Here is a 242,684-nt window from a genome sequence, read left to right on the forward strand (position 1 = left end):
TTATTTATGCAGTTGATGCATCTAGAAAACTAGATCGAAATTGCAAAATATTTTAGTTTTTCCTTGATTTATACACTAAACGCTAATTGTATTCTAAATGTGAAGCTCCTATGTCTGCTAGAAGTGCCTTAGAGTTTTGATGATCGGTCAGTTAGTCAGTCAGTGACAAAATTCACAAACTTTGACTAGTTATAATTCTTAAACTACTGGTTCAAATTTAATGAAATTTGAAATATACCGTGTTTATATAATGCCTGCTTGGTAACTGAAAATTCAGGCTTCTAGTTTAATCCACAACGAAGTTATAGGGGGTTGAAAATGGCCTGAACTGCTTCGAGAAAAGGATGGTATGGCCGTGAAGCTTGTTTTTGCTGGATTTGGCGAGGGCATTGCCGTGCCCCCAGATCACCAAGACAACACATTCTAACAACACTTACAGTAGTAAAAAGATTTAAGAGAAATGCGACTCTCTTTCTTAAAGAACTCGAAAGTTCAGCTCGTATAAGCGATGCGAATAAGAATGTATTTCTATGAACTTCACGCCGCAGCAGTGCGAGCGGTTTGGGCAAGTTCCCTACAGACGTGAGCGCTCATGAATGCTGTCTCATTTCTTGCACTGCCATTCCGTGGTTCACATTGACTTCAATAGAAAACGGTTCTTTCTTCTACCCTTTTCTGTGATTTGACTTAAAACAAGCTTTCTTTTAATGCACTGATCCAAATTTGTTGACTATTAAATGAAATCACGAAGGCAACAACATTTATAGTAGTAATTTGGAACAGATGTGATTTTTAGTCTGAAAGTACTTGAAGGTTTTATTCGTTTACGAACAAGAATGTATTTCTTTGAACTTCATATGTCTGCATTGCGGAATTCGAATCTGCAATAACACACATACACACACACATACACACACATTATTATTATTAGTAGTAGTAGTAGAGATAATGAATTCAAGCTACTCTATATTTCGCATATTCGGAAAAATGTCAAGTGATGATGTTTTATCAAGTGAGATTTTTTTTGCATTGAACATGTTTTAATCAGAAATGCAGGTTTTGCGATATCTTTTCAATATTCTTATATCTCAATGATATCAATGAAATCTTCAAGAAACTAGATATGTTCTATTACTCACTCATGCATGAATACTTAAGCTTCATTATTATTTTGGTTCGTTGGTGATAAAAAATATTGCTATTGGTTGATTTTTAAAGTTTTTTTTTTCTATTCAGAATTTCTTATAATCACTGAAATCTGTGAGGAAGATCAGAATGATATGCCTTCAGAATGTTCAGTTAAACTCGACATATGCTTCAGTTCAAAGAACAAGACATACTCATATTGTAAATTCTATATAACTGAATGTTTGCAAGATAATAAACCGAATACTTCTATCAAAACATTAAACGAAATGCATTCTATTCTGTTAAGATATTTAAAACTGCTGAAAGAAAATGTTATTAATTTCTAAAATATGGCTACAAAGATTATCTAATATAAGTGTAATTGTGTTATATACTTGTGTATGAAATTATAGATGCTTTATATTGAATACTAAGGGTATTTTGAAAGACGACCCAAGGACAATGAAACACAACCTACAGCACTGATGACTGATGCTAGATGAAGGGGTTTCAGCAGCCATGGCAAATTGATTCTTTTTAAAAACATTGCGGAAGATGTTAAAATTCCTAATTAACTGAAGATGCTTTCTTTTATTTTAGGAAATGTTGGCTGAAATTGATTTGATGATAGTTTACACCGTATGAGAATGTGTTAGAAGTCTTTTCATTCTGTTTATTCAGTAATGTTTCCAATTATGAAAATGAAGACGACAAAATAACTTAAATGCTTGCTTTATGAGTTAATCTGCAATTGAATTCGAATTGTTAAATTCAAAGCCAAACCGAATAATATACAATAACAGAAGCTAATTTTAATTCCATACATTGTGAAAAATCTATAAAAGGAAACTGGTTCATTTGATTGGCTAAGATGCCAATGAATAAATTTTTTAGAAAAAGTTATCAAAGGTATAAAAAGTAAGTCGTGGAAATCGTACGTTTTATTGGCTTCTTTAGATAAATTGAATATAGAATTGTTATTACTATTGGGTTAAAAGGATACACTTGCTTTGATAGCCCTCATTTGTATTTACAATAGTGAAGTATTTAAATGCAAATAAGTACTTGCATTATGTGCAAAATGCTTAAACATGCACCCTTTTTGTTCCCTACATTTCTACCGTTGGATTTTATCTGTAATCGGCAATCCATGACTGTTGCTTTTACTCAGAAACTGTTACTGTTAACGTATGACAAGATAATCTTAGTTTTTATTTCGATTAAGTAACAATCTAAAAACATTTAAATATTTCTTGGCAGTTTCTATATAATTCTAATGAGTATCAACTTTTAAGAAAGCATGATTTTGCTTCAGTTTAAATTAGGAAACTTAAATTATTCATATTAAGGGGGAAAAAAAAGAATGATTGGACTTGTTTTTTGAATAGATGACAGGCAAAGGATTCGTTCATAGAGAGAAGATTCTTATTTTTAAACTAATATTTATCTAATTAGCAAAGAAAGACTACTATACTTGCAACGCATGTCTCTTTTTAAAATCAAACTACCTCTTCATATGATTATGGAAGCATATGATAAGTTTATTGATAACACAAAAACTGACTCTAACTCACAGTCTTAAAAGGTCGCAGTCCTAAAAAATGCCGTTTTGTAACTGGAAGGTTTATCAAAAGATTCACAAGAAAACTCTTTGAAATGTAATCAGAAAATATCCTCTTATAATTAATTACTCATAAGACTCGATTATTACCAAGAGTTTATAATATAAATGAAATATAGAAATATTTTAATATTCTAGCAATTCGGTTTTTCTTCAGAAGTAAAATAAACAATAGATGGTGGATTTGAAAGAAAAAGAATGAATCATCTATGTCTTGTATTTAAATTAGTATAAAAGTTATTCAAATTTGTAAAAAAGTGTATTTGTGTAGTGATTTCTTTTAATTTAATTTATATTTTAATTAATTCTCTATTTTTTTTAATCTTAAATTAACCCAACCTATTTTATTCTAAAAAAATTTCTTATTTCCTGATTCAAATCACATTTTTTATATAATTATTTCTAAAACATGTTCTAAAAAATTGCTGACTCTGGAATTCTCACGCCACCAGCGAAAGGATAAAAATTCCTAACACACCTTCCAGAAATATTTAAGATTCCCTTTCCTGAATTGATTCGTATCAAAGATATCCTTATAAGGATTCCTTGGTAAAAGCATCAAGGGAAAACCTTCTCACACTGCCACTTGGGTCCTGGTTTTTAATATGCTTATAATGCATTTTGAATTTTCTGGGTATTAATATTAATTTTATTTTCGTGTTCATTTTATGCTTCCCTTCTCATTTAATTTCAATTACTAGTTATTTTTTCAAAATATTCACTTTTTTTCCTGATGTTATCTCTTCTTCTCTTTTGTAATTTATTTTTAAACTCTACGTAAAGGCATGCGCAGTACAGTTTTAACATCAGTTGATTATGTTCAGATCAGTGACTACTACTCATAGCAAAATTCGTAACTCTGAACAATCGGACACGAAAATTTATAAATCTGACCTGTTATTGATAAGCTGGAAACTTAGTGATACTTTTCCATTCATGCAGAGTGTTTCACAGTGCCACGTTATGCGTCTTACAAATGTTTTCCACCGTCATTATCTATTGATATGTGATAATGCAAAAACCCTAGTTTTAACAAAAAAGGGAACTTTTCCCACACTCTCCTTCAATAGCGATTAAGCAACACAACACAAGGAACGCCAAAGGTCATACCTGATAATTCAAGACATATATTTATTTTATTTCGAGTGAATCTCTTCAAATGACATCACTCCTTGTTGGGGCAATGAACCGGTAAGTTCGATCTTACTACATCAAAAGGCAGAATTAAATATTGCTTTGGAACTCGCGGCACATGCATATTTTTATTGAGGTTGATGACCTCTTCAAGAGATTAAAAAGCCAAGCTTAACGGTCAAGGCTTTTGGCGACATGAATCCTCATAATTTTCTGTGATTTGACAAGTCCAAATCGCAATTAAATTATGTGCTTACATATCTTATCCACCTGAGATTTAGACCTTATCTTGCTTTATCAAACGTCGATGGAGTCCTCTAATTTTTTCGGGATCAAACACCCGACTGCAGTCCTGTGAATGATTCGATCTTTATCATAAGATTTCCAGTTAAGATTTCTTAGTGTCTGAGAATGATTCAGAATTAATTCCTTGAGGCTGAAAATAAAATGTAATATGCTCTTTTGGTCAAATACTATTTCCACATATTTAATTGTATTCATAATTTCTGGTAGCTAATTTTTTTTTTTGATGAAAGAATAATTTTCTTTACATTTAAAGTAATTTAATTTCCTATTGAGTACTTAATGCTTTGAAAGTGAAGCAGTATTGGACAATTGAAATTGACAATTTGATAGCAGTATTTGACAGTCGAGAGTAAATACCAGGTTTATTGAGATTCAGGTAAGTGAATCTTTATTTGTAATCAAACTCCTTTTATTAACAGGATTTAAGATTCACAATAAGGTAAGTGAATATTTATGCATTTGATGCTTTCCCGTGGAAGTTCTAACAAATGTATGCATGAAAATTTATTTATTTATCTATTTAACATTTTTTTTATTTATTTAATTTGCATGTATAATTTATCAAGTGGTATTTGTACAAATGATGTAATACTGAATGACTGAATTTGATGATGAAATTTCCATTTGTTTCTTCTTGTGTATTTTAAATTCCATTAGAGAGAATTTGGTAAGTTAAATGTCTTACAATTAAATCAGTTGAAAAACGAGTGTGTTTCATGGTGGAATACCAATCATTGATGATATGGAATGATATACAGTTTCCTCAGTAGAGAAACCCAATGAACGCTAACATTTCTGTGTTTTCTGCACACATGCTCATCATCTGCTGAAGGAAATCAATTTCTCTAGAACAACGAAATACAACACAGCTAAAAATGCAATTTGTATAAGTTCAACATTGCACATGTATGTATATATTCACCTATTCTTCTTAGACTTGACATCTTTAGGATGGTCTGTATCAGTGGAGGAAATTGAAAGGAGAAAGCGAAAGGAAGAAGACGAGGAAGTTTAATATAGAAAAGGAACAGCTCTCTTCCGCGCTGATGAACCGAAAAATTCACACCCATTTAGCCTACTCGACGGCACAAAAGGAGTTATGATTATACTTACTCTTCGCAGGAAAAAAAAATAGAAATTACATAATTATATCTAATATATTCTTTTTAAAAAAATTACTTTGTATAATGCTTTTTTTTAAATACCCTAATATTTCAGAGATAGGTGATTATATTTCCATACGTTTCTAATCCTATATATATATATATATATATATATATATATATATATATATATATATATATATATATATATATATATATATATATATATATATATATATATATAAGAGAGAGAGAGAGAGAGAATTTTTATGAAGAGTAAGAAAATTTAAGGCCTAAATGCTTTTTTTTTATTATGAAACTCAAAAGTCAAAAGGCAGAAGACTAGATTTGATGCATCAAATCTCGACTTCTGCTCGTCTTATGCGTTTCTTCTTAATAATCACAAGTGTACCGAAAGGGGAAAGGATTGGACGAAATATAATTAGAATGATTTTTATTTGATTCATATCCGATGCAAGTTAACAGAAATCATTTGCTACTCATAAAAATCGACTGAACTACATTGAGGGCAATTCAACGTTGTTGCGCCAAGCACAAAACGTGCTTTATAGTATTGAAAATATTTCAGCTTTTTACTTTTTATTATTTGACATAAGCAAAACGACCAGAAAGTACGCAATCATTATTCTGGTGAATTTCTTTACCGAAATTCTGGGAAAAGATAACGTATTTGTTTTTGGGGATTTTGGCACATGATTTACGAACCAAATTCTAAAGTTATTTCCGGGAATTTATCAAGAAATATTAGGGCTGAATTTTTGGAAAAATATTTATTCAAGATTAAATATTTTCATAGTTTACTGACTGCTTGCATAAATGTGTTTTATCTAAAAGACAAATTATGGAATTTTTTACTATTTCTGTACATTGAGATGACAAAAGTTAGAAGCGACCACGATAATCTGATTTAATTTGAATGGTGAATTTGTGGCCGAGAAACGATATGGATTTTTTTTCCAATAAAATTGAAAACTAAAATAAAGTTAGACTATGCAAATAATATTTTTAAGACTTTTCTCCTGTAAGTGGAAGAGTATAGAGAAATTTATACAACAGAAATTTTTATTTTTATTTTTTTATTCTGTCTTAAACGAAACATACAAAAATGTATTCTCAAAGTATTACAGTATCAAAATATTCCACCTCGAAATTTTAGATTTCTTAAGAGTATGAAAAACAAGTTTTTAGAATTTTTCTCTGCATATCTGCCTCTTTGTTTATCCGTGTGTGAGATAATCCAATCAAAAGCGATATAAATGAGTAAAATCTGACACGTGATCCTTACATTATAACTTTAGAAACTGTAGATTCACCATTCTGAGCTAAATTCTTTCAAATAGGAAACTATTTTTCTATCTTTCTGTTTCTGAATTCGAAGCTTTATCTGAACTTATAAATGATGTTGTCATGACACTACAATTGTAAATCTGTTACTTTTGGATCCAATTACCTTTTGGAAAAATGTATGAATAAAAAAATATACTTGATAGCTTTCTTTATGTGGTGACCCCTTCGGATCTGACTTTCTTTTCGGTGAGTAAGGGTGTCTCAAAGTATCCAGAAAATTGTTCTTTCATGAAATTTAGCATTTTCTACTCATTTTCCTTAATATTTTCCAATTCACATCTCGACGTCAACAGTAGGGGCTTTCCATAAAAAGCTTTATCCCTTCCTGTTTCTCATAGACAGCTAAAAAAATTCACGCATTCGTTGTAGATAGCATCTAATTAGACGGATAATGGTATACTATGATCTCCAGTGAATCACTTTAGCAAGTAGCTAGCTACTTAAATGACTAATCTATTAGGGTACAAGTGAGGGAATTACTTTTTAGAGATTACCGTAATGGGTGGTCACTATCTTGGAGTTCACCCTGAGCGTATGGATTCCCGAGAAGTATTATGGTAGCCACAGAAGCTGAGAATATCAGTGGTTGCTATTCCCTTTATCTGGTTACGATCAGTAGGGGATAAATCTCTTAGAATGGGTGAAGGAAATCTCTCTTGAATCTACTGCAATAGCACTACCACCAGTAGCTCTCATTGAAAACATTTTATTTTAAACAATCTTTCCCATTTGTGGAATATCTTCTATTTCTGCCAAAAGATTGGGTCCCTAAAATAGTCATGAAAATGAAAGATTCCAGCCACATATTTTTTTTATGAAATGCTTTCGGCTTTGCAAAATTCATGAATTTTAAACAATTATTCACAAGGATAAAAAATATTAAATAAAGAATCCTAAAAAATATAGATAAAACATGAATTCTGAGATTTTGAAAACATCACCTCGACAATTTCCCTTTATATTCATAGAACCCTACATCTGTGAATGTCAGTTATTCATCTGAATCAATAGATATAGAAGATGTAACCGAAGTAAATTTTCTTTATAACCTCTGAACCCGAACTTATGACCACAGATAATAAGCCGATCCACAGCGTTGAAAGTCAAATGCCATCGGATACACTATCGAATATAAATCTCATGTAACTATTGATGAAATACAACCTGTTCTTGGGCAACCTCAGTTCCATCACCTCTCTGACAGAGACTTAAAAAAAAAGTTGATTTCGATGGGCTGATGCCATAGTTCTTTTTATGACGATCCATTCGCCTCTTGCCGCCCAGCACGTGTTTAAAAAAGTACACAAATTAAAAGATTACAGTGGTTTTTCTCACAACATTTATTCCAAGATTTCTTGCTTTCAAATTTTTCTTACACTGCTTTGCCTTGAATATTTCACTTTTTTATTTTATCGTATATATAGTACATATAAAGTATAGTAATCGTGAAAAAATTCCAACTCGAGATTAAACGAATCTCCACGTTTTTAGACCAATCCGAGTTCAAAAACGCATTTTTGGAAAATGTTTGTCCGTGACAAAGATAATTCAAAAACGATTTGAGCTAGACAGTTGAAATCTGGTATACAATCTTTACATAAATTTTGCAGATTTCTGTCAAATTTTGAGTAAAATATGTTCTGTGGAAGTATGCCTGTCACGCTGTTCGATTACAAGCTAACAAATCAAAGAGACTACAAACGAGATAGATAAAATTCGAAACAAAAATTAAACATTTACAGTGAAGACTGCGGCCTCACTGTCTGTCGGTCTGTACTTTCAGAAACATATAAAAGCGATAACTCAAAAACGCAATGACTTGAATATATCAAATTTCGTATGGGATTTTGTGATTACAATTGCAGCTCTTTGTAAAAATTTTGTTTTAATTGGTTGAAGGAAACGTGTCTAAAACCCAAATTCGATTTTCGGATACTATTAATCGCATGCCAGTGATTAATCGCTAAATAACTCACCAAGGATTGCACGATGGATTCTACAAAAATGCTAAATTCATTCTAAAATTTAATGTTTCTTAAGTACTGTACGCCAATGCCGTGCAAAGTGGAAAGTTTATTATAAAGTATGCGAGAATGTTTGAATGTTTTGAACACTTCCACTGTTTTTGAATTTTTATCGTTTCATATTTCTTAAAATTGTTGAAAAAATTCCCTTTTATGGTTTCATGTTTCAAATTTTAAAGACATTATTGATAAAGTATTTATTAACTCGCTCATGTTTAATTTGTTAAAATTTTATCTTCAGAGTTTTCCCCGTTTAAATTTCAGTATGGATTTATTTGCTGGACCGTTTCTTTGACGCAGGGATGTCGAATCTTACTCTTTTCTACTTACAATAAAGTATGTATTTCGATGTTGTTGGTATTGCGAGTTCGCAAATTGTACAGACTAAGTCTATGGCAAAGGATACCGACGTACTCTGATTGGTTTAAGCCTTGGCATCTTTTTGGCAATGTCTTGCACTCATAATAGTCTAGTTTTCGCTTATTTGGCTCAAACTTTGTACCTTTCATTAGTTTTATGGAAGATACGTGTGAATATCAACACGATCTAATTTTTATTAATATAATTGTTTTCTCTAAATATTACTAGTAATACTACTACTAATAATTATTATTAATAATAATAAATATTACTAATAATACTAGTGATACAATTAACTAATGTTGTTTATGCACAGAAGTATAAAAACTATATGAAAGTAATTACTAAACATATGATGCAGCAATTAAATAATTCTTATTTTTCTATGATTTTCGTGCCTTTATTAGATAATTTATGCAGTCATTGAAACTTATTGCTGAACGTTTGTTACTTTCCCATCAACTACATATGGGAAGATGATTACTTAATGCCCAAAACGTATAAATATGTAAGCTTCAACGGAATATGTGATTTCGTAGCTAATTTTTTTAGTTATATAAAAATAATATTAAGAAGAAACACATACAAAAATATTTTTAATAAATTGTAATTTTTATATTTCCTGAATTTAGGTTTCAGGATTTGATCTTTTCTGCTGTATACGTGTCCCAGATTAATATTACATGTAAACCGTAAAAAATAGGGGGGGGGGGATAAATTCACAAATTTTATTTATTTTTATAAAAATATATTTCGGTATGGCATCTTTTTGGCAAAACGTTGCCAAAAAGATGCCAAGGCTTAAACCAATCAGAGCACGTCGGTATCCTTTGCCATAGACTTAGTCTGTACAATTTGCGAACTCGCGTTGGTATTCTGCAGATTCACATAGAGTTGCCAATGTGGCGCATATAAACTTTGGGAAGTAAAAATATGAGCTTGAAAACAAATTTTTTTAATAAAAGTGTAATTAAAATTTAAGAGAAATTTTTTTTCGAAAATATTAGGGCTCAAAAATGATTTTAAATTATCTTAAAAAATTTCCTTTTCAATGATACCTTTTATTTTGCTGTATATTTTTTCCAATTTTTAATCAATTTAAAAAAAATAGCTTCAGTATATTTTCCAACAATATATTTGACACACACAAAAATTAACATTCACGAGCATGCTGTGTTTGCACGAAAAAAAACCATAGCTTTGATCAACGTGTTATTATGCTAATAAAAGTTCGAATAAAAGGATTAATTTTTACTGCAAGTACGTATTTCAACTGATGATACTTTCTAGGGGGAAAAAATATAAGAAAAAGATTTCGGTGACTTTAAAAATATCTGTCTTATTATTTTAATAATTCTGTACTATTTAAGAAAACACGGTTTAATGTATACATAATATCCACTCTAACCGGGCCTAGCAGTTAATTTCTAAACTGTTTGGAACAGATAAGCATATAACTAGAAAAATGTTTTAAATGAAGAAAATAATTATATTTTATGCACTTTGAGCTGATAAATGTTCTGGTAAATTATAAAATTTTGAAAATTTTATACTCATCTTGATCTGATGAATCTTATTTTATTAAATAAGTTAGTTAGTTCTTGAGACACTAATGAAAAAAGTTCTACTCTTTTGCGACAAAAATTGATTTGAGTTATGAAAATCTGAATATCATCATTTTATAAAAACGTAGAATGTTCAACCACCCACTGATCGCCTCGGGAGAAATACACTTATCAATTACTTCAAGGTTGATTGGCCTAAAGTAATTAAATTCTGGTTATTCTAAAATAATGATTTTAGAATCAAATCTTCATAACTTAGTCAGATTTGGTTGCAGAAGACTTGATCTAAAAATTGGAGTGTTTTACTGAATATGATTTATAGGATTGGAAGACTGCATAAAATTTTGGTGCCATAATCGTTTTAGTATTGCATTTATTTCTTGAAATAAAATAGCAAAATTTTATTCACATCATTAAAATCCTTTTAAAATTAGCATTGGAAATTGAACTTATGATAAGTCAGAGAAATTTTTGTGGAATAATCCCTTGAGATATTTAATAAATAATACAATATACACATAATATTTCAGTACTGAAAGTTTTTGTTTTCTGTTCTAATATATGTAAAAGACGTCCATATTTTAAGCAAAAAAAAAAATGTATTAATTGAAGTTGAATAACTTTCGTTTCTTCTAAAATAAATCAGCAACGGAAAACGAAACAGTGTTTTGACAAGCAAGACAGAAAATGTCTGATTAGATTTCGAACCAGCAAATGGATATGTAAGGAAACTGAAAAGCAAATTTATAGGTAGGTCATTCTTCTGAAATAGCTGGAGAGAGATATTATAGAATGAAAACTTTTTTTGACCATAATTCTGCTACGATTGAAAATGATGGAAATATCCCGAATTACTGTCTCACCCTAGCCCCTTTTTGTATTTAAAATGTTTCGATATCTGCAACTATTTTGAAGTCAAGATCTGAAAAGTGATATTACTCACCAATTTCGACAGATTTTATAATCGATGTGACATCTTTTTGAAAAGCCCTTACCTGCTGAATCCTCTTTCATCATAGGGGCTATAATTTTGAAGAAATTACAGAAGGAAATAGTGGAAAAAGCGAATTTTTATTTTCTATATACCTGAGGGGAGCCTTCGTTTTCGAGCCAACCCACTTCAGATGATGATTATCGATATTTTTTCGACTCGTTTCTAACAAAAAAAAATTGTCTTCTTTTTGCAAAATTCTGAATCAGTGAGAAAACTATTGATGTTACTTATTTATAAGATGAATTTTCAGGATACCGGAATTTTGATGATCATGTTTCATTTCTTTGAAAAGTAATTAAATTTTAATTTCATCCGTCATTTTATTATGGTCTGTTGTGCTATATTTCAAAATTATTTTGTTTGTTTTATTATCTTTTGATTTCTCGATGCAAGGCCAAAAATGAAGGAATGTTTTGGTTCAAAACGTTACATAATAACCAGCTTTGGCAATCGACTGAATATTGGAGAATTACGATTGTGTTTAATATAAATTAAATCTTTTATGCATTACAATGGCTCACCAAATAAAAAATATTTAATTTATGATGGTTATTAAAAACCATGTTATGAGAGCCTTTCAGTTTTTCTGCTTATAATGTTCACGAGACTTCCAAATGCAGTCGAATCCCGTGAAGTATCCCGCCAGTACCATAAAAAGGACAATCGTTTGAGTCATCTGCCCACTAATAGCACGATTTGTCATGCAATACTTCTAGTTTTCACAAGAAAATGGCGAGAGTAATAAATAAAATCTTTGCTTCTTAGTTTTTACTAAAGGGAGAGCATCACGAGATTAAGTATATTTGTACGAACAATAAAACTAAAATCAATACTTTCCATTATTTATTGCAATAATGTAAAATATTAATAAAATTCAAGTAAAAATTTTTTTTTAAAAATTGTTAAGACTAAAAAGAAAATTGTTCGTTAAAAGTAAAAAACAGAATTTTTCTAATTTCAAGATGATGATAATTATTTTCTGTGTACATTCGGAATTCATCGATGAAAAATGGCAAAATGTTACCCAATTTTTAATTAAGTAAAATGTTAAATAAATCTCCGAAATGCTAGTTGATACTCTCCAAAGTATATCTTGGGTAAATTTGATAGCTTTGAATATAATGGTTTCTCTTAAAGAGCACCAATGACATACATAGACAAAAACGTATTTGCTTTTGTTAATAGAAGTAAAATGAACCCGTTACTCCGCGATTATTAAACATTGTTTCTGCACTTGTTTATTCAACATTTTATCAAATCGTGCTTGTATCTAATCATGTTCAATTATCGCATGACGTCCGAATCTGTTCAATTGATCGATGCTTTTGTGAAGATAAATTGTATTACTTAGTAATTTTTTTTCCTTTATCCTGTCTGCCAGAGACGAAACCTTTGATAAAGAAAATAAAAATAGAACAGATGTAATAGGAAAACCTCTTTCACGCGTCATTCAGATTGTTTGATTTTTTTACCTTTGGACTGTTAGAGAAAAATTGACTACGAACAATGGACTGCTTCTAGGAATGTTAATTTTTTCTTAATCGGAAAATTATTAAACATACATTGGCATTTAAGTACTTTCTTGAGACACACTGTTATGAAAAAAAAAAACTGTAATTGGTTTTTTTTTAATCGGAAAATTATTAAACATACATTGGCATTTAAGTACTTTCTTAAGACACACTGTTATGAAAAAAAAAAAAACTGTAATTGGTTTAAAGTCTTGACGCTTGAATTAATTTTCTTCCCTCCTATGTGAAGCATATGAAGGGAAAGTCGTTGTTCATGATACATTTGAACTTCGACCCAACAGATTCTTTAAGAAACCGGGATCTTTCAATTAGAAAATATATTCACCATTCAAGATGCGCAAGGTATACGAGATAAATTGAATGATTATCAATAATCACATTCCTATAACTTCTAACTAAGGCACTTATCCTACTTTTCACTTCAGAAGAACGATACAAACTTTAAATTTCGAGTGGATATTCACCAAATAACTCTCGCTACAAAACGAAAGTGCAGGGAAAAAGTAAAATAAATTTTCAATTGTTCAAAAAATACAAATAAAGAAATGTCTAACAGACGGAATATGTTATTCGGTATATAGAGTTTCACAAAAATTATTAAAATCTTTCTTTGAAAATTAAAATTATGAAAATATTAGGAAATAATAAAATAAAATTTCGACAATTCAAAAAAATGAAATAAAGAAAAGTTTAACAGACAAAATATAAGTTATATATATTTTACTAAAATTAGTAAAAATTTTCCCAAAACATTCAATATTACAATTCCTTGCCTTTAGTCATTTGCAAATAAACACAAGCAATTCAAAGCATTCTAAATCAAATTTAAATGTTATAAGTTGTGTATAAAATGCTATCACCAGCCAAAAATAATACTTCTTTAAATGAAGGGGTGAAAAATGATATAATAAATACAAAATTAACAACAATAAAACAAACTATATTTTAACTATTGAAAGTTGGCCTACCACAATATGCGATTCCGTGATCGTTAAATAAATCAAGGTCAGCTAATGACCGAAGGGAGATTCAAGTGACAATATACATATTTATTGATAAAAGTGCGGAAATTCAATTCGAAGAAAGGAAGAAAAACGCGGAAATTTTTCTCTGTATGCGATCCCAAGCGAACTGTTTGTATGCCATTCAGTGAAGCAAATCACGTGCGGGTCAACGTGTTCTTCCGTCTTTCTTTCTTTCTTTCTTAGCTATACAGCAGGACAGTTCCACTTTCTTTCATACGAATCACGGTAAAAGGAAAGCCCGTAATCGCCAGAGAATCAATCTCAACATTTGGATTAATCTCCTTGCGTCCGAAGAACTCGTGTTTGGAATTGCATCTGGCATTGTACAGATTTGTTTATGACCAAGAGAATTAAAAAAAATGTAATAATTTATAACTACGATGGCTTTTAACAAATTTGCAGATTTCTATCAAATTTTAATCTGAATTTGTTCAATCTCCATATCTGTGCGAAGCAATAACTTTCGAACGCAGACAACTAGATGAATGAGTATTAAATATTATTGATTTATCATTGCAATTGTTGATCAGCATCAAATTTTAAAATGAATTTGTCTGTTCATTCTTCGTGTCTATGTGAGCAATAACTTTCAAACGCAAATAACAAGATGAATGAATTAAATATATTGAATTATCATTGCAGTACTAGATCAGTTCAAATTTCGGACCCGATCTGTCAAAGGCTTTCCTCTATATTTACAAGTATGTGACTCGAAAATGCAATTACTTAGAGAGTTGAAATTTGATATGAATCGAAAAAGAAGAAAAAAAATCTTTAAGAAATTGAAAAAATTACACTATTTTAACAAGATTGCGTATTGGTTATACTAAATGAACTCGTCGGCATTTAATAATAGAACAGTCTCCCATATGTCCTCATTGTGATAGTCTGTCATCTGTTTATAATTCTGGTGGAACGTCTATTTTTAAACACTCAGAGATAGCATTATCTTCAAACAATTTCTATTGCTCTTTTGATAGTGGTTGGTAAAACTCCACATAATCAACCCTTTTTCTTTTGAAAATCCATTGGATTTTACACTTTAATTTAATCACATTTTTGCGCGTTTACCATACATTTTCTTTCTTTCTTTCTTTTTTTTTTCTTCTTTTTTTTGACATTCATAGAACATTTATTTTTTTTTTTTTGGTCATTTTGACATCTTTTTACTGCTTGCAACTATTGGCACAATTACTTTCTAAACAAATGCAAGTTCAACTTGCGCTGTGTGGTCAAGAAATTGCTCTTAAGCTAATAAACCACAAACAAAACAAAACAAAAACAAATTTGGTATTAGCCTTTTCAGCAATACTAATATATCAAATTTTAGACCGTATTTATGAAAAGGATTGATAATTTAAATTCATTCGCCGTTAAATTCAAAAATTATCCATATTGTTTTTAGTAATGGGCATTTCTTATAGTTTAAGTACAACCATCTATAGGAAAAGAAACTACGGCATTAATGGAGATATCACATTTAAAAGTTTTTCTTAATTAGTTGCTTCTCTCCAAACGCTTAAAGATTTGGAAACTTAAAGATTAAGGGGATTCAACTAATCATTTTTGCAAATCATTGACTTAGAAATATGAAATTGTTTATACAAATATATTAATAAAATGTCAATGTCCTTTTATACAAATATTTTTAAAAAATGTACATTTTGGAAATTTGAAAATATTCCAGGTGGAATAACTTTTAATTTTTCTCTTATTATCATATAAAGATTTATAGAGAATAAAAACGGATATTGTTTTGTAATTTTATTCAATAGTTCATAATGTTTTTAGAAATATTTTTATGCTCTCATAAGCTGAGTTTTCATAAGAATTTAGTTTTTTTCTAAACTAACTTGACTTTTAACTAACTAAAAGACCTCGAAATATAAAATTCATATCCATTTTTATTTTCTTGCTGAACAGAAATATTTATTGTAAGTTTTAAAATAAATTTAAGTAAATTAAGCAAAGTTTTTAAGTAATACATTTGAATCTCCAAATAACATCGATTTGAAAAAAATGTTTATATCTTTAATATTCATTTTATCTTACTTATTACACTTTTTTCTCATGCTATTTTAGTCTCATATAAGTGCATATTCTAAAGATGAAACGTTTACGAGGAAATTTCGTGTTCTAGATCCATTTTTTTCTAATTTCAAAGTGCATTTTTAGTTATAATCACGACCCTCTTTTCTAAGGTTGGCCAATGTTATATATATATATATATATATATATATATATATATATATATATATATATATATATATATATTCAGGAAGCAGATTTTGTTGTGACAAAGTCAGAGGCAGGTTTATGATTGTTAAAAAAGAATACGATGAAAATAATAATTAAGCAAATTTTAATGAAAATTTTCAAGTCAGGATAATTTTTTAAACTTCTTTTTTTGCTTCAAAATATTGATAAATCTGAAAGAAAATTGTCTCTTGTAATTTAAATGATAAACCTTGCTTAAAATGATAAACCACCAAAGCTAAACCCTCGAGCTTGGTCTCTCCGAAACTCGCTCGCATAATTTCTAATACTAAATTTACTCTTGTCAAATGTTATTAGAGAGCACTAGTTACGACTCATCGCAGACAATTCAAAAGTACCAGAAAACCGAATCTGCATTTTGGAAGTGAAAATCCAATTTCATCTACTTTGAAGGAAAAATTGTACATTTTTAGAAACCAGAACTTTTCGAAGTTAATGTTCATGAAATAATTTTAAAGGGTAGAATATGAGTTTTAATACAAAAAAGCGATTTATTACATATGAGTAATAAATTTACTTAAATAAGGATTACAGCAAAATTTTTATTTTTTTAAATGTATCTTACCCCTAATTTATTTTTTAAAGCAATCATATTTTTGTATTAAAAGATCAATTTTTTTTAGTATTTCAAACCTTTTATTCATTGACATAAGAATTTGATTTCATTTTTACTTTTTTTGGGGTAATATTTAGTGAGGTAGAAAAGTAACAATTTATCTGACAACTGCTCAAACTACCATTTGATGTCAAGACAAATATGTTTATAGTACAAGTATGCAGGAAACCTTTTGCAATATTTTTGTCGAAAAAAAAAAATTCAAAAACTCTTTGCTGAAAAAATAAGCAGAACAAAATGTATGAATTAAACACAATTAATTAATTAAAATAAATTATCATCTTGAAGAAAATAATAATGAGACTATTGAATTGAATTGAAATCTAGGGAAAATAATTTCAATTATTTGAGTCAGAAAGAACTATTCCTTTTAATATTTCATCTGTAGAATATTGAAGAAGTTACAAATGATTTTAAAATATATTTGGTTCATACTTTCATATAAAGTTCATATATAAAGTTTCATGCTTTACATTTATTTAAAAAGTAATATTTTAACTTTTTTAATCAGTCAATGCAATTTTCTCAATTAATTTTTCCTAAACTTGAAAAAATTATATTAAAAAGATTCAGAATTAATTAAAAAAAACTAATGAGTTTTAAAAAGAATTTATTCTTTTAAGCCAAATATGCCGTAAATTTTTAAAATCATACCATGGATATATTTAATTAAATAAATAGAAAAGCATTAATGAGATTTAATAATATATATATATACACACACACACTCGGAATTATTCCAAAATCCCGAGGTCAAATTTAGAAGTCTTGAAATCTGTTCTCTACCATAAAGTTCAAATATCATAACATTTCTTTTCTTCAGTTATAAAAACAAGACTTTAGGTACTTTAGTTCTAAACTGCTACGTGAGGTATTAGCTTTTTTAATACAAAATTATTTTTGTCACGAAATAATATTTAAAACAGAAATTTAGAGTAATCGAATTTTTGTCTGACTTCAGATTAATTAATTTAAGTCAATTATTTCCAAAATTGAAACTTAATTCCGTAAAAAAGTTGGATATAAATATTAGAAATTGAAGTTGAAATAAACTTAAAATATAAAAATTAGTAATAACAACCATAAAATAAGCATTAAATGAATAAGGATTTAAAAAAATAATAGTAAGTTTTTAAGTCGTTAAATTTTCTCGTTGTTTTCATAATGAAGTCAGAGTGCTGATCAGGTCTAAATGCATTTATTTTAATATAAACCTCGATTAGTTTCCAAAATTAAATAATAGCATTGCACTCGACATCTCATGAGATCCCATCTGATGACGTCATGGCAGAAGTTGCACAAAAATATCCAATAGATTATTTTGTAAATAATTCATATGATTTTGTACATTTTTCTGGAAACTTATTTCCGTTTTATTAATTTTTATCATCATTCTTCAGAACTTATTTTAAGTAAGGGAATTCAAATAATTCCTAAAAAACTATTTCAAAAATTTCACTTCTTGTTGTTCTCAAGAATGAAATCCCTTCTTTTCTATCTTCAAAAAGAAATCTTAATCAATTTCGAAACTACGTCTTAGATTTCAGCAAGTAAATTCAAAGAAAAACACATAATTCAAAGCAGGAAACAAACAAAATTCGAAAAGTAAACCAAAAGGGCTAAACCGTATGTTTATCGACTTTTATAGATAACCTTTCAGACACGTGGATGCTCTATCAAATTTGCGTTCCTTCGAGAAAATTCATATGTTGGAGAGCAACCCAAATTCGCTGAATTGTTTACTAGAGATCCGGAGTTGCTTCAGGGCAATGACGGATATTACTAAAAGCGAGCAGGATTTTACTTCTTTGGTGCCTTTAGTTGCACAATGAGAGCAATTTCGTTTGAAAGTTTGAGGATTAAAACTTGGATGAAAAAACATGAGCATCGCTTCCGCAAGCAGTCAACTTTACTTTAATTTTACGATTTTTTCCATATTTGCCATAACAGAAATTTTATTGTTAAAATAAAATGATTCACGGATTCTCGAATCAAGTACATTTTTAAATTCTATTTCACAATCTTTGATACAGGATTTTTAGACTGATTTTCGACTTTACTTTTAGAAAGGATGATCTAAATTATGAATTTAATCACGTGATTCCATATTCTTAATGTGCAGCATTCGACAAAGCCCTGACTCTGACATTTTCAGGCGCTTAGTTGAAATCTAGGAATGAAAGGTAATTCGCGACTAGCCGCTCATTCTGTTCTGTTTTCGTGCATGAAAATAAATTTAACTATTTTTTTCTTATTTCAATGACTTTAAGAAAATATTTCCACATGTGTTTCTAGAGAATCTGGTCTTGCTTGTGTCCTATTATTTATTTAATAAAACTTAATCTGAATCACAAAATACTGTATTCAATATCTAAAAAGAATAAACTTTTTAAGGAATATTAAAAGTTCTTGTTTATTTGAAATTCCAGAATTTTAAAATGATTTTTTTCAAAATTTAAAACTAACTTTATCACTTTATATATATATATATATATATATATATATATATATATATATATATATATATATATATATATATATATATATATATATATATATATATATATATATATATATATATATATATATATTTGTAAATTAAGGAGAAATAAAAATCGATATGTTTATGACGAATAGATAAATAAGTAAATAAAAAGCAAGAATTCTTTCTAAACGCATAATAAGATATTTCAAATCATTGAAGTACGAAACAAAACTAAACGCTCATATTTTTGCAATATAATGACAGCAAAATGGGCGATTTGATTACTCGGAAAATACATCAAGTTGAAAAACAAAGACAGCTGGCATATAAAAAAACAGTTTTATTTGTTCTCTTAATACTGTAATTAATAGGAAGAGTACTATGAAGCAGAAAATGTGTCATGCACAATCAAGGCATGTTTAAATAATTCCGATAAAGTATTTCACATTGAAATGACTTCGTTTCCCACTACCTCAATCGAACCTTCATCGAAATCTTCTCATTCATATATGAGTACTTTCTATACACCATAAGTGAATGCGTATTATATGTAAAGCATTATTATAAATTGTAAACCTGTTTTCAATTTTTACTGCCATTAATTTTTTAGAGTTGCTAACATTTAAAAGTATACAAAAAACAAAACAAAAAAACAAGAAAACTATAATGTTGGGGATTTGGTAATTTAATTCCATTTTTTTTTTTCTATAGATAAGGATATGTCAGATACTGTGAAAACACATTGTTGATGCAATGCAGATTCACAGCAGCGCAATGAATTGCATGAGCACAATTCGTAAAGCAATTTCGGACAGATAAAATAGAAAAAAGCGCATTGTCGACAAAATATCCTTAGAAAATGAACATTAGAACTACCAGACATTGACACTGGCATGGTTACTGAGATAAATGAGAGTTCCACTTGTCCCCTGCATACTGACTTATTAGTTATGTTTACTATGGCACTTCAGTTCTTTTAAGTGAATGGTTGCTTAGCGTTTGTTGTTGAGAAATGAATGAGCTGTTTAAAAAATAACGGATGGGATTTCCTCCTCTGCGTTTTACAAAGCATGTTCAGTCTGTTAATTCATTAGCAAAGCAAAAGGCATCCATCTTTTACATGAATAGCTGCTGATAGGCGTGATAGTTTTACCAATATGCCAAAATAAAAAATAAAAACTTTCATTTTTATTTACTCTTTGATGATTTTAATATCTATTAATACCAGCCTAATATCCAATCCATCTGACAATTCATAAAATTTTTACGCAAAAAGATTATAAAAATCTATCAATCTACAATTTTAACATTTCTTTTAGAACAACTTTTCTTGAAATACGAATGCCGAAAAGAAATTCAACCAGATATTTAAATAACAAATATGCCGTTGTAAATAGATTTCGTTTTTTTACACTAATAGTTTCTTATAGTGTCAATGTCAATAAAAATTCAAGCAGTCTCTTTTATAAGTCTGTGCTTACTACGTGACCTCGGCCTGGATTAAAGATGAATAATTCCACAGAGGAGGAAACTGTCAATGTCCGACAAGCTAATGCTTTCTCGCAAGTTAAGGATGTGCAGCTTTCTAATTACAAAAATGAATGAAGGTAGATAGACTGTGTTGCCTATTTTTAGACGCTTTAAGTAGACTTATTGGTTCATAAAAATGAAATTCGGACTAACAGAGTTAAATAACAAAAAAATAATTGTCATTATTATAATGAGTTTGCCAAATGATGTTTTGCTTTACTTTTTGATTTTTTGGCTGTCTTCATCAACTGGCTAGTTCGGGCATCATGTTGACAGTTTTGTTATGCCAACCACTCTCATAGTTTGCAGTTAATATAGCTTTTGTTTGTCAGTTGACAACTCCTTTAAACTTGAAATCGTTATTTCCTACAAAATAAATAAATAAATAAAAAATAAAAAAGAATTTGAAAATGAAAAGAAATCAATGAACAGTAAATGTAATAGTATTTAAAATGAATTTTGATTCAAAAACATAAAAAAATGTACTGAATGTTTTTTTCTATCATATTTAACTAGAATATGTGCTAGTCTAGCTTATGCCCTTAACTATACATCAAATCTGATTGCCACAGTCTAAAAGTGAGCTTTGAAAATCTCATGCACAACAGTAGAGTGCTTGAGAAATGAAATATATATATATATATATATATATATATATATATATATATATATATATATATATATATATATATATATATATATATATATATATTACTTGCTTCACTTATATATATACACTTCAAATGCTGATGTGTATTAACATCAGAAGTTTTGTTTCCTCAAAAGAATGGATCTGTCCATAATGTTCATGAACGCTCACATCAAAACTGAAATCGGAAAGAAACAGACTGGGATTCATCAACAGAAAAAAAAAGCAATTTCTAAAACAAAATTAAAAAAATGTTGATGGAAAATATTAGTTCGACTTGGTTCCTGGAGGGTTCCTGGAGGGATTGAAGAAAATGTAAATAAAATATGAAGTTTATGATTCTAGAATTGATTTTTATTCAATCACACTAGGATAAATTCATACATTAAAAACTATGTCTCTCATTTGCTAAATGTAAAAACAAAAGTTGGGGTTTTCCATGTGTTAATAATACATACCAAAAGGGCGTGGAAATTTTTAATTCCACCCATAGTTACAAATGGTGGTAGTGATTAGGGTTTGACGGTTTTCAAACCCGGTTTTAAAAAACCGGTTTTTTAAAGTAAATTTGATACATTCGAAAATCGGCTTTTAAATTAAGAAAACCGGTTTTAAGAATTCATATTATTATGTAAAAATTAATTTTGAACTTATTTGATTTGCTATTCATTCTATGCAACGGGCAGCAAACACATTTTTTCAACGTTGCAAGTTGAGTTGGTCAGTGCTTGTGCCCTGCACAGTTGTGCCTCGAATTCGTCAATTTATGTTTTTCATGAACATCCCTTTTCACTTTTTTTTTCTAGGTGAAACAAAAGTTTGATAAAGTTCATCTCTTGCTTCTCGTCGGATGTTTTGTCTATCGGTATGAAGTTGGTGCTAATAGAAACGTCAGCAATTTGACTGGCTCGTTTCGAAGAACGTGTGAAAGGAATAAATAATTCCCCGTTTTCTGCTTCTTGATCACAGTATTTAATGATATCATATAAAATTTTCTTCGTACCACTCCTGAAAGCTTTTTTACACCACTTGAACTAGCCATATCAATACGAAATATTCAGTTAAAATAAAATGCTGTCAGAAATAACACTCACATACACGTGAAAAAAAAAATAGAACTAAAAAGTATCTAATGCGAGAAATCCAAGGTCAAATGTGCTCATCGTACCGCGTCTCGCCCCTTAATGAAATGGAATTGTCGAAATATGGTCCCAGAATCCGATCCGTCTCAAGTCACGACAGGTTTGCTTAATATTGCGAAGGTGAAAACAGGAAACAAAAATATAAAATTGTTATATTTGGTAAAAATAACGTAAGTATTGAGTATGTTTAATTTTTATGTTCATATTTTCTATTTTACATTTTAAAATTTAAATCTTATTATATAAATTTCTTCTATCAAAAATTAATGTAAAATAAGAAGTTCTGACTTCTGTTTAATGGAATTTTAAATGAAATACAGGGTGTTAAAATATTCCATATTTTCTTTCGCAACGTTTTAACATAAATTATGTCTTTAGCAAGCATCGGAATTAGATTAAGAAGTGTTTTTTTAATTCCTTGAAAATGTGTAGATTAGATTATTTTAAATTGCATTAATATTAATAGTTAAAACAATAAAATTGTAAAATAAATGTCAAAAATATTTATTCAATAACTTTAATTTCATTTTTAGATTAAAAAAAAAGTTGGAATAGTTTCAAAAAGTTCGGGAAAGACAATGCAAACTGAAATCATTGTAATAAAATGTTGAGCTGCAAAGGATCATCTACGAGCAATCTATATAATCATTTGAAAGCTATTCATAAAATAATTGTCGGAAATAATATAATTGTTTAGTTTCTTGAAGACCCTGAAGAAAAACTTACAAATCCAGAGACACTGAAAGCTGAATTTTCATTATTTGAACAAACGAATAAAAGAACAAAAAACTTAGATTTGTAATTTGATGCCAAACTCAGTAACTAGTGAACAAGTATTTTCAATTTCAGGCAATATTGTGTCGAAAATAAGAACGAGACTTAGCCACCGTTCAGTGGATATTTTATGTTTTTTAGAATCCTATTTTCTTAGGAGAAATTAAAATTAGTGAAAATAAAATAATAATATATAAATATTATTTAAATTTTTGTTTGAGTTTTCGTTATTTTGTGTAAGTAATATGTATATGTAATCTTTAATTTTGTTTTTTATATTTTGACTTTGATATTGATTTCGTTGTTATTTTATATAAATTAAAATAAAATAAAAAAATAGAATAGGGAAAAATATTTTATTTTTCCCTATTCATTTTTTTTTTGACAAAAATTCGAAAACCGGCTAAAACCGGTTTTTTTGGAAATGTCGAATTTGAAAACCGTTTTTTCAAAAAGTCGGTTTTTGTATAAACCCTAGTAGTGATTATACATATTGATGGTTCATGCATCGATATTAAAAGTGCTAAAAATATTTTACGCAAAATAAAAATTTAGAATATGTGATTTCATGAAAATTATTTTCGTGCCATAATCAAGAATAATTATAATTTAAAATTCAATAACTATACTTTATTGATAAATTAAAACATACATTTAAACTAATAATGATGTAGGTTAAATTATGAAATTTGAGGAGAAGATGATCTCGAAATAAGTAAAATGACGTTTTAAGAAACGAAGCGAAACAATAAATTCATCAAAACTTATGTATTAAAAAAGTTTTGTTTCTTTGAACTTCTGTTTGTTTTATCCGAAGTCCTTTTAGTCTATTTGTTCAAAAAAGGGGGGAAAATATACATTTCCTTTTTATCTAACTCTTCCAAATTCTTATATTCAGTCAAGAGTTTTTTCGAACTTTAACCTTAATTAAAAACAATTAATTAGCGGTTATTCTGAAGCTTTGGGATAAATGACAGTTTAAGTTTCGCCATTTTGTACATAAAAATGCAATTAATAATCACAAACTTATTAAGTAAAATAAAATCTTATTCAATGGTCACTAATTAAAAAATAATTTTCAAAAAAGACAGATGTTATGCCAATTGAGCAGTAACATTTTTAAAAATGCTAAAATAAGGAGCACAATTAAATCAAACAGTTAAAGGAATTGTGACAGTTTAAAAAAAATGTTAAATTACTGTCTTACATATTAACAAAGTTTTGCTTGTTCTTTAAGTTGGAAAAGTAAAAATAAATATATACGTAAGAAACAATTTAAATTAACATTGGTAGAAGCGCACGAGAGATATGTGTGTTGAAAAGTGAACTTTTCGAATTTTAAGAACTAGTTTTTGTAAGGTGACTTGATCAAAAATTATGGCAGAAAAGTTAATAAACTTTCAACTCCTTTTAAAATTTAGAGAATTGTTGAAACTTTTTTAAAGTGCTAAAAGTTTGAAGTTTTTTAGAGGATAAGAAACATGTTTGAAAAGTTTCATTTGAATCTGTCTAGGTGCGTGGAATTGGAAAAGGATTAAAAAAATAGGGGAGGGCGGGGGACTTTCAACTTCATATGTGCAGATCACAACTGATGAAAAAATTGGAATAAAGAAGTAGCGAGGTATTGAAAATCAATTGCACTTATTGCAATACAGTAAGACAACAATACAGAAGACAATGTTGCAAAATCTCTCTATTTCTTTTTCTCTCTCTCCGTCTCTCTCTCTGTAAATATATGTAATATTATTTGTTGTGAAGCATGATGCAGTTTGAAGACAATGAAGATACTTTTAATTTTGTGACGTCGTTTTATTTCATTATGAAGAAGCAAGCATATGTACAAGCGATGTGCACACAAAGCGACACAGAAACGGAATGAGGAAAAAGCTCTTGGACATTTTATCCCTGGTCTTATATAACCTATGATTTTGATAGGGAAAATATTTCTTTACAGTGCTAATGTATTATGAGATTTCGATAGGGATTTTCATTACACGGGTGGACAAGGTAGGGGAAACACAGGGAGATTTTAAAAAAGAATTTGCTTGATCAGCGGTATGTTATCTCTTCACGCGTAGTGTGGGAAAGTTAGATTTTAGCTGATTCAACAATTTAACAAAGCTTCTCTTGAATTAATTAAGTAGAGACAGTGGAATTGGATCACGAAATAAGAGAATATTTTAGAATGAAGTTACTATGGGCTAAATTAAGATGAAGTTACTATGAAAATTAATTAAATTGAAATTAGAGTTAAAATATCATTACAATTTTCCCCCCACTGCAAGACGCGGAAGTATGTCGGGGCCCTCGACATACAGCCTTACCTTACAGTGGTGGTCAAGTAAGAAACTAAAATTTAAAAGTCAAAATCAAAAATTGGTCAAGTAAGAAACTAAAATTTAAAAGTCAAAATCAAAAATTGGTCAAGTAAGAAACTAAAATTTAAAAGCATATTAAAAGTGATACCCGAGTTTCCCTTACCTTTACAATAATATAAAAATGATTTTTAACAAGATTATATAAAGCACAAAAAAGATAATATGATATCTGTGAATATATTGGATAAATATTCAACAACACCAAAAATAATAATATTAAAATATGCAATATACAAATGATTTTCTGCAGAAACTCAGTCTATTATCTCTCAATCTGTAAGATTGTCTCTATTTGATGAGGAATGTCTCTAAAGAATGTTTGCATACAGTGTCCTTGAAATAGCAGAAGGCTCACCAAAATTATTAAATTGAATGTAAAATATTGGAATAATAAATTGAACTTATATAATAGTAATATATCAACACAGTTCTAATTTTTGTATATAACACTTGAATCTGAAAATAATAATATGAGATTCAAAATATTCTTATTATAGCATAAATATTTAAAACAAATGACATAAAAATGTGTATTTGTGAAAAAAAAACTTTATCCCACTAGTTAGCCAATTAGTGGTGAATAGTAAAACCTTGTCCACCAATTTCTAGTAGTGGGTGAAACTTAATGACCCAAAAGTAGGACATCAAGAAAAGGGGACGTAATTCTTATTCTCACTCTACTCTCATCCAGGAATATTTATTTCCAAAGTGGAGAACAACATATCCAGGATAAAAATAGAAAGTGATAGAAATTAATTGTGAGGTTGACCCTATACTCACATCTCAATAAGACTGAGGTATTTGAATTTATGTTGTGATGGCGCCTATCACATCATCATGAAAAACAGAAAAACTAACTCTTACGAGTGGAGACAACGGACCAACCAAATGGGGGTTTATGTGGAAGAAACATGGGAAATTAAAGGATTTTTTTAGTTTAAATTATTATTCATTACTTAATTTTAATTTTTCTGGTGGATAATATGTTCTTAATTTTGATACATGGACAATATCAGTAGCTTTGTTTCTTAATGCGTTTGGTTTAGTTATTTCATAATTTACATCTGAAATTTTAGTTACTATTTCATATGGACCTGAAAATACTGGAGATAATTTTCTACGATTTGGATAATTAAATTCCTCATACATTACAATGTCACCAGGTTTGAATGGAGAATCTATAAATCTAGCATCATATCTTACTTTATTTTTATCATGATATTTTATTGTATTATCTTTAGCTAATTTTCTGGCTTCTTCTACTGGAGGATAGAATTGATTTTGAGTTAAGGGAGGAGGATAAGGTAAAGTGCCAAGTAACAAATATGCAGGAGGAAATTTTGTAACTGAATGGGGTGTTAAATTATATTCATTGATTACTTGTTCTAAAAGTTTAGTCCAAGGAATTTTAATAGGAGAAGAATTGACCTTACACTTTAATTTAGTTACTATTGATTGGTTAACTCTTTCACATTTCCCATTAGTTTGTGGATGATGTGAAGATGTTAACAGATGCTTGACACTGTAATTTCTGATGAAATGTTTGAATTTAGATGAGGTAAAAGCACCATTTCTATCAGTTAATAATTTGGAAGGAACCTGAATTTGGAAAACATGTTTTAATATATTAATATAAGTTTCAGAATTTTCATTTTTGGAAGGAAAAGCCCAAACATATCTAGTCGCATGATCAATTACTATATGAAAAAATTTTTTAGTTGAATTGTAATAGTTAAATCCACCAACAGTATCGACAAAAAGACATTCAAAAGGACGATCTGGGGGGGGGCACAGCCTGTAAAAGGCCAAATCTTTTTTGCTTTTTCTTTTTATTTAATTGACAAATATCACAATGTTTAACAAAAAGTGAAATATCTTTAGTAATATGGGGCCAATAATACTGAGGAGTAATTAAATTTATCATTTTTTGAGTGCCTGGATGCCCAAATTGTTCATGAGCTGTTTGCAAAACTTTTCTCCTAAGAGAAAAAGGTACAACTATTTTAAATAAATTTTTCTTTTTAACTACAAGTACATAATTTATAAATTTCGAAGATATTTCGAACTTCGTGGTGACCGTAATGACGCCATTCGTTTGATTGGTGTTTCAATTTTGGCTGGTACGATCTGGACCAAGTCTTCTCCAGCGTAATGATATGGCGTCAAAAAGCCTCTCCTTCGCGCTCCAGGTGAGTTCGAGCAGCACCGTATCGTAGCCATTTCTGCATTTCAGTCAAATGATGTGGAACCCATCGGGAAACAATTTTTCTCATGCCCAGGCGTTCCTTCAGAATGTGCAGCTCAGTCGTATGCGCAAATCCTGTCTGTCAGGCCAGCTCGCGAATGGTTTGGCATCGATCACTGTCCATTAGTGCTGTAACAGCATGCACTTCTGTTTCGCTGACACTAGGACGACATGGCCGATGCATGTCTGCCACATTTTGACGTTCTTCATTGAAGGCTTTTCCCATCTTTCAACAGTTCTGTAAGGCTAAGCAGATTCCCCTCAAGCCTCTTGAAGCCCTAGATGACATTGTCGCGCTGTATGACCTCTGGCACATTCAATGTTTATCCAACTTCGTTGTTCTTATTTTGAAAACATCCTGACAACATTTACTTTAGACCGCAAGTTAATACAAGAATCAGTTCTTCGCGTCACTCCACATGCTCGTGACGTAGGAAGCGAGTCGTTTTGCTGAGAGGTAAGGTAGGTATCTAGCTAACGCGTGGTATACGTGACTTTCTTTGGTATTGTTGCGTGGCGTTTTTACAGCAGTGTTGCCACTATTAAATTTCCAACTCCCGTATTAGTCATTTCCTGTAAGTCGCAAATTTCCTGATCATTCACTTTTAAATATGATACAGGATATTCAGAATAAATTCCATACGCCTTTTTTACTAGATTTCACATTTCTGTCACTGATACAGAAGAATTAATATTGAATTTAAGTTTAATCCAGGAGTTCCGTTGGGCGTGACGCCGAGTACGTCTAGCTATAGCTTTAGCTTTTTGAAATAAAATAAAAATTTTCGTAGATGGCCGTTTTTGGAACTTATTCCATGCAATTTGGTGGTTTCTGTGCGTTTCTGTGCATTGTCTATTCCACCAAGGTTTCCGAAATTTAGGGAAAGCAGTGCTAGATTTCGGAATTGTTTCATCTGCTTCTCTGAGTATTGAAGAAGTCACATTATAGACAACAACATCAAGGTCTGGATGTCCCACCATATCCATTGATATTTTGGCTCTGCTAGTGAAACTCGTCCAATCAGATTTATCAAAAATATAGAGTTTAGGACATTGCGGTACTATGACAGGTATATTAACTTTCTGGTATATTAACGTGAGGAAAATTGGGAAATGATCACTTTCACGTAAGTCGTTCCCCACTCGAAAAGTGAAAAACGGAGCAATAGGAGTTGAACAGAGAGCAAGATCTAAACAATTGAAAGTTTTACAACCCAAATGAAAATTGGTATGGTCACCATTATTCAAAAGATAAAGAGAGTGATCAGAAATAATTTCCTCAATTTGTCTTTCTCGAGGATTCATGTTATTACTACCCCAAACAGGACTATGAGCGTTAAAATCACCTATTATTATGAAAGGTGCTGGCAATTCAGCAACTAATCTATGAATTTCATGTTTATCAATGGCGGAATTACGAGGCAAGTAAAGAGAACAAACTGTAATTAAGCGTGGAATCGCAGTACGAACCGCAACCGCTTGCAGTTGTGTGTGAAGTGGGATTACAGATGTGGGATGGTCATGAGAGATGAGGAGAGCAACACCTCCTGATGCTCTATCAGAGTTACCATCTCTTCGAATCAAACTGTAATGTTTAATTTTTGCTGGGTCACTTGATTTGTCTCTTTGTATGTCTCTTGAAATGCCATACAGATAGAGTGAAAATTGTTAATAAAGTCCTTGATTTAGTGCAATTTGTTGCCAACGCCATTACAGTTCCAAGAAATAAGTGTGGCCATAAAATCAGCATTTACGTTGAGATTTTTCTTAAATTTGTCTGCAGTAACATCATCGAGCTGCGTAGAAGGTTCCATATCCATTTCAGATAGGACTGAAGAGGATAGGTAAATAGATAAAAGTTCTTCAGACGGAAGCAGATTGCTAATACCAGAATATTTTAATTTTTTCCAGAGTTCTTTCGCCGATTTTTTATTAATGCATGCTTTAGGGTCTGTATGTGAAGCAATAGCTGCAAGAAGTGAAGTACAACTGGAATTAGTATCTTCAGGCGTTGCAAGTTTAGATGCATAATAGTCCGTTTTAGTGGAAAGGTTTTTCGTCTGTTATATTGGCTTTTAAAGGTTGTAATTTTTTGAGGGGAGGGCAAACAATTTTCGTCAATAAATCTTCGGTTTGAGTTGAACCGACATTTGTGTTTTCTGGTTTTGATTTCAAAAGAGAGGAATACGATACACCGGATGTGGGCATTCTATCATTGACTATTTGACGGGCTTCTCTAAAGGATATATTGTTTTTAATTTTAATGGCTAGGATTTCTTTCTCCATTTGTCATTTAGGGCAAAATTTAGAAGATGCTGCATGAGCGCATTCACAGTTAGGACATTTCAATATTTCTGAATTGCATGTATTGATTTCATGATCCAATGAAGAACATTTACCACATACCATTTTAACAAGACATGATTGCCGGGAGTGACCATACTTCTGACACTGATAACATCTCAGAGGATTAGGTAAGTGTGGACGAATGTTACACCGCAAATATCTAGCACGTATGAATTTTGGTAGAACAGGTGTTTCAAATGTAAGAACTTTGCTTTGTGGGAATTAATCGTCCATCACGTCGAACATGAATGCGACGAGCGGCGCAGACCCCCTGGGATCGTAATTCTTCCACTAATTCTGTGTCAGAGTGCTGTACAAGAGATTGTTCCGAAACAACCACCTGTGAGAAATTCAATGTCTTGTGAAGAGATACTTTTACTGGCCATGAACCTAAGGTACTTAGTTTACTCAGAATATCTGCCTGCTTTTCGGGTTTCGTTTGAATAAGTAGATCGCCAGAATGCATTTTCTTAATATCTGATACTTTACCAGTAGTAGATAGAATCAATTTATGAACAAGGAATGGAGAAAGCGCATGAAAAGTTTCATCTGTATGCATAATAAAATAACGAGAGTTTGATGTTGCTTTAGAAAAAAATCCATACAAAGAGGAATTCAAATTTGGGAACCGATGGCACCGCCCACCATGGAGTCCAACAATGGAAAGCAATTTCTGGCTCGGGGAATTCCCAGCCTCAGTATCCACCCTGACGCTAGCCGGAACCTATACGCTAAGAGCCACTTCCAGGAACGTCTACCACCCTTAATGCAGAGCCCCAGAAGGTGACCCCTTCGCTTGATTCCTAGCAGACTAACCACTCTAGTGGCTAGCTACCGACCAAATTGATACACTGGGGACCAACAGTGCACCACCTGTCTAATGGGTTGCCATGCACGGTCAACACGTGGGTTTTTTGGCTGTCCATGAGAAGCAAGAAGCAAACAGAGTGGCGACAGCTTCTCGTGGAGAGCTCCCTCGCTTCCTGTCGAGTTATAGAAGGACCAAGCAGACAGCAGAAGGCGTAGGAGAGAATAAATTGAAATGGAGTAAAGATCCCTGGGTATCTCGGGATTGGGACATCCGTACTCACCTAAAGAAAGCGAGCCCCTGAGGGGCCGTAATTGTTGATACCATAGAAATGGCCGATCCTTAAGGGACATATCTAGTCAGTTAAGCATTCCAAAATCGACATTGGCTTTTGTGATTAAGAAGTGGAAAGTGAAGCAGACCCACGAAACTAAGAGATGGAGACTGATGAGCGCTGTCCAAAGAAATTTGGAAAAACGTTGCCAAACCGATGGGTCACTTTTTATGTGAAGTAGGTGTATCTTTATTTTTTATCATTCTTTCAGAAGAAAATTGTAACCGGTATGTATATTTTTTATGTGTTTACTTCCTCTTTGTTAAAAAGAATCTACACTTTTTTTTAACTTTGAAAATGAATTAATTTTGAGTAAATCATGGACATTAATAAACATTGAAACTATTTTAAACAATATATATTATAAAAATAATAAAATTGTTAACAAACGTTTCCTGTCAGGTCAAAAACATTAATGAGAAATAAATGTCGAATACGAATGGAAACCAGAAAACTGATCAGTCGAATATATTTTAGGTTTAAGTCTTTATTAAGCAAATAGTTACAACATGACAATTTCTGAAACATGGAATAATCAATAAAAGTAAAATAATATTTACAGCTAAAGATCCAACATATGAAGTTCAACTTCTTTCCTTGTATATAAACGTGGACACCGATATTATATGAGAAAGGATCATTTGCATATTTTCAATTTTTGACGTACCGCAAACACTCCCTTGAAAAAGTTAATCGAAGAAATTCTAGAAAGAATTATTTAGATGCTACTGCCATGCGGAAATATTTGAAACAAAATATACTAACAGAAAGAAGCATTCATGTCATATCCAGTCAAAGCTTGGTTCATTCACCAACATTTTATTACTCTCCGAGCCATCTTAAACATACATTTAAACTTAATACTTACTTAAAACTTAAACTTAAAATAAATGAAAATCCAAACATAAATTTTCCTCATCGAAGTGAATTTGTTGTGTTAAAGAGTCAGGCTTCGGTCATTGCAGTTAGCTTCACAGAATTAATCTGAAAAACATTTCATCATAATTGCTGATGATTCGAAATCGCGCTGCTCCTCTTCAATTCAAACTATATTTTACATCCCCGTGTTTTTTTTTTCTCATATCCAACGGTTCATTTCTCACAGTGGAAATCTTAATGATCTGTCATGCCTTGAATAATCTAACAATTCCAGATAAGGGTATTTATCATTTCCCCATCACCCAATAATATTTCAAAAATTTACATAGGAATAATCTAACTCAAAGAACACTTTTATGAAATGCTGAATATTCAGCGTCCTTATCGAATGAAAAGGTAAAGAATCAAGGGATTTGCGCCATTTTTCAAACTGAATCTGACCAAAAGAAAAAAATTTCATCTTAAATAAGAGTTTGCGCCAAATTCCCTCAGAAAATTATCAAGATGCGATTGGAACCATGTATTTTTTTACTATCACAAACAGGAATTGAGACAGAAAATGGTTCAGAGTCATGAGGTGTTTATTAAATAAAATGATCATGCCAACAGAGTTTCAATTTCATGAATTCAACTTGACTTGAAATTTTTTGTACAATAGATAACAATACTCCTTAGATTTTGCTAAAATGCCCAAAATATTTTCAGTTTCTAAAGACGAATGAGGGTTTGATAAAAATTAAAACAAAAAGTTGATTAATTAAATATTTCCAACAATATTTTATATCAAAAGCCTTTGTTAATAAAAAAAATGATTTTCTTCTTTCAAGCTCTTGAGTACGTTGATATTCATTAATATCTCTTAATTCAAAGCATTCGGCAACTAATTAAGTAGTAACTATTCAAGTAATTCCTGATCTTTTTTTCTATAGCGATTCCTCTCTTTTAAAAGAAGTTTCAGTCTTAGTTTGTGGCAAACATTTTATAATATTCAAAATTATTATTCTTAGAAGGGCTTATTCTTATTGCAGCCCTGTGCTTCTTCCTACAGCATCCAAACATGCCATTTAGAATTTCAATCTTAAGATGTGTTGGTCATTCATATTTAGCGAATACGCTCTTTGTCCGGAAAATAATCAATATGCTATGTGAAGTGATACACAAAAAACTCCTCAAAAAATACACTTTGGAAGAAATCTACAATACGAGGTTGCACCATTCCATTAACGTTTTAGACGCTTCAGAGAATTTACATTATAGTTAAATACATAATATTATTTAAAATTTTATAACTTACTTTTATTTCTTCATTTTTCAACTCGACCCTTTAGACCTTACTTTTATGTGAATAAAATTTTAAACCTCGTGCAAAAGCGGCTCTTTTTGAAACGTCCCACGTGAAAGTTACCCGATAGGACATGATGTCAAATCTGAGAAACATAATGCCAATGAGCACTGAAAAAAGTGGATGTAAGAGACAGAAATTATTCATATTTTAATTATTATTTGTTAAATAAATATTTTTCCTGGTTTTTTTTAACAAAATGATTGTTGATTAGCAGTCTTGTCAGATTCAATTCTATTTTCGATTTTTAAGCACTTTTGGGTGTCATTTCTTGAGTTGAAGTTTGATTTAAGCTTTTTAAAACTATTTACGATTTAACATTCTTTTGAATGAGAAGTCACTTTCTTGTTGCCGCTGTAAAATTATTTATTTCCATAAAAATGTAACAACTGTGGCAAAAGTTGCATCCTATTTCCTTAAAGTCAAAGAAATTCATTATCGATAAAATTTTATGTAAAGGGTAATAAAACGATAACAGAAGACAGCAAAGTCATTAACTACACCATTTTCATGACATTAAAATAGATTTTCATATTGAAATTGTTTTTATTTGAAATCGTAACGTAAATGAATGAGGCAATTTGTCTCGGTATTCAAACAGAATTTTTTCAACATATTCGATGCATTCGTTCAGTAAGATAATAACTAACGAGATAATTGAAATAAAGTTGAAATTCAGATGAAGAGTTTGGATTCTTTCGGCAAACATAAATAATGCATTTTTTTTAAATGGCATAAATAATTAGCAATATTGCAGAATACACCTAGAAATCAAGGTGAAACTTCCAATGAACGTATAAACTTGTATAAAAATCATCCTAAATGGCAGGTTTTGAGAGTACACGTGCTCTGCATCCCCTACCCTTATTATACTGAATGTGTATGTCAACCGCTTTCGTTTTTTATCTCAACCCATCCTTGTTTTGATAATCTCAATAATAATGGAAGTTTTTGGAAAGTGAATAGAGATCGAAAGCGAAACAAGAATGCAGTATCTATTCTTTAAAATGTACGATAAGATTTACAACATTTTAAAAATATATATGCATATGTTTTAAAATTCTTTTATAGTGCACACACAAATGTAATGATATCTCTTAATCTAATTTAAATCTTAGTATATTTCCCCTTTTTTTTTTGTTTCATATTAGCCCATATCACTTTATTCTAAAATTGTTTCTTATTTTCTGCCCAAATCTTACTTTTTTATTGAATGAAGGCTAACACGCACTCTAAAAATGGCTGAATTTGCAATTCTCATTCCACAATCGAAAGGATTAAAATTTCTAAAGCCCATAGCATAATTTCTAAAGATATCTAAGATTCCATTTTCTGAATGGACACGCATCAAAGAAATCGTTATCAGAATTTCTTGGTAACAGTACTAAGAGAAAAATGTCTCACGCCTTTGCTTTTGTATTCTGATATGAGCAAATGTGTTTCGCCCTTGTAATGACGTATTAGTCATGCCCTCCTACGGAAAAATAATTGAAATGAATTCCAAATGTGTCTTCTTTTTGGCCATTTGTCTGCAAAACTATGTCACACACACACATAAGCAAACAAACAAATATTTTAGTATTGAAAATAATTTTTTCGTTTGTGTTTTTGTTAGACAATATTTTTTTTATTTGAATAAGATTTTGTGATTTTCATATCTCTTTCTTTCAAGAGCTTTGGTATTCACATTTTTTTTTTTTTTGTAATGATTAGACAAATCTGTAATATAAGTACTTAAATTTTCTGCATTAAAGATAGAACAATAATGTTTAATAGGAAAAAAAAAACCAGAATTCTAGATATTGTTAAAATAAAACCGCAGTCGGATGCAAAATTGTAAGAAATTGTTCGTTGATGCGTTAAAAAAAAAAAAAAAAAAAAAAAAAAAAAAAGATGATTTTGCGATAACAATGCAGTGACAGTCGTCTCAAGCGGAATAAAATTTTAATTAAGGAATTCAAACTAAAAAACGGATAAGCAACGACGTATAATATCGGATAAAATCTCGCTAAAATATGAAATAATATTTGATCAAAATAGTACCAGAAATTAAGCAATGTTGGAATACAGTGTTTAAGTGTAAATTATTGCACGCGTATAACAAAATATGTTTATTTTTCATGATAAAAGCATAAGTGAAAAAGTCTGACAAAAACAGTTTAATTTAAAGGTTGGCAAAAGTGTGCGGCTGATAACAGTGAAATATATTTAATATTCTGACAAAAAAAAAAATATAAAAAAAATAGGGCTTAAATGAAATTTAGCTTTTCAAAAGTTATTGGAAATGAGAGAAATAAATATGCGGAATTGTAAAAGTAGTTCTTTTGAATTTTAAGAAAAAAAGTTCTTCTGCAGTAATATGTTGTGATGGATAAACATTAAACTCAATCATCCCCATTTCACCCCCTGCATTAACTTTTTAATGGTGTAATTACGGAGCATATACCCGAATTTCATTCGATTCCGTCCAACTGTGCGTGATTCAAGCATTCGAAAACATCTATGTAAACATAAACATGCACTGGATGAACGGACACCATCGTTCTATAAGCAAATGACGACAGCAGCTTTCAAGAAACGGGCGTGAAAACAAGAAAAATATAAATAAACTTTCAGTGCTCTAAAGATTGTCCTCACACTCTGCGAAATTTGAAAGAAAAAATAATGAAGAATTATCTCGTGAGCACGTGGAAGGGCTAGATATCGCTTAATCTATCAGCATTTCCTGTTAGGGATTCGCTAGTACACGATTTGACGTCACACGTCAAAACAAAATAAGGGCTCTCATTATTGGCCAGCTAAGATACGTTTTCCACTCCTTCCTCTGATCAATGAATTTTTTTCTTTTGAAATACTTTTCATCACATGGTTCTGTTTGGAACATTATAAAAGTGACAACTGGACTTGAAAATCCGCATTGTTGGCGAGAGGGCTTCTTGCTTACATATTAACTTCATCATGGAAGTTTCTACAAGTAAGTTTTATTTATTTATTTATAGCCATTCTCATTGAATAATGCTTAAATCTTCATTCAAAGATGGTAAGAAGATCGAGTGTTTCAATACAATTGTTAAAATTTAAAACTGCTTCCGGGCTGGATGAAACTTAACAGATTCCAATTAACTTCATCTGCTTTTTGCAGTCTTGCATTTGCAATTTTTCTTCGTTCCGCATCGGAGAATAGCTTTTTTTGGAATATTAAACGCATACTTTTGCCCTTAGTATGCTGTTTAAGAGAGACAATTTCTGGGAAAACGATGATATAAAATTCCCGTGCTAAATAATTTGTGCGCAATATTACTCCAGTATCTACATTTTAAGATAGACTTTCATCCATGGTAAATAATTCTTCAAAAGTATACTTTTATTATAACAAACTATCTTTTCATTACTTAAGGTGACCCTATTTAGCGAGTAGTAAAAGTTGGGATGGATAGAAATTTTTTAAAATTAAATCTAGTCACTTTTTATATGAAAAATTTTTTATAAAAAAAAGTTTATTTTTTTTATTTAAAACATCGAGGTTCCCTTATAAACCGGAACAAAGTGAAAACTTTGACTGATCTTGTTAATTAAGGAGTTCTGATCAATTAAATTTCGGAACATTATAACTTTTTTTTCTTTAGACCTACAATATCCTGTTATATAGATAAATTATATATATATATAAAGAAAATGTTTTATTTTTCATAAAATTAGAGCACTATTTTCATGTGTATTAAATAATCTTTTCTCCGAGAGAAAACCTCTTTATAAGGTTTCTCATAAATTCAATCAAAAATTCATAACATTTACAGAGCATAGAATCTGCAAAAAGACATGGAATCCACAAGAAGTAATAATAAAAAAAATGTGAGATTGGTGACCGCATAAAAATAGGAACAAGCGAAAACAGGAAATTCTGCAAGCTTATTGAACAAAAAAAAAATGTATATAAAAAAAATTCTGATCTCTTTTAAATGAGTTTTGAATTATTTAATACAAAAAAAAAACCTATTTTATTTGCATTTAACCAAAGAATGTGTTTTGCTTGTTTATTATTATTTTTTTTTCTGTGTAATTCTTCTGTAAAAATAAGTATAGAATACATTTCCAAGCGCTCTGTAAATTTATTTCTATGTTATTCGATACAGGAAAAATGGAATATATAAAAATTGTATGAAGAACGTTTGGAGAACAACAATGATTGTTTATCTCAAATTCATTTTTTTCATTATACTATGGGGTTTATCATTCGTTGTATTTCGGAAGGTGTCTTATAGCAAAGAAAGGCTATAAGTAGAATTAGTTGAGATAATAATTCAATTTGCTTTTCTGTTCCTTCTATTCTGAAAATAAAGATAAACCTATATTCGAATTAGTTTCTTCCTGTCATTTATTTGGTTGGTTGTGATACCTTATCTTCATGCAGAGCGAAATTGGGATAAACCGCCAAAGATCGACAGAAATCTGTTCTAGATTAATTTCCGTTTACGTCAAACTTCTCTTACAATAACTTAAAACGATTATATTCATTTTCTGTGGAGCATGCATGCTTTTGTCGAATTTTAAGGATACTTTAAAAATGTAATGTTTGAGGTGATAAAACGAATTAAAATTATTCTTTTAAGTTTTCTTTGCTTCAAGTTTTCCATTAAAAAAAATAAAAAATTAATAATAAGATCATTTTAAAAATAATAATTGGCTTTTCGAAAAAAAATAATAATTGTCAGTTCATTAATTCTTTAACTAGTGTTTTCAAAGCTTATATGTTACACCTTCACTATCAGTATTAAATTAATTTCATCTTCTAATATATAAAAAAATTTTAAAATGCCTTTTCTAATTATTATTTAAACACGAGAGAGCTCAACTTTTTCTCCCCACCACTGGGAATCAAAGTACCTGATTCTTTCAGAATATGGATAGACATGCGGCGTCATTTTACATTTTTTCATTAAAAAAACATTATTTATTTGACACGACAATCCACGAAAATAAAAGTAGAAGAAAACTTTGCTAAAACATACGAATTTAAATAGAAACCCCTAAACTATTCTACATGTTGCATTTATTTACATATATTTTACCATAACCGAAACTTAAAAACATTAATAATAAACCGATGGATAGGGACTGAAAAGAAATGCTCGAAAAGCCAATTAAAATTATTGTGCAAGATTAAGATTATTTTTTTAATTGTAGATATTTCACTAAGCGTTTCTAAGAGAGTGAGTTTAATTTAGCTTAGTTATATTAACGTTCTGTTTTAAAGTAGTGATATTTTGGGATGGACCTCGTCATTTTGAACCGTGGTCAGATGACGAGGACGACACCTGAGCTGCACTTCCTCCCTTTCCAAACTTCCACACCACACCAGTCGAAGGGCCCTCAGAGAGTGAGAAAAATATTCTTATTTCGCATGAACACACACACACAATTCAATTTCAGTTCTACAATGATGATGCAGTTTCTTCTCCTGTCTGTTAGTTTAAATGATCAGGCAATGGGAGGGACTGTATTTTGTTGTCAATAAATGGAGACTTGCTTAGCCATTAGTATTAAGAGATGGCCACGATAATCCATGCATTTAAACATATTGTGAATTTTCTGTGTTGAGAGAAACGTTACCTTTTATAGCAACTTTTACAAGGGCTTTCGTTTTGACATTCTCGCATGCCTAAGCACAGTAAAAACGTACTGAGTTTCCCAATGTAATGCTGTCACTATTTCACCGCAGCTGCAGAAGCTTCCGTGATAAATAAGCACCTGCGGCGATAGGCTGAGAGAGGTCAATGTTTGGAAAAGAAAATCCTATTTTCTCTATTCTAATTGGTAGATCGTTAGGTCAGGCGAGGTAGAATTGTACTCATCTGGCGAAAGGCATCACCACAGTTCTGCCGTAGCGATTTCTTTTTGCAATGTCATTTTGTCAGATAGTTAGGTTGACGGGAAGAACTATCGGTATTTTGTTGTATTTATCAGCTTTCTCATCTTTTTTCATAGCTAACATATGTTTTGTTCCATGTCATCTTAATGTCCGGGTAGGATGAAAAAATTATTTTTGGCAGTGTAACTGATATTTTTTAGTGTTGAATGTGGTTAGGATATAATGAGTTACATTTGGTCATTAGATGACTGTGTTTGTGCATAATCAACAATTTTGAAGCTGTAAAAAGGAGGTAGCTCCAATGATTCAAGTTTGCAGAAAGCCGTCAAAAACGTTTGAAAATTCTAAATTCCAAATGGTGTGAAGATTTTCCTTTTGATCAATCTTATTAATTGCTACTATATATTATGACAGTATTTTCACTCAAAAATATATTTTCCAGATGACCTAGCACATGTTGGAATGTTGGAGCTATCTCTTTCTGGCAACGAAATAGATGGTCTGTCTACCTCTGTGAAAAATATTTCACAATAAAAATGCAGTTTGTTATAATATTATTAATTATTTAAAGTAAAGTAACAAAATATATATACAACTCGACTTTAAAAATAAAAAATATATATTCCCATTAACTCCCCTCTGTAACGTCGAGCTCTTCTGCTGCGTCGTCGAGTTGTAGGCCATCGTAGAACTACATATCATTTTATGGGATATATTTGCGAGCCAGTTCCATTGCATCTTTATATTTTGGGCTCTTAAGTGGAAGGGAGAGCGAGTAAGACGGTTGAATCTTATTGAACATTAATGGAATAGTGTTTTGAATATTCTTACAGTTTTGTTACAGAGTTGTTCAACACTCTCTCTACATAATGTTTCCTGTATTAATTTGGGATTTTTTCATAATTAAAAACTCCACGTTTCGTTATAAAATGATTTTTTTATCATTAGAAGTGATGTAAAGAGTTTTCAGGAAAGAACCTTTTAATTGGTCAACGAAGTTAAAAATCATTCCTTGGGTAACTTTAGTAACAACAGACTTTACATACCAGTATACTCACACGGTAGAAAAATCTTTCTACTTTCCTTGTACGTTTCTCAGTGTTTCTGAAGGCATGATCGGTGGGGGGAAATGACGGTAGCACCAGAAGCTACCTCTATATTGCAACAAACTAATGAGACAAACAATTCCACCGCTTGAGTAACGCGAGAACTAACTAGCTACATCTTTTTAGCACCAAACGAAAAAGTTTTTATTTTACCACATGATAGTACATGTAATTCCAAATTCCCCTAGGTTGGAGCTACATCCTTTTTGCAGGAAACCTTTCAATTTCCTTGAGGGATAAGTCTTATGTTCAAAAACTGCATAGTTTTCAGAGTTTCTGCCGTCCTCATTGTGTCCAAGTGTTGTTGGAAAACGAGTAGAATGTTGATCATATCTTGTTAACATCAGTGAAAATATTTAAATCTGAGTTGTTGTTACTATCGTTTCCTCCATCTTCTATTCAAATGGTCTGAGTGAGGTGTAGACATAGAAAAGAATGTGTGAATCAACATATTATTTCTTTTCTGGCCTTGAATTCGGACACCCTATTAATAGAAGACACTGTGCGACGACGGTGTTCAATATTCTGAATGTAGGACGATATCTTAAAGATATCGTAACAATGTTATTGGGAATTTTGTTCTAATAGGGATGTTTGAGATGTTCGAAGAATTCGGAAGCTGGAGTCTGTTGTTAATCTAATTTCACATTGGAATTGGAGATGCAACAGTGGGAAGTCAAGTATCTTCTGAGAAGCTGCAGTTAGCGTTGTGCAGAGAAGGAGGAAAATTGAGCTCTTTTGGAATAAACTCCTTCTTCATTCCCTCTTTTGCTTTAAATACCATTGCAGATGATCCGCATGCCAGCATACTCTCCATTCATCAGCTTGTGAGACCTTGGCGAGATTCTCCTAATTTCTTCCAGCTATTTCACTAATATTTTGTAAGAGTTGAAAGCCGTTTGTGCTAAGTTGATGATATGAGTATTGTAGCTTAATTTACTATCAATATGCGTATTTGATGATATATTAATATGCATTTTTGATATTCTTGCATTTAAATACTGATGAGCACACGACCAGGTTGCAAAAAAGGGATGCAATTGAAAATATACGACAGGAGTTTATTTGCGGAGATATGATAAGTTTATTTGCATCGATGCATGTAGTGAATTGTTCTGTTGCAACTATAATTTTTATTTTAATCCGTTTTCTGAATTTGGCGTTTATGAAGATCACGAAAACTTCAAAGGTTTGGGATATGTGCGCATTTAATCAATTTCGAAAAATGTACCTTTTTTACTGTGCAGAATTTTTGCATTCATCTTGTGAGCAATAATAGTTTTAATCTCTGCTTTTTGTAATTTGAAAGGTTACTCATCTGTTTTGTAGAAGTTTATTATAATGATATTTGTTTAGTTCGGAGTTTTGATGATTTTTTCATATCGCAAAATGCTCACTGAATGCCCTTTAAAAAGCATCAGGACAGGGTTGCTTTTACTTTTTACTCTATTGAAACATTTAAAAGGTTTCGGAGGGTAAAACCTTTTGAATCGCTGTTCATCGACTGATTTTTTTCCCTCCCTTGCTTCAAATGACCAGTACTGTTAGAGGATCTCAAGTGATAAATCGGTGTTTGTGTCATCACTTTCTCCCTTTGCCGATTGTAAGTAAGAGTAAGATTGACCGATAAGAAGAAAATTGGTTCTGATCTCTATCTTTTGATACAAGATGATGCTTTCGCTTAAAAAAATGCGATAGACATGACCACAAGAATCACTTAGATATTAACTTTTTAAAATATATCTGAAAGATAAGAAAGTATTAAAACATTTTAATTTTAAATGGAGATGAAGATTGATATTGCTGCAGTCTTTCCCAATTCAAAATGATTCTTTTTATGTCCATCGATTTCTCAAATTCCCCTTACATACAGAAAGCTTATGAAATGCAATAATTATGAGGCCAAGAAATTGTTATCGAAACCTTCGACAAAATCTATGGTTTTTATGAAAGGTTTCCCAAACTCTGAATGTGCTTTTGGGCACTCGGTACACATATCAGATTCTATTGGGCAGTGTATTACATTTCACATATAGCAGTTGGGCAGTGCATTTCATATCAGATATAGCAGTTGGGCAGTGCACATATTTTCCTTCGATTTCTGGGAAAGCTGCGGATCGAAAGTACCGATAATTACTTGTCTGAACTCCACAGTTCTACTGAGCGTATTAGAATAGCAATATGACTCCCAATCCTGCTAACTTCTTCTAGGGCATTTTATTGCCAAAAACCTTTCAAAGCAAATCGGGTGTGCTCATCGCCTCTAAATGCTGTTTAAATCAAATGCTTGATAGAAATTCGCACCCACTATTATAAAATTGATAAAAAATTAGAATTTTTCAAAAAACCATTTGTCTTTTCTGTTTTGGAATTCTTAATTTCATTTGAAACAACTTTGGCAGATTTTATCATCGTGTGGGGTTTTTTATTGCTCATATATCTATTATGTTATCTTTTGTTTCTCATTTTATACACTATGACTGCCAATTCTTCACTTGAAAATTGAATCCAGTAGGCAGGACAAGTTGAAGGACATCCTGCAAAATTAGTGAACAGAAAATTGTATGCATCAGTTATCAGCACACTCTTAGATATTCTCAAAGAACAATGCAATATAACACAAGTTAATGCAATAAAATGTTTCTTTTTTTAATGAATGAAATATTATTTGAATTGCTTAATTGAGAAAAATAAGCAATTCAAACTGTACATTTATTATTAATTCATTCCCATACTTATTAATTCATTTAACGATATAGTTAAATAAATATTTCACTTCAATATTTATTATGAGAAGATAAAATCCCAATGAATAAATCACAATTTTGTTCAGTTGACAAGTATCTAATATTATAGCGACTTTAAATTATCGGATAGGTTTGCCAAATGCTAAACCTGTGCTGTAGGTAAAATTTGTTCTAAGCAATGACAGATTATTTTTAAATATTGAAAAATGCTGTTCAAAAACATTTCAGTAATTCTATTTATAACAATGAATATTTTTTTTTCCTACTGTAGCAGAGAAATTTATACATTGTTTAATTTCATCTTTAACTATACTGATATTTACCAACCGAAATCTACTGTTTTATTAAGCTTAATACAGAACTGCTTCAAACTCCAAAATATGTTTTTAATATCTTTCTTTCCAAAATTTGTCCAAGTTTATTGCGATATGACTGGAATTTAAAAATTAAAAAAAAAAAAAAAACGAATCACGTATTTTAATTGGATAAGACTTGTTTTTTTTAGTATGAATTCTAAAACTTGTTTCTTAACTATGAATCGTAAAACTCCTTTCCCAAATGCAATGACTTGTATTGCAATGGTTGCAAGGATGAAGTTTCCTTCCTATTTATTTTTACCACATCCTTTGTGAAAGTGGCTTTTCCAATCAAATCCATCTTCGTCATGGATATGACTAGAAAAGTATGCATATTGTGGCTCACAGTTGAAGGCTCAAATCGGTCACAACTCTTTCTGGCAGATGAATAAGAACGGCAATCACTGTCTATTTCTTCGGTGTAGGAAATTATTTTATTTGAAATTATCTATTTAAAATCTTATTTCCTAAAACTTTTTTTAATTATGAAATAATTGATAAATGAATGGATTCTTGAATAGTATGCTTTTGTATAAAAGGTAAACTTATTATTTTCCAAATCAAGTACCAGAATTCACTGTTTTATGGTTAACCGTTGTAGCTATGGATTTCTCAAATCCATTCTCTGTGAGTAATTATTGTCGGAGAATGTTAATCGTTGAGTTTGCCGAGGCTGTTTACTTCGGACACCCGTGGAGCTGTCTTAAAGAAAATGCGAAAAATTGTAATTTCTTGTTCCTTTCTAATAATGAGCGAATTTGCACATTTGTCAGAAATGTCCCACTCTGATTCAACACTGCTGTTAAGCTTCTCAGCAGTTAGAAAAATATCCAAAATAATATGAAGAGAAGGCTACCATTTGAAATATTTTCCTTCTGACCATCAGTTTCGAAGTATTAAAATTTAAAAAATAAAGGGATGTATTTGAATACTTCAAAAATTGCACATTCTAAAACCCTATAAAAATTCGTATTGAAATGAAATATCTTATTTCAAATAGCGCAGATATTCTTTTATAATTTTGTAAAAGAATCTTCGTCATGGATTTCTCTATTTGATATCTTTTTTAGGGTAAAATCAACTTTGCATATTCGTGTTGGGTCGTTCTTAAAATAAAGCGGTTTCTTTATCTTATTTTTGGTGTCTGTCTTTAGACAGATGTAATTATTTAAAACTGTTAACCCTTCTATTCGAAGCGTCATTCTTACTTGAACTTTTAAATCAGTCAGACATATGTGGAGAGTATTTTAATGTGCATGATTTGACATACATTTTCATCTTACATCCTGAACTTTGTCCTTGTTGTTTTGCTTGACATTTTAAGGATAAGGATAATAAATTTGCTGCTTGTTTCCGTGTTGGGTCCGTAAATTACATATTACATAACCCTTACAAGTTAATACTCATAGATATTAATTTACGAATGTCATTGCCAGCATTTATAACTTCCGATAATAAAAGAATTCGAAAATAATAAATTGGAAGAGCCATCATGTATTCTTTCACTGTAAATACTGTCATACAGGTGAATCGTCCAAAATCTAGATAAAAGACTTAAAGCTTCCAAACTGTTAAAAGGGCTTACTTCTTTTATTTACATAACAAAAACGTTATACTAAAATTGACTTAAACTATAAATGGAGAGGTATACATGTTTTTTGACTAATATTATCATATTTAAACAATTCAGAAAATTAAAATTATTCCTTAATTAGAATATATTTGAAATGTAAATATTTGCATCTGTTTTCAGATGATTCAGAAGAGCAACTATGCATTGAAAAAAAAAAGGGTCATTTAGCGAGTCAAAAGGTTTGAGAAGATGATAATGAATCTTCTTGAAAAGGCCATTTCTCTCTTTTAAAGAGAGATTTCTACTCTTAACAGAACATATTTGGAAATTTTATGCTTAGAAGTATATTTTACCAAGGAAAATAAAAGTGGCTAATCATATCCGTTGGCTTCCTAATATTATAAATTTTTATTTTCATCTAAATTGCGTTCAAAATAACTGGAAAATTTCTCCTTTGCTAAAAGTTAGTACTTCATATCGCCGTAGTATTCATTTTATATTCAAGAAATGTTAATATTTGTCATATCAGAATTCAAGGAATTGTTACATCTTAAAATTCATATCCATCTTTTAGTCGTCAAAATTGGTTGCATTTCGGAATGTTTTAAAAATAAGCCTTTACACTTGAAAATTATCTTAATGCGTAACAGTCTATGCTTTGAATTACTTTTCTAATATTTAAAAAAATGATGCAGAATATTACTTAAATTTCATATAAATTCAGCTTCTATAACTTTTACTTAATCTAAAACTTAATAAAAATCAAATTCAATAGATATCTGAAAGGAGTGCGACGCTATTTTGCTGCTTAGCTTCCGAATTTTTGAACAACAAATATTTTTAAATGAATTGAGATGTGTTCGTGAATACTGGTTCTGATTTGCATCTAAGAATGTTTGTGTTTGTTATCCTTTTGTACGAACTGCTTCTTCTAAGATGTGATATATTGCCATAAAACACTCTTCTATCAACATTAGAAGAAAAAATTCTAAGAAAAACTTCTTTTTTTGCATTTAGTTTATCGTGCAATGCTCCAATGGAACGAATTATTAGCTATTGACTAAGATCTTGCCAAACCGAATTCTCCAATTATGGTTATATAAAGACTTGAATTTTGTTATTAGTATTAAGTAGCAGTATTAAATTTTAGCATTATGCAGCATTATTTTAAATGAATATTAAATGCAGTTAAGAATTTTTTTTCTTTTTTACGGTGACGTAGATCCTTCTTCATTTATGTCTGAAAATATATATAGAATCGTGCCCATTTAAGATCCTCATTTATCTTTTGAATCCTTTGAAAATATCTTATCGCAGTAAAGTCCCAGACATCTGCGTTGCGTAATATAATGCAAATGTCTGCGGCAGGAGCGTGTATGTGTGCTCATCGAAGTCTTTTTGTAATCTTCAGTATATGGAACATTGTACATCATGCATTTCTCTTATAGGTCGCTTTCTTCTGTTAAAATTCGTAAATAGATTAACTACACAATGACAGAAGTTTTGAATATACCAATCAAGAATAGTGTATTCAAATGGTATGAATATACCAATCAAGAATCTGACCTCTCTGAAAGAAGAAAAATCTCGCAAAACATTTTTCACTAATAAAACGTCCAAATTCTCACTTATTATAACTCATTTATTACCTTATTCGTAATTAATTTCTTATTTCGAGGACATAATGATTAAATGCATCGCTAAGCTATAAAAACAAAAATTAAACTAGTAATAATAAAAACTGTTATTTTGACAGAAAATTTTAGAGACATAAAGTTTAATTCTTTTATTATAGTAGGTTGCTATTCAAATGATTTAAAACTGTATTTATAAATACATTATTAGATATGTTACGTCCAAAGCCCGAAGTTCGGCCAATTCGCATTTTGGCCAAAGTCCGAAGTACTTATAATTAATATTGTATATTCTACTTTGGCTGGCCATTTCGCGAAGTGGCTGGGAATCAGGGCCAAAGCCAGATGTGATAATGGTAGATGTCATTGCAATACCAAGAGCGGAACAAATATCTGTAAATGCAGGAAGAATCAACGCTTATGCAATTGGAAATGCCATGGAAGTTTAACTTGTTGCAATAAATGATGCTTAATACTATCGTAATTGTTTTCATCATCTGAAATTAGAAAAATCCACTATTAAAACAGAATACTTAAAAATAAGTAAAATAGACTCATTCTTCAGTACTTCATGTTGTTAAAATGGCTCCGAGTACAACAGTCTTAATTTTGAGAAATGCTTGCATCACTTTTTGAGTGCGTACAGGGATTCGAATATGATTATGTGTTTTTTCAAATCTTCTGAAATTATGCAATGCTAAATTTTCAAAAAGAAATCTCGACTGACATGGTTGGACCCAGAACCGTTCAACTCGCACAAGAACGGTGCATTCCAAGAAATGTTTTAAGGATGATCGTAAGTCTTTTTCTGCCCCATAGACCTAATGCTAAATTTCCCAGATTACATTCTCTTCGGAAATATCGATTCATGAAATACGAACTTTTTACAAGGAAAAAAAACAATATTAAGAGTAAATTAAAATAAATATAATGACATTTATGTATAAAATATAAATAAACACATGTTGTAGGTGAAATTCGACAGAGAAATGTCGTTAAATAATATTAACAACAGAACTATTTTTCTTTCATATTTGTTTTAATTAGCCCTTATATTTACTATTTACCTTTGCAAAAAATTTCATATTTATTGAAGCGATATTTCGGGTGACAATGTGATCTGGGATCTTTAACATTAGGTCTATGGAGCAGAAAAAGACTAAGGATCGTCCTTAATGGTAATTGAAAAATTGAGTACTCAGTTTGCCTTTGTATTCATACACGATACGCAGCACATTTGCTCAAGATATAATTCGTCATTTCGAAGGTCGCAAATCTAATCTTCACACTATAATGTTGTTACAGCATATACGTTCACTGAATAATTTCTATTATGGCTTTAATATGAGAACAGAATAAGATGAGATCATATTTTTATATATTACGAGCTTTTTTTTAACTCGGAGGTGTCACTTATATTTATTCTCGTTTCTGAAACAATTGTACTTAAAAAAAAAACAGTACACACAAGTACTCATTTTTAAATACTTAATTTTTAATAGTGTGTAAAATAATAGTGTCCTCTTGATGATAATAATTTTTAAGAGTGTGCTCTTGGTTCCTTTCTTCCTACTTTGGCCGATCGTCCCAAGTCACTTCGCGAATTGGCCGGCCAAGGCCCGAAACCAAGAAAAGATCGGAGATTGGCCGGTAAGTTTACGGCAACATTGGCCAAAACGCGAACTGGCCGATTTCGGGCTTTGGCCTTAACAGATATAAGAAAATTGTAGCTGTAATGCATTTCATGTTATTGGAATATTATTTTTCTATCGTATTTCAAATATATTGTGACATTTTATATCTCCATCTGTCACGTTTTTGTCTATTTGAAATAGTCCTATCACCGAATCGATTCAACCGCAGGAGTTATACTTTGTAATCTTTCGTCAAGATAAGATTCACGTTGAGAATTATCGATTCGATCGTTGCACTTTGACCCTTAATTGAACTGACTCACGGGCGGCGCCCATTTTTAAATGGAATGGATAAAACATTCCGATGTAGAAACTTTTTTAAAGCGATTTTATTAGACACTCTTTCAAGGTAATATTTGAGAATGCATATTTGTGCTCTCGTATGTTTTTGTTTGTTTATGAAAGCGTGTTTATATATATTCGTTAGCTTGAAAATTTACGTATTTCCTATGTATCTTTTTTTTATTTACTGTATTTATTTTTTAAGATTCGTTATTTTTTTAGCTGCTTTTTTTCGGGAGACTCTAGTTTCTGACATTAAAATGCTGGCCGTCACTCACGAAAATTCATATTTTAAATACCAATGTGATATTTCCCCATTTCACGGTAAATATTTCATGGAATTTTTCTTATATGCTCTTCTTTTTTAAAAATTTCTTTTACAGTTTATAATTTCAATTTATCCGCTTTCTAAAAATTATTATTTTCTAATTATTCAAACTTAAGCCAACTTCTGAGTTGCGTAGACTCTTTATTTTTTCACGCTAACACATGTTAAACTCAAAGTGCTGTTTCAGCCAAACTTCCTTTTGAAACTATTAAAATTCTATCACTTTCATACAATCTCTATTTTTCTGCTTCTACTTTCCTATTCAGACTACGTTTGTGTTTGGTTTTAGATTTAACTAATAACTTGTAAAACGTATTCTTAAAATTGAAGTCTTTTTATCATAATGCAGATGATTTCCAGTCAACCACATCTTTTCTTTCTCAAAGAATATAATTCCACACATACGCACACACACACATATATAGAGAGAGATGAAATAGGATTCTTGAGAAAATTCTGTCTCTCTCTCAACACATAATAAAGTTGGATTGAAGAAGCAGTCACTGAGGGGTTTTTTAAACCTTCTTTGTTCTTTAAAATTTTCTGAATACCGTCCAATTTTTAACTTTGGTCAAGATTTCTTTGTCCAGGCCATGTCGAGAGTAGAGTGGCGGACAGAGTAAATGAGCAGAAGAACGAGCGTGGCAGAGGATTTCGATCTTGCATATTTTTTGAAAGAATTTGAAGGCCTCAGCGTTTTTATTGCATGGAAAAAATTAAAAGTCCGCGCAACTCCGAAATTGAAGCTAGAGTGAAGGCGGAGTTCGAGCGATTAGGAAATTATTTTAAGAGCGTAGCACATTTGAATTTATTGACTTCGAAGGACTTGATCAATTCCTTTTTGTTATCATTGTTAAATAAATGTAGTAAAGGATAACTTTAATAAATAGGCTTAGCTCAAAGAACATGGGACTGGAAATGATAAAAATAGCAAAATCATTAAGATATAGATTTTTTTTTCGCCATGGCATACAGCGTATGCACAAAACGCACGAAGCGCTGCTGCCACTGAAGGTAGTTATTATAGTGCAAATCCCGTGTGCTATCATGCCACAATTCAGGTCGATTTTGATTTAAGAAGTTGTTCAGTAATATCGCTGATTGCCAAAGGACAATCTTTAAGCCTTAGTTTTCTGAATTATTTAATAATGGTTAGTGATTTAACGAAGTAGATTATCTACCGCAGCGTGATACATCTATGACAAATTCAGTGTCTTCTTTACACATTTATACGAGCAAAATGTTCTTGTTTTTGAAAAATAATTGTTTCTAAAGGCATTCCGAAGATGTTGAACAAGTCTTAATCTATGAGATTCTGTTTCTGGATAAGATTACGATTCTAGAAGTAGATAGCGAAAACATCGATTATTTGGCAAAAAAAAAAAAAAAAATCATTTTCACAATACTGCTATGTCTCATTTTCAACAAAGTAATCAAAAACAAATGTCTTTAGATAACTTATACGTTATAAATAATAAATTATATTTTTATAAATTTCTTTTCTTTCTTTTTATTTATTTATTTCGTTCCCAGAATGGAACGCATCATTCTATTTTACATTGATTCCTGCAGAAAATTTTTTTCCCTATTAATAAATGTTCGGCTACACAAGTAAGATTCAAGAACGAATTAAGCTTGATAAACGAGTCTCCACTGTATTTAAAAAAAGTATAATGTTTAGATATTATTTTTACTAAAAGTAGTGTTTTATATAAATTTCCAAAGGAAATTGCATGAAAAAAAAATCTACTCTGAGTACATTAAGAATATCATAAAACAGTCTATTATAAATAAGCATTCATCACAAAAAAAAAAAAGGATTTGGAAACTAAAAGTTATGCTCAACAAATCGGAAATCAAATGTATTCTAAAATCTGAACGAATGAGTTCGCTTGTATGAACTAAAATTTTGCTTACATTATTATATTAGAAATATTTACGTTAGAAAATTTTGGAGGGAAAAAAAAAAAAAAAAAAAAAAAAAAACGGAATGCGTTTAGATACAACAAGATGAAACTGATTTGTAAAATTGGTGAAAATAAAATGTAAATATAAGCTTTATAAAACTTATTTTCAAATATTAGAGTAAACGTAAGCATGTTTCATTCTTAATGAAATCGATAAATTAAGATGTTTAGCAGCAACTAGGACATCGTCCTGAATGTCATAGTTAATAGATATCGAAATGCTTCAGTGAGCGAAGAAAAATTGCAGAAAACACTTATGAAAAACAGTTTTTTTGGATCAAAACTTCAAGATGCGAAATTTCTTGGTCCTTGAAAGTGAACTTACTCCAAAGATAAAGTTACTATCATTTGAGTTATGAGAATATGTTCAGTGTCATTTTTTTTTTTTGGTCGTCCAAATTTATTCAGTAGAGTTTGGGTGCTGATCAGCCAGATAATCAGATGCGTCGTTATTGCACCATCACTTCTGTTTTTAAACCATGTGCAAAGGACTAGATTACAAAGAATATCCCTTAGCGTTTCTTGGTACTTGCGATTTTGATAAATTGGTACACATTTTGAAGCAATGTTTTCGATAATAAGAGATTACACTTTCAATTCCTATTACTTTCAAAGTATGAGTTGAACGCCTCGACCGTTTCTGTGAGATTTAAGTCTAGTCGAAATTTGTTCTAATTAGAATCTAATTAGAATTCTTAGAGGGATTCTCGGATTCTGAAAGATAAATATTACAAGATTTGTAGGATAGAAAAATTCCTTCCTGGAATTGCGAGCTTATCAACGGCAACACATATTGCTAAAGCTTCGGCTGTGAAGAAGGATCCATTCGATAACCAAAGTTGTGCATATTTGATAGGCTTGCAACTGAAATGATAAATTGGGATCTGTGGGGAAGACAAAATAATCTTGAAATTATTTGTAGAGAGTTTCTTCAAAGAAAACTTTAGTGGTAGAAGTAGGTTGTGCCGTATTTTGAAAATTGAACTCAGAAAGGAATATTTGGCTAATTTCATTCCGATAAATGGGTGGACCAAGAAGGATTATAATTTAATTAAAAGAGGTGTCCAATTCTTGAAAGGGCCGCGGTGGCCTGGAAGTAAGGTTACGGCTTCGAAACCGGAGGGTTTCATGTTAGAGACTCGATTCTATAGAAGAGCCGTCGTGTAAGCGGGAGCGGTGCATGCTAAATCCGTCGGGGCCAAATGTCCTTCCGCTAGGGTAGTGTGGAAGCTTGGATAGGGGTTGCCAGCTCCTCGTCATCTGACCACGGTTCAATATTATGAGGTCCGTTCCAAAATAGCCCTAGTGTTGCTTTGAAACGGTACGTTAATATAACTTACCTAAACAATTCTTGAAACATGTTGAGAATTGCAATTTCACCTTTTATTTTTTTTTAAACTGGATGTCAAGATTAAATTTTTGATCATATATAGATGAATGAGCAGCATTCCCGTGGGTATTTTTTGTCTTTTAAAACTGAGGAGCTCTGTAAATTTTGGGCAATGTTAAATGCACTGTTTGTAGTTTACAAAGCCATGAGAAACCCAGCTAAACTGAGCATTTAAAAAGAAATTAAATTTATTATTTAGCTATTATAATGCATTAAGAGTTTAATATATTTTTAATTTAAAAATACAGTGGAATAATATAAATTAACGCAAATTGTAAAAATCTCACCCTCGTCGCTTTGCGTATTTAATTCTGAAAAATTAATTCGGTAAAGATGGCCTTTAAGACCATCTTAGCACGCAATTTTTGAAGAAGTCTTTCCTTTTTTTGAATTATAAAACAGAAAAACAAAGTAACAGCAGTGTTAGCATGTCGGCATCGATGCCACCGCCGGCGAGTTGAATAGCATCTTTCCGTTCCACAAAAGTGGCTGGAGAGCCCCTGGAGTTACAAGATTTTAGGTATCCCCACAACTGGAAGTCCGCTGGAGGAAGGTCTGACGATTGTAAGGGCCAACTAATCTTACATTCTCGGTTTATCTCTGGTCTTCAGTTAACATGTCTAGGAGGAATGTCTTGACGGAACGAGCAACGTGAGATGGGGCACCATTCTACATGAAGGTTTGGTAATCACGACAGTCCGCTGCAAAGCGGATACGACGTGGTCTCTCAAAAGAATTAGGTACGTTTCTGCACTGGCAGAATAGGTTCTTAAATCCGACACTGGACAACGCTATTAAAAAAAAAGCGTGCAGAATAAAAACCGCGATGAAACCACCGCAAATAGTCACACGAGGAGAATGCTGTGACGGGGTCATGTACTCACGAGGATCTGATGTTTCCAGATGCGACTGTTTTGCGTATTAACGTCACCATGTAATGAAAAGTGGACTTCATTTGTCCAAATTTTCCGCTTCCTCAAAAGGACGTACTAAATTCAATGAGACAGGTTTCCATTCAATAAAAGGTCCATTTAATGAAATGACTTTTATTCGGTTTGATTCCTTTCACTGTCAGTAACATGCTTTAATCGTGGACTCACTACTCTAACTACAAACTCAACTAAAACGTAACTATTAATACTCGGTCTGGTAATGATAGATGTTGCTGCCATCAAATGACGGATCTATTTCCAGCCTTGTGTTTTATTATTTTTGAACCTATTCCCGTAAACCGCAGTTTATATCGAGAATTAATTTTTACTATGATTTTTTTGAAGTTTGCACAAATTTATGGTGCATCCTTTACTACATGAATCGTTATGAATTTGGTATCTTCACAACATTAGAAAAAATTTAATAAACTGAACAGGTTAAATATAATTATATTAACTGTATAGTTAATTCGCATATAAATGTTTCTGAACCGGTTTCTGATTTTTCGAATAATCTAACAATAGATTTTAAAAAAATAAAAACTAAATACGTCATATTTTACTTCGTGCCAACATCTTGCTGCATAATCCTGTTTGCTGGTTTCAGTTAATCGGCAATAAATTTTAATTATTATTGGCTGTCACTATATTTCTATAAAATGAATAAATTCGTAAATAAGAGGAAATGACAAAAATGGAAAAATTTGTGGAACTTTAATTTCTCTTGTTTGTTAAAAATTTCTTGCAGATAAAGAAATTAGAAAATTGAACATTTCATGCATAAAAACAAGTTTAAATATACCCTATGGCGATCATAATAAAATGCATAAAAATATTGCATTGAGTTTTATTTCTTTAATTTTCTTTACTGGTACTATTTCATCTCATTAGTGGCTTTCGACACCTTTGCTTCTCAATGATTTGAATCACTCTCAAAAAATCCAGTAGTCCAAGGTGGCGAAAATCCGAGCCGCTTGTTGCGAACTATCGTATTCCCCATTAAATTTTTGTAAATTTCTATACCCCCCTCCCCCTTCTCTTAAATCGCCAGCATCGCATATCACCAATTTTAACCAAATCCCCAAAGCAATTGTCATTGATTCTATCAAATCTTTCATAATGTGCCTATATACCGAGTTCAAATTATTAGTAAACATATTAGCGATATTGTTATCACGTTCCAAATGCGCATAATTGTAAAGTATTTCATTTAATGGAAAACAAGTTTTTAAAAATATAATCGAAATTTTTTAGGTTCAGATTTTAAAATAGTTTAAGTAATCGGCACATGCGTTTTGAAATACTTTTTTTTAACTGCTTAATCATCGGATTCCTGCATCATATGAGGATCGGATTATCGTTTTTCAAAACTATAAGTGGAAATTAAATTGTCCTAAAACACTGCAATTTGATAAAAAATCTGCACATAATCGTCAAGCACTTCAAGTATTTTCAATGGTCAATAAGAAAGTACATTTCCCAAATGGAAAATATTATCTAATTAGATGTTTAAAATCAATAAAGGTGTTAATATTGTTAATATCATTAGATCTTTGGAAACTAAAACGCTATCGTACATGTTATTGACTTTCTTCTTAAAAACGTTTATGTTTCATATGAATATCAATAGAGAATGTTTAATACGTAAACTGGGATTAGAAACGTGTTTAAAACGAATTATAAAAGTTAAAAACATTCAATATTTATGTAATTAAAACAATACAAAACTATTCCAGCCAATCTCAAGGATCAAATACCAACATGTTTAAAGAGTGAGGTCTTTTGAAGTCGTAAATATTGACTTATTAGAACGAATCAGTGTCAATAAGTCAATAAATGGAATTCGCCCGTGAGGAACGATGATTATCTTCAGAAATTTATTCCTGTGATCGATTGAAATACTACCAATGCAAATCCATAAATAAAAGATAAAAGCTTATTTACGTGTCTTTTATAAAAAATCTGTAGTTTTGCGTCTAATCTTAGTGAAATTTAGTACACGAGCTTCTCAAGTTAAGAGGCAGGTCAGAAAATTCAAATTTCAAACTCCAAAAATTAATTGAGCTCTCAATTAATTGAAACTAAGCACGTTTTGAAATCATATGAAAAACTCTTTCAAAAGTTATTTTTACTTTGTCTTAAAACTAAAAAAATAGTTTAAAAAACATCTCTTTAATGATACTAATTTTATTTCCGTATAATTTTAATAGATTTTTATCGCTTTTATTTCGCTGTATACATGTGCTGTACATGTGTAGAAAAATGATTTCATTAAATTCCTATATGTCAGTCTTAGCAAATCGCAAAGGGAATAAATGCATTCCACATTAATAGTTTATCAGCTAGGAAAACCAATATCTCATGCAAATAAGCTGGTCGCCAAAAACAGCAAATATTTAACAAAACCAAACTAAATATTTGTTATTACAATTAAAGATGGCGTTAAATTGGTTCAAATTTTAAAAAAGTTGCATAAAATTAAATAATGCAACTCTCTGATACTTGGTTTCAAACAATGGTAGTCATTAAAATTATCATTTACAGGCGAGTTAGAATATCCACTTATAAATTGATGTTCATAAAAGATAAACACTGTAAAATAATCAAACAACCTTACATACTTATCAATAGTAGTATCAATAGCAGGTGGGAAATATATAACATACAAAAGCATTTTTAAAAGTATTTTAGAATCATTGAAATCTCAAACATTTTAGATTCAATTCGAAAATAAACAGAAAAGCATTTTTAGTAGTAACCACCACCAAATTTACACGGACTTGTCGAATCCCCGCCTTTTCAAAATAGGAATTTCATGCCATCAAATGAATCGTTATCGTGGCAAACTCATGCTTCGGTTAAATATTTAAATTATCGCAATCTTTCGAGACCACGGAACTGAATCTGCAATTTTAAATTCTGATAAAACAAAGGGAACTATTTCTTAAAATCCAACCAAGTTTTCGATGAATTCGAATTGTAAAAGTAATTTTTATCTACTGCAAGATAATTTTATAATATTTCTGAGCTTGCCAAAAAAACAAACAAATCTGAAATAAAACAACCCACAAGCCATACAGGAAACCACTTAACTGTTTTATTTTATTTTCTTTACTATCTAATAAGATGACACCTTCTATTTTAGGAATATTTTCTTATTTTGATTCAAATGGAAATCCATTGAATACTTGACTTATCTATGTATTCGAAGTAATTTTAATTTTGAATTATAATCGTTATGAATGGTTTATTTTTTGCTTACAACTATCAAAATTCGATAAATCGATGCACGTACGGTATATGAGCAAAACAGTTAGGCGGTTAATAATTGCCCAAAATCATTTTCGTAAATTTAACGTGAAAAGCATTGAGTTCATGAAAAGACAGGAAACGAGGTTCAAAAATTGCAAAAAGAAGGCTACTTTATTTTCTGTAGTTCAACACTTAACCGCGATTTTAAAAAAAGCCTCCTACCTCAATAGTTTATTCTCAATTTTTCAGTTCGAATTTTTTTCTTGTAACACTTATAAAAAGTTTTGCATTTACTTTTCTTATCGTTGACTGCAGGACTGATAATTTATTTGAAATGAGATGCTCTGTACTACAGAAACCTAAGTATATACAAAGGAGTTAATGATAGCATTTAAAAAATTCTTGACATTTATTTGGGGTTATGGGTTGTTTGTATTAATCAGTTATTTTGGTCCAAATATTTGAACAAATCTCTTTTGAAATATCATCAACTTTATAAAAATATTCCTACTTCAACAATATTCTTGTTTATGACAAATATTCTTGGCGGCACATTCTTGTTTTAGCTGTTGATCAGGATCCGAGACCGTCACGCACCATAGTTGTGGAGAGGAACAATCCGTGAAACTGCTCCTCCCTTTACATATAGCATCTGCAGCTAAAATCGAATGGATTTCCTTTTTAGACAGAATTGATCCTAGAAGAATCTAATTTTGCAGACATGTGGAGGAGAAAATGTTCACCTTGCGGCAATTATCTTGAAATTTCGAGTAAAAATTATGCAAACGCCTAGAAATATTATTACTCAAAAGGAGAATTTTACATCATATTAAAATTTATCTTTTTAATGATACTTATTTGACTGTGCAATTTCTTCCTGAATTTTCATAATTTTCAAAAGATATTTTTATGCAATATTTATAAAAATATTTTTCATTGTTGCAATGAAATTTAGAACATTTTTATTGTTTCTGCAAATATTTAATCTTCTCTTTCATTATTGAAAGCTAAGGAACGAGATAATTTCTTCATGTACTTTGGAGAACGGTCTAATGAATTTTTGCTTTTTTATTCTATTTCATGAAATTCTTGTGAACTTATTTACGTAACCTTTTGAGATATTAAGTAATACATTCAATATGCTGAAAAGTTTACTGTTGTTCTTATTTTTCTTGTTAGCATACGTCGTATCATTTTAATATGGTAATCAATTAACTACTGATTACCACATTAAAATGAAGGCAATTGTATTGTATTGTTGAGAAGTAGGTTCTCTCTTATCTCTCATGTAAAATTAGCTACATAAGAAGTAAGAGTGAACTTCTCATGTAACGTGCACTCACACTATATGAAACAACGTGCATTTAAGTACTGGACGACATTTGCATGCAAATAGTGCATTCTTTGACGGCTCATTCTTGGAATGTGCAAAGTAAAAAAAAAATATCAAGCCTATTAAAATGGCACGCCTTCAATGAAATAAAGCAATAAGAAATTTAAAAACATTTTAATAAGGGCATCATCACTATTAAGTTACACGCAAGAGATTTAATTAAAATTTGATGTAACCAATATTCCCACCGAACAAACTAGTAGCCAAAAGCTATCAGTATTTGATAAAAGATATCAGCATCATAATAAAATTTTCGACTTTTCCGTATCATGGTAGTTTATTAGATTTATAATATTTTGAAACTCTATTATATAGGGAAATTGCTGTCATTTTTAATATTAGTACTTTAAGTGATTACAAAAGATCTCACAAATAAAATAATAACTTGTTTTAATTTTTGAAATTTTTTCTAATTCTACTCGCTGATGAATAGTCTCTTTTATGGATTAGTTTATTATGACTAAGATTTTTTTATGGTATTTGAAAGCTACAGCACATGTATCGGAACTCCAAACAGAAAATTCGGATCATTTCTTAAATTCATTTACCTCTGTTATAAATTGTAATAAAAATCTCACATTTGGAAAAAATATGAAAACGTTTCCTCACAAAAATTTGTAAATTATTAAATTAGAGTTCGTAGCTCCAGACATAGGAAACAACTTCAGGATGTAGTTTTAAAAATGCATAGTTAAGCAATTAAATTAAATAAAAAATTTTAGTTATTGATTTTATGACGAAGAATGTTGACTGAAAATTTAATGCCCTTCCTTTCAATAAATAATTTAAAGTTGCCAATTTTATAATTTAACTATTTTTATTAAAAAAAGAAGCAACTGAATTTATATATCAAATGATTTAATAAGAGACTTTTGAAAGTTTCTTAGCTCGCTGAACTTAATTTTTCATTACATTTCATGGTCAACTTTAAGTGCAATAATTTTAAAATTGGCTAAATGAATAGCCTTGATTTAGAGCAATGGTCTTTGTAAAAGATCATGGTTGGCCAAGTTTTTTTTCTTATTTCGATCACCCGATTTTAAGATATGAAGGCCGAAGAAGCATCAGTTAAAACGATGTCAGTGTCATTCTTTCTAAAAGCAATTGAACTTCTCAGGCGAAGAGGCCCTTAAGGGTAGTGCTTTTATTGTTTTGACATTCGATGTAGAATTCATTCATTTCGAACTTTTGATTAGAAATTAGGAGTATATATATATATTGAATTAGGAATATATATATTGAATTAGGAGTATATATTAGGTTTCCATTATAATAAAACTTAAAACATTCCGAAGTCTAAATTATTATGTTTTGGAACAGCAAATTTTTCCTTGAAACGTTATTAGTATATTTTTTCATAACTTCTTGGTTCTTAAATTACTTAATAGGATTCTGTTGAAAAAGTGGTCTATCATTTTTATTATAGCCAAGAGAATGTAAACTAAAAGATGTAAGGAACTTTATATATATTTAAATATATATGTTACGGCCAAAGCCCGAAGTTCGAGCAGTTCGCGAATTGGCTGGACAATTCACGTTTTGGCCAAGAAGTTTGGCCAAAGTCCGAAGTACTTGCAATTAATATTGTATATTCTACTTTCGCTGGCCATTTCGCGAAGTGGCCGGGAATCCTTGGCCAAAGCCCGATGTGATAATCTGTACTTATAAATAAAGTTTAATGTGTGTGTGTGTGTGTGTATTGGCGCTTTACAGTCCAAACCGTTTGACATACAGTTATCAAATGTGGCATAAATATATCTTGGAGATCGAAAAAGGGCACTTGAAGCTATTTTTTAAATTTTTAATTAGAATTTTAATTAATTAAAAATTAAGTGTAATTTCGGCGTTTTGTCGTTATAACTTCAGAAAATATTACAGCACAAAATCGATTTTTTCATCAAATTAAAGCTAAAAAACTATCGTTTTTATAATACCAATGTTTTAATTTATAAATTATGCTTATATTTTTAACGAATTTTTATAGAAATATTTTAACCATATTTTTTAATAATATATTTCGTTCAAAATAAAAATAAAATTTAATCTGCACGAGCACGTAAAATTAAAAAAATTAGCTTTTATAAACGTGTTGGATATTGATAGAAGTTTAAATTAAAAGATAAAAAAACTATTATTGCAAATTTAATAAATAAAATTGTAATTTCGGCAGGTGTCTGTATAAAATGAAAAAAAAAATGAAATAAGATATTTTCTGAAAAGTAAAAGGAGGAAAAGTTTTCTATGAGCTTTGACAATACTTATATTACTAATTCAATAAAACAGTTTCATTTAAGTCAAAGGTGGTTTAGTATGCCGGCATCCTGGCATAGGTTTATTGCATTTTCCTCGTGATGTGGGCTTCCCGGGTTCGAATCCCGGTTCAGGCATGGTTTTCTTCATCTGTGTTCTATCTGTGAGGGGCGTGAATGTGCCCCCCTGTAAAAAGAGGTTGTGCAAGCGAATGTGTGAGTTTTATCTTCGTATGAGTTAGAAGTCAGACTTTTGCCCTCGGATGCTCAGGATCTTTACCCTCAGAAGCTACTGCACTCCTTTTCCATGGTAGGGCGGACACGACATCATCATCATGGTTTAATTTACTTAGGATAATCATTCTAATCAGCAATCATTAGCTAATTTGGGGCATGCATTTGTTAACAAAATGGTCTAAAGGAACTAAATAATTATATTTAATGTAACTTTAGTCAATAAATGCTCCGATAAATTAGGAATTTTAAATTTTTACATAGGTCCTCTGCGCTTTGAATCATATTTAACAAAATATTCTTGAGACACCAATATTTTAAATAAAAATTGTTGAACTCCAGTGAACAAAATCATTCATTAAGACTGAATAATTTATTAAATTTCAATTTCGCTCTTCTATAAAAACTGGCGATTTTAGACTACTTCACCGACTGCCTTCTGCAGATACGCTAATCTTCTGCCAGGGGTTCTCGACAGTGATTGGCCTGTGATTATAAAAATGTTGATTGTTCTAAAATTGATACATAAAAACTTCATAAATCGGTCAGATTTATCGCAGAAGATAGGGACGTTTATTTATTTATTTAAAAGTTGAAATGTCAAGAGTATTTCGCAGAATAGGATTCCTTGGGATCAAAAAACTGTGTAAAATTTAAAATTCGTAATTTTTTCTTAAGTTCATTTATTGATTGAAATAAAATAAATTATTTTTCTTTGCATCATTTAAGACTTTTGAAAGTAAAAAATTAATTTTACGATGAATCAGAGAAATTTTTTCTGAATAATTCTTTTAGATATTATATAAATTATTCTGCAGTGCACATATACATTCACTGCCGAACGACTCTGATTTCAATTTTCATATTTAAAAAAGACATGGTTAGTTTCAGTTTAAAAAGCTTTTATATTGATTGCAGTTTAACATTTCCACTTTAATTTAAAGTAGAAATTTTAGGGATGCTGACAGAACATTAGAGAAAGTGATAAGTAGTATAATGAACAGAACTGTTTAAGGCCTACATGAAAGTATGACTAAATCATATAAGTACCAAAATATGAAGCTCAAAAATCTTTTGCAGAAAAAGCTACTAAGAGAACAAGTTACATTAATTGAATATTTTAGCCATCATTAATACTGCGAACCGACTGGTCACCAAAGGCGACTAGTGGTAAATAAATATAATGACATTTTTGTATAAAATATAAATAAGGACATGTTGTAGGGGAAATTCGGCAGATGGCGCCAACAAACAAATGTCTTTAAATGATATTAACAACAAAACTACTTTTCCTTATATTTGTTTTAATTAGCCCTTATATTTGCTATTTGCCTTTGCAAAAAATTTCATATTTTTTCAAGCGATATTTTGGGAGACAATGTGATCCGGGATCTTTAATATTAGGCTCATGGAGCAGAAAAAGAGTAAGGATCATCCTTAAAGGTAGTTGAAAATTGAGTACTCAATTTGCCTTTGTATTCATACACGATACACAACGCCTTTGCTCAAGATATAATTCGTTCATTTTGAAGGCGCAAATCTAATCTTCACGCTATCACGTTGTTACAGCATATACGTTCACTGAATAATTTCTAATATGGCTTTAATATGAGAACAGAATAAGATGAGATCATATTTTTATATATTACAAGCTTTTTTTTAACTCAGAGGTGTCACTTATATTTGAACTCGTTTCTGAAACAATTGTACTTAAAAAAAACAGTACACACAAGTACTCATTTTTAAATACTTAATTTTTAATAGTGTGTAAAATAATAGTGTCCTCTTGATGATAATTATTTTTAAGAGTGTGCTCTTGGTTCCTTTCTTCCTACTTTGGCCGATCGTCCCAAGCCACTTCGCGAATTGGCCGGCCAAAGCCCGAAATCAAGAAAAGATCGGGCATTGGCCGGTAAGTTTAGAGCAACGTTGGCCATTTGGCGAACTGGCCGATTTCGGGCTTTGACCGTAACATATATACTTAATAGGATATACTTACTTAGGAAATGTATGTATATTTAAATATATATACTTTAATACATGCTTAATTCATCTCTTTATTTTCATACAATTGCAACTGAACATTTTAACTTTCGAGATAGATTGCGAACAATATTTTTCGTATTTGAATAAAATTATAAACCATGAAGGATTACAAATTATATCAAATGCGTTTCTCAAGTCTAATTTAAAACTAGAATTTGTTATGTTTAACTCACAATCAATTTTATAACTATATTTCATCCTATCAAAACAAAAGAATTAAGGAATCAAGATTTTTTTGTTTCCTATTTTCTAAATAACGTAATCAAGTCCTGAATATTATTGTCCCTCAATAAATATACAATTAAAGGGACACCCATTGCACATTTAGCTCATACAAAAATGTTTTTCTTTCTTGTTTTACATTAACAGGAAAACAAGGTCATATAAGCAAGAAAATCATGAGATACAAATTGTATCTCTCTGCTGAATATTTTAGATCATTTAAAAATATTTGTTAACATTTTAAAAACAATTATTAAATTTATGATTTTGTGTTCTTAAATTTTATGATTGATTTATTAAATTGTAATATGATTGATTTATTAAAACCGAGTTTTAAATTTAATAAATTTATTCAATTTTATTTATTTAGCAGACCATTAAATTATTTTAATTTGAAATGCAAATTTCATTGCTAATTTGATTTACATCAATGAAAATTACATTAAAATATTATTTTCCACTTGAAATTCAATTTGCAATCTCAACATCTTCATTTCATATCCATAGTTCTTATAAACAAATAGGAATTTTTTTTCACTTTCCTATGGAATCAAAAACCTCATAATAGCTCTTGTATTTAAAATAAACCAACAGTTTCTACGAACTGATAACGGCTTTCGTTGCATGAACGCTTATAACTTGAAAACATTATTCTGCAAACTTAAGCTGCATTAACAATGCTTCTATTCAAAAACAATTCGGGTCATGAAAATGACATTTAAATTGCAGATATAAAAGAAATACCCATGCCAACTTTTTCTTTTTACTCTACGGAAAATTCCTATGATTTCAATGAGCGAGAAGGTATTCGTGGAAATTTCAGACACAACGTGTTTAAAACACCTTAACAATTTAGGAATGTTGAATACTTTTAATATTTATTCCCTTACGTCCAACATGTGTTTCAGAAATTAAGTTTTCAAGGTCAAATCGGAAATGAATTTTATCCTTATCCGCGATTAAATCGTAGGGGGAAAAAAAGTCATTTGTTAATAGCTTCTGTGCTGATATAAATCAAGGAAAAAATAAAAATAACCAGAAAAAGAGAGACACGTGCCTGAACATGTTGCGAGGCACGGTTTCATTTACGCAATCACAGACCGAAACATTTCGGGAGAACCATTAGCATGTCACTTAAATTGAGAATCGAAGTAAATTTTCTCTCTCCGGCGCGTGTTTCTTATCCAGTCAATTATCAAACTTGTCGATTTCTGACACTATAATTTTTTTAAAGAAACTGAAACTTATTCAAGATACCATAAAAAAGTTGTTATTGTTGTTCCAAGGAGTGAAATAACTTTGCCGAAATAAATCGAGAACAGGATAAAAATTGAAGTATTAAAAGAGACGAAGTAGAATAAATAAATAAAGAAAGAAACAAGGAGCCTTTTTTCACTCTGACCGTGACAATAATTTTTTATCTGCTTAAAATGTCGGGTTGCATTGATAAAGCAAGGGATAATCCATTTATACAGCTTTTTGATAAATGAAATTTTAAATAATTAAACATCTAAAAAACTTAAATAAAATTTCATTCATAATACTTTAATATTAAATTAGAATAGCATTGTTTAAATACGTCGTAAATAATCAAAGTGCTTTCTTAAACTTTATTTCACCACTCTGTTGTAAAACACCTAGATAAATCTGACATTATATCGCATCAATTAAAGAAATATTTCATTAAAATTAGATTACGAAGCAAATGAAAGGTGAGCATGTGTTTAATAAAGTTTAAGAACATCTAATCAAACTTTGAAAACGGAAAATTCTTTATGTAAAATCGTTTAATCATATATAACTTTGTACGACATTAACAGTTGTAATTGAACCGATTTTCTTTTCTACAGATTAAAAAAATAAGGGGGAAATAGAACAAGAAAAGGAATATCAAGTATCTAGGAAACTTGAAAATCAACCCAACAAATCACGACAGTTAAACGACGACTATTAAGGGAAAAAAAGTTTCGAAATAAAATATTAATCCCCAAAACAAGATGAGCTTGCTTTAAATCAAGGAAATTTGGAAGGCGCGCTTGCATATCTGAAAGCTAGCGTCTGTTCAGATTTCGTGCTAAATGAGTACGAGCAGTGCCAGTAGAGCTGCAATGAACACTCCATTGACATTTACTTTAAATGTGCACTGGGGATTTCTTGACTTTCATTTATCTTCTTGGTTCAGCTTTGTAAGGTAGATTTGAATCAAAAATGCTTCCAAAGATATGAAGAAAGTTGTGCATTGTAACAGAGTTATGCGAAGGAGGATTTTCTTTTCGCGACATTGTAGAAACATTCGGTAAGGATGTATCCACTGAGCATTCTGTTGGCCGCAGTAGTCACGGATAGCCATTATATCAAGAAGACTACGGCTCGGTTGCACAGGAGCCATTTTTGTAAGGGAGGACTGCCGTATTCGCCACATGGCTGTGGTACACCATAGTGTATTTACAACACACATTTGAGCTCTTCTTGTACCGAATGATACCAAATCGACGAGGGGTAGCTCCATGCCAAAGCTACGCCATTCGTTACCATCTGAGATTTCAGCGGTATCTCATTGGAACACAAAGTGGAGGTGGGTTCTTAGATGAGAACTGCTTCAGCCTTGTGATGGTTAGAGGACAGAGATACACTATAGCTACACCAAGAAATGGAGTCTGGAAAATAATTTCCAATGTCAAGAGAAACATTCTCCTGACTATTCCGTGCACTTCGACAGCAAATGTGCAAGTCAGATTGAAGGAGGAAATACAATCCCCGCGTTATGCCGAGGGCGGCTAATTTAATTGTAATGATATCTTTCTATGGCCATTCATGTAGTTAGTGAACAAGTTTAAAATTGTTTTGTTAAGTGGGTCGCCAATATCATATTATTCCTAGTACTCAGTATAAAAATAAAGCAAGGAGATAAGAAATTATAACAATTTGTCACAAATATGGAGAAAGAAAAAGAGCATTGCAAATCCTGGAAAAAATCATCCAAATTCAAGCGGAAAAATATTTTCTCATTCAACAAGCAAAGAAAAAGTTCCGGTGAAGCTCCATGAATCTTATTATCGAATCGAATTATTTTGTCAGTAATAACTGCTGTTACTTAGTACAATGAGATGTTAATTAAACTTTTATTTTTTATATAAAATATGAGGTTCTTTATTAAGTTTCTGGATCATCATTCACCAATGACCTCAATTCAATGAAATCAGCAAATGGTGAATGAAAATACATAATATTAAAAAAAATTAATGAAATACTTGTTTTCCGACTAAACTGTATTGTTAAATAATATTAACAAAATAATAACAAAAATAATGTCACATATAATTATGGAAAATAAAATGTCAGCAATAATTAGCTTTGAGGAATTGTGCAAACTAAGTAGGAATTATTATATTAATAATATAATACATCATAATTACCATATATTAATTATAATACTGAGGAATTATAATTATTTTTTATTACATTAAAACATTTGTCTAAGTAATATTTTTATTAGATTAAAGTTTCAGTCACAGTTAAATCATGCGCGAGGAGAGCTATTTGAAATTTAAAAGGATAGTATAATGGTAATTGTCATTTAAGTGATGGTAAACGGTGATTAATCGCCGTGCAATATTACTGATCTAAGATTTTGAATGCAAATATTTATACTTTGTGCCGCATGGTGCTATTTTGAATATGAAATTCCGTACCTATTGTATTTAATCAATTCAATTTGTTGTTTGTGGATGATGCTCGATTCTTCGTCTAATAATGACCTATACGTGCTTGATAGGAGTAAGATGTGGGAATTTTTCAGTTTAAATCATTCTACCGATATTCTGTAGAGCACTATGGGTGATCTTAGAATAATGGAGACGAGCGTTAGCTTGATTGAAAAAGCGTCTTGGGACAGCAATGAGAAAAAAGTTGAATAGAAAAAGATGGAAACCACCGACTAAAGCTAATAATAGCAACAAATAAATAAATAACAGGATTTAAATGCCACAAATATTTTTACATTTAAAATAATCATTTTCTTCGCAAACATTTTATACCATTAAATTTATTTGTATTTTTAGAAATTAAAGGAATTACATCAGTAATTTATAAATATTAGTAATGTACTCTTTTGACAAATCTAATAAAGAAATAATAACTATTTTAAAATTGTAGAGAAAGAGAGAGAGAAAAGAATATAGTACCCATAAAAGTCTTCATTGCCTTTTCGTAGTATAAGAATAAAATAATTTTGCTACCTAAAAAGATATAAAAGAAAGGGAATAATTTGGGAGACAGGGAATGCTCCCCATCCGATTTAAAAATTTAATGGAGCAGTGAAATAGGTATTTTCTTCATAGCAATAATCAAACAAATTTTTGGAAATCATATTTAAAAAACGTTTTTGAAATTTTTTTAAAGCTGGAATGTGGGGAATTTTGCAACGAAATTTGCATCACTAAAAACAGAATTTTTCAAATTTCAGCATGGCACATAAAAATAATTTTTATGGGAAAATAATTCTATTTACATAGGTTGCAGCAAAACAGCGCCACTATTCGATTATTTTGTAAATAATTACTATTAAAATTAAAAAATTCCCTCTATTCATATAGAATATCTTCACACACCAAAGTATAATTGTGCCAAAGTTGGTAATTCAAGCTCCTCTCAGTTAAATGTCAATATCAGAGGCGACGGCAGAGATTTGCGACGTAATAATTAATTTTACATTTAAATAAAGAAAATCCAGTATTATTTAGCTTTTTTTTATTCAAATGCTGATCGTTTCTTTCACTGTTGAAACTTGGCAAAAGCATTTGTAAAAAGATGGTTTCTTTTCCTGGCCATCCAAAAATTGTCAATATTTGAATCTCTAAGACTCTTGAGATGCACGATGGTAAGGTGGAACCGGATGGCTTCAGGTTCGACCGAAGAACTGACGTGTAAGTGGGCATATTGCAGGCTGAATCAGTTGGACTGTTCTGCGTATTGACGTCATCATGCAATGAAAAGTGGGCTTCATCTGTCCACATGATTTCACGTTCCATTTGTGCGAGCACCCATGTTGCAAAGGCTTGTCTTTTCTCGCAATCTGCTGGCAACAACTGGTGAAATGCTTCTATCTTGTATGGATGCAGTTTCGAGATTTCGTGCAGAATGCGTCGGGTCGACCTTTCCGGAATTCCTGTTATTTTAACTGCTTCACGTGCACTGGAACTCCCCGTTGAAGTCACGGCTGCCACATTTCTCATGACCCTTTGGACAACAGGGACGCGGTCAGAGCTGACGGATGGTCTGCCACTTCGTGAACGATCCTCTAATCTTCCCGTTTCATCAAAACGGCGAATTAAATTCAATATCCCATTCAATGAAATTGGGATTTTCTTCGCTTTAATTCCTTTCACCGTTCGTAACTATCGCAATGCTTTAGTCGTGGATTCGTCGTTCTTATAAAACAGTTTCACCACTAATACTCGACCCGGTAGCGATAGCATGCTACTGGCGTCGAATGACAGATCCATTTCCAGCCTTGTGTTTTATAGCTAAATTGATTTGCATAAACAGTTTCGGTATTACGTGTGAGCGCCCTCTATCGGTTATTTTTTAACGAAAATAACAAAATCCAAAGGCTCTCTGAACATATTCCCGCAAACCGCAATTTTTTTCGAGCATTACTTTCTTTATTATGATTTTTTGAAATTTGCACGAATTTATGGCGCACCCGGTATTTTATATCAGAAGCTATATAAAATGAATGTTGAAACAAAAAAGTTTTTTAAAAAGAAACTTTTTAGAAATAAATAATAAATAAAAAAAATTCGATGTTTTCACCAAATATCGATTTTTCAGCATAATTCCCTACCGAATTACTACAACGAGCATTAATTCAGATGCAATTCGAATCTGAGGCGAATAACTGAGCGTGCTCAACAAAAAGTTGCTATAGTTCGGACACAAACAATATAGAATGCTGAAAAGATACAAATATGTTGTTTCTTAAGAAGTCAGGAGAAAATATTTTGTAAATATATGTACAAACTTACTATTTGATGTAATATATGAAAAATGATCTTATGAAAAATGGATTGTTTAAACATTAGATCCTCCATGTATTTATTTTTCAATATACAAGACTTAGGCTTAAAAAACCAATGCATTTTAATAAGAAACAATTAGATCTTGAATCTGAATTTCTCTATCTTCCTTTTTAAGCATGCGTTCTTATGGTTAAGCACTTTTTTAATTCAAAATTAGTGCAAGCTAATATTTTTCCTAAAAAATGAGTTTTATCTCCTCAGTTGCGTGCATTAGTTTTTCTTAACCCCTTCGTATACAATGACGAATCTGCCACACGTATAGAATTATTAAATTTTTAACTATAAATCTGCAATTAAGTGAAAATATTAAGTAATGTAAGATGAAATAATCACTTGAAAACGCATCATTACCTCAGATGTCCTTATATTATTCTAGGAATTAAAATAATAATAATTGTCCCAAATAATATCTGCCATCTAATAAAGAAGTTAAATAAAATCGTACGTCATGGGGTTAATGTGTTGTATATAAATATTTCAAGAATAACTATTTTAAACATCTTTTTATCGAGACATCTTTATTCAAAGTCTATTAAAAATTTAGAAGCATTTGAAATTATATAGTTTTTGCCACGAATAGCAATTGAAAGAAAAAAAAAACGTTATTCCCCGATTATATAATCATAATATTAAATGCAGAGTCTGAAGGAGTCAGGTAGTAATTTATTTAACAAATTTAGTGCGTACTTGGTGAAACTCTTTTAGTGTAGCTAAAAGGTTACCATAGCACAATTTTTTTTTTGCCAAAGGTAATAATGCTTTAATATAATAATTGTACACTTATAAATTAGATTGGAAAAGAAAACAGATATTTTGCTGTTAAATAAACTTAATTTACAGTTATGCAATTTATTTACTTCATGATTTATAATGAATTCACATAATTTGGCCACAGCAAAGTAACTCTTTTTAGCATGAATGTGCACAAGAGTGTCAAAAGAAAAGAGTGTTTTATTAAATTTAGTTTCACCTTTAACTAGATTATGTTCAGACAATTCTCATAGTGAAATGAATAAAATAAATTTACCAACTCGTTGCCGAGGAAGTAACAATTAGATGAATAAGATGGCGATTGATTTTAGAACTTGAATTTGAATGATGAATAATGGAAAACAACTCTATCTTCCTATTCATGGATAATATAAAAGCATCAATTTCTCTAATAATTCCACTGGCAAGTAATCGAAGAGCCCGATGAAAACAATTTTACTCCCACAATTTATGATAAAATCTTAGCCGAAGGACAAAGATTAGCCGGGGAAAATGTGACGTCTTATTCACTTATTGATTATTTTGCTAAATAAAGTGTAAATTATATACTGAATGAACATTATAGCATTTAAATCAGATGACTGAGAATTTAGACTTAACATCGTCGACAACCACCGCATTGAATTTTCAGATAACCGATCATCATATTTGGCAAAATGCGACATGTCTTATTCACATGTTGCCTTGTCGATTATATAGCAAAAAGTAGTGCAAATTAAAAGCTTGGTGAACGACATTTGAATCAAATGTCTGAAAATCTGGGGCTATAGTCTTCGATATTCATAATATTCAGTTAAGAGTCGGCCACCCAAAAATTATCGGCAGAATGCGATATCTTATTCACTTATCAGATATATTGCAAATTATAAGCTAAATGAAAGACATTTCAATCAAATGTTTGAAACTTAACTCTTCGACACTCATCGCATTGAGCTGGCCAAACAAAAATTACCAGCAAAATGAACCTATAACCTTATCAATAGCTTATTTACTTATTACCTTATCAGTTAGTTATATTGCCAAAAGTAGTACAAATTATAAGCTGAATGAATGACATATGACTTAGATGTCTGAAAATTTGAGAACTTAACATCTTTAGCATCCATTGCATTCAGTTAGTCAATCTAGCGAAAATTGTCCGCAAAATACACGATATTATTGACCTACCACCCTATCGATTATTTTGCCAAGTATAGTCAAAACACTTTAACCGTTACTTGGATATTTCGACTGTTTACAATATATTAACCGTAAGGTGTTTTTTAAATAATCATATTCGATAATGGGCCGCTAGCTATAACCGTCCTGAAGTGTTAAACATTTTTCTGATAAAACTCTCAATCGCTGGCCGACGGGGGGCAAGAGGCTGCCGATGGGGGGGGGACTGCCCTCCTGCTACCGCCGCCTCTACTTGGGATACATTTCTTTTTGTTATTAATAGATATACTTCTTTCTTTTCTATACAGGAAATAGAATTAAACTTAAGAAATATTATTTTGACGTAAACATTTTTCTGAATATAATGATCAATCAATTTAATTTATGCTCATACGCTGAAAACATTCTTTTTTATTTTGGTGAAAACATTTTATTGTAGATTCTTCGTTTCAAGCTAAAAAATACGATATCCTGGATATTCTTAGGACCTTAACCGAGGGAATCATCATTCGAAGGTGGAGCATAGCAGGTCTGTAATTAATGGTTTATGTATCGTCATTCGCTGACCTACAACGCTTTACTTCATGTTGATTGCATCATTTCTTTGGCAATTTTAATACTTAAATCTACTAACATTCTAAAAAAAATTAAAATAAAAGTGGAACAAGTACCAAATCTATTTTAAGACCATAAGTTATAACTTCTCTTAAGTAAACTTCCGGAAAAACATTTGAAAAAGATACACATTGTTCTCTTAAGTTCCGTAAAAAGCTGTGCTTTCCTAAAAAGTGGTCAGATGAAAGGTATAAAAAGCATTTATTAAAAAAAATTAAGATTGCAAAAAAACTATATTATTACACACAATTCGTAAAAACGAGCGCAGCACGGGAAAATACTGAAATGGTTTCGCAAAGTTGAAGAAAAGAGAGCAATGAAATGGAAAGCATCTATGAGAGGTCGCCCAAATGAGAGGCTACAGGAAGCAGGCTCTTATCCAGGAAAGAAGACTTCAGAAATTCGTTCAAGAAAATTCTGTTTATTTCTAGCAATGCGTGCTAATTTCGAATCTTGAATTGGCAAAGTCACAAATTTATTTTTTTATCATTGCTCTAAAACAGAGGCACACAGTTACATTTTTAGGATATTTTCGTCATTGAAAATTCAGAGTCCAGAGATATATGCATATATTTCTTCTTATTTTTATTATTTTCTTATATTTACAATTATTTTCTAAGTATAAATATTTATATTAACAGTTTTAGATAAAACTTATTATTTTCTTTAAATAGCAAGCTTTTCGATTTGCATAAAAGCTAGTAACTAATGATGTTAAGAAACAATTAAATATATCAAATTTTGAAAACTCTGGTATAACTTAATATTTTAAACTTTAATGAATTTTAATTTATAGAAGATTTAATTGAAATATTGACCTTATGCATTCATGAATATTTCTTTGAATTTCTTTATTTTGTTTGTTTTCTTGTCAATTTTCATTAATTAAGAAACTAATTTATTCATTCAATTAAAATGTTTTTCAACTGCTCTGAAGAGTTCAGATTTTGTGCGAATTTGATTTATAAAATTTAAAGAAAATTCAGAACTTTAAATGAACGAATATTGTTGATTAATTAAAAAATATTATAAATAATAAGTAATCGTTTACTATTTATAACCGAATGTAGTTGCCAGATACTATGTAATTAATTCGTAAAAGAAATAATAAATTTCATGCTTTATATGTAGAGAAATTCAGGAAGAAAATAAGCTCTGAAAATAATGATATAAAATTAATAATTTTAAAAAATATTTCATGTTTTATAAAAATATATTTAAACAAGTAAATAAAAATTAATATTCCAGGCTGTAAATTTTTCTATATAGAAATTGAATTGTTCATTAAATCGAGATGCAATGTTAGATTCTTTCTTTTCTCAGATAAAACGAATTCACCCTCTTCATCGCTTTGAAATGCTTTTATTAGTTTAATATTTCAAACGGAGAAAAATGTTTCTTAAGAAAAATTTAACATGAATGATTTTACATGACTAGCAAATTAACATTTCGCTTTATTTTTCAGGGGCCCTATTAATTCTACTTTGCAGTTTTTACTGCGGTTGGGCATGTAAGAATCACCCATATTTCCAGGACGCCGGCCCTCTTGTCAAGACCAATACTGGATCTGTTATCGGAACGTATGTCAAGGTGTTTGATACTGATGTTGCAGCTTTTCTAGGTATCCCGTACGCCAAACCCCCGACTGGACGGAAAAGATTCCAAAAACCTGAACCCATAGAGCCTTGGGAGGGAAAATTGTTTGCCAACAAGAAACCACGTCCCTGCATGCAATATTCAAGTAAAAATTACAGTTTTATTGCAACCACCAAACCTAGTGAAGATTGTCTCTACCTCAACGTGTGGACCCCAAAAGAGCGATGTTGTGATGCAAAAGAACTCCTTCCTGTTCTCGTATGGATCCATGGCGGAGCATTCGTCTTTGGATCAACCGATATAGAACTCTATGACGGCAGTATAATAGCTACGTACGGTAACGTTGTTCTGGTTTCCATGAATTATAGACTCGGAGCCTTTGGGTTTTTGAATTTTGGCACCAAAGATGCACCAGGAAATATGGGGCTACATGATCAAAGATTAGCACTGAAATGGATAAAGGAAAATATCCACTTTTTTGGAGGCGACGCAAAAAAAACTACAATTTTTGGTGAAAGTGCTGGGGCTATGTCAGCAAGTGCTCATATGATATCACCTCTATCTAGAAATCTGTTTAACAGAGTCATCCTCCAAAGTGGGGCAGCATATCATCCCAACCTCATTGAACCACCGACCCTTTCAAAAATGAAATCAAAAATGCTCGCTCAGATGGCTAATTGTACGAATGGCAGTGATGAAGTAGATTCGTTTCTTTTGACAGCCTGTCTAAGGAAACTGGAGGCCATGACATTAGCTCAAATTGAAGACGGGATCACTTCAAAAAGTGTTATGTTCTTCGCGCCGTCTTACGACAATGAATTTCTGCCTGTATCACCTATCGAGGCATACGAGTCAGGTGATATTGCGCTTGTGAACGTGTTGATGGGAGTCAATCGGGATGAGGGTTCCTTATTTTTGAACTTCATGCTGCCTGATATATTTCCCAGCGATAAAACTCCGAAAATTACAAAGACTCATCTTAGGCCTATACTGTCAGGACTTTTCCAGTTGCTGCCTGAACAAACGGTAAACAAAATAATGAACTTCTACTTTCAAAGCTTGAGTGAGGAGGATACTGAAGGCATCATCAAAGCTCTGTCAGACTCCTTCGGGGATTACATCTTCAACTGCCCCTCAATGTATCTGGCTGAGAAACTGAAGAATGTTTACCTCTATTACCTTACACATCGTTCTTCTAAAGACACCAGTGCTGAGTGGTTGGGTGTGCCACATTTTTATGACGTACAGTTTGTATTTGGGAAGCCCATCGTGGATCTCAAATTATACACACCAGAAGACGCGCGCTTCAGTGGAGACTTGATAAGGAAATGGGTCTCTTTTGCAGAAAATGGGTAAGACTGAGAGGGTGTTCTGAAAAATTAAAAACTACATATCTGTACATAAAATATTTTTTGAAATTTTAAAAAAAAGTCGTGAAAAAGTGTTACTTAATGCATGGAAATAATAATTATCAAAACTGTTTCTAATACATTCATTAAAAAGTTAATTCATATTGCATAGATGTATTTGGATAAAATTACTTCTTAAATATTTGTTTTTGAATTGGAAAAGAAAAGCAATTCCATCCCTAACAATGTAGCGTCCATTGCGGAGAGAGTACATTCAATGTTTTAGACCTTTTAATAGGTAATGCCATTGATTCTGCATTGAATAGAAGTAACCAATGTAGTCAGAGTTGACGTCAGCAGGTACAAGATTTACATTCAAAGTGCTTAGCTCCTGTCAAAGCTATGAAAAAAATCATTTAGCTAATACAAAATGCGCACTTGGATTGTGACGATAATGAAAATCCTACATGCAGAGATTCATTCCACACATATTTTTTTTCCTAAACAAACAAACAGAAAAAGAATGAGAACGAGTAAGCGAATATCAAATGACTTTCTTTTAGTTAAAAAATAATAACTTAATCTATCTGAATATTGATATGCATATTTAGATGAGGGAAAGGTTTTGTTTTTATGTACGAACTATGCCTTTTGGATCTAAATTGTGTGATAGCAACTATGATGCCATTGTTTATGACTGCGTTCTGTTCATCTGGATAGCTGGGGGGTCATAGAGTATGATTTTTAAATCTTGCTATTAAACAGGAACATGCAACCATATTTGTAAGGATTTCTGATCGAATATTGCTACATGATTCAGAGTCGTCTATCCTTCTCCTCCTAAAAATGTGTGACACCCGAGAAAACCCTGCAGACGTGTAAATAAATTAAAGCAATAATGTGATTATGTGAAATTAACATAGTTATATTTTCTCATTAAATTGCCCAAATACTCCTAAAAACATTTTTTATAAACACTTTTCATTGATGTGTAAAAAAGCAGTTTTTTAAAATTTTAAATCATTTTTACAACATAGTTTTTAATGTGAATTTATAAAGGCTTTGAACTCTCAAATTAAATTCTTGCACAATTTTAACAGCAGCTGGCTCAAAAGGTATGGGATCGCTTCATTCAATGAATTGAGTAAATGAGAATTAAATTTCTTAAGTATTTACGCAGTAAATTATCATCGAGAAAGAGCAAGCGAACAAAATTTCATAAGTCTAGCTAATAAAAAGCTAGTGACAAATCGATTACCAAATTTCATCTCTGCAAACAGTAAACAATCCATCTTTACCCTTGCATATAATGATTGACGCATGAATAACGCATAATTGAATGTGTGTTTGCGAGTGTGTCTCTTGGTGCTCTATAAGCTCGACCGTTTGATCTAGAATAACCAATCTTGGTACACAAATTCTACTTTGGAAAGTGGAAGTGTGCATCTCAGAAAGATTTCTAAATTATTTAAATATAAAAATTAAATGAAATTTTGGCGTTTTGGCGCGATAACATCCAGAATATTAAAATACAAAAATAATTTTTGCAGGATGCACTCAAAAAATATCTTTTCAATGACATATTTTTGATATATAAATTATTTTTATAATAAAATAGTTTATTTTTATGTTCAAAATAGTGAACTATTTTTATGCTACCATTTTAATCAATCTTTTAAAAAATATTTTAAGCATATTTTTCAAAAATTTATTTCTTGCAAAATAAAATAAAATTTAATCTGCCCGATTATATTGCGCATTATGGGAAAAAATAGCTTTATCTGTGATTTGCCATCGCCTTGACAAAAAATCAAATTTAAAAAAAATTAAGTTAACTGTCACTACAAACTAAGTTTAGAAAAGTAAATTTTTAGGCTTTGTTGCAAAACGAAGATCAAACATGATATTTTCTAAAAAATTTAATGCAAGGAGAAATTATCTGTGACTTTTAAAATAGCTGTATAATTAATTTTGTAGTATGCAAATAAATATATTTTTATGAAATATAAGTCAATAAATGTTCTGTTGAATAAAAGAATTTTTAATTTTTATACAGATTTTCGGTTATACTACTCTTATTTAATAAAATATTCTTGAAGTACTAATAAAAAAAAGTTCCACTCTTTTGCCACAAAAATTGATTTCAAAAGTTATGAAAATATGAATATAACTCTTGTATATTCATAAATGCTCGGTTTTAGACCACTCCATTGACTGCTTCGAGGAGAATACACAGCATCTTTAAAGTTTACTGGCCTAAAATAAAGCAATTTTCGATTGTCTTAAAATAATGATTTTCGGAGTTTCATACCTCGGTTAAATTTGGATGCAGAAAATTGAAAAAACATTTTTTTGATTTAAAAGTTCGAATCAATCTGTTACTGAATGTGATGCACGAGATCCAAAAGACTCTTACAAATTTAGGATTCATAACGTTTAGAGAAGGACATTTATTTTCTGAAGCAAATAAAATATTATTATTTACTTGCTATTTAAGAACTTTTGATATTGAAACTAAAACATGAATTTCAAGATAAATCTGGGAAATTTTTCGAACAAATAAGATTTAAATTCTCTTTTCTTACTGATGTTTTTTAAATATGTCTGATTTCAATAAAAGATGCTTTAATATGGATTGAAATTCAGTCCTTTCTCGATAATCCTTTTCTTTTCAAATTAAAGATTAAAGTTTTGAGAAGATTGCAGAAAATTAGTGGAATGCAAGCTTCTATTATAATAACAGTTATATGACCATCAATATTTGAGGCTTGAAAATATTTTGCTTTACAAAGCCATTAAGACAATGTTTCCTATAATGTTTATTTAAAAAATTGAACAACCATTAACCGAACCATCGAATCGGCTACTCGGCAAAGGTTTGGCTGGCATTCTCATAAAAATGAGATGAGATATAAAAATGGCAAAGCAACGATAAAATCATGAGATGTAGAGCTGCTCATAATTTATTGAGGGTGTCGGGAAATGTTCTATGCTTATTGAAACTGTAACTTTCATTCAATATAATCATTATGCCGCTTATAATCAGGCTATAGATCAACATACTCATTTATCGAGAATTAGAAAAGCGTTCTCAAACTTTTCGAAAGTCCTTCCTCAAAAACAGAACAAAAAAATACCCTGAAACCACTTTTCTTATGTTAAGTAAATAAAAAATTGTTGAAAATAAAAATATTTAAAAAAGGGACTGCAACTGAAACTAAAAAAACTTTCACTCGCATCCTTTATTTGATTTGAAAAAAAAAAGAAGTATTCTGATCTTACATTGTTATAATGATTTCTGCTAACCCGAGCTAATGGTTAGTAGATTTCTTCAAAAACCATTAAGTTACCCAGATAAACACTGGGTAACTTAAAATCTTTTTCCTTTACATGAAAAAATGTAATTAACGAAAATGGCTGTAAAGTACTTTCAAAGGAAAAGTGAAGAGTTTGTAAGGCAAGTGGAATAACGATGGAAGATTTCCTTGCTATATTTATAAAGTAGTTGTTAGAAATAAAAAAATGCACTTAATTATTAAGTAGAACATGTAATCAAAAGGATGGATCTGTACAACTATATTTTGAAATATTTTAATGTATTCAGTCGCCAATCAATATTTTAAGAAACTGAACATTTTAATATGGCGACATAGTCACATCATAATGCAAATGAATACGTCATTTAACTTCACATTTTATCAGAATTAATTTTTAGCGTCGTATTCTTTTTCCTACCGGAGATTATATAATGGATTCCAAAATTAAATTCATAGGGCAATTCATATGTATCAGTTTAGCTTGAATCAGCTGCACTGAAATTTTGGTTGTTCATATTTGATCTTTTACAAATTATACCTAATTCATAAATGTTTATTAAATGCACACTTTACTGATAATCAAATAAGAATTGAAAGTTCCAAAATTATATTTGCTCAACTAATCATAAATTAAGATTTTTTTTAAAAAAAATAAGTGATTAAAAACGCTTTTATGATGATAAAAATTATTATTAACGAAGACTTAGAAGAAACAAAATATTATTTATTATTCCCATTGTAAGCAATTCGCTTGAAAATCCTTACAATTTCCTCAACATATAAAAGTTTTTCAGCAACTTTAAGACGGCTGTGAAATTGTCTTCTTTCACGGTTAGCAATGGAAATTAACAGAATTTTTTAATTGCCTCAAATTACCATCGAAGACTTTCACTGTTTCATTAGAAGTTCAAAAATCAGTGTTCACACATTCTCAGTTTATTTTATGATAGCGTAATTCTTCCTAATGTTGAATTTTAAATCATTACAACAGTTCTTTATTTTGAAATTTCAAAGTTCATCTTTAAAACGATTTTCAATATCAACTTAGAATATATTTACAGGAAACAAAAAGAAAAAAAAAGACGCCTTCAAATTTAACAAACACCAAGTTATTTTTTTAAAACAAAATCTGAAAGTTTGTAAACATACTGAGTTCTGCAATTTTTTCAAACCCAATTATTAGATGAACATCAAATGATGGGTTTCAGATGACGTGCTTACTTATATTTGCTGTTCGACTGTGAAGTCCTATGAGTTGCATCAAATGAGGATCATATAAGATGATATTCATTCCGATTCAGTTTGTAAATAATTGCTTAGTATCCGTTACTCTTGAAATCAACAATATTGCGGAAATTATAAAATCGTGTTCATTAACATCATAAATTTGTCTCACTAATTTGTGTCGCAGGATACCTCAATAACTTTTATGATTAAGTTTGGAAAACTTGTATTGTAATATTAATGTATCGTGCACATTCACTTCAATTTTTTTCCCATTAGGTATCCCATCGACGAAAACCAGTGGCCAAAATTTTCTTCAACCAACCTTACTACCTACGAGTTGAATCCGAGGTCCAGCCAGCAAATCAAGTATCCTCATAAAGAAGCTTGCGAGTTCTGGAGGGAATTTATTCAGGAATCTTGAAAAAAAAATCTTTTTTTTTTCAACAGACACCAAATAATTGAAAAGTGATAACAGCAAATCATTTTTAATAGCACTGAAAAAAGAAAGAGAAAAAGGGAGAGTGGGAGAGAAAAAAGTTTTTATAACCACCTTGCATTTTCGCTGTGTCCCCCATATGAAAACTTCTTCAACAAAATCAATATTTCGTTTTAAATGAATTTCTTTCATCGTCTCTATTCTTTATTGGCTATCTTTTTATTCTCTATCTCTATCTTCTATTATTTAAACAAACAACTTTTTTCTCTTCATATTGTTTCGACATTTCTTGTTAATGCATATATATACTTGTGAAGGTCTTGAGTAAATGATGTGCACAAATCTTTATAAAACATTTTCTTAGGACATTTTCTAACAAATTTCAGAGTAAGAACTTCAGAATTGTGATTTTATTGTAAAATGTGAAATTTTAAGTTAGCATTTGACAGAAAAATGAGTTTTAGTTTCAAGTATTGTGTGCTAGTCTGTATCATTCATAGTAATTGCTTCACTGCACGAAGTTTTATACTTTTTATTTGATCAAGTTTCATGTCGAATTTCATCTCATTGTTTTACATTATAGTTTTTAAATAGGCGCTTATTGTAAATATTAAAAGAAATGAAATAAAGATAATATATAATATAATTATAATTTAAGAAATAATGCACGTATAATTTAAGAAATAATGCAACTAAAAAAATGACGCGTACAAATTTTTATTCTCTATTTTCCGACACCAGCTTCATTATTTTCATCGCTCTTCATTTCTAGGAGGTCAGTCGCGGTTTCCTATGTTGTGCGTTGCAGCTGATTCGGGTGATAAGCAAACACAAGTTTAATTTTCAGAAAGCACAACTTAATGGAGTCATTTTTCACACACAAAAGAAGTGGCATTCTGTTATACAAAAGACGATTTGATTTTTTGCGAAGCTTTTAATATTTAAAATTATATTACTTTAATTTTAACCCTTTATTTACCGAGGTACTTTTAAGTACCGTTTATTAAGATTGGTATCTTCATAATTTTGATTATCTATCTTCTATGATGGTATTCAAAAAAAAAAACCACCATGAAAGTATCTCAGATAGCAAGCAGTAAATGTCAGTTAAAGGTAGAAAAAAATCTTAATTTAATTAATTATAAAAGGTTTCGCCTTTTCTTGGCCTCATACTACACTGAAACTTAATTAATACTGCAGAAATAAACTTAAAAAATTGATAAAATAAATCTGTAAATAAGGGGTTGACAATTCCAACCATTTGTCTCTGAATCATACTATGTAAAACTTTCTTTCAAATATTTTTACAAATCTCTCAAATATTCTGATATTTAGATTTGCTCTTTTAGATATGAGCTTCACATTTTTTAAGCATGTTCTCGAGTCCACAACCATGAATATCCAACTTGTAATTAATTAAAGGATTTTTCAAATGCTAGACTTGAAGATTTTATTATATATTTTCCCTTTTTTATGCTATATAAGTTCAATATGTTTTCATTCAAATTATCTTGCAAATAAATTTCGATTCGAAATATTTTGTGTCATTAATAATGGGAATATGACATGACAATTATTTAAATGTCTTGTCGCTCACTTTATTCAACATATGTTTGGATCGATCCTTGATAGCGCGTAATATGCGATATATATGAACCAATTTACTCTTCTTTTTTTTTCCTTGCACAATGTTTTGCTCAATTCATTTATTTCATATACTATTTTCAGTGTAATAAACATCTAGTTGATTGTGCCTTTTAATTTTTCTTTAATTAGATGGGAAAAAAAGGAATGAAAATTTGATGCAACCAGATGTTGCATTTCATTGTATCTTCCGAGAGAATATTCTTTAGAAAATGAGCTTTGTGTGACTTTAGTGCATTTTATTTTTCTAAAAAAAAAAAAAAATACTGTATTAAGTTTCCCAAAGCAACTACAAAGGACCTTTGATCATATTTTGAATATAACAGCTTTTTAAATGTGTAAATATTACTGCTTTGTTTTGTGATTCCTGAGCATGGAAAATATAATATTTTGCAAAATTCAAGGTATGTAACAAATAAAATTTGACTGAATAAAGCTTTAAAACACGACTTGTGAGTTTAATATACGAATACAAACGAATCCTTTATCTCCATTAAGCGTGGCTATCAAACTGTGCATAGATATCGAATCACAAGTGGAATAAATTTCTTTTGTGCTCCTGGGCGGTCAAGCATTATAGTTCATGTACGTAATCATGCCGCATAATCAGTTCAAACAATGGGTCCTTCAGATAGCAACAAATCCTACAGATTCTCAATCACAGCATGATTCTAAAAGAAGAAAATAAACAAAGGAGAAATGCAAACATCAAATGGAAGGAATGACATGTTCCTCCAGCATATAGCAATGGTAAATTTATATGCAACGGGGTAGGCTTTTGGTCATGAGAGCCAAATTCATTGGTTCGGAATTAGGAAAAATGGGAAATTTTTAAGATTATTTTATGCGTGAGTAATGGTGCCTGTAATAAAGGGCTCTTATTTTCTAGAAAGAATAGAGTGACAGTAAAGAAAAATGAATGTTAGGAAGAGAGAGAATGCATACGGAGGACTCCCATACTAGTATTTTCCTCAGACCATGTTCTCGATACTAGGCCAGGAATAATCAACAAACAAATGTTATGATAAAAAGCACTCTACCAAAGATTTATAATTAATGTTTCAATTTTAAAATTTCTTTAAAAATTCAATAAAATCACATGCACGTTTATTTGCTGTATGTCTTTTCACTGTCAGCTTCAGCTGTTTCCTTTCTTTGCATAATATGTTTATTTAATTCTAAACATAAAAAGTTATTGAATAAAGGATAAATACAGCGATTCATCTTAAAACAGAATTCCTTTCAAGTTAGATAATAACTGAAATCATTGAATGACAATGCACAAAATGCAGTGAAAAGAAAAAAATCCTCTAGATATAAATGCTGATCTAACATTACAATGAAATGCAATATAACAAGGGATCCTAATTTTAAAATGGACGAGTAGTATTATTTGAATTCAGCCAATTCCAATACTTTCAGAAATAGCAATGATGAGGTTGAATACATGCGAGTAAGGACAAAACAAGTTATTATTGTAAAACTATTTAATATATAAAGTCATAAGTAAATATATATATATACAAAGTAAATATATATATACATATATATATATACATATAAAGTAAATATATATATATATATATACAAATTTTTATAAACCGAGAATGTAAATATTCCCCAATGAATGTCGCCTCTATCGACAGGTGAATTCCGAAGCTTGTCAGATATTGGTCTTCTATAATACCACGCATAAGCAAAGTTCACTAGTGAAAGTTCATTTTAAATTCAAAGAGAAATATTGTTGGATACAAAAGATGTATACATAATCTTATACCCCTGTCTGCAAAAGCCCTATGATAATTAATAGTTTTCGAGAGCAACTATTTACTAAATAAGAATACAGGGAAAGTCAAGTCAACCATCTAACTCTCCGACCCGCCCGAAGGCACACGGATTTAAACCATAAAACTGAATGACCGGACCGCCGCAACAGCAACATTAGCGGGAACTATGGTTGAGTCCTAAGGGCCGTCACCGGCCACGGTACAACCCTCCCCGAAGGAAGTATGTCCCGTCATCGATGGGAGGAGCCAGATCCCCCACCTGTTAGTGTACCCTCCAGGGTGGCGAGATCCAACCACCATGCCGGAAGCATCTCATCTTCATTTCGAGGTGTCCCACCGGGGGTAAAGAATACAGGAAAATAATACTATTCTTTAAAAAAATTTCTCAATCGATTTTTTTTTAAGATCTGAGCTTTTTCTGTCTGAGTATAAATTTCTTTTTCATCGCAATGAACAAAACTATAGTAAACAAAAAAGAATACAAAGAAGATGAATTTATATTCTTTCCAATTACGCGAAAATAGAAACGTTAGAGAATAAATAGGGCATTTTTACAGATTTCTCCTCTCTTAAAATGATTATCAGTTATAGTTTACTGTTAAATAAACTCCCAACGTTATTAATATATGCCTTTTTTTTTAAAGATTCTTCATTTTAGCGCATAATATATTAAGAAAACATGGAAATAAGGGCAGAAGATAGATGTTGTTACCATACGGTGGTTCAGGATCAAATGTAATGCAAAATCAAATGAAGTAACAAAATGAATAACTATCAATAAATACAAAGAATTCGCGGACAATCAATAACACCAGACAAAGATTGAACCATTTTAATTTCACAAAAGCAGGACCCTAGTTATCTTTCTTTCTTCATTCTTCTCAATAAAATCCACACAATCAAATTTTTAAATTCTAGTCAATATTTCTGAATTTAATACTATTAAATAAGCAAAATTTAATGTCTGAATAATCTGCTCTCAAAATTAAAGTATTAGTTTAGAAATGTTCTTATTTTTCCTGGAAGAATTTTATTTACAACTTGCCAGTTGAGGAAAATCGTAAAATTAATTCCAAATATATAGAAAATAATCTTTTACTACGAAATTGAAACCAACTCATTTTTAGAGAAGATGAAAAGATGTTAAATATGAATGAATGAAAAACGAGATGAAAACCAGTACCAAGACAATGGTCAAAAAATAGTTTAGGCATTTATGCCATTTTGTGCTTTATTTTCTAACTAGCCGCCTTTGGCGACCAGCCGATTCGCCAATCTTAATGTTCGTTTAAATTTTAATAATTAAATACTGTACGCAATTTCTACTTTAATAGATTCTTCATCAAAATATTTTAAAACTTCAAATTTTGATAGTCATATAATTCACTCATAATATTATAAAGGCCTTCAGTCATAACGTAAAATGTATCTCTATAATTTTCTGTTAGCTCCAGTAGAATTTATGCTTTAAATTGAAGTGAAAAATATTAATCTGTAATTAATATAATTATATTTTTTTACTGAAGCAAAGCATTTTTTTATAATATGATTACTGAAAACAGAGTCACTGAGTGTTTAAACTTTATGGACTCTAAAGATTATCTTTTTTAATTTATGTAATATCTCAAGAATTTGTCAACAAAATTTTCTCAGATTCATCATGAGCAGATCGATTAATAAACAATGTTTAATTTTAAACGCATCAAACATTAAAAAAATAAAATGAATCGTTTAAAATAATCGGTCGAAAGCAGGTTTAAAAAAACTACTTAAAAAACGATGTACTTAAAACTATAAGCATATACAAAAAATATATAACTAACATAAATACAATTTAATTACAAGAGCATACAACTAACCTAAAAATAATTTAAATCAAATCCGCATCAGTTGATAATAATTGTCAACAATCAGAACACAATGCGCATGCGTGAATTTTCATCGCCAGTTACGGTAACGCAAATGCGTGAATTTTTCTACGCCAGTTGGGGTAACGCTATGCAGATTAGAAATTTTTAATTTCCTTTATTCTGTTTTATTTTAATTCAAAAATACTTCAGAATGAATCTGAAAGATAGATTAATTAACAATGTTTAATTTTAAATGCATCAAACATAAAGAAAATAAACAGAATCGTTTGAAAGCCTAGCCTCATTAGCGCGGGGGAAAAAACTGTAGCCTTACTAATTTAGAAGTGGGGAAAATAAGATTTTTTTGGCGGGAAAGTTAGTTTTTAATTAATAATTAAAATTCTAATTAAAAATTCAAAAAAGGGACCCCAGGTGCACATTTCCGACTTCCAAGATATACATGTACCAAATTTGGTAGTTGTAGGTCAAGCGGTCTGGTTTGTAGAGCGCCAACACACACACACACACACAAATTGAGCTTTATATATGTATAGAAGAAATCAACTGAAGATGATTGTTTCTGTTAAAAAATAAAATAGTCCAATGCGTAATTTTTCGTATAAACTATCTTTGTAAATATGTATAAGACCCTATCCTTTTTTCAGTACTTATTGCTGACTTTTAATGAGAAATAATGTTGTTATATCTACTACTACAGTAATAATAAACTACAGTTGTTTATCTACTACAGTAATAATAAACCTATCTTTATTTTTTCAATTATTTGTTAAAATGTGTCCATTTGCGATTTCAGCTGCGTTCGGCTATGAATTAAACCTTTTTCATTGGTTTATTATCGTTTATACAGCAATATAAAGTCGCCCGGGTTTTTAGAATTCCTCATTTCGAATTCGGTCTTCATCTGCTTGGCTGCGTCGTCTTTCTCGTCGTCTGATTCGTCATTTTATTCATATTGTACTCATTTTACTCATCAGCTGATTTACAAAATCCTATTTTGGAAAAAAAATGCAGGTATTTAAAATTGTAAGGAAATTAATCAGAAAATGGATGACATTTTTTTGTTATTACTTATTGCATATGCAAATATTTTCATTGGATCATTGGGGCTTTAATATTTTGTTACGGTTCTGACTATCGTTGTGTAATTAACTTTTTTTATTACTAATTTACTTAAAACCTAATGATCAAAACTATAGAAATTAATACATTTTTTCTTAATAAATGATTTAATTTTTATAGATATTTTTAATTGTCTGAATTATTCACTATTTAATTTAAAAAGCTTTATCAAAATGCATTAACAAACTTCAGCTAAAGGTAAATTCTTTTTTTAATTATTGAATTGAAGGATATTTTTAAGTATTGTAAAAGAAAACTATCAAAATAAATAAATTAATTTAATAGCTGTATTATTGTACTGTATGATTAAACGTAAGGGAAAATACAGTTTATACAAAATAATTGATTTGTATTTCTAAATATTACTTTGTAATTCTCTATAAAATTTTATTCTCAATTCATTTTTTACTTAGAGCTACCAAACTTAACACATGCATACTTTGGAGTGTGGAAATATTCACCTCTCAGTGATTTTTTTTTTTGAAATTTTAATAAGAATTTAAAAAATTAAGCAAAATTATGTCAATTTATCGAAATGTCTTCCGAAAATATTGTAGAACAAAAATGATTTTTACTTCATTTTAAAGTTAAATACTATCTTTAATTTTTGATGCTGACTGTCTTTTTTTAAAAAAAATATATATTCACAGAAGTATGAATAAATATAAAAGATTTGTAAGGTGTAACTCCAAGTGATTTTTAAAAATGTTGAAAAAATTATTGCTGTAACATTCCATAAGCAAATGTTAGTTAAACGCTAAAATGAGACTTGTAGTCATCTGTATTTGGAAATGTGCACAGAATACTTTCTTTAGGTATTTAAAAGATGAAAAAATATAGCCTGCATTTTATTCATCTGAACAAAAAACGTTTTTAAATGCAGAGAACAGTCATTTTAAAGATAATTCACACAAAGAAGCCTGCTGAAAACAATGGAGATTTTCTTGATTAAAGAATGGGAGACATTTTCTTAATCACTTAACAGTTTTGGAAATATTTTTATACATGGTATAGAGAATTTTTTTCCCCTTTTTAAACCTTTTCGCTTCCCTTTTTAGTGTAAAAATAGAAAAAAAAACAGTGATATCTAAATGTTCATTTCAAAATGCACTTCAAATATTTTAAAAGTGGTTTTACGAAGAAGTGTTTTAGAATATTAATATATTTTATCATATTTATGATGGTTATCTTTTTTCATCTCTTTCTCATATTAGTATTAACCATGAAAGTCATTCGTTAGAATGCACACATAAATGCGTGTTTAAAACTGAAATATTATCAAATTAAATAATAATTAGTCTCATTTTAACTCCATGAAATTGTATTATTTGTACTGCCAAAATGTTGCCAAAGTTTTTTCAGAAAACTATTATATCTTTAATTTCTTAATACCTTTTATTGAGTTGAAAATGTTTAAAGAGCAAATATAACAAGTTCTTAGAAAAAACAAAAAATTAGTCATCATTTATGCAAAATTTTAGAAGTTAAGGACAATTAAGGATCAATTAAAGGACATGTCCAATTTAATCTTTAGCAGGAAAAAAAAACTGATATTTTTTCACAACCAGTTTATAAACTGATGTATTTAAAGCAATATTTCATTTTGTTATACCGGTTCGGGCATGGCTGTTCTTCATCTGTGTTCTCTCTGTGAGGTGTGTGAATGTGCCCCCCAGTAAAAAGGAGTTGCGAATGTGTGAATGTCATCTTCATATGAGCTAGAAGTCAGACTTCTGCCTTCGGGTGCTCAGGGGTCTTTACCCTCAGAAGCTATTGCACCCCCTTTCCGTGGTAACACGGACACGACATCATCATCATCATCATTTCATTTTGTTTCAAAAAACACTTTGGCTGGTAATTTAATAGTACGCTATCGATACTTTTTTTCTTCCAAGCTATATAAAATACAAATTAGCCACACCTTAAAGGCGTTAAATATTTATTTCAATTTTGTAAGATTGCACGTAATGATGCTTTTTTATTGCGTATTCTTGTAAATAAAAGAATCGTCTTAGTCATGCGTTTCATGGATGAAACTCATTTTCTTCTCTGAAATCAATCAGAAAGGAAGAAATCAGTTTATAAACGCAAAATTTAGCAATAGTAAAGAATATTTCAATTCATTAAGGGACTGGAATTGCTAAATAATTTTTGCACATCGAATCCGTCAAGGTGAGAAAATAGGAGACAAAAATAAAATGAAACTGAAATATTTTATTAAGAACAGACTTTGCACTATTTATAATTAAAAGGTTTATTATCCTTTTCCCTTTAATCGACCAGTTCATGCTTGCTTTCAACGAGTTTGTCTCTTTTGCATGTCAGGCGCATTCCTAGAAAGATAAAATGTTCTAGTCACTAGTAAATTTGGAATCTGCGCCCACTATTTTTGAAAAACATTTATATTAATTATGAAATAATTTCAAACATTCAGAAAATAATATGGAATGAAAAAAATAAATTTACCTCTTTTCAAGCGGCTTCGGGAAATCCTTTGTCAACAGCTACATGTGAATAGAACAAATATTAGCATCTTATTAGTAAGCAATATCTACTTAATATAAAAAAATAATACAAATCTGTTTTTGCGCTTTTATTCCGCTCTCCTGGGACTTTTCACTCCCCACCTAACGCAATACCTTTCAAGCATCAGTGTCAGTGCACCAGCTGAACGCTTTCAAAGCTTAATTTTCAATTGGCTATTTAAATTTTGATTCTATATCAGTATTGTCAATTGGTGGTGAAGTTGAAAAAGAATTGATTTTAAGATCTTATAACACTTATAATTATGAAGTGTAGTTTAATGATTGAAAAGTAGAAAACAATTAAAAAGAGTAAATTTCAATTCAACACACTAATGGAAGAATGTTTTTAATTTAATTTAATGTTGATATAATAGGGTGAGAAATTGAGAAAAAAAAAAAAAAAGAAAGTCAGAGAGTTTATTCAGTTCGGAGAAAGTCAGTGAGGAAACACTGAGAACTTTTTTTTTTCTTAAAGAACATTAGTAACAATAGCGCGTAATCTGAGAACTTCTACTTCCACAAGCTCCCTCAAAATGTTCTCCAACTAATAAAAATCTGAAATTTTTTGTGAAGAAATTTCTAAATCCTTACAACTTTCGACTAAATTTTGGATACTTTTTTTTAAATTTCTTTTGTGATTCCTCTTTTCGAGAATGATCATTAAGCAATTAAATCCTCCTTTGCCAACTTGCCTCTAGTATAACTTTCGATTATCCTGTCGATACTGCTACGTTCAGTGGTGGCGGGGTGGTCGGCTGTACGCAAGAAGAAGAAGTATAACTTTCGATTTTCTGGCATAAGTACATGGTTTGCACTTCTCTTCTTTATATTTGATTTAGGTTTCGAAACAATGCAAAAGTTGTTTTGGTTAATCTATTTAATCTTAAACCTTTGTCGGATGACATCTAAACGGGTACCCGTCTTCCATACCACACCATAGGGAGATATCTAACCCCGATGGATTTAAAATATATAACTTGGCGGCTCCTCGGTGGAATGAAATTTCGAAAATAGAGTCCTTTGGCATCACAACCAAGACATCGCGACCGAAGTTCAATGATGAACCCCTTTTCACTGACTCAGTACAATATTTGATGTAAATTTAAACTTTGATCTTCAGATCAAATTTTGTATTTCAATTATATTGCTTGTTGCAGAGCTGTTTTTTTTTTAAGTAAACAAATTCCAAGACATATAATTTCGAATGTGGTATTTTCGGACGCTGAATTAAAATATGGGGATTTATCAAAATCCCAAATTCAAATTTTTTGATAAATACAGCTCTTTCTATATTTTGCTAATGAGAAAAAATCCATTATTTATTTGATATAAATAGCTGTAACTAAAAATATTGCTCTGATATTTATAGAATTCTTTTTCTAATTTAGATCAAATCTAACTGATTGCAATTGAATTTTCATAACCTTTCTAGTATCCTTAAACCATTTAGTGTTACAGTAATTCACAACTAAAAATTATTTACACAATATTCAAATTCAGAGGCATTTCAGGAGAAATTGTTGTGGTTGTATCGTCATTTTTTAAAGCAAATTTTCTATCCATAATGATACGGATCTTCTCACGTCCATTCCTGCGCAACTTTTCTAAGGAAACAAAAAATATTTCCCTCTGCACACAAACTACTAGACTTAAAGACTGAATTTTCTCCTCTATCAGTCTAAAGCATTAGTGCACAAATAAAAGACTTCCAATAACAAAAATATATATATTTATTTTTTTAGATAAAATTTAGTTAAGAAAAATTTAAGGAAAGTTTAGCTACAAGTTAGAATGTAAGTGTTTGTGCTAATTCAGTATGGAATATATTATTTAAAAATTCCAAAATTTTTAATGTACAAAGGAATGAAATTCGTAAATGAAACACAGGAAAATAAAGTGAATGAACCCATAATTTTTACTAAACTGATCAAGATATCATACTGCATTTTTAAAAGGGTTTTTTTTACAACATCAGAACGGATCAAAAGAGTTTTAGCTGCATCATTACAATGTCTATAAAATATGCTTCTTAATTCAGTTGAGGGAAAATTATAGGTTTATGTACTTTAGTTCTCTACATCTTAAATATTCTTAGTAAAAATTTAATAATCATAGCATCCTTTAAAGATTAGTATTTGTCTCGGAAATACTATGATTATCGCTCTTTTTTTATCAATATTCTTGCATGAGCAATATTTTTATTAAAATGTTTTATTATAAAATAAAGATGTATAAAATTTAACTTTAAAATTGTAAAGAGAATATTTATTAATCGCAATCGAAATATCTGTAGCTTCGACAAAAATTAAATTAAAAGAAAACCATAAAAATTAATTAGTTTTTCTTTCACTCATCAATTCTTTCCACATAATGGTTTTGAATGGAAACATTTTTGCTGAGCTGGAATATTTTTAATTCGTTCCGTATATTCGTTGGCGTATTGCGCTTGAACACCAACAGATGGCGCAATGAAAAAACCAGAGCATTGAATTCTTGTTTTTGGTTAGACTGGCTTCTTTGGGGGTGCTTGGATGTAACGTGAGCTTTCGTTACTCGCTAGCTACTGTCATGAACGGTGGCGATTTGGAGGATGCTAGGAGACCCAAGATGGTATTCAAATCGACCTTCAGGAAAGTGATGCAACTATTCCGGATGCCCCTGCCTGTCAGTCATGCGCACAGAAAAGTTTTATTGAAATGGCCGTTTGTGGCATTCAAATGGAACTGGATGAATTGAACAAGGCTATGAAAAACTGGGCAAGGAATCCGAATTTGCCCCAGGATCACCCTACATTCCTAGACATGGAAGCCAAGAGAGCTGATGCCATATCAAGACTGGAGGAAGCTCAAGGTAATCTTTCTCTCAGTGTAGCGTGAATCCGCAATCTTCGACGAAGCGAGTAACAACTCAACTCCGTATTGAAAACAACAACAACTTGGAATCAAACTTGAAAAACGGAACAGCGTTGTGATCAGCAGCTGAAAAGATTCTGAACTATTTTCTTTCGGAAATGCAGTCATTTAAACTTAATATGTATATAGAATAGCTTGTCTTGTCGTAGAAATAAATGTTATAGTTTATTTTTTGAAGGAGAGTAGTTTTTTTCAATCACAGTAAAAGAACCCGTGTACCATAGGCGAGTATACGACATGGCGTCCGCGACAGGACTGTGATTTGAAATCAACGATTCGAAAGGAAAGTGAATTTTTTGACGATAAATTATTTGTTATTAGAAATTTGTCGATACTTTGAAGAATAACTGTTTCAGAAAAATTATGGAAGCTTTAAAGCTTAAACGAAAAACAGTTAGATCTGCATTCACTAGATTATTTAATCATTTAGATGAGTCAGCGAAAACGGAAGTAAACATTGCAGAAGATTTAGATTGTTTGGCAACCTTCCAGCTGCTTGGCGAGAAAAATAATGAACTTTTGCAATTAAATGAAGATATTTTGAATCTTTTGTTGATGTCTGAAGACATAAATGAAGACGATATTGAAAAGGAATCTCGTTCAGCAGATGAGTATTCACTCAATTCTAAAAGGATGAGTTTATTAGTGGATCGAAAAACTAATCCCGCTGTTAACGCTGATACATTATCTTCAGTTGGCGGTGAAAAGCGGAAATTCAAGCTGCCTCGTTTGGAACTGAAGAAATTTGGCGGGGAAATTAAAGATTGGCTGCCGTTTTGGGGACAATTCGGAAAAATTGATGAAGACAACGATATCGATGAAACCGACAAGTTTCAATACTTAGTCCAAGCAACTATCCCGAATTCCAGAACGAGGGAATTAGTTGAAAGTTTCCCTTCTACTTCCGGAAATTATTGCAAGGCGATTGATTGTCTGAAATCTAGATTCGGCAGAGATGATTTGTTGGTTGAATATTACGTTAGAGAATTGTTAAAATTGACACTCGCATTTAATCTTAAAGAGAAACATGCTGAATTATCAACTGTTTATGATCGACTTGAAACCCAGCTGAGATCATTAGAAACTCTTGGCGTTACTACAGCAAAATATGCTCCCATGTTGTTTCCCCTGGTTGAGTCTTGTTTAAGTGAAGAAGTTTTAAGAGCCTGGCGGAGAAATGATAGAGGATTGAATGGAAAAGATGACACAAAAGAATCTCGATCGGAAAGTTTGATGAAATTTTTGAAGAACGAAGTTGAAAATGAGGACAGGATAGCTCTTGCCATGGAAGGCTTCTCTTTGAAAGAAAATAGCAAAAATATCAAGATTAAAAGAGACTTGCCGACAGGTGCGGGACTTTTTTCAGGAAACAAAAAATCTGTTTTGAAGTGTGTATTTTGTGACAAGAACAATCATGAATCCAAAGAATGTCATGTTGCTCGAAATTTGGATTTAAATGAGAAAATGAACCGATTGAAGAAAAGAGGTTGCTGTTTCAGATGTCTAAGTAACGGTCACGTGTCAAAGCTATGCAGGATCCAAGTGAATTGTGGAATTTGTGGTCAAAGAGATCATGCTGTAATGTGTCCTGATAGAAAGACCGTTGAGTCTTCTAACTCTCAAGAAGCAACGGACAGTTCAATCAATTTTGGACAGTTCAATACAATGACCAATCCCACATGTTCTACAAGTGTGTTTCTACAAACCCTGGTCGTGGTTCTTCGAGGAGAAACACAAGATTTTGCTGTGAGGGCCCTCATAGACACTGGAAGTCAGAAATCTTATATTACGAAAGAAGCTGCTAAGAAAATGAAGTATCCTGCATTAGAAGAAACAACTCTTATTCATACTTTGTTTGGAGGGATGCAAAATCCCCAGAAACATTCAGAATACAAGATTTTTGTAAGTGATTTTAAAAAGAATTATCATTGCACTTTTAACGCATTTGATCAAGAGAAAATCTGCGCCGAAATTTGTCAGATACCAACCGGATTCTGGCCAAAGAAATTAGAGGATAATAAAATTCATCTAACGGATCAAGAATGTTTAGCATCTTGTTCTTCATCCACAATCCATTTGCTTATTGGTGCTGACACAGCAGGAAAATTGATGACTGGAAAAATCGGTCATAGCAGGAAAAGGTCGAGCATGCCTGAGTTACGAAGAATTGAATACGATTCTATGCGTTTGCGAAGACATCGTAAATTCAAGACCCATTACCTACGTTTCTGAACACAATTATTTGGAACCTATAACACCATCTTCGTTCCTCAGAGAACGTAGGAAAGATGGAATTCCAGATCTTGACCACTTGGAACTATCGCCTGAGTATTTTCGCAAGCGGCGACGACTGTATAGGTGTAAACTGCAAGATCTCAGAAATCGATTCCGACAGGAATACTTGGGGCAGCTGAGGCAACAAACTAAGAAAATGATAAAAACCCACGATTTCAAGGTGGGAGAAGTGGTTATTGTCGAAGTAACCAATCAAAAACGTCTGAATTGGCCTCTGGGGAAAATAACAGAAATATTCCCTGGTAAGGAAGGTTCAGTTCGTCTTTTGAAAGTAAAAACGAAGAACGGCGAATTTCTGAGACCTGTACAGCGTCTCTACGCACTTGAAGTTCAAACGCCTTCAGTAGAGAATCTACTAAAGAAGAGAACATCTGAAATTGAAGATGAGAAAGACGAGGCAGTACAACAGCAATATGTTGAACATCCTGAGAAGCTACCAGAATCGGACGAAACGTCTCTGCCAAATCTAAATACCATGAAAACCCATTTCGGCCAAAAGATTCAAGTTCTCAAACTACTGGACCTGTGAACTGTTTGGACTAAAGAACATTTTGAGTTTTCTTGAAAAGAAAAACCCAAAAGGTGGGAGTGTAGCGTGAATTCGCAATCTTCGAAGAAGCGAGTAACAACTCAACTCCGTATTGAAAACAACAACAACTTGGAATCAAACTTGAAAAACGGAACAGCGCTGTGATCAGCAGCTGAAAAGATTCTGAACTATTTTCTTTCGGAAATGCAGTCATTTAAACTTAATATGTATATAGAATAGCTTGTCTTGTCGTAGAAATAAATGTTATAGTTTATTTTTTGAAGGAGAGTAGTTTTTTTCAATCACAGTAAAAGAACCCGTGTACCATAGGCGAGTACACGACACTCAGGATGCAAAATGTAACGCAGCTCTGAATCCCTCAACTTTCCAAAAGCGCAAGTTAATGAACAATTCCAATCCCCTGCCAAACGTAAAACAGCTCGGAACAATCCTATTCAAACTTCTAATCAAGAAATTGTCACTAAAAATCGCTTTTAACCGATCGAAAACACTACAGAGCCCGCAACCGAAGCCCCGCCCACTAAAGTCCCACACATCATGCTTAGATATGCTGACAAATATCAAGCTATGTTAGCTGATATTGAAAACGTTTGTGGCCCTACAGAAAATAAATTTAACAATGGTTTTATCAAAATTTTCCCTACCACTATCGAACAACATCAAAAAATTCAATCATACGCAACCACTCAGGGCTATGAATACTATATTATTAAACCAAAAAGCAAACGCTCAGTTAAGGTAGTTATCAAAGGTCTCCCGATTGATCATGAATCTGAAGAAATTTTTGCATAACTTAGAAACGAACTCGATTATCCAGTCACCAAAGTTGTTCAGCTAACACAAACGAGAACAAAGAGGGCGCTGCCTTTCTTTTTAATCGAGCTTGAACGTAACGATGAAATCAATAGTATATATAACATCAAAAGCATCAGTTATCTACGTGTTACCATTGAGCCATATCGTGCTCGCAATATCACAAGACAATGTTTCAAATGTAATTATTTCCACCACTGCGCAGATTGCTGTAACATCAAGACACGATGTCTCAAATGCGGTGCTTCTCACGAGACCAATGCTTGCGATATCAAGGTGCGCATTGAAATCCCTAAGTGCTTTAATTGTGGCAAGAGTGACCATGTTGCTTCATACAGAGGATGCGAGGCGTTCCCCAAGACGAATACCCCTCAACAAAATCGTAACAATATAACTAACCAGCGCAGAGTTACTTTCAATAATAACCAGGCTAATATTCGTGAAAACACATCGTTCGCTGATCATTTCAAACCAGTTAAAGCACGGCAGATGGCGCCACGCGATAAACCAAATGTTGACAATGATGATACTTCTACCCTCAATTTTATGAACTCTAATGATTTTAAGGAACTCATTGAGGGCATGAAGGAAATTAAAAAGCTTCTGAATGAGTTTCCTAACCTTTTAATTCAAAAACGCCAAAACATCAGTCGACAAAGTCTTAATTCTTTCTGAAATTTTTGATAGTCTGGTCAATCCCTCTGATTATTAACATACACGTGTAACAACCTGCGTATTGTTTGCTGGATTGCAAATGGCATTTCAAACAAAATTAATGATTTTCGCTCCTTTGTAAATAAGTATAACCCCGATGCTATTCTTATTCAAGAAAGACCGCAAAGAAAGATTTTTCTGGCAAATCACCACTCGTACTATAGTTACAGGATTGAGAATACTGGTGGTGGTACTGCAATTCTGATTAAAAATGGTATCTCCCATCATGAGATCATTACTACTAAGTTATACTATGTTGAAGCCACGGTGGTTGCCCTGGATATTAAAAATGATCCAATTGCTCTTACTTCTATTTACATCCTCCCCCTAGTTCTGATAATGTCCTCTTTACTTTTGATATTATTTTCAATATCAAAAGTAATGTTTAAAGTAAAAGCTTTTGATTTTGATATGATATCAGTTCTAACCAAGTTATTTGTGGCGATTTTAAAGCCCATTATATCAGTTGGAGTTGTCAAAATAATAATGAACGTGGCAACTCGTTATTTTCTTTTGTACCGCATGCAGGTTTAGATATTTTAGCTCCTTACTTAAAGATATGGTGTCTATTCTGCCAGTACAATAGATCTTGCAATTGTTAAAGACTTTCTTTTCCCATACGAAATTGTTTCTATCCCCGAACTCAGCTCAGATCATAACCCAGTTCTTCTTAGCTTTTTTCTTAAGACTTCTTTTTTAAATCACTTTTTTTTTTTTGCCAGATAGCAATAGAAAAGTTACTACTAATTGAACCAATTTTAAACAAATACTGTCTACTGCTAATTTCGATCATAATTTAGACCCACAAACTCCTGAGCAACTTGACGAACTTGTTGACTACTTTGAAAAAGTAATTACTGATGCTAAAGTCGCTGCCTCGAAACCACTGAAATTTAATCAAAATTATATAGACCCAAAAATTCGTAATCCCCGAAAAGAAAGAAATTATTCCAAAAAGGTCTTTCAAAACACTAGAAACCTAGTCTTCCAGAGAATCATGAATAAACTCAACAAAACTATCTAAATACTTATTTAAAAACTGTGCAAAATGAATTTATTAATAAACTTGTTAACGCTAATACCTATGACGGCACTTTCTGGAATTTTGTTCCATCTTTTAAAAAGAAAACGCAAAAAATTTCTGCCCTTAAAGGCCCGGCTAGTATTGTTAATACAGACATTGATAAAGCAAACAGCTTTGATAACAGCCTTGAGACTCAGTTTCAATTAAATAATCTTAAACATGACGAAACAGAGACGCTTGTAAATAACATAGTCAAAGACTTTCAGAATACTCTTCCTAATTACTTTCAAGATGTTATTCCACCATCTATCACTGAAATTAATGACTGCATTAAGAATCTTAATATCAACAAAGCCCCTGGCTTAGATGGAATTAATAACAAAGTTATTCGTAATCTCCCCCCAAATTTAATTTCTATGCTTCAAATTATCATTTTAAAAATCATGGCCATTGGTCACTTCCCTACAAAATGGAAAACAGCTGTTGTCACTCCCATCCTCAAATCGAGCAAAGATTCCACAGAACCAGACAGTTTTAGACCCATTTCACTACTTGCTTCCATTAGTAGAATTGCTGAGAACATCATTTTAAATGGGCTCAATAAATTCCTCGATGACAATAACATCCTTTGTCCGGAACAATTTGGTTTTAGGAATAACCTCTCGACGACGCATCAACTTGTCAGGGTAGTTGAATATGTCGAAGAGGGTTTTGCTAATAATCAAAAGTCTGCCGCTGTTTTCCTAGATATTCAGAAACCCCTTGACAGAGTTTGGCAATAAGGCCTTGTTTACAATCATTATTTTATGTTATTATATTATTGTTTTATTATTATTATCATTTATAATATCCCTCATTACATTATCAAAATTATTATCTCCTATTTAAACAACAGATTCTTTTGTGTTCACGTTAACAATAATCTTTCAGACATCAAACATATTAAAGCAGGTGTTGCCCAAGGTTCCAAAATTGGTCCTATCCTTTTTTCAATCTACATTAACGATATTCCAAAGCAAATTAATACTATGCTTTGCATGTATGCCGACGACACTGCAATACTAGCCAGAAATAAAAATCAAAATTTCATCTCAATAGCTCTTACAAGACATCATAAAACCCTCGTAGACTGTATCACTAAACTGAAAATTGAAATTAATCCGAGTAAGACTGAAGCAATTATGTTCACCAAAAATCAGGTTTACAAGAATTAAAATTAAAAATCAAATTATCCCGTGGTCTAAGAAATGTAAATATTTAGGCGTTATTTCAGACAATAAACTTACATGGAAACCCCACTTTATTTATGTTAAAAACAAAATTATAGACCTAACTCACAAATTTTATCCCCTAATTTCTCGAAACTCTAAAATGAATAGGGACTACAAAATATTTATTTACACCGCTTATTTGCGTTCAGTTCTAACGCACGCATGTCCGGTTTGGGAATATGCTGTCAAGTCAAGAATTATTGAAATTCAACAAAATAATCTTATTAGAAGATTCTGTAATTGTCACTGGTACATGAAAAACACAAACATGTATAAAGCTCTTGATTATCCACTACTTAAGAAATTTATTAAAAAACGTGCCACTAAATTTTTTAAAAATCTTGATTCTCACGATAATGAAGCAGTTCTTGCTATTCCTAAATGCACTCCTAATTTACGTATTAAAAAACGCCGTAATATTCTGCTTTAAGCCCCCTTTTTTAGTTTTACTGTTTAATTCAAATTCAACTTTATTTTTTTTTTTTCATATCTTTAACCAAATGCCTTGGCAGCGTTTTCCCAATCCTTGTTGCACCTCCTATCGCATCCTGACAGCCAAAAGAAACTTGAGCTTCATCAAGCACCTCCCACCGCATCTCCTGCTAATACTACCTAAGCGACTTCCTTCGACTTTTCCGAAGAAGATGACGGCAAATACTGAACGCAAGGTTTCTGACAAGTCCTTTCATCTACAGGAGATAAAGCCCCAATCCTACGGGCTAGGCGCTCCGTTAAACATATCATTAACTAACGTGAGCTTTCGGTAAACGCGCTCGAAAATGCGCCGTCTGAAATCTGTATGCAAAAAAGCTATTCGCTGTATTTAAATCTGTAATTCATTCTTATTCTGTATTCCCATGAATCGCTGCCGAATAAATATCGAGATTTGGATGAGGTGAGTCATTCCTTTATTTGAGTCTGACTAGAATTTATACATTCTTTTGATTCTAAGTAGTTTAAATCCTTAACTAAATTAACAACATGTGGGACTTTTTTTAAGTCGATTCTTCTTCAATTCCATTCCCTTAGGAATGAATTATTAAGAGTGGAGAAGTCTAAAAAATCATATTTCAAAAGTTTCAAATCCATAATCAGTTTTGAAACACTTAAAAATGGAAATTCTCATAGATGCGTTAGCAAATAGGTAGTCCACAACACTTATAAAATTCAAAATGTTAGAAAATATTGATTTATTTTCTAAATTAATTCTTAAATTATCAAAGTAATGTTTAAATAAACTGCCAGTTATTTTGAATATTGTTTTGAAAATATAAAAATATTTGTAATTAAAATAATCGAAAATCATTGATGCAAAATAAGTAAACATATAACACAAAGTATGTACTGCTGATAAGTTAAAAAATCTGTACATGAAATTATAGAGAAATTTTTGCAGATCTGCTTGTTGAGTTCCTAATGCATAAATTACTATATTCTTTTGATATTTATTGATGTAAATATGCATGTGGAATTAAAATCTTGCCGTGACAGGTCTCTGGAGCTGTTTACCTGCAAGCACGGCGGAGATCCTGTGGCTGTGCCACCTGATTCTCTCGAGAGCTTCCCCCATGCATAATGGTCTCTGGAACTCCTTTTCGTACAGTTCGTTGTGCAGTGAACGGTGCAGATGATCTACCTTTTCCAGATATTCGACAGTTTCGGTGCTGTTCTGGAAGAGATCATTCACCCCCTGGTGGGCAAATACGTACTGCTCCTAAAACAGAAAACAAGACTCAGGCTTATTGTACGCAATAATTCTCTTAGGAGAAAGAAGAGACTTCGATTTCATTTAATTCAGTGCTATTAACATGTAATTATGAAATTTCAAGAGGACTATTTGAGGTGGATTTCATAAAGTTGGAATCATAGCCACTTCATGAGGATGATTTCCGTAAAGTTCTGTAAAGAACGATTTTTCCTTTATCATACAACTTAAACATTTATGAATTGTAAGCGACTTGCAATAGAGGCTTTTATCTTCTTTTCGAATTTCCGAAAAGATCAGAGATCTTATACATTTTTTAGATATTTTATTTAAAAGGATTCCTACTCAGTTTTGATAATTTTCCAATCCACAATAAGTAATAACCTTATAGATTTAAAACATTTTCAGAGTTAATTGCTCGAAAATCTCGAAAAAAAAGTATGAAAGTATTTTTTTTTAAATATTTCTTTAAACATATTCTTTTTTTATTGTGCAATGTTTAAACATTATTAAGTACAGTATTAAATTTATAAAATTAAAAAGTACTAAAATAAAGTTGGGCTTTTTACCTTTTTCTCAACGACGTCCACTCTTTGCACTCTCATGTGGTCCAGTCTTTCAGGGAAATTGACCAAACCCTCTTGTTTCGCTCTCTCGATCATCGAATCCATAAGGATAACCGTACCAGTGCGGCCCACACCGGCACTGCAAAAATTAAGGACATTCGTTTCAGACAAATTTAATCTGATTCTTAGATGTTACAAACAGTCAGGAATGATTTTTTTTTCAGACTGGAACACTCGTGTATCCCTTTATGACATGCTAATTTTATTTATAAATTAAGTTCCCTTTTAATAAAAAAAATTTGATTTCTATATACAATGGCCAAAAAATTGTACCAAATTTTTAATGAATTGAATTTTTTTTAAAAATTGTTAATGAAGATCTATGTGCGAACTCAAAAAAAGTGAAATATTCCAATCTTGTTCTTTTCATATTACAAAAAAAGAGAATTGGCATATCGGAATCGCAGAAGCATTTATTAGCCCAGTGAAACTAGACTAATTTCATATTATCGTAATCAATTTTTAGGTAGATTCTTATAGGAGGACTACCTATTACATTAGTTCTCCATGATACGACGTTAGGAAAATTTCTGCTTCACCAATCATGGTCCCTAGAAAACAAAACCACCCTTCGTTTAAAAGTTTATTATATATATGCAATATCTTTTAATTATAAATTAAATCCTAATTAATTTCCTAATTTTTATCTTAATTTTGACTATATTAATTTCATTCTAAAACGTTCTCTTATTTTCTGATCCAGTTCCACCCTTTTTATTTAATTAATGCAAAAGAAGCTCTGTAAAATTGCTGAGACCGGCAAGTTCCCACACTCCGAATGAAGGGATAAAAATTTGTCGATCTAACACTTTCTTTTAAAAGATACCTATAACTAATTCCCTTGCCTAAATCGACACGTGTAAAGAAATCTCTATCAAGTTCTCACAGCATATAATCATGGGGATAAATATTTCATTAGCTTTTTTTTCTTTTCACTCTTGTATCGTTCTGTGTTGATGTGCCTCGTAACTTTTGCTTGGACAAAAATTATGCCTCCCGGGATGGAATAAAAACGAAATTTAAAAATTAATAGTGTCCTTTCTCTCTTCAGCCTCTGCATATATATATATATATATATATATATATATATATATATATATATATATATATATATATATATATATATATATATATATATATATATATATATATATATATATATATAAGCATTATTTTATTTGAAGCAGAATGCAGGTTCGAACACATTGAAGAGACTTTGTATTTTTAAGTTCGACTTATTCTCTACCGGAAGGCAGGCATGATTTATTTACAAGAAGGAGCGGACAAGACACGTCCTCCACAGCGCGAAACAAGAGCAGAAGTCGGAAAAAAGCAAGAAATAAATTATTCCTCGTCTTATATAACATGAGATATTGATAGGTAAAATATTTTTTTACAACGCTAATATATTATTAAGATTCTGATAGAGATTTCTGAGGCATGTCAATCACAAGTAAGGGAAACACAGGGATCTTTTTTAAAAGAATGTGCTTACTGGACATTTTTCTATCCCTTCACGCTGAGCATGTAAAAGTGTTGGCGTTTAGCCAATTCAGCAATTTTATAAAGCTTCTCTTCAATTAATTAAAAAAAGGAAGTGGAATTGGATCAGGAAATAAGAGAATATTTTAAAATGTAATTACTGTGGACTAAATTAAGATAAAGCTTCGGAAATTAATTTAGTTTAAATTAAGATTTTAAGATATATATATATATATATATATATATATATATATATATATATATATATATATATATATATATATATATATATATATATATATATATATATATATATATATATATATATGGTTTGGATTTTAACCAGATTGGAATATGTTGTTAGAAATGTAGAGATCTCGGATGAGTTCGCAAATGGACCATCTAGCGGAAAGGTAGATAGAAATGGTGAAGGATTGAAACTTTCTGCAATATCTTAGAAAATCTGTCTGCAAACTGCAATATCTTAAGACAGCGATTCTTAACCTGTGGGGCACGCCCCCCTAGGGGGGCGCCAGCACAATAGATTGGGGGGGGGCTCAAGAATATCCAAGAGAAAATATTATTTTAAAAAATTGATTAACTGACTGAAAGGAAAGTACATATACACATAGAAAACAAAATACGTTTCGAATATTTAATAATGTATTAAAGTAAAACAACTTGCTAAATCAAAACTTCCTTAATCAAAACATACTAAATTAAAAACAAATTTAATAATTATTAGTGACTTCCTTGGGCCTGTCTTGCAAAGAAAATTTTTTAGAAGAAAACTTCATTTTAGAAATAGCCACTCTCAGTTCTGTAACTATATTTAGCCGAGATCTATATTTTGTCTCCAAAGAAGCCACAGCAGAAAATCCAGTTTCACAAAGGTAGGACTTTGAAAATGGTAATAGAATGCGAAATGCCCTTGTTTTTAGTGCAGAAAAATCATCCTCTACTTCTGCCCAAAATTCAAATAGTGATTTATTACTAAATTGTCTTTTAGTTTTGCCACTTGTCGTGAAATCTATGATTTTTTTTCCCTCATAAATTGAGAGTTCTTCGGGAGTTTTATGAAATTGATCCCTAACCCACTCGTAACTTGCTATCAGTTTATCGTCAGCAAGAAAATACTTTTTAAAATTCTTTGCCAGCACAGTTAAATGATTTTCATTGGTTACAAAAATTACTTTTACATGTTCTTCTTCAGCCTTGTTAGTTTTAGTACAATCATCCACATTTGCAAACATTGTTAGGTTTTTTTGCTTTAAATTTCTACTTCACAATTTCAATTTTCTACAAAAAGCATTAACTTTATCACTCGTACTCAACATATGTATATTTGCTCCTTGGAGTTGAAGATTCAAGTTATTTAATTTCTCGAATATGAAGACCAAGTAGCTCAATTTCATCACAAATAAACCATCGCGAAAATTCTCGGCCTCCGGTCTGTTTTCTTCTTCTAGGAAAATGGCGATTTCTTCTCTTAATTCATAAAAACGTTGCAAAAATTCCCTTATAACTATCTTGCATCGCAATAAAATAGTAACGCTGAATGTAATGAACCCATGTCTTTACAAAGTGCGGAAAAGATTCTCGATTTCAGGGGTCTCATTTTTATATAATTTACTACGGTTACAACCATAGTTAACACAATATTCAGACCAGGACTCATTTCTTTCGAAGTCAAAGCTTCTCTGTGGATCACGCAATGTGTCCAGACGCACTGAGGCGATTTTTGTTTTACAAGTGCTTGTATACCTTGGAACCAAATTTTAATTTTAATTCGAAGAATTATCTGGGTTTGTTGACGTACTCACTATGAAGCGTTTCCAAATGTCGCTTAAGTTTATTAGGTTTCATGCTTTCTGTAGCCAACATTTTTGAGCAAATGATACACGGGAGCCTTTCTTCATTTACTTCAATACTGGTAAACTCAAAATTTAAGTATTCTTGAGAAATTTTTTTTTGATTTTATTTTCGGAACCACGCTTGTCTGTGTATTTGTTGATGCTTAACTATCGTCAAATGCTAGCTTACTTTCGCTTAAAAATTTATCCACGAGTCTGCATAAATCTACTGCCGTGAATATTTAATAATGCAATTAACACGAAAACATATAAAACATACACAATCACGGTAGATTCGATAGCGATAGAAAGATAGACTCGAATGAGACTGGCCGGAATTGAAACTTGCGTATCGAATATTTTCTTTCTTCTTATGAGAAAACATTTGCTCTATTCATGCTCAAGACGGCATCGGTCGTGTGGATTCCTTTCCACAAATATTACTTATTTCTTTCTCTTTTGTTTAGTCGTGCTTCTGTTTTATTTCTTTTATTATTCGTAAAAAGTATTCCCTGTTTCTAAATTTAGTTCACCCCGTCTAGGTTAATTTTCATTAATGAATTTTTCTACTTTCATATTCTTTTAACGCTATCTCTCTGTTTGGGTTTCATTACAAATATAATATTTAATTTTCCCCCGCTTTCATTCGTTTCATCTGTTCACCGCCCGCAAATGCCAGATATGGTTTCTCGCCAACATTGGCTCGCTTTAACTCTTGTTTTGGTAGTTAGTTAAAAATAATTTAAAAACAGAATTCAAAATACTCAATATACGTTACTGTTGTATACATTTTATTGTAATAGGGGGGGGGACGATGAAAATTATGATTGAAAACTGGGCCGCGAACACTGAAAGGTTGGGAAACGCTGTCTTGAAACGCTGTCTTGAGGTTGAAAAGTGATTTTCAAGATCTAATTTTGCCTGAAATTAGATACATGAAAGATGAAAAGGAATCTACTTACCGAGAGGATTTTTTTTTCTAAAAAGTGATTAGTATAACTATTTCCAAAATTTAAACAGTAATTTGAAAATATATTTTGTTGTCTCGCATTGTTTCTATGTGAATATAAAATAAGATCTACACAGTGAAAAATCCAATACATAAATAGAAAACTTAGAGTGAGTTTTTTTTAAACGACGGGTCACGATTCTAAGTTCAATTAAGTGTCATAATATTGAAGTAGAGGAACTACAAATTCATTATTATAACAATTTATTTTTAATAATAAAAAATTATTTTAAGTGAAGTATTGATAATTGAAATATCTATTCTCATTTGTTAAATAACGGAATGAATTTAACTTCCTTTTTTTTAATTTATTCTTGAATAATGTTCAATATAGTAGTTTAATTTATGTCGTTTGTACAGATTTTTTCCTAGTTACACTGGGCGATCGACAAAACTGCATAACATTGTGACTCAATAGCAAGAATAATAAGATGGCAATATTTATCACGCCTGCTACATTCTGGATTAAACAGCTTTCAACGTCTAGCAGGAATGGGAAGCACCGAACTTTTCAACAGCTGAATCAATCTATACGAGACTGATTTCTTTCAGACTTGTCATAAGTTGTGACCGAGGGATTCGAACCCTCTATCATCGATATTTTTTCAGGTGAAGTACTCTCGTTATCAGTTTTCGAAAAACTGAACAGCACACCGTTCTGACTGACTTTCTTGTAAAGAAGGTTACTGTATGAAAACTAGCTGCAGTCCTATCAAGTTCAGAGGCCGCAGATAGATAGCAAGAGGCATTTGAATAGTGGTTTCTTAAAAAAAATTATAAAATGTCCATTTATTGCTGATGGAATGTCCATTTATTGCTTTTGCGCTGTTCACAGACAAGCAACATTTTATATTAAAATTTTGTTTCAATATACAAAACATGCAAGCTCAGTGGCAAAAACTACACAACATAAATTTTGCAGCGTAAAAATATGGTTGCAAATGATTATTATCTATTTCAAATGATTATATTGGACTTCTGCAGAACTTTTTAGTCCTATATTTCATTCCCACTGCTTCGAACCAGCGAACATTTCGAATATTTCAGGAAAAAATTTCGGGTGAAAGAATTGCCATGGATCGAAATAAAATTCGAGCACAATGGAACACCCTCGAATACTTCAACAATGAAATCCATCAGTACTTAATTTAAAGATTAGACGATGTTGGACAGAAAGAGGGGATGATTTCTATACATTAATCTAGCATGTTTTGCTTATTCTATCTCATGGACATAACTTCAGATATAAATGCACCAATCTCAGTAACTGCCTGTCGTTTGAAACGAACGAATCGGTTTTACGATTCCGTATTAGATAGTCGTAAATGTCGGGCATTTCAAAAGTGTATCTGTTGTTATGTATAAATGCTTTTTGTTTACTTGTCGATTCGTGAATTGCGCTTTTTTCACAACGAGGCTTCGGACTGAATTGCTGCGTGATTTTCGGTTTTTTTAAAAATGTTTTTTTAGCTTTTTGCGTATAGTTTTATAGCTTTCTGTGTATTTCAGATGCTCTACCCCATTAGGCATTTAAAAATTAATGTCAATTCGATCCTTCTTACCTGCAATGAATACAAATAGGCTCTGTGCTGTCGGGTAGGTATTTTCGGACTTGTTGTAAGAGACCCAACACAGACAAGCGATCACTGGGCACTCCCAGGTCCGGCCAGCCGGTGAAATGGAAATGACGCACGATGCGGAATCCAACTGACCCAGACTAAAACAAAAATTAATCAAGACATTGTTTCATTGGTTGCTGAAAATTATCGTTTCTTATACAGTAAATTAGTTAGGTAAATTTGATACCTAAAAAAAAAAGCAATAAAGTTCTTATTCAGAAAAAGAAACGAATTTAATTGATCAGCTCCTGCAACAGTTTGTGTTGCGCTTAGGATATACAATGAGATTTATTTTTTAAAAAAATTTAGGTGAATCAACTAAATGGAAAAAATGGTTATAAATGTCGTTATGGCTCGCTTAAAAAATTTATAGTCGAAAAAAATCAGTACAAAAAATTAATATTAGATTTTAACATTTCAATGAAAAACATGCGTTCACATTTCTGTACTTTCTATACTGTGTAACGTCCTTTCTTTCATTCACATATTCATTCTTCGTTGTATTACTCTTTCTAAACATGTATTATTTTTCTTTTAGATGAATTTTATAAACTGTTGTCTTTGTATTCATATACATTTCAATTTCTATTTTCTCAACCGTATGCCATATGATGATGAATTTTTTATTCTTTTTAATGAAGTCTCTTTGCGTGTATATTAAATCAGATCTATTACACATAAGCTCAGTTTTCGAAATGGAAGACAAATGATCACAATAATGGTTGAAATATTTAAGCTCCATTTTAAAAAGAGACTCATGCGTTTATTCAATAGCTTCAATGACGAATCATCAAGAAGACAAAATTTTCATAAAAGGTTTGAGTTACGAAGGTTTCCTGTATCAAGTAAATCTTTTTAAAAGAAAGGTTAAAGGAACCAATAAAACTTTGTTTTAGCTTTATAATAAATGTTTTTAAATTGAATTGCTGGGAAGTGAAATAACTCTGTGACCATTTTCAGATCTACCATGTTGACTAAATATTTGCATTTCTCCTTTTAAAGTCAAATAAAATGAGAGGGGCGAGAACATAAGTCATTTGGCTTTACTACTCTAATGTCACCTTTGCTTGAATACTTTCTTGCTTATATCTCGTAGCATCAATTAAAAATAGAAGATGAACTACTGTTTAAGAATTAGATATGTCACTTTTCATAGTCTACAACAGAACACTATTTCTTAGAGTTTTTCCACTTTCTTTTCGTGCTAAAAATTTCAAACTAATATTTGCGGAAGTTTCTCTCCTGTTCCTGAATCCAGAACTTAAATTTCATGTTCATTTACAATATAAAAATGAGAGAAAAATTTTACATCAAGTGATAAGATTACACAATAAACTGTTGATTGGTATTTCGTATAAATAGTGCACTCATTCATTTTTTAATTTATGTGTGATGATTGATTGATGATTTGAATGATTCGACTCAAATGATTCGAAAGGGCTTGTACGGCGGATCAAGATCGAAAAACTTGAAAACAATCTTTCAGTCAGTTCACATCTAGCTGACTGGCTTATCAGTTTATTTATGTGCTCCTTATTGCATTTTCTAATTAAAATAAACAGTATATATCTTGAATTAATTCTCCTTGTCAAAACTACCAAATCACCTACTAAATTAAATTAAAATTATTTCGAAAAAAAATTAGCAGAAAAATTTATATTATGTCCTTTAAATAACATTTTATAACAGATAATGCATCGAATAGATTTTTTTTATTTTGTTGCTTGTTTTTTAAATAATCATGAGATAAATTGTAAGAAATAGGATATCCAATTACTTACCATCTCAAGGGTGAAAATTCTGACTACATGCTGGATTTCTGGCATTGAGTGCTCAGAAAGTTTTGTTACTATGATATCTCCAAAGGCCTGCGTGTCATCGGGCCAGTACTTAGCAACCTTTGGCTGAGGATAAGGAATGCATTATTACAGCTATTATAACGGTAATAATCTCTTTACTCAAATAAATAAAAATAAATGTTTAGCATTCTGAAAATATTTGTTAACATAATAAAAATCCACTACGCATTAACTTGCAATAAATGTAATTGTAAATGAAGTTTTTAGAATTCACTTTCATCTTTGTTTTGCTTACGAATGAAGAAATAGAGAATTCAAACTCATCCTGGGATAATCTGTTTTATAATTTTTGCCCATGAAATTAAGAAATATAAACTACTGTTTTGAAATCTTTCGAATGGTCAGATTAACATAATAGTAAAAATATAAAATTTTAAGATACATATTATGAAACTAAAATATCTACGATGAAATTTTTAGAAATGAACAGAACATTTCTAGAAAAATTGAAAGTCTTTAAAAAGCTATGAAATTCTTAACTCTGCAATTGGTAAATGGTAAAAGGTAGTAGTAAAAAATTTTGGATACACGACTAAGTAGGATATGTTTAATATATTTACATGTGCCGTAAAAGTTTTTTGATTCATTAATTGATTCTTAGATATTTATGTTAATCAGCTCATTTTAATCACTACCCAGACGTCTAAATGCGAAAGCATGCTTACAATATGCATGTAAGGCATTTAGAGCTGTAGATCTCCCTAAGAGTTAATGAAAATACGTTGCTTCTGAGCAAGTGCCAAATAAAAAGCTGAAAGTGGAGGAGAATGAATGAAGATGAAAATAAAAATTATTCACTGCCCTAATTGAATTGCTTTTTGCAAAAAGGGCAAAATTAAACATTTCTTTGAAATATGTTATGTCCTTGATTTCCCTGTAGAATTCATTTTTCGTTTCACTCCCAATTAACTGCAAAAGAATTAAATTATTTCTCTTTGATCAATTCTACACACAATATATCATATATTGACACCCCTCTTATGAAATTTGACAATTAGGAGGGTTATGGGATAAATTAGTTATATTTAGCTCTCATTTTGAAGTTACACGAGATTCCGTCTGGGATGGACTTCCCGTAGTGATCAGATGAAGAGGTCGACAACCGTATTGGCACTAAATCCTTTCACATTTGACTCTGATGGATTCCAACAGGAATGAAATATGGAATCAATGCGCTTTCAACCTCCACTCCAACTACTACCTAAAGTGTTGAGCGCCAGTTGACGGTTTGAGAAGGACCTGCCTTCTTTAAATCAGTTTGTAGTTTTCCGAATCCTGTCAATCAGACTCCACATACACTGCGACGCAAAAGTTTAAATTACAAACAAAGTCGCATAGATTTCAACATTTCATTTGCTTTTCTAATATGGTTCTGTGTAATACCTGACTTTTATTATTAAAGTATTATGTGCGCACTCAATATTATAACAATAAAAGTTGATTTGAGCAAATTTAAAATTATTAACTAATTACAATAACAATTAAATAATCAATTAATTAAGGAGTTATGTGTTTAAAAGTTATTAAGTAAATTTATTTCAAATATTTAGACAAAAAATGAATTGAAATTAAAATACACAGAACTTAAAATTAACATTGTGCATTTATGCTAGTTGATTAGTTAATAAATAAGAGTTATCCTCGAAGAAACTAAATCTTGCATGGTTTGAGGCAAGACTTTGTATCATACGTCCTCAATAGATGTCTTGAATTTAATTTACAGCAGAATATTGTCTACCATTGCTACAAAGTTTCAGACAGATGACGCCACAAAGATTCTTTGTTGAGTTAAGATCAGAACTACATGCTGGCCAGGCGATAATTTTTATATTTTTAGAATTAAATCAAATTTTTGATTTGATTTTTCCAGTCGTCACCAAACATCACAACAATATTGTCGCATTGAAAGGAGGCAGTCGACTCTCCATGGCCGAATGGTCAGGGCACTGATCTCATGGTCAAGAGATTGTGGGTTCGAGTCCCGCTGGAGACAATGCGATTCACAGTTTGTGTAAATATTCAATTCCTTGACTTTATGTTTCCCTTTATTTCCTGTTCCAGAAGATTCTGGACATTTCTTTAGTTTACAAGACAAGTGTTCTGTAATATTCTTACTGTCTCCAGAAAAGTATTCTGGAACTTTCCCTGCTAGTATAATAGCAGAAGATTTGTCAGTCACTGTGTTCTCTCAGTTCAGAGTTGAGTTAATAAATTGGTTTTGCTCTATTTCTTGCGTGTGCCATTGCGTTCCACACTAAAGTATCTGCGTGACAGTCTTTGGTGGAGGCGCCGGGTACGATTCCAGTCAGCGTGGAAACGGATTTACGCAGAAGCAATCACTTTAAAGGCCTTGACCCAGAATTTGGACTTTATAACCCACCACCCTGAAAGACAAAGAAACTGTCTGTAGAACAGGAGGCTAAACCGGTCATCCTGACTCCAGTATAGCCACAATACAGGAATCCATCTGTATTTAAAGGAGAAGTAGGACAGGACCCAAACAAATGGCCTAAGGAATATGACAGAGTATCACAATTCAACAGATGGGATGACATGTCTTGCAAATATATTCTTCTTCCTGGACGGAACAGCGAAGCAATGGTTTGAAAATAAGGAAGATAAATTGATTTCCTGGGATGTTTCCAAATCAATGTTAAAAGAGGCATTTGGGAAAACACAGCACTATGTAAAGAAGGCAGAAAATGAGCTAAAGTATCGAGCTCAAAATTCTGGCAAAAGCACGCAGTCATGCATCCAAAGCGTGTTGGGATTATGATCAAGTCAAATCAGATATGTCAGAAGAAGAGAAAGTGTCCCATCTGATGAAAGGAGTCGCTGAAGATGTTTACAAGGCACTACTGACGAAAGAAATAGCCCCTACAAAGGACTTTGTTAAATGGTGTAGAAAGATCGAACAGATGTAGCAAAAGAGGATCCGAGGTAGGAAATTTGAAAGGCTCCCAAATGTGGTACCAATGGCTGCAATTGACCAACAACTGTATCTGGTATCACTTGTACGACAAATAGTACGTGCGGAGGTCCAGCGCCTCATATCTCCAGCAGTCGATCTCGAACTCCAAGACAAAGGCATTGAAACCATTTTTCGAGAGGAAGTGGAAAATGCTTTGGCTCCTTTGTCACAGACAGCACCAAAGTGGACGAAAGTCAAACCAAGCTTCCTGTGCTGACGTTGCCAGACGACCTACGCCCATAGCTCAGCAACCACAGAGGAAGACAGATGTCTGACGCACTCTTGATAGAAGACCCGTCTGTTTCCATTGTGGCCGCCCTGGCTATGTAGTTCGATACTGCCGAGATCGCAAAGCTATTTTTGAGGCATATCGGGCTCATAGGAGAGATTTCGGCCGTTCTCCGTCGAATGAAAGACGCTATGCCGACAAGCAGTCCAAGTTGTCGCCCGGCCCATCACAAGAACGATCGCCGACACGCCGCTATAGATCTCCGTCGCCATATAGAAGATCCAGTCAATCTCCTAGCCGGAGAAATGAGGAAAACTAAGCGATGCGACCTTCCTTGGGGTTGAGGCTGCTAGTGACAAAAATCCTCCGATTGCCGGAAACAATATTGAATTAATCGTCGATAATGAGCCAGTACCTGCCCTTGTGGACTCTGGAGCCTCATTTTCTGTTATTTCGGAGAAGTATCTTCGTCTATTGAAGAAAGTTATGTTTCCAACAACTAACAATGTTCTTTTAAAAGTCGCCGATGGAAATTACGTGAGATCAATGGGAAAATGTACGCTTCGTCTCGAAATCAATGGCTGACCTCAAGCTTTTGAATTTATTGTTTTGCCGCAATGCAGTCGCGAAATCACCCTTGGTTGGGACTTTTTGGGCGTTTCTCAAGCTGTTATAGATTGTGGCCGTTCCGAGCTTTAGTTTCAAGACGTCACTTGAGAATCCAAAACTCCAGACTATACAGTACCTGCTTGGAAGACTATACAGTACCTGCTCGTTCTATCAGAAAGATTACTCTCTTAGGCTGTAAGAGCCATCGAGCTATCGACGTAATAGCAGAGGGAAATAGGATGCTCCTCTTAAATAAGGAAGTTGCCATTCCGTCTACTATAGTTACGCTCCTTAATGGTAAAGCCGAACTATGGGTTGCCAACGGACAAGGAGAACCTCAGATCATCCCTAAAGGCATGTGCATCGGGTATGCCGAACCCTTACGCGAAGACTGCGTAAATACCATAGACGAGGGATCACTTTATTCCATGACCACTTCAAAGGCAAAGTTAGGTGTCATAGAATGTACCACGATGATAGCTCCGGATTTGAGGATCGACCAAAAAGAAAGAATGTTGCATCTATTCCAGAGGTTTTCAGAAATTTTCGATCAAGAAAGAAAATGAACTCAATGTGAAACATCGAATAAACACAGGCGATCACTTACCTATCAGTCAGAGAGCTTACAGAGTGTCCCCATCTGAACGCCGCATTATCAGCGATGAGTTAACCAAAATGTTAGAAAGAGGCCTCATTCAATCATCAGAAAGTCCATGGTCATCCCGTCTTGGTCAGGAAAAAAGATGGAAGCTGGCGTTTTTGTATTGATTATCGCCGACTCAACAAAATTACCAAGAAAGATTTGTATCCATTGCCGCGAATTGACGACACCTTGGATTGCCTAAAGGGGGCAAAATATTTTTCGTCTATGGATCTCTACTCCGGTTACTAGCAAATAGAAGTTGATGAAGCCGATCGTGAGAAAACAGCTTTTATAACACTTGAGGGATTATACAAGTTTGAAGTGATGCCATTTGGCTTATGCAACGCTCCTGCAACTTTTGAAAGGATAATGGATAACCTTCTGCGACATTTAAAACGGACAATGTGCCTTTCCAATTTAGATGACATTGTAGTGTCCTCAGAAACATTCTATGAGATCTTCAGAGGTTGAATACCGTCCTTCAGTGTATACAGAAAGCAGGCCTTGTCCTTAATCCAAAAAATGTCGCTTTGGAGCAAAAGAAATAAAGATCTTGGGACACCTAGTATCCAGTGATGACCGGAACCAGAAAAAATAAAGACCATGAGTGACTTTCCCGTGCCTAGGAATATCCATGACATCAGAAGCTTTCTGGGACTTTGCTCTTACTATCGACGGTTTATAAAGGACTTTTGCCATAAAGCCGAATCTCTATAGTTGTTACTGAAGGGGGACACAAAATTCTGTTGGGGACCTGAACAATTGGAAGCTTTTAATAACTTAAAGAAAGATCTTACCTCCGATCCTGTCTTAGGTCTTTATGACGAAAATGCACCAACGGAACTTCACACTGACGCGAGTGGATGCGGAATCGACGCAGTATTAGTTCAAATACAAGATGGGAAGGAAAAAGTAATAGCTTATGCCTCGCGTACTCTGACGAAGGTGAGAGAAACTATTCCACAACTGAAAGAGAATGCCTTGCGTCCATATGGGCTATAACTAAGTTTCGGCCATATCTCTTTGGTTGTTGTTGTTGTTGGGTTTATTGGCGCAAGAGCCAATCTTGGCCATACTGCGCCAAGCATATGGTTGAATTCCATCCTATATAATATGAGGTTTAAATTTTAAAAACAGACGATTCTAGTAAAAATCGGACATTTTTAAAAGTAACAATGGATGCATGAAATTCAAACATAACAATGATTTCAAATGTACAAATAAAAAATTAAACAAAAAATAATCTATATGTGAATATAGAGCTGAATAGCTTTTAAAAAGTTAAAAATATTCGAGTGGCAATTCTCACCCACCAAGTCTGCTAAAGTTAAAGATAGTGAATGGAAGAAACAAATACGATAAGAATTAAAAGCAAGGCACTGGACCAAAATGTGATATACTGTAAAATCCAGTTGACAAGTGGGACACGTTACTGCTTTTTCGCCTAGAATTAGTTGCCTGTGAGTGAGGCGAGTGTGTCCTATACGGAGACGAGTCAGTTTGACATCCATCTCGCGTATAGGTAGAACAGGCCACAAACCAATGATAGGTTTGATAGAACGTAACTTAAAAACTGCTGTCTTAACATCAGAAAAGGGAAGTCCGATTCTTAAAAACGCCGTCGCAGATTTTGCAGCCAAGTCGGCCTTTTCGTTACCAAAAATGCCCACATGACCCGAAACCCAACAGAAAATTATATTAAAACCATCGTTTTGTAATAAACGAAGTATAAACAAAATACGAACAGCAATCGGATGCATCCGATAATGATAGTTAAAAAAGTGTTTTCAAGGCGCTCATGCTATCAGAATAAATGAAAAAATTACGCTGAGTAGAAGGCGAGATTTTTTGCAGAGCATAAAAAATGGCCACTAACTCAGCCGTAAACACAGAGCAGTAGTTGTGAAGACGATAGCTCACTGTATCAGATGGAGTTACAATGGCACAACCAACATGTCCATCTGATCTTGAGCCATCCGTGAAAACTGATATAAAAGAACAATACTGATAGTGATGAGGCAGAAAGAGCTGTTGGAAAATTATCGGAGTTGATGATTTATCGGTTCCAGTGAAGGGATTTAAAAAAGAAAATTGAGGGATATCCCAAGGTGGGAAGCTAAAAGAGTCATGAACTTTAACATGAACATCGTTAAGATCCGAATCGCATAGTATTAATTTGGTTCTCTTACTGAATGGAAGGATGTGAGAGGGACGGGCATCATATAGTTTACGAAGACCAACCGGAAGATACATATGACAAATGGGGTGATTGTGAACGAACTTTATACGGTAATAATATAAAATAGATAAATTCTGACGCCTTAATTGAAGAGGGAGTTGATGGCAAATGACATACAGGCTCTCAACCGGAGAAGTTCGGAACGCTCCGGAATATATTCTTAGAGCAGTATGGTATATGGTATCTAATCGCCGCAAAACTGTAGGACGTGCAGAACCATACACCATGCAACCGTAATCAATGCGGGAAAGGATGACTGCTTGGTAAATACTGAGTAGGGAGGTCCGATCGGCACCCCAAGATGTTCCAGACAGCACTTTTAAAATATTCAATAACCTCTCCCACTTTTTCCGAAAATAAAAGACATGCGAAAGGAAGGTGAGCTTCTTATCAAGAATCACTCCCAAAAACCGTATTTCATTAACAACTGGAATTGGAATGTTCCGAATATGAATATTCGGATCAAGGTGAAGATTTCTTTTTCTGCAGAAATGAACGCATCGGCTCTTCTTCGGTGAAATAGTGTGCCCATTGTTATCACACCACGGTACCAATTTGTTTACGGCAGTTTGTAACTGTCCTTCAATTATATTTATACTATTTCCGTGGCAGGATATTTGTAGATCGTCAAAGTAAAGCCTAGAATGTAAAGATGAAGGTAAATGAGTTAAAATTTGACTAAGATGGACGATAAAAAGTGTGGCACTGAGGACATTTGCTTGTGGAACTCCCTCAGCTTGATTAAAAGGAGTTGAATAAACGTTACCAATACGAACTCTAAAAGTCCTATCTAATAAAAAGATCTGTAAAAATATGGGCAGGTTTCCCTTAAATCCAAAATTAAAAAGTGTTGAAAGTATGCCAAAGCGCCAAGCACGGTCATAGGCCTTCTCAATATCAAAGAATATGGAGACCAGATGGTTCCTCCTGACGAATGCGATGCGTATCTGTGTTTCCAATAGTACGAGGTTGTTGAACGTAGACCGACCTCTACGGAAACCACTCTGCAACGGGGATATGCATTCTCTTTTCTCCAATTCGTGTATGAGATGTGCATTGACCATTCTTTCAAAGGTTTTGCACAGACAATTCGTCAGAGCAATTGGTCGGTAGTTCAGAGGGTTGGATGCTCCCTTACCAGGTTTTAATATTGGGATCACTATAGCTTCGCGACATTGTGAAGGATACTTCTGTTCAACTCATATTCTGTTGTATAATAGTAACAGATTCGAAAGGGAAGTTGCATTCAAATGGCGGATCATATTATATGTTATCCCATCTGGTGGGGATGAGATAATCATGGGCTTGAGATAAGGCAGTTTTCAGTTCAAACATTCTAAATTCACAATTATATAGGGAAGTACTTAGGTCATTAAAGCGTAAAGGCAATCGTTCCGCGCGATTCTTTATTGCCAGAAATTTACGACTATAAGAATCTATGGCAGAAACTTGAGCGAACGTATGACCAAGAATATTGGCTTCTAATGGGGAGAAATGCATCTCATTTCCCGTATTTAAGACAGGAATGGAGGTTTCACTATATATCCCATTAGCAGCCTTTACTTTCTTCCACAAATGTTTACTAGAAGTCGAGGATGTGATGGATGATATAAATTTAATCCAAGATTCCCTCTGACTACGACAGCGTATTCGACGAGCAAGGGCTATGGCACGCTTAAAAGCAACAAGATTTTCCGTTGTCAGGTACCTTCGAAAAATATTCCAAAGGCGTTTTTGCTTCTTATGACTGTCGCGACAAGCTTCATTCCACTACGGTCTACGAAATTTTCTTAGACGTGGGGAAGTTTTAGGGATAGTAGCAGTCGCGGCGCTTATTATGCAGTTAATGACATGTTGAATTGCTACCGTGATGTCACAATTACTGACCATATTCTCTGTGATATCTTCCAATTGTGCGAATGCATCCCAGTCTGCCTGACTGAATAAAAGCCTTGGTGGACAAGGAGTCGCACCGCCGCCATCAGCATGAGAGACAATGACTGGGAAGTGGTCACTGCCGTAAATGTTATCGCTAACTGTTAGAGTGAGGAATGGCAGGAGTTCAGGTGTACATATGGCCAGATCAAGACTATGGAAGCTACGTGTGGGTTCGTGGATGTACGTCTTCTCATCATTATTGAGCAAACAGAGACAGTTATTAGAAATAAACTGTTCTGTCTGTTGCCCGCGAGAATTTGTACTATCCGAACCCCACAAAGTACTCTGTCCATTTAAGTCACCTAGTAAAATAAAAAGAGAAGGAAGCTGGTCCACGAGGTTGTCAAGATCTTGCAACCGAATGACATCGTGAGGTGGTAAGTAAATGTAGCAAACTGTGACCAATGTCCGTACATGGACTTGTACAGCCACAGCCTGTAGAGTGTATGCAAAGGCAAAAGTGTGCTCGGATATGAATTTGAAGTAAAGATACAGACACCACCCGAAGGATGAGATGATATGTCTGCATCTTTCCGAGCACAGTTATAGCCGCGTAATTTTAGAAGAATGCTAGGTGTCAGAAAAGTCTCTTGGACACCAAAACAGGTAAGATGAAATTTGTTTAAAATAGATTTAATGTCATTAAGTTTGGACCGAATACCGCGACAATTCCAAGAGAGGAATGTACCCATTATAAGACTGGTTTAGAAGAGGGGCGAGAAGAGGCAGTAGTTGGAGTTGCTAAGTCTTCGCAACTCATTTCAAGCTCAGATTCATCCTCAGATGGATGTAGTTTGATATCTGGGCTATTAGTAATGCCACCAAAAATCGACGTCAAGTCCTTGTGGACTTTACCTTGTGCCGCTAACCCCAATGCAACTGAATTTTTTAATACCGATTTTTTCAATTTTATTGGCAGGTCGTTTTGCTTAAGACAACGCTTAGCAAGCTTTAGCTTCAAAGACTTGCTAGATTTGAGTTTTTGTCTATTTTTTTCAGGCTTGCAAGTTTCAGGAGCACTAGCCGTTGATCTTTCAGTGTCAGAATCAGATGTTTTCTCGTGTGGTTTGGTTTTAAGCTTATTCTTAATGCAGTTTTGGCATGAACAATTTGCGCAGAATGTTTTTTGTACTGCAGAGGTATAACTCAAACCTGGCGTAGGAGTTTCAGACACCCGTACTCACCTCTAGTAGGTGAGCCTCTGAGGGGCCATATCTCTTTGGTAAGGCTTTCAAGATCGTCACTGACCATCATTCCCTTGTTGGCTGACAGGACTGAAGGATCCCTCTGGAAGACTCGCTAGATGGGCGCTGCGACTCCAAGAATGCGACGTATCAGTGGTGCACAAAAGTGGAAGGAAACACAAAGATGCTGATAGTCTGTCCAGAAACCCATTAAAAGTCGATGCTTCATGGTCTGGGTACTCCATAGGTGCCACTTTATTCACTAATCTCTCAGAAGAATAGATGAAAGATCCAGAATTGGCAAGAATAATAAGAGACCAACAAAGTACCGAAGCAAGCATGCTGGAATACTTTGAATTAGTCGAAGGAGTCCTCTACAAGAAGAATTTTGATCCGTCCGGAAACTAATTTCTACCAGTGATCCTGAAGCATTTACGGCTCAGTATTCTAGAATCTCGCCATGACGACCCTACCGCCGGACATCTAGGATTCACCAGGGCGTATGATGGAATTAGAAAGCGATTTCATTGGCCAGGCTTTTACATAAAGGTTCGAAGATATGTGATGCACTGCCGAGAATGTCAAAGGAGAAAATCTATTCCTCAGAAGCCACCAGGTCATCTCGTGCCTATTCCACCATCTGCCTCTCCTTTCCATCGCGTCGGAATCGACCTGATAGGACGATTTCCAAACACTGACGACGGCAACAAATGAATTGTAGTATGCACCGATTACCGATTATTTGACACAGTATACGCAGTCACCAGAGCTTTACCGACGGCGGAAGCTACACAAATCGCCAAATTCCTATTAGAGGACATAATCCTTAAGAATGGAGCTCCACGAGTTAAATTACAGACCGTGGACAAGTTTTCCAGTCCACGCTGGTGTCGATATTAATCGACTGTGCAATATCACTCATCGAATGACAACCGCCAATCATCCGCAAACAAATGGCCTTACAGAGCGATTCAACAAAATGCTAGCAGATATGCTTTCTATGTAAGTTGATGTCGAACAGAAGAGCTGAGAGCAGATATTGCCGTTCGTCACATTCGCCTACAACACTGCCAAGCACGACACGACAGGTTTTACGCCCTTCTACCTACTACATGGGCGAGAAGCTGAAACGCCGTTGAATACGATGTTTCCTCTCTTCCCCAACGAGTTCAGCCAAGAAGAAGATTACGTTAGTCATCTGATCAATAAGGCAGAAGAATCAAGGCAATTAGCTCGTACACGAACTCTCAAGGCTCAGCAGAAAGATCGCCGGCATTATGACTCCAAACATCGGATGGTGGCATACGAACCAGGGGATTTGGTGTGGATTTTTATTCCAGTTCGTAAAAAAGGGCTTTCCAAGAAGCTCCTCAAGAGGTACTTCGGCTCTTATCAAGTCTTGAGGCGGTTGTCCGACGTCATCTATGAAGTAACCGATTTCGATCCTAATTCTAGAAGGCGGAAACGGAAGGAAGTTGTCCACGTCTTATGCATGAAGCCATACTATGACCCAGAAGAACAAGACGGCCAACATTCTTATGAAAGTATGAAGGTTCCGGAAAGAGACTTTTCTCAAGAGACTACTCCCCGTGAAGAAGCGACGACTTATACTGACCCTGTGACTCGATCAAGAACTGGAGCCACGAAATTAAATGTCATAACATCGAGACGCTGTTATGAGCAATGCCGCATTGAAGGGAGGTAGTAGACTCTCCATGGCCGAATGGTCAGGGCACTGATCTTGTGGTCAAGAGATTGTGGGTTCGAGTCCCACTAGAGACAATGCGATTCATAGTTTGTGTAAATATTTAATTCCTTGATTTTATGTTTCCCTTTATTTCATGTTCCAGAAGATTCTGGACATTTCTTTAGTTTACCAGACAAGTGTTCTGGACTTTTCTTACTGTCTCCAGAAAAGTATTCTGGAACTTTCCCTTCTATTATAAAACCAGAAGATTTGTCAGTCACTGTGTTCTCTCAGTTCAGAGTTGAGTTAATAAATTGGTTTTGCTCTATTTCTTGAGTGTGTCCTTGTGTTCCATACTAAAGTATCTACGTGACAATATATTAAGGCTCTGGAGGATAGTCCGTTGTTATTTGCCGAGCTCCTACTTGGTCCTCAAATAGAATTGCAGCATCACGATGCTTCGATTCATATTTGTCTATTGTAGCGAAAGGATCGCCTGTCTGAAACTAAAAAAGCCGAGTTTCCTCTGGCAAGTTGTGTGTATGAATCCTAACCCTTTAGTACAACCAAATTGTGATTTTTTTTTTTTTTCATCGGCACCTATCATTGATTGTCATTTCGGACCGCATGACAAATGATTTTTAAAAACATTATATTCTTTGTGACTCAAGATGTCACTTCAGCATTGTTTACTTTTTTCTTTTTGCTACGAACTATTGACAATGTTTTCGTCTGCAAATTCTGTGAAGAGAGAGCCACGACAGAGCTCTAAATTTCCTTTACTTGGTATTCGCCAGTCTTGATTATCATTACGCTTATTCGACATAACGCGGTCTTTCATATTTACGCTGTGCTTTATATAGCATTCGTTCAATAAATAAATTTCTCTGATCGATTAACAATAGCTGAGCTTTATTAATCAAGCTTACCTTTTGCCTTGAGTGGTCGTAACCTTAGCCTTCTGAATTTCTTACGCTCGCGACATCCTTAACTGCGAAGTGTTAATCTTTTCAGAGCTTCCGAATTCCGTGACGTTATCTCTTTTAAATTGGCATATATTAACAAAAATTCTCAGAAACTCCTAATCGTATCCAAATTCTTACAGCAAGTATATATTTGTTTTATCTAAAAAATTTGCATTATAACAAATAAAACAATAGCATTTTAATAATGGTATTTAAAAAGAGTTGAATATGTTAAGAAGTTCTTTTCCTGTAATTTTACTATCATAATTCTAAATTTCAAAGCTGAATAACGACATTGTGTATAAGTTTGCAATACAGTGTATGATAAATTGAACCAAAAGAAAAGGTTCAGTCCTCAAAAGATTGTCAGTATAAATTTTTTGACACCATGTTAATTAAATTAATCAAGTAGTCAAATGCATTTGATTAATAGTTCAAGAGTCATCATCGCATATTATAGATTACTCATGACAAACCATTAATCACTGTAATTTTTTAAAAATTATTTAAATATTTCAATAACATAACATTTTTTTCTTTAGTTCTTGAGTTCATAAAATGCTTTAAAAACGGGCTAATTTCGGAACCGAATTGATTATTTCTTTTCAATTAAAGGTTGCATTAGCGGAGTCTCCGTTTTCGTAATAAGCACCTACACAAGAAAGTCTTTTGCTGAATCCGCAAGCATGTTCTTTCGAATAACTGTAAAGAATGATCTTGGCTACATTATACTCGATATACATTTTTAATTAAATATTTTCTTATCGAAAATAATAATTATTAAAGATTTAATGGGAGACAAGGCAATTAAATCTTGTAATTTTTTATAGGAAAATTTAAAAAGGATTTGTGTTTTTGATGAAATAGGTTATTTTTTAAATTATTTTTCTTATAAAATCATTCCATCTTTTACATTATATTATTCCTTCCGTTATTACATTATATTTTTCTGATCTCACATTCAAGAAAAAAACTTTTTTACTGAAAACTTATTTAATCTTACAAAACGAAAAAATAAAAAAATCTCTGAACTAGATAAATGAAAGGGGAAAAAAACAACAACACTGAATAGCATTGGCAAGTTTCAATGCACTTTTTCTTACTTTATTTTAGATTATCCAGAATTTTAAAATTTATCACACAAAGCATCTGATCTTCTGGTTAATAAAAGGGCTAATGATGGTTTTTAGTAACAGGATCATTCATCCAAAGAAGCATATGGTGCATTTGCATTATAGCGATGCTGAATTTTACTTTTATTTAAATATACAAAGTAAATGCATATTTATTTTTTATTATTATTATAATTTATAAAAAATTAGTAAAGCTTTTAAAAGATTATTAAATAAAGGATGGTATATTTTTGTGAGCATTCAATTTGTATTTTAAAAGAATAAATAAAAAAACATTTAAAATTAAATACCAGTCTGCTTCGCAATATAAATTTTAATTTAATTATAGATGGCAGTTGAGATATGGAAGAGAATTCGTTCAGATAATTGAAAGGAAAACCCGGTTCTTTAGAACCCATCTGCCCAAAGGTTGTCAAGACATCAGTAAAAAAGAATTTGAACTGAAACAATTAAAAACGGAGAAAGAATAAGTACCTTCCTGAATAAATGTCCGAAAGCCGGTCAACAATAAACAAGCGACATTTCTCACGGACCACAAAGCTGACATCTATATAATAGACAATAAAATTGTCTTTGTTCGTTCATTCGGTGAAAATGAATGAGAAAGCATCACCTGTACATGCATTTGTTCCAAAATATCAACTTTTAGAGTGGGAGATTTTTTTCCCCCCTCAATTGAGTCTACATTTTTAAAAATTCCACGGAGCCGGGTTTTTTTTCTTTTCTTTTCTTTCTTTTTTTTTTTATAAATGTAAAAAAAGTAAAAAAAAAATCAGTATAATTTTCACTTGAAGGGAGAATTTTTGTTTTCAAAATAGTGAAAATATTACTATAGGAAAAATAATTTTAAAAAAACATCAGTGCCTTTTTCTAGAAAGGCACTAATGTTTTTTTTTTTTTTTTTTTTTTTTTGTCAATATCGAAAAGCCAATGTCGAAATTTGAAGTTCATGTTTTGGAATCGTATTTATAATTTTAGCGTCAGAAATATGAGCCCATCCGATTTCTACGAATAAAATTCTGTAACTCTTGACATTCACCGGCATGAAAGGCTTGCACTTCTTAGCAATGAGTTCGTAAAAATGAGCAGATAATTACAGAAAAATTATTAATTCATAATTATATTACCAATTATTGGTATAATAGAAAGACAAATTAGAAATATTTTGTTCAACCTTTCCATGCTCCAAGAGATTTGCAAGCATCACTATTTTCTTGATGTTCAGTTGCCAAACCATTGCCCAAAAATCATTAGTTGTGTTTGGCAAAGGTCCTGAAAGAAAGCAAGAATGGCTTTTATGAGAAAACGGTCTTTAAATTTGAAACACAAATATTAACTGAAAAAAGCATTATACCATCCATGCGCGTTTTCTGGAGTTGAAATGACATTTAAATAAAAACAGAAACACGGCGTGTTTTAATATAATAAAAGATTTTAATATTAAACATCCATAACTACTCTGAGTTCAAATTTATGTAATTTCCTAATTTAAAGAAATATACTATTTGGTACATTTATTGTTATTTCAATCTATATAAAAATTAATTTGATGAACTAATCAAGAATATCATTAAATTAGAAGGGATTAAGAAGCTTTTATTAAAAAATCGATTAGGATAACTCACCTTGTGTTGCAATATACTCTTTTTGATGATGAAAACCCTACAATAAAAGTATGGAAATTTTTAACACATTTTTTGACAGAATTAATATTTGTATGTTATTATCTTTTGTAGTTTTTCAAATATTTCTTTGTTTATAATACGAATAAAATATGATTCAAGGTTTACTTGAGCTTACTGAAAATTTTCAAAATCGCTTTACTCACCGACAAGAATTTTTCGTAGAATTGCGTAAATATTAAATCATTTCAGAAGACAACTGATTCAGACAAGAATTCAGCAGCAATTTATAAACTCAATATTATTTTTAAAAGTAATACATATCGAATGCCATTCGAATTTAAACTCATATTTTTATTTAAAATGCTTAGTAGATAAGTTCATACTTTTCTCAAAAACCTCTTATCAAAAAATTTTGCAAATATCAATAAGTAGTAAAGAAAAATAAAGTTAAAATAAGTTAAACAATTGAGCTCTTACTTACATCGAGGAAATTTGCATTGATATAATCGGAATCATCATAAGATCGGGGTTCTAATATAACCCGAGTGTCATCATCTGAAAAAAAAATTATAAACTCAAATTCCTTTTATAAATACAATAGACATCGAATGACATTCGAATTTTAACTCACATTTTTATTTTAAATGCTTAATAAATAATTCTTTACGCTTTTCAAAAAACCACTTATCAAAGAAATTCCGTAAATATTACTAAATTTAGTTCACGGGAAAACGCACTTCGCATTTTTAAAATAAAGAAAAATTATATTTTTTACTCCTTTATAGCCATACATAAAAAAAAAAAAATCGAAGAAGCATTTTTTTTTATAAGAGACGTAATCCTCTATCCACGTGGCATCAAATCAGCGGGTATTCAAATTTCTCAAAAGAATAAAATATTCTTAAAGGAAAAAGCACTGTTTGCGTTTCTCTCTTCAAATAAAGCCATCGTAAGCATGAAACTCAACGATGACTGAGGCATTTTTGAGAAGTCGTGATCCTACATACTAAAAGGATCTGCTTTAGTACTGCTTGTCCGATTCATTTCAAATCAATGAGAGATAAGATCTATGGCCACTCTCGATCGTTACATTTTCTTGTCATAACTGATTAGGAGTAAATCTAATCATCGTATGTGGTGTGATAATATATGCAAAAAAGAGTAAAGCCGACTAAAAAAAGGAATAATTTCTGAGGTGAGAGTCAAAAAAAGTTAAATTGAAAAGAGAGAGTTTCAGTAATACAACGTCTAAACCAGCCATTCTAAAATAAAAGATACCAAAAGTTTGTACTTAAAATAAATATATACTTTATAAAAGTGGAAATAAGTATGCAAGCAGTTTGGGGTATAAAGCAAATCCTTGGTGCAAAAATATGAAAAAATGACGTACATGCTAACAAATCGTCGTATCTATTTTTGGGTAAATTTTCTGGTTTTTCTGCTACCGTCCAAGGTCTTCTTTTTCCATTCTTGATACCCTGCAATAGAGAAGAGGTATCATTGATTAATAAATAAAATTACTGTGCCAACCGGTTTCCATTGTTCTGGATTAAACCTTAAAAAATTTTGGGAATACGAGGACCAAACATACAATCTTTTCCAGATTTTGAATTGCGTTGGATAAAAATTGACCGTTTTATCATCGCAAATATTCACTGACTACAAATATGTATTTCTCATTTTAAAATAAAAAAAATACTTGTGTGATATTTTTAAAAATTGTTTTAAACTTGTCTTTTTTGAAGATTTTTGAAAAATTCACTTAGTTGGATTTTGAATTCACTTAAAATCTAGAATGTGAATATATATATATATATATATATATATATATATATTTGCCATATAGTATATTATGACAAATATGAAAAAAAGTTCTGATACTTGATCCCCATATTAGTACTTCTAATCAGTTCAAATGAGTATATAAATAGTTTACTGTTGTAGAGAGGTTTTTTTTAGTTTGTTTAATTATTATTTATTAATTTGCAGTTTACATTCCTTAATTGCTGTATGAGAAGCTTATTCATTGGATAAATCACTACTTCCGTCTTTGTAGAGGATATAATTAAAAGAATCTGTCTCCTGCACAACTTACAATAATATTTGATGTCAAAACACTTGATCTATGAAAGCTGCCGGCAGGTTTTCACTCTGTCGAAGGAACTTCCGATTGCCGCCTGGGACCACTTGAAGAATATAACATTGATCAATGAAATTTCGGAGTCATTCCGTTAGCAAAATTTAGATACTTAAGCGAATATTCAAGAGCAATGTTATGAGATTTTCAACTTTTTCAGTGATTTATAGGATCTGAAGAGAAATTAAATTTCGGAGTCCACTGATACGTGTTTTTTTTTTTTTTTTTAATCATGCGAGAACATGATATTGTTTTCTTTACGGGGTTTTGAATAATTGAAGGCAACGAATAATGGAAGCTCGAAATCGCGTAGAGAATGAATAAAGCATAAATGGCAATATTCATCTTCATCTGCTTCACTTGCTTTTACCAGTATTGCATTATTTTTTTACATTTTATTAGTCATAAATGTACTTCCTAAAAATTACGAAATCATAATTTTCATACAATTCACAGTTCTATTAGCCATATTTAATAAAAATAATATTGAAACATTTGCATTTTATATAAAAATCTAAATTCTTTTGCGATCAAATATGAGCAAATTAAGAAGTTATTTATTATAGCATAATAATGTAATGTAAGAAATATTTTATTAATATTAACATTTTCTGTTTTCTTATTCAAATAACAAGTAATGTATAAGACAAAAACTTTTAAGTCAATTCCTACTTAGGTCAACAAATATTTTTTTTTTTATTTTAGCTACTTTTTATTAAATAATTACAAAATTGGGCACAAACGTGGCGACCATTTGGCGACTTTGGAGACCAAATGGAAATTACTGGACAAATTTAATTAATTAATTAATATCTGAAAAAAAACTGTATTAACATCAAGTGTTATCCACTACAAGTTTTAAAAAAATGTATTTGAACTTGACTGGATGAATAGAAAGTATTTTATTAACGATTGAAAATTTGAACAAGATAAAAAGTAACGATTGTAAGTAAAACCATTGCTTGTTATTTCACTATCACATAATGTCTAATTTCTGTAGGTTTTTTTTTTTTTTTTTTTTTTTTTGTGTGTGTGTGTGTGTGTGTGTGTGATTATGACATAAAAATCTTCAAAAGTTTGCATGCGGAAAACTGTCAATTCGTTTGAAGAAATCCAAATATATAAAACAAAGTTATGCATAATTGCTAGGGTATTAATAATTGCTTCATGTTCCAAAGTTACAGAAAAATAGCAATACTGTGCAACCAACAGAAGGTATATCTACCCGGTATACCTTCTGTTATCGATATCCACCCGAAACTTTCTCGTATCTCTCCCCATCTTCATATGAAATTGAGGATCCTGGGCAACATCGTGAATGCTCAGATTTTTTTTATTTTTTATTGTCAAAGTCTTGAACACGAGAATAGTGCGCATCGTAGAAAATGGGTACTTGTGTATCAACTACATGCCAGTAGCGAAAAATAGTGTCTTAAATCTAGCTTTTTTTATTGAATCTAGCTTGCAATCTTTGGCTTTTAAGCATCGGCATGTGGTTAACATCCAAGCAACAGGAAATCTAATAATTATTTTGAGCACCTTTTTTTCGACCCAATGAAATCAAAATCTGCCATAAAACTTTTATGATAGCCATCAGATTAATACCGAATTTCATTTATTTCATTGCATTGTTAATTCGTTTACACATATGACAGACTGGCGACTAACCTTTTGATAGATATTGCTGAAAATTTGATGAAAATCTATTAATGCTCAAATTGTGAAATAAATTTCATTTATTTAAGTTGTTATATTTTATAATTATAGCGTTTATATGCATGTAAAAGTACAAACCGATAAACAGTCAGAGAATTTGGTTACAAATTTAATGCGGATCTATATTTCGGATGTTAAACCTAGGTACTGAATTTTAATTATTAACGTTTCATAATTATCGGACTCATTATTAACTGGACAAATGTTCTCTTCATTCAAAATTTGATAGAAATCCACAATTTCACCAAATTTCCTCCTTCTAGTCAAAATATTTTTGTGCTTATCGGATCCACAGATAATAATAAGATATGCGTTCTTTGGACTAAATGTCATCAAAATCTCGATGGAGTTTCCTGTACTTTCTCTTCGTATACGAAAAGATTATCCATTACGTAGACTGTGACAGTACTCCAATCTCTGTCACAATTAAATGACCATTTTCCATCATCTCATCCTTCATGATTTTCTACTCTGTTGCGGAATAAACGCTAGACCAATGAAGGAAGTCTTTTAAACGGAGCCGATTTGATTGTGAAGGAGAATATACTGCAATTTCATCCTTTCAGCTGGCAAAGATAATTTGATGCATAATTATTCACTTCATAAAATGACTTATTTATTGCTACAAGAAATAAAAATATATAATTGTTTCACGTTGAATTCCTCCGAATTTTGAATTTGAAAATCTACACCTTTTTACCATTCATTAGGTACTTTTAACAATGGAATTTTAAAAAATAAAGCGTCAAAATGACGCATCAACTTGAATGGTATTTGAAATCCGAGTACAAAAGGTAAAAGACAACTGAGTTTAATACATATAAATTTTCTGAATAATCAACATTTGTATTATGTATTTCTTTCATAAATGCCATATCTTAAAACTATGAATGAAAATTTTTGGTTCTAAGAACTTTCTTTGAACACTTCAAAAACAAAACGAATCAATTATTCGCTGTCTTTTTATCAAAAGTAAATTCATAATAGAAATTTTGCTCAAATCTCATCTTTGGGAGCATGGTTTTACATAATAGTTTTTACACATACAGTCGCTACGAGCCAAATTCAGGGTGCCACAGGAAAAAAAATTTGCTCTGCCAAAATATTTTAACTAAAATGAATTAGAAAAAACGCGAAAAGTTTTTTTTAACAGTGAATTATTGCACAGCTAAAAACAAAACCAAATAGCATCAATTCGTAAATTATAATAAAAAATTTAGACATGAAAGTAAAATTTGTCAAAAAAGAGTCCGCAAGCCAAACTCGGACATCTCACAATTAGGCAACAGATAATTGCAATGCTGGTTAAAAATTCTGCCATCTTTATAGTTAACGTTATAATTTGCTCAAGGGAATATCTCAATTGTGCTATTTCCATTTTCTTTATGAAGTAAATATTTTAATTAAAATATCAAGGCAAAGAGGCTACACAAGCTTTGAGTTTAAGAAAATTGGTTCTTAAGCATACTGAAGATATAAAGTTTATGCCAGAAATATCAAAGATTGTCCACAGAAGTCATTCAATGGTTCATGAAATCATAAAGTATTTCAAAACCAATAACCAGGTGTAAAATAAGCCTAAAACAACACCCAATAAGATTTCTAAAGAAGCGATATCTAATCAGAGTAAGAGCAAATCCGTTCCTTAGTGTAGCAAAGCTATCTATTATTGCTGAAAAAAATTAGGAAAAAAAGTTAGCCCAGCAACAATAAGAAATGTACACAAAATAAGGACTTAAATTGGCAAGGAAAATGCAAACAAGGATTTTTCAAAGTATTTCAAAACCAATAATCGGATGGGAAATAAGCCTAAGGCAACCTACGATAAGATTTTTCAAGAAGCTGATAATCGATATTTAATCAGAAATGTAAAGGCAAATTCGTTCCTTAGTGTACCAAACCTATCTATTATTGCAGAAAAGAAATTAGGAAAAGAAATTAGCCCATCAACAGTAAAAAAAAAAAAAAAATGCACTATAAGGCAGATTGCAATGGAAGAAAAGCCAAACAAAATCTTTTCACAAGTAAGCGAAATCAGACTAAAACTTAAATTCGCAAAGAACGTAAAAACAAGGATTTTTCCTATTGGAAAAATACGTCATTTACTGGTGACAGCAAATTCGACATTTTTTGATCCGATGGCAAGCCTTACGTCTGGAGAAAATCAAACGAGGAATTTCGCACAAATAATTTGAAAGCAACTGTGAAGCATGGTGGTGGACCAGTAATGATCAGGGGCTTGTTTTCAGCTACTGGAAACCTGCATTTAATTGAAGGGATAATGGATCAGAATGAATGCATCGACATTTTAAAGAAAAAATTTACAACAATATGTGCTGACACTTTCACTTGGCAGTAGCTTTCGATTTTATCAGGATAATGATTGGACACATAAAGCTTATTGAGCACGTTCCTGCTCTAACGTCATCCACCCCAAACCCCCCTATATAAATTCCATCGAAAATTTATTGGAATACTATTCACATCACATTTCACATTCACATCATTCCGTCTCCAGCCATGGAAGGAGACGGACGTTCTGATATCAGATGCTCTAGCAATCTCTCAACGAGCAGCTCAGGCAGACCTCGTAGTCTTATGGTAGTAGGATTCAAAGGTGATGATGATGATGAACGCTCTTCCCCCAGGGGAAGTAATCACTCATACAAACACACAGCACCATTGGGAACGGACAACATGTCAAGGACTGTTGCAAATCCCCGTACTAGTAGCTATAAGATCAACAAAGAATTACTCGATCATTTGGATTATCTTGATTCCATAAGGGCTAAGGAAAGGAAAAAAAGTAGTGGAAGGACGAAAATTATTGAAAACCACCAATGACAATTACCCCAACTTTGAAATTGATCTAGCTGTAAATGAAGATAAGCAAATGGAAGTTGATAACACATCCCAAGCCAAACACAAGATAGATGATGATAACACCGTAAAATTCCAACAAGTTAACCCAAAAAAGGCAGCAAAAATCAAGAAAACTGAGGAAATCATAGAAAGCATGGACACATCAAATAGATATGAAGTACTGAGCCATACCGAGGAAAACCAAGAAACAACCATCAATAGACCCGCTGCAATAAACCTGAAACTATCAAGCAAATATAATATTAATCTCCAAGAAATCCATAGAAAATTCCCACAAACTGAAAACAAGCTTATCAGAAACATGATGGCAATACACCCAGCAACTGAAGAAGAAAGATCCAAAATCATAGAAATACTAACAGATAAAAAAGAAGAATTTATTTTATCAGAAAATCAAGACGAAAGACTCTTAAAAGTTATCCTAAAAGGACTACCAATTAACGCAGATAAAGACGAAATCACAAAAGAATTAGAAGAAAGAAATTACGAAATCATCAGAATATCCCAACTTAGAAATTATAAGATGCAATCACTATATCCAATTTTCCTACTGGAAGTTAAGAAAACTAGAAGTGCCATCAACATATACAATGAAAAATCCCTCCTCCACCTAAAAATCAAGATAGAAAGCTACCAACGAAAATCAACTGCAACAATGTGTTACAACTGTGCAGGTTTTTACCACTCCGCTAGAAATTGCAGATCAACTCCCAAGTGCATCAAATGCGGTGGAAATCACGCAACAAGAAACTGCAACATCACCGAAAAAATCAAAGATACAGTGTGCGTAAATTGCAATGAAACTGGACACACAGCTGTCTGGAAAGGATGTTCCAAATTTCCTAAACTGACAACCAATGGAAGACCCTCCTACGCAGAAATGACTAAGAAAAATCATAGAAAACAAGATCCTCATCCCGTTCCCCCACCACGAAAACTGAATATGGAGCCCACTTTGACAGCAGCTGAAGAATTCCCTTCCCTCCTAGAAACCCTCCAACTACTAAAAGAACTTAGAGAATTATTAAAAGAATTCCCCAAATTAATAGAAGCAGCCACGCTCGCAAAGAAAACTGAAAATAAAGATGAAAAAAAGATGATAATCCTTAACGCTCTGATAGGCTAAGTCCCAACAAAAGTAAAGTTAATCCTCTGCAATAACCCAGCATTCTGATTGGTCACCTATCTACAATAGTTTATCCCGCACCGAGCTCCGAAAATCCACTGCATCACCCACTCCTACTCCCCTGACAACCTGCTTTCCTATTGGCCGAGACATCTCACCCACTCTCCCTCACCTGCAAAGACCAAATTTCGTTTGAAGTTCCAAGGCAGTTTCTCTCCTTCCACCGTAGAGTCAAGACCCATCACAGTTATCATGGCAATATACTAAATGTCATGTTTTCCACCAGTAATGTCATTAAGGGGATAGTCCTATTCCAAGGACGGGTGCCCCGATAAGCTACCATCGAGAGTCGAGACTTGGAATGCTATTGAAAAAATATATATTGAACTTAAATATATAACAACATTAAACTTAATTTTTGTGAAAAATTTGTGCAATCTATGCCTAAACATCTTAAAATGGTTATAAAATCAAGGATTTGCATACAAAATAATAATTTATTTGAAATGTTAACTGGTTTTCAAAATCTCTTTATCCGTCCGAGTCTGTCTTACGATTATTTGTTGTTTTGTTTTGTTTTTTGCCATAATTTCTGATTAAAATAGAATTAGTTTATAATTTTTGCTATTTTTTACAACTGTTATAAATATACAAATATACCATTGAAAATTCATTTTACTATGATTCTTATCATTTTTAGTTTAGAAATTTTGACTGTATTAGTATCTTTTCTTTGATGTCTGAGTTTAGCTTGGAGCGACTGTAAGAGAAGTCTTGAAAGATTTTCATTGGTCTTTTAATGAAGCAATATTCTATCTAATTTCGGATAAACCTCATAAACTCGAAGCAGAATCAGATAACGAAGACGACACCAGATGCTGATGCTCCTCCACTAATGAATCTAAAAAAATCCAATGTAGTATAATTTTTCCATGAAAAAGCACTATGAGCATTGTGTATGATCTTACCAGAAATTCAGAGAAGAGGATTGCTTTGCCTGCTTCCGTGTTCACGTAATAATCAAGCTTCTCAACACGAAGTTCTCTGCTAGGAGGCGGGGGTTCTACAACAGCATCTAAAACGAAGACAAAACGTTCGAGACAATGAAAAATCTTGATTTTTTTTAATTATTTTAAAATAATTAATCTAGAAATTCTTTACGTTTTTAATAAGATTCGAATAACAATAAATATGTACAAAAAGGATGCGTCAGCGTAATGATTGGGAAGTCTCTATGTGAAGAGGTTAAATTACCAACAACTAACTAACCAAACATTCTCTGGAATCATTCTTACTGTTAGTTTAAGATTAATTTTTTGGCAATCTACTTAAGAAATTCAACTATAACTGAAAAATCTGGTTAAATTCTCACTTTTATAGTCATTAATTTATTTCTATGAATTGTTTTCGATATTCCAAATTCACTTATTGGGTAGGAACTTTCGCATACCATCATACATCTGACAAGCACATCGAATTGGTGAATTTTTTCATTTTAAGTATGCGACTGAGTGAAAGTATTAAGTAATTTAAAATGCAAAAATCACTTAGAAACATATCAAATACCCTTATATGGTTATAGAAATTTAAATAGCCATAAATTTCCCCAAATAGGATGTCTCATCTGATCGGAAAGTTAAGTAAATTCGTTGGTCAAAGAGTTAATAAGAATTGTGACATAAATTATTAAATTATTATTCTTCGCTTTGAAAAATATTCAATATTAAAATATTACTTGAAATGGATTATATATATTTGGATAGCAAACAGACTTTAGAAGTATATCTTTCGCTGACCATTTAATTGAATTATTTTATAAAATTTGGAGCAAGTCTAAATTCTACAAATATATTAGGCTCACTACGTAATCTGTACATTGGATTATACAATTTCCCATACAAACTCCACAGATCTAATAAATCGTACAACAGAACACTTGAAATCTAATTTTAAAAAAATTGAAAATTTCCATAACGGAATTTTTCAGCAATCTTCAACATTTTGCGAAATCAGCTACATTCCTAAATGCGTATTTTAGAAATGCGGACATTACATGCGTATCGCTTATGCACGCCTGTATTCATTTTTTGACAGATGAGTCGAGTTTAAACGCCATTTATTCACAGATCTGCCATTTACTTTTAGAATTAGTGGCGAATTGTAGCATTTTGCAGTTTAAACACAGCACATTATGAGGCTTCTCTTTTAATGGTATGGTTGATCGTGCTTCAAATTTCAACACATCTTAAGTTTAATCATCATACTAATGATTTACTTCAAGTTGATTTCATACTGCATCAAACTTATATCGAAGTCACACATTGAAAACTTTGTCTTCATCCCAATGTTTGTGCATATATTTCTCGTAAAGCAACATTTTTTAGAACGCAGATGGAAGAACAAAACCTTATCTTGCTAATTTCTCATTTAATTGGTATTCCTTATCCGAATTACACCAGGATTTAATTCGCATAAGGAATTAAATTAATTAAATCAAAGTTCCGGTTAAATGTAATGAAATATTGTTATAGAATTCTCGTATAAAATAAATATGAAATATAAACTGGTAATACGAATTAGAAGCAGGAAATATGAAAGCAACATATTGTTTTCATCTTTGCATTAGCCTCAAAAGCAAGAGGTTATCATCTTTAAGATTTTGATGCGAAATTTGCATCAGATGTGAGGCTTTAAGAACTATAAAAAACGAGTGAACTTTTATTTTTCTTTCTTTCTATTAACAAAATTATTAGGTTCCTTTTATTGCCTTTTTATGTAAGTACCGGATTATTGACTTTTTTAAAATCCATAGTATTGATCTATTTTCTATTCTATTACAAAGTAGAAAATTATAATGAGTGATTACATTTTTATAGATTATTTTTTTATAATTGCAATTCCTGTAAATGCTTACATTTTCTGTAAATATTCTGATTTTATTAAAATCCCCATGTCATGCCCATCAAACGTCTTAATGAATTTGAGCATCTTATGATAGAATAACTTTTAGCTTATTAAAGCTGTATCTAAGAATTCCAGCTTTTGTATCCAAAGAAAACACCTAATTAAATAATTAAAGATCAACAATAGAAACAAAAATTGCAAAGTAGGGTGCTTTCAAAATAAGATTTTGTAAACAAATTTCCACGTCTACAAATTTATAAATTAAATTATTCAATAAATAAATAAAATTTTATTTTTTCAATTCTATGAATAAAATAAATAACTAAACAAATGTATGCTCAACATTTCTCAAGTATATATTATTGCATAATTGAACAGATTGGTAGTATAAACTGTATTATTGCATTTCAAATAAAATACTGCACTTTTCAAATTGTAATACAATATATAACATTCTTTGATATAGCATTCTATGTTATAATTTTAAAAAATAAAATCTGCACTACTTTAATATTAGATATCTATGTATAGCTCACTTCCTAACTGATCTTCGATGCCTTCGTTAACTTAAATTTATATTAAGAATTTCTTACTCATTGTATGAGTAGGAATAATTTTGAATTGTTTTGAATGTTCATACAATGTTGCAAAATTTAATTCACTGCAGCCTTAATCTTACTTTTATTTTTAACGCATTTAAAAATATAATTGAATAAATTTCTAATAAAAAAATTAAAATCTATATAATGAATTCTTAGATGCCCATGGGTACAGCCGAACTAATCCTCGAATAAGAGTCGTTGGAAAAAGATATGTAAGCCCTTTAGGATGAGAAACGAACATCAGTATATATATATATATATATATATATATATATATATATATATATATATATATATATATATATATATATATATATATATATATATATATATATATATATATATATATATATATATATATATATATATATATATATATATATAAGTAACCAATCTAAAGTAAGAAGTAGTTTGAAAACGAAACAAAACAGTTTCGAAATCGTAACAAAATTTATTACCTATTCAAACTAAAATCAAAAAAGAACTTCATAGTATTTAGAGAGCGCAACTGCAGCTACTTCTAAAATACAGATGAATTGATACAAAAGTATTAAAATCAAGTTAATAGGAAAATCAAAAAACCAAATAAAAATTAAACCAAAAAAAAATATAAAAGAATCCGGCCTGAAGACTTTTTTAAGGGTCACCCTCAGGCAGGGATTCAAAGAAAGCTATTTTTTCTGTGAAGGAAATGCAGACATTTGTCTAATAATGATTCCTCGTGCCCGAAAATCCCCTGAAATTAGACCCAAGAGGTATACCATTTTAACAGGAAGGAAAACACAAAACAACAAATTAGAAGAAAATAACCACTACTAAGTAAAAATACAATAACAAAAATAACAATAAAAACAAAAAATACCATAAAATAGCACTAAAGGAAAAACGAAAAGGTAAGTACATACCATCTGCAGTCAAGGAAATTTTAAGCTATCGATTGTGATTCTCGCTTTTTAAAAACACTAACGGTAAATTATGTAAAAAATTATAGGCTCCCAGTGCCTACCCAGCGCCTATAGGCTACCTAATTTACCGTTAGCTTTTTTACCTTTAGGGTTATTTTCTTCTAATTTGTTGTTTTGTATTTTCCTTCCTGTTAAAATGGTATATCTCTTGGGCCTAATTTCAGGGGATTTTCGGGTCACGAGGAATCATTATTAGACAAATGTCTGCATTTCCTTCACAGAAAAAATCCCTTTCTTTGAATCCCTGCCTGAGGGTGACCCTTGAAAAAGTCATCAGGCCGGATGCTTTTTTAAATTTTTTTGGTTTAATTTTTATTTGGTTTTTTGATTTTCCTATTAACTTGATTTTACTTGATTTTAATACTTTTGTGTATATATAATACTTTTTTACTTTTTTACTTTTATACTTATACTTTTTTACTTTTATATTTTAATACTTTTGTGTATACATATATTGTATATATATATATATATATATATATATATATATATATATATATATATATATATATATATATATATATATATATATATATATATATATATATATATATTGTATAGTATAGTATATATAGTATTTTATGTGAAGCAGAATGCAGGTGCAACAAGCAATGAAGAGACTTTCTTTCTTTTTTTTTTGACATCGTTTTATTTTATCCCGGAGAGGCACGCATTATGTACAAGCAGGAGTAACGAGCACACACACAACATAAAACGACACAGAGCGAATGATGGAAAGCTCATGAACATTTTATCCCTGGTCTTATATAACATGAGATATTGATAGGGAAAATATTTTTCCACAGCGCTTATATACAAGGAGATTTCGATAGCGATTTTCGCTACACGCACCGACCAGGCAAGGGAAACACAGGGATCTTTTAAAAAAGAATTTGTTAAGTCAGCGGTATTTTATCCCTTCTCTCGGAGTGTGGAAACGTGAGGCTTTTAGCCGATTCAGCAATTTTACAAAGCTTCTGTTGAATTAATTAGATAAGAAAAGTGGAATGGGATTAGGAAATAAGAGAATATTCTAGAATGAAATTGGGCTAAATTGAGCTAAATATTAGGAAATTAATGAAATTTAAATTAAACTTTTAAAATATCATTACACACACACACACAGATATATATATATATATATATATATATATATATATATATATATATATATATATATATATATATATATGGTATAGTGAGAACAAAATGGTGATTTGTTCTCTCTAATGTTTTTGAACAGTCTAATAAATATGAATAAATAGATACAAAATAAATTTGAAAATAAAAATCAATTAATTATAAATATATATTTTTTTAGCTCTACGATGACTATTTAAGAATAGGCTGCTTATTTTAAAGAGTGGTCAGATAACAAGATCAAAGATTTAATCAGCATTCCAACACGGTACATTTGACCGATGATAGCAAATTTAACTTGCACTACGATGTGAAATATCAGGCGGAATCTCCAACAAGTGACTCTCCTAACTTGTAGCCGAGACTTTACCACTGACTCCAGTAATTAATTATTGTTCTAATAACATGACATGCATTATTAGTAATAATAAGTGATTCTTTGTGCATATGACTCTCTTGTCATTGTCTCACAACACGATGAAAGAAGTCTACCGTGAGCAATTCCTCCCGTAGACAGAATTCGCACGAAATTTGTACGGATTTTTAATTCTGATGTACAGTCATACTAAATTCCACCCATTTAATTTTTGAATGATTTTATTCGTTTATATATGGGTAAGCAAACAGGAAAATAGACCTAGCTCATTAAAATCGCCGCATTGGTTGACGATTACAATTTTTTCCCTTCAATATACAAACACTCCAAGACAAACTCGGACAAAGAAAGTATATTAATACAGCCAAAATTTGTAAACTAAAAGTGAATAAGAAACTTAGTTAAATGAATTTACAATAGCATATTTTTTGCAATTAGAAAAATACATAACAAAAATTATAGATTAATTCATTTTAACCAGAAATGATGGCAAAAAGCAAAACAAAACAAAAATGCACAAATCTTGGACGGATAAGTAGATTTTAAAAACTAGCTAATATTACAAATGAATTATTATTTTTTATGTAAGTCCTTGTTTTTTATTGCATAAATTTTTCACAAAAATTAAGTTAAATATTTTCTTGTTCCTACAACAAAACTCTTTTCAATTCATTTTTACAGGAAATAACGTGTTTCTTAAAGTTTTTTCTTAAAGTTCTTTTTTTTTTTCTTAAAGTTTCCAATAAATTTTCGATCGAATTTTATATCGGGGATTTTGGAGTGGAGTGTCCATGACGTTAGGACTGTTATTTAGAAGCCAGGAACGTGCTCGATAAGCTTTATGTGTCCGATCATTATCCTGATAAAATCGCCATTTGCTGCCAAGTGAAAATTTTAGCACACATTGTTGTAAATTTTTCTTTAAAATGTCGAGATATTCATTCTGATCCATTCTCCCTTCAATTAAATGCAGGTTTCCAGTAGCTGAAAACAAGCCCCTGATCATTACTGATCCACCATCATGCTTCACAGTTGCTTTCAAATTTTTTGTGCGAAATTCCTCGTTTGATTTTCTCCAGACGTAAGGCTTGCCATCGGATCAAAAAATGTCGAATTTGCTGTCACCAGTAAATGACGTATTTTTCCAATAGGAAAAATCCTTGTTTTCACGTTCTTTGCGAATTTAAGTTTTAGTCTGATTTCGCTTACTTGTGAAAAGATTTTGTTTGGCTTTTCTTCCATTGCAATCTGCCTTATAGTGCATTTTTTTTTTTTTTTACTGTTGATGGGCTAATTTCTTTTCCTAATTTCTTTTCTGCAATAATAGATAGGTTTGGTACACTAAGGAACGAATTTGCCTTTACATTTCTGATTAAATATCGATTATCAGCTTCTTGAAAAATCTTATCGTAGGTTGCCTTAGGCTTATTTCCCATCCGATTATTGGTTTTGAAATACTTTGAAAAATCCTTGTTTGCATTTTCCTTGCCAATTTAAGTCCTTATTTTGTATATTTAAGTCATAGTATGATTTCTCCTTAGAGTCAGTGACCTGCCTTACGGTGTACATTTCTTATTGTTGCTGGGCTAACTTTTTTTCCTAATTTTTTTCAGCAATAATAGATAGCTTTGCTACACTAAGGAACGGATTTGCTCTTACTCTGATTAGATATCGCTTCTTTAGAAATCTTATTGGGTGTTGTTTTAGGCTTATTTTACACCTGGTTATTGGTTTTGAAATACTTTATGATTTCATGAACCATTGAATGACTTCTGTGGACAATCTTTGTTATTTCTGATACATACTTTTCATCTTCAGCATGCTTAATAATCAATTTTCTTAATTCAATGCTCGTTTGGCCTCTGCCTTGATATTTTAATTAAATTAATATTTATTTCCATAGTAAAAGAAAATAACACAGTTGAGAAATTCACCTGAACAATATAACGTTAACCATGAAAATGGCAGTAATTTTTACTCAGAGCTCCAATTATTTGGTGCTTAATCGTGAGATATCCGAGTTTGGCTTACGGATTCATTTTCAGAAATTTTACTTTTATGTCTAAATTTTAATTATAATTTATCAATTGGCGCTATTCGGTTTTGTTTTTAGCTGTACAATAAATTCACTGTTAAAAAAAAAACTTTCGCGTTTTTTCTAATTCATTTTAGTTAAAATATTTTGGCAAAGCAAGTTTTTTTCCTATGGTGTCTGAATTTGGCTTGTAGCGACTGTATTTCATTTAAGTGAAAGTAAGAATCATTTCCATGGAAAAAACTCACCTATATCAGCAAAGCACACAGCAGCCAGCAAATAAACGCATATTGCTAACAAAATGTCCATTTTCGACACTTCTGGGGCAGAGGAGTGGACCGACAAAACAGCTGAAGATGAGACGAACGTGCATCCTTTTCAACAAGCCCTTCACCACACCCCCGCGGAATGCGTGATGTCAAACTTCCTCATTCGCAGATGGACGCCAAGAGAAAGGGGGGAAAAACGATGAAATTTTTGACAGAAGAGAGGAAGCTCACACAATGCGAATCGGTCTCGAACGCTTTCGAATGCCCTTGGGAAAAAAAATGTCAGTTTCCTCATTCTAAAAATCAGTTAACGAAAAATCAGACACCAATCGTTCCTTAAAAGTGCTTTCTGAAAGAAACGTGAGAGATCTTACTTCATAATTAAGACGGATTGTGTCTCTGTTCAGACAAGGTTCGGCTTACAACACCAGGAAGATATTTAAGAGAAAGCAAACATTCCTTGGATTGTGAAAACTGAGATTTATTTAATGAAGGAATGCATCATGTTGTTTTGTAAGCCAGTATTCATTTAGGATAACCATATGGCTAGACATACTGTTTCTATGCGTATCAAAGTTTGATTTAAATCTTCATTGAAAATGCTGACGCTGATTTTGAAATAAAACAAATTTCAATTCTTTATCAAGTTCTAAATGTTTCTGAAAATTTTAAACTTTAGGATTCTATTAGTCTCACTTACTAAACGAATACACTAAAAACACAAGCAGATAAAAATAGTATTCAAGAGAGAAATGATACCCGAAAGGCAATCGATGTCAAGGGCTGTCTTGCAAATTATAGTAATTATAATTTTGCACTATAATATTTAGAAAGTGTTAAAAAAATTTGCATTTTTATATCATTTTGTTTAAAATTTCTTTTAAATTTATATTTAAAAAATTTATGCGCCAGAAATACTGAAACAAGGTCTTTTGAAGATGACCCGCAACAAATATTTCGGAATTTCTGCCTATCGTCATATCTGTCACTTAAAAATTTCTTATATAGAAATTAAATTAAAAATGAATAGAAAAAATATGTGGTTTAGGAAGTTGGGGAAGGGACAAAATCCGGCCCTGATGATGATGACTTGAACGATATTAAAAAAGATGCAAGATTTTTCCAGAACCAACAAGTGATGAAAATTTTTGATTGTATATCAGGTATAAGTGCATCGCGAAGGTATTTTGCTCTTGGTATTTTAATTAATTTTTGATACTAAACTTGTAAACTATCTCTTACAATTCCTCTAATAAAGAAGATTTTTTTTATGTATGGCACGAAGGTAAATAACCAAGTAATATTTTCTAAAGCTTATTTTTGTATACAAAATAACGACCAAAATTCAATCCTCTCAAATATTTTAGATTTTGTTAAATCTGAACTCTCGATTCACATGAATTAAAAATTATTGGTTGGAATAAGCACTTTTTAAGAATTGCTTTGCTGTTTCTGATCCTATAAGTTTTTCACGTCTGTGAATGCGACAGCGGAAATGTAACAAACTGGAGTGATGAATTTAGTACGTGACCTTCACTGCAAAATTCGAATTAAAAGTTTCGGTCATGATCACACTTTTTCAAGGAAGTTCCTTACTACAATTATTAGAAAACATTATTGGGCAGTTTCAAATGCAGAACAAGCTAATTCCATGACAACGTTAAATTTCAATGATGACATTCATCAAAGACATGAACGAAAAAAATTTTGATTGAAAATTCGTCCTCCTCTCGTGAAAAATTCATTTCAACTCTTTCAATGCTATTTGTAAAAATCTAAAATTGGATTGTAAATATATATTTTTTATTTTAATCTATATAGAGCAGAAAAGAAAACTTGACTTGGTAAAATAAAACTTATTTAACAAAATGATGTACATACTACAACATTTGGCAAGCGGCTCTTATCGCTTGTAAAAGGAAATAGAAAAAATTTTGCACCCTATCTAAAATGTATAAAGCCACATGATTTTCTAGTGTTGAAATAGTTTTGAAAATTTTGTGGATTCTGTTCAAAACGAACTTATTTGCAGAAAACTCATTTTACGTCTTGAAAAAAGTGATTTTTTTTGAAGAAGTTCAAGTCAAAAGACAAATTAAATAGCATGGCTTAACTGTATCTGGAGCAATAATAATTAAATGGCACTGACATATATAAAATAATTAGAAATAATGTATTAGTTAATAAACTAATAAAAGTTTTTCTAATTTTATTTTTATATTAATTTTCGAAGCATTGCGCCTTCATTCTGCATGATTTTAAGCATAAATATTTAGCATCCCTTTCAATAAAGTATTTCAGAAGCTGAAAAGCAATTTTTGCATTGATTATAACTAATAAATTATTCTAAATTAATTAAAGTATCATGTTATTTATGACGTTAAATGGTCAATGCCATTCAATGGTCATGTTCTATTCAAATAGTTCTTTGAAAAAAAATGTTAAAGGAAATATTTTAGACATCTGTAAATGTATCATGTTGAGTTGAGACAAGTAATCTAGTTTCACTTTCTTTATTGTGATAATCTGAGAAAATTTCAGAATGATCCGAATTTGGCTTCAATATTCGGTTTTCTTTATGAAATTACTTTTTCTAAACACTTATGCATACAAAATTTCACGCCTTTAAATTAAATAATCATCTCTAATTATGTAATTTTATGCCTCTATAACTTCTAAATGAATACAAATGGGAGAAATAAAATGATTTATAATAGATTATGACACGTTAAGAAGAAAAAAGTAAAACATGTATCAATTATACTGCCTGCGTACTACTGGTAAAACTTAAATTCTTGCTTTTGTGGTTGGTACTTTATCTTAATTCAGTATTTAGAATTAATTATTATTTTTATCTTAATTTGTCGTTGATTATAATAATTATTTGTTAAAAAATTACAATCAAAGTTATTTCGCTAAAGAAAAGCTTTCATTTTACACAATGTTTAATAAGCTATTTCGGTGATACTTAATAGAAATAGTTTTATACGAATTTGGGATATAAATTTCATAATTCCAATTACTGATTTCAAAATATATTAATTATTAACTCAGATCAATTAAACAATTAAGTGATTAAAATAAAACAATAAAGAAATTATAAAATGAGGTTGTTGTTAGTAGAAATAGTTATCATGAATTTAAAAAATGCCAAATTAATTTTAAAAATTATGTCTTAGGGATCGAAATTTCTAAGTTAATATATGTGATTCTTTTAAAGGGAACTTTAGCGCCACCGACGTGCCCCTGCCACAACCACCACCCCCGCTTCCAACTGAAAGTACACAATTTTGCTACTGCAATTCATTTAATCCAGAGGTTGCAACGATGAGGATTCAATTTTCAATAAATATAATGTATAAAATAGCATACTACTTTATATTTTTAATGGATTTTTTTATCCATCTTTTCATATTTAAAAACCTTGGAAGAGGGAAATTGGAAATATCGCTTGAAAATTATTACAATTTTCTGAAAACAGCTTTTAAATTAACGGCTGTACGCATGTCAATTTTTGTTCATTTTCCATATTTGTTTCTAGTTAATAAGCATCTTATTTGATTCTGAGAAAATAATTTTAACAATACCTTTTAAAATTTCCTATTAAGTTCAGCGTCTGATAATTTTTATCTGCCTTTTCATTAGAGTGTTTGTGAATTTTAAACTCTGTTTCTTTTTTTAATAAAACAATCTGTTTTTCTTGTACAGTAGAAATTCAACTTCAAATATCGCACTCATATCCCAAAATGTGTGCTTCAACAATGATAACTTATTGAAAGTTCCCAAAGTATATTTTGAACATTACAAGACATTCCCTCACTTCAGATGAGCAGACACTCTCTTCTGACATCTAATTTAATGTTGGCAAAGATTCTTGTTTCATTTTTTGTAGCAATCCAACATTCCACCGACGAAAATACCTATCGCCCTGATATGCTGAGAAAAAATTCCAGTATTTGCAATGTTATAAATATCTTTTTTTCGGTATTTGAAAATACAATTTTTTTGCATAAGAATTTTTCGGAACTGAATTAAATGGTCCTTAGTAATCCAACAACTTTCACAAGACAGAAGCAAAAAAAAAAAAAAAAAAAATGGATTGACGATAATGAATTAGGCTAATAAATAACACTCAAAAACCAATTCTCAACCTCCATGGATGGGTTGGAAATGGAAAATATACCTTTCGTTAGTTGTCACATCAAAAGGAGCAACATTTATTTTTCAGGTGTCTTAAATAAAATTGGCTTTTTCTTTAAAATCATTTTATTTTAAGGAATGCTTTCAAACGGCAGGAAAATGGGTTATTATTAAAATATATTAATATGGGAAGTTTATCTTCATCGGACTTATTGATTCCATTGTCCATAGTCATATAATTCTTAATCCTTATAAAGTCCATTTCTCTCAGGAGCTGTTCAATGGCAAGTATTTGGGTTGCAGTTCCGTGCAGGAATAGAAGTCGAAACAGGTTCTCCATGGCATATTCTGTGGATAGATGCAGTTCATTTTCGCTTAATTGGTCAAATGAATATTCACAACCGCTGCCTCGAGGCTACAGAAAATCCACATGCTGTTCATTAAGTGCATGCATTCTGCAAAGTTCATGGTTATGGTGCATCACTAGCCCTTATTAATTTTGAACAGATGACTCATACAGAATTTAAGACATGCTCCCTCACTGGCCAACGGTTTCATGATAGATTGAGAACTCTTTTGTTCCTCGACCTGCAACAATATAAATGCCAACAGGAAACGATTTTTAAGTAGGACGATGCAACTCCTTGTATTTTTTTTTTTTTTTTTTTGGTAAACTCCCATTGAGTGGAACAATTTTTTACCGTAGTAATCAGCCGTTGTTTTCATACAGATTATCCTTCAAACTCACTTGATCTCAATGTTTGCTACTTAAGTGGAGATTTTTAAAGAAGCGTTTATTGGAGAGCGAATCACGATTTTAACGTATTTGAAAGATCGTGTTATTTGGCATCTTCGTGGGAATAACGCGGCTTTTCTAAATTGCGCCATAAATGTGCATCTGTATGAGAATTGTGGGGAAGCACAACATTCATACAGAGCAACTGCAGAGGTTTTATGCAATTCCAGAGCGCCACCTATCAATAATTTGTGTACTAATTTTTTTATTTAATAAATCTCGGGCGCATGATCTCAAGTGTCTGTGGTTGAAATTTCCTGCCATTCTGATCGATAGAACGCCAATCACAGCTTCCTAAGCATGGATAATTTAACTATAACAATCCTGTATATTATTTATTTCTCTTTCTACGTGAATGAACTCTTAATGGGCATAATTTATGGAATATTCTTCTTTGTAATGGAATTTTTACTCACTTTTTGATGCGATAGAATTGTGTTACTGTACATATGTTGATATTCTTTATGAATATACACAATTTTAATTTTTTTTTCGGAATTTACTTATCAATTGATTTATCAGTTATTATTTTAATTCCTTTCTAGTGGCATCATTTCATAGTGGATTTGAGAAAAAAAAAAGTTTCATTTTTTAGATTCCATAACGTATATAATAATAATTAAGAACTAAAAAAACAATTAATTTGAAAAACATCTTATTTATTTGTTCAATAATAAATGCGTTTTTTTAAATTAGTAAATTTATTTTAAGTTCTGAATAAAATATTCAGATACAATCGAAAATTTCTTCCAGTTGAGCTAAAATATTCGATCACTCGATTTTATTATATATATATGGATAATGGATATCCTGATAGATATCTAAAAGCCCAAAGCAAATTTTTGTTTCAAATAAGATATCTATGACTCTGTATCAATCAATGCTCGAATGTCTATTTCTCAAATTTCGTTTCCCTGGTTGCGTCACAGTAATTTGTGGCTATCGAAAGTTATCAGATTGTCATAACAGAGACTTATATTTTAAGAGGAATGAAGATAATTTAAGATAATAATTGTGCAGGTTGAAATGAGAATTCAACGTCAATAAAAATATTCATTATAGATGAGGAGTTTTCAAAGATTCGAACAAGGATTGTAAGATGTTTCTTCCAAGAATTGATACGACTGGCCGGGAAGTCGGAAGACTAAAAGAAATTCATTACGAATCTGAGATGATTTTGTGAAAATAATTAAACAAGACGGTCTAATTTTTAAATCCTTATGTAAAATTTTACATTCCAGATATTATCAAAATTAATGATTTTTATAATTTGTACTGAAACGAAAGATTGAAGAACGAAACGGGTGGAGATAAGCGCAGTGCGAATCATTAGATATACATATCTCGAGGCACAAGGAAGTTTCCCTTACCTTTTCTCAACTAGAAAAGTTGATTTTTTTTTCAAATTTTATATTTGTATTATCCATTATTCCTGTGTTCCACCCTCTTTCACTGGTTTTGTTTGCATGAAGTATAGCATATATCTTTTTAAAGCGTACTTTTTCGGCCTTCTTATTTTTAACCCTTTAATAGGTTACAGAATCTTCATTTCTAATTAATTAATAATCTAAAAAATTTTGGATATATGGCATTTGAAGTCTCACTGTTTGGCACATATGTAATAATTGTTTAGAGTTCCCATTTAGAACAGGCAACATAAAAATTATTGTAAGTAATTGTAAAATTATTCTAAGTAAGAAGTAATAAAGCCAATTTTGAAGGATTGGCTGTCTTTATAAGTTGAAAAATGTTATTAAGCATTACTGTGAAGGAAAAAAGAAAGATCAAGCTTTTGTTAGTCATTTAATATAAGAGAATTACTTTCCTTTAGTATTTTACCTGCAAAGATAGTTCAATGAATTATGATGGGCACAAGTTTTGAAGATGAATCATTTTATTAAATATTTGGGGAAATATTTTGCATTAATTCATACAAAATAAGTACAAACAAAAAGCAAACAAAAAAAATGCATAGTTAAAAAAAAATCAAAATTTTTGAATTTTATTTGAATAAATTCACGCGCAAGGCCTTTGGAAATCAAACTGAACGATCAAAAATTAAATTCCTCAGAAAATATTCAAATTTTTTTTCATTCCCTTGAAATTTGCTTCCAAGTAGTTGCTTACTTTGTCTATCAGTAGTAAAGAAGGGAAAAAACATTATGAAAAAATATATTTCATAGATATTTATTTATAAAATTGCTCATGTACAAATAATATAAATGCATGAAAAAATATAACATACAAAAGTATATTATTTACAAATTTTTGTATCTGTTATTTACATATCTATATTTACAATATCACAAATAGCTATCCTTCCATTTGGAATGTTTCCTTCAATTTTGTTATCATTAAAAAAAAACATGCGGTTCAGAATCAAAATTATCTCAAATCCTAGAAAGTGGATTTTTTTATTTTTTAACTCTGCTTACATATGAGCAGTCTTTTTCATATCAGTCGCAATAAAAAAAAAAAAAAAAAAAAATGACGCCCGCTAGTAACGAGCGTTTTGGACGTCTTTCACAAGGTATGCCAAAAAAGTTTATAAATATTACTTTTTACTTTTTCGCAAATAATTTAAAATTTCAAAGTATATTTACATAAGTATATAATTATAGCTTGGTAAAAATTACAGCTTATTAGACACATGCTTGAAAGATTAAATCAAGAATTAGAACAAAACTGAGAACAGAGTTGGTACAAGAATGGTGGATTTCCAAATCTTTTAAAAAGAAGTTTCATTTACTTCTTTTAAATTTATAAAATTATGTCTCCATTAATATAAAAGCAACACATAATTATATGGATCTGAAATTTAGATCACTATTGAAAGCAATTGCAATGATAATTTCGATGTAGTAGAAAAGATGATAGCTACAAACATAAATATAATTTTCTTTCTATCTAGCGGGTTTAATTATTATTCAGGTGGTTCCATTCATTTTCTTAAATAAATTTACAAAAGAATGAAACAGAAGAACAATTTAAATTGCACGATTTTTAGCAATAATTAGCACTTGTCGAAAACGGAAAGGAAATATTATTTAAATAAATAATAATGTGTAACGGCATGATATTGTTAATCTTATTGAACCATAGAAAACAACAACAAGTGAGAAATTTACTGAGGTTGGAACTATTTATGAGAAATAAAAGGGTTAACTTTATGGAAAGTTAAACCTATTCTGAAGAATATTCTACAACACATTGCCATACGCATTTGGGAAGATGACAAGAAGTTATAAAAATATTTCTAACTATAACACATAATTTAAGAACAGTTTCTGAGAAAAAGTTAAAGCAATTAACTGGAATTTTAAGACTTTTTTTTAAATCAAAGTCACGCGCATATACACACATATTTTCATACTGAAAAATAAATATTTGACAAAACATTCATGCACTTGGCAGTAACTACCATGATTAATGCATGCTGACAAACCTTTTGAAAGTCATTTTTCGTGATTTAAAAAAAAAAAAAATCATTCGGTTTTCGAAAACATAAATAAATATATTTTTGCATAATGATATCATCACTTGATTACATCCCAAACCAGAAAATCAAATAAATAACAAATGAATCTGTCATCCCAAAGAGCTATACGAGGAACATAATTTCCAGGTAATAAGTGTCACGTAGAATAAAAATAAAAGGATAATTATCCTACTATTAAAACAAAAGCACGTGATTTCTGAAACAGTCTTGTAAGTTCTTAACCTTTCAGTAAAGCTATAGATTCCATAATTCAGAAACTTCGATCTCTGGGATCAGACTGAGATAAAGGCGAGCCTCTCCCCGACGATCTCTGCGCAATATCTGCGCCCTTTTGGTTCTTGAGGGGCACATTTGCTGAAAGGAGGTGCCTTCGACAAGACCGAGAATGTGTGATTTTCTTCAATGCCCGATTCAAATCTTTGAATGAATCCATCAAAAGAAGATGGATTATTAAGCTCTTTGAAACAGATTGTCTTTTTCCTCTGAGCAGCGTGGGACTAGGGAAGCGTGGTAGGGTAGTTGACGTAAGTAACATTGAGACCGACCGTGCGTTGGTGGACGTTCCTCTGCAGAGTGGTAATAACGTTCCGTACGTGCTCTTCTAACTGAATGAAGGTGGGTCGATTCTTCGGTTCTTCCTCCCAGCAAGACAGCATCACATCGTATCTGAAAAAGAAGTAGGTTCAATGAAAAAGACACTGAGGATTCAATTGCCAATCAGAGGCTGAAAACAATTATAACTTATTAGTTGCATTCTGTATCACAGTTAGAGTGAGACAATTCAAAAGCATTCCACAAAAATTGAATGCAAATAGAAAATGAGGCAGTTCTCGTGCAATAGCATGACTTCTCCGAATGGCAGCGTACATCTCTAACGGTGCCTGAATATAAGCGAAGCCCATTTTTTAAATTTTATTTTATTTATTTATTTATTTTGAAAAAAGTTATTTTTTAAGTTTTCTAATTAAATAGTACATAAAAATAATAAATATATAAAAACAAATTTCTGCCTGCATCCTATTTTTTTAATTAGCTTATTGGAAGTAAATTTCGATGAAATTTAACCCAACCGGTTACCACTCTGCAAATAATTCATAATTCAATGGCACGTAACAGAGTTATTTTCAAAATGAACAAAAATTTAAGAGATTGATTAAAATGCAAACATTTTATGAAGTTTTATATGCATGTTTATATGCATACATAGGCATGTTTTTTTTTCAATTATTTTCCAATATGAAAAGGCTATAAATAAAAAAAAAATATTAAATGCATATCAAAACTTTTAGTTTAATTTATCGGCAATAATATACAAAACATTCCTTGAAAATTTCTTTAACAGTTTTGGAGATATGATTGATAATTTACATTGAAAAAGTAATTTTGAGAAAAATGCATTTAAAATTGGTAATTACTGTAAAAAAGTATTTCTTCCTAAAAAAATAGCCTCAAATTATCTCCACTTTCAAGTTAATCTTCTTGTTCTTCATACACAGAAATTTTTTTTCTCTAGCTTAGTTTGCATTTTTATTCTGGTAACTTTTGTAAGGGATAATGAGTGTCTTTTTAACTACAAATACACTCATAATCACAAAAAGGTTTGACCTTGTGTAAAACTTAGCAATTTACTTACTACACTCATTATACCAGTTTCGTCTTCATAAACTGAAAACAGCTAATCGAAATGTTGTTTCGCAGATGTAGCAGTTGCATTACTCTTATCTTCTCTTCTCTTTTGGATACTAGATGGCGATACCCGATTAGGCCATCCCATATGTCATCCCATAGTGCATTGCGATTGTAATTAGAATGAGATGTGACGCTGAACTGTGAAGCCGCGCGTGTGAATGTCTTTACTTTATGTTTGTGCTTGTTTAGTATGTGAATGCGATTATTAAAAGAAATGTTCCTAAAAACATTCGTCCTGTTGCTTCCTGCGTGGATCATAATAATCTAAATACCACCACACAACTATATTTCAGAATAAAAATCCTTAAAGATTTCAGTGACATTTTGCGTATTGCGGTGATCTGGTAGTAATGTCTCGGCTTCAGGACTGGTGGGTTCGAGATCCGTTTCCACTGAAGAACTGACGCGCAAGTAGGTCTGATGCAAGTTTAATCTATCGAGGCCAAATCCTCTCCCATTGCTGTGGTGCGGCAGTTTCCGAAATTGAGTGCCAGTTCATGTATCACCCTTGTCATTCAACCTTAGTTCAAAAATCACGAGGTCCATTTTAAAATAGCTTTAGCTATAAAACGGAACACTAATATAACTTGTCATTTTGTATCACTGTATGAAAAAGATTCTTTAGCAACTTTTGATCACAAATGTTTGTGTATGTTGACTTTATAATGTTAATGATATTTTGAGAAAAGTCCAATGGTTTTTCCATGAAATGTTTTCCCATATCTTTGCCTGTTAATATTTGCACCAACTGTTGGTTCTTGCTACACATTGCATAAAATGTTTAATGCTTGAATAGAAGCAGCAAAAAGTTGCAATGACTGAAAGTGGTATGTTTTTTCAGATTTTCGAAATTCCACAATAGTTTTGAAATTTGTCAAAGAAATTATCAATTAACGAGTTCTTTCCTCTTACTCCTTAGTTGATTCTTTTTTTTAAAGGAAATTCATATGAAATGTAAATGTAATCTACAATGTGAACAAAAGCTTGGGAAAGTGAAAATGTTGCCAATTAATATCCAAAAATTAAGAAAATAGATTCAAAAAATTATGATTGTGCACTAGAAACATCATAAAAAATATTATTTGCAACTTAAAATTAGGAAGAATGGTCAAAAATAAGTTAAAAACTGCCTCCAATCCACAGAGACTTCCGTTTGCTAAGACTGGGACAAAGAAAAAAAAATGGATTTTTGAAAAAAAAATACTTGAATTAAAAGATTCCTCTTTGGTCTTAGTCGAAAAATGTCTTTTCAACGTAGCAGGTCACCTTAATGCGTCTAGTAAATTTCACATAAGAGAAGTTAATTATTATTTTTTAAATCTCTACAATGGAGATACAAGCCATACAGACTACAAAATAGCGGTTCACTGTCTTTTTTTTTCATATTTTTTATTTACCATTTCTCTTCTCTTCTCTTATTTTATTTATTCATCGACATTTTATGCTACACTTTAATTCTACCTTTATTTGATGAAAATGAATAAATTTGACAGCACTTGCAAAAACGACATATTATTCATTTACGTATAAAATATTATTTTAGATTTTGAATATTAAACACTTCTCACTGAGTTTCCATTCACTGCCTATTCAAGTGCAACGACAGGCAGCAAAAGTTAGCGCAGTTTTTCTTTACGAGTCATTTTACCATTATTTCTCATACGAAGGGATACAATGAGAAATCAACGTCACGTGGAACATTTCTAAAAGAACTGCACAGTTTCTCTATTATTATTGAGGAAATGTGCTTATGTTTCAATTTTGTAAGAAAAGTGGTTGTAGTATGTTGCGGATTTAAAATACATATTTATGTGATAGGGTTTTTAAAATTAATACTGAAACTTCAGAAGGTAACTAACATTTCAAGAAGCAAAAGCATGTATGCGCATTTCAAAATGAGGCAGAATATAAATGTGTGTGTGTGTGTGTGTGTGTGTGTGTGTGTGTGTGTGTGTGTGTGTGTGTGTGTGTGTAAAGAGTTTGCCCTTATTAATAATCAATTTGGAATTTACTTTACTCGACCATATTTTAAAATTGAATTCCATTAAAGACCTCATAAGAAGTGTTTAAAACATCGGAATAATACAAAAGTCACTCACAAAAGATCAGGACAGTAGGAAGGCTGAGGCATCCTCCGACCAGATTTGAGATAGTGAATGATGTCCCAGTTATCGACGTCCGGATACGGACTCACGCCTCTCGTCATCAGCTCCCACAGAACAACGCCGTACGACCACTGCAAAGTAAGTAAATTCCATCACAAAAACAAACAAACAAAAAACAAAAAACAAAACAAAAAAAAAACGCGAGTTCTACTTTTTTTTTTTTTTTTTTTTTTTTTTTACTGCAATTATTCCGTGGTATAGGGAAAGTAAAATTACCGCCTGGGATTTTTAACCCATAATCTGTAATTGGGCATCTTCAAATGGTGCTCAGGACATGAAATTACTGTTTCGCTTTCACAATATATTTCATTTTAAGAGATGACTTTAGCGCATTGCGCACTCCACCCCATTCTATCAATGAACTACTGTAGAAGACAATATCTAAATTTCCATCAGATAACAAACATAGTTATTTTTTATTACTAAGCGTAAAATAATGCCCAATAAAAAAATAAAACCATTATTACCGTAATAGCTAACTTCGCATAATTACTGAGCCAATTTGTTAATTTTTCAAAAACGCATCATTTAGTCGAATTTTCAAGTTAATGAACTAAAATTAAATCATTTTTAGATATTATAGTTCGGTACAAATATCAATGCAGAATTCACATTCAATGATATGTGTTGAATCAAATCAGCCCATTCCAAAAGCAGAAGGAATTATCCATTTAGATTCTTGGGAAAAGTGAACTGTTGAGGAAGTTAAAGCTATATTTAATTTTGTTTCTTGTGAAAATTGTTAAAAGAAATAAATAAAAGAAACAAACGGGAAAATTCGGGGCGCTATTCTTTTTTTATACAAGTTATCCTTTCAAATTTTATTTATTCAAAACAACAGACTTATTTGAATTTTCAACGGAAAACCGACACTGCATAAATAAGCTCCAGAAAGAGAATCAAATGTACTCACGACATCTGTTTTGGTGGAATAAGTTCCTTTCTCAAGGCTCTCAGGGGCCATCCACTTGACGGGCAGTTTCGTCTTCTTGTTATCACTGCTGTAGTAATCGCGTTCGTAGATATCTCGAGACAGTCCGAAGTCCGCCACTTTCGCGACTAGATTCTCGTCCAACCTAGAGAAAAATGAAAATTTTACGAAGCTGCGCTTATACAAAGACGATCGTTAAACTTAATGGCAGGCCACGCGATTCTAGTAAAATCTCATGAGAAATCAGTAAACCGAAGACATGGACAAAAACTCTTGAAAAGAACGGGAAAATAGAGGAACAACAACAAATCGTTCCCCAGGCATTGTCCAAAAATTTTGCGATTTATGTGTTCTTGACGCCAATCAGTCGACTTGAGTCGGAAATATGCAGGGCTCACGTAGTTTCCATTGCGAGCAACGATTGTCTCAGTCTTAACAGAATATGAAACAAAAGGATTGAAAGGGAGGGGAAAAAAACTCACATGCAATTCCTGGCTGCCAAGTCCCGATGCACAAACTTCATCTCAGACAGATAGGCCATACCGGCTGCGATCTGCATGCCGAAGGTGAGCAGGTCCTTCACAGTGGGGCTCTGCAACAAGGTAAAAACATTCAGATGAAACAAGAAATACAAAATAATCCCACTTGTGCTCGTTCAATCAAATTCCCGAGGACTTTTCGACGATTCTAATGCTTTCCATTTCTACGCTTCGTATTACTCTTACACACATCATTCATACAATCTCCTCGTTTTTTTTTTTTTTTTTTTTTTTTTTTTTTTCAGGTGATTATTTCATTTGAATGTTTTAAGCTAATCTTAGGGATATATTTCTACAGTGAAATAACTTTTTTAGTCTACGCAAGTTAATAGGCCATGAATCCATGGGGCAATTCCAAAATTAAAATTTTAAAACTTTATTTTTTTTTTTAGATTTAAGGCACTTCTAAAACTATATAATTTTCAGGCAGAATATATGCAAGATAGACTTTGTAATTATATTATATGGATTGGTAGTAATGAAGAGATGCAGCTGAATTTAAGATTTCTACACTTTCATTTTAATTATTAAATGATAGCAAAATTCATGCTACTGGTGTTACCATAACTCTTACATTATCAAATTTAGTGGCTGAAATGTGCTTGCGTATTTTAAAATTTAGCACAAACAATCGAAATCTAACTTCATAAATAAATGATGACGAAATATAAGGAAAACTACTTTTCATATAAATATGTCGTTCCAAATAAGATTAAAATAGTAGTGACCGTGCTGGAAACTTCTCGGTATTCAATATAAATTTACAACCCAAAATTTAGAATCTGTGTTTGATCAAACTTGGAATTCATCATTACATCTATTGATATGTCGATAAGCCGTAATATTTACTTCGCTGGCAAAAATTCTGCCATATTGTCACGTAGATGAAGTGAATGTAGTAAGTCCAATAGAAACGAACACACTCAAGATCAACTGAAGAGTTTAATATCAATCTAACCGATTGGGAAACTACTTATATACAGTTCAAAAACCTTCTAGAATTTGAAGGCCCGCAGAAAATTAGGAATTTACATAAATAACATATTAGAATAATTAACATAACTTTGCATAATTAACATAAGTCTGACATAAAGCAAATTGAAATTAAAAATGAATTTTTGGCAGTTCGCCTCGCTGTATTCAAACCCGCAACCTTCCGCTGCGCGATGAGATGCGCCGTTCAGCCGACTGAGCCATCGGCGCTTGGTCAGAAGGAGCAATTTTCGCTACAATATCATAGTACCTGAATGGATATCGTATCAATTCATACACAGTTTGATCTGTGGAAAAAAAATCCAAAAATTCTTTTACTTTATAAAGAAGTTCTGTTCAGTGCTTTGCAATATCACTGTCCAACTTCAACTTGCTTTCTACCAAAAAGAGTGTTTAAATTTGCGAAGTACCGCATGTTCTCTTTTCAAAATGTAATCAGAAATTGTTATTTTAAGAATTAAAAACAAATTTATTTTCTGGAGGCAAAGTAAATACTTACTGTTGCAAGATATTTATAGAAGTCGTGACAATGTTCGAAAGAAATTTGAAGTCGGAATTTATTATAGATCTATTGTATTTTAAAGCATTAATCACAGTAGTATTTCAAAATTCTAAATAATTATTTCTAACTTTTTACATTGCTTTTGTTATAATAAATATTAGTTACCCCAAGTATTAGCTGATTTTTCAATCTTATTAATAGCATTACTTTAATTATATCAATCAACTTTAAATCCATCAACTTATTTAATCTTCAGTAAAGAAAGCATTAATTTCTACAAAGGACCAAGAAATTTATTAATTGAAGAGTAAAAGAAAAACAGTAAATAGGAATTGTATCAGTATTTCATGCATTATATTTTGGTTTTCACGTCCGATTGTCAAAAATATGTTAGGCCTAACTTACCTATTAAGCTTGATTAAAAATTATGAGATTCAATTAATTTTTACTTTTATCCTACATAATTCCACATAAAATTAAAATTAGTACATGTTATTAAAATAATTATTAAGTGAATTTTTAATCTGCTTAAAGCAAATAAATGAATTAGACATAATTTTCTGTTACAATTATTTTTAAGCAAAAAGTTAATATTAAAATCATAAATAAAAAATAAATTTTTTGAAAGAATATATTTAATCTCCTTAAAAAGTAAACTTATTTAAAGTAAAGAAAAAAGAAGTAAAAGGTATTTTTTAAAAGTTATTTGCTTTTTACTTCAATAAAAAAGTTTTATATCCTAATAACAAAAATTGATTATATTTTTTTACCCAGTTCTTTAACATACGGAAAACATTAGGTTTACAGACCTGTTGAAACAACTGAAGTTTGCCATCCAATTAAAATATTTAACTTGTATTATTCGAAAAATAAATTTTTAAATTTTTAGATATTGTAAAAATTATTTCCATGCAATTCAGAAATCATAGCTGCGAAAAGGCAAATTATCAATTAATTTTTAACTATTTAAATTAGAAAGAATTTCTTCAAGATGTATATATTTTCATTCTTCATAGTATGTTCTTCAAACTCAATGGTTTGCCCTGCAGAATACTAACAAACATTTATTTATTTGTACATATTCTTTTATTGAGAGACGAAATTTGTATTCAAAGACGTGATTGGAAGTGAAATATAAAAATAGCACTGCCATTTCTAGTTTGAAATCATTATCTAAAAAAATCAAATGCCACTGTCACAAATTCCCATTCCCACTTTTCTTTTTTTTTAATTGATTGAGCATATATTTTTTGTTAACATTAATCCGATAAGTGTACAATATAATAATAAGCACAATATAAACATCAGTACACTCAGATAAATATTATTTAAAATTCACACATAAATTTGTATTTATCTTTCACTAATATGTATAATACTGTATTTTGTAATTTATATATAACAGAACCTTTGATTATCCATTGATGATCATCAACCACCTTATTTATAATCTCTACTGAACATAAAGGAGAATGTCTGTTGGCACTTTGCAGGTTCTGATTAGAATCTAATATGTAGTTATACTCCCAAACTATATAACGTTCCATTTGTAAAATTCTAGAAATAGAAATTGAATTTTCATTAAAATAAAATTAAAATTTAACTTCAGAAGCAAGCAGTGGTTTAAAGTCCGTCTTTTAAAAATATCGCTACTCTTCTTTATGATATAACTCAGTGGTTCTTAACCTTTTTAAGCCGCTACCCAAATTTGAGAAATATGTTCATGTCGCGACCCAAAAAAAGTCAAAATTTTTTCGTTGCTTTATTTTAGATCGTATTTTTAAAAAATCTTCAATCCTACGATGATGATTTTTTTTTAACTTACAAATTTTTTATTTATTTTTTTTAATAATAAAGATAAACAAAAGCACCTTCGATCCAAGAAAAATTTAATTAATAATCAAGTGTTTTTAATAATTTTTATTGACCAAATTAAAATATATTTATAACTTTTTGAAAATAATTGACATTTTAACTTATTCCTAAAAAAAAAAAAAAAGAAATATCAATACATATGTTATGAAATTGTATCGAAGTACTTGATCACTTTGTATTTCTATTAATTTTTTGAAGCAAGATTTTGTCTATGTAACAAACAATGAATCGATATAATTTGTGGATTCATTTGTTTCGCTCTTGTCGAAAATCCCTTTCGAGATGCTGTCATGGCAGCTGCACCGTCGGTGCAAATACTGATACACTGATTCCAATTTAATCCTTCTTCTTTAAAAAACGAATCGACCATAAGAAAAATATCTTCACTTCTAGTTGTTGTTGACATTGGTTTGCAAAATAAAATGTCCTCCTGTATATCTATTAAACCTGGATACCGCACGTAAACCATGAGTTGAGCATCTTTACTTACATCTGTCGTTTCATCCAGTTGAATACTAAATAAACCAGCAATGTTTATAGCAGAAATAAGTTGATTCTTAATATCAAATGAGATATCATTAATTCGTAAACGAATTGTATCATTTGATAATGATATCTTTGAACTTTCATCTCCGCACATGATACGTGCCATGTCAATGGCAGCAGGTTTTATAAGTTTTTCAGCAATATTATGGGGTTTCTTTTGTCTTGCAATATGCCAAGCCACATGAAAAGAAGCAAGTGTAGCTTGTTTGGCAGAATTTATAAAACCACTACTACTTGGTGCATCCAAACGCTGTCTTTTTAAATGGGCTTCTTTTCTTTCGAAAAAAGTACGATCTTTTCCCTCAAAGGAAAAATTTTTATGTTTTGCATCAAAATGTCTTTTAAGTTTGTTTGGTTTCATCGATTCATTACTTAATATTTCAATGCACAACACGCATTGCGGCTTGTTCACTCCTTGATCATAAATGCAAGTAAAACCTAATTCTAAAAATGCTTCCTTGTATTCACGTTTTGCCATTATTAGGGTGATTACGATTACAATTTAGAAACGAGTTTTTGACAGAGAGCTTACTGAGTCTGCGCGCACGCAAAGCAATGGCGTGCGTATTACCAACACCTCCTATACTCTGTTTCACCCCAACTTGGCAGTATTGTAAAAGGCAGAAAAAGTGACGCTCCGCGCTAGGAAAGAGTTCCCCATCCATTTTGACTTTAAAACAACTAAAATGCGCTGAAATTTATCAAATTATATCATAAATTACAGATATCGTTTTTTTATCAGCATGTATTTAAAATTATTCTCAAGTTAGAAGTGCTTACCTGTTAAATATGTTGTAAATAAAGCGAACGAATAAAACCAAAAGATTGACATAATGAATTCCACTTTGTAGAACCGGTCTCCAAGGTCAAATATTTGGCGCGCTTCTCTTGTACACCCTCGCCAGCTTTGCTCCATTTAGTTCTCACCGTTATTATCATCACACGTACTTTTTTTGCTCTCGCTTTTTAATCAGCTGATATTTTTTGATCTAGTTAATCACATTCATTTTCGATTGTTGATATTTATTCAAGTCGTCATTGCTAAAATGTCTTAAATTTGGTGTATTACTAACTTTTTTGGTTCGACTCAGCGCGACCCAAGAAATATGCTTCGCGACCCAATTTTGGGTCGCGACCCATAGGTTAAGAACCGTTATATTATAACTGAACGCACATAGACAAAAAATTAAGAAAATGTATTGCGAAATAAACAGAATAATACAATATAAGGCTTCTAAAGTGTCATGAGTTATACGCTATAATATGTGAAGTTCAAGCATTTTTTTGCTGTCGGTATCATTAAAATATAATTATATAAATATTTAATTGAAATTTTTAACAACCATTAATCTCAGTGGATTAATATGCCTAAAGGCGGCTAATAAATAAAATTTCTATCTTGCAATCCATTTGATATACTCTCTTTTTAAGGTGAAGAAATTCAAGTATTCTACGGTGATTATCTGGATGACAGTTTTTCTTATAAAATTCAACTTTTAGATCAATTAAGAATTTGTGGCTTTGTATTAAGTTTGAAACCGAACCCTGTGTTAAAAGAAATAAAGTGGGAAAATATTCAGATGACTGATTTTGGAAATAAAAATTTGGCAATAGAAATCTTTTTTGAGAACTAAAGCAATTCAATACATTTCCACAGGAAAACTGCAAAAACTCGAAAGTGGCTATCACTATGTAGATAATGCTTGGTTAGGTGATTATGGGATATATGAATGCCCTCTATCAGAAAGCTCTCCATCTCTTATAACTATTATGTAGCCCCCAGCGATAATTTAAAAAACTTGTGGAGATGGAAATTACTGGCAAAGAAGATCAGGAGGAAAAGAAAATGATCCAAAATTGGAAAAGATAGTATTAAATCATCTTCATAAAATATGGAGGGAAAAGGATGAAGTTAGCTTGATCACGAAAATCCACCAAATAATAGCTGAAAAGAGACTGATCATGACTGCTAAGTTGCTGACAAATATGAAATCCATAAAGAAACTGGACCAAGACAGCATGTGTGTCAACTCCCTGATAGAGAAATTTTGAAGAATTCCATGTCAGCAGTCAGATCGGCACTTAATGTGTTATGCAAAAGAAAGTACTGCCCTTTTCTAAATGATTGCCTGATCGAAAGGAAAGAATTTATGATCAGAAAAAAATAAGGATTATCTCAGATATTAGAAAAGTTTTCTTACAGATATCCGAAGCTCTAAAAGTAAAGCACTAAGTAAAAAAAATAAAAAAAAATAAAAAAAAAAAAAATGAAAGAATTTCATCATCATCGAGTAGTATTTGGACTGAACTGCACCCATTTTCTGCTGGAACCTGTGGTAAATTTTCAATTGAAACAGTATAAGTCTTCTGAAGAAATAATTGCAGAAATACTACGATCCAAGTACTATGACTTTTTATCCAGGCTTTCATTTCAAGAACTGAATGGCATTTTAATTATCCTTCTATTTCATGATGAGGCAGAGAATAGAAGAATTCTAGAAAAGAGCAATCCAAATGATTAAAATTACTAAGCCGAATTTCGGGATGGGCATCAGTGAATTAAGACGAACTTATGAATGTATTATACGACTGTGAATCAATAGTTTTTTCCAGAGCGCTTGCGTATGTCTCAGAGGATTCTGACAACCACATTCCACTTCCACCATTTTTGGGGGGAAATATACGAGTACTTGATTTGGATAATCTTGATCTCAATAAAGGATTGCGATATGACCATCGCAAGTGATGCACAAGTGAATATCATAACTAATTAGTGCAACGCTCTCCAAAATTGGAAGGCAATGCATTCCGAAAGTTGAAAACATTTTTCGCACTGAAAATGAAGGGAAATGCATGATGTTCTGGACAATAGCAAGAATATTCTGTGTATCATCTGGAAATGACGGCAAGATTAGGATGGTCCTTGCTAGACACAGTTCCAATAGATTTAAAGATTTTTCCTTGTTGAAATATCTATAGCATTGCGAATGTCAATGGCAAAGTCACCAAATCTAAATAATTTTGCTCTTGTTTTACCAATAAAATAAATGGGAACAAGGTGTGGAAGGACTGTGAAAATTCCTTCCAAATTCCTTAATGATATAATATTATATTAATGTTGTAATAAAATATTTCATGATATGCGATGAGGATAATGTTCATAGTTTTGATTAATTGTATTCGTTATTAATCAAAATGTGGACGAATTGTTATGTGCGAAATTTGCTTTCATAAGACGCATAATTTTTTCAAATCCCAACACATACTTTACCGATAAATAAAAGAAATTCAATTTTGATGATGCACTCACGTTTTCTTCATTGCGTATGTAAGCCAGCAGGTCCCCGTGCTTCATGTAAGGGATAACGACCATCGGCTCTCCCTCCTCGAAGCATACCCCGACAAGGCTGAGGACGTTTGGGTGGTGGAAGTCCTTCATCATGAGTCCCTCCTGCAAGAAGGCTTCAACATCTCGTCCGGCGCTGCGAGAACCTGCCGAAACACGAAGAGAAGCATAATATAAAAATAGAGCACATAAATCTACAACATTGAAATTGGTGAAGCTTGAATGCATCTGCGTTTCGGAAGCATTAATACCATGTATTTTTACCAGCATTTCCTCGAGGGCCAGAAATAATAATCTGTTCTTGCACAAACGAAATCTAGCAAGAACAGAGTAGCCATTTTGGGATTATGATGTAGTGGTAGTAAGTGGCATCTGTCGCATAAGGTGAATTTTCTCACTCCTCATTCGTCAAACCCTCTCGATTCCAGCCGGGCGGTTTGGGGTGGTTTGAGAATTTACCCTATAACATCCAAGTGGGTCGGTTTGGGACGGCTGCTAGCCGTTTAAGGTGGAGATCGGTGTTAAAAGCGGCTACTCTATTAAACACTCCAGGTGGTCCTCGTTATCTTCGACAATCGCGGCTTTTTCACAGTAGTTTCCCCTGTGCCTTAGAGCGGTAGGGGTTGAGGAGGGATTCAGTAAATAGGTTGTTGGTATATATTTTGTATTTTGAAAGGGTTTTAGTTTCTATTTTCATGCGTTATTCGCTAAAAATTGGAAAGACTTTTATGGCCATTTATTAAAAATTTTCCACTGAAGTACTCTGTTAACGATGAATGATATATAAAGATACAAGTTGTTTATTTTTCGGATGAGCATCAGAAGCTCTTTTCAGTATCAAGACTATTGTAATGATATAAAGACAAACTATTGCATTGTCACTGCAGCCTATTCACATCGCAGTTTTCTCATAAAATGTGTAGCGACTCTTTTTACTGTAGATGGAAGTCGTTTTACACTCCAAGCGTCTTATTTTGTCATCAAAGGACTGTGAAATTTCTGAGGCCAAGTACGAACTTCCGCTTTCAAAATAGCAATAAAAGACCAGAAAAAGATTGGGAGTATTCTTTATTGCCCCCTTCACAAAGTGAAATAAGTTATATAAATACTGAGTTCCTTTTTCAAATGCCATTCTGAAAATTTCTCTTCAGCTGTGAATTTCTACTCTTTATTTTACGTACTGAGAATGGGGTTTTTGGATTATCAGAGTAATCTTTGTAATGAAACGCTTATTATTTTTTCATTATGTGTAAAAGAAATCATGAACACATTGAAGAAGAAATTAAAGCAATTTTACTTGCTTCTGATGAAAGTGACTGTGATCTATCAGCGAAGATGATGGTTGGCCAAAAAATGATACTTTAGCTCAGCTCTCGTTTATTCTAAACAAAGAAACAAGAGATGAAACTTATGAGGATCAGATAAACGAGAGAGTTGGAGATGAGGAATCAAAAAATGTTATGTAATTTACTTATTATCAAAAATTTGCAAATGATTCCCTCATGCGTAAATTTATGGAAATTTAATATGAAACTTTCTTTCAAAATTTTATCTTGACTTAATAATATAGAAAACTTCACATAACGTTTTAAAAGCAGATTTTCAGCATGACAGTTTATACTGAAAACATAATATTTATGATGAATGTAATAATAAATGTGTTAAATCTTCATGTTTAGTTAATGAAGAATGTAATGGTGATGAATGTTTTAATAAAATGTTCAGGCTGAAAACTGAAGAAATGTATTTTCAAAATATATTTCGCCGAGTAATTTTTTTCCCGAATTTTATTTCATAAATTTTTGTATTTCAGTATTAAATAAAGTTTAAAAAATATGTTATCTCATCTATCGAATTGTTTCGATAGATGAGATATATAAAGTTTGACGTAATATATTTCCTTGGTTAGACAAAAATTTTAAAAGTTAAATTTTAAAAGATTAGTAAAAAAGAGTGGCAAAATAAAGATATTTTTGAAATGTATATTTACTCCACATTCTTTTTCGATAATTTAATGTAAAAGCAAGAATGCGTAAGGTTTTGGAAACAAAAAAAGCTTCTTAAAAGGTTGTGAAAACTTCTTTAAAAATTTAATTAAAGTTCTAAAACTTTTCTCTTAGTATCACTATCGAAAATGCAAAATAATATTTTACATTTAAAATTTCTATGAAGATAACCGTTTATACTAAAAAAAAAGAATGCTAAAGGCAATAAAAAAAAATCTTAGCTAACTGTTGAAAGAGCGTATTATTTTCGAAACGTCTTTTAAAAAGTGCAGTAACATTTTTTTTAATTCAACGGATATTTTTATTTTGGTATTAAATGAAGATCTCGTCTATCAATGAATTGCATTGACATCTATACTATGTAAAAAAAAAAAAAATGCACTAATTGCATTGATATATGCACAACGTCTCTTCTACATTACCATGTAAAAAAAATTTTACATGCTAATATCTGACATATTATTTAATTTTGGCAACAAAAAAAATGTAACAGCCTAATGAAAATTAGATGAAACATAAAGATGTTTTTGGAATTGCTAGTAAAGCCAGTTTTTATTTAAATGGTTTGGAAGCCTAACATGAAACTTACAAAAAAAAAAACCTATTTTCTCAATTATAGAATAAATTTAATTTTTTTTTTTTTTTTTTTGTAAAAAAAAAAAAAAAAAATATTCCACAAATACGAGAGCGAAACGCTTCACACTAAAAAATGTAAATACATTAGAATAAAACTCTTAAGCTGATAGAAAAAGATTCTCGTTGTCGAAAACCGCAAGGCAATTATTCAAGGCAGAGAGCGCCGACAGATTTATTACCTCGGAGTGCGGGGGGTAACTGCCCCTCAGCTTGGAAGAGTCCATGCCTTCCAGAGACACGCTGAGAAAGTCTGGATGTTAAAGAGTTAATGATTAACAAGTGCAGCCGATGTTAGCCTGAGACGTGATATTATCTTTTCACTCCCCCCTTATCATATCATAAAATAAGTGTCATAAATGCATTGATGCCGCCTCCTAAGAGTGACGTTATTATTTTGCCGCGCCACTGCTCTGGAAACGATTTAGCCCGGAGCTCAAAAGTTGTCACGTCAGTTGCTAGTGGTACGAACAGAGTGGGGCAACTGGTACGCTCTTGAAGGCTCTTTCATCATGGAACAAGAAAATCCGTCAGCTTGAAACGTCCTCTGAATTTATGTCACCAGACGATGACGTAAGAGATGGCTATAAATTGTGCCATCATCAACGCTTTCTCATGAATATGCTTGAGCATTCGCTATTGATACAAGATCGCACATGAACATAACGGTTGCCAAGTAATTTAACATAATAAATCCTTAGGAAGAAGCCATAACCGATCATTGCATTTCAGTGCTACAGATTTAAGCATATAATGTATGTATGGATGACATAATTATACATAACCAATAACAAATTCAATTTCCAGAAAAAAAAAAATCTTTTTTTTTAAAGTATAAATTCAGTGCAAATTTTCTAAATTCTAAACATTTTTTAATAGGTATAATGAATATTCTACAAAAATAACAAGCAGCATAAAATATCCAGTTAAGGCAATCTTATAACGAACAAGATGAGCACAGAGAGCAAAATCATTTTTTAGAAGAAAGGACATCATGATGAGAAAAATATAAGTGCCCTCCTATAAAAAAGGCCTTAGAGCACACATAAAAAAATATAGCTTTAATGTATAACTCAGAATCATATGCAAAACAATATATTTTATTGCTAAGTAGCTGAGATTATATAAAAACATGTTTACAGGATTTTTTCCCCCTATTTCAGCATGTACAGTTCGTCAAAAAAAAAAAAAAATGCTACTCGTAATAAAAAGTTTAATTCAATTTCCAAAAATGTTTTCCTACAAATATTCCAAGAAACGAAACACAGCATTCTTCTCTATAGAAAATTAAAATATTCAATTTTCTAAGGAAAAGGCTTATAAAGTGAAGCTGCCTTAATAGAATTTTATGACAAACCAGATTAATTATTGTCATTTGAATTAAAATTCAGTTGAGAATGATCAATTATTATGAAATATCCTCTAAAGATATGCACCATGTTTAAAGGAAATGCAAACGACTTACTGTTATGCAGAGTCTTGACGGCCACGCTCACCTTCTCCTTGCCCGGTGCCTGCAGCTCTCCCCGGTACACGCAACCAAAGTGACCTGCGCATAGTAATAGAGGGTAAGGTGGACGGAGATTTTACAGAGGAGCTCACTGATTTGTGAACTTTAAATAACCAGAACAACGGTAGTATAAATATCGTCCTAAAATCCCGTTTGTCTTTCTTAACATGACTAGATTATTTTCTAATGTTTGATCAAATAGGGAACGTGCGTATAAAGGAATCGACGAACATTCATTACGCGCCGATATATATATATATATTTGATTTCAAAAAGTACAAGTATATTAGGTAGAAAGTTTAATAAATATAAAAGAATCAACAGATGAATCACATAATATTACATGATTTACATAATATTAATAGATATTAATAATTATTTTATAGATTTATTCAAGACAGCATGCCATTCATGCTTTTCAAGTAGAAGACTGAAAAAGAAATTCAGGGTTTTAAATTATGGAATAAGGAATTCAGATAAAACAATAAAATATCTCCAAGAATCTAGTACCCGTGAAGAATGGGCAGTGGTTAAAAACAGCGGCAGTCATAAAAATTGTTCTCATTTAACTGAAAGAAATGCTCGAGAAAAATTTATCGATGACACTTATGGTTCAGTATTTGAAATGATATTCGATAACAACAAAGACAAACGATATTCGATAAAAAAAGAAAAAAATCCAGCTTTAGCTTGATCATTTTTAGTTACAGATATTTAATTCGTTTGCAATCTTATATACAATCTTGGGGAGAAATTGGGGAGAAATATCTGAAAGGAGTTAGCTTGGAAACCGAAAAATCTTAAAAGTAGTCAGACTTCCCGTAACAGGCCTGAATCAATTATATAATAAAGTTCGGTTAACTGGCTCGTACTCATTTCAGTTTCCCTTCTAAGATTTTTAAATTAGTTTAACTAAATTTCCCATTCAAATTTTAGTGCTAATAAAAATAATGGCAGTTAGAGAGAGCTCTGCACTATGACTCTGGCGTCTCGGGGGTCTAATCGGATAACTTTCTGCACTCGGATGGTGAATCTGACTCATCATTCAAGGCAGTTGTTCCTTTGGATGTTTCATTCACTTATAATTTAAAATTTTTATTGTTAAAAATACCTGCAGAGTTGTAAGAAGATGTACTTTACTTATTCGGGGAAATTCAACTTAAAACAAATATATATTTTAAATTTTTATTCGCATTATATATATATTCGGAGTACTAAAGAAGGTAGGTATTAGTGAGAACAATTATGCATCGAATTACTTTTCCAAGTGCAAAGGGTAAAAAAATATATATACGATATTACCATGAATCTATAATATTGCTTTTCTGCAATGCTTGTTTCTTAACGAGCGATTTTCAGATACTCTTAAATGATGCTCAATGGATGTCAGATCAATGAGCCACGAATCTAGTGCCAAAAACAAGTGAGGGAATTATAAAGATATCTTTATTAGAATTCGAGATCCAGAGATTCTCCTACAAAATTCAGATACTCTTAAATGATGCCCAATGGATGCCAGATCAATGAGCCACGAATCTAGTGCCAAAAACAAGTGAGGGAATTATAAAGATATCTTTATTAGAATTCGAGATCCAGAGATTCTCCTACAAAATTTCATGCTGCACATATAGAGGTAAAAACTCTATAAGCGCGGGAATATTGAACGAATCAGTCAAGAGAATTTTCTCTTTGGAATGCTGATCGTGAAGCGAGATCTCTAGTTGCATGTTCTTGAAATTAAAAACTCCTGATGTTCTATTTAGCGAATTATAGATTTTACAGATCAGTATTTAAATTAAAGTAGCAACTAAGTTGTCGGACCAAAATCACTTGAAGGCGTTCATACCTCCGATGTCCTTATGCAGATGGATACCTAAAATGAAGCATTTAAGTATGTATCACAGTTCAAAAGGTTAAGGCAACTCAATAAATATCTATCAGTCTACAGTTTTAATAGGTATTTTGAAAAGGAAAAGTTTGGCGGTACATACCAACCAGCAAATCAACGGAACTGAATGGATCGGGCCAATGGATTGATAATATTTTATCCCTCCACCTATGATCACCTTAATTTAGATTCTTTACAGGTAAAAAGCACTGTCATTTTATATGAAAATTCTCACCGACTCCAATAATTTCGCCCAGGGACAAATAGTTTCTGTAAATGAGGATGTTTTCCGACTCCAACAATCGCATTGTTTCTTCATCCACCTGGTGAGCGGAGGCACTTTCCTCGGCCTCCACCACCTCCTCTACCTGAGCCTTGGCGGAGGTGCTCTGCTTGGCGCTCGTCTGCCGACTTTGGATGCGACCGCGCCAGTCCTGGTAATCTGTAATAGAACAAAGCAGACCCATTTAGATACAAACACAGCTCAAGACAAGACATGTAGAAAAATTCTGCGCGTTTTACATAGCATTAAAATATACCATATATTTTAAAATCGCATAAAAATGGACAGTAGCTGATGAAACAACCCAATTTTTGGCTGATAAAATGACATAAGCTAATTTTAGCGATTTAGAATATGACATACAAAATATTAACATGTGCAAGAATAAGTGCTTCACTAAAAGTTCCCTGAATCTTCGAAATAGTTCAAAAAGTGCCATGTTACAAGTAAAAGGATTACGATGACATTCATAAGAAAAAAAGAACAGCACTCCGAATTCAAGTTGACAGATATAATGTTTGAAACATTTAATGTTCGACTTTGAAATATGCATGTACAGTAACGTATTGGCAAGTCCTTGCAAATTGGGCGTCCCTGCAAAGTAACATACAGTACAGCATTTTACCGGTCTTTTCATTTGTTATCTTTAACAGTAATATTCTCAACAGAAATATTTAAATTTGTGGGATAATTCAGTAATTTCTGAATTACTTCTCTGTATATACTTAAAAGAGTTGGAAAAAGAATCAAAACACACCAGTAACTGACCCAACTTCGGCCAATTCAAATTGACATGAAAAATTCTGACCTCTAGATATGCCCTCAGTGGTCACCTACCTACCCACCCATTTAGATAGACGTTGTAAAACAAAGCTCCCAGCCTCAATTAATTTATTAAATGTTACAATGTTAAATGTTACAAATGTTATTTATTAAATGTTACATTGATTTCTACAATTATTTTCGGTGCTTTATAAGTATTAATAAAACTAAGTTTACAACTAACCAATCAGAATGCTCTGAGTTTACTACAGACGCATAATTTAAAATACTACTTTCTTCGTTGTCACATGATACAGTTTATCAAACTTTGGTTAACATGACCAAATTATTACTATTAATGTGATGGGCAAACATCTGGTCAACGAAGGCGAAAGGTATATTCTATTCAAAATAAATACAACATCGGATACATAAAGAGTGTACTGAAATGATGAAGTGAAAGCATTTTTAAAATAATTTGTAAAGTAAAAACACACACAATCAGTAAACAGCCTAAATTTTTATCTATACATCAGGTTCATGAAAATATATTTTGAGATAATTATTATTTTGAAAATATGATCTTAAACATGATTTTTTTTTATCTTTTATAGATTAATTTTTTAAAAATAAAAACAAAAAATATATACTTCATAAAAAAATGTTTAGAATAATTGGGGAAAAAAATTTCTAATTTCCTAAATTTCAGGTTCCGAGAATGAAATATCACATACTGTTCAAAAAATTTCTTAAATTTAAAAGAAATTTTTCATTAAAATGAACTTTTGGTGTTCATTTATTGTTTGTAAAATATTATCTTTCGTAGCATTTAAAGCAAAATCGTATAAATACATACTTTCATTGCAAAATAAAATAATAAAATACTCTTTGAATTTAATTTTATAATATGCTTAGCGAATATATTTTCGAAACGAACTTTTTGAATCCAACAACGTTTATGAATTGTGAAATAATATTGATACATACAAAATAATTCAAGCATTTTCTAAAGAAAAGCTTGTGATATTGTAAAAATTTCATTTTATGCATTTATAAATTGTTTTAAATATTTTAATTTTGTGCATATATCTTTTAACATTTTACACAGTATTTAACAAAATAAAATTTTTGAAAAGTAACTGCTTATCGTTCAGAATTATTTTATCATCCTAAGTGTTCAGATTTAAAGGCGTATATAAATTAGTAAAGAATTACTAAAAAGTCCATTTTTTAAAACTCCTCAGCTTGTCATTCATTAGTGCAATCTTTTCCTTGATGTAAAATTAGCAATGTATTTAAATTATAATTTGAAATTGTTTAAAGTTTGGGAATATATTAAATAAGACGAAAAAATATTTCTATTTGGAAATATATTTCTTTCTGAGTATTAAAAGTAACCCATCTTCATAAAATAATCTGAAAAAGCTTCAGAAAAGTCATGTAGGATGATTATTCAGAAAACTTTTCTTCCGCATGTGCTTCTAAAACATTGTAATAAAAGCGAGAGATAATTTTGTGGTTTTTCAAATGAAATCAATGAACGAAGGGATCCTCAAAATTTTATAATACTAGTAATAAATATCGCGTTTTAATATTTGCATTGGGACTGCTTAGATAAATGGAAAAAATGTTTTACTCAGGTGTTTAGTGATGATAAATAAAGCGTTAGGAGAAGAAGAAAAACACTATTTACAAAGAATGGACGTATTTTATTATCAGGAAGAGAACTGTCATATTGAGAAATTTTTCTAATAGTGGAATATCTGATATTTGATGCATTTTCAAAGAAATTTTTAAAGAAATCTTTAATATTAAATATTTTGAGGGATTATTTAATTTCCTTCTTTCGTATAAACTATTCAATTTGCTATTATGCGGACAATTTTATTTTCTATAAATACGATTTCCCCAAAATAGATGTTGATGTACGGCTCCAGGCCAGACATGCATAAGTTAAATTTTGATGAAAATAGCAAAAATAGAAGAGTATTTATTATTGATAATTTGGAGTTCCTGTAGATAAGACAGTATTGGCATTTAAAAGCTTTATTATATTTTTTGCAGACGATTTTAACTATTCTATAAATACTTGTATTGATGCATCTGTAAAAATTGCAAGAGAGAAAAATTAACCTGGTTCGAACGTTGAAATATGAAACTTCAGGAATTTTATGATTATTAACACTAAAAAAAAAATGTGCTCGCATATTAAGTTAATTCAGTAAATTTCAAAATAAATTCATTCATCTTAAACAATTTTTTCATTTCTTTTGAAAAAGATAACACATGGAAATCCTATAATTTTTCCAAAGATGACAGGAATTACGATTACTTAATACTCGAGTAATTGTATGTCAGCGAAAACAGTTACAGGAAATCTCTGACGCTTTGTTTCCTATGAAATCCACGTGAATGAAGATCGAAACTACAAATTTCCGATTCATTTGTTGAGTCGCGTCATAAGTCTTCCTCAATTAACCGACGCGTTTGAGGTATTTATACGAATTCTGACACCAGAGAATGCAATAAAAGCATTATTGGAAGTAAACGACAGTATAAATTTGGTCTATGATTTTTTCCTTGTGTATATTAATTTATATTTTGTGAAATAAAATGAGCATCAACATTCTCAGTCTGTTGACTTGCCATGATTTGTGGAGTTGTTAGCATTCGATTGCTAATTTCAAATGCTAAACATTCTACAAATTGTGGGTCAATAAGCTAATCGTGGTGACATGAATTTTTATCTCATCTATACATTATTCGCAGGACAACGTTAGCCAGATATTCAGAGAGACTTAGCTTTGATATCAGTGTATTCTAGGTTCAAGACTTAAATCCGCTAAAGATTCAGTCAACTGCAAATTAAATCTGGCGCCGAAACCACATGCTTTTCCACGAGTGTAACATCTTAAGTGTGGATAGGGAAGAAACAATTCAAATGTCATTCCTCGTTATCTGACTACCATGATGATGTTCGCCCCAATCGTCATCACGTTGTTGAAATCGATGGCAATGCCCACTGTGCGCTTTGAAATCAAACGTTAATACAATTAAACTAAACCACGTCACTCTCAATCTTTCAAATGCCAATAACCATCGACCACTAAACATTTCCAGGAGAGAAAGTGATGAAAAAGGAAATTGTTTCCTCATGTAATCGAACAATTTCTTATTTTATAACCTTTAATAGTAGATATCATGAGTATGACAGTGGAACGGATTATGCGGAGTCGGTACAGAATGAAATGATTTCTCCGGGAATATTTTCCTTCAACAAACCTAAAGATTTTCGAGAAATATAGATCCTTCCATCGCGAGACGAATAATATAGTATAGCATAAAATTGGTGAAATTTCCTAACGATAGACAGCATCACAGAGTTGTTTAGTTCTATTTTACAAAAAAAAAAAAAAAAAAAAAATTCTTCCCCCAAATTGTTCAAGCCAGCTTTACAAACAGTCCCTTTCTATTTGCAAAGAAATTAATATTATATTCAATAGCAAATATTTTTTTTTTTTTTACTATCAAGATACATAAACAGCACAAACAGCATTCCATCAATTATTCCTAGGAATAATTGCGAACAAATGTTTGTAAAAGTTTCAAAAATAGATTCTGTGAAAGAGAAATAAACATCATCTGAATACTATATGCAAAATAAAACAGTAAAAAAGAAACAAACCGAGAAGTTATTGCCTGAATGGGGTTTTTAAAATTATCTGTCGTGAAGATAATTTGCTTCTTCCAACGGCCAAATTGTTCTTCGAAAAAAATTGTTTTCCCTATCGAAAGAGCAAATTTTTCTTTAGAATAACTCGAAATAATACAACGAACTATCGATATCTAAAATACATATGGGAAGAGACATTTTTTTTTTCCTTCCACTAAGAATAAACCAATCAACAGGAGACAATAGCGGAATTCTGAAAAACGGTGGTTCTGCATAAGTCTGAAAGCAGTTGAATACCCAGTTCCCTTCTTCCGGGAAGAGCGGATGTACATGCAGAAGTAAAGTAAGAAATAGAAATTTCATAAGGAAGTAGATCTAGACAGAAATTTCATAAGGACAAGAAGGCAGGAAAATCGACACGCTTCTCTTAAATCGATAAAAAACATATCTTTGCATCAAACAGACACAGAGAAAATACTCTATAGCAACTCGAATTCCTTTTATCATTTAGGAAAAAATCTCATTTCCATTTTTTTTTCATTCCCAATACTCTGATCAACGGCCATATATGTACCAAAACAGAATTATGCAGTCTTTAGGCAATGGAGAATAAACTTCGTCCTTCTAGTACCAGCATGAAAATTACCTGATCGACAAGAGACCGCTTTTAGACAGAGGATCGACTTTCTTTGGCGCTTCCAGGAAAGAATTCCAGTGAAAAAGAAATGATGGGGGGGGGGACTGCAAGAGACGAAAGTTAGCACTAGAGGCTCCGGAATGAAGATGGGTTTGTGAGTATCTCGATATATTCTCGAAATTCTCTAAAACATTTTCCAGCTAATCAAACAACTGTAAAAATTTACCTATATTGGTTCCAACCGTTTGAATAAAAAAACCAGCTGAGAATTAATTAGCTGGGATCCAGCAAGAATTTATTGAATTGGATATATTGCATGATAGTAAAACAGAAAACTCGTCCAAAAAGAACGGCGAAAGTCCCATGACTGAAACAAATAACTCGAGCAGAAGTCACTCACCGTTACTGTCTTGCCTGCGCGCTGTCGCTCCGCAGCTATCCCCGTTGGCCCGCTGCTGTCTGTCGGCTGTGTACGCCACGATGTAACCAGGATGCTTCTTCCTGGGTGCCACACGGCGGCAATAGATGTAGAGGACCAAGGCAGCCGCGCTCACGAAAATTGCCACGGTGATTATACTTGCAATGGTCGCTACACTCGTCCCCCGCTCTACGAATTCCACGTACCCCAGCAGGTGATGAAGACGGCCAGCGTGCACCTGAAAATCCCAGAGCATATTCATATTCAGAGAATATACAAAAAAATATTTTTACATGCCATCTGAAAAATTCCAAAGGGGAAACTATGCATTTTTATTAGCATTTTTGTGAAACGGGATGAAAGGTGATATCGGTGTTGATCCAATGTTACTTGCTCCGGTTCTAGCGCCACCTTTGAATAACCACGTCAACTAGGGTTTAAATTTTTGTTTTCCAAAGACAAAATTTCAAGATCTTAACCTTTTTTTAATTCAGTTCATATTTGACTTAAAAAACATGTAATAATCAAAATATTATTATATTTTCAAACGATTTATTTCAGACATACGCAGTCGAAATTAAGCACTGTCGTCGTTTTATTGTTAGAATGTGCAGTAAAATCTTAAAAAGCATCACTGATTATAAAAGATCTGGTTTTTGTGGTTATTGCTTCAAACATGTGAATTGTCATCTTTGCACAATGCACTGTTTCGCAATAAAAGTGAACAAAATAAGACTTCAAAAAAATAATGGATGGCTGATTGTAACTTTTTCTTACTTCCACCAGGTGCGTGCTGCTGTTCTGCTGTTGGATCAGATTCTCCGGGATGATGCAGTGCAAGGCGTCCGAAGTGACAGATGTCACATTGCAGGGACTCCCACCAATGCTCACACGCAGGTTGGAAGGGCTCTGCGTCAGGTCCAGGAACCGCCCCTGAAATTCATAAACAGACATCAGTTTTTCTCAGTTCCTTTAAAAATGACTCTTATATTTCTTTCAGAAATCAGAGGCAGATCACGTGAGAGACGTTTAGTTAAAAAGTATCATTACGATCAGCGAAGCTGCCACCCTCATATATTTCAAAGCAGTTGGCATATATTAAGCAGACTCCAAATTCCAATGCTGCTTGCTTTAGTGATAATAAATGAATAGTTTTGAAGTTAAGTTTAGAGATTATAAATTAATAATTGAATCTCACGTATTAAATGTAGCAATCGAAGTTAGCACTAGAGAAAAAACCCCGTTTGATTAATAGTTCTAAAAAGGATTATAATGTAGTTAAAAAGAAATCGGTATATTCTGAGCATTGAAGTTGCAATTTTTTAATGAAGTTCTAGGAGCGTCTTCTAAGACACGTATAAAGTTATTCATCGGTGCGGATTTCAGAGGAGCACTTCAGTTGTTATTCATTCTAGTTTCATCGCTGCTTCAGGAGAGCAACAGCGGGGAAAGAAAATATCAATAAATTCTGACATATTTTTAGGGGAACATAATTTTCATTGTAGAGTAAAATTCGAGGGAACTTACATTCATTAATTCCGAAAAGGAATTTATGTGCTGACAGCTTATTTGCGCAGAACTCACCATTTCAGTTCTCACGATATTAGATATCTGTATAAAGTAGTCAAAAAATTGTTTAAAAAAATAGATGGTATTCTCAATTATTTTAAAACTTTTTTTTTATAAATTCCAATTAGAAGGCATAATTCTGATGAGTCTAGAAATAGTCGCGTTGTTTTCTGGGTTCATCGCTGATGACGGGTCGTATCTCTGTATGAAGCGTTGGCGCCATATATTGCTCATAATGGGTATTATAATCCCATTAGCAGTGGCTATGTCTTTCAATTTCCTCAGACGCTAAGGTGGGAAGGGGATTTCTTCTTTATCGTTACATTCCTTTATATGAATATATAAAGATAATCGTCGAAAAAATTCGATGGAAGATCTAGAAGAACTCCAAGACATTGAAAAGAACATTTCTCGGACATAGAAAAGAAGAATCGTTGAACACAATTAATTGAAAAATTGTAATATAGTAGATAATGAAGCTTCTTATGAAATTATATTTAAAAAAAAATTGCATATCTCTATGAAAGTTTTGGAGAAATCCAAAGACCGTAAAGCCTCTGTGCATGTGAGCACAATAATTGAAAAACGCAAATAGCCAGAGGAACGAAATAAGGCACATAATTTTATCAAGAGTAGAGTTAGATCTTCAATTTTAATGACTTTTGGATGTCACTTAAGTGACTTTTGGATGTAATAAAATGAAAATACTTGTTATTAGATTCCAAAAAATTATACGAGAGAAAATATCAGGTGACACCAGTTGACTTTGTCAAAGCAGATCGAATATAATTTTCACATAAGTACTGCGCTTCTTCAAAAGAAACCGCTTTCCGTCTGAAGTACTTTGGAAATCAGCAAAACTACTACCGATTTAGTTTAGTTTAGTTATATTAACGTCCTGTTTTAAAACAACACTAGGGCCTTTTTATGACGGACCTCGTAATTTTGAACGGAGGTCAGATGATGAGGACGAGCTGGCAACTTCCTCTGCACACCACACCACACCAGCTGAAGGAGATCTATAGCCGAACACACGTCTGTAATATACTGAAAGAGCATTCATCGTAGATGCTATAAAAATATTTTTAAAAAGTTAGAACTGGAAATATCCATTATTTAAAATAGCTGATTCGGTAATTTCAAAAGATCGAAAAACAGACGATCAAGCAGAAAATGAAAATTATAATTTGAAAAGTACGAATAAAAAGAATTCGTGACGTTTCAACAACAAAATGTTGATACGCATTTAGATTCGAAATGAAAAATGCATTGTGAATCAGCCAATAATATTTGCTATTCGAATTTATTCTTGCTCAAACTTTATTTGAACATATAATTCTAGTTCTTACGCTTTACAAAATAAAATCTGTAATTAGCTCTAAAACTGAATTTTAAAAAAATTAAAAAAAAAATTTTTTTTTGTTTTATACTAATAACAGCTTTTGATCAATATAATTTGATCTATAATAATAGTAACAAAAGATAATAAATATATAACGGAACAATTAATATCAAAAAACTAATTAGATTAAACAATAAATTGAAAATATTAATGCGGATTTTTTACTCTGTGCAATCAAATAGTTCCTGCTCTTTTTTTTTTTTTTTTCACATAATTTGACTCCTGCATTTTAAATTTATAGCTATGATCCCATGGCTGCGAAGCTTCATTTTCTTGTTCTTTTTATAAGAAACGATTTAATGATATCTTACGGATTTCTTTCCGAAAATTTGGAACAGTGTGAACTTGTGAGCTGCTGATCTTCTGTCCAAAGGAATCTGTTTACATTTTTGAATCACTTCAGCACAAGATTTGCATTTACATTCACGGTTTTATTATTTTTCAGCGAATCAACATTAGCATAAGATTCATCTGAACAATTATTCTTACAAGCACGTTCTCAAATTCTTGATGTGGTCACTCTGTTCCATTTAAAATGTTTGACAGATGACGTCACTTTAGTCTTTCATCTATTGCAACAAGAGGTGGAAAATAGCAACTCGATCTTTGCTTGAAAATTTTCTTTTTCTCGTTTTAGTTTTGCAATGGGTTGAGTTCAACAGAAATAAAACAACTGATTTAGATTTGCGGATGAAATTAAAAAAGTTGTTATAATTCATAATAATTAGGTTATCCTAAAAAGTGAAAAATGTACCATAAACAAATGACAGATGTCATGGCACATTGATTTTGATTCAATGTTTCGCAATTTCAAGCTATAACATAAAATTACAGCTGCTTTCGCCAATAATTCCTGTTTAAATTTTCACTTTCTGCCATTATTATGGGACAGAAAGAGTAATATCTTTTTTTATTCTCTTCAGAATCAGTAAGGGATGTAAATATAACTTAAATGTTCTGATATTTTTTTTTATTTAAAATATATTTCGATCGTTTAACTTAAATTCTTTTTTGGATTACGTTTTATTTTTTTATATATTAATTCGTATATAGGTATAATAGTGCGATCCAAGACAAAATACAGTCCAGTGCAGACGATTTGAACTGCTCGGGAATGTCAGAAGTAGAAAGTCGAACACACTCACAGAAAGAAAAAAAATTAGGTATGCCTATATAAACATGCAATCTTATTTATTAGCCGCTAGTTTCAATCGCCCCAAAACTATTTTAAAACACATTGAAAACACAGTCTCTGTTTAAAAAAAATTTTTCAGCGTTCAATTCGAATATACAATGAAAAACCGTATTTCACACTGGCTATAAGGGGGAGGGGGCTATTACTATTTGATCAGGACGTTATCCTGTACGCACTCCTGTCATTAAAAAAAATTCTTCCTCTGAAAAATGGTTCAAATCTGTAAGCGAAATAAAAATGAAGCTCGAGGAACGCTTTGTCTCAACAGTTTTGGAAAAAAGGAATAATGAGACTTTCTGAGCGATGGAAGCAGATGACATTTACATAATGCAATAAATAATAATACTTAATATAAAATCCATCAACAGGTTGATCATACGAGAATATAAAAATACGAGATATACGAGAATATAAAAACTTAGAATTCTTCAAAGAGGCAGATAGATGAAAGTTGGCATTAACAGAATTATAAATCTTCAAAACTGGGATAAAATTCGCCAAAAGTTCGGACGTCTGTCGATAAGTCTTTTCTCTCGGACATGAATAGGATTATTCAAAAATACCATGTGCTCGTCAATTATTGAAAAATGTCAAATTTGTTCAGTGACGTTGAAATGGCATCCGTTTCGGAACCAATGAAAGGAAAGTAGAGAAGGACACCATGGTGTGTGACTTCAGTGCCACTCACCTGGATGTCCAGCTGAGTCCTGTCCGTGGAGATCCTGCGCACCTCCCCGAAGGACTGGAACTCGGGGTCCGGGTAGTACAGGAGCTGCGATAGCTCACGCCGGCGTAGGGGCAGCTCTCGCAACTCTGCCACCCCATCCATGCTGAAGGCGACGTGAGTGACTAAAGGTGCACGCTCCGTCGGGGCGTGTAGGCCGGAGTGCCGCAGGGGCGGAGTGCTGCAAACCATGGAATGACCGCCTGGCTGTACAAGGCAGGGCTGAAAGAAGAAGGAGAAAACACTTTCATTAATGAAATAGATTCTAATTATTCTCTATTTTTGAGAATTTTATAAATAATAAAAAATCTCGGATTCATTTTTTTTTTTGTCAAATTTGCTATCAAACTGAGCCTCCGCCTATATGGAATCAAAATGTGATTAATGTGTTGTCACCAAGAATGCAAAAAAAAAAAAAAAAAACCCAAATAGGCAGTAAGCGAAAAAATCGATTTCAAAATTCCATTTTTTCTAAAGAAGCATGTCAAAAATTAAAGTATACAAAAAATAATGCCTTTTCCCGTATGCTGACACCTTCCCAAAGCTAACTGACCAAAAATAATGAAAGTGTTCATTTCCGAAAATACTGATATTCAAAGCATCATAACTCTATCAGAATGAATCGCAGGAGATTGAACCTTTTTTTTTTTTTTTTTTTTATTTAAAAGTAAAGTGTCAAAAATATTTTAGAGAATGTTTTCCATACACCAAAGAATTTAATAAAGTTTAGATTTTATAAATTTTTCAAAACACATTTATTGATTGAGACAAAATATATTATTATTTGCGTCATTTAAATCTTTTTGAAAGTAAAACTGGAAATCGAATTTCATGATTAGTCAGAAATTTTAATTGAAGAATCTTTTGGAACGGTGTAGGGCTTATAAAACTGTAATGTAAAGCTTAAAAACACGATGTTGAAAATGTCATGAAGACTGAATTACAATAAATATTTAATTGAAAATTGCAGCGATGACTACTCTTGGCGAATAAGCTGGTCGCCAAAGGAGGTTGGTTAACAGTAAATTAGTTGCACACTGATACCTAGTGTCTTAGTAGCGTACGAAGTAAAATATAAATTGAAATGCACATTTTTGTATCATTTTAAATAATGTTTTTAAAACCTGAAGTGAAATGCAGCGTACTTTTAAGAGATAAAGTAAACGTTTTTAAAAATATTAATCGTTAAAATTAAGCCGATTATCAGTGGAAACGGGAAATGGCTTGCAAAATCCTATTTTGAAAAGGCTGCTTTAATCAAATAGGAGGTGTGCGGTTTTTTTCCTTATTTTATTAAGTTGGTATTTTTCATTCAGTCTTAGATGTTCAAATTGCTAGCTATCTTTTTCATAAGGGGCCAAATTATTCTAACCAAGAAGCTGAAGTTTGTTTGGTGTTAAGAATAAAGTGTATCTTACTTTCGATACGACAATACGACTTGGTACTTGACAAAAAAAAGTATTTTATATTAAATTTGGTACGAAGAAAACAGTTTTATAAAAGAAAGAAAGCATGCTTTAAATGAGATATCTTCAAGTTCAAATGGGTAATTGATAATTGACACAATTAAAATATTTTGCTAGTAATACATAGCCTCATCGTATTTTTTTTTTTTTTTTTTTTTTTTTACATTCATCCAAACAGTATCTGGACATAGTTCAGACAAAGCTTTGGAATATGAGTCCTTTATTCCAACAGAATCAGAATTTTTGGATCAAAGTTTATGGATCCTGTTCTTGAATCGTGAATTTTTGTCGACTCTGGCATGTTTTATCTTTCCTCTTCCTGTTTTAGTGATCAGAAGAAGGATCTAAATGAATTTATTGAATGGATTTCAAACACCAGATTTTATTGTTGTTGTTGTAGAGGAATACGCTATTTTAAAAAAAGCAACTAGCCACTTAAGTTTTTATTAAATTTTTCCAAGAAACCGAAAGTTTTTGATTCTCATTCATTGGATCAAAAACTACTTCTGTAATGAGAAAACTATTAATTCCCACTGTATTATTGAGTTAAAAATATTATTTATTTAAGCCTAATTCAATTTGAGCATCTGATTGTCGGCATTAATCTTTATGAATGCGTCTACCCAATTTCACTCATTTAAGTAGGAAATAGGAGAGATTAAAATGATGAAACTGATAAAAACAGTTATCCGAAATGACCAATTGTTTCAATTCATTTTTCACACAGTATGACGCTTCTTACCTCATGAAATTCAAGCATTTCTCCGGTGAGTGTGGAAGCCACCATGACCACCATCTCGGGTCTGGCGACGCTGTCCAGGTGATGGCCGGTCACAGTAAGATTCATCGACCCACTGAAACAAGATTATCAAATGTATTAAAGAAACAATTAAAAGACAAGGACAGCTACAGTTGGTCACATCACTAGACAACAAAAACAAGAATTTTCTTCTGTATGTGCACATTGAACTCATGCTCTTCACATGTCCTCACAGACATGATGAAGTTTGCGAACAAGACAGAGATAAAAGAGGCAATGAGTTTGGAGGTTAGGCGCATAGATATCGAGAGGGAAGATCTCATACGGGAAACGCCATATGCACAAATACTCAAATTCCTTCCCCTGATTTTAAGTGTAATTTGAGAGGCTGCCCTGCTATTCAGATCATAGTTAAAAAGGGTAAAGTTCTTCCCGAAAAATATCTCGTCTAGTTTCGAGACGGAGCGCTAATCTAACTATACTAAAAGCTTGGTGTCTAAGAGCTTAATCTTTGGATTGTATCATAACTATGGGTAATGATAAATAAAGTGTTTGTGAATATTAATGTGCACTGTTTCTCTTAGAAGCATTTAAATCTGCATCTCCATAAAAAAAAATGGATAGAAAGAAAATCTACTTTGCAGTAGCCTCACAGGATTGTTTCAACAAAACTTTTCTTTACATATATTTTATGTTTGGTTTCCACATAACGTCAGACGTAGCAAAGAAACTATATTATTGGTCAAATGCGTTTGAAAAATGCTTATCTGTGGTGATTTATCGTACAAATCACAGAAACCACATTCGTCGCTGAAATTGCAAACAGAGAGAAATCTGGCACTCCGTAATCTTACCAATGACGCCTTTCATCAGTCATTTGTTATAGATTCAATTGAAAAGGCAAAGAAGAGAACATCCTATTAAGTTACACTCCAGGTGAGTGCTAAAAGTAATCTACTGAAAAATATTCGCCATCTTGTCTCGTAATCAGAGACAATAACTTCGCCTGAAAATGTATATTCACTAATCACTATAGTAATAAGAGAATTTGCATCTTTATGTGATAATAGGTATACCAATACTTCAAAGCACAAAATCCTATCATAGCTTGTCATAATTTATTCATAGTCGGTAATTTAAAAGTTTTGAAACAGTGTTAGTTATTTAGATACGTCTCTTTACAATCTCAACAACAAAAGATTATTTAGCAATTGCACGCTCTATCCGACATAAATTGCAGCAAAGGATGAATATCGATTATACTGAAATTTTTAATTCATTTCTCAATGGTGCTTCAGTATCTTTAACAGAAAATTCCTCAGAAGGAGAAAAAAAAACTATGAACTTTTCACCAACTGGCGCGTCAAGTATGAAAACAACATGCGAAATCTTTTCAATTAAATATTGGAAGTTCGAAAACTTGTTTTGCAAAAAAGCAGAGATAATTGTCATTTTGGATGAATGTTCATCATGGCAAGGACTCAAAGCATACTCATTTCGCAGTCTATCATATATAAATAATTAGTACCATTCACCATACCACTTGCACGTGTTTCAGAGGAGGTGCCTAATTTAAATGAGCAGAATGTAAAATCAATTACTATGACGCACAAAGTAAAAAGTGATACTTTTCACTTTGCATTCACATATATCCAAAAGATATTTTTTGTCGCAGCATGTGATTCTAAGGGAGAGTGTGGTCAGTTGTTTATGTTCCAGTCATTTACATTAGGTATTCAAAAAATGGGGACTTTCATGTCTGATTAACCCTCACCTGATGGTAGTGACCTGCGGGTGTATGAGTAGCACTTGAGGATCTGGCCGGAATTCGAATTCCTTGTAGAGAGGAGATCCGATGTCTACGTCAGGGGAAGCTTCAATCTCGACGATTGCGTCATCTATCTGCATCTCGACTGGCCCTCGGGTCAATCCTTCGGAACCCCTCCAACTGCCCGTAATACACCAAGCAGAATCCTCGTGGATCCTGAAACAAAATGTAAAGAATCACAGATATTTTCATTACAAACTCATAGTTTCCCATTATCGTTAGTTATTATATACAGAATAGCGCAGAAAAATGGAACAAGCTTCTAGTTTCTGAACTCGAATAGAGTATCCAAATATAGGAAAATACTTTGGTTCCTAAGATAATAAAATAATAATAAAAAAAAGTTACAAAAATTACATTTTCGTACAGCCCTTCATAGCGATACAGTGTCATTGAATAAATATGCTGCTATTTTATCTGCATCATTAACTGATTATTTGGAGGTTTAGCTTAGTTTGATTATATTTTCTCGTTTTAAAGCAGTATTAGAACTATCGGACTCGTAATTTTGAATCATTATCAGATGACGATGCAACCCCTCTCCCAACTTCCGCACCACACCAATGAAGATTGTTTGTGAGGAGCTATAAGTATGATCATAAATCTTTTCATCCACGTACTTCACAGAAAAAACGTAAAAACAGCCTTGGATTTTACAATCCTTGTGAGTCATCCCCAAGATCTCCAGATTTAAATTCATTACAGTACTTCCTCTAGATTTAACTTAAAAAAGGAAGTCTACGAAAATATATTCACTAATATAGTAGATTTGATAAAACTATTTTTATAGTATGTAAATTATTATATCAACGATGTTGTTCAAGTATATATATTTTTTTTCAACCATAAAATATTACAGCAAATATTATTTATTTGCATATTATATTTTGAAAATATATATTTTCAAATAAATATTATAGAAAAGTGAATTTTATTTCATGTTTATGAAATTGTTTGGCATAATCGCATTTTAATAAAAATTTCATACTGTAATGAAATGATCTACAATGAGCGGCCACTGAATTAGGGACAGCAAATTAATAATGAGTTGGACCTCCTATGGTCTTGATAACGAGGCATGGATTCAACAAGTTTGTGAAAGCAGTCCATTCGAATGGGAATGGCTTACTCCTTCAGTTAGGCTGTTCATAATTCAATTAGGGCCGTTGATGATATGTGAAGTTTCTTCACATTTTTCTCCGAAACATTTCAAAGATACTATACTGGATTTAAACCTAGATTTCTAGGTGGCCAATTTATAATTGTCAAGTCAGAGAAATGCTCATCCAACCAAACAGTAACCAACTCAGACCTGTAAGAGGGAGTTGCGTTGCTAGAATATTCCATTTCCGTGCGAATGATAACATAATGGATGGAGATTGCCCAGCAACTCTATGTATTGGATCGCAGGGAGGGATGTTGGTACAAGAATCCAAAACAAGAAATAACTTAGCAGACCAAGATTGAGCCATTATTGCCTTGTACAGTTCCAATCTGGAATGCAGGATCCAATGTCTGACGTCTTATTCTGAATCTTTTGTCGGCGTAAGTAGTTGGAATAGAGATTCATCATTCCATGCTGCTTGTTCCGAGCTCTTTAAGGTTCATTCTATGTGTTTCTCGCCAACGCAAGAGGTGTAGTTCGATGGCATGCATTGAGCAATGGTACTCTCATAGGTCTGCGGCCCATTCGGTGAAGCGAATATTGCACTGACTGTATGACTGGCTTCCTGATTCAGCTGGGCAGTAATTTAAGCTAATGTTGGGCTCCGCTGGTTACGTACAATACGACAGAGGCATCTCACACCATACACTTTCATAGTTAATTGTCCTTTGCAATCTACCCGATTGTCAGTTTTTTTCCCTACCGTTCATTTATTATCGGTATACTCTTGTAATTATCGACCTTGATTAATTTTGGAAACTGGATGACCCATGCGTCACGCGTCTCTATTTGTTAGCGATCCAATGCATTTAAAAAAGAAATTTTACCAATACTGGCATTTGAAACAACTGATTAATTTCAGAAAGAGAATAATGTTGACGTGGTGCGTAGCCCGTCTAGGGGCCCATTCCCGGTCCATGAAGCCCAGTTGGAGGCTGAGCGCTGCATGAATTGTCCTAGATTGAAGATGGTCTTGCTTCTTATGTAGCGAGTCGTCGTGGCTGAGATGAAAAGGTGAGAGGAGCGAGCGTTGCCCAATCAGAGGAGAGGAGGGAATGCGACCAAGATCCGAAGTTTAGGATCTGAAGGTGGGGGAGAGCGGAATATGATGTGGCTATTTCATTTTTGTATGTGGTGTGATTGACAATCTAGAAATACGAATCATACTAATTTGAGCAGTTTAATATAAAAGTTAAGGGGGAAGGGAAATTAATCTAAAGTGAATGTACAAATTGAATTTAGAAGAAAAAACAGTCTAGGTAAGTAAAACACTTTTCAATATTTAAACTTAATCGCAAGTCACTGGCGCACATAATTAAATACTAGGTATGTCTAATATGGCATCTTTGACGATTCTTTTTTCGGCAGTTGATCGCTGTCGTATGTACCAGCTTTTACACAATTACGTGTTTTTCTTTTAAATACTATATAGAATTAATATGACAGGTGACTATATACAAATTTAGATTTTGTATATAGTAATTTATTTAATAATACCTGCATTAACTCAAACAACGTAAAATATAATCCTTTATTTCATTTGTAGCATTTTTCTAACTGAAAGTATATAAGGTGTCCCAAAAATGTGGAACAAGCGTTCATTTCCTTACCTGTTGCAAATTAGATATATAGAGTGATCAAAAAATAACAAGAGGAGTTCGGAACCCTGTAGGGTGTTATGTACTGGATGAAGTATAACAAAATTTGGCCACCAAACATATTAAAATATGCGGTTTCGATTTGTGAAGACAAAAAGAATAAGTATCAGAAAAGGTCAATAGAGAAAATTCTGGCGCTGCGATCAAGAGCTTTATTATGTAATTTACATATACGGGTACTTTGTGACACGATATTGAGGATAAAAGGAAGGGTTGCGGGTATTCAAGTTAATCTGCAAGAATTCGCCCGTTAGTGGCGATGTCACTACGTGAACGTGCCTTCTTAGTCAAGCTGTATAATCAGCAGGATGAAAATGCCAGTGTTTCTCTACATGAATACCGACGGTTAAAACAGTTACGTACAGGACCGATGATCATAACTAACTTACGAAGAACAGTTGAAAGATTTGAAACAACAGGAATTCCTGGTGTGCAACCAGGCCGAGAACCTAAAGGAACAACCTCAAGCAGGAACAAGTTGAAGAAGTTGCAACCGCCGTTATGGATCAGGCGATAGCTAATAAGTAGGGTACCAGCAGTGTACATTCAATATCACGACAAACAGATATCCTGTTCTCGATGGTGCAGAAAATATTGCGGAAGTTCCTGAAATTTTATCTGTATACGATAACACCCATTCAAGAATTGCTCCCAGGGGGCAGAAATACCTTATTTGAATCTGCTTTGAGATTTTTGGCTCCGTTGGAAGTGAATGACGATGGCTATGGCGGATATTATGGAGCGATGAAGCTCACTTTCATGTGTACAGTGATATCAACACACACAACTGCCGTATTTGGGCCGATACAAATCCAAACGTTGGTCAACACATCCCTGTACATTCGCCGAAAATCACTGTCTGCTGTGGGTTCACTGCTTTTTTTTTGTCATCGGCCTGTACTTTTATGAAGAAGTTGGTAGAAATGAATTAGTGACTTGTTCTGTCAATTCCGATATATATGCCGATATGATCGAGAACTTTGTGATACCTCAACAGCAAAGAAATTGCACCGATTTTAGCATTTTCATGCGAAATGGCGTGCCACCGCACTTCAGACTTCGGGTGTAGGATGTCCTGCATCAACATTTCACAGACGCTAGAGTAATTAGTCTTGCATTTCCCATGAAATGACCTCCGAGGTCATCTGATCTAAATCCTTGCGATTTCTTGTTGTACAGCTACTTGAAAGGCAATGTGTTCCTGACATTCCTGCTTTAAAAGATCAAATAACGTAACATGTCTGAAAATTAAATGCCGCTGTACTTCGAGCCATCGTTGAAACTCTCGTGTACAGCATGCAATTATTTTAACACGAGTCTGGTGGTCACCTTAAGCAAAATTTGTAAATTGGTGTAATAAACGTTTTTTATTGGTACTTGGTGTGTTGTTATTTACTGCTTCCATTGACAGATATGTATTTTTTTTTTCCACATATGCGCTTGCAGCAGCAGAATTTCTCCAATCAAAGGTTTTTTTTTTTTTTTTTTTTTTTTTTTTTTTTTAAGCATAAAGCGCTACAGGACTCCAAAAAACCTCCTGTTATTTTTCAATCACCTTGTAATTTCAATTGCAAAATTTCATCACATAAGATACCCAAATATATGACAAAACTTCGGTTTCTGTAGAGAAAAGATAATAAAAAGTTCCAAAAATAAATTTTTATACAGTCCCCCGGTAATGAGAAACTTTGAATGAATAAAACGTTTTTCTTACGCGCATATATAAGAAGAAAGTTTCATGCTTCTATCCATAAAATTTTCTCAAATATTAAAATGGACAATTTATAGATAGATCATTTTTACCATACCTCTGATCGCTATCAGAGCGAATCTTCTGTTGTAATTTTTAGAGATAATATATATATTATAAAAAAATTATTAAGTGGACAGAATTAGAAAGTAAACATATTTTTGTAATCTATACAAAATTACATTCTTTTAGTATTACCTAGGTATATACCGTCCAATTTATTACTTGTGACATTCTGAATTTTTTGGAAAAGAATTACATGATATGTATTGCTAAATGCAATTAAACCATTAGTTGAAGCATAATGCCAATCAAAATTAACTGAATATTTTGAAAACCATTCAATACATTCTCATACAAAATGAGACAAATCAACAACTTTCTAAAACTGCCACACCTCATAGCAGAAAAAATTGCCATAGATTATAATCTTCTTATACGAATAATAGTTACCATTCCACAAGTTACTGCTTTGAAGATTTTTTTATTAAAGCGATAATCTGTTAAAGCAATAATCTGTCCAAATTACATTTCTCGGGAAAGCAGAGTTTTATTTTCCTCATTAGTTGACACTTTCCAATAACAATGAACAGGTGCAAATATCTGTCATTTTCTTCGGTAACAGCAAAAATAGTCATCTGGTTGGTTTCGAAATCAGTTCCATAATTTGATTCATAGTCAAACGTTCTCCCCTCCCCCCCGAAAAAAAAGGATAATTTCGAATTCTATGTGTCTTTTCGTCATTTATTTACGTTACGTGAAGCGTTATTTGAGTAAAGAACAAGAAAGAAAAGTAATTGATCTTCCAGTTCCAAATAAAAGTAGATGAGTAGATTTCATATTAAATAATTTTTATTAATATATAACAAACAACATTGTCTTAAATATTTATTTTAAAAAATAATATAATACGTTGTGTATTATTGTAAGTACTGACATCTCCATTGCCCTAATACTCTGACAATTCCGTTCGTAAAATATCGATAAAAAAAATCAGAGAATATTTGATGCAGCATTTTGTTACCTAATAACAATGCAAGGAATTTTTGCCATGGCTATGCTGTGAGCGACGCCGGTGTCAAGACGGTGTCCGTAGAGGGTGATGTTTGTTCCACCGGACACAGGTCCCCACCCCGGATAGATGCCGTACAGCTTGGGAACCTAAGAAAATAAAAATAATTTTTCTAGACAAAATCAATTATCTCAGACTGTTATAAATGAAGGTGAATTTTCAGCTATACAAAAAAAGATGAACCAAAATAAAATACTTAGGTGAAGAAATAAACCGTAACATTTCTTTCAATAATTATAAAACTGTTTGTCTTTTTGACCATTCATTTTAAAAAATGCGAAATTTTCAAAAAAAATATTATTACTTCCTACTTTTTTATATTTCTTACCACTATATTCGTACAAAAAACATATGGTAATGGATACTTAAAATGAGAGAAGAAAAAAGAATTTAGTTATGCACAATTAACAGCAAATAAAATATACGACTTTTGATAATAACTTACTTAAAAGTCAGTTTTTAAAATTTATTTAAAATCTTTTGTTTATTAAATTTATAAAGCTTGAAGTTTTTTCACATCTTTCAGAAAGATAACATAATTTCATTTCAAACCGAGAATTATTTTATTTTAAAATAGATGAGAGTGCTTTAAGAATTCTGATTAGAATTCAAATGTTTTAAATACTTCATTTAACGAATATTTTGTAAAAACTGTATCTTAATAATTTGTCCATATTTTCATTCCATTTGTGGTAGCAAGACAATGATTTTATAGTTCTTTAACCAGTTGCTGTGTTAGAGGACAGCCATTAGAATGGCTTTCAGAAATCGAATTTTAATAAAGCATCAAGAAAAGTTGATCCCCGTTCCCTTTTGGGTGCAATTTTCTTGGTTTAGTACTGGACTGAAATCATCACGCAAGAGATAACACAAACTGATAAACAGGGCTCCCCAGTGGAAATAGCGGTCCGTTTAAAGATCATTTTGGAATAAAATATAAAGTTTCATTTTATACTCCTGTCCACAATAGGACGCCACGCAACCTCAACCGAATCTCATCTTCAACCATTCAACAATCTGACATGAAGGACGCATGTATGTAAAAATAATAAGGCTAATAAAATGGTAAAATACTCGTCACTGTCTTTTTATGTGTATCCTAGTTCCTTAATTTAAGATTCTGAACTGGTCATTGGGGGAGGTCTTTTATGGGAAGCAATCAATCTGCAGGAAAAGAATGATGGACAGTCTACGTAAGCAGACAATTACTGCAAGGTACAGGCTGATCAATGCACAAGAGATAGGAACTTCAGGTTAAAAAAACATGTAAACATTAATATTCAACCAAAGATTTTTTTTTTCAAATAAAAGAAAATTTACATTTACTTGGTTTCACTCTTTAAAAAAAAACCATGGAAATTGTTACTTACCACGTAAGAAAATATTGCATCGCTTCTAACAGAGCCCTTTTGATCGTAAGGTCCATTATTCCAGGACATGTCGGTCACATTCACTTCTACGCGGCCGTTTAATGCCGAAGGCACGGGACTAGTCTTGCACTGAACCCTGAAAAAGACACATGGCACCTTTTCTACAAACCTACTTCGAAAGAAATTCCAAGGCAAAATAAATAAATAAAAATCATAATTTTCATTTCAATAAATTATGTACACGGAGTATTGATTCGTTTCTGAAGCCTTGTATTTAATGTGAAAATGAAATGAAACATTACTAAAGCCCTGTGTAACTCCTATACCCTCTCAAAAAATTCTGAAAACTGCATAAAATCCGATATAATTTCGAAGAATGAGCATCATTTATATATGAAGAATATTAATGTAGAGCGCATATGTATTCATACACACATATTTGCAAATAATTATTAAAGCAAAAAACATAATTTTGTAAATCGATTTCTTTACATCGTAACACAAATTTACTCACATGTTTAGTTTTTTTGTTTCTTTGTTCAAAATTAAAAGCGACTATAACATTATACTGAATCCTTCAAGTTTTACAATTAAGTTTTGCCCTTCAAAATAGCCGTAAAAGGAAAATTATTGGACAAAAATTTAATACGGTAATTATTTAAGGGTCATGGGGTTTTATACTTTATTAAAAAAAAGAAAAAGAAAATAGTTCGAAAACTCGCTACAGAGGGTAACGGCGCTGTATGAAATATCATAAAACAAAATAAGGCATTGGTTCAAAATGTATTTAATCCTTTGTGAAATTATGAAAAATTGCAAAGACTTACCAAAGGGCCTATGCAAATAAGAATTAAGTTTCGATTTCATCATTTCAATATGTTATTTACTTTTTAGTTCTAAAATTAAGTCTCCTGACAAAGTTCTCATTGTTACCAGACGTGAATTTTATTAAAACATGCTTTTATCGTTTGTTATGGGCACTCGTTTTCTCGTTTGTTACGGATAGAAAGTGCCGTACATCGTAAGACGAATATGCCGATTATCAATGACACTGCAGGAAAATGTTTGCAAAATTTAAAGCTATAAGTTTGTTATGCGCAGCCCCTTACCGCAGAAGGAAGCCTGTTTCTGCGAACATCAAGGAGGCTGCTTTATTTGCTACAAAGGAAGCAACAATTGAAAGTCCTTCTGGAATTTACAGCTATATGTGGATGCTGTAAATTCCAGAACAGCTGTAAATTCCAGTGATAGTTCCAAATATAGCTTTAGACATGTATCGAATGAACTTACTACTGCGATGTATAAGTTGTTGCGTTATTAGGCATAGAAAATAAAATGTGTTCAACTTGAAACTAATTATCTTGCTGTAAGAGAATAATTACAATAGAATTCCTTGCGCGAATGAAGATGAACGAACAATGGCCCTGGAACGTTTTGTTCAAGACTGAGACCTAAATAGAAATATAAACTCCCAGAATGCCGGCGCCCTGACCGATGGGCAGCGCATCTTCCCAGCGGTCTGGGCGTCCCAGGTCCGAGGACTGGTTCGGGCATGGTTGCTCCTTACCTTGTCTCCTACCGCTGAGGTGTGTGAAAAAGCCCCCCTGTAAAAATGGGTTGTGCAAGTGAGTGAGTGTCATTTTCATATGAGCTAGAAATCAGACTTCTGCCTCGAGTGCTGAGGAGTCTTTACCCTCAGAAGCTACAGCAACCCCCTTTCCGTTCTAACGCGGACACGGCAACAACGTCATCATAATCAAACACCCAGAACTGCAGAATTTCAGACAAATAAATTTCACATGCTAACCTCCTAATTTCACTGCATTTTCCTACAATCATAATTTGGTGCAATATAAAAACAAACTAGTTAATTGGACAATTTTTCTTGACGATTCTTGGCACAATTGGACCATTAATCTTTAAGGGACGATTGATAGTTAGGCACATGCGTAACACTGTAATTGCTGCTCGATTAAAAGCCGATGTTAAAATTATTCATTAAGATCTGATATGCACTTTAGACATTATGATTTTTACGTAGAATGGCACTCCACCTTACATTGGTACAAGTGTCATATAAACAGCATTTCAAGAATGGTAGGATTATAAGCTGACGCCTGATAACCAGACTTCCATTCCTATGAACTCTTACTGTAAAGTTACCTCAATGCCATTTCTTTTATGATGACAGCATAAATAATTTGGCGGAATTGAAAAGCGGGATACACTGATAACTCCGATTTCTTTCATTCTAAATGATGTTATTGAGAAAGCTGTTATATGAATTCAGAAAATGACGGAAGCCATATTGAACATGCTTTGTAACACATTTTAGAAATGGAAAAAAAAAAAATTAACAGATCTTTTAGTATCTTATTTTGTTTACTAATATTACATAATTATCCATTCATAATATGATTTTGAATATTTTTTGCCTGGACGAACAAAAATAAATTTTACAATCTCCTGAAAATTGTTACCAAGTTTAAAAACGCTTTGTGCAGTAATTTTCATTTCATGCCCATTTCATTAATTTTAAAGACTCTACATATTCAGAAGTGTAGGGGATAACAAATAGCTAACAGGAAGAAAACTATTCATAAAATATCAAGAATTTGGTAAGCTGTCTGTTACTTCTGGAATGACTGGAGAGGGACTCGAATCCCTTGTAATTTTTTTCAATGCAAGTATATACTTTTTTTCATGTCATCACTTAAACTATCCATGTTTAAAGATATATTACAATCTATCACGATTCCACCATTCATATATGTTAATGATCTCTGAAATCATAATTCATAATGATCTCTAAATGAAACAGATAAGAGACAACCTAAAACGAATATCATAGAAATAACAGAAACCCTTTATTCATAAGAGACTTGGACCACTTTTTGTAAGTCGTGACTCATTTTAAGAAACTGCGGTAAAAAATACGAATATCATCTAGAAGCTTAACATATAAAGGAATATCTCTTTTAAAAATATCATAACCACTTTTCAGAGACATCCAACAGAATAAATTGACCACTGTATATATATATGCTTATTTATTTATTTTGGTAATTCCTGTTACCATGTGAGATCTTGAATTAGACCTTTTACATTTAAAAAAAGATTAAGTTGTTTTTGTGCACACTTTGAATCTGGATTTGGTTAAATGCAATATCATTTAACAACAATCTCATCAAATATGAAGCATTATTAAATCTATTTTCGATAGTTCACTTTAATTATGCCATAAGAATGTTTCATGGAAATTGTTAAGAATCATATCTTTATTTATTTCAAACCTGTACTGAATGGTCATATTTTTTGCTCACTATTAGTAGTGTGAATCTTTATAAATGGTAAGATTCTATAGAAGAAATTAAAGAATCCCACTCGAGCTAAAATCTTTACTAAAATTAATGAAACTAACCATCTCTAGTAAGAAGCAAAATATAAATAAATTAATAATGTATTACATTTTTCAAAATTAATTATAAAAAAAGGCAATGAAGGATGCCATATTTGATTCCGATCTGGCACTCACCTATCTTTCTGCCAGAGGAATATGAGGCAAGGTATTCCGGCAACTGAAATGGAGATCTTGGAATGAAACTCCCCAGCCTGGGAAGAGCCGAAATTGTCTCCCCGGATCGTCAACAGAGTTCCACCCTCCGTTGGCCCGCTCGTGGGCTGCACCTGGAAGACACAAATTATCCCGCTTTAGATTTCATAGGATTTTATCATCGCATTCCAAGAGATTGCGGAATACACTATCAACAATCTAAATGCTCGAGTACGATGTGGTGCAGTCTCTACTTCAATGACAATGTGACGCGCTTCTCTTTCGGTAATGGCTCTTTCACGATGCTTTTTCCTTCTGAAATTGGACACAAATCTGCAATTTTAATGACATACAGTGATCAGTGACAGTGATCATATACCGAATTTAAAAGTGCATCTTATAGCATTCTTAAATGATCCCTTCCGCATACGCAGAAATAAATCTGGACGGTCAACAGTTTGGTGCATTTAGATTAACAAGTAAGTGTGATGAAACCACAAGCCCAAATTCTTCTATCTAGCTCCCTGCGTTTCTGATTTATCGTGATCACATTAGCCTTGAATCAACCTGATATTTTGTAACAGGTACGTAGATGTTAAAAGCACAGAAAACAATTGACACAGATTAAGAACCCGTCAAGTAGACTCAGACGATGAAAGAAGTGGCTGTATCAGGAATAATCCAGTATCCATATCAAACTGTACTTGATACAGAGAAACCAAGTATTAACCTAACTCTAGCTCACAGGTGAGAAAACAAATGGTTTTCCGTAAACGGATTTCATTTAAAATTTGACAAAAATTTATAATTTTAGTGAAAAGACCGCACATCAGATTTCATCTGTCTAATTAATTACATTTTTCGAGTAACCGCTTTCATAGAAAGACATGATTCTGAATTTTTTTCCCGCGAAATTCCAGGAGGTCAAAAACTTGAAAGATTCCCAAAAATCCCGATGTCGGATTTTTGAGATTGCATTACTTTCTCTGGTATGCGAGAAAATAAAAGACGAGTTATAAAAGAGTAAATGGTGCCGAGTTGCCATAAGTGACAGAACACTTCAGAGTATGATGTAAGCAAGGGAATGGAGATACTGAGAAGTGAACAGGACGTAAACTAAGATGCGCAGCGACAATGAAGAAATACAAAACCTGGGAAATAACTGCCTCTTTTAATGGATGATTCAGATGCTTTCTAAAGTGTGCCAATAAATCCTTTCACTTCCATCACATGAAACTTATTTATCAATTATATAAAGACTTCGAAAATTCCTCATTCCAATTTGTGTCTGATAGTCAGACTGATTGCCAATGACACAAAAATAACAGAATGATTCTTAGAAATGGAAAAATATAGGAAAGCGAAAGAAAACCGACCTCGTAAATGAGTGGTGAGCAGGAGTTCGTAGAGTGTTTGTCTGGTGTCTCGCACTCGAGAACGTGGGAACAGTGGTCGCCACACCATCCGCACCCAAGCGGGTCCTCGGTGCTCAGGCAGGAGCCACAGTCCTCATATAAGGAGCATGATCCTATTGGAAACTTCACCACCTGCAAGGTAACAAATTGTCGAATTAGGCAAAGACAGTAAGAAATATCAGACAGAGCTGAAAATAAGATTATTGCAATCCAGATCTCTACTAATGAGCCTATAAAGAGTAAATGAAGTCTTTATGTGAACTGTATTACCGCTGCTATTGTTCCAAAGGAATGTTTCCTGGCAGCTGCAAAGATTCTTCAAAACGTAATGCACAATCCACTGTAGCTGGGTGATGACAGACACAGAGATAAGAAAAAAACAACCTATGCTTAATTTTTGTTAATTCGTTTTTCCCAGTAAGGAGACATGAGCAAGCAACGGTACTCGTAACAGCATACATAAGCAGAAATCGAATTGATCTAGTTAAATCCTGAGTGTGTGTGTGGGGGGGAGGGGGTGATTTTTGGGAGACCTTCTTGGACGCGAAAAGAAAATAAATGAAGTGACCAGAGTTTTATAAAATGGATATCAAGTTGCAGTAACAATAACATAAGAATGCACATTGCCTATATGGCATTTCCGAAGGTTGGCAACATTTTTAGTGCTTACCATAGCCAAGCAAGTTTTTTTATTTTTTATTTGATGTTCTACACTGTGCAGTATGAGCGCGTCAAACATTGCTTGTACTGAGTAACGTGGAATAAAATAAGTATAGATGCAATAACCACAATTAATTTGTTTAGTTTTAAAGTATCTGGTTTTCCGTTTAGTTCAAAAGAAAACAAAAGATAATGAAGGCCATTCACGGATAAACTTCTTGATAATCTTTATGGAATTGAATGGAAAGATGAATTGAAAATTATTTAAATAATGAGAAATGTGCTCTCTTTACTTTGTTTCCAACCAAGAAGTAGATGTTTTCTTGACTAGGGTCGAACGCATTCGATCTTTGGATCACTTTGTCCTCACCTGAGGCGATATTCTTCTTATACAGCACTTGCTGATCACGTTTTTCCAGGTGGATCTAAAATAAAAAAGCACAAGTTTCAATTTTAGACCAATACTCCAAAAAATACAATTATGATGGTATAGAAACGCAAGTAAGCAAAAATTTCTTACTCACATTTTATTTGTAATATGTTTAGAGGAACTGTATTTGTCATTGATAATTGCATATGCAAGTGACAGGGAAAGAAAGTCTTGATGAATAGTTTTTCGAATTCATTTTCTTTCAGTCATTCCTCAGGGGCAGCAGTTCATTAACCATTTAAATAATTTGTAATTCGAAAGCTGCTTAATGTCTAAATTTTACAATAATATTCGAAGTTATAAATAAGTATCACGGAGGCAGAGGGTCTAATTTTGATAATAAATACAAACGAATTTTTATCGATAAAAGATATGCGCAATGAAAGAAGCTGTTTAAAAAGTATATACAATAAGAAAAGTACTTTTCAATATAAAAATAAATATAAAATGTTTATGTTATGTAAGTTACGTTGCGTATGTTATTTCACTATAAAATGTTACGAAATTAAAATAAAAGAGTTTCACAAAGTGGAATTGCTTCGATGTCATAAAATCTAAAAAAAAAAAAAAAAAATGTAATAACAATTTTCCTTTGCATAAAATTACTTCACAGCAAACTAATGTATATGTGTGCGAAAATTATTTTTAAATTCCAGCAATTTTTTAAAATAAAAACACTTCTACTGCAACTAAAGCACTTATACTTTGTTAAACGCACAACCTTTTAGTTTTTTTCAGATCTCTTAAAATTTAATTATTGGGGCTTTCACTTTTTGAGATGGAACTTTCATGCTTAATAACATCAAGAACATAATAAAAAGAATAAAGAAACTTTTCTTTTTAGGACTTGGCTTGTTTCGAAAATGTAAATGTTGTGAGCTGCTCTGAGAAGCATTTATAAGTTCTAATCTTCACTTCCCATCCAATGATTTCAAAAAGGAAACTCAAGTGAACGAACTTTGATATTTCGCAAAGACTTGAATCCGAATTCAACAACTGAATCTATATTATATGTTGTCCCCAAAATTTTATTTCTAACCTTTCAACTCAAATAGAATCGATACTCAATCAAATCTCCAGTTATCATAATGCCATTTGCTTCTCTGGTAACTTCACTAGTAGTGATTTGCTCAGGTATCTTCATGACGTGCTACTACTTCACTACGTGTGTAGAGTCGGCGGCGGAGGTTTGCCGACTGGGAGGAGAGCGAGACAGGGGGAGGGGAAAGCATATTTCTCTAATTTGGCTTCAGCTTAACTCATAATAATTAATTTTTACATTTAGTTAAAGATACTGGCTCTTTCTTTCACTGTTAAAAATTTGCAAAGATATTTTCAAAAAAAAATGTTTTTAGTTTCTTTGACTGATCATCAAAAGATTATCGATATTCGAGTCCATTTTGAAATTCACTCGTGCTGAGATCTAATTTTGGAAAAAACATAGCTATATTTCAGTCTAAATTGTAGTTTATATATAGAAACAGAGATTGCGACAGAATGACGTGTCATGTTAAATGAACAAATGCGTGTTCTTATCATCGAAGCTATGGACATAAAATGAATGTAAAAACAAAATTCCAAAAGTTTTATAAAAGAAAGCTTTTAGAAATACAGAATAATAAATTAAAAAATACTCGATGTTTCCTCCAAAAGTCGATTTTTTTTAGCACTTTTTATATGAGTTACTACAACGAGCAGGAATTCAGATGAATTCAATTCGAATCTGAGGCGAATAAGTGTGCGTGCACAGTAAAAAATGTACTACAGTTTGGACATGAACAATATAGAAGGAGGAAAACATACAAAGCAATTTCTTAAGGGTGAAGAAAATATGTTATAAATATATGTACAAATATGTATGTTATAAATTTATGTAAGGTATGAAAAATGGACTACTACTCAAACATTAGGTTTCCCATGTATTTATTTTTCAATGTATATTTAGGATTAAAAAACCAATACATTTTTTTGCAAACAATTAGATCTTGAATACGACCCTCCCTATCTTCATTTTTAGGCAAGCATTCTTGCAGTTAAATGCTTTTTCCTTTAAAGATATTGCAAGGTAATATTCTTCCCCAAAAATGATTTTTATCCCCTCAGTTTCAAGTATTGGTTTTTCTTAAACCCTTCGTAAACAATGACGAATCTGAATCATGCAAGAATTGCTAAATTTTTTATATTTAGTCTGCAATTTAGTGAAAGTCTTAAACAATTCAAAATGCAAAAATCACTTGAAAACGCATCATTACCTTAAATGTCTTTATATTACTTTAGGGATTACAATAATAAAAAATGTCCCAAATAAGGTGTGCCATCTAATTAGAAAGTTAAGTAAATTCGTGTGTGAAAGGGTTAATATGTTATATGTGGATATTCTACGAATAACTATTTTAAGCATCATTTGATCAATACACCTTTATCTAAAGTTTATTTAAAATTTAGAAGAAATTATATAGATTTTGAGTAATAGAAAGAAAAAAAATCAAAAAGAAAATTTTAAAAAAATACGTTTTCCTATAACATAGTTGCAATACAAAATAAAGAATCTGAAGAATCTATGTAGTAATTTATTTAACAAATTTAGTACATACTTGAATAAATTTTTTTATTGTATTTAAAAAGCTACCACACCATATTTATATTTATTTTTTGTCGTCAATTGAAATCGGTAATATTTCTTTAGTATAATGATTGCAACCTGTCAATTAGATTGAAAAAAAAAACATTTTTTACTGTTAAATAAATTTAATTTATAATTACACAATTTACTTATTCCAGTGACTTATAATGAATACATATAATTTGGCTAAGGCTCAAAGTAATTCTTCTTAGCATGCATATTGCACAAGAGTGTCGACAGAAAAAGAGTTTTTTATTAAATTTAATTTAACCATGAACTAGATTTTAATGAGAGAACTCTCACATTGAAATAAATAAAATAAATTTACCAATTCGTTACCGAGGAAATAACAATTAGGTGAACAAAATGACTATTAATTTTGGAACTATTATTCATTGAATTTTGAATTAGGGAAAACAAATTTATCTTCCTATTCATGTACAATATGAAAGTATATTTCCCTAATGACTCCACTTGCAGGTAATCGAAATACTCAATGAAAGCAATTTTTTTTTTCTCATAACATATAATAACTCTTAGCCGAAAGACAATCGGCAAAAATGCGACGTCTGATTTACTTGTCAGCTTATTGATTGTTCTACTAATATAATGCAAATTAGAAACTGAATGAAAGAAAACCTGCGGATTTTACTTCTTCGGCATCCATCGCATTGTGTTCATAGTTGGCTGATCAAAAATTGTACGCAAAATCCGGCATCTTATTGGCCTGCCATTCTATCGATTATTTTACCAAACATAATCAAACGTTTTAACTGTTACTTGGATATTTTGACTGTTTACAAGATATTTTTAAGGTAATTTTTAAATTATCATATTCGAGAATGTGCAGCTCTTCAGAACTATCCTGAAGTGGTGAAGATTTTTGACGACGAAACTCTCAATGTCTCGCCGATGGGGAGCAATTGCCCCCCTGGTAACGCCGTCTCTGTACGTGCGTCTAATAATTCACTAATATCACTATTACTAACTTCCAAATGTAATTAGTGTACAAGACAGATAATTTATTTTACATCAGAGACTCGATCAGAAGAAGGGAAAACTAAGAATTTGAGCAAATCAGAGAGTGATTGCACCTATGAGCCAATGAACGAAAAGAGCATGTGACCGTCATTTTTGCTGCTGAGAGAAGTGGAAAGCAGGTTCGTCAACAACCCTGAGACGGAACCCACGCACTGACACCGCTCGTTAGATGCACTGCAGACTCTCAGAGAAGTGAAAAATGGAGGCCCATCATATCCCACTGCAGCCGCAAGGATGTTTTATGTCCCTTCTATAACCGCAGACGTCAGCGGCCACTGGTTCTTTAATTCATCCGGTGACAAGCAGTAGGCTCAAAAAATTTCGCAAGCCCAAATAAAGATTTAAAAAGTATTTATTAAAATGTATAGTCTTTTCCTCCTTTGAATTATTATTATTAATGTAGTTGCCTAAAACGAATAACTTTGGAGCAGAAAAAAAGTTTAGCTCTTTTTCTGTTACGATTTTTAGATTTTATTAAAATTATTATTTCGCATCCCGTGTCAAAATTTCTGATCGTTCAGAAAATATGGGCTGAATATGAAAATTCAAAATTGACAAATAGGTTTTGCAATCTACGTTGCTACTTTTATGTTGTGGGACTTCCTTATTAAAGGCTGTGCAAACTGGCCTTTTATTTTCCGATAACGAAGTAAACAAACAAACAAACAAAAAAACACTGCAATCCTCAAAAAATTTCACCAACCTCCATATTTATGGCGTTTTCAAGTCCAGGTAAAAAAAGAAAGAAAACATTTTGAAATGATATCTGACTAAAAACACAATCAGTGAAAAATTAAAGAGCTACTCATACGAAATTCGATGTAAAATTTCAAGCCTAAAACTCCGGATTTCTCATAAATTTTGGACGATATCTGTACCTGGGAAGTCTGTCTATCCTTGTGTGGGCTAATATGATAACTAAAAGATGCGAGACACTTGGTGATATTGAATGCGTCATTTTATCACTAGACTTGCAGATTTTGTCAAAATTTGGTCGAAACCTGACGAACCATTGAATGTCTCGTCGTCTATATCTAAACGCAATAATTCAAAATAAAATAGGTTAACTCAACAATTAAATTCATAATGAGATCGTTTAATCAAATTTATATTCTAATCCCAATCCAGATTTAAATCAATTCCGATCATGAAGAAGTTCAAAACTCTCATTCAGTTTTCCCGACTGCACAACAAACCGCAAGGAAAGAACAACATTGCCAATGCTCTGGTGCAGCAAAACTGAATGATATTTGTTGGGAAAGGAAATTTCTAAAATTTTTTTACTGAAATGGAAATAAACGCTTCAGTGAAATACTTTTGGTTATCCAAGATGGTATTCGGTCACAATATGTCACTTGTACTTATACCAAAAAGAAAATCCTGAAAACAATAAGATTTAAAAACATAAAATTAACATTTTTATATATAAAAATAACCAAATAGTCATTACATAGCTCAGCAGAACTGCCGAAAACAAGCAAACCAACCACTGGACATGAGGAACTCCGAATAGCAATTTTTAAGCCATATTCTCACATAAAATGGTTTGTGCAAAAAATGGCTCGTCAAATTTACCTGTTAAATCCACCATAAATAATCGAATTTTGAGTTTTCAGTTACAAATATGGAGTAAGGCTGCCAATCAACCAAAATGTGTTTTAAATAAATATTAGTATGCTTAACTTTTGGCAAATTTATGCAAATATAAAAGAAAAATAAAATGAATATTTATTTTCCAGGCTTTCATTTTAGCAAATGTATCTATTATTTCTCTTTTCCATAAAATTTAACTTTCTATTTAAGGGAACGTCAGGCGGAAGGTGTGCTTTTATGAATCACGTTTTTATTAATATTTTAACTTTCGACTTGTGTGTATGGGAATAGGCGAACTCAAAGTTCAAAGATCGCCAATGGATTCACCCTCCGAATAAGCTCGCGTATGTATGAACAAGATCACTTAAGAACACAGACAAATAAAATTTAGTAAGGAATCCCATCATTATATTTCAGAACAGTATTAAATATTCATTTCTAACGGCGTTTGGTTTTCTCACTATGCCACGAATGCTCAGAAGCCATATTTGGCAATGCACTGTTATTTTGCCACCGCGGCGCCACGGGTATTCACGCCCCTATTCCTGCCACTGCTTATTGTGCTCCATGTTTTATTTCAGTGTCTCCTTTCCGAAACTCATCCATCCGAGTCTGCTACCGTGAAGCGGGCGGCCATCCGTCAGCAGAACAAGTCCTCGACGTGTTCGGTGGCGGGAAGATATCCCAAAATCGTTCGTCATCCAGAACTTATGCACCAACGTTTAAACCGCCGTAAATCACTCCGCCGAATGCTCGCCCAATTAATGCGTCCTCTCCAGTTACAGGGAAGAACTTCCATTTAACGACGAAGAATTGGACGCGAGTTCCAGAACTCGCATGTACGCAAAAAACGATCGCTGTCTGGAATTACAGCAGGTGTTTTTTACCGTCTCTCCTTCCACTGAACTTCTTGGATTCCCCCCCCCCTTTAAACAAATGTAAATATTTGTCACTTTGATTGTGTAAGTCGCGAACTCACCGAAAAGGAATGAAAGATTTTTTTTAAAGAATTTCTTTCTTTAAAGCGAGATTTTCCATCCATCCCAATCGATTTCTATCCATCAAGTTAAAATGAACTAATTACTATTTAAAATACGCGCTCAAGTCTTCAAACTCAGTTTAAAGCAAGTTTTGAGAATTTATGAAGGTAAGTTTTTATAGATTTTATCAAGAAATATAGAAATAAAACAGAATCAACAGCGCATCGATTTCGACAAATCAGGGAAATTCTTCATTCAACACAATGGATTTCTTGATTATATTCGATTTTACAAAAATTTAATAATATTATTCAACCCAAAAATCATATTCGTTCGCATTTTTTAACGGTATTCAAATCTGATATTAACTTTGTACGAAGATACGCTTTTGCATGAGCAAAAATTGCACAAATTTCAAGAGGCAATATTTCTGTGAAAAACTATTTCTTTCAGATTTGCGATAATATTCTCCTACGAACATCAGATGACGCGGAAGTGACAGCGTCTAATCGCACGTAGAAGGAGGACTCATTAAGATAATCACTCGATCAGATAAGTTCTCCTGTTGATCTACGCGACGCTGCAGAAATTGATGTCAGGCGCCAGCTTTGCACAACATTATCAAGCTCGAACAATTCTGATTCCGAAACGTTCGCCGGTCAGGGACACTTTGCGACGCATTCCTTTTGGAAAACGAGCAACCACATAATTTATGAAGAGAAAAATTTAAAAACACACACTTTTCAGTGCACTAAAAAGCAGATTTTGTGCAAGACATGGACCGATGTAAAACTGCTGATAGAGATCTTCAATTTTCTAAGTATGTGAATCATATACATGACGCAATTTCTAGTGAACATTTTTCTCACGATATTCACTGCAGCTTCATTTGCTCAGAGTCACGCGCTTTCATTCCCTTCGAAATTCCAGATTTTGAAGGAAAAAAGTTGGAGAAAATTTCCATAAGTATATTATAACGGATATTTCAAAACTTGTTATTAAAAACGTTACGGAATCAATTTTCCGTAGCTTCACTGTCACGTACCGCATCTAGTATGGAATCAAAATTTTCTTAAAATGAATCGAGCAACTGCTAAAGAAGTTTGGAAAATATTAAAATGGTCATCGAGCCTGGACAAAAACGTGGAATTTAAGTAACTGGTCACAAGTCAAGGTCTTCACAAGTCAAATGAAATTTCTCCACTCCAATAAATCATGAAACAAACAAAAAAAACCTTTCATAAATCTCGAGCAGACAGATGAATGTCAACATTCTGTAACTAATGGTGCAGATGTAGAAAAAGAAAAAATCAGACAAAAATTAAATATATAAAAAGTATAATTGAGGGACGAGAAAAAGTCAATTTTAAAATATGAATAATTAAATATTCTATAATATTTGTCTCAAAATAAATGGCCGAGAAAAAAAAATCAATCAATCAAGTTTTCTTCTTTAGCTTCCTTCAACAACGCAAAAAATGAAAGTTATTATTATTATTTTTTAATTATTTCATCACATCGAAATTACATAATCGGAAATTCACTTTACAGATTTCTTAAATAGTGAGATTCAATAAACACAATTTTTAAAATTTTAAATTAACCCTATGATTTCAAATGTTACTTAATTTATATTTAAATCAATTATCTAATTTCTAAGAATCTATTAAGACATATCATTACTCCTTTTCAATCTAGCAATTATGTACTCAAAGATCATTACTCACAATGTTCAACACATTTTTACGAAGAATTTATAGATATTTTCACACGAGATTATTTTTCATAAGGAAAGAATATTATCATATCATTAAATCACTAACAATTCCAGTACTTCACAGAGGGAATGTGGATTTTCAAATGAATCAAATCAACAATTTCTGATTATAAAGTAAATTTTACAAAAGCATTTTAGATATTTATTGAAAAAGTTTTATGATAAAATATTATTATAAGAACTAAAATATATAATAGATAAATAAATAACCGCATGTTATGATTTGAAGCTTTGCACTTTCTCTCCGTTTGTCATTTGCATTGCGGAAGTCTCCTAACAATGCCGAGCTCCATTTCTCTTCACGCCACTTCTGATTGGCAGACGGTTCCACAATTCTCCGAGAAAGCGAGGCAGATATGAATCTTTAGTCATCAGCTCATGAACATCCCATCCACCTAGACTCTGTTTCTCAAAAATCCGGAACAGACGCTCTTGATAAGGTTTGTATTTTGCTTTGAGAAACCCCTTAATACACCAAAGATTCCCTACATCAAATTCACACGAATGAATCGAGGAAATTTAGGCGTCAAATGCTTGGAAAGCTCTGTCGCATATTTTTCACAAAGTTTTAGTTACTCCTAATTTGACGCGAGTGGAACAGTAAAAACTTCTTGAAAAGTGGCTTCACGTCATGCATCTGATGCGTTACAATTTTTCGCTTGTAAAATAAAAACGAACGTTAATAATAAAATTTGACCGTTATGTACATTTTAAGCAGCATCAAATGTTTACGAAATGATTACTTTTCCTAATTTTACAAATTTGTAGTTGAATAGTGTTATGGTTGAGAATTCCTTGAATGAGATTTCTCAATTAAAAAGAACGAGTGTTGAAAAGGAAGAATTCATTTTGGATCGCAATCTTATCTCTTCAAAATATATTATCATTGTATTGGCGACACCGACTTAAGTATTGTGATACAGAACTAATGAACAGAAAAAAAAACTAATGTTTTTTCTTTTACAAATTTTTTAATCAGAATGAATTTCCAACTCACCACTCAAATAGACGTTTGAAAAAAGGTAGAGCACATCTTAAACTATGAGCCCGAACTTCGGAACACGAATTTTAAAGTCGCACAAGCATTGTTATGCAAGCTTCAATCAGTTTGATTTTTTTCTCAAAATTAAAATCTGAAATAATTCAAAAAACCATCGGGCCACATGAGAAATGTCTCATAAAAATGATTAAAGTTAATATTTATTTCGTCTTTTTGTTTATCATTAATTAATTTCTATTATCATTAATTAATTTCGATTTCTATTCTGACTTTCCTAAATTGCATTTACAATCAACATATTTGTTTAGTGATTAAAAATTATGTATTTGATTATATCGCATTTGTCAATGAACTGCAAGCTACAAGTACTTACTTATCGATTTAGAAGTTATAAAACTCTTCTAAATAGTTCTTGTACATCTAACAAATAGCACATGAAAAGTATAAAATTACTTGATGTTTAAATTATGCAGAGAGGAAAAGAAAACCTAACAATCATATGCAATAAAACTCCTTACTTTTTTTATCTTAGCTTAAGAGTAAAGTCATCAATTTTAAAAAAAAAAAATATTTGGTTATAAATATTTTTATCACCAGATAAACAGCAAATCTTTTAGAAACTTCAAATTAAATTTCAGAAAGGTAAATTACTGTTGGAAATAATATTTAAAAATTTATTAAAATTACGCATTAAATTTATAACATGAAAAGATAATTTTCGTAATTTCAAAATAGTGTTGAAAATTTTTCTGCGATATTATTTTGAAAAGTTATCAATAAAAAATATAAACCTCGAAAACTTTTTAATAAATTAAAACAGTTTAAAAATTCCAAAATTTCGATACCAAGTACCAAAGTATATTTGTGCCAAATTTGATAATTCTTAGTCAAATGATTCGACCTGTAATGTATCAGTGGCAAATAGACGATAGAAACAACATTCAATTTTAATATTAAAAAATATATAATTGTATAATAGGTATTAAATGTCGATGGTTCCTTGGTTTAAAAGGCACTGTCAGGTCATACACAATGTTTTTTTAAATGTATAATATACTTTAGAAAGTTTTGAGTGAAGTTTTGCTAAACCTGCAAAGAAATGTTTTGATATCTTAGAGCTTAAATCAAATTTTAAAAAAGGACCAATCCTTTATTTGGTGCGATTGCTCAGAAGCAGAAAGTTTTTCATTGACTCTAATAGGAGACCTACAATCATTTATCAGTCAAGATGCTAAATAAAAAAATTCGAACAATTACATGGATGAAAGTTTTATATATTAGAAAAATGTCGCATAAATGGGAATTTCATTGATCTCGTACTCAAAAAATTATCTAAGAGGCACACGATAGACTGAATCAAGAAAAAGAAAAAAGAACATATATATATATATATATATATATATACACTACTTTCATTAACTGTAAAAATAATTAATAAAATTAATAATTTAAATATTTTTTTTTTGAATAAACACTTAGATCTTCTAAGGAATTAAGATGTCTTAATGTAACAAGTATATTGTTCTAAAACTGGGTCGGCATAGAAACCCAAGGGGTTGTCTTAAATAAAATTTAAAACAAAATGAATTCTAAGGACTTCCGACCAAAACATTAACCCAAATCAGTGAATTAAACAGAAGTTTTCAAAATAATGTGTGTGTGTGTGTGAAAGAGAGAGAGAAATGAATAGAGAACTCGTCCTGGGCGTCGTATTTTTGCTCAGGGAACCGTTCTACATTGAAGTGACGCGTTATTTGAACAGGAGAAAACCAAATAGTCAACATGAGCGAGAAGAACCAAATTCCTCGTTCATCTTTTCTAAAAGCGAGAAGCTCAAGAAGGTATGGATGGCGCAGTGAAATTCACCCTTACTTTGCTCGGTTCTTTAAAAGAAAGAAAAAAGCCGGTAAGATCAAGAAATAGCCGTATACAAGTGGCACCGTTTTTTGCAGAACGATGTGGAGTAGTTGGGGAATATGATTTCCATGGCGATTTAATGCGTTCTCTTGTGCAGAGTAATTCAGAATGATCATCTGATTCAAAAGACTATAGCATCCTAGTAAACAACGATAGGAAGAAGCCATTTACACTCAATACAAAAGAAAACTTAAGGCTTTGTTTGATACTTAATTATTCGATATGTAAAAATCACATGTATAACATCAAGTAGCATATTTCGCGATATGCCTCCTTCATGAGAGTGTTTCAAAAAAACAAAGCATCGGAAATCGCTGGAGTTAACAGCTGAATAAGCAAAGATAATACATTTTCAGAACTGTACTACTGGCATAGTGGTTATATTGGAGAGTCATCAACTGAAACTAAGTTTCTTTTGATTACAGGCAAATAATTATTAAGAAAAACTGAAAGCTTGCTCTGTGTAAAGGTGTTCTTACCTTGTAAACATCCCCATCAGCAGTACCCGCGATCGCGATGCTCTGTCCGTTCTGCAAAGTGACTGCCAAAGACGTAACATGCTCGTTCTCAAGGAATGTGCGGAATCCACCGGGGATAGACTCTCTTCCAGCAATGTAGTGGTTGAATCCCGATCCACAGAAGTCATCGCCTACTTCCACGCCTTCCTGAAAATGAAAATGTCAGTACCAGGTACTTTTTCAGAATTTGCGCTGATGCTTATATTTCAATCCAATAATAAATGAATTAAAAGAAGCACAGTAAGATATTTCGAAAGCAAACAAGCGACAGTGTACAACAATAACAGGCTAAAAGCTTATCCTTATGTCCCATGGCTACTGGACACGCTGAATGACAGGTTTGATGGAATTAAATAGCAATCTAAGTCACTTTGAATCTTATTATGTACACACCTAAATTATACAAAATCTTGAAATGCTTTGAAAAGTTGTCTCAGCAGCAAAGGCAAGCAAATTGTTCAATAATAATAAAAATAAATACTTTTTCCAACATTTTCTTGCAAGAAAACATTTAAAACGAGGGAAAATACATACCTCTTAGCACATTTCAAGCCATTCATGATGGAAAATGTTAAATATTTGCAACCCATTCGCAAACAGAGAACTCTCGTATAAATGAATTTCGCATAACGAGACAGAAACATTTGCGAGTCACACAATGCGACAATCAGTCTCGTAAAATCAATCCAACATTTATTGTGTTTAATGTTTTCATTTGTTTCACTGGGTCAGATACTTAAGGTTTTTATTTTGAATGAATTTGCTTTTACGGTTTACACTGATTCACTCTCGAATTTTCGCTTTCACTCGCATTTGAAAGACACGCACAAATTCATCTGATGACGTATGTTTCAGCAGAACATGATTTTCTACTAAACAGAAAGTGTTTCACGGGTGTCTGCTGTATTTTGATATGGGTATGCGGAAACTAAGTTCCGTTAAGGAATTTTTTTAAAAAAGGAAATCATTATTAGAAAAGCCTTTTTATGGAGAAATAAAGCCTAGGTTATTTTGAAACGTAGTTGCCACCATTGTTGAAGCATTTATCTCAGCAGGACACGAATTTTAGTATGCCTTTGTCGTAGAAAGATGGCGTTTGCGATGATGAAGTGAACGAGAAATGCAGTGGGCACTGCAGGAAAGGCTTCGATTCTCCTTCATCTTCTGTTCAATTTCTGCAATCATGAAACCGGGACCCTCGCCCACTTTTTTTTTCGTCGCGAACATTTTCATCGAAACTTATCGCCCATCTTCTCACCATCGAATCACTCGTCGCTTTCTTTCAAATTTTATAAAGTTGTTGCTGATTTTCAATTGGTTCTACGCTCTTATCATTAAGAGAGCGTATGACAGAACTCGCATGCGGCGGAATATTCCATTTTCTTTAAACATTTTAATTGCTCAAAATACGACCAACGCAGTACTCGGGAAATTATAAATGACTTCTACTGTCGCTAATGAATCAGCAAAATGCAGGTGTACAGTGTGTGAAATCTTGAATGCAACGCCCTTGACGCAAAAACTGAAAACGAAACTTAGCTTCTTATTTACTCCTCGTATTTAATATATTTACTTTATATATTTGATAGATTGTAAAAGAGAGTGATTTTCAATGAACAAGATTCTCTTAGATGAAATACAAACTAATTAGACTCGTGCGGTTAACTGAACCGTTTTTAACTATGCCTATAAAAAAAAACCCAGCGTAGGTAAATAGATGTAAGACTAATTCTCTTCATTATTATTATTAGAACAAAAAAAAAGCATGAACATATTACAATTTCTACAGAAATATTCTATGCCTAATAATCAGTGGCGGTTTTCAGCACAGGCGGTGGAGACGGCCGCCTCGTTCTGGAGATCTAAAGGGGCTCAAAATCTATTTCGACATATATCGTAGTGCTAAATAGACAGAAAATTTTCTTTTTCACGTTCTCCCCTTCGGTCTGGTTCACAGAATTATTTCCTTTTACTTTTTATTAAAAAAGTAAAAAATAAAATGAATGAATAAAAAGATAAATGAAACTTTGTTTGGGATAAGCACTGATGGAACTACGGAGTTAAAAAAAATGAGTGAATAATTTCGAAAGTCGTGGTATTCAGGAAATTCATAAAATAAAAGTATGGGGGAAAAACGATATTATTAAATCAGCAATCTATATATTTAAAATATCAAGGGAAAAAATAACCAGTCACTCAGCCTCAACCGTTGGTTCGATTTCGCCAATTTCTATTTCAAATAAAAGATCATGATCTTTAGATAAGTCGTCAATAATAGTCTTCCCCACCACCACCTCATTTCGAGAGTTATTGCAAAAAATTATGGCATCCCCGACTAATTACGTCAGCTTTATTCGCCAATTAAGTTTGCCATTTTGTAAGCACAGCTACTCAGCTCTATGTTTATTGCGCAAGAATATTTCTAAATGTTATTTTCTTTTATTATGGTAAAATGCGATTGACCAAAGTTAGCTGATATATCAAATTAGTATTATTAATAAGATGGCCAACAGCTGGTGACCGAAGGCGGCTAGCATCTTTTAAGCCAGAAGCATAAAAAGAATACTTATCGATCTTTTGTTTATCCATTGAAAGAGGTTCATTTTGATAAGTCACCAAAAACAAATGAAAGGAAACAATGAAATGAAAAAAATGACAATGCAACAACAATGAAAGGGAAGGAAATATAATGCATTATCTTTTATTTTTCATCGTTTCTTTCAGCATGCAATGTCTTTTATACTTCAATCATTTTAAGCTTGATGGCGCTGCGGTCTACGAGGAAATACAATGCATCAATACTTGAATTTGTGTGTTACAGTGCGATTTTTCTTTTTCGTTAGAATTAGAGTTGCCAGAATTGCGGGAATAGTCCTACCCCTGTAAAGTCTCGATCCAATAAAAGGTAGCGTTAGGATCAAATTCTTTATTTACATAAAATTACGGTTCATCATCTAGGTTAAATAAGTTCTAGGTTAAATGATTTTTATTCGACACCACAAGGATAGTTCCTCGAATACTTCGGAGAAACCTCTTAAGAAAACCGCTAGCCGACTCGTAGCGTTCTCGCACACAGGCGTAGCTCCAGGGATCCACCGAAACTTTTCGGGTGGAATTCTACTCGGACACTCCGCTTTCCTGCCACAGTGTCCACGATCTTTGTTCCCTCTCTTTCAATCTCCTCACACTTTCATCCTATTCCCACCCTCATTCACATCGGGCCATTTTCCCGGTTATCCAATAGTCGTTCAGCAACAACTTCACCGGTCTACCGTCGACCGTGGGAATTCGTTGGGGAGCAACCCTCCACAATGTAAAGAATGCAGGTTTACATCTGTTTCAAATACAATGCAGGTGGGGTCCCTTATCTGGACTCGCACTAATTGCCCAGATGTCCTTACTTTAAAGGGGTTGACCAACTGGCACTTCTGGAAGCACTTATACTGCGGTAGGGCGTCGCCATTGCTGATACTGCTGCCTGGATGCAGCAGTATCAGCAAGCTAATTATGGAGCGTGGGAAAAGAAACGTCCCCATAGTCAAGCAGGGAAGAAGCTGAATCATTACACCCCTCTTCAAAAAAAGTGCAATCGTCGCGCAAATCGAGTACTTCTGTTTTCAAGAACATCAGATCATTAATAAGAATAATTTCACAATATTTTTTTCTAAATGAGTGGAAATATTCTAAATGCAGTAAGTTACAAACAGAAATTAATATTTAAAGTAAAACTTTGTTTATTGCTTTTTGTTTAGTTTTCTCCAAATTGAAATCTAGCAGGAAATCATGACAAATTTTTATGGCCAGTTGACAGAGATCATTTTCTGTTCTAAAATAGTCAAGAACTATTTGCGTAATAATGCGAGTCAACTATCTCGTATATTTATTGGTGTTATCATAAAAATTACACAAAATTTCTCTCAATGAAAAGCAAGCATGTCATATTTTATCATTTTGATGCCTTTTAATGTTTTTTTTTTATTTTGTAAAATGTTACTATCGATTTTTTAAATTTCTTTTATTGCCATAGCAAATGCATAAATTTAATGTAATTCGATATGCACCTCTTTCTAAAATATTATTTCATTTATTATTTGCCTTTAATATTTCTATAATTTTCTTTTCAATTGTTTATTTAGCTTTAGTTTTTTCTTTATCCGAAAATATCCTAGAATATAGAATATGCCATTTATATGCCATCTTTGGATTACAGAAAGTTGACAATGTTTATTTCAGTTCGGAGTTTAGAAAAAATATAATATTTTTAGTTAATAATTCTCTAATAGTTAATTAAAATTTATTATAATTAAAAAAATTAGTAATTTATGAACTCAAGCCCATTTTTAGTTACTCGTTTTACAAAATATATAAAAAGAAAGTAATGTCATCGTCGAAAAATTCGAACTCGAGATTTTGATCATCTCAACAATTCAGATTTCCGTAAAGCGCAGTTTGAGAATTCCGTCTGTGGCGGAGTATAAGTGAACAAAAGAAAAGTCTTCAATCAGCCAGATGAAATTTAGAGTGTGACCTTTACGCCAGATATGTAGATTTCTATCAAATTTTGAACGAAATCCACTGACATGAATTTTTTTCTGCTGGCTGTCCTAGTACACCATAACTACAAAACATAGATAGCTATATGAATGAAATTTGGTACACAAATTTAGCATCTAAAGTGCAGATACTTATTGATTTTTCAATTAAATTCATCAAAGAGTTGACCACCATCTATACTTTTGCATCATGTAAACGCGACAAATCAGATTAATGAAATTTGATATGTGACCTTGATATTAAAACTCTAGTTTTGCGTTAAATTTAAAATTCAATCAGTTGAAAAAAAAAGATATTCACAATACATATTTGGTTTTTTTCACTATACTACGAAGCAAAAAACTCTCATGTACGTGTGTCTGAAAATAAAAATCTGAGCAATTGTGGCGTTCACGGCCTTGACCACGTGCATAATTTTATGGGGGAAGAAGATGGCATCTTTTTAAAAGAATATTCTAGAGAGTTTCGGAGAGACTAAGAGACTACTCTTTTGTCTTTAAATTGAATAAAATCTTTTATAAAAAACTTAATAAAGGAAAGCAAAAATGATATATTTATTAAGAACATTTTTAAAATTTTTGTTCTTATTTAATATAAAATTCAAATATTTGAACATTTTCAATTCCATTCAATTTAGAAGTATGCAAAGATCTAAAAAAATCATTATGACATCATTCTTTTACATTAGTTTTTTAAAGCTTAGAGTAAAAAATAAAAATGAAGGGCAACAAACTATTGTATTTTTTTTAATCGATTCGATTATATACGTTTGTATTCATGATAAAGAAACCTGACCATGCAATATGAGGGTCTTTTAAATTCTGAGTTGTGTGAATTCTTATTTTTTTCCAATGAATCAAAACATTGAATAGACAAATACTTTTCCGAAACTACATAAGTTTAGAACACTTTCTCTTGACCTCTCTTTCTTACTTTCTGCCTTCCTATTTGTACTTTACAACGTGCCTACCAAGGTTTTTAAGTAAAAAATCTTGATAATGCATAAAAATTGTGCTATTTCCTTGAAATTGTAAAGAATAAAAATCGATAGAGAGCTCCATGACTGTTACTTCTATTGATATTATTATTTGTACAAATGAGGATGAATAAAAGTAAAAGATGCATTAAAGAACTTATAGGAATTCCCTTCAAATTATACAACGATATTAGAAAATAAGCATGAAGATAAAGTTAAAAACTCAAATAAGTTTGGTTCATGCCCCTTTTTTTGCAATAAATAGTTTGCTAAGGATGGAGGGGGGGGGGCTTCAAAATAATTCAGCGCCTTTCACTTCATATTGTCAAAATCCGCCACTGCTAATATAGAAGTTCTACCAACAACACTTTCACATAACTTATAATAAAAGTAAAAAATATGCTTTTTTACTGAAATTCTGCTAAATCATGATTGCACCAGGGCTGGGGACAACTCTGAACTTCCACGTCACTAATCTATGGATGTCCAACAAACGACGGTAGATTTAGCGTATAATATGTCCCAAACCCGGAAGTAATTCAGAGGAAAGGGGTTTCGAAAATATGTCTTTAATAATAGTAAAAGGATTGACTCACCTCTCTCGTGCAGGGCAGATCCACTCCTGTGATGTGTTTGAGCAAATGAGCTCTGGGTTCTGTTCTGAGACAGTCCCTCGTGGCATTGGTGAAGGCTTCCACCACCAGCGCCATGGGGAAAGAGCAGATTACAGAGCCCTTTGTCCCATCCACAGTCTCGCCGTGCCCAGGTAGGCTGCGCACGAAGCTGACAAAGAGAATGTCGGCTGGTCCCCGCAAGTCCAGTTTCAGTCGTCTCCTCAACTGAACTCCCGCTGAGCCCAGATGGGCGGCTGTAGCCAGGTTGTAGACGTCTATATGATGGTGACACTTGAGCGACACTTCTGTGTACGAAAAGAAGGCGGGATCGTCCGCACAAACGCGGACAAGGCGAGATTCTACGCTCTCAGATTCCGTGGACAAGCGCTGGTTAGTGAGGAAGTATGTGAAATTGCCATGGCTGAATCCCCACACATATTCTACCTATGTAAAAAGAAAAGCAAGTTTTAACATAATAATGGTAATATGTAAATAATACAGTCACAAGTACCAAAAGGATAAATGCATAAAAATAAATAAAAAGTTTATTCAAGTTTTAGCCAATTTCTAGTAGCCATCAGTTTCGTTTGGTTAAAATTTTCGGTCAGACTCCAACTTGGAACTCTCTAGATGTAAGGCATGCATTTAGAAGGACGACGAGGAAATTGTAATAAAAAAAAATGGAAATAGAAAATAACCGAATTTAATAACTTACAAAAAGGCCACCAGAAAGAGATTTTTTTAAAAAATGCCTGTGCGATTTAATTTAATTTAACTAGTTTTACAGTTGTAATGATGGACTTCGATGATACTACAAGATTTTAATGTCTTCAAAACTCTATTGCCATTTAATCGATTTAAATCGAAACAATATACAACAAAGGTAGCGCCACGCTGCAGAATTTTAAATGTCAATACCTTGTAATGTCCATAATAATAAGTTGTGAGATTGATATAAAAAGAGAAGTAAAAAATAATAAAGATAAAAATTTATAAAAACATTTTTTTTCTCAAAAACTTCGTGTTCAAAATAAAAACGTGAAATATGACATACTGAAAGCTATATGATATGAAAATTTAACTATAGTAAATACCATAAGGGAAAAAATACTTACTAAAAGTTAAAATATATTATGAATGTGATGAAAATATCAATTTCTTCAGAGCATTTCTTTCAGTGCTCGCACTTTTGCGTTTCCAATGTTTTTCTTTTCATTTTTGTTATTTACTACACATTTGTCCCTTTTTCTTTAGATTTATGCACCTGCACAGATTAAATTCGTTGTCTTCTTATTTGGAAAGGGATCTTTTTTCTTTAAAAGGCAACTACAAAAAGCTTTGAAATTTGCTTATTTTCAATGTTTCCATATCGAACTTATTTTATTATTTTTTAAACTCTACAGTTCTATAATAAACTCTAAAATATTCAATGTTTTAGTCCAAATTTCATGTTATAATATGACCGAACCAATTCAGTTAAAAATCATAAGAGGACCAATCACAAAAATTATAATTAAACTTATTCAAAAATTATTTTTATGTAAAAATTACAGATACAAATAGAAAGAAAAAGGCAAAGAAAATTCACGCACGTTTTTCCAATAAATTAAACATTGTTTCTTTTTTTCCCCTCAATCAACTAACTACCCGAAAGTTCCAAGCATAACTAAAGATAATTTGGGGCTGAAAGAAAAAGTTGATGATGGATGCAAAAACGAATCATTCAAAGTGACAAATGGAAATATCATTCGGCATTTGCGCTCACACTTTCGGTTCTCCACCTCACTGCCTGTGATGCACTCGCATGTTTCTGTATAACTAGATCCCCTCAGACACAAGCTGATTCTTTACTTAAAATATCCAACAGAATCATGAAGGCATCAAATGGCAATACTGAGGAATTCGCAGTCAGGTAGTTTATTGAAGTGAAGATAAATAGAGCATAGGAAAAGGTGTGCAGCGAATACTTTCCTCCACTTCGAGCGAAAAATTTCAGTTTTCTAAGACTGGCGTCAGATGTGAAATTTAAATCTATAAACGCATTTCATCGTTTAATTCATTTGTTTCCATAAGAGAAACCATTTAAAAATAATAATAAACATTAAGAGTGGTCGCCCTGAAAATTTCTTGCATACTTCTTAATAAGAGTCTTATCTCCTTGCATAAAATTAAAAACCTTGGATAAGGCCGCCAATACCTTGCATAGCATTGGCGAATTAATTAGCATTTACGAGCCTTTGAGGTACATCTAGCATTTTTAAAGAATCGATCGTGCAGATATGCATTTTGAACGTCTTTTTTCTTCGGCTGACCGAAACCAGAATTTGACACAGAACTTAATTGTAGTCATAAAATCGCATATTGAATTTCATTGATTTAAATTATTGTATTTACAAGTCAACCCTGTAGGCGGATTTGGTGCAAAATTTTATAAGAATCTACACTTTAGATGCTAAACCTGTGTACCAAATTCTGTCAATTTAGCTCATTACGTTTTTCAGTTATTGCGTTCACTTGTACTCGAACAGCCAAATTGACTTCCTCTGAAAATTTCATTAAAAATTTGGTAGAAGTATAAAATTTTGGTACCGAATTTCATCCAAATCGCTCAAAAGATTTCAGAGTAATTGGGTTTGTAGACAGACAAAATCTCAAAAATGTGTTTTTCAAACTCAGGAAAGTTTAAAATATGAAAAATCGTCAAGATCTTGATTTTTTATTTTTTTCTGGATTACTGTTATCGGTAGTTATTCCGAATTCTTCCGGCAACTAAATTATCATCATTATAAAAAAATACATCATTATGAAGTATTTCACGGCATAACTGGTATATATTTTCTCAACTTTCCCTGGTTGCTATTTACCATGACCATGATATTTAATTTGTTTTTTAAAATGTGATTTCTTAATAGCAATTTCATTATTTTAAATATGAATCTTCAATAAAATAAGTTTAAAATAGTTCGCCTATTTTGAATATCTATCAATAATTGCAATAATTTCTCTATACTTTGAGAACATAAAAAAAAAATATTTGATGTGATTTTTGGAAGAGTGCAGGGTAAAAATGAGGACACAATAGTAGGAATAGCACCAGAATCAAATCCAAAAATGAAAGGTTAACTATACGATTCATATTTTTATAGAATAATTATTAATATTCTTTGTGTTATTAATATCCTATTCCACAGAAAAGATACTTTTATGAGTTATTTTCTTATCATATAAAGAATGTTTCTCTATTTCACCAGTTACCAATGGTCTAGCAAATTGACATTATGCGTACAAATTCCACAAGTAATAGTATGCGCAAAAACCTTTCCATGGAAAAGATTCATCACTTTGAAGTCCTAATTATGCTCTGTATTTATCTAGTTCTTGATAAAGAAATATCCACAAAACAAAGCGCTGAAGCTTGACTGTCATTTTCGACGCACCCAAATTGTGGACAACACTTACACTTGCTTTCAGTATGTAATGGACCTACAGTAATCATATTATGTACTTCCACATCCAGATTTAATTTTTTTTAACCAAATAGCATAGAGTTTTTACGGAACATAGACCTAATCTTAGCTTATGATTTCGCCGATAAAGCCGTAATGCTTCGGTAGCATTTTCCTCATTTTGATAAAATAGGTTTATCAGTTCATCCCTGTAAAGGAAACACCGAATCCCTTGCCATCTTATCGTATACCTGATTGAAAAAGCTATCTTCGCACACTGCTTATCAAAGGTTTTCCAGAAACTATCTTTCTTTAGATTTTTTTTTTTTTTTGTGTGTGTGTGTGTGTGTGTGTGTGTGTGTGATTGATTGATGCATCTACTGCCTAGCAATGTGAACATAATTAAATGCCTTAAGAGGAACTGATCTAAGTCTTTTATTTTGCATCTTGGAATTTCTAAGGTGGAGTTAACCACATCTTATTGGCGATCCTACCAAGACGAAGAAATTCTACGATTTCTGAGGCTAAACTAGTTTTATTTTTGGTTCGCGCTAAATAAAGGCACTCAACTCTAGGAAATGCGAATAGTCTTGATGCGTTACTCGTAAAAGATGAAATGAAAGTTTCAGAAATAGGAACAAAGTTTAATAAATTCTTAGAAAAACTCAAGCAATTGAAGGATTTTTATTTTTTCTCCATTTAGTAATTTCAACTAATTAAAACATAAGCAAAACTTCAATGCATTTTAGAAAAAGATTCTGAAATATTATTGCAAAAAAATAATTTTCATATCATTTTAAAATTTTAAACATTATCGTTACAATGATTAAAATTTAGCTGTTGAGTAATTTTCTGGCAATTTAAGCAAATTTTAAAATATTTTTTGCATTTGTCAGTTTCGTTGTTGAAATTTTGTTTCATCGAATCTCTCAATCGATTGTCTTTCTTCTATACAGATGTTCCATTTTTCTTTGTATGAATTTAAGCATAGGTTAATTTTTATTTCTCAATAAGATTTGTCATTTGATATATATTAAGTGTATATGAACTAAAATGTCTATTTATTTCAAATTAAAAACGTGATGAGTTTTTTGCCTAAACACTGAAATATTTAAAATCAATCAACAAAAGCAAAATACAGACATGAATCTGCAGAGAATAATTAAATAAAATTCATAATTTTAAACTTGTACAGTTTACAAAGAGCTCTTTAGAAAATTGTATCTCATAGTTCTAATTTCACGTGAACGAAATTAAAAAAATCAAAACATCGAAACAAGTCAAGAATTAAGTTTAAAAAATTATGTCTCGATAACTAATAATCTGAGCTTTTCTTTTTTCCTTATAAATATGTGAAACTTTTAAAAAGGAGAATGTTTCATCAAAATCGATTTTTTTAAAAATGTTTATAGAATAAAACGAATTTCAGAAACTGTTCTGCGTGTCGTTTGAGAACTTTAAGCGGCATTCCTGTTCACTGAGAAAGAGGTTCAAATATGTTTGTTTTTTAATTCTGATTAAATAAACTTAAAATATACTATCGATGTACTCATTTGACTGCACGTTCATTTTTCATTAAACATTTCAGTTAAAAAAATTATTTTAATTCAATTAATTCTGCAATTATTTTATTCAAAATAATAAAGACTGACTAGTTATTTTCATCCTTTCAGTATGTTGAAGAACGTTATTATGATGTCACTTCAGAGTGATCTTAGCAAATTTTCTTCAAATATAGCTCTTTTTGAAGCTATGCAATGCCCTTTTCTGCATAAGTTGTCACATTTTGAGGAACTAGGATGATGACATCTCGGGGTGATGCGCAAGTTCAAAGAGGAAATGCCGGGGCCTAATCGCGATGACATTCGCTACCAATATCTGACTACAATGATTAGATTAAAAAGAGGCTTCCTAAAAAGTGGGTGGCCGGCCATTTTCGAGTCATATAAAATAATAGCGAAGTCGCAAAAATGTTTGTGGTTTTCGCTTTTCACAAAATGGGTAGTCAATCAAACTAAGTTCAAATTTCCAGTCTCTACTTTAACTGATGCCTATTTATTTATCACCGTAATATAATCTTGTGACAAAAATAGGATTCCCGCCTAAAAATGGTTAAGAATTGAGATGAATAACAGCAATGGCAAGACTGATAAAACATCAGAAAATCCGAAGACACTGCTATTGTCCAACCCTCCAAGACTGAAAAATAAATAAGGCGCATTAACAGAATCATTACCGAGCGGAACACAACAAAATGAAACTACAATCTTCTACAGGAACACCTCATTCGGCAAAAACGGGATCGATATACAAAGATCCGCGGTTAAGTGCCTGAAAAAACGAACACTAATCGAATTTCCTGAGGGCACCACTCTTAACATTTGTTTATATTCTGAAGTTGCGCCACTGGTCAAAGCAGATTCTGGCAACCATGCCGTAATATTTTTTTCACTTACTGTAGTGACAATTAGAAAACTAGCAACGCAGCTTTTAATTATCATGAAGTGCGCTATTCCTTTTGTAAAGGGGGGATCCTTTATGCAAACAGAAAGGGGCCTTTGTAACCAAAACAAGGGCCCACCGACGACGAAGGAGAGAAGTTGTGCGCGTTCCGGTCTGACGAACACGGGCATGACGTCATACGCGGTAACAAACAAGGATGTGTCATTCGCTTCTGAAGAATGGATCTTTCCTTCTGTGGAGCAGGAACAATCCAAACTTGCCGTAGAATTCGTTATTTGGAGAAAGAAGTGTCACTTTAAAGGATCCAATTTTCTAAACGTCAAGCCCAGCTGATGGCAAGGCAATAAAGTATTAAATCCCAAAAATAAAAAATAAAAATAAATAAAATTAAAAAAAAATATATTAATAATTTTAAAAAATCAAACATAAGAAGGCGCGAAGTAAAAGAAATCGTTTTTAGCATCTATCATTTTCATAGATTGTTCGCCGGCATGAATCGTTGCTAAAATTTTCAATTGGATATTTTATTTAATTTGCTTTTAATGATTTCTTTTGATAGACATACTATTTTTTAAAATAACCATTCTGTTCATTATGCGGCGCATCTCCCAAACTCTCCATCCACTCACCTAGAATTCGAATTTGAAAAACTGATGGAGTTCAACTAATACAAAAATTTTCTAGGGGAAACTAAACATCTTTTTTATCTTGCTTATAACAAGGATGAATGTGTGTTTGTGTTCATGTGTGTGTTTGTATGTATGTGTATTGATACTATACATGCTAAACCTTTTGACAACAATTTTGAACGATAGAAATGTGCACCGCGAGGTTATTTTTTTGAAATTTTCATTACGAATTTTAATTAAGATTTAAATAAAATTTTGGTGTTTTTCTGCGATAATTCCAAAATTAACTAAGAATACAACAATAATTATAACATGATCTTAAAATTCAAAAAATTATTTTTTTCAATGATGATACCAATGTCTACTATAAATATTTTTTTTGGTATTTAATAAATTTAAAAAAAAATACTCTACTCCTATTTTTCAACAAGAATCATAAGAATTCTGAACGAATATGAAATGTATTTCGATCAATAATATAAAAAATTTAAGAATTCTAGAAGAAGTCGTTGGTAAAAGTCACGATTTAAATTATAGATATTTTTTTCGTCTTCCTTTTACAATCCTTGTGAGTTTAAAAGAAAGAAACACTTCAAGAAGTGTATTAAAAATATTTTAAATAGAAACCTACTTGAGAGAAAAATAACTTCTCGTTTTCTTCAGAAAGAAAAATGCAGGATGAAATGTTTGTAGCAATAAAGGAAACGATTGGAGTTTCTTTGAAACAATGAAATATATTATACTAAAATATATGCAAAGTAATTTTAAATTAATAAAAACAAATTTCTGCGAATAATTTTATCGGTGAAATTTTTTTTGCCTTTTTAAGCTGATGTAAAAATCATTTTTGTGCCATAATAATTTCGGAAACTGAGGTTGAAAACATCAAAATTTCTTTTAATCATTTATTCATTAAAGTTTCAAAAAAAAAATCTCTCAAAAATACATATTTCAACTTTCCACAATATATCCATGAAACTCTTGCCCAAACAGTCTATCTTACAGTATATATCTTAATATATATAAATTACGTGTCACGTTGTTTGTCCGCGATGGACTCCTAAACTACTTAACTGATTTTAATCAAATTTGCACACCGTGTGTAGTTTGATCTAACTTAAAAGATAGGATAGCCCTTTTTTTGAATTTTTAATTAGAATTTTAATTATTAATTAAAAACTAACTTTCCCGCCAAAAAAAATCTTTTCATTTTCCCCACCGCCAAATGAGTATGGCGTCAGTTTTTTTCCCCAACAGTCATGAGGCTAGGCTTAAGATTTTTCGGCTGATTATTTGAAACGATTCTATTTATTTTCTTAATGTTTGATGCATTTAAAATTAAACATTGTTAATGAATCGATCTTTCAGATTCATTCTTAAGTACTTTTGAATTAAAATAAAACCGAATAAAGGAAATTAAAAATTTCTAATCTGCATAGCGTTACCCCAACTGGCGTAGAGAAACTCACGCATTTGCGTTCCGTAACTGGCGTTGAAAATTCACGCATGCGCATTGTATTATGATTGTTTACATTTCAAAGGAAGCGGACTCGATTTAAATTATTTTTAGGTTCGTTGCATGTTTTTGTAATTAAAGTGTATTTAAGCTAGTTATATATTTTTTGTATACGCTTATAGTTTTAAGTACATCGTTTTTTAAGTAGTTTTTTTAACCTGTTTTCAACCGATTATTTTAAACGATTCGTTTTATTTTCTTAATGTTTGATGCATTTAAAATTAAACATTGTTAATGAATCGTTCTGATCATGATGAATCTGAGAATATTTTGTTGACAAATTCTTGAAATATTACATAAATTAGGAAAGATATTCTTTAGTGCCCATAAAGTTTAAACGCTCAGTGACTCTTTTCAGTAATCATATTACAAAAAAATACTTTGTTTCAGTAAAAAATATTATTATATTAATTGCAGATTAATCCTTTCCACTTTTATTTATAGTATAAATTCTACGGGAACTAACAGAAAATGAGAAAGATACATATCACGTTATGACTGAAGGCCTTTATAATATTATGAGTGAATTATATGACTATCAAAATTTGAAGTTTTAAAATATTTTGATGAAGAAGCTATTAAAGTAGGAATTGCATAAAATATTTAATTATTAAAATTTTAACGAACATTAAGATGGGCGAACCGGTTGGTCGCCAAAGGCGGCTAGTATATATATATATATATATATATATATATATATATATATATATATATATATATATATATATATATATATATATATATATAAGGTATTTTTGTTGTTGTTGTTTCCTTTAAATTGGTGCACAAAATTTCTTAAAATCAATTACTTGATGCAGAGCGAAAATCCATTTCTAATTGTGTAGTAACAAGTATTCTGCTTCCCATTTCGGCAAAATAACGCTTACATTTTTAACACTTTAAACTTTTTTTAATTTGAGTTGAATTTTTACGATTTAGAATCGTTTAACCTTTATGTTCATTTAGTATTGTATACCATACATACAACTTTATAAAAATATACTACCACTATAAAATAATTTTTAACTTAGTTTTATTAAACAATTTTTATTACACGATTTTTTTTTATGTTTTTTATAACGTAAAGAAGCTGCCCATATACATTTTTTTTTTTTTTTTTGCTTTTCTTCAAAAAAGCAATCTTGGTTAATTACTAGTTTCATGATTTAAAAAATCTAATTCCTAATATTTTCATTATAGTTGTGATTCCTAGCCAATATACGCAGTGAGTCTCAGAAACTTTTAAATTACTTGAAATGAATCATTTGCTTAATCAAACTTTATTTTTTCTCACTTGTTAAATTTACATGTTTATAAAATTATCTGCTCTGAAAATGTTTTCATTAATAGCTTCATTTCGTCCTTCTTTTTCATATTTATCATAAATTTCAATTCACTAAAAACTACTTGAAATAATTTTGTGGCCTGCACCAGGTCTGGATTAAAGCATGTTAGAACTTACAACTTCTCTTTATCGATTAAATTTTTATTGCTTTTAATTTAGTATTTATAAAGAAATTTCTTATTTATAATTACTTTTTATTTATTATTTATAAATATAAAGCAAACTGGAATGCCATAGTACTTAATTGCTACAGAATTAGTTCCAGTACCTCGAGCAAGAAAAAAGAAATTTTTTAAATAATTGTAAGCCAAGTGGTTTAAAAATAACCTTTTTTTGATACAAACTAAATATTCTATGATAAAATTTGACTGGAATGTTGACCTATCAGTAAAACAATAGCATAAGATATTGGGCAGCAGTAATCTGTAAATTATTTAAAAACGGTGAAAACAATTTATTTTCTGAAATTCAAATAATACTTGATTTTAATTTCAGTACATTCGAGAGCACGAATCTTGTAAATCAAATGAAAAGGCAGATTTACATTACCTTGAAAATACTACAAAAAGAAAAAAAAAAAATCTCTAGTCCCCGCAGTTGCTTATTATATATTTTGACCCTGGCCAATCCTAAAATTTATCTTTTTGTGTTTTTTTTTTTCCTTTGGTCTTTTGGTATTATTATATAAATTCAGAAATATGGCCCGTTTGTTAATCAAAGGCAAAAAATCATAGACACAAAACTTTTATTACAGAAATTAAAAAACCGCAATAAAACATCAGCTTTCGATACAATTGCCATTCGAACTGCGGAGAGGGGGGGGAGTAATTTTTTTATTGTTTTACGAGCTTTGAAACTCCTTCAAAAAATTATGCAGCGAGACACCTAGTAAAATTATGGCAGTTAGCATCTCATCATATGTGAAGAATGACGCACATCATTATTTCATGGTCACGAAGAAAAGACAACAATTCACTGCTGAATATGATTACAAGAAGTAATGAACCATCTGAACAGCTACAGCATTCCTTGACTGCGTTTAGCGGTGCGCGCACAAAATTATTGTGCACCAAAAATTTAGAAATAACCCAAACGTGTTTTGAATGGTAGTCACAATTCGCAGTAAATCGTTGCTGGAGGGGAAAAAATTTGCACAAGACAGCGCTTTCTTCACATTTTTTGGAATTTTCCTACTTCAGCCTTCGTTTTGAATTAACCATATAATTCTAATTTCGTTCAATAAGTAACCAAAAAGTATAATGTGTGAGAGGAATGACACAATGAGAAATGAGTGATGTAAGATTTCTCGCAAATGTGCAGACGGCGGTTAATTTTTTAATTACCTTTACCTTTTACTATTTTACTTCCTGATATATTCATTCACACACACTATATGATAGCAGAATGGGAAAAATAATGCTTCGAAATAAAATTTAAATCAATTTCATCTTGTTTTAATATATGTTACTGCCTACCAAGAGAAAAAAAAAATCAAGGCAGATCAAGAAAAAATAGTCGAAAATTAACTATTCGCTTCCAACTTCTGTTGCTGAGGTGTACTTTGATTAAAACGCATTTAGATTGGCTGCGTTAAACATGCTCTTTGTTCATCTTCATTTTATCGCATTACAAATACTTTTTTTTTCATTTGTTTTATTCTTTTGGTTATTATTAATTAATGTTGACTTTTTATACTTTAAAATATCTCCAGGGTATAAATAATTTGTAATTGAGTACATAACTGAATATCAACAGGAGACCACTAAATCTATAGAGCAATTACTTATAATTATATAATGGAACATGAAAAATATTCTCAGAAGTCAGAATGCATTGAACAACAGAATACTTACTTTATACTGACGTCTGTACTGAGCATCGAAATACACTCCAGTGAATTGCCCTTCCGAGTTTTGAGCATATTCAAAGTTGTAGCCATCGTCATTGCGGATGATCACTTTGCTAGAGACGGCGGGAGGAACGTAGGCGGCAGGACGGTCGTCATAGGAGATGGCAGACCACAGCACTTGCTGACCTCCGAAGCCTCGACCGAAAAACGACATGGATGACGCCCTTCCCGCCGTAAAGCCAACTGTTTCATTGAGGGGCCCCACCTGACGGGGTTGAAAACCACCGCTGAGGTTGAGACTCCGCAAGTAGCAAAGGCCCTGGTATAGAGTGCCGCACGTCAGCAACAGTGGTCTTTCAGGATGGTGGATGATCTCCAAGACTCTGTTATCGTCGGACATGGGGACCCTCCTACCTTCGCAAGGATAGGAAGGATGGAGACAGGATGTATTGTCCATCGCCGGTCCCGTGGATACTTTGCCCAAAAACTTAAGATTAGGATCGAAATGATAGAGGGCATTGCGAGCACTCACAAACACTTCTCTGGTGCGGTTGTAGATAATCACTCTTTGAAAGGATGAAGGGTCACGCTCATCCACGAAAGATGAGAGTGGAATGGTGAGGACGGGCTTCAAAAAGAATAGCACCAGCAGCCAGACCAGAGGGATTTCGGAGGCATGCATTTTTAGGAAACTGAAAGAAAAATTCAATATTTTAATTCCATTTGGTTCATAAACTTAAAACTTTTCCCAACTAAATTAAAAGAGGCGATGCAAACGAAATTCTTTTCACAACGATCAGGAATTTCAGTTTTTATTAACTTTGTCCCGATCCGTTGAAAACACCCATATCAAAGTGTGATGCGTTCAATCAACCATCACAATATTTCGGCGGAAACACACACACTTTTTTAAGGGAAAAATAAATTAGTTGATTTTATTATTTTGAACTGTGAGCAGGGCATGATCAACGCTAAACCGAAACTCTGTGCAATGAAACATCCTTTCCCAATGTAGAATATGCTTTTTTTAAAGTTTCCTAATAAATATGAAAGATCAGTAAATAAATTCAAATACAATTTTCAATCTTTAATAACTTAATAACGAAGAAAGTAGATTTTCATGTAGTATTTTTTTTTTTTTTTTTTTTTTTTACATTTCCTTACTCTTCCACATTATGAAACAATTTTGTTTCATCAGAAAAGAATCTGTAAAGAGTAACTCCCCTAATGCCAGTGAATTGGGCGTAGGTGCGAGAAGAAAGTACGACCCGCTCCGGACTACCTTATGCGTCAATGTTATGAAATCTAGACAAATCTATACACTGTACTTTTCAAATTCACAAAGCAAAAGTTGGATTTAAAAAAATAAACTGCAGTTGCTTCTGTTAAAAACAGCAACTAAAATTCCAGCACGAAAAATGATCTGATATTTATTTTGTCAAGTCGAATATCTACAACTGTGGACAGCGGTGAAGCGCGTTTTTTAATAAGCGAATTTTAGTAATAAGTTAATATTATTATTTAGATAAAAAAAAGTTCCTTTTTTTAAATTTTGATTTATTTATTTACTTCTTTAACTTGGGATCTCGCATAATACTTTCGTCCCATGCCCAAAAATCCAATTTAAAAAATACAACCACTAAATTCTGTAAAAGGAACGTGGAGTGTGCATCCTGTTCGTACGGAAGAGGCCCTTCCGGCCTGTTTGGAAGCGGAAGTTATTACGAAGAGGGCGGAACACCACCGGAATCGATCACAGTGCTTAAACCTTCAATAAACTTCTTTCAATCGAGCATTCGTAAAGCCGGGGCAAAACAATATTTACTATTTTACAACCTCCATTTTCAGACAATAGTTAACCCTCTGCTTCAAACATCCCGAGACATTCGATTATTGAAAACGCCAATCACAAAGGTCGCTTCTGCGAAAAAACACGATTTTCTTTCATTGATAGCAGGGCATAGGCGAGGTAGAAGATGCTTGTATTCTGCAATTTATTGAATCCGAAAATACGAACCAAAATTTTTGTTAAATTTCAATTTCAACATGTTTAAAAGCGAGATAAACTAAAGCATTGGAAATTTCATTCCATCGCTTTATTCTTGTAAAGGAAAATATCATAATAGTCAATTAAAGGGTTATGGTGAATAGCATATAAGCCAGTTAACAACTCTTCTACCGAAACGATCGTTTTGGTATAATGGTTTAGTTACTGGACATCTAACCACAAGGTCCCAGGTTCTATCCTCCGCTCATTCCATATCGCTTCAGGGTCGATTATAGATTCTAGCTTTAATAAAAAATAACAATTAAGGATTGAAGTAATCGATTCCTTTAAAACAAAGCCTGTTTATATAATTTAGTCAAATTCTAAATTGGATAAATTAATAAGAAGCAATAAATGATCTGAGTTGAAATAAAATTTAAGTCCTATCCATATTATTGATCGATAAAATATCAACAGGAAATTATGATAAACTATTTTCTTTTTATAGGTTAAAATATTCCAAAAGTTCCCAAAATTTCATCGTGATATTTTCTCCTTCACCACCACTCATATCCACAAAATCGAAAGAGATCTGAAAATATGACGAACATTTCAAGCCTTTTACTTTTGTCTCTTTATGGAGTCAAAGGAAGGATCCACAATAACGAGCATTGAAGCAGAGGAGGCAAATTCCTCAAGAGGTTCAGTATTGATTTTTCGCCCCTGTCTTATTCCCTGATTTGTGGCTTCCACAAGGTAAAATTAAACAACCAAAAAATTGTCTCCCCCACTAAGATTGATTCCCAGGCATCCTGCTGGCAATGGTAGCAAATCAGCAATGACGAATTACGAAACAAATATCAAGTCACGGTACGATAAGTGGCGAGTTTCAGAAAATACAATCTCAATTTATCATCATCTGCACTTTTTAAGCTCGCGAAACTGCGATGATAAAGAGGGTCTCCATGGAAACATGTACAAAATAAAATAGGCTATTAAACTCTCATATTGAAGAATCAGTTGAGGGTTTCAAATTAGATGAGTGTTTTGATTGTTTCTTTTTTAAATGAACAAATTTTAAAAGAAAAAGGAGATTTGAATATTTAATATGAAATAACAAAACTTCATAATATTATTGGTTTGGCTAGTGTATTTTCATTTTTATAATTTTACACCTAATTATAAGGTAGTGGTAACGTGCATATAAGAATATATTAAATAACATTGCAACGTACATTTCAAGAATTAAAATAATGAAAACTATTAGTTGTGAAATAAAAATATTTCTAAAAATTATTTAAAATTAGAGAGAAACTGCAAAGTAAGAGTAAAACTAACATTATTCTAAAAAGCTTGTTTCTTTACTTTTAAAATGCTGTACTTTATTTTTGAGTGCCAATGTGCTTCGAAATTAGTGAGGAACCGAGTTAAAATTTTGATAAATTTGAATAAAAAATCTTTGTTAGTGAATATCCACCCTAAAAAATAATTACATGCAAAATTGTCCAGCATTCTGTCATATAGAACAATCATTTCATCACCAATGTTACATTTAACTGGCAGTCTATAAACATTGTCATATAAATAAGTTTTATGAGAGAAAAAAAATGTATTTAAATTTTAGATTTTTAAAAAATACTTATTATTTTCAAAAGACGTAAAACAGCAGTTTGTTGAACTAAAATAAATCATTAATTATTCTGTCATTTAAAATAATTATGAGGATTTGTAATGCCAATTTTTTTAAACAGTCATTCGTTCAGTTACCATGTTTTTGAAGTATTTAGATTCTTTCTGATTTTATCCAATGTCTTATCGTTCAAATGAAACGGAATTTAACTGCCAATGACAGATCCGTTACGAATTTTATCTCATTTTTTTAACCAGGCAGTTAAAAATTTAGGTTCAGACGATAAATCTCAGGTCCAATTCGCTCAGTTATAAGGTTTCGGAGATTAAGGACTATCGAGTCCAGGTGCTCTGCCGAAACATTCATCACGTCGTCGTTATTCTCATTTTTTTTCTATCTCATTTTTTAAATACTCTTTCCTTTTTACTTTCTCTGATATACAGGAAAGATGCAATGGAACAATCAAACAATTCGATTTGAATGAATTTCCAAGCTTCAGGCCTTCACAGTTACAAAAAAAAGGGGGGGGGGAGAAATTAAGTTCATACTTGTCTGTGAGCGTGGAAATTCAAAAGCTGATCTAAAGGAATGGGTGAAAATTGGGTCTTGAAGCTAAAATTGTAGAATCTAATAAATTTTGGAAGATATCAGTCAAAACAAAGTATCTGTGGCATCCGTCCGTGGGCATGCGAACTCGGAACACCATGACTTCATCATTAAAATTCTGGATATGTATTAAAGTTTAAACCATTCACTAAATGGCAGCGGCAGTTCGGGGGGGGGGATCTCTTGATTATTGAAAGTGAAAATCTGCATGTCTGTCTGAGATCGTAATTTTTTTTCAATCACACTACAGAAATCATAAAGCGAGAATTTTACCAAAATTTTGGACATCCGGGCAAGAGGAAATCATTTTCTTCCAAAATTCCACAAGGCCGCAACCACGACTACCTGATCGGTTCAAATCGCTGACGCAGAGGAAGTGAGTCAGAGAAAAACGATTCCTCCGGACTAACCACCTGCAATTCAACTCGGCGACAAAAATTTTCATCTGACCGGTGAGGTGATTTAAATGGTGGGTTTTGCAATGTCTGCACTGTCGTTTTCGACGAAACTGCAGCATACTTAGAATTTAAAATATTCCTATTCAAAGCACTGTAAAGGGGAGAGGAGGAGACCGAGAACTTAAAAGATGTAAATATAAATAATGTTCATTTCATAATTTGTAGGTAAAAAAAGATTAAGAAAAAAATATTCAGAAAAATATGTCATTATTATTTACCGAGATTTCATTTATTTATTTTACTGTAAGGCTAAATTCGAAATTTGAGTGTTTATGACAATATTGGCAATACATTTTGCATTTCAGAGGCATAAAACAGAGCGACTGGACTGGTGAAATGCAACGGACACCACGGTCCTAGGAAACTCAAATCCTACTGTTACACTAAACTGCTACTGTCCCTACCTTCGAAAACTGGAAAATAAATAAATGTATAAAAAATAATCAATTCTTTTATCCCTAAATACAAGATCCTTAATTATCAATCAATTAATAAAATAATAAAAAGTGAATTCATTTCAAAATATGAAGTTTTTATCATTAGTCATATTGAAGTGTGCCCTATACTGCCTAGATGCGCTGCCCTCTTACAATTCGCAATGAATGCGTATCCAGAACAAGAATACACATGAGGCAACAACATGTTAAACATAGAAACTACTCAATTGCGTTTTCTCATAGCTAGCTCAGTTTTAATATGTTTGGGGTTAGTTTGAAATTTTTACCGCTCTCTCTCTCTCTCTCTCTCTCTCTCTCTCTTTTCTGTCTTTTTTTTTTTTTTTTTTTTTTTTTGTCTTGAAAGAGATTTCTTTTTCTATGTCGCAAGCAATGAAAAAGAAACATGTTTAGTTTAGCTATATAAAAATCCCTTTTTGAAACAACATAAAAATTATTTGGCAATGAAAGAGGTGATTTTAAATCAATGTCAAACGGCAGGGACGGGTGTTAAATCCCAGAGGCAAGATTTAATGCGCATTAAGATTGAATAAATTCACGGTTAAACAAAGATTCCGGATTGGAATTGAGGTATGAACTTGGAACTCTTTGTGAACACAGTAACTGAAAAACGCATTGCTTCAACTAAATAAAAACTGTCACCAAGAGTGTTTACAATTCTGATTCCACTTGGTTAGAGAGGAAGAGATCGCTATGAAACTCCCACTTGTATTAGCATGTAGAATGTTGAGGGAAGAACGTTCCCGTTGATTTCATACAAAAAAAAGAGCTTGATGGAGAGCAAAAAGTATCAGCCGAAAGAATAATTGATGTATTGCAATGACAAATGTTTGAATACTAGAAAAACTTTGAAGCCTTCCACCGTTCCTGCCTTCGAACACATATCATTGAATACAAATACAATAAAAAGCGTCCGTTTAAAATGATTTTCATTCGCCGTAACATGTATAACTTGCCTACAAAATTTTTTTTCCTTTGTTCTAGAAGAAAAGCAGGAACAAAATCAGAATCTTAGAAAAGCGATCACCGATTTGTGATGATCCGGGCCAAGTTTGCAATAAAGGACTAAAGATTGAAGAAGTGATGTGGAATTTTTTTTCGAAAGCAACAATAGTGACATAGAAAACAGGAATTAATAAAAGGATTTAAAATCAGTAATAAGACTACGCTGTCAAGAATCGAAGTATTTGAAAGAATGACATTCATTCAGTCATTGAATGGATGTCATTTCAATTTTTATACAACCTTAGAGCATCTTGAATAAAATTTCAAAAAGAAAATTTCCCAATATTTGCAGTTTTGTTAATAAGCTGAATTTCGTAGTCATTGGTTCGTTTCTTGAAAAATGGTTTTCATTTACATATGTTAATCAAGTAAGCACTCGTAAAAATTCAGCTGGTCATACTTATAAAATCTATTTATTCATTATACCTTAATTACAAAATTAATATATTAAAAAAATATTTATACACTTGTAGGCGCGATATAAAGTTCAAATTTCCTCGACGCCATTTTATTACATTGAGTCTTAAATATCCTTGAATACCGAGGTGGTTCAAGGAATACCAGTTGTGTAGTTCAATCAATTGACTAATGCAATTCGATTTGGAAAGGAAAATACTATGTATTATCGGGATTAAAATTCTTTCATTGCCCCATGAAGCCTAAAAAGTGAGGATGCAGTGTGAAACCCATTCAAGTTGTTGCGATCGAGATATCAGGTGAAAAAAAAAAAACTGAAATACCAAAAGTCCTTTCTATGTTGTTGTAAAGTGGCCTTCAAAAGGTCCGTTGAAAAGGTACTCATTACAATGAGGTCAACAAATGGATACATCGCCTTCCATTTACAGCATCCGCCAAGTAACCGTTCTTAATAACATTTATGAATCAGTGCGAGTATTCTCCCCTAAACTTTCTCGTGCGCCTTACTTATCTAAAATGTGAAATTAAAAAAAAGTTAATATTTTGGCGTCAACAGAATTCTTTTATGTACGGTTTTACCACGGATTCCTCCTGCATGTCACGTTTTATGACAATAAACACGGATCGCCTCTTCGGAAAGAAACGAATTTTATGTCAGTTTGAAATAAAAAATAAATAAATAAAATCCGTCATTCCGCTACTGATTTAAGCTTTACTTTTTTTTTATTTATTTTCTTGTCCCTTTTTAAAACCTGTTAAGATTCATTGGCGCGAAAAACTGCACATGAATAAATGCATTGCCACAGAAACACAAAAAAAACCCACAAAAACACAAAAAAAGGGTTTTTTTTTTCCCCTGACTTGCGTGTGTCGGAAGCGTAAGAGATTCATCCAAATCTTAAGATGGAATGTTTTTGACTTCCGAATGCGAGTAAAAAAAAAAAAAAAAATGATTTCGGATTTGAGGGAGAAACGACGCCTTCCAGCACCAGAGCCGACGACCGCGCCCCTCGCAGTCATTCGGACGCCGCGAGAAAATAAACCCTTTGTCGCCTTAATGAGCTCATTCGAACGCGTTCGAATAGAAAAAGGTCCGAAAATCTGGAGTAAGTGCTTCAGAGCAGAAGAGAGAATCTTCGAAATGTGTTGCTTTTTTTTTTGTTTGTTTTTATTAATTGCCTACAAGTTAAAAGGGGGAGGGGAATAAACGCAAAATGAAAAGGAAATATTTTTATTAAAGAAAATTTCCACAAATGATAATTTTTAGCAATGGGTTTTTTCGTTATAGCGATTTAACATACTTAACTAAGAACATTTCATTTTAACTTTTTTTTTTTTTAAGGCACATTAAAGTTTTCTATAATTTGAAATGGAGCGAATTCGTGTGATACACAAAAGTAAACAGTGTGTAAACAAAAACAACAAATAAAGCAAACAACAAAATTTAAATTAGATGGCTGTCATAACCAACTAAACATCATAAAATGTGACGTTTTAAATAGGCTATTCCACTAATGGGTATTAGCCCTTTAGTTCACACAACTGCATCGAAAATTTAATTATTTACATCCTTCATTTGATGCATTTATTTTAATTATTTATAAATCAAATCTGTGGGGCACGGCTTCTCCAGCTCGTCCACTCCGACTGTCATTTCGATACATTTTTAATGAGGAAACCGAGTGACTTTTCAAACATATTATTAATAACTACAACTACGAAATTTCAGTACAATAGCATTTGATTTAAACTAATTGTTTCTGGGCAGAAAAAGAAATTGGCCTTAAGAAAATGAATTAAGTTAAATTTCAAAATGACTTTCATCGATTTTAATTTGTCATTTTCTGGATAGAGGGAAATTCTCGTTTCATAAATCAATATATTCCACATTTTAATTTTATTTTTGCAATTGTTATTTAATAGCAATCAATAAGGCATGTAAATATAAAGAAGTTATTTTTTCCATGCTTGCGTTCTCTGGGTGTCAAGAGAAACCAAAACGTTTTCTTGTTTGAAATCTTTATTTGAATCTCTTCTTTATACAGGGGAGAAGAAATCAGGTGTAATTGTTTTTATTTCTAAATTTGAAATGAAGTCACTTTAATTTGAAATATGTTAAATACAATCGTAAGCTTTAAGGTTAGATTTCTCAGAAACCTAATGTTTATTTTTATTCTTGTAAAAATATAAACCAGAACTGAAAGTTTGTTTTATTTACCTTTCCAGGAAGATATCAAAGAAAAGCAGTGAAAAAATATTAAAAATCCGATTACATTTCAGCAGCAAATGGCACTTTGAAGACAATTTCTTTTTTCATGCCAAATTCTTCAATTTGGATAGCAGCGACTTCAGTACCGCGGGACGGGATTTCAGTTACAATCGGTTGTGTATACATTTAACATAATGCCATGTGTCTACACTCAAGTGGCTTAAAAGTTTGAAGAGTCAGAAGATGGTTTCCGTCATTTGAACATGATTTGACATGATGGGATCCATTTCAAATTTGCCTATTATAGATTCAAAATTCGCGATTCTAAATACTTTATTTTCTCAACAAAAACAGAACCCGTCTCCGCAGGATCACTCGAAAATTTGCGATGGTGGCATCTCCTGTTTCCCTGTCTGCCGTCTCATGCCAAAAATAAAAGTTAATGGACGGCAATATTATTATTATTATTTTTGAAAGATTGGTGCCCGGAGCATGTGGATGCAGTGCTCTCGCCTCCTCCCATCTGTATTGCAATGTGTAACTATTTTGTTTTTCATGGAATATCTTCCCAAATTAACAAATTAAAAAAAAAAAGATTTTTTTTTTAATATGTAGCCAAAATAAATTTGGAGATGGGTTCTGGCATACTTATTAGAATATGACATGAGTTCGCTCCCTGCACTGGTGAAGTGAAATAATGAAAACACTGACCGAGAGTAATTTTCCAATATTGATTAGAAAAGTAATTCAGAAGGCCATCTTGATTTGAAGCAATCTACTAAGATTTTGCAATCCAGTTTATTTATTCTATAATCATATGCTTTACTGTTATATTTTAGTTTTACTCTTCAATTCATATGCAAACAGCATCGTAAAAAGAAAATGTTGAAATAAGGGCCAAGGAAAATGTGCGCAATCGAAGTGAGGCCGCAAATAGAGGAACATAAATTGTTTAGCGGGAAAGCATTTTTATGTTACGTTCATCAGCGGGCAGGCAAAGCGAGCAGCAGTTTTTGTTCCGAAAGGCGGGAGCTCTATTTTAGTTTCAAGTGGCCACTCAGTGACGCCCGCGCACTTTCTCACGGGCCGGACTGTTCTCGAGAATGGTCGCTGCAATGACATCATGTGCCCGCAGGCGACGGAGGTGAAGGCGAATCGCTCTCCCGAGTCACGTGGAAACCACTGGTCTCTCCTTTTCCTGCTGGAAATCATTCATAACTTTGAATAGTACCTGCTCATTTTTCGCTTTCAAAAAACAAACCATCAGCCTCGGAAAGAAGAGATGCGCCACTTACAAATACGCATGCAGAGAAAATATATAAGCTGAATATACATTAATCCGATGCCAAAATGTATAGCTTTTATTAAAAAAAATTAATTGCGCAATAAGGAAAGAACTTTCAGCGATATTCATTCATTTCTTTTTTCAGTATCAATAATTTATCAAAAGATTTCAGAACGCATTTGTAGATGTAGCTGAATACATAATATAATCTACTCGGTATAATGGGAAAATATGGCAAGAGTAAAAATGAGATTTAGTTTGACGGACGAGCGCCCGCTGTCGTTGCGTATTGACGGCAAAACCGGCCACAAAGAGACGGAAGGAGTTCCATCGTACCAACTTTTCTTAGATATTAATCAATAGTCTCCTTGCAGGGAGGGGAGCACTTATGGTAGTTGACCATTAGTACGCCGCTGCTTGAATGCATAAGAAATTGTAGAAACAAATATTCTCCATCGCAATATTTTTCACGACTTAACGGATAATTTTGTATCGATATAATGCCGATCAAATGAATCATACCCGTCATTATGATTGTGTGTTTTACCGTGATAGATCATTACAAGCCTTTAGACAGACAGATGCATCTCTAAATGTTGCTTTCAAAAGTTTCTAATTAAAGAGGTAAAATAAAATCATAAAGGGATAAATTTTGTTCGACTTGATTTTTAACTGCCATAGAACAAGAATAAGAAATGATTTCATTTATTTAAAGATTCGTGTGAGTTCATTAATACTAGAGGCCTCAGCGGAATAAGTTACGAATTTGCATTTCTACACAAGAATTTGGAAATCTTATTTTTAGTTTCAGATTCTAAAAAATGTCCCAAAAAATAATTTAAAGAAATTCTGGAATTAATGCAGTAAAGAATTGCTGAAAAGTCTTACTGAAATTATTTAAGAATTTTAATTTGGTTGCCATTGCTTCATCAGTAACTAACATAAAAAAATGCAATTGAAATTATTTCGGAATTTTAATTTGATTGCCGTTGCTTTATCAGTTCTTAAATCAGTTTTCTTTCTATGATAAATTTTTCAAATGTTAGACGCGATCAGCTCATCAAAAGATCTAAGCAGTAATAATTTTGAAATTTGAATCGTGTCGGTTAGCATCGACAGTGATCAATCCTTCTACGCCGTTTTATAGACGGAAAATATTAAAATATTTGATCCAGTATTGATCCCTTCTTTTTCTCTAATCCGGAATAGCTGGGTCATTTCGAGGCACCTATGGCAATTTTTTTTCTCCAAAATATTTCATTGAATTCATTACATATTATTGCATATTACGTCCCAAGAAACATTTGGTATTAAAAACAAACCGGAAAGTCTAAACTTGTTTTTATTTAAATGTGAAATAAACTATTTACTGTGGCTACTGAAATTCGCACTCGTGATAAGAATGTTGTTGAACCATTTCGTCTCGATGGTTGCCAAGATTTTTCTGGGATCTCTCCGAAATGAGGAAACTGTGCGGGAAGAAAAGGCAGGATGGTTGATTGTCTTCCGATGTTTTCCGAGACAACACACCTTGTCTGCCCAGATGAGATAAGAAAAAGACTTCCTCTTGCAGCTCCCTGCCCGTCGCTAGTTAATTTCTTTTCTTTTTTAAATCGTGGTTATCAGTCCATGAACACAACAACTCCACTCTAGTATACTACCATAAAGTGACGCGATTTAAGTTTCGCGGTCTAGTGACGGAAGCAGAATGTGCATTTTTTTTTTTTCATTCAATTAAAATTTTATACAATTTGCTATTTCTACCGAAATACATATTCGGGTTTTATTCATTGTAAAGAAAGGATATTCATGATTTAATAAAAGTTGAATGCGCATGCCCATTCTTCTGTTGATTTATTTCCGCATCATCCATTTATGCCATGAAAAAGTCGTTGTACAGAAACAAAACCGTAATACTAATTCGAATAATTTGCGAAATGAACACTTCTTTTTAGCTTTATTCTTTTTAATTACATATTATGACTTCACTGCATCTATAATGAAATTTATTGATGCATTTTGACCAACTATTAACGAAAAAAAAAAGCATTTTAATATTTACTGTTAGAATTGCCCTAAATGAAGGATATACTCAAGTGTATATATGAACTGAAGGAAAAGCATTATCAAATTTTCCCCAGTTTCCTAGATGGTTAATTATTTTATAAGATGTAAAAGAAAGTTATTTATAATTTAATAGTAAACTAATGATACCAGATAGCATTTTTTCGTCCGGATTTTTTATATACATTCTATTTCATCAAGCAGTGGAGTCTATATTTTAGATCTTTTGAAATTGAGACAGAACAAACATTTTGGTATGAAGTTCATATGCTAAACTGCATCTGTCCGTTTCATATTATTTCGGAGTTCCTATATACACGGATTGACCAGGTCCAAAATTGGTCCTGCGATGTAAATTTCATCGAAATGTTGTCAGCATTTTCGTTGCTGAATTATCTTATTTAAATACATATAATCACTATACTTTCTTCGTTCCATTCTACGAAAAAAAAGTTTTGGTTGTTAAGAAAAATCTAAGCTTGCACCAAAAGTAAAGAAAGCATTTTACACAAACTAATGAACATTTCTGGGGAACATCTGGAGGGTGATCATTGAAAGGGAGGGAGGGAGGGGAGGGTGTCACCGTCTACAAATTGGGTATGAATTCGTAGGACTTGATGACAATCCTGTCAGTTCTATAATCAAATAATTTTTCACATCTATTGCTTTCGACTTCAGCAGAAAGTAAAAAAAAGTTCAGAGAAAAAAAAAATAACTCGAAAAAATGAAAAGTAGCCATTTTCTGACGGAGATATGAAAAAAAAAATATAACTATTTGTGATTTCATCCATCAAACTATTTACACTTGATTCTTAGTTCTTAAAACGTGAAGGAAATCCCGCATTCATACTAGTGCAAAATACATAAATTATTTCACATTAGCCATAAGTAATTCACATTGTTCATAAATGTGTACTTATGATCCTTAAGTCTGCATATTTGTGTAGAATTCAGATCGCACTTATCAGCAATAAATAAGAATTTTTATAATACAAATTTGAAAGGGAAGAAAAAAATGGGTGTTTTATTCATGAAAGAGGAAAGACAAATCTAATCAAATGAAAAGTTTCGAATTATATTCACAGAAAGTATTTTTCGGATTAAAGAAGTGATTCAAGAGTTTTGAAATCAAGAAATTCAATTTCAAGATTTTGATGAATCTCTGATTCTTAAACACAGATATTCGTGAAAATCTGGAAATTAAATTTTAGTCAATCCCCGCATTTTCCCTCTGAATGCACGGAAAATTATATTTCCTAATCCTCAAAGAAACGACCTTATGTTGTCTACCGACAGTTTCGCTACCGTTTTTCATACGGGTCGTCATCTTTCTTAACATGGATACATTCTTTAAAAGAAGTTCCACCAAATTTTAAATAAACAAACATAAAAATTGTTAGGAAATTTCGGCATTAAGGTTATAAATTCCAAATTATTTTGTCTCCAGTACTTTATTGAAAAAATGACGCAATGTATTTTGAACCTGCTTTTGTGCGTCATTAGTATGAATAAATCACTTCCCGTGACATTAAACATTTAACTATTTAATCGGTATCACATCTGATATTTATGTAACCTAGCAACTGTAGCTAATATAAAAATTTTAGAACTAAGACAAGAGATAAATTCGTGTCGTTATGTTTGTAAGATGTTTTGGTTCGGTATTGGTCTCAGGTCCTGTAATGACCGTTTATGTATTTATAAGTTTTTTCCGTCATATCTGTAAATAGTTCATCATGTGTTCAATTCTATTTCCTCGTAATAAATTGTATTTAAATTAAACCTTTCCTTTTGTCGAACCCAATCTTTGGAGACTTTTTATTTGTCATCATTTCCGCTGCAATACTCTAATATCAAACGGCTGAATTCTCAGCCGTTTTATAAAATATCATTGTAACAAAAATGTTTTATATGTTCTTAATGTGTCTACGCGAAACAAATAAATTATCCATTCCCATACTAAAATTTCATTTACCCCGTATTTCCTTGGTCTTTTATTTTATTTTTAAATATCTTTTGTATCTTTGTTGTTCGGAATTTACATTCCAGACAGATGAAGAATCAATATCGCATCATTTTGAAATGCAGGCCTCTGAACATTGATGGAAAGCAATTTAAGTGGGTTGGTTTCTATATGAATCTTTCAATAAATTTGCAGAAGGAATGGGCACTTCGATTTTTTTTTTTTTTTTTTTTTTTTTACGTTTAAAGGTATTGTCCATCTTTTTTTTTTTTTTTTTTTTTTTTTTTTTCAAATCTACATTTTTTTTTTCTTAGAAAAATGAATATCAGAATGAGAATGTTCGGGTGGTAAAAAAATAATAATAATAAATAAATAAATAAATAAAAAAGACAGCACTTTATTTCTGTTAAATTCTTTGGTAAATTTCTAATGATATATTCTATAGTCTCAGCGTTCAGCAGAAGTTCTTCAAGGAATTTATAATAATTTAAATTCACTTTGCTCTGAATCAGCCTTGAAAAAAAAAACTTCAGATTTATTGTCATAATTAATTTCAGATATTATTTCAAATTTTACTTTGTTACTCACAGTTAATCTATTTAATGAAGTTAATGAAGCTGTAGCTGATATAAAAGTTGATGATTCACCAACTTAAATTGCACTTGAGAGAAGCTTTCTTAACATTAAGAAATTAATCAATTTTTTTTTTATTCCAGGATTGTGGAATAGATTTTTTTTTTTTTTTCCTTTCGTTTTTCAATTTCCTTTTGTGCCCGCCACTTGTATCATTTTTTTCTTCATATTATCTTATGAAGTATTGCATAGGACAACAGATGAGAATTATTCTCAAAAGTGGCAGTGATCAAAAACAAACAAAGGCATCACACCGTTTATTCATCAGATATGACATCGGCTTGGAACATAAAAAATTAAATGCCGTAAAACAATGAATTGCCCCAAGCATAAACAACAAAAAGCAAAATAAGTATGATTGAATGAGCAATAAAATGAATAAACTTATTCTGAAAGCGTTTGTGATGTTACAGAATTACTATATAAAAAGAAAACGAATCGATCTCAAGAATGACAAAATTGGATTCGGAAAATGCTGCAATCTGCATTTCCGCGTAAATGTGTCATATCTTATTAATCAGGTCAACAACCAATTAGCAGATGCTGTTTTATGCATGACATCATCTGCCTCGACTTGAGCAGAACAGGTTGACTCGCGCCAACCACACAATATATTTCATACATTCGATGTTTATATTTTAATAACTAAGTGGATTTAATAATACCAACCATAGTTGGTGAATTTTCCAAATTGAACAATAATTTTTCCTATTTTATCAAGCACTGTGGACAGTATCTAGTGAATACAAGGAAAAAATGCAAAAAGAACTCCATCAGGCCTTTTGTTTCTGATTCATGGACTCTACCTTAGACTGAGCCATTGTATATATTTATTTTTTCTGTTTATTTATTTTTTCATCTACTTATTTTTTTATTTGTATTTTTTACTTTTTTTGTTTATTTGTATAATTTTTTATTTATTTTTATTTTTTATTTTTTTTCTTCTAAATTTAAATTGCCTATCTTCGGTAAATTTTATTACTAACAAATAATGTTTCAATGATGCTGTTGGAATATTATGTAGACTCTTCTGCTTGGGCTATTTAGACCTCTCCACTTTTTCTTTTTTTATGCCTACTCTGTTTTTTTTTTTTTTTTTTTTTTTCCCTTTGGCTGTTTTTAGCTTCTAGTACACAAAATTATGAAGGGGAAAAAAATTGAATAGCTAGTCCTTTGATATCTATTAAAATTCTATTTTTTAAAAATTTTATTTATGAGCTTTTACCGGTGTAACGCCACTTTTGGCACACACCTAATCATCATCAGAATACTTGGTGAAGTATTTATACAATTCACAGAATTTGTATTTTTTAAGAAGTTATTTGGTATATAAGCTGTATTATAATATTTTCACTGAGCCGACCTTTACAAAATACAACTTTTGCAATTATTGGTACTTTTTTTTTTGTTTTGCGAAGCGAGATATTTTACGAGATTTTACAACATAAATATGAAATTGTTTATTAATTTTACCTGCAGATGCCTCCAGACTCTTATGGCCACACTGCATAGTATTATTAATCAGTCCGTTATACTGGGAATAATTAAGATCATAGCGCAGAAATCACAATTGTGAAAAATTTTGTGCCAATTTATTTATTGGCAAAAAACATGTTTTTTTTTTTTTTTTTTTTTTGTATTTGTTGTTTGTGACAATGAGAAGCAAACAAAAAAAAGGCCTCCATTGCCCACATAATAAGAAATCTACGGTCCGAACTGTTCAAACCTCAAAGAGATGGCGCATTATTTTGAAATCTTATTTCACAATCCCTTTCAAGGACATTACTGCCGGTGGTCATAATTAGCAAGTTACCTTAGCAGATCACTTTCTATCCGGGCTGATTTAAAAAAAAAAAAAAATGAGAAGGAGAGGGGAATAAGAAAAAGAGGAAAAAGTACTCACCATTTATTTTGCTGATGGAATTTATAAAAAGCCAGATTTCGTTTGGCCGAAGAATGAGTATCCAAAAGCGCGTAATTCCTGTTGCGGCGCAAGTGCACGCAACAATGCACGACGAGAAGTGGAAACACAGGAACACCTGTTGATTCTCTCCAGTCCTGAGTGAACGGAGACCTCTAGCGGCATGACGTCACGGCGAAGTTATTCGACTTCTAATTCCACCACCGCTCAATGCACTTTATTTGTGACCGTCGAGCTTCATTCGGGCCGCGTCCAAATGAGCAGTGCGTGGATTGGAAATTCTTCGCAATTGCAGTAAAATCAAACTCCTCCGTTAAGAAATTAGATTAATTGCGCATTTCTCTCCTTTTCATTTTCTCTAAAATTTAGAGAAAATGAAATTCATCACTAGCCCTAGTATAAAAGTATTTTTCTTTACGTTAGTCTATTCTTCTTATATTGTGAATTGACTTTAAAAGATTTCTTAGTTTTGAAGTAAGGGGATTCTGTATTTATTATCTTTCCATTTGAAACAATTTTTTGTTGTTGTTTCTGATTAAGGATATTTTTCAATTAATATGAAATTATTTATTTAGAGGTTTTACTCCAGCAAAAATTACTTGCATTTAACATTTTTTTTTTTCCATGAAAACCCAAAGGCTACTCGACAGCATTGCAGGAGCTTCTTATTTTATGGAATTCCTTAAACGGTGGCTCAGACATTTTGCGGCTTTGAGCAATGAATGCATGCTGTGAACATCCTCCTTCTTTTAATAAGCCGCTCAATTGAATTTCACGTTCAACTTTTTTTTAACTTTATCAGCAGTTAATGATTTATTTTAAGTGGCAGTTGAAGTTGATTTCTTTGAAGCTATGTTTAATATATATATACATTTATCACTGAAAAAATATCTATAATAAATTCCTTGGAAAATGGAACATAAGTATTAAATAAATATTTCTTTAAATATAAATAAAACTATTTAATTATTACAACATATTATAGGAATTAATTACTCTTTCCTGGTTATCTTATTTTTCTGATTTGCTATCAAAAGGTTGATGCACTCAAAAAAACATACAGTTTTTGAGTAGACGTAAATAATTTAGTTAATTAGACAAGAATTGGCATCATGTATACTAACCAAATTCAGTATTTGAACTTAATAACAGAAATATTCGGCCTATGGATTCTTATCTTCGATCAATGATTGAAATTCATTATACGGATTAGACATGTTTTTAGCAATATCTTAATACTGGTCCCTCGTGCCTTTAATTTATAAAGTATTTCTAAAATTAAATTCTTCATTTCATTTGCTGTTTGAATTATTAATTTCATGAATGCAATAAATTTTACTACAAGATCACCTTTAAATAAAACACATCGCAGATTTAGCGGGTTTAAATGAGTAATGCATCAGTGGTATTAACATTTGTAAAATAATATGCTTTATTTCGATTACTTTAATTACCATTATTTTATATATAAGCTCGAAAAATTCTATTCGTTTTGAATAAATAACTGCTTTTACCAGAATTTCCATGCTTTTTTATGTGATGTAGTAAAAAATTCTGAAATGAAATCTAAAATTCCTGTAAAAGTTCCACGTTAAGTTCTTCGAAAAATTCGTGGTTTCTTTTGCCTCGAAATACTAAGCCCCTAATGGCAAGAAATTTTATTACATGAAAAACACGTTTCAAATTCTTTTGTATGCACTTTATATAATTCCGAATCAATTTTTTCCAAAGTATTACCTCTCGGGATAATGGTTTTTATGTTCTCTCTACATCCGGAACTTCCTTCTAAAATCCTGACGTTGTTATTCGAATCGTTAAAACCTTCAGTAAAAAGGTTCCTTTTTACACAAAATAATTTACAGAGTAAGATCTTGTCACACACTTTTGAGTTTGAATTTCCGTAATTTTCTTTTCCAACTATTTTTTTAGAAAAAAGATATGTTTATTTGCAAATCTAAGATAATCGGATAACAAGTTTGAACAGTAAAAATCCCTAGTGTTTTACTTTTGTGGAACGCTTTGGTATATTTCCTTCCATATATTTATTCTTTAGCATTTATTTCCAACATTTAGCCGACTGAAAGTTCCAAGATCTATTAAATTGCTTCTGTAAGCTCAATATTTGATTTCTGAAAGAGTTTATAAGCATTTAACTCATTGATGCTATGAATGGGTACTAAAAAATTTCAGATTTATTTATCATTATTCATTTCAAATTTAACATGCGTTTCAATTTTGTTACATTCCGTTAGTTTAGCTATTTAAAATTTACTTGAAGCCATAATTTTTATAAAAGTTGAAGATTCATCATCTTTCATTTCACTAGTAGATGCATATTTATTCACTAAGAATGAAATAGAACACTATGTAGCTATTTAAAAGTAAAACAAAAAACTAAAATTTATGATGAATAAAAGTAGAAGTGGGTAACTTGAACTGAATAAAATAGGGTAAAACCCTCATTATTGATAAAAATTTTACCAGCTCTGTCCAACAATCCTTTGTGACGCCTTTTGATGC

General features: G+C 31.9%; 3 protein-coding genes across 4 annotated transcripts; 1 reads left to right on the forward strand and 2 right to left on the reverse strand.

Annotated features, from left to right (window-relative positions):
- Positions 1-36,798: 36,798 nt before the first annotated feature.
- Positions 36,799-81,881, forward strand: LOC129963046 (acetylcholinesterase-like). Of its 2 annotated transcripts, XM_056077062.1 has the most exons (4): positions 36,819-36,939; positions 71,688-71,777; positions 73,329-74,811; positions 79,629-81,881. In XM_056077062.1, the coding sequence occupies exons 1-4, from the start codon at positions 36,924-36,926 to the stop codon at positions 79,771-79,773; spliced, it is 1,734 nt and encodes a 577-aa protein (XP_055933037.1). In that variant the 5' UTR covers positions 36,819-36,923; the 3' UTR covers positions 79,774-81,881. The 2 variants fall into 2 exon arrangements, with proteins under 2 accessions (XP_055933038.1, XP_055933037.1); XM_056077063.1 differs by lacking the exon at positions 71,688-71,777 and having other exon boundaries at positions 36,799-36,939.
- A 6,522-nt stretch (positions 81,882-88,403) lies between these two features.
- Positions 88,404-139,979, reverse strand: LOC129964165 (receptor-type tyrosine-protein phosphatase mu-like). Its single transcript, XM_056078873.1, has 12 exons — positions 139,822-139,979; positions 132,520-132,626; positions 125,080-125,167; positions 124,171-124,244; positions 123,690-123,726; positions 123,239-123,336; positions 108,389-108,511; positions 106,551-106,705; positions 100,588-100,723; positions 99,823-100,027; positions 88,676-88,713; positions 88,404-88,542 (listed from the first exon to the last, which is right to left on the reverse strand). The coding sequence occupies exons 1-11, from the start codon at positions 139,880-139,882 to the stop codon at positions 88,682-88,684; spliced, it is 1,116 nt and encodes a 371-aa protein (XP_055934848.1). The 5' UTR covers positions 139,883-139,979; the 3' UTR covers positions 88,404-88,542; positions 88,676-88,681.
- A 6,836-nt stretch (positions 139,980-146,815) lies between these two features.
- On the reverse strand, positions 146,816-240,248 carry LOC129962512 (hepatocyte growth factor receptor-like). Its single transcript, XM_056076258.1, has 21 exons — positions 240,147-240,248; positions 223,536-224,223; positions 212,266-212,727; positions 206,101-206,286; positions 194,554-194,685; positions 193,562-193,732; positions 192,168-192,319; positions 188,633-188,768; positions 187,215-187,351; positions 181,564-181,773; positions 179,772-179,883; positions 177,528-177,785; positions 173,451-173,606; positions 172,656-172,911; positions 167,136-167,342; positions 164,968-165,051; positions 160,828-161,009; positions 153,545-153,654; positions 153,045-153,207; positions 152,066-152,202; positions 146,816-148,943 (listed from the first exon to the last, which is right to left on the reverse strand). The coding sequence occupies exons 2-21, from the start codon at positions 224,211-224,213 to the stop codon at positions 148,775-148,777; spliced, it is 4,098 nt and encodes a 1,365-aa protein (XP_055932233.1). The 5' UTR covers positions 224,214-224,223; positions 240,147-240,248; the 3' UTR covers positions 146,816-148,774.
- Positions 240,249-242,684: the final 2,436 nt, after the last annotated feature.

Source organism: Argiope bruennichi, chromosome 3 (assembly GCF_947563725.1).
Source record: "Argiope bruennichi chromosome 3, qqArgBrue1.1, whole genome shotgun sequence".
NCBI lineage: Eukaryota > Metazoa > Arthropoda > Arachnida > Araneae > Araneidae > Argiope > Argiope bruennichi.

Coding starts and splice junctions, on each gene's coding strand:
- LOC129964165 (XM_056078873.1), bottom strand. CDS start 139,882: ATGGACATTTTGTTAGCAATATGCGTTTATTTGCTGGCTGCTGTGTGC. Junction 123,727..124,170: donor TCAATGCAAATTTCCTCGAT/GTAAGTAAGAGC, acceptor CTTTTATTGTAG/GGTTTTCATCATCAAAAAGA. Junction 100,028..100,587: donor TGGACGTCGTTGAGAAAAAG/GTAAAAAGCCCA, acceptor TTTCTGTTTTAG/GAGCAGTACGTATTTGCCCA.
- LOC129962512 (XM_056076258.1), bottom strand. CDS start 224,213: ATGCATGCCTCCGAAATCCCTCTGGTCTGGCTGCTGGTGCTATTCTTT. Junction 194,686..206,100: donor CTGATGGGGATGTTTACAAG/GTAAGAACACCT, acceptor TTTTTATTTTAG/ATCCACCTGGAAAAACGTGA. Junction 173,607..177,527: donor GGACTCAGCTGGACATCCAG/GTGAGTGGCACT, acceptor TATGAATTTCAG/GGGCGGTTCCTGGACCTGAC.
- LOC129963046 (XM_056077062.1), top strand. Junction 71,778..73,328: donor TCGAAGGTGGAGCATAGCAG/GTCTGTAATTAA, acceptor TTTATTTTTCAG/GGGCCCTATTAATTCTACTT. Junction 74,812..79,628: donor GTCTCTTTTGCAGAAAATGG/GTAAGACTGAGA, acceptor TTTTCCCATTAG/GTATCCCATCGACGAAAACC.